Below are 243,793 nucleotides of genomic sequence, written 5' to 3'. Positions count from 1 at the left end.
AGATAATGATGTGGCTAAGGACCCGGTCGTACTTTTATTGTCAGGACAATGGACTCCTCCCTGTAACTTTTCCCTGGTAGGCTATTTGCAGATGGAGCCTGTAAAAGAATATGATTCTCATTCCTATCAGGGTTATGACAGGAGTTTGGAAATTTCCATGCTTAGAGCTCTTAGGAAGCCTTTAAAATTAGAATAGGTTTGGAAATACTGATTTATAGCATATAGTCAGCCAACTAGCTGAATTTAATAAAGAGTTACAATTATGAAGCATGCTCTGTAGCCTAATCTGGCCTTTAACAGCTAACCTAGTAAAAGCATCAACTTCTTTTTCTTTCCTCCTTCACCATGTGGTGTCATTATCTCCTCCTACAGCGAATTAACACCCAGTCCTTTTCTTTGCAGAACATTCTATCTCACTCACAGGGGCCTTATTCCCCATGCTTTGTTTGTGTGTGGGGTGTATATGTATGAATGTGTGTATGGAGGTCAGAGGTCAACCTTGGATTGGGTTCCCTGGTAGCCTTCCAACTGTCATTTGAGACACTGTTGTATTGGCCTAGAACTTGCTGAATTAAGCCCACAAACCTTAGGTATCCACAGGGATCTGTCTGTCTCCACCTACTCAGTGCCGGACAATAAGCACTAGCTACTACACTATGCTTTTTCACATGAGTGCTGGGGATGAGCTCAGGTCTTCATGGATGTTCAACAAACTTGATATCAGCTGAGCCTGCCTTCCCAGCTCATGTTTTCTCTCTACTATGCTCTTTTTTTCTTGTGTTATTCCCTATCTTGTATGTAAGCACTTGATTTGTCTTTATTTTCTTGTTCTTCCCAACACTGACCTCATTGTGGAGCATCTGTCTCCTCCCTTGTCCTGACCATCACTTTGGGTCCAGTCTCTGCTTAGCTCAGTGTTAGTACCATTTATCCACTGAACTGGTTTAGGGATATATGATATCACTTGTTTATTGGAAAGGGCATTTTCTTCCTCCCCTGGGGTGGGGGATAAAATACTTAGCAGTACTTCTCACACTACCCCCAATCCTTCCCATGATGCACTGGAACAGTCTCCCTACCCATGATGTATCTCAGTTTCCTTCACATCTCTGCAGCTCAGTTTGGATGATGTTTTGATGTGGTGTGTGAATCACTGCCTATTATAGGGAAACGCAGTTTGCAAAAGTTCTCACCAGTGGTACATAGAGCCAAGTACACAAACGCTAGCTGGGATGAGGGCAGGCAACTGGTAATAATAATGTAGAATGTTGAATCTTTTTTTTTTTTAAGTTCTTGAAGAAATTTGGTCAAATATTTCTATAACCTTGAAATGTTGATGGAATCTGTTAACATCAAAGCCAATAACCCCAAAGGAAGAGATTTTCAGATTAATAAAAATAATAGCAATCTGGGGAAACTATTTGTACCATATGTAAAAGTTAAAAATTAAAATGCTTGGCTTAACAAGAGCTTTAAACAGCAAAAGGATGAACAGCGGATTAAAAGCAGCTTTGCAAAGATGCTCCATCCTATCAGAAATGGAAAGGAAATGAATCAAAGTGATTATAATTCTGTTGGACATAGTTTGAAGACTAGTGAGAACAAGGATACAGGGATTGGGACCAAGGGATACATCTACATATCTACTAGAATTACGAAACAGGAAAATAATGGCAAAAAAATGCTGAGTGGATGGATAGCATTTGAAACCTCCCACACAGCCAGCAAGAGTACAAAATGGTGCAACCATTTATAACTGCCAGATACTTGGGGGGGGGTCCTTTTAGTAAGTGAACATTGCAAACTCTAGTGAATTCATACAGTGAAATAAAAAAACTGAAACCAAACCTGTCAAACCAACCCAGAACTGTTGAGATATGCAATGGTGTTGATGAATTTCAAAGTTGCACCGAATGGAAGAAACTGAAGTCAAAGTGTTCTGACCACATGTTTCTATCTATTTAGCAGTCCTAATCAACAAGGACAACAAAAATGATGAGGGCAGAGAACAGTTGAAATTGGCTGGATTTGAGGTGTGTGGGATGCATGACCTTAAGGGCAGAGGGCACAAGGGCTTTTCTGAAAGGTGATAGTCCGTATCTTGATTGTGGTGACAACAGCACAAATATTTAAGATGCACAGAACTGTGTGCCATAAGAGAAGAAGAATATCTATTCTGGGGCGATTAAATCTCTCTTCCACATGCCCCATTCTCACACTTGGTATGTGAGAGGACACCCTGATGCCAACTTTCATGGAAGAAAATTTAGCTATATGTATAAAATGTAGAGTTTAAAGAGTCTTTGGTACAGGAAGATACTCTGTACAGTACCAGAGGAGAAATGTAAATACCAACCCAGTTACCAACCGTTTGATCTACAAAGCTGTCCTACCTGAGAGATGAGCTAGTGCAATGGTGGCCCACAGCTTGTGGGAGTAACCAACGATTATCTGCTTTGACTTAAGGCTCACTCCATGAGATGGAACCTGTCTATACCCAAGCCTCTGAGACTAGATAGTCCAAAGACGACTGTAAAACAAGTAACTAATGTTCTAAACAGCAACAACAACAAAAAAATAGTGACTAAAACAAAAAACAAAACAAAACAAAAAACACAAAGCAAAACAAAACAAATTCTTTCATGGAGCTGGGCAGTGGTGGTACACACATTCAGTCCCAGCACTGGGGAGGCAGAGGCAAGCGGATCTCTGAATTAGAGGCCAGTTTAGACTACAGAGTGAGTTCCAGAACAATCAGGGCTACTCAGCGAAACCTTGTCTCGAAAATGAATAAATAAATAATAAATGAAACGGGAAAACGACAAACAAAGAAACAAAACCCACAAAAACCTCACCATCAACAACAACAACAAAAATCCTAAGGGCATTCTGCTATTCATAGATCAGTGCCTTGCTCAGACACCAGGGAAGCTTCCTCATGCAGCAGATGAGAACAGATAGAGAGACCTACAGCTCAACAATAGAGGGAGGAAGGGAGAGGGAGAGAGTGAGGAAGGGAGGGAGGACAGGGGAGACATTGGAACACTCAGCCCTAAACCAGATGTCTCTATAAAATTCCTCCCCTTAGGACTCAGAGTACTCTGAGGAAGAGGAGGCAGAAAGAGTGTAAGAACCAGAGGGGATGGAGGACAGCAGGAAAACAAGACCCTTTAAATTAATAGGCTGGAAGCACATCCGAACTCACAGAGACTAAGGCAGCCTGCACAGGGCAAGTAGGAATCTGCACCAGATGTGGTCCTAGAGCTGAAAAGGGAACTGGATACATACCCCAGTCTCTAACCCAGAAGCTATTTCCAGTTGACAACCACTTGCAAAGTTTAGTTTTCTCCAAAAGAATCTCACTGGGAAAACAAACTACTTTAAAGGGAAAGCTGAATACCCAGCAAAAAGCAAACTCAATGACCTCTTTGGAGATTCCTTGTCTCATAATGTATTGTCAAGACTGGTTTGTTTTTTAATTTTCCTTTTATGTATACTGATTTTTCCCTCCCTCTTTTTAATCCTACAAGTCCTTTTGTTATATATTATGGCTTCCAGTTTAGTGTTTTTATGGTATTCGTAAGTGCACAAACTAGTGGGTCTCTGTGTCTACATCTATTTCTTGTGCCTTTTTTGAACTCTTTTCTTCCTGTTTGTTTTGTTCTATTCTCCCTAAGTTGCCTGTTTGCTTTCTAATGAGAACAAAAACCAGTGTTGATTTTAATGGATGGGGAGGTGGGAAAGATCTGGGAGGAGTAAAGCGAAAAGATAATCAGACTATATATATAGTATAAAAAAGCAAATCTATATTCAATAAAAAATAAAAGTAAGACTACTGGACTAGGAATAAAAACTAAATGTTAAGTTTACCTATTCAACTGCTTAGCAATCCCACTTTTCACAAATATTTTAAGGAATCTTTGACTATCCATCTGTGCCAAGGTTAGACCATGCCTGCATTTTCATGAGTTTGTGAGAAAAGACACAAATTTCAGGGAATGCCCTTAGAGCATTATACAGTGAAAAGAATGACAGAAATTTAGATTTGTTTACAGAGAAAAAAGTTGGTATATTTTACAGAAAAGAAATAGCTTACCAAGAGCATATATGTAGCATGGATTTTAAAACAAGAATATTTCCAAGCCCATCCATTTTATTTCAGGAAAATCTCTGAGGGACTGAACACCAGAGGCTGACTGTAGTCATCACTAGATAGAGCCTAGACATGATTCCTATTTCCTTCTTTCTTTAAAAACAATGAATCCTTTTATTTTATGCCTTTGTTATAATCTGAACACTTGACCATGAACATCTAGTACTGAGATGTATTTAAAACCTACTCTGGCTTGGTGAGGTGAGTCAGTGCTTGTTGCCGAGCCTCGTGCCTGATCTGAGTTGGAACCTTGGAGCCATATAGTAGGAGGAGAGAACTGATTCCCAGAAATTGTCTTCTGACCTCCATATTCATGCTGTGGCATGTATATAATCCCCCCCACATAAATAAATAAACAAATAAATAAATGAGCAAAAAAAGCCTTAAAGTTTTGCTTCCATTTTTTACAAGATTCATGTAGTTTGAAGACTTGAGCTTTAGTCTGTGTTAAAAATTTTCCAAGTCAAAATAGATTGATTTAAATGTCATACCACCCTAAAAATAATTCTGCTTGAATATACTATGAAATGTCACTTTAGCTACACTCCAAACTAAACATTATTTCTGTTTAACTATTTAGCTCTCCACCTTTTAATGTGTGGGGGTTATAAACACATTATATGCCTATTTTTAAGTAGTTGCCTTTGATATGCAAGGTGCAAATTCTTGGGTTGGAGAAAATTAACTGCAAAATGTGTATGTGGTTGAAAATCAAATATTGAACCCTTGTTAAGTATAAAGTATAATTTTATATATAGGGTGACTGAAAGAATCTCAGGAGAAGGCCATTTCTTACTCAATTTAGAAATTATGCCGAGATGAGTTGATGGTTGATTTAAAAACTTCTTCTTTTCAAGCATCCATTTTTACAGTTAAGTCACTATGACTCTATAGTTCCAATGAAATTGCATTATCTCATTTGGGTTTGCCATTGCGTGGTTTTAAGAAGATGAAGAGTGGGAACTGCAAGTTTGGTTTTTCATTGTGTAATACTGCATATGAATGACACATTGCTCATTTCTCAGAACATCAGATGACAACTTGCCTGCAGAACAAATGATTACCATATCTCATGGACTCTCAAGTCACTGTAAGAGCTTTCAGTCACACATTGAGGGTTCACCCAGGATAATTTGTCTCCATAGCTGTTGGCATGTTTTCCTGATCTATGGCCTCTCTACTTCACCTCACTGCCCCCCACCGCCACTCCAACCCCTGTAGGGATGGCTTTCCTCTTGCATCTTTTGTTTACCTTCAAGCTTCAGCTCAATAAACAAAGTGACTTAGATCAAATCTGGGGCTCTTATGGGTTTGTATGTGCTCTTTGGTCTCATTTTAGTCCCCGAAACAGAAGATTGTTTCTGACCTCTCTGAGTCCTCCCTGCTGACTTTACTAGGCCTTTGATGGTGGTGAATAGGTGAGATTTTTGAAGACATTGCCTTTTGCTGCTTTGTGACTTGAGTTGAGTACAATACCAAGCCTATCCATCCATGCCTATAAAACTCAAGCTCAAGTTAGCCTCAGTAGAAACCCAGAGTGCAGTGGGGTCTTCAAGGAAAGATGAGTCCCTGAAAATTAATGCAGTAATTAACTTATAATGTAGGGTCCTCGGCTATGTGCAGCTCAATAGAGATATAGCCTAATTCACTGTCTACCATACTCACTTGCTTCCAGGATGTCCTCAGAGGAGAAGATACACTGCTGAAGGCCATCTTGCTTCCCCTCCCCATTCTACCCTCTAAGAGCCTCTAGTCTAAGGGGCTACCAATGGAGAAGGCTGGAGAGGTTAAGTGTGTGATTTAGAGAGGGTTTGGGAAGGTAGAAAGAGCATCTCCATTGAGATCCCTGGTCAACACCCCCTTGTTGATTGTATTATCACATTGTCCACCTTTTCAACAGAAGAGATAGAGACGGTTGATGTTACCATTGTGTTGACTATTTCAGATAAAAATTTCAATACTCTTCAGTCCCAACCTTGTGTTAAAAGCCTGGATGTAGTCCGAGGACCCTCTGAGTTCAACTTCTGATAGAGACTAAAGTGGTATACTATTAAGCGACACAATAGAGGTATTCTGTATCAGGATCAGCATGGATGTCATTCCTAAAAGTGACAAGGATTTGTAGGGCTTGGTGGGGCCAGTCTTGAGCCATTCTGCTTTGTAAAGGTTGCAACACAGATCACTAAGGCCAACAGCCTTTCCTCTCTAAATCTCTAGCACCACAGAGCATCATACGGGGAGTTTTGAGTGGAAAGAGGGGCATCTCAAGAGAGATACTGGACTTCCTACTAACAGAAAGTATGTGAGTGACTAAAACTAATGAAAATGATCACACTTGCTCCTCAGCTTGATGAGTAGTGCACTTCAGACAGAATCATTTAATAGAAAACATCTTTTTATTTAAAAAAAAATCCATACATAGAAAATTTAGAAAGGACCCACATTTAACAAATTCTTATCATTGGATATTGAGGAATATTTCCATTGTATTTTAAGTTAATAATAACATTAAAGAAACTCAATGGCAACAACAACGGTAACTCTCATTTATTGAACAGGGCATATTCCAAGCAGTCCCAACAACTTACATGACCAAATCATCAACACCCAGAGCAGGTGAACAAACAGAAACACAGACATGGATACACAGGACACACAGATAGGCTCTGCAAATATGAGGGAGAAACATCATTAGACCAGGTTAAGTTTAAAAAAAAAAGGGGGGGGCTTACCATGTTTGGGTGTTATTTCTGGGAGGCCTGCCCTTTTCTGAAGGGAAAGAAGGAAGGAGGGGAATATATGAGGGAATTTTTAAAAGGCTTAAACATATTGGGCTTTTCTTTCTTTTTTCCCAATTTATTTATTTAATGCGCATTGATGTTTGATCTGCTTATATGTCTGTGTGAGGGCGTTGGCTTGCTCTTTAGAACTGGATGGAGTTACAGACAGCTGTGAGCTGCCATGTGGGTGATGAGAATTGAAAACCAGGTCCTCTGGAAGGATATCCAGTGCTCTTAACCACTGAGCCATCTCTCAAGTGGGCTTTGTATTTAGCTGATAGAGGCCTAGGATTAGTTCAAAATTTCTATATACTTTGACAACTCATAGAGCCGTCCCACTGAAGATGTCTAGCTGTCTTCTGTAACATGTCTTTTTCTATCCTGCCAGCCAGCTCCCATATAATGACAAGTATGAATGCTCAGCCTTAGCTTGGACTTATTCCTAACTACATCTTATAACTCAAATTAACCCATTTATATTAATCTATGTTCTATCACTGGTGTTACCTCTCTTCTAACTTGTAACTACTGTTTCTTCTCTGTGTTGCTTCACTTATCCTGCAAGCCTAGATTCCTCCTCCTCTTCCTTTCTCTCCTGGAAATCCCTCCTGTGCCTCCTGCTTAGCTATTGGTCATTCAGCTCTTTATTAAACCAATCACAGCAATACATATTCACACATTGTACAAATATCCCACAATAGTCATAACCATCTTTATCTCTTCAGACTCTCTCTGCTCCTTGTCAGTGTATACACATGCTTATAAATATGCTAGGTAGCTGTTTTCATGGCGGTAAATTACAGTTTTTCCTTCCATAGTTGTAAACTCTCTCTTCCCACTACTTTCTACAAACTGTTTTTAGTGTTTTTTCTTAGCTAAAAATTGTGCATGTTTATCCCATAAAAACTGAAAACTACAGATATGTGTGAAAATATTATTCATAGTCTCACCACCCACAGAAAACGGCTGCTAACATATAGGTAGGAGTCTTCAGTGTTTTCTGTGCAAATATTAAAAACCTTCTGAATATGAATCACATATGCATAGAACTATAGCTTTGTCTTTTCAATTAACATTTACCATGAACAGTTTCCAGTGTCAGTAAATTTTGAATATAATTTTTAAGAAATAATTTTATTTTATGTACATTGGTGTGAAGGTTTCAGATCCTGTGGAACTAGTGTTTCAGACACTTGCAAGCTGCCATGTGGGTGCTGGGAATTGAACCTGGGTCCTGTGGAAGAGCACCCAGTGCTCTTAACCCCTGAGCCATTTCTTTAGCCCCTTAAACAAAATTTTAATTTCTCATGGCTGTATAATATTCTATCTTGTGAATTTAGTAGAGTTTAAGTTTTGAAAAGTTCACTCATAAGCAATAAGTGAAAATATTCTTGAACAAGTCTCAAATCATGCATATTTTTTAATTCTTTGTGTGTGTGTGTGTGTGTGTGTGTGTGTGTGTGTGTGTGTGTGTGTGTTCGTTCGAATGTCTAGAAGCCAGAGGAGAATGTTGGGTGTTTTGATCTATCCCTCTCTACTGATTATTTTGAGATAAGGGCTTTCACTGAACCTGGAGACAAGCTCCAGTGACCCTCCCCTCTCTACCCATCCCTAACCGAAGCCACTCCTAGCTTTTATGTGGCTGCTGGGAGCTGGGATGTACACTCACATCTTCAGCCTTGAGCAGCAAATACTTTGAACCATTTCTCCAGACCCTTCATTGTATTTTTTACATTATCTTATGACAAATTTCTTCCAGTAAATTAGTGGGTCTTAGTTTCCTGGTCCAAGATGTTAGGTTGATGATCACCTGGCCGCATCACTTGTCACACCGTCACACCACTTTCCCCTTCCCTTTATCATACGTCTTTTAGCTGTCTATGTCTTGACTCCTCTGTTTTGCTTTCTTTTCTGATTTAGGCACCATGCCAAGGCTGTCTAACCCCAATATTAAGCAGATAGACTTCTTGCTGAATTGAGATGTGTCCAGTCAAGAAATGATCATGTGAGATCTGTGTGAGTGATAGCTCTGCAGCAGGCCCAGAAGAATGGAGTATTTTCCCTTTTGATATACAATCTGAGACAAGCTAAATTCAAGACTCAGATTTCACAGGACATCCCAACTCTCTAGAAGCATGACCACAGAGAGGGAAACAAGAGGGGTCACAGCACAGGTGGATATTTGGTCTTTCAACAGCATGAATGTTGGTTCTCTCTAAACAATTGTTGAGAATCCATACAGGGTCTACAAGGAATGGTCCAATGTAACCATGAGGACAACAAACGCCAGCCAACACACTCTGGAAGGGTCCACAAAGAGGAAGGGAATAGAGACCTGTCTCTTTAGAAGCTAGGAAGGGGGATCTGGGACATTTTTTTTTTAGGATTCATCTTTTAACGACTTATTCTTCTGTGTCACAGAGAAGGACAGTTCTTGGCAAAGGCGTAAAACCATCCCTCATCTCCAAAATCACTGCCAGGAAAGTGGATTCCTCAGTGTCAGGAAAGGACTCTGTATAAGGAAAGAAATGCAGATGCAAAAATTCAGCTGTAATAAAAGTCCCCAAGTCCAATTATTTTCATCCCACATGTGTGCACTTATGTGTAAGTGACCTCTGTGACTCTGTTGGGGAGCACATTGATAAGTTTGAGTTGGGGTAAATTTTGATTATGATTTGGATACTTTAAAGGTCTCCCTCTTATCTACTCTTAATGCTACAACTGATTACCTCTTCTATATTCTAGGTTAGCAACAGTGTGATAGGCCAGCTGAGGTGGAGATGATAGGAAGGGCTTCCAAGACCTAGGAAAGCAGTCTGTGAGATGGCAGCAGGCAGCTGGAAGACTGGAAGGAGAGGATGAAGCCCGGAGGAGGACATACAATCAATCAGCTTGAAAGGCTTTCAAATGCTACAGGTTCAAAATGTTTCCTGGGTTGTCTTAAGAGTGAAGTTCTTGGTTTTGTTTTGTTTGTTTGTGTTTTTGTTTTGGAAACTTAGGACAACAATAGGAAGTATGTGTGTCTGTGGTAGGGGGCTGTGTGGGTGATTATTTTTGTCTGTGTGATTGAATTACTTCCCATCTTCCCTCCTCCCCAAGTGAAGAGTTTCCTTCTAGGGAATATAAATAGGAAGAGGAGGGAGTAGCCTTTTGCAGGGTACTGCAATACAGAAGGCCATATCTCAGACTTGAAATCAACAGTGGGGATGGAGAAGAACCAAAACCTTTAGTAGGTTGGGAGGCATTACTCTGGCCCTGATGTTCTTTCAAATGAGAAGACAAAGATGGACACAGAGACAAAAATGTTAAAGAAGATTGTGATTTCCCAGAGTAGATGGCTGAAAGGTGTTTTTAAGTGGTTTTGTTTTGTTTTTTTCAAAAGAACGAGATTTAAAGGGAAGATTAGAATTTTTGGGTGAGGGGATAGTTTGTAACCTGCAGAATGTCCTCATCACTTTTGCTGACAAATGTTAATAAGTGGCTTTCTCAAGGAAAATAAAACAAAGCAAAACAATATCAAAGCTGGGAAGAAAGACAAAGAAAAATCAAGCAAACAAGGTCTGATTTATAATTTCCAGTGGTACAAATCTTCATGACACTGACCATTTCAAGTTACCCTAGGAATGCCATTCGCTGGGTTGCTGAAGGGCACAGCCAGCGCCTTCTGAGCTGGTAACGAACTGGCTGCAGCACACCTAGACAGGGTTCAAGTGAAACAAAAGGCTTAGAGGAACATGTAGAAACACAGAGAAGAAAAGCTGTGAGTGTGTGCCAGTGGATGTTCAAGTGCCTGTGCAAGCATGTGTGCATGAGGGGAGAGGGAGGGAGGAAGGGATGGAGAGAGGGGGGAGGGTTAGATAAAGTGTGGTTAAAGTAGCAGACCAGCCAGAAGAGAACCAGATTCATGCAATTTAAGAACTAGCTACAGGAAGGCAGGTGTGGCCAACAGTGTCAAATACCAGAGATCAAATAGCCTAAGGACCTAAAAGAGGTCATCAATGTTACCAGTTATAAACTATCTGTCTGAGTTTTAGATATTTTTGTGTAATTTCTGCAATAACTTTTTTTTTTATAATAAGAAAAGAGATTCTTAATGTTACTGACTTGGGCAGAAGAGCCTGGGCACCATGGAGAAGTTAATGAAAGACAAGAAATAGACATTAAAGTTTTCCTGTAGTAAGGAAAGGGGAGTTTGGAGGAAGATAGGTTGGAATTGTGTGGTTCCCCCCCCCCCCATCCACCACAGGGTTTCTTTAACAGTCTTGGCTATTCTGGAACTAACTCTGTAGATCAGGTTGGCTTTGAACTCACAGAGATTTGCCTACTTCTACCTTCTGAGTGCTGGGATTAAAAGTGTTCACCATCACTGTCCAGCAGAACTGATTTTTAAGAAAAACAAAAACAAATAATAACTGCAAATGTATCTTTTTCAAAGCCAGAAGTAGTAACAGTTTTTCTTCTTGCTTGGGTGTTAATAGAATTCACATTATTAAGAGATCACATTGGTCCATTTAAAAAGAATCACTGATTCAGAGTCTACGTGGTTTAGGGCCTGTTCCACCTATACAAGGTGACACCTTGTATTTTGTCATTTGATCACAGGATTTGTTTCAGTGTCTAAAGATGGACTGGAATTAAGCCAACTCAAATTTGAACTGGAAGTATTTTCCTCTCTCCTTATTAAAGATGATTTATCAATCTTTTGGGAAGAAAAGTCTCTCTCTCTCTCTCTCTCTCTCTCTCTCTCTCTCTCTCTGTGTGTGTGTGTGTGTGTATGTGTGTGTACATGTTCACACATTTGGAAAGTAGAGATCACCATCAGGTGTCTTACTCAATTTCACTCCACCTTATTTATTTGAGGCAGAGTATCTCACTGATCTTGATCTCACTGATTCTGCTAGGTTGGCTAGCCAGTTATCTCTATCCACCTTCCATCTCCACCTCTCCAGTGCTGACATTACTGGTATACCACACCTGCCTTTTTATGTGGCTTCTGGGGATATGAACTCAGGCCATCATGTTTGCATGCTAAGTACTTTGCTGACTGAACCATCTCTAGTTCTCTTTTTGAAAATTTGAACTATTTCATTCTCTAATGTTCTGATCAGTAGGTTTTCTTAGTTGCTATAAATTCTTGAAAGATCATTTTGTTTATATCTTTAGAAATTCTTCACTGAATTTCTGCAATGTTCTATTTTTTTTTCAGCTGCTGGGAATCATATAATAGTAGGTGTACCAGTCAAGAAACACACATGTGGCAAACAAAATATATTTTAAAAGTCTCTGTTTTAAACAAGGTGCTGCTAGATATGTATTAAAAGCATTCTCCAAGCATGGCCTTTGAGGAATCTTGATTTAAAAACCTTCATGGGATGATAAAATTGAGCTTCTTGTATCTCTGTGACCTCTAACAAGGTCTGTACAGTCACAGCTGCCTGAAGGTCAAGTCTGTAATTAGAAGATCCCAGGGTCATCTCAGAATAGAACCTCAAGACACCCTGGGCACATTTATGGAACCTACTACTTCAGAGCAACAGCAATCGGGAAACACCTTCCCATTTATGTATAAAGGGCTTCCTAGGACGAGGTTTGGATTTTTGGTGAAAATGTTATATGTTTCAGAAGATGTGCTCAGGAACAAACCATCCAGAGACACACAAAGGCTGGAAGGGAGAGAATCCTGCTTTGAAATTTCCTTCTTTCAGAAATGTGATCTAAGTTCTAAATGCAGAAATCTAGCCATTGTGTCACATGATGCTGTCCCACTGGCAGAGCATCCCACCTGGTATCAACAGACTAATGTCATATGTAACTTGGAAGAAACATTTGCTCTCTTCAGGGCCTTAAGGATACAGATTTACAAACCATGAATGTACACACAATTCCAACATTGCAAGTGTGTCCGTGTATTCATTGCAGGGAGAGATGAGTGGAGAAGCAGATTCTGAACCCCATAGGGGTTCTTAGTTAAAGGGTTCAAGTTTGGCTTCCGAGCTGTCACATGGCCAGGGATGTTCTGCCTGGGGCTTTCTTCCTAATCTTTCTTCTTTCTCTAGTATCCTAACTCTCTGATTTGTGTGGTGCTTAACAGTTGCCTACTCCCCAGTAGAGGACCCCAAGAGGTTAGCTTTTATTTTTTAAGATCAAGAAAGGATTTATGTACATGAGGGTTTTGCTTGTATGCATGTGTATGTCCCATACATATCCAGTGACTGTGGAGGCCAGAAGGAGGTGTCAGAGCTCTTGGAACCGGAGTTACAAATGGTTGTGAGCCATTATGTGGGTGCTGGGAACAGAATTTAATAGGAGTACTCTTAGGCCCTTCCAAGCAGAAAATAAACTGTATTATGTGTTATGATTTGAACATTATAAGGTACAGGGGAGAAGGGGAAAGACACACAGACCCAATCTCTTCCTAAAATCTTGTGATGTATAATAGCTTTTCCCTTTAGGCATTTTTCTTTGTACACAGATGGTCACAGACAATATTTTAAATTCTTTGCTGGTACTGGACTCTTGAAAGCCTGGCACAGGAAATAGTTTATAGGCCATGGATGTCACTAAAAAATGCCACCGATGCTCAGTCAGAAAGATTCTGTTTATGATGCCCTTCTTCCAAGGACTTCAAAGGTTTCAACAAATTCATTTTCAGAAAACTCCTTAGACACAAAGAGACCATTCTCTTTTCTTGTAGGATGAGGAAACACAAGGGCCGAGGATGTGGCTCAGTTGGCAGAGTACTGGCCTAGCATGCAAGAAACTGGGTTCATCTCCCTGCACTGTACAAGCTGGGTGCAGTACCCAGCTCTTGTAATTTTAGGCCTAGAGAGGTGGGGGCAAGAATGTCAGGATTCAATATTATTGGGTTTATGGCCAGACTACATGAGTCTCTATCTCAATTAAAATAAATAAAATAAAATGGAGGCAGAAAAACTTCGTCTAATTTTGGTTCAGTTTGCCATCAAAACCCACTCTTGTGATCACAGCTGCCCTTGGTTGTGGCTTATAAGTATTTATTGTCAGTGGTGTGTGTGTGTGTGTGTGTGTGTGTGTGTGTGTGTGTGTGTGTATAAACTGGGGGGGTGGAGGGTGTGTGTGTGTGTGTGTGTGTGTGTGTGTGTGTGTGTGTGTGTACACTGGGGTGTGTGTGTGTAGGAGGTGCCGACCGGGGCTCTGGAAGGTAACAAGGACTTTTGAAAAACCTGTCAAGGTTTGAAGCAGAAACCAAAATCAGGCTGATAATCACTCTGTCCACTCCCCATCTAGGGCTTTACAAAGAAGAGACAAGAAATGATAGGCATCTGTATGGGGCAACCTTCCTTCCCAATCTGGGGGCTAGGAAACTAACAAAAGGAGAGGGGGGGAGGTGAGGGGAGGGACACAAAAATACACACACCAACCAACCCATCCACCCACCCCAAACTATGGCAGAAAGCAAGAGTTTAGAGGAAGCTCTTGTCCCACCCCCATTCCCTCTGCTGCTGGGAACGCGGAGTCCCTGGCTCAGCTCAGGCCAGGAGTTTCCCCGCTTGCTCGCCCGAGGCAGGCAGGTCAGGGCTGGGCATGAGGAAGGACCCCACGAGGTTTGCAGTGTGCGCCCCCGGTGTCAGCCGCTGAGCACTGTCGCCCGTTTAAGGGGCGGGCCACGACTCCACGTGCTTTCTGCTGAGTGACTGAACTACATAAACAGAGGCCGGGAAGGGGGCGGGGGAAAGAGGGAAAGAACAGCATTTGACCGGTAGTAACCCCGGCGCTCGGCACAGCCGAATCTATAAAAGGAACTAGTCGCGGCAAAAACCAGTAATTCCGAGGGCGAGCGAGCGGGCCGGGACCGGCCGAGCCCACATCTCTCTACGTAGCGCAGGGTTGGGCAGGGGCGCCGTGGGACCCGCTCACCCACAGCTGGTTTGGGGCGCTGCTCTGCTCCCTGTTTCCCCCTACTCCCCACCTCCCCCTTTCTAGAAGGGTTTGTGCAGAGTGAGAGAAACAGACGCAAACACCAAAGTGGAAAACAGGTAAGATGTTCTTCAGTGACTTAGGCGTTTTGTTTCGGGACCAAGGAAGCTTTGGGAAGCTCTCGGTTCCGGGACTTTGGTCCTCGAACGCCCATATTCCCTACCACTAGGGATGCAAATAGGGCAGGGGTGGCATAAGTGGAGGGGAGGGGAAGTCTGTCTGGGAAGGGTCGTGGCGAGCCTGGGATGCAGAACTGCAGCACCCGGGTCTCCCCGAGCTGGAGACAGGGAAAGCATCTCTGGCCTGGGAGATCAGCCTCGCGAGCAGTGCGAGCCAGGGTTCTCGGGCATCCTAGGGCGCAGCCACAGCCACCGGGATGGGGAGACGAGGATCCTCTACGAAGCGTCTCCCTTTGTCTGGCTCCGGTTGGCCGTCGCCCACAAGTGTCACATCAGACTCCCAACTCCATTATTAAAGTGGTCAGTGTTGGTCTCTGACTTGGAGATCCGCTCCTCGGACTGGGGCGGCGGCGTGTCCTTGTTTCCAAAGAACAAGAGTAGCAAGTGTCCCAAACCGAATCTTTTGTGTCATTACGTGCTCCAGGCCTTGGGGCTTTGTTTGACCTGTACCCACAAGCGTACCGTGTTCTGGAGAGCTGCAACCCCTGGCGCAAAGTGGAAGACAAGTATGGTGCCTCCTAAAGACAGGAAACTTAAAAGAGAGCCCGCAGAAACTTTAAACCTAGGTGTCCATTCCCCTTCACCCCCTGACCCATCTTCCTGCTTTTTGCTCCTCGTCCCTTGGGACGATTTAGGACTGAGCACCCATAGAGAAGCAGAGGCTAGGTAGTGCAGCCGAATGACCGCGAGTAACCCAGGCTGGCGGCGCAGAACTCGAGGCTCGGGTGCTGGGCCGGGCTCCGCCGCCAGGGGGTGGGGGCTGGGCGGCCTGCGGGTGGCCCCTGGAGACTGGCCCGCAGCGCCTCCTGGCCGAATGGCCTAGGTATGGCCCGGTGCAAAACCGAGTCTGTAGTCCTTGCACTTCACTGTGAGTCTGGTCAAAACTGGTGGTTCCAAATTGGCAGAACCCTGGGTGCCCGGGAAGCCAGTCTCTCTGTCTCTCTCTCTGTTTCTTGCTGTCTCTCTCTGCCTCCCTCTCTCTCTTGCTCTCTGTCTCTGTGTCCCCCCCCCCTCCCCAATTTTTCTGGCTCCCAGGTCTTGCTAAATGAGTCAAGGTTCTTGAGGGTGTTCACTGGTGACAGGCTTGAGGGTAGATGTCTGTTCTTTGCTGCACTTACCGGGAAGGAAAGGAAGGAAAGGAATACTTTAAACGCTCTTCTCTTCCCTTCCCTTCCCTTCCCTTCCCCTCTCCTCTCCTCTCCTCTCCTCTCCTCTCCTCTCCTCTCCTCTCCTCTCCTCTCCTCTCCTCTCCTCTCCTCTCCTCTCCTCTCCTCTCCTCTCCTCTCCTCTCCTCTCCTCTCCTCTCCTCTCCTCTCCTCTCCTCTCCTCTGCTCTTCTCTGGGAATAAGTATCTGGCACTAAAAACAATCGGTTTCTCTCATTTGCTGCCTTGGTACAACAATTAAACAAACAAATCCAATACTTTTCAATGACATCCCTCAAAGGGAGTGGGCAGAATAAATACACAATAGGGACAGACTGATAGTTACACAGAAGTAAACTTCTTGGCTTGGGATGTAGGTCAGTGGTAGAGTGTTTATCTAGCTTGTACAAGACCTTGGGTTCTAGCCCCATTACTGCAAAAACAAAACAAAAGAAAAGCACAAAACTTCCTCGAAGAGAATTGGCACATCACTTTCTTTCTGTGTCTCAATCCTAACCTCCTACAAAGCACACCTGACACAGGGCCCAGGTTCAGATTCACACCTAATGGTTCCCTTACAGTCATACATTGCAACCACGCCCCAAGTTTTGATATGCCAATTAAAAAGTGCTTGGTTTCTTGGCCAGGCAGTGGTACACGCCTTTAGTCCCAGCACTTGGGAGGCAGAGGCAGCCAGATCTCTGTGAATTTGAGACCAGCCTGGTCTACAAGAGCTAGTTCCAGGACAGCGAGAAACCCTGTCTCAAAAAAAAAAAAAAAAAAAAAAAAAAAAGTGCTTGATTTCTCATCTCTTTTCTTTCAGCCTGGTTTTCATATTCTAAATACAAACTTAAGGTCAATATAGTTTTGTTCCTATCTTTGCAAAATCTTCTCTCACATTACAGAAAGTATGACAGCATAGAGAATATTTCTGAGTTGATAGTATAATAATATACAGAATAATACAGAATAATAAAGATAAATTATAGTTTCATTTGCAAGCATGTTTTTTCCTTGGTGGTGTCATAAGTCATTAAAGTAGGTAGGGATTTATTTGAAAACATGATGTACAGAATTAATTATTATCTATGTGAAAACAAATTGAATTAGAGGGGCCAGAGAAGAAAATTTCCAACCAGCTTAATGCCCATAGTTCATTTTTAGAGCAAAATGTGTTGCCATAGAATAATTCATATGTCTCTTTGTAAAACTCACTGGTGTTCTGGGCTGAGTCACTGGTGCAGACTTGGAGATCTGTGATGTGTGTTTCCCTGTAGATGAGTATTTGAATCTAGCCTCTTGTAAGTATTTCTATTAGCACCTAAAGGCAGGCCTGTAATGAACCTTGGATGTATCTTGATTTGGAATATGCTATGTTTTGTGGGAGGGAGTATTAGTCTGGAATTGGAAAAGGGTGATTAGGGCTTGTTAGTTTTCCACCTCTGTTCATGGAAGCTCCAGTGCAAATACTATTAATAATGAATGAAACTTAGCACCTCAGCTGTGTGTTATCTTACCCTGTTTGGGGAGGGGGTAGAATATTTTTACATTTAAATTTTTTTCTTTTTAGATTTTGTTTTTCCACCTCATAAACCAGGATGCTTATATCTGTATTGTAATGACTGAAAGTGGTTAGATCTGTGCTTTTTCTTTCAAATTAGTTTCAGTTTCTAAAATAGCTAAGTGGGCATTACTTTAAACAGTTAAATTAGGAACTTTCTGGATTTTTAGAAAATCTCAAAAACGTTGTTCTGGCATTCCTAAAATATTCAAGTGTAAATACATCTTTATGTATAGTCTAGATAGTAAATAAATAATGGGATTACAATGTTCTTCTGGTCACTTCTGCAGCATGAAGTTTCAAAGATCATTCTTATTACTTGTTTGATTTAGTTGCACTGGGAGAGTGCCTGCATTAAAAAAAATTAGAGAAGGCTTTTACACATGCAAATGAAACATCATAACACCAAAGTTATAGTAGGGTTTATGTCTTAGTAATAGATACATGGTGCTCTTTGCCAAGTGCTGTTCCAAGTGTTTCTCCAACACAGAATTAAGCTTCAAAACCAGCTTATTTATCAAAGCTATTCTCCAGATTAAGAGGATAGGAGGCTAGCTGGTCCTTGGTTCTCAAATTTGCAAATAACTGGTTTTAGACAGTTTCAGAAGTCTTGAACTGTCCATAGTAAGTGAGCCACCTGCACAGTCTCAGATGTGGTGAAATGGAATTTTCTGTGTATTTATTCGATGTCATTCTTATCAGAAGCTATAATTTATATCATGATTTTGTTGTTGTTCAGGGGTAGCCAGCCAAATTCTCTTCTGGGAGAGACCTTGGTTGCAAAGCAATGCAAGACCCAGACAGTAATATTTGCTCAATCTCATTTTTTTTTTAAAAAAAAGAAATCCGTTTTAAACACATGCCTCATTCAGTTATTTTTAAGTAGTGTGTGACCTCAATTAAAGTAGTTTCCTATAGCTAGTGGAGTCAGGTAGTACATTTTAAAAATACAAGAAGTCTGGTTGCACTGCATTCTACCCTACATGAACTGTAAAAATGCGGTGTGTTTATGCTTATTGTTGGCAGTTGTGGAGCATTGCATTTGTTTTCTTTTGTTGTGAGACAGGATTTCTCTGTGTAGTCCTAGCTGTCCTGGAACGGAACTAGCTGTTGTAGACCAGGCTGGCCTCGAACTCACACAGAGCCACCTGCCTCCTGAGTGCTGGAATTAAAGGTGTACAACAACACCACCTGGCTTGAATTTGTTTTCTGAAGGAAAGAGGAAAAGAAAAGTTTGAAGTCTTATTTTGCTTTGATCTCTTATGGAAAAAAGTACAAAACCCTCTAGACTCATAGACCCTGACAGGGAGAATGTCACCTTCCTTACAGTCACCTGGAACCACAGTTCCTTCCCATTCTGCACTCCCAAAGGAGCTGATTTCCTCTCTCATCCACACCATGCACATAGCATTGTTTCCAGAATGATAATTAACATTTGTCTTCCTATGGCACACATGCCTTTCCTAAGAGAGGTCTTTGACTCCAGTTTCTCCTTGCACTTGTCTCTTTAATATGGAAATTGACAAATACTAACTTGGACCAGTCAAGAGGCTTGCATCTTGTGTTCTAAAATGACTCAAACAAATAAGACATTCTCAGAAAAGTGTTAGAAAATGATATGGCAGTGGACATGGTCATGACTTGGTTTACTGCACGGTGATGATAGATTTTGGCACATGTTTAAATTATTTAGGTTAGATAACTCCATAGAGCAAACAGTTCTACTTACCCGATTCCATTTCCGTTTGTGAGGAAGCTGTGATTTGAGACAATAGTTTGTGATGGTCCACATTCAAGTATTTTGAACCATGTTATGGATAAGCAAAACTCATGAGGTGATCTAGATGTTTAAACACTTTAAAAACAGCAGTAGCCTCATGCATTATTTCTGTCTTTCACACTTTTTTTTTGTTTGTTTGTTTGAAATCTACAGTATTTTGTTTGTCATTTCCATGGATTTGAGAACACACAGAAGTCAGGTATGGAATCCGTCCAGGTGTCTATTAACAGAGGAATACATAGATGAGGATGGGATAAAGGCGCTGCAGCCCTCTTTGGGGACCTAGAGAGTGACTAGGCCAGGCTCTGCATCTGCAGTGTCCCACTACCACTTAATTACAACTCCGAAACTGAACCTTTAACACATCACCTTTAAAAGACATTCAAGACGACCACTACAGCGACATTTTTCTTGCTATCTCCTCCAGGGACATTGTTCCTTGAAATTGTTAGGAAAATTCCCTCTGCTGTGCTCCTGCAAGCATTTTCATGTTAATCCCCAGCGTGATTGCTGTGTGCCCTTTCTCTCAGTGCATGAAGAAGCAGATGAACCCCCATTCCCTCCTTTAATGTTGGGAGTTAGGAGCAGTGCCATGGTTTCTCATGCTGGATGGGTTATATTTTCTGTGGCTTCTGGGTACATTAGGCCCTGGCAGTGTTGTTGTTTTGTTTATTTTTTTAAATCTTTATTGTATTTTTAAAATTTAGAATTATTCATTGCATGTGTGTTTTAACTGCATATGTATGTTTGTGCATCGAGCGAATAAGTTGTCAGGTCAGAAGAAGGCATTGTATCTTGTGGAACTGTGGTTATGGGTGGTTGTGAGCCACCATGTGGGTTCGTTCTGGGAACTGAACCTGCTCCTCTGCAAGAGCAACAAGTGCTCTTAACCACCCAGCCGTCTCTCCAGCCTCTTCTTGTTTTTAACATCATCTGTTGTAGTCTCTTTTTCTGTGTGTCCTGAAATGGTAGGATGCCTTGCCTAAATTCACTCTCTAAGCAGTCATTAATTGGGAATTAAATTCTTACTGTTTTGCTTCTTTAATCTGGGCTTCTTTCTCCTCTTTCAGAATTTGGAGAGTTACAGTGCCCTTTAGGAGAGAAAAGAGAAATTGTGTACATAAAAGGCTGAGTATATGTCTTAGATGAACACTGCATTCTTAAATATTGGCCTGACATCATTTGTTTATTGTCTGTATTGGGCCAATTTTAATCATAAGGAGTTTTCCAACTGACCCTTCTTGCTCTCTCAAATACAAAGTGTCCTTTAGCTTTAAGTCCAAGCCAGAAGGACATTTCTACAGGGTTCTACAGACATCCCTGGCTGTTGAGGGATTTCTTTCTCTGTGCTGTTTTCTTTATGCAGAACTATGAAATCTTGGTACTAAGTTTGGTTAGTTAGTGTTAATTGATATTTGAGGCAGGTGTATTTTTTTTTAAAATGTTAATGATGGTGTTAATTGTAGTAAGATGATGAATTAAAAATAAAGCAATTTATTCAGTTGTCAGTCTTAGGAGATTTGCAAATTTAATGACAACTTTGCCTTTTCCAAGTTTGCAGGGCTGGTCACATTTCACATGACCAGAGTGTGGCTCTCTTGCTGCTGAGGAGTGGATTTGGATGTTTCTGTTAAGCAGAGTTAGTGGGTGTGCCTTCAGAGACCAGCAGGGCAATGTGTCCTCAGGCAGCTCCATTTGGGGACACTGGCTCTGACCTGATGTAGCCACTTAGTACATTGTTGCTTGGAGACTGGAGTGTGTGAATTTTTAAATGGCACTGTAAAATCACAGTCTTTTTCTTTCTTTCCCTCTCTCTCTCCTTTTCCCTCTCTCCCTTTCCTTCTCTTCCTTTTTCCCTCCCCCTCTCTCCCCCTTCTCTGGGGCTAGCAGAAGAACCACCATTAGTTTACTTCCATTTTCCCCTGACTATTCCTTTGGTACTCTGAATATTTGATGTGTGGAATCTTAATAGCAGAGTCAGTTTTTAAAGAAAGAAATGCATAGAGTCTTGGTAATACTGGATTCAGTTGAAATGGATTTGTTTTTGCACTATCCTCTGACACCTCAAATAACAGTATTTGCATGGTCAAATACTAAAAAAATAAAAAGTGAACACACCCTTAAAGTTTTGTTTTTCAGAATCAGCTGTAGACTTATTCCTCTTTTTACTCTTCCTCTAGTTAGGTAGCCAGCAAAGTGGCTTGGGCTTTTTGTAAGAGGAGATGTCTGTAGGTTTGGAAGGAAGAAGTGTGCGTCTGTGTCTGATTTGGCAACCCAATGAAATTCTCACTTATCTAGTCAGTTGGCTCTTGCTCTGCTGTGAAACTGACTGACACATTTGGGACACAGTGCATCTGTTTACACTGCTCAGGAGCTGCCCGGGGAAAGGGCAGTCTGGAGGAAGGTCCTGGTGTCACTCACCTGCTCTCCAAGCTGGCCCTGGATAAAAACTCAGTTTGGATGCCAGACAGGTGGTGGCGCACACCTTCAGTCCTAGCACTCAGAAACAGACAAGTAGATCCGATCTGAGTTCCAGGCAAGAATGGTCTGCAGAATGAGTTCCAGGATAACCAGGGCTGCACAGAGAAACCCTGTTTTGAAAAACCAAAACAAACCAAAAGGCTCAGTTGGTAAATGTGAAAGCAGTAAAGTGTGGAGATGGGAAAACTGTGTTCAGCTGTTGAAAATGTTCCACGAGCCCTTGAACCTTTGGCCTTAGACCTCCAGGCTCCTGAGCAGTTCTGAATGTTTTTGGTTTTGGGATGAGACCCCAGGGAAGGTTTCCTTTTCAGCTAGTTTGGTCACACAGGTCCTGGAACCTCACCCGGGCCAGTTGCAGACTGTATTGCTCTTTTCAGCAATAATAAATGAGAGACACATTGAGGAAAATCAAGTGAAATGCTGTCCCATTTGAACTTAGGTTTATTGTTGTTTGTTTGTTTGTTTTAACACAGCTGGCAATGTTGAGGTGACTTAGGGCAGTGCAAACAACTTATGGTTTAGCAGGGCCTACTTGATAAGTCCCCAAGGAGGACCCAAGCAATGGGACGGAGAAGCCCTATGCAGGACCCAAGCAAGACTTGTTGGAAAGCAGCACTAGGCCACAGAAATAGCTGAATGATGAGACAGTGTGGAGATAGCAGGAAACCTCATACGAGGATTTTATGGTAAAACTTGGGTATCCGGAAGTGCCACCAGGGATACCAAGGCAAGTTTCATTTCTCCCGGTGCTCTGGGCACTGGAGAGAGCTCCACTATTCTCTGGAAAGGCCCTTGAAGGAAATGGTACACTCTCTGTGGACCAAGAGAGGAGAGGGATCCCCTTAATGACCCGGGCACTCTCAGCCCCACCCTGGATGAGAGCCTCATGCTGTGAAGTGGGTAGCTCTCATCATCATAATAACAGTGTGCACTGTACTCACTTTGTTCCAGGAACTGGATAAATGTTTTATATATATTGCTAGCACTGTTTTATGCAGGGTTTCAGAGTCTCCAGGGTCCCAGAGACAATGAATGTTCTCAGACTCCAACACCTTTTTGCTGCTGCATCAGAGCATCCTGCAGAGACATGTGCCACATATGGTGATGCTAATATGCCCCCGAGCCACGCCTCCCAAGATGTTCACGGAAAACCATCTTAGAACAAGAGGGGACATTATCCAGTCAAATTTGTCAGCAAATATGGGCTTGCAGGTAGCTTGTAGATAGGAGTTGAGGAATGCAAGTACTCTCTTGCCAAAGTCCCACTTATGCTTGCACTATGATTGCAGTTAAGTTTTTACATTTCACTGTATGACGAATCAGGCATGCTGATAGATTAAGCTCTTGACAGAGAGAAGGTTCATCTCCCTATGTGCTACATACTCTGACCAGGGAAAAAGCAAACACTTGCTTTATTTGCTAAATTCTTCCTTTGAAGTTTGCTCTGTGTTGTTTTTAGTGGAAATCAGTGGGAGGTGAGGGACATTCTAACATTTCGTTAGAATTTTCCCCTAATTTTACCACAGAGGAACAAGGATTTTGATAGGATACAGATCTGCTTGCAGACAAGCTTGGCTTTTAAGTATTTTTAAAACTACTGAGACCATCTATTCAGGTCTCAGTTTAGACCAATATTTAGTAACACTGGAATGCTGAGGGTGGTGAGTAGGACCATTGACTATCAGAGACATGACGGCAGTAGCTTTAGACTTTTAGGGTCTCTTATGGAATAGAATTGTCAAAAACATGAGGAATTGCTTCTCAAAGGTCCTTACAGATTGGCACAACATTCATATTTTTCTTACTTCTGCTTTTAGTTTTCATTTTTTATTTCATAGTTCTTGTTTTGCAAATTAAGCTATTAGCAAAGAATTTTCTCTTGGAAGTTGGATATGTGTTCTAGGTTGGAAAAATGTGTGCAGATGTTTGTAATCTTATTGTTATGAAGAAGGAATTATGTATGATGAATTTGGTACTTTGAACCCTTTTGCCTGCCTAGTTATAATTGTCGGGGTTGATAGCATCCATGGATTCTGTATTTTTAATTGGGTGGCTGTTAGCAGAGCGCCTTCTGAAATAGTGAAGCTCTCCTGTAATGACAGGTTGAATTCATTTTGAGGTTGATTTTTATCTTGACGACTTCTTGCCTGTTTTGTTTTCACATATTTCAGTGTTAAAATATTACCTGTAGGTAGCAACATCATTTCTGGCATAGCTTGGTGTCAGCTTGTGGTCCATCTGTAGGTCTCTGTAACTCAGGCCCGATCCATGGGGACTGTAGGTTTATGATATGATTGGAGGGCTCAGGATGGGGGGTGGCAATTAAGGGACCACTAACGAGGATGGCTTCAGGGGATAGTGAGCCAGTGACTGGAGGCCAGGAACGCTACATCAAGGCAGTCAGCTTAGCTTCAAGTGTGTATTAAACTGGTGGGTCATCCTTGGAGAAATTACAGGATGTCTTGCAATCCCTCCCACTTCACAGCAGCCTTGATTTAAGTCTGGTCTTAAATCATAGGTGCAGGGAGCCTGTGCAAGCCAGGTCTCCTGGCCTCCCATAACTTTGTTAGGATTCTCCCGGAACGTGGCTACTGATCCAGAGAGGTAGCTCTGAGAGGCTATTAGCGAGCAGGCCTTTACTAAAGCAGACAGATTCTGTTGGGCTTCCAGGGTTGGTTCGATACCCAATTTTACAGGACCTTGCACAACTCTCTGGGGATGAGGCCCGAGCCTCATTTGTGCTTTTTGATTTTGCATCAGTATCTCATGAATAGGCAATCAATGGCGCCTTTGCATATCTGCTACAGTTGAACCTACCTTCTGCTTCATAGTTTACTGCCTCACCATTTCTTGATATGGAACAACACAGATACACAGTTTTTATTTGTGCATTTTACCTCATCTAAGAAAAAGAAATCTACAGATATCTGTATTAAGACATACCTGCAGCTATGGTCAGAAGTTTCACCTAGCATCTCGTTTCTGTGAGGTGGTGGTAATCTGTCTTAAGAAAGCAGAACATATACCCATGCATAGAGTAGCACACTCGTTTATTTATTGCAAGTTTGGGACAATAACTCATATAACCATTGTTCTCTGAAAATGAAAATCAGTTGCTGGATGTGCATCCTGAGTTTATGAGCTATTTGGATGGGACTGCCAAGAGAAATGCATTCAGAAGAATAAACAGTCATAAGAGAAACAGCTTAGTGGGAAAGGGCATGAGACTGTTCTCGAAAAGGTGGTGTAAGAGCCATCTGAGTGCCAGGTTCAAGTGGAAGTTCAGGGGGTCCTCAGCACCTCAGCCTGTAAGGTTGCAGGAGATTATGATGGGGTGTCTCCTAAATCCCAAAGCACTCGGTCTGCAAGCAAGAGATCAAATGGAACACACACTTGGGAGCCCCCACCCCTTTCCTGTCGCAAAGGACTGACTTCGCAGTACCATGACATGACGCTTCTTGTGGTTTCTACTTGGGGACTTTTGCTATTAGGAAACAGGCTACTAGGGCATTGCCAGGCATGATTTGAGTCTCTCTCTCTCTCTCTCTCTCTCTCTCTCTCTCTCTCTCTCTCTCTCCTGCATTTCCATCAAGAGACTGAATGCTTCAGGGTAGAGGTGGTCTTGGGAAGGAGTTCTTATTTTTCTTTAGACAGTGCCAACTGAGGGGGATAAATTCTTCTACTCTGCCCTTTACTATGTGATTTCCTTCTGCTTTTTGGTAGTTCTCTTGTCTCATCTCACTTTGAAGTACACATGTCAAGTTAAAAAGGTCAAAATGTCCTGGTCAGAAAGAGGGTGGTAAGCAGGGTACAAAGTGATGAGGGTCATTGTTTTCCCTTCCCACCAAGTTTCCTATAGTTTGTCTGTCCTTCCTCCCTCCCTCCCTACCCCCCTCCCTCCCTCCCTCTCTCCCTTCTTTCCTTCTTGTGTGTTTCCTTTTGTTAGTGTCATAGAGTTTGTCTTTCCAGTCTGTTTTAGGGAAAAGTAGAAAAAAATTTGTTCGTTGATACTTAGGTGACCCTTGGTGGGCAGAGGAAGGTTGGTCCAGTAGAGACGCTTCATTAGTCGGGACCTGCCTCTCACATTCTCTGATAAAATAGAGGGCCCCTGAGGATAGGATCTGTACTATTCAGGGTCTGGAGCAGCACATGACATGTGATAGGCACTTACTAAATACTTGTTGTGGTTAGTGGGAGCCTGGCAGAGTTGTGGCTGAGGTTGTCTGGCAGAATCACTAAGTAATGATTAAATGTTTACTGACAGTACCCTCTTTCAGGGAATCCTACCATAATCAGGCTCCGTATTATGCAGTCCTTAGATCTAAGGCATAGTTGTACCCGTAGGTTATGTTAATTACTATACTAGAAATACTGTCTGCTGTTGGGTTTATTGATGTGTGATTCCCTTTAAATGTACTCCTTTTAAGTATACAGTTGGACCTTTCACAGATGTATACAATGGTGTAACTCCAACCACTTTCCCAATATTGAGTAGTTCGTGCTCCCTTGTGGTCTTATCACCTCACCACATACAATCTCTCACAAGCAGAGACCTGGGTTCAGTCTTGTTTCCCTTTTTCTAGAGTATCTTTTTTTTTTTTTTTTTTTTTTTTTTTTTTCTGAAGCAGAGTTTCTCAGTGTAGCCTGGCTGTCCTAGAACTAGCTCTGTAGATCAGGCTGGTCTTGAACTCTGAGGTCTGCCTGCCTTTGCCTCTCAGGTGCTGGGATTAAAGGTGTGTGTCATCATGTCTGGCCTTATAGAGTCTTATAAATCGAATCAGATAGTCTGTAGTTGTATTGTGTGTCTGCTTTATTTCTCAAAGAGTGCAGCTGCTAAGATTTGTCTCTGTAATGTGTGTGCCAGTGACTTATTCTTTTGTGTTGTTCAATAATACTCTATTTTCATTTATTTTCTTGTTAATAGACATTTGGTTGTTTCCAACCAGCTTTTCTGCATAAGGCTTCTATAAACATTTACATATGTCTTTGTGTACGAAAGTGGCACTTACATCTTATATTCCTGAAGTTGGTATATTGAGTTTGATTACTTCACACATTTGCTAATGCTTTTGAGTTTAGTGTGTGCATAGTGACATCTCATTGTGTTTTTAATTTGCATTTCCCTATAAGTAATGAAGTAAACATTTTCGCATATTTAGGAAGGTTGTGTTTTAGCAGACTTTTGTATTCTGTAGATTATAAAAACTTCAAAATGCCAGAGGCATTTGAAATGAAAAGTGCTAAACAAATTAGCACAAGGTTAGAGCCGTCACTTTGTCCAGATATATCTTGCACACATCAGGGTTGGGGTGTGGAAATTACCAGATTAATAAGTGGGACTAATGAAGAGAACCTGAGAGATTGCTCCAAAGACTTGAGCACAAAGCTTGGCAGGAAGACAGTTCTATGACCTCAATGGTCTTGGTTCTTAGCTAAACCTGACATTCATGCAAAGTAGACTTAGATTCACTTAAGTTTCCCAGGATGCTTGAGGAGTTACCAGGGGTGCTCAGCAGTCCTTTTTGACTTTCTTGACTATGCCATAAAAGCAACTGAACACAGGGCTCCCTCTCTGGGGACAGTTTACCTGAATCAGATAATCAAGTTTGAGAAATCAATTACTACAGTCCCAAGAATGCTACCACCCTTAAATTCTGAGACCCTGCTTCTCATGGCCATCTTTTTGACAATTAATTGAGGCCATATTCCCAGAGTGCTCCCAACAAACCAATTGTACCCTGGAGATAACAGAGATTAAGGACCAGGAATACCCCTGTCCTGACTCAGAAGGGGACAGACGCTGCAAGGGAAAGCATTGAAGGAAATCTTATCATTCAGGTGCGGGTTGAGAGAGGTGATCAGGAAGGATTCCTGAGCTAGTAGCAACTCAGTTGAGGTCTGGAATTGTGCATTAATTAGGCAGGTTCATGGTGCTGGAGAAAATATTCTGGACAGAGGAACGTGACAGTGAGGTCCTAGGCATAGGAGAGATTGCCTTTGTTTCTAGCCTGTGAGTCCTCCAGGGCATTGCCAAGCAGGTGAGGGGAAGCTGAGTAAACCTTGATGAGGACTCCATCCAGGGTGATGGGAAGCAGGGGATGGGTAGTCAAGGGCCATATTTAAACATTTGGTTTAGTCAAATACAGTTGGGTGCTCTGTGTCAAAGAGAGGGAAATGGGGTGAGCATGAAGCTAAGGAGGCCAGTTGGAGTTCCTACTATAGACATGCACAATCAAGACATGAGTGGTCTAATGAATGGCAAAGATTGCAATGTGGGATCCTTTCCAGTCAATGCCTGGAATTCGTGTAGGGGCAGGAGCGAGTGTTCTATGCTTTGAAACATTGAGAAATCCAGTGCACATGATTGCCTGATTGCCTTTATTTTTTATTTTTTTGTAATGTTTGTAATTTGTTCAATTCCTTGGAAAGTTGATTTGGAAATGTCCCATTGCTTTTGCTACCTGGGCAAAAGGGTTCAGGCATTACACCCCCCCCCCATCCACCCACTCTGAGTAAAGTTGCCCTCAGCATTGATCTCTGTATTCTGAGATCCAGGCGTGGGTAAGAATTGTGCAGGTGTTCAGGAGGTGGCTGAGCTGGACAGGAGGGATTGGGCTGGAATGTCACCTGTTTGCATATTGCACAGCCAGAGAAGAACTTTTCGTCTAGCCTCATGACATCCTTGCTGTGTCCCTGGGGAGCCTGGAGTCCAAAACTGGTTTCAGAGACTCAGAAACTCAGCTTCTAGGAAAATGTTCTCCAAGAAAGCTGTTTTTCTTTTCTGGTACCGAGGGAACTCTGTAGAGCTGTGTTCTCTTCTCTTTCTCTGGACATCTCTGCTCAGGGGTCAGGAAACAATTGAAGACATGGATTAGACCAATGCTAAGCTTGTCTTTCCTACTTTACCCTCCCTACCTTTCCAGAAACTAGAAATTACAGAATGTCCTCTGCACAGCCATTTCTCTGCCTGACTACCAGGAATACCAACAGTGGGGGGTGTCTTAGTTTGGGTTTTCATTGTAACGAAGAGACACCATGACAATGGAAACTCTTATAAAGAAAACATTTAATTGAAGGAGCTTGCTTACAGTTTCAGAAGTTCAGTTCCTTATCATCATGACAAGGAGCATAGTGGAGTACTAGCAGACATGGTGCTGGTTACAATTTATCTTTCAGGCAACAGGAAGTTGATTTAACACTGGGGGAACCCTGAGCATAGGAAACCTCAACGCCCACCCCCACCATGACACACTTCCTTATTAAGGCCATACCCATTCCAGCGAAGCCACACCTCCTCATAGTGCCACTCCCTGTGAGCTCATGGGGCCAATTCCTTTCAAACTACCACAGAGGGTGAGTCCTACAGATGGAAACCCGAATTTCTTTGGCAATTGTATTACACCTATTACTGCATTCTGAACTTAATTCTATCACCTCCTATAATACTCAGAATACCCTAGAAGGTAGATGCCAGCGTCCCCTTATTAGAGTGAGGAACTCGATGATAGGAGAACATAAGTCTTGGCTTGTGAACACAGTGGGCAGCTGGGGGCTAGTGCCTATCTGGGTCTTTCTGAGGGTTAGTTTTCCTTTTGTTACACTGTATTGGGTTCCAGCTTTTCCTCCATTTTACAGTGGGCTATGAAAACCGTTTTTCTACCCTACAAATCAGCTAATTGGATTCTTGGAGAGCAGCTTCAAGAGGAGAAATATTCAGTTAATTTATTTACTTTAGTATTCTAAGTGCTACTTAGAAATAATTTGCTCATTGGCCTGTCAGTGCTATGAGCTCAGTTGGCATCTTTTCAACAAGGAACTGCAAGCCAACTGGTACTGGCTAGGTCTTCTTCTTGGTATTGGCCTAAGTTGTCTTCTTTTTGCAGTGAGGAATTGTGAGTAGTCTGTGTCCTTTTTGGGTTTGCTGAGCAACCATAAAGTAGGCTTTAAGGTTTAACCATCTCAGAATTTCCAACCTATTGTATCACCAATGAGTGAATTAGAATTAACCACTATAGGGCACTCATTTTTCTGGACATGGTGATTTCCCCAACTACTTTTTTCCCTTACGTTTTTCCTAGAAATTTTAATCCGAGTCCTTGTGTATTAGGGAACAAAAGGGTATCAGGGGGAACTATTAGAATGCTATCAGAAACCTCCATTGCATTGATCAAGATTTGAGTGCAGTCTCTGGTGGAAATTGTATTTTTAACATGTAATGCCTGGTTTCTTCCCACCTGTTTACACTAGACAGGCACTAGAAGCCACAGTCATTTCTGTTGATGGTTTGTGGCTACCAGCTGTTGACAGGTCCCAGCTTTAATAACCTGTGTGCTCCTCTTCCTTCTGGCACGTGTCAATTTGCACCTATTCCGTAGTTCGCTTTAACCAAACTCTTTGGAATTTGCCAGCATTAAATGAACACAGCTGGGTAATGGGTAGCAAGGACACATAAATAGACAGCTGTACCGCCTGTTCATGAAAGCCCTTCAGCTTTTCATGGTGAAACAGCCCTCTAGGGAAGCCTTTGACTAGAAGTGACCATGTGGTCAGGTATAAGTAGAGCATGACCACAAGTGTGCTGCATATGTCCCCACCATGGGAGCCTGCTGCTTTCACAGATGCCATGCTTTGTTCAGGCCTTGGCAGGCTCTCTCCCCTGTGGGATACTGCTTTCTTTCCAAAGACACAATGCTAGGCAAGTCCCTATCACCTGGGAGCCAGGTGTTGGTGGCATTTCTTTGGTGCTTACTCACAATTGTCTAAGACAACCTTCCCCTTTCCACCTGGGGAAACTGCCTTCCTAATAATACCATTTATCACTTGGGGACCCAGCTCTGTGGCCAGATGAAGACTTTGTCTGTGGTGAATGTTAGGAAATAGCATCAGTCTCTCCAGGCTTGAGGGTCAACCTGTAAATGCTGCTGACATTTCCTGATAGGACACACGCCTTCCTAGGGAAGGGAGGCAGGCCTCTGGGACTCCAGGATGCCAATTTTGGCCGGCAATGGTTGCTCTCTCAAATCTGCTATTATGAACACATTTTTCATTCTTCAACGATCATATCGGTGGTGTTCATGTGATGAGGGCTGTTGCATTTAGCTTCCAGCCCATGGCCAGTAAGCCTCCCGGAAGCCCTGTCTGTCTGCTAGAGATTCTGGAGGTTAGCAGTCTAGTGAAACTCATGACCCTTGGACACGGAACCAGGGCATGATTTTGGGTGTTAGAGGTGTCTGGTGAGAGGGCTGGGGCCACAGCTCTCCTAGGTATAGGGTTTCAACGCTGTGACTGACATCTCTCTTCCCGCCGCTTTATCTTTCAGTTAATGACCAGCCACAGCATTGCCGCTGTGCACGCTGGCTGCTTCCTCCAGGACTCTGGAGCCACACACACGGGTCGCCGTGGGTTCCAGCAGAGGTAACATGGCTTATTGGCCTCAGTTAAGGTTGCTGCTGTGGAAGAACCTGACATTCCGAAGACGACAAACAGTAAGCATGGGTTTCTCGGTGGGGTTCTTGTTCGTTTTCTCCAAGGGGCTGGGCTGGGGCTTGGAGGAAGGAGGGAAGATGTGCTCCTGGTTTTTACATGGTGGTTATGGAATGGGTCTGGCACTTGTGGACGCAGGACTGTATGGCTGTGATGTGGTCCCATAGCTTTACATGGTAGGGAGGTGTTCAGTGAGGTAGAACCATTAGCTTGGGTTTCTCTTAGTTCCTGGGCTTGAGTTCTTGACCTTTATAACGATCCCCCAATCATCCCATCATCTCCATTCACTAAAGTTCTGGTAGCTACCTGGAGCCACCCACAAACACCCTGTGGGTCCCAGCGTTTCTGTGAAGTGAGGCATTGAAGCAGTCTCAGAGATGTGCCTGGCGATCAAAGCATTAGGCTGGACTGCCTCCCTCAGCTTTGCCAGCAGCCTGGAAAATTAGAGTAACTAAGACTTAGCATCTCTGTGGTGGTATCTAAGCCACTCACTTCCCATGTGGGCTAGTATTTCTCTGAGTACTCTGGCAAGCCCACCATTACTTCACAGGTGAAGGTTGTTTTTCCATGGAGGAATGTGGAGGCTGTAGGGCAAGGTGAGCTTGCCAAGGCTTAGGGTCAGCCTTCCTGTGGTGCCTTTATCTCCCACCATTCTCTCAGAGCCATCTCATCTAACCCTCTAGACTTTGCTACGTGTCTCTTTAGCTCACCTCTAAACCTGTTTCCTGTCTTGTACTTTTCTCTTGGATCCCAAGCTTGCATCCCCACTTGCCCTTCTTGATGATGTTCAACCTGTCTGTAGCCAAAATAGTCTTCTGAAACTCAAGGACCTATGGTGAACCTTGAAGAGAATTTTATTCAGTATTTCTCGAAGTAGACTATTCAGTGTTACTTGAAGTTCTTTCTCAAGAGAACAAATATATCAAGGTGTCTTTTTGTTTACTAATGTTTTTATTATAAAGTGACTTAGTTGCCTAGGTAAAAATAGATTTAAATTATGATGAGAGAACTGTAGTTCCCATATAGATTTACAAATCAAATGCAGATAAAATTGAAAAGAAAAAACAAAACAAAAACCAAACAAACAAACAAAAAAAACCCACCATTGCAATTCAAGTTATCACCTTAAGTGTAGTCAGAGAACTGACTTTGTTTATTTGAAATCCACATTATGAGTTGCCACATGAAATATGGTGCTGGATGATGCAATGCTGCTCATTTTTAATTTGGTCAGTCCATATTATTTTGTACTAATGATTTAATTCTTTATCAGTGTTATACTTATGCAGCATTCATGAATACTATTTGGCTTTCCTTTAGTTCAGTGCCATCAGTAGCCTGTTACAAACAAACCGTTGTATACACTAATACAAATATGAACTTTGATGGCTTGTACCATAACTTATGCTAAACTAAATAAACCCAGATTGATGCATCAGAATTTGTTCAGATTATCATTGAAATAGAAACACAGAAAATTTAAAATCTTTGAGGAGAACTCAAGTATAACACATGCACACACACACACACACACACACACACACACACACACAGAGAGAGAGAGAGAGAGAGAGAGAGAGAGAGAGAGAGAGAGAGAGAGCACTTCCAGTTTTAGAAAAGTTTTTGTTCTCCTTGTAATGTTACAAATGGGGAACTTGAATTCAAGGTCACTAGTGAGAGTATACTGACTAGAATCTATGTGTATTTTCTTATTGTTAATAATAGCAAAGTACAATGCCCATTACTATAAATAAAATCAAGGAAAATAAGTAGAAGGTGCTTCTATGAGCTAGGTATGAGTTATGCTGTTTATTTATTTTGTGATTGCTGCAGGTTGACTATGGGCCACGCTAGGCCAGAGCTCTACCACTGAACCGAACAGCCAACAGGGAGGATTATTTAGTTGTATTAGTCATTCTTAAACCCTACGAGGCAGTGTTTCTCCTTATGGAACAGATAACAAATGAGTAGTTTTCCAGAGGTCTGCACTGCTGGACTGCAGATAGTCTGACACAGCGTAGTATGTCAATGTTAGACCAATAGCTACTATGTTATACTGCGACTGTCTGTCTGTCTGTCTACCTATCTACTTGTGATATCAGGTTTCAAGTAGCCAGACTGACCTGGAACTCACCTTGTAACCAAGGCTGCCTTTGAACTCCTTCTGGCTCTGCCTTCCGGGATTACACGTGTACACCACTATACTCAGCCTTATGTCACTTTGTATTGGTATCATTAAAAAAAAAATTCTCTATCAAAAGATCTTGCCATTTCTGACTTCCCTCTTGCCTAACTGCCGCACCTTGCACTTGTTCCTAGGTCCTGATGCTCCCGAGTCTGTTACATTGGCTGGTATGCTTCGGCCCACATTCCTCTGTCTTTCCTCAGTATGTCAGTGTCCTACCTGGCTGGAAATTGTCGTTGCCTTGATGTGTCCATTAGTGAGTCACAGAAAGAGACATCACTTTAGCAGTGAAAAGTGGGTCTCGAGGGTGGCCTGTTCCAAACATCAGACTTTACAGATAGAGAAACTGAGGCTCAAAGAGTGGAAGAGATCCTCAAGATCCGTCAAGCAGAAGCTGATCTGGGGCCTGAGGCTGAGCCCTTCTTCCTCCAGTTCTCAATGGCTGTTCTTTCCCTTTACTTTGCAGCTACACAGCAGCACCTAGCTCAAGGGAGGAGGAGGCAGCAGGGAGTGGGTTTCTGTGCCCAGGCAAGAAGGAGCCCAGAGAACACTGTCCAGAAACACAAGATGTGGGATGGGGTCATCTACTCTGAGCTGGTCTTTGCAGGGCTTGCGCTTGTACCTTCTTGCTCAGTGCTATGTATACATTTAGAAGTATTAGGATTAGAAAGATAGGCAGACTTAGTCTAAGGCAGTTTAAGGAAGACTTCTTGCTGAAGTAGGAAGTATGGAACGGACACAATTCCTCCACAGATGCCCCTTGTATGATAACTACGATACAGCCTACTAGCTTGTCTGAGTCATCTCCCTTCCTGATTTGTAAGGTAAATCTATTTTCAGGAATCAGAAAGAAAAGCCGTTGATTTCAAGTCACCACAGTTACTTAATGAGCAGAACGGGTGCTAAGATCTGGCCTGTTTCTTGTACAATTCATGAAGCTGGGGACACAGGGCCAGTCCTGAAGGTAACACCAGAACCCATCTCCTGGTGTCCCTATAGGCTGGGCCTTTTAAAAAGCAGGCTTTGTTTTATTCTCAGCAATGGCTATATGTAGTTAAGGTCCAGTCCACCTGGTTATGATGTTTAGAGATGGGAACTGTATGGGCCTTTGTTACCACTTTCCTAACTCACAGAGTTAGAACCATCCTGCCCATTTGGGTCCAGGAGCGGTGTAGAAGCCCCCTGTTCCTTAGAACATGTATGCCCATGGCCCAAGCCTAGGACAGAGCCTGGCACTTATAACATGCATAATAAGAATTTGCCTGAGGAGTAGTAAATGTGTTTCCCCCTCTGTTATTTGAAAGTCTTGGAACATCTAGAAGGAATAGAAATATTATATGAAAGTGTGGTGCTGAGCAGTGAACCCCAAATGCAACCCCAACTAAAGGCAGCTTTGTCCTTGTGTCCTTGTTTGCAGATGACTATCATGGACCCCTTTCTGTCCTCTTATTGTGCAGACTCATGGGGTCCATCAACCAGAGTTAGTTTTCCAGTGTTCTGTTGGGCAAGGAATACATTGAATAGAATTGCAAAAGGGTACAAAGCTCAGTTTGTGTCCAAAGTGCCAGTGAGCTTGTGTGGGCAACAGTTATTCTATGCAAACAGGGACAGGAAAGGGGGGTGGAGTTTAGGGTATCAGGCGCTTCCTCTGGCTTTGGGTTTGATCCAGAGGCCAAGGTCTCCACAAAGCAGAGGTGACCAAAGGCTGCCTTTAAAAGAAATAACATATTCTAACTTTTAAGTAACTTAGAGTACTACTATTAGGGCTGTCTGAAACGAAAAGGAATAAACATTAAAAACAGAACTCCTCCTTTGTGTGAAGACTGTATGGTAACTTCACTTCCCTTTCCTGTTTCCAGTTCCAAGGACATTTTTTCCCTATCCTCAGTTTTGGCTAGCCCTGTGCCTCAATGGCTTCTCCAGGGTTTTCTGTTCTATAGATGACTAGAACAAGTCATTGTTCATTGTTTCACTTAGATAAATGTTTGCTGAGCATCCATTACTTGTGAGATATCACGATAGATATGTAGTGATAAACTAGACAGGCTCTATATCTGCTCTCATGGAGTTTATTAAGGGAAGAGGATATGAAATGTAGCAGCACACAACTAAAAGTATCATTACCTCTGTAAGTGTTAGGGGTAAAGCAATGAACTGTTGTATTCAGGTGTGAGTAGGCTCTTCATTTAGAATGGCTTGGCTTTCAAGCCTAGAGCCCCAGGACAGGAACAATGGTGTTAGCATACAGAGATCTGGCGCTCAAACCTCAAAGGTGCTTTATCAGGGGCCTGGAGACTGGGCAGGAATGTGCTTCCAGCTTATGGAACAGAAGGGCTTGATAAAGAAGGAACTGGCTGGAGATTAGTTGGGGATAGACTGGGTCTGATCATACTGTTAAGGAAAAACAGTTGAGTTTAATTTTATACCTGAAAGGAGCCCCTCATGTGGGCTTGGCATGGCTAATGAGACTTATCTTCTGGGTGTTGATTCTGAGGTACCCTGAGTGGTGGAAGCATCAGGAGGCATTTGCCATTCTGTACACAGACACCAACTGATGCTCCATGTTCTTTTGCTTGGTGTTGCCTGGTGTATATGTTCTCATATTTGTAAATAATCTTTATAGTGGTAATTTCTGACATGTAGGCTGCACTTGATAGCTTTGAGAGTACTTTTCTATTTATTATGTCTCCATTTTCACAGTAATTCTGTGAAATCTGTTTCAGAGATAAAGAAAGTATCACTGGGAAGTCAGAGGGGCATCGGACGTTCTGGTTGCCAATCTATCATGGATGATGTCATTGACATCCCAGAGAGCTGTATGTTAAGCTGACAGTGCGGGTCTGTAAAATCAGACCCCACTGACAACACTTAGCTCGCTCTTAGTGTCTGCAGTTTCAAAGGATTTCCTTGAGGATTTTATACATAGAGCCTTTTCTTACTATTGTGTTATTTTCTTAGGCCAGTATCTCAGGAGTAGGATCACTGGGCCTTAAAGTGTAGCCAGATGTCCTTCCAAAGAATGGGACCTGTTTTTAACAGTCATTATGAGGGTTCTGAGTGTTTTGCATCAGGCTTTGAGTTCCAGGAGATAAACTTGGTTTGTATAAATTGTCCTTTTTTTTTCTGGCTTTGTACTGATTTAAGATTTTACTTCAGTTTTTCCACACACAATGGAAGTTTGTGGTATTAAGGACAGGTCTGAAGTTAACTCCATATTTTCATATCACAATATGCCTACACACTTTGTTAGAAAGTTAATTTCTTTCCTACATTTTTAGGGACACTTACAAAACCTTATCCATGTAGGGGAATATTCTGGAGACTTTCATTTGGTTATTTGACAAGTGTTTGTCATTGTATAACTTTTCTCACTGCTGAGTAATTCCTCAAATTCCTGACAAGAGTCACCTTGGGGAAAAGAGGGTTTATTTTGGCTCACAGTTCGAGGAAACAGCCCATCATAGCAGGGACGGTATCATACTGAGAGTGTGAGACGGCTGGTCACATTACCACATTACATCTGCCCCAAGGAGCTGCAGGAATATCTTCCTTTTTCCTTTTTTACTCATTATGGAGCCCCAGTCATGGGGTCGTGGTGCCCACATTTAGAGTGGGTATCTTCCTTTCTCAATTTTAGAAATATCCTCTCAGGCACACTCAAAAGTGTGCCTCATTAATTTCCTCCATGTTTCAGATCCAGTCAGGGTAGTAACCGTAGAGTGAATTACCAGGTATTAACAAAGTGCTCTTTTTTAGATGCAGCTTTTGAAAAATATTCTTAGGTGTTTTCATTTCTTTTTTTCATTCTATCTTACTGCACTATGAAGTTCCCCCAAAGTGCCCTAATAATTAAATAAAATTGTGTTACATTTATAAAGTAGCCTGGTTAACTTGAATACTACTAAGTGTTCTGATTGGGAAGCACAGCTCACCTGTTATTAATATGACTCCTCTAAAGATATATGGTTTTCTTCAGTGGAAGAATTAAATATTTAGCATTAAATTAGTTTTTTAAATTATTTTTTAAAAAAATATTTTAAAGGTTTATTTATTTAATACTTATGAGGGTTTTGCCTTCATTGTATGTATGTGCCCCATGGAATTCAGAAGAGGGTGCTGAATTATCTGGAAATGGAATTAGAGATGGTTGTGGGCCACATGTGGGTTCTGGGAACTGAATTCAGACCCTCTTCTGGAAGAACATCGCATGCTCTTAACTGCTGAGCCATCTCTCCTGCCCCTGCCTCCTAGAGTGCTGGGATTAAAGGAATGTGACATCATACCAGCCATTATCTACGTTTTAATCCTTTTTTTTAAAAAATGTTTTTACTGTCAATAATTTTTTTATTCATTCTACATTGTATTAATTTAGCTGATTATTACAAATACATACAACACTGTTGTGAGAAAGTCTTTCCTTTGGTTCTTCGATTAGTGACCATGATGGTGTGTTGCTCTTTGATTCCTTGCCTATACCCCCTTGTAATCTTGGGCATCTTTAGGTCAATGATAAGAAACAGTCACTTCTTTTTTTGACTTTGTTTTTTTTTGTTTTGTTTTGTTTTTTTTTTTTTTTGATTACTGTTATTCAAAATTGGGCCAAATTTTATTCGATTGATTGTGTGTGTGTGTGTGTTTTCATTAAACACAGTCTTTAAACCACCCTAACCTTGATTAATAATGATACACCTGCAATGTAATAGCACCACTGCTGGGTCCTTTGGCTAGGGAGTGCAATGCACTCATGCAGTGACTGTGCTGTGGTATATTAGCTTCTGCAACCAAGAACAAAAGTTAGACATGAATAACTAAGTGGACAGTGAACATCTGTGGTGTGTAGAGTTTGGCACAGCCCTAAATGAAAATGCAAAAACGGTTTGGGGCTTCTGGAATCTCATCAAGATGATGGCAGCAGTGCTGGACTAGGTTATATGCTCTGTCTTTACAGGAAGCAATACTTGTTCCTTACAACTGCACGGGGCAAATCCCTTCTTGGGACATTTGGTTGGCACAATCCTGGGTGTGCCTGTGCTGCTGGGATCTAGAGGTAGAAGGCAGGAGTGCTGCTAACACTGTTGTGGGATTTTCTTTTACTCTAGCCCCACGACGGAAAGCCAAAATATTTGTTGTTTTTTATCAGCAACCAAAAAGATTAAAAGTCAACACAATACTATACAGGATCCAGACTCCCTGTGTATTTCCCTTATTTATGTGGCTTTTTTCTTTTGTGTTCCTTTTGCTGTCTCTTTAAAGACTATCTTATTTTAAAAAGCTATTTATTTCTTTCTATAACCGCCAATACCCATTTTCTTTCTTTCTTAAGCCTATGCACATTGTAAAACACACTAGAGCATGTTTAGAAGCTTTTTCCACCTAGATCTCTGCTACTGCATATCTTTTAGTGTTTTTTGACTGCACTAGCAAACTTTGGAAGGTTAAGTTATACCTTAGTCTTTCGGGCAGCTCTACAGGCTGACTCTGTCCACTCTTGGGTTGGGTCGTGAAGGCCAAGCCCAAAGCTTGTAGCGGGTATGTGATCAAGAACTGCGTTCAACCCCCCTCCCCCAGAGCTCTGGAATGCTGATGCTTGCCTGAAGCAGACTTTTTTTTCTTCCTTTTGTTCCTACTTAACATACTGGCTGCTGATGGGCTCACCAACTAAAAGAGCAGTTTACTTTTTTTTTCCCCCCAGCTTTCTCAGGCCTTACATGGAAATTTGCCCCCACATTGGTATGTCAAAATGTTGTGGGGTTTTCTTTACTCTAGCCCCACATTGGGTGCCAAAATGTTGTTTTGGGTTTCTTACTCTTTTGGCTTTTTGTGGGGGCTCACCACCCAGCTTCCACGTGGGGTCTTATTCTTTGTTAGAAATGCCGAGTCTTAGCTTGGCTAGTTTCTTGTCAGCCTTTCTTAAATTACCCCATCTATCTTTTGCCTCTGGGCTTGTTTCTTTTCTTCTGTAAATCTTACTTTCACTCTTACTCCATGGCTGGCTGGGTGGTTGGGTGGCTGGGTGGCTGGGTGGCTGGGTGGCTGGGTGGCTGGGTGGCTGGGTCCTGCTGTCCTCCTCACCTTGTTCTCTCTTGCACCTCCTCTCTCAGATTTCTCCTCCAGTTGATTCTCTCTGCCTGCCAGACCCACAATACTTGCTCCAGCCTCACTATTGGCCATTCAGCTACTAGACAGGCAAAGAATCAAGAATCACGGCTTCATAGAGTTAAACAAATGCGGCATAAACAAAAGCAACACATTTTTACATCATTAAAGAAATGTTGCAGAGCATAAACAAATGTAACACACCTTAAAATAATATTGCACAACAAAACACAGCAGAGTTTGTAGGAAAACATCCCATAACAAGTATCTGCCCCCAAAGTTGTGAAGTCCCGTAGAGGTGCCTGTTCCTCACCCCCAGGTTAGAGATAGGGCTTAGGAGAAGGGGAGGTCAGAGTGTGCAGTGGAATTTCCTAGGGGAGCTGTGGCTGTGGAGAACCACTTCTTGTAAACGACACTCCCCACCATTGTTACTCTATGGAGGGAAGATACAGAGTTGGTGTACCAGAGAGCTTTTGAAGAGTTTTCTGTACATCATCTCTTTTCCTAAGCTGTTTACTCGTACCTTATGCTTAGGACAAATGGCATGGTTAGAGATGGAGGAGAAAGCTGACTTTGATGATTCCTATTCCTGAAGAAGTCAAGTTCAGTTTCTAGAGGGAGAGTATTTGGAAAAGAAATACATCAGCAGTTCTGAGCTTGGGCGAGGGTTTGATGTTTAGAGACAGAAATACTTTTGGGGGTACAGGTAAAGAAACATAATTAAATGTCATGACTTATATGATTTTGGTGATGTGAATGTTGTGAATAGTGTATTCATTCATTCATTCATTCATTCATTCATATTAGTGTCTCAGCTCAGTAGATGCTTTGAAAGATCAGGAGTCTACAAGTTCTATACGGTGAGGGTAAGGGGCTGCAGAAAATGCGTGTGTATGGCGGCTAAGCGAAGGGGTCCTTAAGTTAGATTGGCTTTGAATTTAAGCTTTTTCATATACCAGTATTCTTGGGCAGTTTATCAGTCAACCCCAGTTTCTTCACATCTAAAGTGAGTATTATAGTAATAGTGCTAACAGTTGTCTGACATGAAATATATATGAAATGTCTATATGAAATATCTAAAATTAAGATGAGTGTTGGCTATCATAATTGTCACGGTCTGGTTCCTTCATACCCTGATCTGTTTGCACGCGTTGGCTTCACCTCCTGAAAATGATACATGAGATTTTCTTTGTGTGCTTTGTGTCAGAACGGAGGGTACGAGCCATTCACTCTTTCAGTTGGCCAACATAACCTGAGCACCTGCTGCTTTGTAGGACCTAGGCATGGGGCTGCAGAGGTGTCCTGAATCACAAGGTTTGCTTCATTGGATCAGTTCAGTGCCCTGGAGGGCTGGCCTGTGCTAGTCTCTGCCTGATGCTGGGTATGTGTCTCCAGCGCAGGTCTGTGAGAGGCAGCCTGGGTAGGTACTCCATAGATTCAGGCAGAAAGAGTTGGGTTTCAGCAGCTCATAATTTGTCTGAACCTCTGTTCTTCAGTTATAAAATACTATCATTGCAGCCTACATGACAGGGCCACTGTGAACTAACTACTGGGAACGAGAGGCATGAAAATCCATAAGTGTACTGTAGAGGTTCAGTATTAGCTGTAACTGTTATCTGTCTCCAGGGCAAGGGTTCATCTTGTGTCTGTGGGACATGCAGACAGTTTTAGTTCATGCTGCGTAGGGAGGTTGTGTTGTTTCCTGCTGGAGATGCCTGCCAGGTCAAATAGACTTTCATGTGACCTCTGGATTCAGGTACACCTGGCCATTGATCTCAGTTCTACTGTCTGCCTTGATTCACTGTTTCTTAATCAGTAGGCTTTTCGGTGTAAAATAGGGACAGTGATGGTTCCAACCTCACAGTGATATTCTGAGGATTAAAGGAAGCAAAGGGTATAAAATGAGCCTGTACATGTTGGGCTTTCCATAAATGGCACCTGCTATTTATCCTGTGAGTTGAAATAGTGACTCCAGAACCTGAGATAAATGACTGCTTGTCTGTGTTCTGTTTAATTTTTCAGGGTTCATTATTCTTCCTTAATTCATTTACAGTCATGCCATTTTTAAAAGCTTTATTTCTGAGTTTGCTAACTAATTTATGTGGATGGTTTTGTAAAGCTTGCAGGCTTAGAATACATTGGGTTCTGTTTTCTTGGTTATTTGTGTTTCATAAACACTGCTATAATGAACAAGTAATATATTGTCCACTAATTACATTAATGTAATCATTACCCCTTTGCTGTACAATTAAGTTGTTTATTTTGCAGTCAGCTTTTCAGTGAATGAATATGTTTATGTATATAGCCTTTTGAGTTTTTTTTTTAACTTTGTTCATCAGATGAATTCCCAGGAATATTAGTTGGTCAAAGAGGATAAACATGTCTTTTGGATTCATATTGCCAAACTGCTTTTTCCCAGAGGGACCAACTCGTCTTTGTTTCCATCCTTTCTGATTTTATAAACTTCAGTTCACTCTCTTACCCAACAAATGCTTACCATGTTTAGCCCTTACCATGTTTCAGACTTACTGAGAAGAGAGTAACAGAGGGGAGAAGCTTGTATCTAAATACATTACTGCTGTGCCAAGTGTTGATAAAGGCACGGAGTACTGGGAACTCAGAGGAAGAGCTCCAGCCTCAGTGGTAGAGAAGTTGTTTTCAGTGACCAGGGAATCCAGGCTGGGTTCTCTGATTGAAAGCCATGCCTCCACTGACCCCAACTTACTGAGGTGTCGTTGGCAAATGAAAGTTGTACAGTGTGATGATTTGCTATCCAAAAGAGAAAGGATTGAATATAATTTGCAAACGTAGAGGTTTTGTTGCTTCTGTGGGATTATTTATAGACACCTTTGGTAAGATTAGTCTTTCTTAGGAACCCATTTCCAGCATGGTTCTTCCAGAGAACTATGGCTCTTACCCTTCTCTGTCCTGATGTATTGTTTGTGTAAACTGTTTTTATAGTGTGTTGGAGTAGGGGTTTGTCATGGAATGTTACAAGAACACAGGGAAGCATAAAAATGGAGTGGTTTTGTCCTGAAACATTCACAGCTACCATCTTGTTTCAATTCCTTCCTGAAGATTAAAAAAAAACGAGCCTGATATGAAGAAGCCATACCAAAGTTCTTAGAAAAATTAAAAGCTACTTATTTAAACTAGGAAAACCAAATAAGGTGAAAACAACAAAATGCCCCCAGTGCCCGGCAGTGCCAGTCATCCTGAGGTTTACTTACGATCTCTTTGTAGTAGTAGGAATATCAAGGGGTCATGACAAACCATAGTTTCAGTGATTGTATCCTACAATGAAAAGTGAGTTCTCCCAGTGAGATGTGAAGTAGACAGTGTTGAAGCCAGTGATGGGAACAGGTTGGTTATCTCCAGGACTTGGGGAGATGTGACTGAGGAACTCTGCAGGCTTCTGGGGGCTGCAGGAGAAAGGCTTCCTAGCTCAGAATGAAGGTGTAATGGCTGAGACATGACTGGATAGAAGGGAGCCTGGAGAAGCAGGCAGGAAGACTGGATAGAAGGGAGCCTGGAGAAGCAGGCAGGAAGACTGGATAGAAGGGAGCCTGGAGAAGCAGGCAGGAATTGGTTTTTCTGACTTAAAGAAGACATAGGTACGAAACCGGACGTTACAGGCTGGGGTGGTCATACACAGTTCAACATAATTAAAGCTCAGAGAGTGAGGGAGAGGTGCAAGAAGTCAGTCAATTGCTTGAGTTTCTGTGTGGATTTCTCAGAACCCAATAACTTTTGGATACCATGTTACCCTATTTAAAGTTCACCCCATTGTGTCTTATTTTCTGTTTAGTGTCAGCTGTTACTGGAAGTGGCCTGGCCTCTCTTCATCTTCCTGATCCTGATCTCTGTCCGCCTGAGCTACCCGCCTTATGAACAACATGAGTGTGAGTATCCATGGATTGTACCCGAGACTCAGTGATGGCCAGTAAAAAGTAGGAGTGAATGTGCCTCAGCAGAACTTTTCCCAAAGATGCTGTCTTCAGGAAAAAAAAAAACACCACAAATGGCTTGGGACAGAAAAGTAGGACTTTTTTTTTTTTTTTCTTTTTTTTGATAGGGCATGAACTCTGGAGATATTTGTAGTCCCAGTAAATGATGATGACCATAAGGATACTGTAACCAACATCTGTTCCACACATTTTTAAACCATGATAACAAAATAACCTAGTAATGAACGATGATTAAAAATCACCCATAAGGCAGTGTTTCAAATGCTAGTATCTGGTCCCTCGTGGTCCTTTTGTTTGCACTGGTTTTTAATCACATAGTTGGAAGTTATGGAACACATACTTGCTGAAGATGTAATTCTTTTAAGTATGCATATGTGTCTGTGTGTGGGTGTGTGTCCATGAATGCAGGTGCCAGAGGAAGCTGGAGGTGTCAGAGCCCCTAGAGCTGGAGTTACAGGCAGTTGTGAGTTCTGGGAGTCCCACTTAGGTCCTCTGCAAGAGCCACCTCTCCAGCTCCCAGAGTATACACTGCCTTTGTGTATGACATCTCAGTTTGACTAATGTGATCATATTTCATTGGTTCTGGACAATCTTGTGTAATAGACTTTATTATCATTTACTTTAATTTCTTGGCAACTAAATTGGGAGTTACACATCTTGTAATGTCTTGTTCCAAGTTACATATGTAGTAAGGGTGGGATAGAATTCAGGTCGTCAGCTCTCACTCATGACTTTTGAGGACAGCCTCGACTGTGAGCATTGAAATGTGATCATGACATGATTATATGGGCGTTGCTCCTGGCTTCGGCATTCTCTAGCTGTGTCACTGTGACACTGTATAAAAGAGAATGGTGACACTGAACTACCCTTGCACTGCTATCACCAGAGTTACCATTTACAGTCTCTCTGTGCTTGCTGGAAGGGTGGATGGATGGAGTAGCGCTCCAGAAAGTTATAAATCTGAGGAATTGGCATCTGTGTAGGAGTTTTGACTGGGTCAAAGGCTTTATGTCCCACACAACTTTCTTGTCACTCATAAGCTCCAACAGACCCTGGGCTTACAAGACCCTGCTCTTCCATGATAGCATTCAGGTCACAGCAGCCCTTTGATTGGGTTTTTTGGTCTCCTTCCCATCTCTTACATAGCATGTAATGGCAGACACTTTCATACTAGTTTGCTAATAGACATTCTGTATATTCAGATTATACCCACGTGCCTCCAGTACATTCCTCTGGACATGACTTTCTGATTTCATTAGTTTGAGTAGCAGATTAGAAAGCTAAGGTGGAGCTTGCAGACATTTCTCCACTCTGGAACAAAGTGCTAGTGTGAAATTCTCCCTTGTAAATCTTTGTGGTTCAGGTCAGAGCCATCAATGTCCTAAATAATGTCTCCTCTGGCTCCTTGGTTTCCTTTGTGTTATTTGACTGACATCCTGGACACCCAATGTCTAATCCTCATCCTGGTTTTATATGCGTATAAGGTGGGGTGCAGTAGATGAGGAGAGTCTTTGCTGGAGGACAGGCCGAAATGTATTGTCCATCTCTGCCTTTGACCTACACTACCCTGTCCCTAGGGCCAGTATCTGAAAGTTGAAAGAGGCAAATCCTGTCTGTGGTTCTTGGAGTATTTGGTTGGGTTACATAAATCTGCACTGACTGAGGAGCAGCAGCTCATTAGGCAAGGGACCTTGTTTGGTTTTCCTTGAACTATTAGCAGGGAGATAAAGAGATTACCTGAGTAAATGTTCAACAGACCAGAGTCCCCACAGAGACTGGCCGTAGGGATCAGCTCTGGTCACATCCTTCCATGTTGCCTCTTTAAAGATTGTAAAGTTCCCAGTACTGATGTGTAAAGTGAGGCACATCTTGACCTTTGGTCTACTTCTGGGGTGTTCCTATTAGCATATTTATGTGAAAACAGACCGGTGATGGTGGGCACGGTGAGGCTGAAAGAGTGTTCTGTGTGGACTATAGCAAAGGAAGTACTGTTGTAGGTGAACTACAATTCCTCAGAAGTGCTAATGGACCATTCATGACTTCTACTTTTTGCTGGGCACTCTGTAAAAGTGCTCTGCCTTCTAAGCCAGTCTGGGCTACAGAGTGAAACTTTGTCTCTTAAAAACAAAAATGAAACCACAAGATGCTTTTAAGAGCGCATATAACACCACGTGCGTGTTGATCAGTATTTTACATGTGAGAAATCGAGGCTTTGGAGATTGGCTGGACTGTGCCTCGCACATGGCAGGGACTGGGTGTAAATCTCAATTGCCTTGACTCCAAAGTCTATGACAATACAAACTAGTCACCACCTGGAGGGAACCATGGTTCTTAATGCTTGCTAAGTCTTCAGATAACACTGAGAATATGGTGAGAGCTGGAGGCAACAACACCTTTTTGTCCCGACATGAACAGGCCTTTGAATTAAGAATGTCTGACAGAGAGCACATTTATCTTGATTCACATATGCTACACTTGTAGATCCTTGCCACAAACCTACCCATGCCTTTGCAGGCTCTGACCTCACCCAGGCATGCCTAGTCATGGTTTGTAAGAAACTACTCAATGTAGGAAAAGGAAGATGACAGTGACCTGGAGATGGAACCTCATTTTATTGATGAGTGACGAAACGATATGAAAACAGATACAGTTTCCCAGACCACTTTGATCCCAAGTGACCATGCTTTTGAGCTGCAGGTGCTCTGGGTGAATTTATGGGCTGTCCGAGGAGGTAAAACTGACAGAGGTTTGCCAAATGGAGGCGAGTGTAAGGGAGACCCGGAAGAGTGAGGCGATGGTGAGGGCTGCAGCTTGGATGGAAGAGGCTTGGACTGGCATCATGCTGATGAAGTTTCTACCCGCCCCAGCCATGTGTGACTCTTAATTCTTCATCAGCTGCAATGTGAGGAAACCAAATGTGTCACTGCCAAGGCCCTTCTGTGTCCCTTAGAGATAAGGTTGGGCGTAGAGATTCAGCAAATGGTACCAAGCACTTGTGTCCTTGGTCTGATGTATCCCTATATTACTTTCCCAAGGTTCGTGTCATGTATCCCAGTCTACACACAATGTCAGATAGAACCGTTGTCACCATTATTTGGTGTCAAGATTCTTAACTCAGGGCCAGCCACTTCAGAGGAGGCAGGAGTTCTGGGAGGTGGTAAAGACGTGAGAAGACGGACCGGACTGGACCATGTTAAAGTCACTTCAAAGAGCTAATGTTTCCCTCTTGATTTCAACAGGCCACTTTCCAAATAAAGCCATGCCTTCTGCAGGAACCCTCCCATGGGTACAGGGGATTATCTGTAATGCCAACAACCCTTGCTTCCGTTATCCAACTCCCGGTGAGGCTCCTGGTGTGGTTGGAAACTTTAACAAGTCCATGTAAGTACCAGATCAAGTTTTCTTATGCGGACTTGTCAGCTAATCCTCATCCTTACCTTCTTGGAGAAGTTTGCAGGGGAAGTCTATAGAATGAATGAAGGGGGAATGCCACCAAGATTTAAGACTGTGGGATTTAAGAGTCACTGTGATTATGTGGTCCAAAGCTGTCTACTCAGAGTCGATGCCTCTGTGAGACACGACAAGCTGGCCCCATCTGACCTACTCACTCCTAACATTTACTGTACCTCTGAAATACCCGGTTCTAGGAACCTACGTCACAAGAGTCTGGGTTCCCCAGCAGCACAGACCCAGGCCAGGAGTATTCTGTCTTTGGCTCAGCTCTCAGGTCACTGCTCTGATGTTTGAGATGACTACAGTGTCACTGCTGTTTACAGATATTTCTCTCCCTGAGTGGGGGCTACCTGAGAGCATGATCTGCTGTCTTAGTGTCTGTGCTCCTGGCTCCAATGCATCTGCCAAATGAGATGGTGAAGATCTCTGAGCTGTGCAGAGTCAGAGTCAGAGTGCATAGGGGCTATAGGATATGCTGCAGGGGATGGTGCTTAGTCGGCACAGGCAGGGTCACGTTTATAATGTTCACATGTAGGTTGTGGGCCTTTTGTGGACACTTTCAGACATAACAAAAATATTAAAATTTATTGGCATATAAATGCATATAATCAGGGGTAAATTCGTCATTGTAATGCAATTGTGTAATTGTGTAATGCATTGTGTAATGTATTTGTTTTCAATTCATAGTTGTAATCAATGAAAATATTTTCATGGGTCATTAAGTATGTTTTGGGCTATAGACACTAGGTTTATTATGGGCAATAGATAGGTGTGTGTGTGTGTGTGTGTGTGTGTGTGTGTGTGTGTGCATGTGTGTGTGCCTGTGTGTTTGTATACATGCTGGCCATGGTGGGTGAACTGGGTCTAGACACATGGGCAGACACTTGAGGCTGGGATTATGGGTAGTGAGGAGGGGAAGCCAGGCTGGGGTGAGAGGCAGCTGACCTAACCAGGTCTTTCTGACATTATTTTCTTGTTCCCTTTATAGCGTGTCTCGCCTGTTCTCAGATGCTCGCAGACTTCTTTTATACAGCCAAAAGGACACCAGCATTAAGGACATACACAAGGTCTTGAGAACACTGCGACAGATCAAGCATTCCAACTCGAGTAAGCAAAACCCTCCCATTCATGCAGTTGGAAGTGGACATTTCCCTGGCCATGTGGCCTGAGTTTGTCCTCAGGCTTGCCCTAGAGCTTGTTTCTTCTGCAGTGGCTGAGTGGTTGGTCTTCTCTGAAGGAAGCAGTGGAAACAAACTAGAAAAGTTGGTTCCCATAGACAGTGACACTGGGGATCCCAGACAGGAATGGCATGGGCTTGCCATTAAGGCCAGCAGGAGCACAGATTGCTGCCGAGGGCATTTTTGAGGTGTCCATAGGATTTCCATGCATAGACAGATTTATAGATGAGTTATCTTTGTGTGAGAGCAGTTAGAGTTCTAGCTTGATGTGGGCACATAAAAGTTGGGCAATTATTTCTAAAAGGAAACTCTTCTACCTTGGAAGTAGCCATTTGGATGAGTCTGGCAGGCATTTTAAAGAGCTTGAAAGACGTGAGTCTTCACCTCAGATTTGCTGAGTGCCCAGGCAGTTAGTTCCTGGCATGCCACTGAGGAAGTGTCTGAGGAACATACAGTTTGCTGACCACAGCATGGCTGCAGAAGGGCAGTCATGTCATAGCCCAGGGGCAGGGTTTGATGTTCACTGGTGCAGGTTAAGAATGGTGTACCCAGTGAAGATTGAGAAGTGGCTAGGGAGCCGTCAGAAAGCTGGCCCTTTTCTTGTCACCACAGGCTGCAGTTCTGAACTTCATCAGTGATGAAGTACTCCTCCCATCGTGAGCCAACAGTGGCTCCAAGACAGTTCTTTTTACCCAGTTTGACATTTGAGGAGGGAATGGATTGGTCCAGCTGTTCTTGAAAGTCCTCTCTCCCAGTGTGGGATCCATTTGGCGTGAGACGAATGGTGTAAAATGTTAGGGTTTAAGTGGATTGGGTGGGAGCTTGTTTGTGAGGACACAGAACTGTGATTAACTGGGTAGGAGAAGAGGCATTGCAGGGACCGTCAAGCTCAGAAGTGACTTCTGAATGGCGCTTTTCCAGAGGGACACAAGTTCAGTTCCCAGCCCCCACCTTGGGTAGCTCACAACTGCCAGTGACCCCAGCTCCAGGCCTCTGAGAGCATTGCACTCACGCGCACAAGCCACCCCCATAGCCCCCCCCAAAGTTTTTAAAAAGAGGCATTGCTGTGGGGGAATCATGACTCCATGACAGGGAGGGTCAGAGGTGATTGGGGTACCAAAGAGGGGGTGTGTGGCTTCAGTACAGAGAGGCATGGGCATGCTCGGGTCCCCGAGTCACCTGTGAGGCCCTTGTAGCTGGACTGTCCCTGGCTGTGCATCCAGGTCGCCTGAGTTATCTTTCCTGTCTGTGGGGGCCTCAGATCAAGGCCAGGCTCTGCTGTCATGGAGACCCCTGTTAGGTTGTCAAGCAGCAGAACTGGGTTATTTCTTCTATCACCGGGAAGATAGTGCAGTACAGAGGAAAAGTGCTGGTGTGTGTCACTGTGTGGCGTTGTGGTCCCCTGGTCACTTGGGGACTATCTCTTCTTACCTGAGAATTGGTACAGTAGGATATTCATCCAGGGTTATAACAGTGTTTAACACGTGAGCCATGATTATTTCCCTAAAAAATTATTGTTAGATTTATTTATTTTTTTCATGTGTGTATTTTGCCTACATGTTTGTATGTACATTGTGTGTGTCCCAGATGTGCATCTGATCAGAAGAGGGCATCAGAATCCCTGGACCTGTAGTTAAGGGGGTCAGCTGCCATGTGGGTGCTGGGAATAGAACTTGGGCCTTCTAAGAGCATCCAGTGCTTGTAACTGCTGAACCATCTCTCTAGCCACACAATGATTATTTTCAAGCCCAGACATCTCAGACAAAACAGTCAACCCTTTTGACACCCAATTTCTTGAGTTATTTATAATAGTATATTATTATGTACAGTGTAATGGCATATTATTAATAGGAGAATACCTAAGATGCAACATCTGACAAACTTTCTGGCATATAGTAGGTGCTTTATAAACAGAAGCCATTGCTGTCCTTACATGACATTGTTGTATTTCTGACCATGTGACCTTGTTCTCCTACTTCTTAGTTTGTGGGGTTGGCAAAACCAATTGGCAGACTTTCCAGTTCTTAGGGTAGGCTGCCTTAGAAAGGCAGGTGGCTTTTCTTCTTTTTAGCAACTGGGGCTGTGAAGTGGGGTGGAAGGAAGGAACCACAAGTATGAGCACAGCTTTTCATAAGGAAGCCAGCTTCCACTTTCCGGTGTCCCCTTTGCCCTGATGCTAGTTTTGTTTTGTTTCAATTTGCGTTCCTGTGCTGGGGATCAAACCCAGGAGCTTGTACAATCTAGGCATGCACTGAACCGCCGAGAGCTACATCTCCAGCTCCAGCTGGTCCTCAAGTTTCTGTCATTTTCCTTTGTTTATCTCCCCACAAAAAGCCAGGCCACAGTCATGGAGGAAGCAGCATTGGAGGAAGCACCGAGAAACACTGCTTCCTTCCCTGGGAATCGATAGCATTATGCAGGTTTTGAAAAACACCTTATTAGTCTGAATTGGATGGTGGCTGGAGATGTCCCCATCGTTCCCTACCAAGAAACCTGTGCCATCCTTCCACTTCCAGTTCTCATGAGGTAGCTCATTTTGGGTGTTGATAGCTCGGACTGTCAGGAAGGTTTTGCCACCATGCTTTACCTTCTAGAGAATTAGTTTAATTCCATGTCCCTCAAACATCTGAGGACAGTTCTGGTGTCTCTTCCCAGAATCTTTTTTTCTAATATCCTCCAATCCTCTTAGGCAATGCTGTTCCTCGCAGCCTCTGCCTCTGCTGGTTGCTTCTCAGTGTGTTTATGTCATTCCTGAAGTTTACCAGAAATTACAAAAGTACTTTAGCATAGAGGAGAAAGGGACTTTTGCCTGTTTGAGTGCCGGATTTCTGTCCGTGCAGTCTGAGATTGCATGAGGCTTTTGATGTTCTTGTCATCCTGTTGACTCATAGTCCGTATATAGCCAACTCTCAAACTGCAGATCTTAGGAACACACGGAATTGAAAGTGACTTGTTCTCTTTTCCCTAGTTCTACCACTGAGCTAAAGGGAACATGTCCATCTCTTCCAATTTACATCATTAAATCCCTTCTACTTTCTTGTCTTACTCTAACCATTTTAGATTTCGATTCTGCTATGATTCCACAGGTGCTACTTGTGGCTTTCTGACATCTAGGGGTTCAGTGACTCTCTTTTGATAGTCCAGACATTGATAACGATGAGAATAAGGCTGGAGGCTGGGATTGGTTCCCCCAGAGACTGCCAACTCCTTTGGGCAGTATTCCTAGGATCTTAGAGAGCTACTTGCCTGTGTGGTCATTGCTGTAACCACTGGGTCCCGCTTTGGAATCCATTTGAATAATTCATCATCTTCTTCAGTCAGCTAGAGCCACTGACCTGCCCATAGGGACTCTGTAGATTGGGAGTCTACTGAAACACTCTTGTCTTGTCTCAAAGTACCATAACATTGGTTTGTTTAGAAATTGCTTAGTTTGTGTGTAGATTCGTGGGGCTGGCTGCTTCAGTTACTCAGTTCTGTGCCAGTCATGCTTCTGTAGGGGAGGGGGCCCTTCCTAGAGGATACTGAAAGTGGAGGTGACTTCTTGTTTACACAGTTATGGGGATGACATCTTAGCCCAGTCCCCCGTTTAAGTCTCTCTCTAAAGGGCAGTCTTGTACTGTTTTTAGTATTGTTCCAACTTCAAAAATTAAGTTGTGGATACTTTCTCTATTTATCATTGGGCACATCCCTGTAGAAGTCCCAGGACAGAGCTTCACAGAGCTGCCTCACCCCATTTTTGGCCACTTTGTTGTTTTTTTCTCTAAGCCAGAGTGTAACCAGCAGACTGAGTGGTGGCTAAATTAGTTTTGCGTAATCATTCTGTCTTTACTATCATGATCACAGCTCAAAGGCAGTACAAACACTGGCTTAATTCTCAGAAACCCCAGGAAAAGTAACCTGTCTAGGTTCTAACCCTGCAACATGTAAACCTTTAAGGACAGTGCTTTGAGTTTTGTGTGATATATGAGATGATTTCTGACAGGACACAAATGACGACTTTTACTTCCGACTCACATCAAATTGCAGTTTCATGAGTATTATTGCTTAATTGGATATTAAGAAAGAAAAGATGAAGTTAAGGAAGGCATTGTTTCATGTGGCTGTGGTGAAATTCTGGAGAGCAGTTTGTAAATGACCTAAGGTTGGAAAACGCTTCTGTAGGAGAAAGACTTGAGGCTGGGTGGAGACTGGGCAACACATTCAGGTTCTTGCTCTCATTAAGTCGTCTTTGGGTAACTTTTGATTCCTGGCCCTCTACTTATTTGAACTGGACACTGATTACCCCATGGGTCATTGAGCATTCAGTGATACACTTTCTACGGGTTTCCAACGTGAGCATGGGGGTGACACACTGTAAGTCAGAAATACTTTACTTCCCTTGTATTCTAGGGTGCTTAACCTTTGCCAACTTACTCACCTTTTCTTGGCCTTAAGTTTCATTGTCTAACATTTGAGGTTTGGTTAAATGATTTGAAGACGCTTCATCTCAGAGTCTGGGTTGGTCACTCTGTGGATGGGGACACCTGTGATGCAGTGGTGGTGTGGATGACGAGGCTGTAGTCTGTTCAGGGCAGGATTAGTCCATGTTGGTCATTCTGCTCTGAAAAACAGTGCGGTAGTGATGAGTGGTAACCCTGACTGCATCTTTCGAGAATGAAGCCAAGTCCAGTGAAATTGCTTTGAACGACATCAAAGCCAGCACAGGCAACCGGAGAACAACTTCCCTTGTGTTAATAGGCACCAGTGGCTCAAAATTAAAACTAAGTCCACCTTGATTTTTCTCTCATAAAATTTACCTCCCCACAATTTCACTGGAAGGGCCAACCTGAGATCAGAGGTATAACATGTACTAGAAAGGTAGATTTTTACCTCCATGGTTCTCTTTTGAGGGCCCCCTGAGGGATTCTTAGCAATGTGTTTACTCCCAGATAAGTTTTTATAAAAATCTGCAAAGGTTAGAATCTTTAAAAAAGGAAAAAAGTGGCATGTATTGTGTGATTTCCAGGCACTAGGGAGGGGGGAGGAGGCCCCTGCCCACTAGGAAGTCCCTCCCTGCCCTCAGACTCCCCTGTGGCTTTGTCCTTCAGCCTCACTTACCATACTTGCTTCTCTTGGCTTTGGTTTGGCTTTTCTCTAGGGATGGTGAGAGGTGGGGCTCAGGAGAAGTCCTTCCTAGTGGTTTGTTGCCACCAGTTAGGACAGGGTTAGAGAATAAGGTAACTGGCTGTTTGCTGTTGGGGTGGGGGGGAGGCCTTCATTCCCAGCTATTTAAGATTCTTTGCTTAGTGATAATGAACATACTCAAATACTCAAAGCCGCTTCCCACTGAGCTTGTCTGCTCCCTTTATCTACCTTGTTCCAGTGGCTGCTCCTAGTCACATCCACTATGGATGCAAGTAACTGTGACAGGTCAGAGCTTTCTACTGGGTGTGGAATCAGAAAGTGCTTATTTATGCTGGGGGCTGAGGCTTCTGGGTTTTTCCAGGCCATCCTCACAGTCTAAGAACCCACCCTCCTTCTCTTTCTCTCTGCTGGAGGCTGAGACTTGTGGCCTTCCCAGGGTAGACCATCCTTACAGTCTAAGATCGCGCCCACCACACACACACACACACACACACACACACACACACACACACACATACACCACTTTTCTACAATTGGCTACACCTTGTCCAGTGAACTCCCCAGGGGCTCTCATCATGTCACCGTTACTTTTGCCAGTCTAGGGACAGTCCTCTGTTTGGCTGGTATGGGTTCTGTAGAAGTTCTACATTCTTTATAACTGTGCCTGACCCAAGTGTTGTGGCTAGGGCTATCAGTTCTGTGGTGTGGCTGGATGCCAAGATTGCTGATCTCCTGTGTGCATGCGACTCAGCCAAGATCCCAGCTCTTTAGCTCTCTAGGTGTCTGGCCCTGTCCCAATTTATAGCTATTCTGATATGCTGTAAGTATAGAAGTTCAGAGGGTACTTTGCCGACCACAGAAGAGTATTTTCTGGTCCTTTGTGCTTGCTCCAGGAAAGGCAGCAGGGGCAGCTGAGGGATGACCTCAAAGCTCGGCCTGTGTGCATGTGCTCCACGGCCCGCAGGAGTGACACTCTCCATGAGAACTGTGTTCTTTCAAGACAGGCACTGTTCACCCCACAGGGCTGTCTGCTGAGGTCTTATGTTCTCTTCAGCTTCCATCGGTGAAGACTCTTGTTGACAGCTGCCCCATTCCTCCTGCCCCATCTCTGACTCAGGGCTTTTTCAGCTGTGTTCTTTCCAGAATGCAGAACCTCCTGAAACTCCTATAAACTTTGCCAGGAAAGACCCAGAGTGAACCTTGGACATGTTGGCATCGGACTGGATGGAGATGTCCCCAGGTTATTGAGGTTGAGACTGGAGGAGATCTAGGGCATGTCATCTTCCTCAGTTAAGTCGTATTGTCTTGGTCCCTTTAGCAAGGTGTCATGTTGAGGTAATGGCATGGCTGCCATTTTCGTCTACAAATACAAAGCTGGTTTGGCCTTTCCGTTGTGGCTTGGACCAGTGTATCTGTGCACTTCTATGTGGAAGCCATGCTGGACTTTGCTTAGGGAAAACTGTTTTGCCTGCCTGGTCGTCTTGACAGTTCCTGATACCGATCTTTGATACTGAGTATCTTTGAAAGTCAAAGTTAAAGTTAAAGGATCTTAGAAAGCCAAAAAGAGATGAGCTCTAGGGATGGAGTGATTGTGGGGACATGGCAAGGAAGTTGGCTGAGGTAGGGATTTAAGGACAGGCATTGATGAACAATGAACAACTTTTACATATCCCCTGAACTGGACAGTAAGAATAGTTGGGTTCAAATCCTGCCTCTGCTGCTGCTCATTTGTACCCATGCCTAGTTATATACCACTCCTGTGCTGCACCTTCCTCAAAGTGGTTTAACAGCAGCACCTCCTCAGAGATGCTGTAGCAGTGAAGTGAGCCAATGAGAACAAAGCCTTTCCATGCTGACCTGATTCGCAATAGATAGCAGATCTCTTCTTTTGTTCATTGTTTTCACATTTATCATGGGAGGTAGAGCACCTCTCCTTGAAATTCAGAGAGGCTAAGTACCTTGCCTGAGAAACCAGCAAGAACAGATTTTCGGTCTTAAACTTCACTGCTGTCACATCCTAGATAGAACAGCTCTAGACACCCTCCAGGGCCCTGAGGTCCTTGCACAGGTACAGACAAACTGGGGTGAGAAAGGATAAGAGGGCTCTGAGGTAACACACCAGATTTCCTTCACTTCCAAGCATCATATGTAACAAGCACTAGAGGACTTTCCCCCCATGCCTATCTATCTCTGAACACTGGCTGGTGACTCACAGCTACTTCTCCTTTCCTTTCTCTCTTTTTTACCTCAAGGTTAGCCTTTTGTTTCATTGGGGCAGTTGCTCAAGTTGGGCTGATAGCCCCAAATGTCTGGCTTTCATTCCTCATGCCTGACACCCATGGGTCATATTATTAGGAGATGTGATGACATGTGCCACCATGTCATCAAAATGGAAAGCCTGTAAAATCTTTGGGTGGTTCTGATTCATGTCCTGGGTGTGCTTGCCTAAAGTTTTGATTTGAGGCTTTTGAGTTTCATAGTTTTGAAACCTTTCTACCTCCATGAACATTTCCCCAGACCTGCCAAAGCCATGCTGTGTCCCAGAGCCCAGTCTGTTGGTTGCCATCCAGGGCAGAGGCCTGGCTCTAACAGAGCTGTAGTCAGGGACACAGAGCTCCAGTGCAATGTTGAAATATTGCTTGAGCGAAATCAGACCAAAGGTCAGCTTTAGCCAGACAAGCATAGAAAACACAATTGCATTCAATTACAGAATGCCATGTACCCCACAATATCAGGCTGCTGTTTAAAAAGCTCGAATCGTGACCATCAAACAACAGTACTATATGTCTCCTGCCTTTCCTATGTGAGAATTGTCTACCCTGTGGGTGATAAAGAACAGCTTGGGCATAGACTTTGTGTCTCATTGAAAAAATTCATACTTTTAGCTCTCCCACCTCTATTGCATGGAGGTAACGAAAGGCAATGTTAAACTGACTCTGTCTACAGACAAGGTTGTACAGATATTTTGCATTAAGAGATTTTAATGTATAATATATATTCATTGCACATGGGCTCATGTCATATAGGAATATACTCAATAGGTATGCTTTGTTTGGTGCTGTATCATATAAAGGTGTACTAACATAAATAGGCATTGTATGTTTGGTATACTCAGGTATGTATGCATTGTATGTTTGGCCTTGTGTCATATAAGGGCATATTCACATAGGTATGCATGCGTTATATGTTTGGTCCTGTGTCACACAAGGGTGTACTAACATAGGTATGCACTGTATGTTGATAATGCTCCTCGTGTACCCTCTCCTTTCTTTTTGCTTCCCTCTTATTAATTCCCTTTGTTTTCCTAAACAAGTCTGCTCCTACCTTCATGTCGTACATATGTGATTCTGTGTGTCTATATAAAATCTAGGACCCAAGTGAGAGAAAAAAACATAGAATGCCTGTCTTTCGGAGACTGACTTAATTTGATTATTTTGATTATCTCTGGTTGTTTCCATTTCCTCCCAAATCCATAGCTTTGTTCTTTATGGCTGAAAAATATTCCACCTTTTTGTCTGTTGTTGGAAACCTAGGTTGGTTCTATAACTTAGCTATTAAGTACAGAGCTTCACTGAGTCTTGATGTGTGTGCCTGTCAGTGTGGAATTTTACATTTTGAGTGGACTATATATTCTTTGAAGAAACATTAGCAGATCAGCACTGCCCCCATTTTATTGATGAGAAAATTGAGTCTGAAAAGGTTGTTATCTGTTGCTCAGTGTCACAGAGTTGTAACTTGGGTCCGGGTCTGTGAGATTTGAAGTTGCACATCTTTCCACCATGCCATGATGCAGGATTGCTGCACCTCATCATGGGGAAGCGTGGGTGATGCCACCAGCTTTTGATTGTAGAGAGTAAAACAATTCATGTAGTTGCCAGTAGAGTGGAAAGAACTGGAGTTGTGAAATCTAAGTTGTTGCCTCTGGCTTGTTCTGTGACCTTGAGCCAGCTACTCCCTTCTCCCATCTATTTCCTGGTTTGGAAAAATGAGGATAGCAACAATACCTTTCTCGGAAGCTGGCTTTAGAGGTTCTGGAAATTGATCTGTATAATGTGTCTGAGGCTTTGTAAATACGACCCAGTGTTTCCTGCCACAAAGTGCCACCACGTCCTGGTAAGTTCATTACTTTTAGACGGTAGGAGAAATCAGGCGATGTATGTACCTGTGATGTACACTGGACAGTTCTATATAATCCTGCCTGGAAAAAAAAAATCCCACCTTGGTGCCTGGCTTGTATAGTCATCTTTCCTTCTCTTGTTCCCTGGTCTGTCTGTCTTGGTTTGTCTCTGTTTGTTACTGTATCTGTCTCTCTCTTACTGTCTCTGTCTCTCACTGTCTCTTGTCTTTCTCTTACTGCCTATGTCTCTGTGTCTCTCACTGTCTCTGTGTCTGTCTCTCTCTCTGCGTGAATGTGGAGGCCAGAAGTTGATGTCAAGGGTCTTCCTTGCTCTCCACCTCATAAATTGAATTGTGCTTTCTCTCTTAAATCCAGGCTCACCTATTTGGCTGACTTATCTACCCAGCTTGCTCCAGGGATCCTGTCTCTATACCCCCTGATCTACCTCTCCGACCCCTCCCTGTTCCCTGGACTTTTCAGGTCCCACAAACTGATTCTAGTCCTGCACCTTGTAGTGTCTGGTCTGTCCCTTAGAGGCAAGTCTTGCCTTGAAAGTGAGTGGCTTAAACTGCCCCCCTCCAGACCTCCCCACCTCTGCCTCTTCTGTTTGATTCAGTCTTTCTGTTTCTAAATGCTATGCTCCTGCTTTTGACCTTCCTCTCCTTTCTCCTATCTGCAGAGCCCTCTCTGCATGTGCTTCACACCCTCTGCTATTCACAAAAGACTCCCTAGGAAGTGTTTTCTTATGAGCTGTCCCTAATGTTAGCTTCCTGTTTACTGTTTATCCTGAGGTTCCAAACTCATTTGGGCCAATGGTAGCAACTCAGCATCGCCCTTCCTTGTCTTGTGAGCTGTCTCAGCCAGCCTGCATGTGGTCACCACCTGCTGGCCAGCGAGAGCCACAGTCTTTTCTGACTCCTTGTTATCTACCATTCACTTACTAGACCAGTCTTTATTCCAGAGGCATCCAGCAACTTCTTCCGCTTCCTTCTTGTCAGCAAGATGTGCATATTGGTTTAGTCCGTTCTTGTTTCCAGGAGAAAACATCCACGATTCAGTCATTTGACACAGCAGAAATTGTTTCTAAGGAGCCTGGAAGTCCTCGTTTGGGGTGTGGCAGGCAGCATCACTATCTCACTCCTGGAGGGGAAAATCTCTTCAACCTGTTAGAAGAGCCATAGAGGAATGAGCCCACCCCTCAAAATCTGAAAAAAAAAAAAAATATCATTTTTACTTTTATGTACATGAATGTTTGCTTGCATCTGTGTGTGTGCACCATGTGTTCAAACTTTTTAAAAAGTACTTCAGTAAAAGTCATAATCCCATCTGAGAGGGATTATGCTCTGATGACTGCTTTACCCTGCAGGCCTCTAATTTCCCAGCATTCTTATCCTGTCAGGAGAGCTACTGCCTTAGTGCATGGACCTGGGGAAACGTGTCCCCTTCTAACTCTGATCTCGATCTTGTCAATTCTTGAATAGCAGATGGGGCCACTCTGCCCCTATTACTCTGTTCGCATCTCCTCTAAGATGGCAAGGGCAGGGATTATGTTGAGAAATATCTCTCTTTTTTTTTTTTCTTGCTTTTGGAACACACTGGATAGTTTTATTCGTTTGAACTTAGAACTGGTATCTTGGTACACTGGACATTTAACTAATGCAGATTTACTTGTATCAGATAATTGAAATAACACACAGTGTCTAAAGTGTCACTACTGTTGGTGCAGAGAGAAGGTTCTAACATTGCTGCTGTTTGCCCCTAACAGTTCAGGGTATATGACCATGAATAGACAACTATTCACCTAATTGCCATGACCATTTTATTAACATGTATTTTGGACATATTTAGTCTCCAATTTGTATTTTCTTGTGCATTGTATATGAATCATGCTTAGTGCTTGCTTGACTCACACTGGAAGGTAGCCCTTCATTTACAAAATACAGGCTCACAAGGACCTGCTCAGTGATTTCCAAAGTCCATAGAACTGGAAAATTCTGGAACTGTGACTGTGATGTGACCCAGTTCATTAGATTCCAAAGCTGACCTTTCTGAAGTTTCTTGGAATTCTTCAGAAAGCCTTCACTGTAGAGAGAAACTTCTTCTGGGCCCTATGACTGGCAGGGAGGTCTCAAGGCACAATCTGGCCCACCTTTGTCCTCACTAAGTTACTCCAGGCCATAGCCACACAGCTGCTTCTCCTCTCCAGAACACTCCACAAAACCTTCTGGAGACATCTCACTCCTGAAGAATGCACAGCTCTGCATCACAAAAGAAACCCAAAAAAACAGATCCCCTAGCCATGGTGGCATGCCATGGTGGCATGTTTGTAAATGCCAGCACTTCGGAGGCAGAAGCAGGAGGCTGAGGAGTTCAAAGCCAGCCTTGGCTATACAAGACCCATTCTCAGGAAAGGAACCAAGTAACCAGCCAACCGAGAAACAGGTGTGATGTTTCTAGCTGTTGTAGCTGAACATATTTCAGTTTCATTTGTAAGACTGACCGAATAGGCAAAGTAAAACCACAAGAATGCCATCCAGCACCCCCCCAACTCACACCTCAAACCCTTGCTCATTTGGTAGAGCCTGGGCTAGAAGACCCCAACCCCACCCTGCTGCCATCCCAGGGGGTCCATTTAAGAAGAGTAAGCAGGCCAGGGATACTGGAATGTGTTTTCTCAACTTCTTTTCCCCAGTTTGCCTCCTCCACCCACTTCTCAAGCTGCTGATTGCTGTGGTTCCTTTTTGTGGAGAGCACAAGACTGCAGAGATCTTGAAACTTAAGCTGGGGCTTGGAGAGGGCACTGACCGAGAGTAACCCCAGTGGCTGGTGCCAGGGCTTCCCTCCTCCGCCTTCCTCTGTTGCTTCCCGCCCTCCTCCTTCTCCCTTCTCCTCTGCTCCCAAGCCTGGGTTCCAGCAAGCAGGGGGAGAGAAGGGAGGGAACACTTCATTGGCTAGGAAGACCCCCAGACTAGGGTTCTTCCCTATCACCAGCCTCTGTCTGCCTGTTAGCTTGGACACAGAGGCCTGACACAGAGGCTTGACGCAGATGAATAGCAAGAAACCCAGGATTGAGTCTCATTCTTTCCCAGCCCACGAAGCATCTCATCTGTTTGTTCTTTTTAGATGCCAGTCTCTTACTTTGTTTTCCCTTTCTCCTCCCCTTTGCCCTGCTTGACTGTGCCCAAAGCTCCAGGGACACAGTATTCAGCTGTTTGCCTCTCAGGGCAGTCAGGAAGCTGGGCTCAACAGCTCAGGTACTTTGGTGCATGCTGAAGGGGTTGCACTGAGAGAACTCCTTTGGCCTTTTGCTGTATTCTTAATGTTTGCTTTCTACACCAACCTATGGGTGTTATTAGTTCCGTTTTATTTTTAAAACATTTTTTGCACTTTATTTTGTATGTGTTGGGATTGCGTGTGAAGGGAGAGGACAGTTTGTGGAAGTCAGCCCATGTGGGTTCCTGGGATTAAGGCTGGGTGGCCAGGTGCTTTCCCTGCTAAGCCATCATGTTGGCCCTAGCTCCATTTGATGTCTGAGAGAGACCAAGGAAAGTAGCCAATGAGGTTCATAGTCACAGAGGTTGAGTGGCAGAGCCAATGATATTTGACGCCAACCTTTCTGGTGTCTTATCTCGGTGCTGGATCTCTTGGACCCTTGTTCCTCTCAGAAACACGAAAAATAATTTTTTTTTCAGAGAACATTTTCCCCAACCACATATTCCACAGATAATAAAAGCCGTGTCTGGGTCAACTCATTTGGGTAGAGTTAAATGCTGGAGTGACCGTCTCCCAGCAACTGTCTTCCCTGGTCATCTACTTGTGTCTGTCCTTGCAGCTGCCAGACAATGTGATTCTTCTTGTTGAGTCTCTATAAAATGTTAGATTTACCTTTTCGTGTTTCTCCATCCCATCCTCCTCTCTTCTCCCTCTCTCTTCCTTTCCTTTTTGCAGTACTGGGGATTAAACTGGGGCATCTACATGTTAGAACACATGTTCTACACCTGAGCTAGGTCCCTGCCCATTTCCCCCCTTTTCTATATGAGACAAAGAGTTGTGAAGTTGCTGAAGCTGGCTTTGTCCTTGTAATCCTCCTGCCCCAGAGCCCCAGATAGCTGCTAAGTTGTAATGGGCCTGTGTCATCTGGCATGGCTTTTATTCATTTTTTTCATGAAGTTCTGAATAAACACACTTGAGTGAGGCTTGACCTTTCCTTGTAGACAGTATCAGCAGAGGATCAAAAAAAGGGAAATAGTTCTATCCCACCTGGGGAGTCAGTCAGGCAAATGCATAACACACACATAAGTGTGTGCACACGTGTGCGCACACAGACACATCTTATCAGCCATAAATTTGGCATCCCAGTGTTCTTGGCAAAGTCCCTTCTCTCTTTCTATCTGTTCTGAACACAGCCGCTCAGTCGTCCCTAAACAGAATCACATTAGCAGTACTTTACCGTGCATTTCTCTCAGTGCAGGAATTCCCCTGGCTTGCACCAACATTTCTCAGTCAGACTGTCAATCCAGGAAGGTGACTGTTATTGTAATTTTTGTCATGTTTGTTTGTTCACTTGTTTATTCTGGCACTGGGGATAACTCACGGTTTTATGCCTGCCAGGTAAGTGTTCTAACCACTGAGACACACCCACAGCCTTTTAAAATTATTTTGAGACGGGATGTCTCTCACTAGATTGCCCAGGCCTGCCTTGAACTCATATTATGAACTAAGAAGACCTTGACTTTGTGATCCTCCCATTTCAGCCTGAATAGTTGGGATTGCAGGTGTGAGCTGCTGCACGTCTGGCTGTGTTTCACCATTTAATTAACTCAGCCTCCCTCTGATATATTTTGCTGAGCTTCCAGCTGCTGTCTCCCAGATGCTTCTCTTCATTTGGGCTGATGAAACCAAGTAGGCTTAGGGACACTCTAGCCATCCTGACCCCATTTACTTCTCTTTCATGCCCTGATTGGTCTTTCCTCTTGCCACTACAAGATGCATTTACCTCTTCAAAACTGGCCATTTCCCAGGTCACATCAGTTCATTTTACATTTGTGCATTTGTATCCATCCACACACCCATCCACCATCTACTCATTCATCTCTTTATTCACTCATCCATCTACCTACCTGCCCACCCACCCACTGACCACACCCATCCATCCATCCATCCATCCATCCATCCATCCATCCATCCATCCATCCATCCATCCATATTTCAGTCATCTGGCTTAGTCCATTATTTTTATTTCCTTATCCAGCTAGCTGCATACTGAAGACAGAGACCAGCCAGGACAAAACCACTCCATTCTGTCCTTGTACCATTTCTTTCCCACCTCACTCTTTCCCCCCTACTCCTCAAATCTGGGGTTTTGTAGAATTTGTTCTCTCTGTCTCTTTGTTCATGGACCTATTTTGAGAATTTACTGTGTATATAGATAGCCCTGTGAGTACAGAACGTCTGAGTGCCTGCCATCACGAGAGGGATTGTCTTCACTCCACTGAATTCCAGGGGTGGCTGATTTGTAGTTGTTTCTAGAACTGTAGCCTAATTTCCTTCATGATGTTCTTGCAGGTAAATTTAATCTTCTCCTGACTGCTTTTATGGATGATCTTCCTTTGGTTTTTTTCACCCTTTCTTCTACTTTCGGTAATTTGTGCTCCTCTTCATCTCTCTTACTAATAACCAAGAAAACCCCTTGAGGGCAGATCTGTGTTCTCATTTTTTCTGCACATTGCCAAGTAAAACAGCCATTTTAGTGACAATGAATATATTACTGTTTAATAAGCATTTGTCACTAGCCAGTTACTCATTGCTCTGGTTTGTAAACCTCTGTAGCCCCTAGGTCTTTGAAAGGTAGATTATATTATTTTCCTTTACATAGAAAGCTTGGCCTTTCTAAGACAGTGAACCTTCTTATAGCCACACAGCAACTTTATAGCAGGAGACCCGACTACATTTTGGGTTTCATGGTTCCAAACTCCATTTTTACCCATATAATTTTGTTTTGAGGTATGCTCTCTCTATGTAATCATGGGCCTGAAACTTAGTCTGTAGCCCAGGCTGGCCACTGATTTGCAGTCCTCTGCCTCCCAAGTACTGAGATCACAGGGATGCACTACTGCATCCATCCAGTCTTCGAACTAAGTTGGAATTGTTTTTGCTTTTGTTTTAATGCCTGAGACCCAATTCTTCCTACCTTCCTTCTTTCCTTCCTTCCTTCTTTCCTTCCTTCCTTCCTTCCCCCTTCCCTCCCTCTTTCTTTCTTTCTTTCTTTCTTTCTTTCTTTCTTTCTTTCTTTCTTTCTTTTCTTTCCCTTCTCCTTCTCCCTCTCCTTTCCCTCCTTCTCCTCCTCCCTTTTATTTGTATTTAAATTTGAAACAAGCTTGTTTTACATCTCAATCCCAGTTCCTTTTCCCTCCCCTCCTCCCCCCACCCCCTATGTCATACCCTTTCATGTCATACCAGGGAGGGTGAGGCCTTCCATGGGGCGTCTTCAAAGTCTGTCATATCATTTGGGGCGGGGTCTAGGCCCTCCCCCATGTGTCTAGGCTGAGAAAGTATCCCTCTATGTGGAATGGGCTCCCAAAGTCCATTCGTATACTAGGGATAAATACTGATCCACTACCAGAGGCCCCATAGACTGTAGTCCTAAGTGACACCCACATTCAGGGGATCTGCGTCAGTCCTATGCTGGTTTCCCAGCCATCAGACTGGGCTGAGACCCAATTCTTATCTTAAGCAGTTCTGGTTTATTGCTTTGGGGTGCGGTCTAGGTTTTGGGAGTTTTTAAAGCTCCCGAGTGGGTCTAGCAGCATCCAAGGTCGAGAACTAGCATACCACACAATTTTGCCTTCCTGTGTGTGTATGGGATGTAGCTGTCAGTGGTGATGTGACACTAGAAGATAATATGAGTATATCCACGTGACCAGACTGTAAGTTTCAGGTGTTTGTAGCCAGGATCTTTGGCCCTTCCTGCAGCTTCCCCACCCAACTAGTCTGCCACACTATGCTCATGCACTGCCAAGGGTTCTTGACTGTTTAAATGGCTTCTTGGTTTCTGGGTCTTATCCATGGGATAGGCAGTTGGAGTTTGATCACATCCAGCTGTTTTTTTTTTTTTTTTTTTTTTTTTTTAATCCCTAGAGCCTGTTGTATCCACCAATCCTGTTGACATAACAGGAACATCTTATAAACATGCCAAGCACATTTGCTGGTCTCCAGAGTGTTGAAGGGTGACCAAGACCCATTGAAAGTGCAGCCTGGGTCAGCCTCCTACACTTCTGCTGCCCGGGAGGAAGAAGCCATTCTCAAGTGTCTAAGTAGGATGCTCTGTACTGCTGTGGCTTTGCTTAGGAGGAATTTAAGTTCAACTGTTTGATCCGAGTGTTCAAAATTTACTCTGTTCTAGCAAGAGTTCCCAGTCGCTCCCTTTGACCCCCTCATTTTGTAGGTAAGGTCGTGGAAGTTTAAGAAGGTCTAACAATCGGGTAAATAAATGGATACAGAGTCCAGGTTTTTGGATTGTGTGTGTGTGTGTGTGTGTGTGTGTGTGTGTGTGTAAGAGAGAGAGAGACAGGGTATTACACATACTGAGTACCAATTCTCCTTTTTTTTTTTTTTTAAATTTAGTTATAAACATGTCTGCCTTTTAAAGCCTCAACTGAAGCCTGCTGACTCCCTACTGCCTGCCTTCTTTCCTCCCTCCCTTCCTTCTAGCATGAGGATGCTGGGGGGTGTTTGAGATGTTGTCTTTGGGAAGACAATTCTAGTGGTTCAGGTTCTTATTTACTCTTGGGATGTGGTCTAGAGATGGCCCTAACGTCCTTAGCCTCTTCCTGGAGCCACTAAGCTGAGAGAGAGCTCTGGAATCTTTCTGGTAATCTCATTTATTCAGCTATCATTGACAGCAGTAATTCTGTGTCAGGCTTTGTTCTTGGTATGTGGAACACTAAGATAAAAGATGCTCTGTATTGTTATAAGCAGAGTCCAGTGCATGTGATATTTAAGTAAAATGACTTGTCATAATATATGGCTCCCAGACCCCCAATGTTGGAAGTATCAAGGCTGCTTATTAAAATGAAGATTTGTGATTGGTCTCCTTTAGAACCACTGGTTTAGAATCTGGAGGGATCAATGTCCAGAGACAGTAGTTTTGCATGCCTCTTAAGTGAGCCTTAGGAGCTCTGAGACTTGGTAACCACAGAATTGTGTTCATTGTGGTGTCTTATATGCTAGAAACAGCAGGCAGGTGACAGCTTGCTTGAGTGCTGACTTCGAGGAGGGACACTAGGAGACCAGGATCAGCTTCTGGATCTCATGAGGAATCAATCATAGGAGCGTGAACCACATAGGTATTGAGGAGAACCACTTCTCATCTGTTCTTTCTGGGGCTCCCTGAATTCAAAAATCACTGAACATTGCTTGAGGCAGAAGATATCTGGATCATTCGGATCTATCAATAGTCTTCCTGGGCTATTTGTCTCCATGTAGGGGCACCCTTGTAGATGCCAGGATAAATGCCTGTTCTCATCAATGCACCCCATGCTACTGTTTTCAGAATAAACCTCCTTCTTCTGTGATTTGCAAAGTTTGCCCTCTAGTGGTCAGATTGTGTGTGAGCCACAATTCTGCAAATAACTGCCTGCCCAGTTAGCCATCTTGTCACAGATGAGATTGTTTTTGTTGTTTGCTTTTGTTTTTCTTTTAATTGCAAAATAAGAATTCAGATTATTAGAAGTTTAGAGTGGAAAGAGAAGATAAATATAGTCCGTAAAATAAGGCAGGGAAATGATGGTGTTGCAGAGCGAAGAGGATCCCACCCAGCAGCTGTTCAAAATTCCCTTGCTTTGGAGGCTTAGAAAGATGTTAGAAATGGTCAAATGGTGCCATCATATGTACCCTCCAACCAGAGACTACCATTCTGAATTCTTGGCCAGTGCTTTTTCTATTTCATGACACTGGGCTGAAGCCCTTTTGGATGCACTTGGAGAGCTAATTGCTTAATGGGAGTCAATGTGAAACCCTTTAGAAGCCAGTGCACTTAGTAAAGGGTGGGGTTTTAAGCATATATTTACGTATTTTCCTCAATGTTTGGGGGAACTGGGATTTACAGCTCTGCATCTCATGACCATGTCTGTAAAAAACCGCATATTCATCAAAAAGTCACCCCAGTGTTTCTCAAAAGTGTGGTCCCCATGCTTGCAGCATCAGCACCACCCGAGAGCTTGCTAGATGTGCAGATGCTTCAGCTGTATCAACAAGCCACAGAATCAGATGCTGTAGGGCTAGTGTCTGACAGTCTAGCTGAAGCAGCCCATCAAGCAATGCTGATGCACAGAAAGGTTAGATTCAGGAGATTAGCGCCTGTGGTGAGTGGAAATAAGGCTTTCAGTATTTTCACTTCGAGCTACATGACAAGGCATCAGGGAGTCAGGAGCAGCAGGGCTCATGTCACAAATCTCAGGTAGGATGGATGAGATCATTTTAAAGGTTTGGTTTTTCAGTTGGAAACAAGGAGAGACCATGTGTGTAACAACACTGTCATGCTGTTGGAATATGGGAACACACACTGAGTGTGGCTCAACATGTCATCAGAAAGTAATCTTTTCATGTCTTTCCCAGTGAGACAAAGCTCCTGTAATTCAGTTCTCAGTGTATGGGAGCCAGAAGCCAGTGCTCACCCATCCGTTTAAAATGAAGCAATCAATATTCTATTCTTCTCCACCTGCCCCATAGTGGTTGAGCCTTTCTTTTTTCTTTCTTTCTTTTCTTTCTTTTTTTTTTTTTTTGAGTTATTAACTGTAAACAAAACACCATTTCTCAATAGATTTGAAGCTCCAGGATTTCCTGGTGGACAATGAAACCTTCTCTGGATTCCTTCATCATAACCTGTCCCTCCCAAGGCCGACCGTGGACAGCCTGCTGTGGGCTGATGTCAGTCTCCAGAAGGTAAGCTGACACCTTCCGCTAAGCCAGCGGGCCCGATAGCTAGTACATTGGTGGAGAGCCTGGAAATAAAAAAATAAACCCCTGTCTTTGAAACAGCAGTGATGTAATTAAAGCCTCATTGTATACTCTGTGCTAAGGCTGGCATGGACAAACCCTACAGGGAGAGGAATGTATCACCCAGCATCAGGGCCAGCTTGTTGAAATGAAGTTGATGTTATGTCAAGTCTGTCCTTTGGCATTGTAATGACTTTCCCCTAAATGGGTTATATTTTATATTAAGGTAAATTAAGCTTATTTTAAAGTGTAGTTCTGAAATAAAAAAGATTAAACAAAACTCATGCTTCATTTTAAACATTGGGAAGATCTAGTCTATTATAATTTTAAGTGGAATACTAGTGTTTCCATAGAGTTTTTATTTTAGATTCCTAGAGAACTTCCCTGGCATGGTCTATTCTCATACAGCTCCTAGGCAGAGTGCATGGCTATAGTAAAATCAAAGCTTTTTCTGTGTGTATTCACTGGCAGAAAGGAGAATTGACCCCACACCTGGCCTTATGCCTCCATACTGGCTTGACTTTACAGTAAGCAGAAGCAGTGGCAGGGTTTATGCTTGACGAGATCTTTGCCTCACATGGCTGAGAATTTTTAAAATTAGAAAAATGTGCTTACTGCAAGCTCTTAGGAAACTAGGAAAATATGCCTTGTGTTTACCAATCGTGTGGTTGGGAGGTGAGCCAGAGGCAGCAGGCTTTTGAAATCATTGCATTTAGCATAATTTCCATTGCCCCCTGCCAATTTCATATCTGTTACTTGCCATCAGTTTAAAATAAGAGGCATCCTGGGCAGGTCTTTGCATGGTAATTAGAGTTTCTGTAGTGCCGGGGCTCTTCATCACAGCATGGTGACAGGGACTAAAGACTGGAGTAAGCCTGAAGTGTGCTTGAGTATCCGGCAGTAGGTGAAAATTGAGTGGACACCGTGGAGGGTCAGATACTCGGTGGTGTTAACAAAACTGCCAGAGTGTTGGAGGCTTTGGGTTCATCATTCACCTTGCTCTACAGGATTACTCTGTGACCAGGGTGGACTGCATTCATTTAAGCTGATAGAGGGGTTGGTAATGTAATAAAGAGCCCGAGTCATTCATCCATCCATACAACAAATGCTGTTCTAATGCTGTGGATACAACTATGAGCTCTGGAAACAGAGGCAGCTCCATCTTACTACAAAGATTTCTGTCTGCAAAATGGTGAGGTGCGGTTGTGTAAAAGTTTCTTTAAACTCAGAAAGGCTAACTATGTAGACATATATGGCCAAAGGGAGTGTATTTACGATGAAGAACAGCTAAGGATGGCTTAGAATTGGTCTACCAAAGGGTTGATAGAGGCAAATAAAACAAAATATTCCCAGTCCTGGCATTCCTTGAACATAGTTGTGTGGATTTGTTAAATAACCTTATCTACAGATTTACAGTAGAATTTTTTTTCCATGATTCAGCTGAATTTTCGTGTCCAGTGCCATAAATTCCAGAATAGTTAGGATGACTTTCCTCTAATGGTGCCCGGCATTTACACTCCGAGTTTCCATTTGCTGAATTATATGTTCCAGTCACATTGCACAGAAAGACTTGCATTAAGGATTTCCCTGTGCTAAAGAGACAACAGTGTGGAGTAGCAAGTCATGCATGTGGCTTTGAAACAGTGGTGCCTTGACTCAATCCTTGGTTCAGTAAAAAGACCTTACCCATAGGGTGACTTCAATGGTGCTCTGCTGAGGATATTCCAAGCAGTGTTGATGTGATCTCCCCCCCCCCCAAGGATTCCAGCACCCAACTTTCCATCCTGATAAATTTTCCTCCTTTCTCTTTACATGAAACCCTTCCAGGTATTTTTGCAAGGCTACCAGTTACATTTGGCCAGTCTTTGTAATGGATCAAAACTAGAAGAAATCATTCGGCTTGGTGACCCGGAAGTTTCTGCCCTTTGTGGTTTACCAAGGGAGAAGCTAGATGCAGCAGAACGAGAGCTGCGTTACAACATGGACATCCTGAAGCCGGTTGTGGTGAGTGGCAGTGCTCCTGTGTGGAAGCTTCTAGCACCGATGCCTTGGGAATGGGCAGTCTTTTCCTGGACCACATGACTTGTTTTTCTAGAGACTTGGGGCTGGCTGGGACTTGGTGATGTAATTTAGCCCAGTCATATTCTGAGTGTTCTTTCAAATTTCAGTCCATTTCCCAAGGGGTAAGTTGGAGAAGAATGTTCTAGGTGTGGTGAGACCACGCCCATGGTGTCTTGTGCCTGTTTCAACTAGAGAAGAGTTACCTTTCATGTTATATTTCTGAGGAAAAGTCCATTTGAAGAAAGACACACACACACACACACACACACACACACACACACACTATTTATTAGTGTTTTTAAACACTATTTATTAGTGTTTTTAAAAACAGCAGAAGGGGGATATTGTGGTTAGATAGTGAACCATAGGACCTGGGAAGACTACATAACATTAATTAGCTCATAAGTAACAAAATCGTATTAGAAAGACTCACTCACAAAACAAGCCATAACCAAGGAATTCAAGTGAGCCTGGGTGTGTTGGTCACTAGGGTTATGTCAGTAGAAATTCTAGAATAAATATTTCTGTGGCTTTTCTGAGATCTCTGATGAAATGCCTCCAGTAGTACTCTGCAACATCCAGCACTCAGCTTTTCGGTTTACCAGAGAGAGTGACTGTGTCAGTAGGCTCTCTGTAAAGACATGATCTTTGTGATGCTACCATGACACTGTAATCATGCTGAACTATGTGAGGCCAGATTTCATAGAGAACTCTGCACTCTTAGGGGGTCCTAACATGGTTCCTTTCTGTCAGGGTCCTGAGCTGAGTTCTTACCTTAGAGTGAGCTTTAGAAATAGCTCCTAGTAGACTCTTCTAGGTGCTTCTGTGTGGTTGTCACCAGCTTCATGTTTCCTTACCCCTGAAGTAGTTAATTCTGTTTTAGATTTTAACAACTACCAAGTGCTTGTTTTGAAGATCTGGTTAGTTATTGCTTCTATCACTATAATTTCAAGTATTTCTGTATTGGAGACGTTTGTAAGTGCTCCAAGCAACAACACTACATAGTAAATGTACTGCTGCAGATCTTTGCAGACTGTTGACATTTCTGAGACATAGAGGGTCAAGGTCATTACAAATGGTGTGAAAGGTGTGATATGAAATTGTGATTGGGGCTGCTTTACTTCACTATAAGTTGTAGAGGTAAACATTTGTCCTTCAAATTTAGGAATCACGAGTTACTTTAGAAGACACAGAAATGGATTCTGGTACTCATTCATTCGCTTTCACTTCAGTTTACTCATTGAACACCGGTAGTGTTTACAGCCCAGTAATATCCCTCCTCTTTTGGAGTGCTAGAACGCCTTTCAAAATAGAATGACACCATGGCCCCCAATCATCTGTCCATTAACAGATCAGGTTTCAACTTGAAATTTGTCTCCATTTGGGCAGGTTTGTAGCAACTTGGAAATTCAGACCTGTTAGCTGTGTGGCATCTTGCTATGTCCTTGTTGATTAATAGGTTCATGAAGCAGTGTTAATTAGGATGGCTTTGGTGTACCCCCTGCATGTCTCCTGGGTGGAGAGTGTCTGGAATTCTGCTTCTGCCCCATTCCCCATTGCTTCTGCTGAGAACTCTTCCTCCATAAAATCAAAACATCAGGCTCTTGAAGTAGACTGTACTGAGTGACCAGAATTGTGCTGTGTGAAAATGTTTCTCAAGATGCCTCTGAGATGGAATGACTTCCAGACATTTGTAATGTTGTGTATTGACTTAAGCCGTGCCTTAATTGGAACACTGGGACTGATACTTGGTTTATAATAAGCCCACTTTTTCTTTTGCTACTTGGCTGAAATTTAAATGTTTATGATGGTCAGTGTATGCTACCTGTGCTGTTAATTGTGCCAATGGGCAGTTAATTGTGCCAAGAACTTACAGCCAGGACAAAAGCCAGATGCATGACCCAGTCTCATGGAGGAAGACTGTTATGTTTATATGCATTTCTGTACTAAAAGTGCCTTATCAGAAGAGACATGTTTTGAAATATTTTCCCCTCGTGTGATTATCTTTGGTGTAGGTATTTCCTTATTTTTCAGCCAAAAAAGTATTATGACTCTTTCTCCTGGGTCTCCTCTAGGACGTGGGTGATTGGATAATGGCATTTACACAACAAGGGAACAGTGTTGCAGAGTTAGAAGGGCATGACTTGAGACTATTGAGCTTTGAGTTCAAATATTGGTTCAGCTTTTTATACATGTCATTGACTTTGGAAAAATTATCTTAGGCTCTAAAGCTTCCATGTGCTCTTTCTTTATATGGAGGTAATATAGTTTACCATTTAGTATGATTATTTGTCTTACATATTTCTGTGTGGATATGTATCAGTGGTTTGGGATATACTGGATGCTCACCAACTGGAAGCTGATCATTTAGTTGACACAAGTAATACAAGTTGCATGCTGAAAACAGTTGCTGGTAACACCGATATTTCCTTCTAAAGACCACTGTTAGGAATCAGAGGCAGAATAAACAAAGCAATTATGAAGAATATGTCAATAAACAATGACATTGTTGGCCCAGATATTGCCCAACCCCCCCCCAAATCCTCCAACCAAGGAACAACTTCCAGGCTCACTCATTTGCTGAACAGTGTTTATTGAGCGTGCCTTATGTCAGAATTGTTCTGGGTACCCTACTTAGTGGAGATTCTAAAAAAGGTGACTTTCCAGTGAAGACAAGGACAGAATGATGTATGGAACTCCATCTCTAGGGTGAACTCCTGAAGGTTATGAACATACTAACAATACTGAGTGTCCCTGTACACTGTAGGAGAGAGCCATGGTAATAGAACAGTCGAGTTAGCTAGAACAGTTTATTTGCCTCAGTTGTCAGGGTCCTGCTGTTGCATTGGCTTTGTTTTTCCTTTTGTTCTGTGATAAAGTACTGTATACAGAGGAGCTTAACAGTGCATTTATGTTAACTCCCAGTCCTGAAGGGCCGGGACCTGGGTGCCTTGGCAGCAAATCTAGGCTGAAGTCAAGGTGTTGGCAGGGTTTGGTTTGTGTTTGGAGACCCTGAAGGCAGATTTGCTTTGAATTCATTTAGGGTATCAGCTGAGTTCAATTCCTTACTCTTGTAGGCCTGAAGTTCCTTTTCAGGCTGTGGGCCAGGGGCATGGGCTTTTGCTTTTAAAGGCAATGCTGTCTCATCCTTTTCACACATCTCTGTTAGCACCTGGGCTGAGTCCCTTTCATGATTTAAATCTCTGACTTCAACTACACCTCTCTATCTCCAGGCACAGAAAATTCTGTTCAAGTGCTGCTATTATTAGATCTACCCATTCAAGTAGTCAAGACGATTTCCTTGTTTTGAGGTCCATATACTAAATTACCTCTACAAAGCACGTTTTCCCCCATTATGTATTCATGGATCCCAGAGATTAGTGTGTGACCATCGTTAGGGTGTAATGCACCCGCCACAACTTCCTTTGGATTGGAGGGTATATTTCATCGTGTCTTTGCAATGCTCTCTAAGTGCCTTAGGCTTTTATTGATCCCTCTTTAGGTCTCTGCTTTTTCTCACTCTGCTCTGGTGCATGATAAACAGTAACAGTCCGGGGTTCTGATGCACAGAATGGGAAACAGTTCATCTCTTTTGAAACTTCCACCCAACAAAATCTGTTTACTGTATGTCTGTTCTCTATGTTGGACTTGGTTTAGGCACTGAAGGTCACTAATGGGCAAGGCAGGTGAGATACATGTGCAATTTTCACTCTAGTGGGATTTGAGGACCAATTTTAAATGCTAAAGCAGCATATTTCAGAACTTTGCAGATTCTGTAACATGGGACCAACTTGAGTCTTGTCCTAGATAGTTTGGGGCTCTAGTGCTGGTTCGCTATTATCTCAGGGATGTGGGAATGGTATTTGATTCTTGAAGTAGGTAGGCAAAGTCCACAGATTTATCTCATGCCAATAGTACCTTGGATATTGCACACATGACTATGGTTAGATCGTCTTGACCTCTGAGAATACCTTCTGCCTAAAAGGGAGCATTCTGTTTCTGTGGAATGAAGAACTCTCTTAAAATGCCTTGTGATTCATGCTGCATATTCACACTAGGGCAGAACTTGTTTCATTTGTTAGGTGCTTTGAGGTTCCCAGAAGACCAGTGACCTCATAGCTGTGCTGTCTACTATCCAAGGTACAGACGAGCAATGGGCAAGCAAAGCTTCATTGTCTCAAAGAGCTGGTGGGTCTTTGCTGAGTCCATTCTTGACTTTTGTACACAAAGACTGAGAGTACAGATGGGGCTTGGTGTTACCTTTTGATCTGATTCCTGACTTTCTTCCTTTTTTGTTGCGTGCATATGTGTGTGTGTGCATGTGTGTATGTAGGGTATAGGCATACACGTGTGTGCATGTGGAGGCTGGAGGTAGATGCTGGGAATCGACCTCTTGCACTTTCTTCAGTGAGGAAGAGTCTGTCAATATGGCTAATCTCACTACACAGCCTGTTCTCCCTTCCAAGGCTGGAATTACAGGCAGGATGTCTATTTATATGGATTCTGGGGATCTGAACTCCAGGTCTCATGTTTCTATCATGGACTATTTAACTACTGATCCACAAAGCCCTGCTTTGTGGTTTTTAAGGGCTCAACACTTCAGCGTGTCACATGTAGCATTTGGCTTAAGGCATTTATTTAGGTTTTTGTAGAGGAGAATTTACGTAGATTTTTGTGGGGAAGAATTCTTGCTTTTTCTCTCCTTTTGCCTGAAAGATTCAGACATTTGTGGAAAGTACTAGGTTTTATGTACTTTGTTTGATTTTACCATCCACCTGTTTACACAGTGTACTTTTTGTTTTTAAGCAACTGTGGTCCTCGTCATTTGGTATTTGGTGCGAAGACATGCTGTGATGATTTACTCTCAGACTCTGTGTTCATCTGCACAGAACTGAGGGATAAATTGGTGAATTTAGTGATTTGCTAATATAACCGCTCAGCTTCATTTGCTCAAAGATGTTATGTGCCTTAATTATTCCAGCTTGAGAAGAGCTGTGGTTTCTAAGGTAAAGGCTTGTTTTTAAGTTATGCTAATAAGTGTGTTGAACTGTGTTTAGAAGCAGCATGTACATGAAACATTTTAATACATGAAACATATTTAACATAAAAGCTAACATTGAAGTTGTCAAATTATTTTTAAAAGACTAATACATTCTTCAGACATGAGGCCAATCATTCCCTGTTTTAATAAAAATATTAAAATGTCCCTCAAAGGAAAACTTTGTTGTCATGGAAATAATAGACTATGTTGGGCACATTCAGGTATGGTCATAGATAGCATGAAAATATTAGAGATTGCATGGTACATAGCTGACTTGTTTTCAGTTTAAATCTATTTTTCAAATTTTATTTTTTGTATGGGTATTTTGCCTATATGTATGTCTATCCACCACATGCATGCCTGATGCCCATAAAGACCAGAAGAGGCCATCACGTATCACCTGGGACTGGAGTTACACAGGGTTGTAGCTGTTGTGTTGGTGCTGTAGGTCCTATGGATGAGCAGTAAGACCTCTTAACCACTGAATCATCACTCCAGCCCTGAGCCTAAAGCTTATCAATCCTTAGTGCAAAATATTCTATGATATTATAGTATTTAGTTATGATCAAAATATATTGAACAATACAAGAATTCCTGTTAAGCTAAGTAACAGAAAATACAGTCCTTAACTAAATACCTTACTTTTCTGTACTCCTTTCTTTACTCCATTCAAGAAAATATTTTCTTATTGTGTCCAATAGGGACTTACTGGAATTAATAGTAAAGAGGATGTTCATAGTCAAGAAAAAAATAATACTGAGCTGTGCATTCTTGAGTATGTGCATTGCTGCAGCTTTTAGGAGCAGTGTTGAGACAGAATTGACCTTCATCGAGAAAATGTGAGCAGGAGGCCACAGTGAATAGCAGATGTGGATGCCATCCTGTGTTCAAGTTTCAAGGCCTAATTTATTACTTAGGTTAACTATTTAACAGAGTTAGCTGCCTTTTAGATCTGAAATGCATTCTACCCTTCTTCCTTCCTACTCAGTCATCCTTCCACCTTTACTGTAATTCTATTGAATGAAAGAGAAAATTAGGAAGCATTTCAAATGTAAAAAAAAAAAAAAAAAAAAAAAAAAAAAAAGGGCAGGGGATAACAGAAACATCACCAGTGTGTCACTGTCCGTCATTCAGCCAAGTGAACTTCAGATTGTAGTCAAGAATTAAACCATCATAGATGCCATGGCTGCCACCTGTGTAACCCTGTCTATTTCCACAAAGGCAACCCCTGTTCTGAAGCTGCATGTTATAAGAATGTTATACTGTATATATTAAATTCTGTCAACAACAGTGTATAGTATGGGCTTGCATGTGTTCACATGTATATATGCGTGTGCTGAGCTACCTGTTCTTTTTCATGAAGCTCTATTTTTTTTTTTTTTAGATTTATCAATGTCGATGCATGTGGATATGGTTCATATTAACTGCTATCTGGTATTCCATTTTATACTAAAATTTTTTAAAATTTCAAAATTTCATTATTCTAGTTTTTGACTTAGTTTTTAAGGTCATTTGTGGTATCATTTGATACACAGATTTTACATTTAGGATATAGAGCTACTTTTTTGTGGTTGGATCCTTTTTTATATTTAAATTTCATATTTAAAATTCTTACCTCAAGGTCATAAATATATTTTCTAATATTTTCTCCATTTGTTTTAAGCTTTTATTTTCCTTTCAGCTTTTTAATCTATCATGCATTTATTTATAAATAATGAGGTAAGATGGGAAACATGAATATCTAACAGGTCCAAGAGTAGTTATCAAATGGCTTATCTTTTGACTGTCAGTTTGAAACATTTCATCCTGCTGGTCTGCATCACCACCGTCTCTGTATCCTGTAATATCCAAGCAGGAGGGAAAAAAATACCAGAATGAGGTCTGGAGCAAAAATACTTAGATAATCCAAGCTTGGGACTGATGCTGAATTTAAATTGAGTGCATGTATTTTAACTTTTATGTCAGTCTGTGCCTTTAGCATCAGTTTGTATCCACCTCGGGTCACTGATATTGTTAAAGTATACTGAACATCTATTTAAAAATTATTTTAAAATTGCTTTTTACTTCTTTGAGTGGGGCACTCACATACCATGGCATACAGAGGACAGTTTGTGGGATGTAAATCTCTCCTTCCACTATGTATGTCCTGGTGGTCAGATTCAGGTCATGAGACTCAGCAGTAAGACACTTCACTCATCTCATCAGCCCTGAGTTGTTTTTTAAGAAAACAACTATTGTGAAAAGCTCTTCACAGTGACTACTACACTATATTGTCTATGTATAGATTGGTTTAGCCAATAAGACGCCAAGACCCCAGTGTATCAGTTAAGCCAACAGTCTGAAGTACAGACTATTGACAGTCCAATCATCTCATAAGACATTGTGTACCAAAGGTCCGATGCTTATGGCAGAGGTAACCAGGTCCTTGTGTTTGCATCTAAGGTTCATTACACTCAAGGGTTATGCAGGCAGGTGCAAGAGTCATACCTACAGTATTTGAACTGTTGAAAAACAAGTAGAATAAACTTACCTCAAAACTGTCCAGATTAAAAACAAGATAGAGGGAAAAATCACTTATGAAGATGAAGATTTGTTCAGATGGAGAAGCTACATAGGACTGACTATATTACTGAGGGTAGAAATAGCTCTTGCACTTGTTGCCTTGTAGACCTGATTAATTGACACAGGGCAAAGCACAGAGGCAGGACAGTTGTCATCTTGAGCACTGGGAGACTGCTTCCAGGAACAGCTGGTAGTAAGTTTTTAAGGAAGAAAAGAAGAAGAGGGAGATGAAACTGTTTATACTTGTGAGGGTTTACTGTGTGGCAGGTTCTGCTCAAAGAACTTAGTAGGTGCCTTGCAATTCAGTGATTGGGAAACTCTGTGATGTACATTTATTACTCCTCTGCGGGAGAATAGCTGGGGGTCTGGGGACAACAGGAATTTGAGTCACTTGCCTAAGGTTCTGTAGACCTCAGAAAAGAAATGTACCCACCTACATTTCAGATTTTAGAAAGGCATATAAGGTTGGCAACTTTGTTTTGCCCGGTTTATTTTTGGTTCTAATCCTGAACATCAATCACCCTGGGGTAGGCCATGTTAAAGACAAAACCTGTTTACCTCCTGTCGCTTCTGATTAGGACCTTCCAGTATGTAAGCGCTTCCTCGACTGTGGAAAATCACAGGTTCAACTTCTGCTGTGCTTATCTTCAGTTGTAAAGTGAACCCAAAGAGAGAAACCCATTGTTTCTGCCTCTGGAAGGAACTGCCCCTGAGTCCTGGGCTCTGGAAGGAACAGCCATTTATGCTCTGTGTGCTGTATGGCAGATTGCCCTGAGTATAGTGTTACAGGTGGCCACAGGTCCTTTGGAGGACTGAGTGTGGGAATTCTGGGATTCGATTCTGATTCATAAGCCCTCCTGGTGGAGCCCATGTGTCCAGCGGCTGCTGTTCTTTCATAGACAGACTTTCTTAGAAATGTGCATCCAGGAGTGCCAGCCATATAGCTTATGATGATGACTATAACTCAATTTTCTGCATTTGGAATTCACTTTAAAATAACACATCAAAAGATATAGGCAGAAGAATGTCTCCAAGGCCGTTCCTTAAGGTAGTCCTGTCCACCTCTGGCACTTAACTGTGTAGCACCAGTATTAACAATTTCACAGCAGTCTGTGACATGACAGGTGTTGTCTTCCAGTGTAAAATTCTCTGTGTGTTTGTTACAATGTTGAAGAAAAGAAAACAGAATCCATAAAAACACTAAGAAATGCCACTTTTCCCCCTGGAGATTTTTCTTCCTGGTCCTTCCTAATCATGGGACTGAAATTGGATTTCCTTCTACAGAATTCTGGTTTCAGAGCTTCTGGGTCCCCCCCCCCCACTTAACTCCCTTAGGCTTTCTGTTGTAATTTATCTTCCCTTTAAACCTAATTAATTATTTTCTCATGTTTACCGTGCGGCTAGGTTATGCATCATAACAACTAAACACATTAATTTGTAAGTGCAAGGTATTGACTAACATTTGACATAGAAACAGTGTTGAGTGTCAGATTTTCAGTGTTCAAAACAGTGAAAATGGTGCCAACTCAACAGAGCAAAGGCTTCTTCTTTTGCTTTGGTTACCATTGGATTTTGTCTTTCCTATTTTGTGAGCCATCACAGATTTTTTTTTTTCCTCAAGGTCACACCTATAAAACATGTGTCTTGCAGAAGTGTAGATAGAGTTGGGACTTTCTGGTCAGTATTTCATTGAACACACATGCATGCACGCACACTTGTGTACACACATATATGTAAACACAAAGCACACACACAGTGTATGCCTGCCTGTGTGCACTACATGAGATATTTTTGTATTTTGTCTCTTCACTGTCGTTAAATTTGTATTCCTACAATCACTTATCAAAGAGAAATCCTTATCTGAAGAAAAACAAACATGCAGGCACGCAGTTAGAGTCATTGGACAATGTTCTTTATTTTGGTTAGAAGTTGATTTCTTGTTTTTTTAAATTCAAAATTGGGAATGGTTTTGATTTACTTGTTTATTTTCTATTTAGAGATTCCAGGTTTGTATTTGAGCTCAGAGTCAAAGGATTTTTCTCCCCTTTCTTTCCAGACAAGACTAAATTCCACATCTCCTCTCCTGACCCAGCAGCTGGCTGAAGCCACCAAAACATTGCTGGACAGCCTAGGGGATTTGGCCCAAGAGGTAAGTTGTGTGTCCTTTTAGCCACAGTGAACAGACTAGCTGTTACAGTTTTCCTTAGTTGTGACTTTGGTTAACATGATCCTTTTGCTTTGAACATCACATGCTATGCTTTTAAATTTTAGAAGCATAAGTAATCTAAAAATGTATCAGTTTTGATTTCCATTGGAGAAGAAGAAATTAAAATGCATCAATGTTACAGAGCTAATTAGTGGCTTAGGGCCCCCTGTCTAGTCTAGACCCTTCTTCATTAGCTTCTTCTGCCCCTTGAGTCACTGTACATTTGTAAAGAGGAGAATTCTCTCTCATTCCATCTCCCACCCTGTGCACTGACTTTGCTTGACAGCAACTTCTGCATGATTGACAGCAACTTCTGCTTGATGCTTTCATCACCAAGGCCATCCATTCTACCACTGTGTCAAAACACACCTTTCTTAGCCAACAGGAATGCTGTGGCTTTCCTTACCCTGCTTGTTTTCCTTGTGAAATCTGGCCTTGGAGGTTCAGCTTTGGGAATATGGCCTCTTAGTGAGCACTGAGCTGATACGGCTTTTAGGTCCAGATGTTGTCACATGTGTCACAGTGGACATTGTCCTGACATCACCCGTTAACCTTTTCCAAGAATACCAGCCACTATCTCTTCCATCTTTCATACAAAGCATGCTACGATGCTTCAGGACACTGGAACGCGATGATTCATGGGGGAAATTTTCTCAGACTCGGTCCAGCCTTTGATTCTTTAATTCTTTTTCCATTCTTGTACCATCCTTTCCTCCTCCAAATACCAAAAGATACTTTGTCTTCTGGCAATGGAAGTGTTTCATGTTGGTTATTGAATAGCACATATGGAAAGTTCTGAAAACCCTGGAATTGAGCAAAACACATCACTGTGTATCTGACTCTTTTAGTTTTGACTCTGCTCATACATCTTTGACAGAGGGGCTGGCTCCTATGCCCCACTTATAGAAGTAGTCCTTTGTCAGCCTATTAATTTGTTCCACTGCTCCTGAGGGTAAGTAACCTATGGATAGATGGAGAAGCTAGTCTAGTTGGGGTTCTGCCAGAAGACAGAAAGAGAAAATACCCTATAAGCCTGTATCTATTTGCTTAGGGCCCTTTAAGTTGACAATGACATTCCATGCACTGCTCTCCTTGTCCCATTACCTGGCATTCACTTCTGGCTTTGGAGAAAGCAAAGCAGGAGTGGTGATGGCAGGGTAGGGTGGGGGTGGGGGTAATGTCCCTGAACTCAAGGTTTGTTCCAGCTATTTTCTCTTCTGTCGTCATCCCTGCTTTTATTCTAGGGTAAAACAAAATAATTAAAAGGACATGATGTGCTCTTTGGTGGAAAATTTCCTACTGAATTGCGGAGCTTCAGTTATTTATTTATTTATTTGTTTGTTTGTTTCGTGCTTATCTCTTGGAGTCCACTTACTTCTGGTCTAGCATCAGCAATAGGTGCCCACTTCTCCTGACAGATACACGCATGTCACTTTGGTTACATCTCCTTCAGTTGCTCTTCCTGAGTAATGATAAAGAAATGCATTTGCTTGGTCCATATTTAGAGAGAAAGTTAGTTGCTATGTTCAAAGCCCCGCTGTCGAGAGGAAAAAGACAAGGACACCACAGGTGGATTATGGTACTTTGATTTAATTTGCCTGCATCATCCATAGGTCACACTGAGGTACCTCTTGTTGTGCCCATTTCACAAATTGCACTGTGGCTCAGAGAAATGAGATGCAGTATCCACAGTGTAAGAGAAAGTTAATTGGTCAGAGTGGAACTTGAACTTGGGACCTCTGAGCTCTATGTTCTGGTTTGCTCCTTCCAAGAATTCATCAGAAAACTCTTATGATGACTGCCATAGTCCAGAGACCCTCAAAGAAAATCTACATTAGCCAGCTTGGCAGTGGGGATCTTCAATGAGTGAGAGCTGACATTAATGTCGTATCTGGGTGCGAGGGAAGGTATACAGGACAATAGTGAGCAAACAGGTGGAATCGCATACATGCACACATACAGTACTGGCTAGGTTATTGGCCTTGCTAGTTATTGCAACTCAGCAGTGAGCACAGTAACCTCACTGCCATCGTTTAGTTCCCAGAAGGGTAGACATCAGAAATGAGCAGGCCAGCTGATGTGACAACGGGGATCTGTGCAATGAAGGAAAGAACAAATCTTGTAAGGAGGGAGAAAGAGTGATGAGATACCATTCTGAAGGGAATGGAGTTAGCTGACCCCAAAGACAATCCTGCTGGACTCCTAGAGAAGTTAGGACACTCCAGGTATGAAGAACAGCAGACATAAAGCACTGATGTGAAGATATGCTTAAGATTCATGAAGGAAGCCAAAGAACTAGAAGCAGGGCATTTAACGTGGCTCATGTTTGCAAAATGCCTACACTCTGACTGTTGGACTGATGAAGAGACTAAAGTGAGAGTAAGGAAGGGTGAGGAGCATTGTGTCTCCAGCAACAGATGGAGAATGCAAGGCACTGGTCCATCATTCACTCAGATGATCTCAGGTACAGCCACCCTTATTGGGCTACAAAATTAAGTGGTTACCCTACCCTGTGAGTCAAGGGCGCTTCGCACAGAAAGTGTCCAGTGTGAGCTGAGGTGGTGGAATATGAGCAAGAATTCTCCCTCAGGCAGGTGTTGGGGAGAGCCACCAGTTTGTGATAATTGAGTAGTCAAGTGCTGTAGGTCTCAGCACTACAGATGGAGGAAGAAGACACCATCTGACCACCACAGGGCTTCACAGTGATTCCAGACACAGGATGTTCTGGAATACAGCTTTTAGGTTAAGAAAATAAAAGTGTTTGCTTCTCCTCTCTTGCCCCAACCCTTTCTCTGACCTTCCCTCCCTTTCCCTTCCTTTCCCCATCCTGACACCAGCTGTTCAGCACAAAGAGCTGGAGTGACATGCGGCAGGAGGTGATGTTTCTCACCAATGTGAACAGTTCCAGCTCCTCCACTCAGATATACCAGGCTGTGTCCCGCATTGTCTGCGGCCACCCAGAGGGTGGGGGGCTGAAGATCAAGTCACTCAACTGGTATGAGGATAACAACTACAAAGCCCTCTTTGGAGGCAACAGCACTGAAGAAGACATGGACACCTTCTATGACAATTCCACCAGTGAGTGTCTGCAAACCAAAGCCTTGTCCTCATCCCTATCTGTCCCTCAGGAACAGAGTCCTTGATTAGCGAGTCATTCTCAGTGCTTTAGTAGCATTATCAACAAGATGAATGAGTGAGCGATAGCTAGCCGGTCTCCCCTGTTTTTATCATATGTGAATTCCCTCATATATGGAATCGAAAAGAAAAGAAATAAAGTTCACAAAGCAGGGAAGAAAAGAGGTTGCTGGGGGGCTGAGTGGGTGATGGAGAGATAAGATGTTAGGTCAGAGTGTACAAAATTTCACTTATGTAAAATGAATGTACTCTGGAGAAGAAATGGATAGCACAGCGAGTGTTTGGTAACACTGTGTTATATCTTTAAACTTGGCTAAGAGTTTATCTTAATGTTAGTGCACATATAGACTGGATATCTGCATAGAGTGATGGATGTATTAGTTGATTGGGTCATGTTAATCACTTCACAGAGGATACATGTATCAGTGTTTTGTTGTATACATACTTCAAATACATATCATTTTTATTTTTCAGTTAAGTCTCAGTAAAGCCAGAAAAATTTCTAAAAGTGAGGCGTTGATTTTTTTTTAAATTCGTATTACTGTGAGATAAACTTTATAATAAACACCTAAAAGTGGGTGACAGTAATAACAGTAATTACAACTACTAAAAGAAAATCTAACATTAAGGCAGATTTTCCTCTGTATAATAATTCAGAGGAAATTCTATTTAAATTGCCTTATTTCATTCTCACAGTAACTGTGCAAGGAAGGTTCTGGAAGCTCACATTTCATTGGCTCAGATGTTAAGTGTTTTGGTTAAAGCTGCATTTCTAGATAATCCCCAAGTGCTGGGATTCAAGCTCACATGCTCCAGGCTTTTCTGGTGAACTATCTCGTTAATGGTGGCATGTGTGCACCATCACACTCAGACATTTGATCTCCGGTTTGTTTGGCATTCTTAGCCGCAAGACAGTGTTAGAGAACCCTGTAAAACTATATCCACTTACCACACTTGGTCAGCTATGTGTGCATGTGTGTCCTGTGCCTGGCGACAGCAGGGATCCAGTGTTACAGTCTAACAATGCCATGTTTTCCTTGAAAACACCATGCAGCTGAGTTGTTTTCTGTTTCCAACCACAGGTGTGTCTTTCGGCTTAGAGTGAGACGGCTTCTTGTTGTGGCTGTAACACAACACTTGTGTTCACTGGAGTATAGCACTCCAGAACTTTATAAGTTGCTTGCTTTCCAAGCCTGAGGAAGATGGTGGTGCATGCAGATTTATTAAGCCATCTGTTCTTTCCCAGCTTACACATCCACCCAGGGGCATCTCTCATTTATACAACAGATATGAGGTCAAGTTTTAAAAACAAAAATTCTGACTGTGAAGATGTAATACAACCAGGAGTGCTTGAACATCATGAATGATGCTATGGACTGATCCCTAGGATACCCCCAGTTCTATTATCTTTATTGTTGTTGTTGTTGTATCATCTGTTTATGAAACAGCTTATAGAACTTATATGGTATCTAAAGCAAGGCCCGCTTGTTCGTTTGAACTTTAGATATTTTTGAATTTTTATTACTTATAATATGTTTGTGATAAGATCTATAATTATTAAGGATATGTTTGGCTTTTTCTTGAAACTGAAGTCTAACACAGCTCTCTGGCTTCCCCAATAAGAATCCCATTTGTTTTCAGTGAAAAACAGCTGTGAGGGTTGGCTTTAGGAAATGGGGCTAGAGTTAGGATGGCATGTGCATAGTCAAACAGACTTTCTAGATCAGCTCAGATCCGAGTCTTAGAGAGGGCCTGATCATTTCAAGTGTCGAGCACTTTAGATACCTCACAGGAAATAGCTCATTGAATCCTCTCCACTGCTCTACAGGTAGATGTTATGAACTTTTCTTTTTACAGTGCAGCAAACCGAGGCTCAGGTAAAGGAAAGGGGATTTGTACCCTGTGCTGGCCGAGTTCCTCCATCTTCTAAGTTCCCGTTGGTATCTGGCCTTGTATATAAGCGAGTGTCTGTCTGTCTGCCTTCTTCATAGCTCCTTATTGCAATGATCTGATGAAGAGCTTGGAGTCTAGTCCTCTTTCTCGAATTATTTGGAAGGCACTGAAACCACTGCTTGTTGGAAAGATTCTGTATACACCTGACACTCCAGCTACAAGGCAGGTCATGGCTGAGGTAAGCTGCCCAGGCATAGGACTCTCCCCAGAATTAGAGACAGGAAGTGAAGGCAGCTTCAAATGAGTGTTTTGAATATACTCATGGCCTTCATGAGACTTTTAAATAGCTTTAAAAAAATCAACATGTAATCTTGGGAGCCAGCTCTCCAGCCCTGAGTGTTCGAATTATAGCTACAGGAGGGATTTCCTGAGCAAGGGAAAGGACTGGGCAGGGGTTTCTGTGATGGATGATTTTCTTTTTTCAGGCAACCTTGGAATATTCATTGCCTCTGTCTCTCTTCTATTTGTATGGATTCTGGTTCCCTACCTGACTCTAGGTGAACAAGACTTTCCAGGAGCTGGCTGTGTTTCACGACTTGGAGGGCATGTGGGAAGAACTCAGCCCCCAACTCTGGACCTTCATGGAGAGCAGCCAAGAGATGGACCTTGTTCGGGTGAGCATTTCTCTACTCACTTTACTTGCTTGATCTAGAAGTTTCTGGACATCTTCCCAGAAATGATAATGCTGGAAGTTAAACCAATTAAGATACAGTAAGAATAGCTGAAGCCACAGCACCGCCACCTCTGTAGAAGCAAAGACCAAGTTGGAGTGGTGGCCCTGGGTATGTCAGCATCGGTGCCCCTCATGGCCCAATAGCAGTTTTGCACAAAACCCAGTGAAGACCAGAAATTGGAAATAGAGTTCAGGGATTACAGGACACTGAGTATTTTCATTTTGTCTCCAGTCACTAAGGTGGGTACAGCATCTTCGGTAGTCTGCCTGTGCATCTGTAGGTCTTAGAAGGAAGTATGGGGACAGAAACATGATCTGGTATGCTGGTAGGTCAGTGGTATTGGATCCCAGGCATAGGTTGAGTGCAGTATTGTGGCCATGGAGTGGAGAGAATTGCATTTAAATGTGCCAGAGCCACTTGAGAGGGACAAGTGCTCCAGAGATAATCAGGACCCAAAGGACAGCGGTCTGAGAATGCAATGTCTCCTTTGTGTCATTGTGAGAGCCATTTAATCACAGCATCCCTCCCTCAGCCTGAGTAGGGAATCATTAGGCAACCTTCTATTGCCATGGTGAGGAAGGCCCCTTCCTTTTATTTCTTCTGCTGTTAAGAAGCAAGGGAGGATTTTTGTCAGGCTTCTGGTCTTGAACCTTTGTGACCTGAGGGATGCTGGGCTTTAGAGACCACCCATCTTGAGGTAGCTCTTTGAAAGTTTAGGAGTGCTTTGGGTCCCCCTGGGTGGACAGGTTACTGACCAAGGAGCCACAGGAGCTGGAGAAGCCAGAGTCTCCTTTGATACTGGATTGCTGTTACACCTGTGCAGAATTCTTAACTTGGTGCTTCTTTCTACACACGGGGCATTTGGGTGAGAAAATCAAGAGCAACAGTCTACACGTTCATGCTGAGTCACGGCACTACTCTGCACTCACACTCTTGGTGTGTGGTTCTCCCTTCTGCTCCAGTCTTTCTCTTCTAAGGGATCAACATGATCCTCCCACAGGAAACACTGTACACTGCGGCATGTACACCAGGCCTCGTTTCCCTGGTCTTTCCCTTGAGATCCATATTTCCACCATTTGGGATTGTTCTCTGTCTGAGAGTGAAGGGATTTGGGGAATTTTAACTGAACTTGGGCATACGTAGTTATTTCCTTATTCAAATAAAACAAAACAACTTCCCCCTTTCCCCTGCACCAAACAAGGTCTCACAGTGTAGCTCAGACTTGCCTGCCACTCACTATGTAGCCCAGGATGATCTCAAACTCATGGCAGTCCTCCTGTTTCAGCTTCCCTCAATTCTGGAACTGCAGGCATGAACCACCATGCCTGGCCTTTCCTGCTTTTAAATCAAGGGTTTCTTTGGAGACTATAGCTGCTCCTAAACTCTCAGTTCTTAAGGGGTAAGTCCTTATAAACCTGTGGTAGTGTTCACTAGGGATTTATCTTGGAGGATCCTGGGTGTGGAGTAGGGAGTAAAGAAGTGGAGACAGGAAGGAAAGGCATGTCAGGCCTTGGGAGAGCCTCTGTGTCAAGCTGAAGATCTTTAACTTTACAGGGGGCCATCAAATGGTTTGAAGGAAGTGGAGATGTAGATGCGTTACTTTAGGAGACAAACGGGTGAAAGGCAGAAAGTGAATGATGAGTGAGCAACAAGGGCTGAGTGCAAAGGAGGAGGTTTGGTAATGGCTTATGGTAGAAAGGCAAGAAGAGGAGAGTGCCAGGAGTTTTCTACCTAGACAGGCGGAGAGTATGCCAACAGGCTGGTGGCTATTGGTGTCTGCAGTTCAGAGGGTGATTGAGCTAAGGATATAAGTTGGGAGTTGCCATCCTGACAGTGGAAATCAGAGGAGCTTTATTCAGTACTTTCTTCCCTGACTTAAGAGTACTACTTTAACCCACCACCTTGGGGTTCTCAGTCCTCAGCATTCTGGTGCCTGGTATACAAGGTGATGCTTGGGGCTTCTACTTTTCTGCCTTAGGCTCCCGTGTCTCAGCTCTGGCTCTGTACGTGTTGTACATCCTGCAGACCCTAGACACTTTTCTGTTGAGTCTACTGACCTAACCTGAGGGGTTTTTTGGTTGGTTGGTTGGTTTTTATTCTGAACTGGACATGGCCCCTCATCTTCAGGGGCTTTTCCCCTGTCTAATACTTTGTGTGAAATGTCAGATCTTCTGTTCTTCATGCTCTCTGGAGATGCCATAGGGTCAGTGGCCTCACTGGGTATGGATGTTCTCTTGGTTTGAATGTCCCATACTGCTTAGAAGCCACACTGGGGAGGGCTCACTCCAATGCCATCATCCCATCTCTCTGTTCTTGTTTGGTCATTCACTTCCACATATCCAAATAAAGTTGTTTTAGAATTGATAACTTGAGGTGCCTCTGGATTTTTGTGAGGTACAATTTTGCATCTGTTAACAAATTTTATATATGTATATATATATATACATATATATATACATATACATATATATATCTGTTAACAAATTATATATATCTGTTAACAAATTATATATATATGTATAAAATATATATATATATATATATATATATATATATTAATTACACACACACTGGTGCCAGTGTACATTGTTATTCACTCGTAGAAAGCAATTTGAAGTGGAAATTTCACAATCCATGAAGGATGTGTCATGTGCTATCCCTTTGATCCACACCCCTCCAGGGATGCATCCTATGGCAATAATTTTAAAGAAGTCATCACGGGAGAGAAAATGTTATTACTGTAATTGTTATTTTGAGAAATTGGAGGTAGACTAAATGCTATGCAGTACAGGAATAGTTAATGAAATTCTAGTAGATACAGCCTGTAAAATCATTACGTTCCCATTAAAACAACAAAGAAGAAGCCACCCAGGGGAAGAGCTTGCAAGGTTAGTGAAAAGAAGACTGATTAGGGACGGTGTTCTTGGGCTTTTGGAGATCCGGCTCAGTAGAGTAAGGGCCTCTCGCTTCTCCTGGAAGCTGGTAAATGAGCATGGCAGCTGTTTTCATTTTGCCAAGTCAGCAGTTGCTCCATTTTCCTCGCAGGACATCTGTTGCAGGCTGCTGCCCCAGTCCTCCTGGACTGGCTGGTTGAAACCAGAATGGCTCACCTGTGACCTCTTTTACATTGGCAGGTGATGGGAAACAGGCCTCCTTTTCATCATGACCCTTTTGTTCTAGGGTTGAGGAAGACCATCTTTTACTTAGATTTTACTTACATTAACCAGCAGTATTTCTTCCCTGAGCTAAACTTTAAATGTCGGCTCAGTTAGAGATGGGGTTTTTATTTAGCATCATCGGACTATGTCTCAAAAGTGGGGGAGAGTCAATGCAGTGGTACACTAGAATCAGCTGGCCTGTGTTTTCTAGCCTGGCTTTCCTGCTCCTTAGCTACAGTAATGTCTCTGGAGTTCTGTTTTCCTGTGTGTGAAATGGGCAATATTAAAGCTAACACCCTCATGGGGTTGTATGAGCTATTATGCCGGTAGATCCCTCAGCACACTATATGACTGTTGTTAGATTTAAAACAGTTAACCACTGTCTGGTATAGTGGGAAGCCTGTGGACTGTGAGTTCAGAGGTCTGACTTTGTGTCTCAGCTCATCAATTCAACTTGGCCAATATTAGTCATGTGTTTTCAACTTCAGTCTTCTTTGTCAAATAGAAGCCTTGTTAATATGTCGTACACAAACAGAGCCCAAGCATGTGAAAAGGGGTGTGGTGTGTTCCATAGCACTCATTACCATGAACTTGATGTTTCCTATTCACTCATTCTTCCTGGAATGACAGACGCTGTTGGACAGCAGAGGCAATGATCGATTTTGGCAACAGAAGTTGGATGGATTAGATTGGACTGCCCAAGACATCATGGCATTTCTGGCCAAGAACCCAGAGGATGTTCAGTCCCCAAATGGCTCCGTGTATACATGGAGAGAAGCTTTCAATGAAACCAACCAGGCAATCCAGACAATATCTCGCTTCATGGAGGTGAGGGTCTGCAGTGCACATACTTTAGCGAAGGCTAAGGACTTTTCCTTTGAATGTTGCAATGAAGTTAAAGGCAAAAGGAGGACTTAGAACAAATGCGCGGTGTCATGTACAGCTGTATCGTGCAGGCCTGGTAGACAAGATAAACACTAGATGAATGACTTCATGAGGAAACAAGCTGACTTCCAGCTTCAGATAGACTGCAGTGTTTCTATCCATTATCTTCTAGGTGTTCTTATGCTTTGATATCCTAGATTCTAATGGTAACAAATTGCTCTCTTAAGGCATTGTTTATGAAACTTATCTAATCTAATTTAGAACTGTAAAACTAACCCTAAAAATGATGGAAAGGAAAACGGCTGATAGGGATTTTTCTTATCTGATTTTAAGTGGTTAGTTGCCGTGACTCAAACATTGCTAAGAAAATGGAAGAGCATAAAATATGATCATTTCCCCTTGCACAAAACAATGCAAGTAATGTGCAATATTTCACATAAATCTCATGTCTAAGCTTGGTTGAAACCTGGAAAACTATTTTAGACAGGACTAGATGATGAAGATTTAGAAATTCGGGCAGCCAGTTCCCTCCTCTCAGAGGAGTCTGAGTGGTGGCTACCACTTGTCTTTCCAGCCACCAGTGTTCTCCCCCGCCCCATATTTTTATTATTATTTAATATTTTTTCTTATTTTACATATCGATCCAAGTTCCCTCTCCTTCTCACCCTCCCATCCCCCCCACCAACAATCCCCCATCCCATCCCCCATCCACTCCCTAGGGAGGGTGAGCTGGGCCACCAGTGTTCTAATGAGGCTGTCTTTTATGTCAGTGTGTCAACCTGAACAAGCTGGAGCCCATTCCAACAGAAGTCCGGCTCATCAACAAGTCCATGGAACTGCTGGAGGAGAGGAAGTTCTGGGCTGGGATCGTGTTTACAGGAATCACTCCTGGCAGTGTGGAGCTGCCCCATCACGTGAAGTACAAGATCCGAATGGACATTGACAATGTCGAGAGGACCAATAAGATCAAGGATGGGTAAGTAGAATCCCATCACACAAGCCCGGTGTTGCAAAGGTCAAGAACATAATTTGCATGGCTTTTTTTGTCTGGTCATTCTCTATTAGCAATTTGGATAGAATTTCAATGACAAATCAGCAGCAGCAGCATGACTCTGCTAAAACTGCATTGCTGGGGACTATTAATCAAAGGCCATAGATATTCATCTTTCTGTTTCGGCATTCCTTTTCAAAAGATTAACCAAAAGGACTTAAAAGTCAGAAGAAAGAAAAAGAAAGGAAAACCTTTAGGGGTTCTCTATGCTAGCCAGACACGTTTTTATAAAAAGAGGCAGACAAACGATAAAGGGGAGTGAGTAGTTGAAATTTTAGTATGCCTATCCGATGTAATGTTTTACATAAGGGGGAAAGAAAAATATACCACAAGTAGTGTGTTCATTGTGATTATTTCTATTCAAGAATCTGTGTACTTATCAACTGAGATAAGAATAGAAGATTTAAAAAAAAATAGGAAGAATAGCCAGGAAAGTGTGGGGGAAGTGTGGGTAATTTGATTTTCCAGTATGTCTGTTGTTTGGTTTTAGGTACTGGGACCCTGGTCCCCGGGCTGACCCCTTTGAGGATATGCGCTATGTCTGGGGTGGCTTCGCCTACTTACAGGATGTGGTAGAACAGGCGATCATCAGAGTAATGACGGGAACTGAGAAGAAAACAGGTGTTTATGTGCAACAGATGCCGTACCCCTGTTATGTTGATGACATGTGAGTGTACCAATAAGGCAACATCTTCATTAAGTCAGCAGCTCTGTGTGGAGTGCATGTGTACATGCATGTTTCTTCAGTGTGAGAGTGAAAGCACGTTAATAGGAGGTGATCTTAGAGACACCAACTCTTAGTGAGAGACCAAATTGGAATCTGTCTCTTCCCTTAGTGTTTAGTACTTGTAATTTACCTTTATTTTAATATCTAGCTATTAAAGTGATTCCCTAAAGAATTTTTGAATGGCTATACTCTGTCAGCCAAGATTCTCATCTCTGTCTACTGCTAATGAAACATTTGGTCATTTGAGAGTCCAGTGGGCCTTCTGTTGGTGACCCAAATGTAGTTTTCCCTCCAACATGCAAGAGCTTTTCCCCATGCTCTTTATCTGTGCCTCCAGTTTCTTGCGGGTGATGAGCCGGTCCATGCCCCTCTTCATGACCCTGGCCTGGATTTATTCTGTGGCTGTGATCATCAAGGGCATTGTATATGAAAAGGAGGCGCGGCTGAAGGAGACCATGCGGATCATGGGCCTGGACAATGGCATTCTGTGGTTTAGCTGGTTCATCAGCAGCCTCATCCCTCTGCTCGTGAGTGCTGGCCTGCTAGTCGTCATCTTGAAGGTAAAAGGGTCTCACTCCTTCCAGAAAAGCACAAATTTACCTGTACCAAACTGTACTTAAGGGTTGATCCTTAGGAGTTTTGGGTGTGGATTATTTCCGATTTTGTAAAAGTGATAGTCAGAAGGTTATACATCATTACAGTTTGGATGTCTGGAGGAAGAGGCTGAGGCAGACTTTGATATTTGGATATTAGTAGGGATCAGGTTCAGGAAGGATGGAACACATGCTGGCTCATGCAGAGAGAAGAATTGAACCATGATTCAACAACCCAGTAGGGTGCTCTGGAGAATATACAGCTTGTCCAAGAGTTTCCCACATTAAGCTGAGAAGTTCAAATTCTTATCCCCAAGGCATAGCATCCTCTGTTCCATTTAATCAGTCATTGGATGGGGGCTCACCAGGAAAAGGGGTGTTCTAGGGCCTGGTAGCTCTCCTAGCTATGATAATAGAAATGCTAACATCTGGATATCTTTAACAATAGCCAGTCAAGCCCTCCCTTAAAGTGGAGTCTGGGCAGTGAAGTTTTTGTCTTATATACAAATCTACTCTTGAGCTTTCTTGCCTCAACAGTTATTTCATAGGAAGATGCTTCTTATAAAAGTTAGTGTTATCTAGGAGAGAGGGAGAAAGAGAGAGAGAGAGAGAAAGAGAGAGAGAGCACAAAGCAAGATGATGTAACACTCACCTTAAGACTAGCTACTTTATATTACTCTTGAGCATTTGCTAATGCCAAGCACTGTATAGAGTACATGCTGTGAGCTGCCTCAGTGTACCCTCCCTATAATAACCCATCAAGTTCTCAGGGCAGGCAAGAGCCTCACTAAAGCACGCTGGTGTGACAGAATCAAGATTTACTTGCATCCCATTTGCTCATGGTCTGGTATCTGATGGCAAGGACCTAAGCCTTATGTCAAGGGTAGGGGTCATGTGGCCAGTGTGGGGGAACTGATTAAGATAACTGTATGTTGACAGTGTCTACTTCCCTGTCCACAGTCACTACAGATGAGCTCAGGGCTCAGAACATTCACAAGCATTTAGAAATGTGCATGCATGAAGACTTTGTAGCTACCAGGGGAAGGTTAAGGTTGCCTGACCTGTTTCTAGGTTTGTGGAGAGAGAAGATGAGTGGGCTGTTATCTCACACAACTTTTTCTTAGAGGCAGTAGTTGTCTTTAGACAAGGGGAAGCCAGGTATCATTGTCTCTGTGAGAAACAGAGCAGAAATGTCCACTGGGATCAAATAGAAGGTCCTGGACTTTGCATTTACAATAATTCTGCTACTTTTTTTTCCATGTGTAGTCTTGAGTAAGGTTTTTCTCCTGGGTTTGATTTCTGCATCAGAAAATTGGACAGCATAGTTCCCCTACATTATCTCTGAAAGAATTATGAGTGAAAACCAGCATTCAGATCATCCATGTGAGCGAGTGACTGTGCTTGCCAAGGCCACACATTTATCCAGGCTCTTCCTCTCCAGTTAGGAAACCTGCTGCCCTATAGTGACCCCAGCGTGGTGTTCGTCTTCCTGTCTGTGTTTGCGGTGGTGACCATCCTACAGTGCTTCCTCATTAGCACGCTCTTCTCCCGGGCCAACCTGGCAGCAGCCTGTGGAGGCATCATCTACTTCACACTGTACCTGCCCTATGTCCTGTGTGTAGCCTGGCAGGACTATGTGGGCTTCTCCATCAAGATCTTTGCTGTGAGTAACTCTGGTCGTTCTGTAAAGGTTGTAGTCCTGACCCCGACCCCTGGGTATTTGACATTCACTCTGAACTCCTCTCTTACTGAATTGTTTCTCCTTTGCCCTTACAGTGAGCACTAGTTGGATTTGATTTTTGTCAGAGATCAGATTGTACCTTGAACAGACTGGATAGAAATGACATTGGGGAATGGATCTAGTGTAGGCAGTAGATACGATGTCTGCCCCTTGTCTTCTGGCTCTTCGGCTATAATAAGCTCACAGCAAAGTCATGATTATAGATAGCTTGTGGCCACAAGTGGTTCATTTATGACCCTTGTCTTTCTTGTATCCATTTTGGTATTTGACTTGGGTAATATTTTCTGAACTGAAGAAGACGGAACATGACATTTTTTCCCTCTGTACAGTATAGGTGTGGTCTTTGAGCATGTGAGAATGCCAGTAAGAGCCACTCACTAGCTGTCCCATGGGCCACTGATATTAATAGGCTCTCAGCATGCTGCAATCCCTCAAGCTGAGTCTCATGGATATCAAGCCTTAAAGTGGCTCTGAATATTCAATGACTGACCAGGGAGGAAAAAAATCTTTGATGAATGTCACTAAGAGGCTGAATGGGGGACAGGATTGTTGAGCCTTGGAATATCTTGGGAAGCATACAGTTCTCAAAGTCTCACCTGCTCTCATGCATGCATTTCTGAAATGTGTGTGCATAATGAGTGCTTATAAATGAAATCATTTTATATGATGTAAGGGAGTCCTGTCTCCAAAGGGACTCTAGGAGAATACTTACATGCTTTATAATTGATGTAATTTGCAAATTCAACTTTCTCAAGGTGGAATTTACATTAGAAGAGAAAAATGAGAGAGACAAGGACATTGGCACATTGATTTTGCCTTTTTCTCTCAGAGCCTTCTGTCTCCTGTGGCTTTTGGATTTGGCTGTGAATACTTTGCCCTTTTTGAGGAGCAAGGCATCGGGGTACAATGGGACAATCTCTTTGAGAGCCCGGTAGAGGAAGACGGCTTTAATCTTACCACGGCAGTGTCCATGATGCTGTTTGACACCTTCCTGTATGGAGTGATGACTTGGTACATCGAAGCTGTTTTTCCAGGTACCCCAAGCTTCCAAATTGCTTTGGCTAACTAATACAGGAAGACCCTTTCTGCCTATAGATAGTTCCTTTCTTTGTGTTGCAATTGGTAAAGGATGAAGGGGCTCCTGGGAAGTGGCTTAGGCTTTAAATCTGTGAAAAACAAATAGTTCAATGAAAGTCACCTGTGTTGAAAGCACACCTGTTACTACTTCCATGTCACTCACGCTTGAGCCCTGTGGCCCGGTACTGGGCAAAGTACTTTACATCATCTGGTTCTAAAGATTGCTCTGGAGTGTTTGCTATTGCAAACAGTTACCAAATGAAAAATCTAACTGAGAATGTAAGTGACTTCCCTTACTTAACAGTCACATGGCTGTTAAGTGCTGGTGCTTGGAGATGAACCCAGTTGGACCACTCACTCTGAGTTAGAGTCTGGTAGATTCCTTTCAATGCTGCCTGAGTTCTGGAGTTCTGTGTCCCCAGAGATGGAAGCCCTAGGAGAGCTTCTGGCTCTTAATTACAAGTTATGAATAATATAATGTATTAGGTTTCAGCACTTGCACATGGTTTAAGTCAAATTAGTATTCAGGAACAATTAATTTTGATGCCTTCTTTAACCTTCTTTGCCAAATGAAACAGGAATCTAGGAAACCATTTTGGGATACATTTCCATACAAGATCAAATTTTAGGAGGCAAAATTAGGCTCTTGTTCACCCTCTGACTATCCTCTGAGGAAGTCTGTATGTAATTTTTTTTTATACTTTTACCCTATCTAAAGTTTTCCATTGAATATGCAGTTTGCATCAGATTGAGATTCAAATTTTGAATCCATATTTAATGGGTAGGTGACCTTGGGCAGAGTATGTGTCCTTCACTTTGCTCGTCTCTAAAGTGAAGATTGTGTTACCATCTGGAGTTGCTGAGAAGCAATGGAGAGGTGCAGAATATATGATCTACATAGTAGGTTTGAGCACAAGTTAGTGGTCCAACTCTACCTTAGTTTCAGTCTATCCCTTCCCCCAAAGATCATGTCAAGGAGAGAGAGGGTCTGCAGAGATGATATCAGAAATTCCAAAACAGCATAAGCTTGAATCATGCCTGTGCTTTGCTTTCAGGACAGTATGGAATTCCCAGGCCCTGGTATTTTCCTTGTACCAAGTCCTACTGGTTTGGTGAGGAAAGTGATGAGAAGAGCCACCTTGGTTCCAGCCAGAAAGGAATATCAGAAAGTAAGTATTTACTGTTGACATACACTCCCTGTGCTTGGTGTTCCTGTCCCTACCAGGGAAGGGTGACCCTCTTAATTAAAGAAAAAAAAATACTCTAAAGCCACAGTAGAGGCAGAAAACCGTGTAATACCCCTTTCCAAAATACACCCATGCCATTGCTGTCCTGTGCCCTGACTTAGTGCTCCCGAGGAGAAGCTCCCCTGATCATAGAATAGTATGATCATTATATCCTTGTCTCCCACTTCTTGGTCAATTGTGCTAGTTGATGAAGTCAGAAAGAATAAGTAGTTAACCATGTCTGTGGAGCTAGCCTCATGCTTGCCTTGCTGTGGTGGTCTATGCCAGGGATTCTGTAGGTAGATGCCAGGTGGCTGCTATAGACTCAGCCTGTGCAACGTAACTTCTCACCCTTCCTTACTCAGGGTCCTAAATCTCTCGTAGTTCCTGACTGCAGGTAGAAATGCCTCTGTTCTTTTCAGCTTTTATGTTTGTGTCTTTGTGCTCAGTGTAGCTTCCTTCTAGTCAGTAGTCTGTTTCCTTCTACATTGTTAGTAGATCTCCTTCTTTCCTACATTGTCAGTAGACCTGCTTCCTCCCTATGCTGTCAGTAGACCTGCTTCCTTCCTACATTGTCAATATGACCTACTTCTTCCCTATGCTGTCAGTAGACTTGCTTCCTTCCTATGCTGTCAGTAGACTTGCTTCTTTCCTACAATGTCAGTAGACCTGCTTCCTCCCTATGCTGTCAGTAGACCTGCTTCCTCCCTATGCTGTCAGCAGGCCTCTCTTCTGTGCCCTTCTTTGGCTCTCCCGTGGTTAAGTATAGTGTCCTTAGTGTGGTGTCCACATGCACTGTCCTGCTACATTCCTCACTGTTCTTTTCTCCCCGAATACCTCTCACTATGGCTGGATGCGCTTTGTCCCACAGTGCAGCCTTTTCTCCCCCTTGCCTGGCTTTCAAACTCTTCCTTTCTTTCCTTCAGCCGCTGGCTCAGCATCCCTTCCCAGAGATACCCGTGTTGATTCTCAGCAGTCAGTTGCTCATTTTCCTGAACAACCATCCAACCACACAAAGGACTCTGTTTGTTTTAGAAAAACAAACTTGCAAGAAATTTCCAAATATGTGAGGAGTCTCCTTTGTCTTCTTCATGGATTCCCTCAATTTAGTAACACCATGCGTGACCAAAGTGTAATTTCTGAACCTAAAACTGAAGTATAGTTTAAAAATGGCATTGGTACAGTTCACAGACCATTGGACACCTCATTCCACACTCATTTCACAAAATGATATGTATGTGAATTTGTGCTCTAGCTTATCAGTCAAGATGCAGAACTGTTTCATCATTCCAGAGCTCAATGATGGTATAGATTGACAGTCATGGCTACCTCTTTCTTCTGCTTTACTCTTCTGTATCTGTTCTTGATTCTTGCAATTTTGTTATTTCCTGAATATTATGGAAATAGAACTGGATAATATGCAATTTTTGGTAGTGGATCTTTTCCTCACTCAGTATAATTTTTTTTTGAGGTCCATTCAAATTATGGTATGGGTATCCGTGACACTTTTATCTCTGTTTTTAAAATGACAGTTGGCATCCTGTATATTAATTTTTTGTGTAGCATTTTTTTCATCAACAGACTAATGTTCTAAGCACACACGTCCCAAAGGGCTTAAATTATTTTATCTTCTGTTTATCTACTATATTCACGGTTCAGCACGGACAGAAGCTAATTCTGAAGGTCTAAGTACAGACTTGTATTTGTTCACTCTGCTGCTCAGGTCAGTATTTCCTGTGGTGTAACCTCTGACTCTTTTCTTTTGTCACAGTCTGCATGGAAGAGGAACCCACTCATCTGAGGCTGGGTGTGTCCATTCAGAACCTGGTGAAGGTTTACCGAGATGGCATGAAGGTTGCTGTGGATGGCTTGGCCCTAAATTTTTACGAGGGCCAGATCACCTCCTTCCTGGGTCACAATGGAGCGGGGAAGACCACCACCATGTAAGAAGAGGGTGTGGCTGTCACAAGAACTTCAGTGGGAAACACAGACCTGAGACAATTGAATTTGCCATTTTGCGAAGAGAGGGGCACAATAAGGGAAAATGTCCCAGTTAATCATGAGCATGCTCTCTGAGGTCTATATTTTCTTAGCTGATTTTCGTCTAGTCTAAAACAGGCAGGGTCCTTTTGATGACCATTCCCATGCACTGCTCAGAATTCCTTGGCTTTCTTGGAGTCTGAGGTGGTCTGTTTATGAGTGTATTGGTTCTGAGCTTCGAAGCAAGAGACTAGAAAGAAAGGTTAAACAAGCTAGAGGAAGAAGGACACTTCAAGGAAGTTTGTCTCTGAGCAGATTAGAGAAGGCCTGGCCTGGGTAGCTCTCTCCGTCTCCCTTCTCTGGAACCTGTGAGGACCAAGAAATGGTCAGAGAACATCAGTTAACTTACAGTTTGTAGTGTGTTCCTGCCCCCCTAACCCTAACCCCTAATCCTAACCCTAACCACCACCATCCCAGAGTTTGATCTTGGGAATGGTCGATTTTCATTGCTTTCCAACATAAAACCAGTATGTTATGAACATGACACATGACTGAGACACTCAGAAATTCTGCCATGCACACAAACATTTCTATCTTTTAATATTATGTTGTTTTTTTTTTAATTAAGTATAAAATGTTTGGCTGTTGGCTAGATTAACGATATGTTCTTGTTTGTTCATTTTTCTTGTACAAGATGTTAAACATGCAAAGTATGTTTTAAAGAGCACATCCTGTTGTAAATTAGGAATTTCATTTTTCAGATGCTCTTACCAAAACTTCCATAGGCTTGTGCTTAACTATCCTCTAAAACAAATGGCCTCTTCGCTCCGTTGATTGTTCATTAGATTACATTTAAAAGGAATGAGTGTCCGGTGGTTTGATCTGCTCTCTCTGCCCTGACATTGCAGGATAGAGGATAGATGAGTCTGGGTCTGCCTGAGTCTTGAATTTGTTACTTTTTCCTTCAGGTCAATACTCACTGGGTTGTTCCCACCAACTTCCGGCACTGCCTACATCCTGGGGAAGGACATTCGCTCTGAGATGAGCTCCATCCGGCAGAACCTGGGTGTCTGTCCTCAGCATAATGTGTTGTTTGACATGTGAGTAGCAGAAGCACACAGAGGAGACCCCTGCCCCACCCACCACTTGTGACCTAGGAGTCCTAATGCTCTGAGTAGAGTGGTACTAAGAGTTTCCCTTCTTTGAGTATGGCGTGAGTAGGTGTCACCTCTCATGGCCCATGATGAGGTAACCATGATGCCTTTTGATTTCAGGGGAAAAAGGAGGTGAAGTTGTCTTAATGTTCTCTTAATCTAAATTCAGTAGCTTGGGCTTCTGGGCTTCCCAGGAGCCTCCCTTTCCTTAGACATAGGGCTTGAGACCCTTTGAGGTTCGTTGACTCCACGTGTATGCAGAGGCAACTTGGATAATAGAACGGTGAAGTGAGGACCATCTGTGAACCTGGGATTTAAAGTTCTAACTGTCTGAAGCCCTGTGACCAGGCCTGCAGGGAATAGGATATAAATGATCTATTATATTTCAACTTTCATATCCCAAGCAGCTCCTATTGTGGCCCATTGTTTGTATACCCCGAATTCTTCCTTCTGGTTACCTTTCTTAGAAACTGGTTATTTTCAAAGGCAAGAACCATGTGGAAGAGAAGAAAAATGTGTCAAGGTACATATATCCTGCAGAGCCCAGAGCTGACCTGCCCCTCTTCCTTTCAGGCTGACTGTTGAAGAGCACATTTGGTTCTATGCTCGCCTGAAGGGGCTCTCAGAGAAGCATGTGAAGGCCGAGATGGAACAGATGGCCCTGGATGTTGGCTTACCCCCCAGCAAGCTGAAAAGCAAAACAAGCCAGCTCTCAGGTGAGCCCCAGGCACCATCCTTTCCTTCATCCTCTAGAAGAACACCCCAGAGTCCAAGACTGAGTGAATGGTCACTGAAGCCTGTCCCCCTCCACAACTCCATGTGGATACCTCCGGTTGTCTCTCAGCACCGCTACCCCCACTCGCCATGTGAGGTTGTGCATTGCTCTGTCTTGCAGGTGGGATGCAGAGAAAACTGTCTGTGGCCTTGGCCTTTGTGGGTGGATCCAAGGTTGTCATTCTGGATGAGCCCACGGCAGGTGTGGACCCTTACTCTCGAAGGGGAATATGGGAGCTGCTGCTGAAATATCGACAAGGTACATGCTGTTACTTATTTTGAGTCACGGACTGGGGTAGAGGATGGCTCTTGAGAATTGTGGTTGTTTTCGTTAGGGTTACAGAATTACTTCTCAAGAAAAGCATGACGCCTCCTTACTCAGGGACCATCCTGTGGGAGGGAGAAGGCCTGGTTTGCAAGATACTTAGAGCTTATGCCTCATTATTTAAGAGCCATGAGAAGAGAAGAAAGGGCATAAGCACACACGTGTGTAGTTATGCTGCACTGTAGACGAAGGTTCATGAGCTCTGTTCTTGTTCATTTTGGCCCTGACTAATGGGAATGTCTGTAAGCCTCTTAGCCCACTCAGTGGAGCAGGTTCCCAGATAAATACTGCCCTCCTTTCTCTAACAGTGCAGCAGCTGTCTCCTCAGCTTTGTCATCCTGGGGTCTAAGAGGTTAAAGGCCTCCCCCAGGTCTCTCTCATATGCAACATCTCTGTTGTCCCTGCCACTGTGATCAGCGAGAACTAACACGTCCCATCGTCACTTCTCCTCATATTTGTGACTGGCAGGCCGCACCATTATCTTGTCTACACACCACATGGACGAAGCAGACATCCTGGGGGACAGAATTGCCATCATTTCCCATGGGAAGCTGTGCTGTGTGGGCTCCTCCCTATTTCTGAAGAACCAGCTGGGAACGGGTTACTACCTGACCCTGGTCAAGAAAGACGTGGAATCGTCCCTCAGTTCCTGCAGAAACAGCAGCAGCACTGTGTCGTGTCTGAAAAAGGTGGGTGGCAATCTTGGGCTGGATGTGGGGACTAGACAGCCAAGGCTTATTGGCTTAGATGGTTTGTACACCCATGCCCCATGTTGTGAAAATGTTGCAACATTCCTCTTGCTCTGTGGGTCCATTGTAGTGCATCACACACACAGCGCCTGTGTGGAATGCTCGAGCCATGGAATTTCCAGCCATGTTAGTTCTGTTGCAGCCCATTTTATTTTCCCTCTGGACGTACCCTGGGTGATGGAGAAAGTCCTCTGAGGGCTTTATTCTATCAAAGAAAAGAGATTTGCCAAGAGGTAAGAAGAGCCTTGGCTACAAAATGCCCCACCATTCCTGCTATTGCCTTTAAATCTCATTGACCTTAATGAGTATGAAACATCAAATATTTATTATATACTGCTCGGCCCCATGTATAACCTGTGGATTTGAAAGAAAGTAATGGTAATAGTTCTTTTTTTTTTTTGTTCTTTTTATAATATTTTTTATATTTTTCATCTCAAAGAATAGAGTGACCCAGGGAAGATAGTACTATGTTTATAATCTCAGAGTAAGGAAGTGAGGCTTGTAGGAAGTTGAAGAATACTCAAGGTCTCCCAGAAAGTACAGGATTAGAACCCTGGGTCTGGTTTGCTTCTCTTTTACATATCTGAGATTTATTTGTGTGTCAAACCATACCACCTACCTGCCCTCCCCCCACACCCCCAGCTTCAAACTCCTGTCTACTACTTTCCTTCTCACTGGAGCCTCCTGATTCAAGTGTGATCTAAGGACCAGCAACATCAGGCTCAACTGGGCATTTGTTAGAATCGTGGTGCCTCGGGCCCAGGTCAGATCTACCAAATACAAAAAGGCATGTTAATAAATAAGGGTTCCTGAGTAACTGAATGCATATTACCAATTGGGAAGCATTAAAGTAGATAAGCAGTCAGGTAAATCCCATGCTGGGACTGTTGGCAAATGTCCCATGGCAGCATTGATCTGCTGCCACAGTTGTGTTGACAGTCACTCAGTTTGCTGACCTCTCTCACCCCAGTCAGTGAAGCTATCCACATAGAACACACACACCATAGCAGTGTGGCCTCTGAAACCATGGCTACCAACTGCATACTTCCCAGGACAAGCTTTCTGCTCTGGTTGTATACAGTCGAACTTCCTGGAAGCTCTCTCCATCAAAGGTGGTGGTGTCTATACCTGGCATGACCCCTGACCCGTTCTCACCTCCTTCTTTGCCATCAGGAGGACAGTGTTTCTCAGAGCAGTTCTGATGCTGGCCTGGGCAGCGACCATGAAAGTGACACGCTGACCATCGGTAAGGACTCTGGGGTTTCTTATTCAGGTGGTGCCTGAGCTCCCCGCAGCTGGGCAGAGTGGAGGCAGAGGAGGAGAGGTGCAGAGGCTGGTGGCGCTGACTCAAGGTTTGCTGCTGGGCTGGGCCGGATTGGGTGGCTGGGGGAATGAATGCAGCTTGGTGGTGGCTTGGCCTAACGCTTGCTGGGGAGCATGGGGCTCGGTCTTGGGGCTGGAAGGGTCTATCCCAGAGAACAGTTGTGACTGGGAGTCTGGGGAATGCCTTGGGGAGAGTGGCTCCTGGATGAGATGCTGGAGGGCCAAGTCAGCAGAAAGGGAGTTGAATTCAGCATATAGGAAAGATGAGAGCCTAGGAGATGAGGAATAACGTTTCAGGTTTTCTTGAGCAGTGCCTATGAGAGACCAATGTCACTGGTTTTGTATGGAATAAAAATACTGAACTGGCTATCTCTAGCCAGTCCCTACAGCTAGCTGTATCCAGGAAGATTTCTGTTTGGTTGTCTGTCTTCAGTGGTAAATGAAGGATAGCATTATCTGAAAGTTTACGGAAGGGCAGAGTGTTTTATGGTTTCCAAACTCCTCTTCCATCCAAGAGTCTTGATACATATGCATTAGATACAAAGTTTCAGTATTAGCAAGTCATATACCCATCAGAAACCCAGTACCTGCAAGTGCACCTAGCTTTGGTCACATAAAGGAGATTTAGAGACAGTCTTTGGTCTCTCAGAGTTTCCAGGCCAGGACGAATGGGCCAATGGGTTTTGGCATCTTGTGTGGTGTATAAGTGGTACTTCTGAGATGTAGACAAAGGAGAAGGCAGGGACTGCTGGCTCCTGCTGTACCAAGCACCTTCACACTCTCATCCCCGCAGATGTTTCTGCTATCTCCAACCTCATCAGGAAGCATGTATCTGAAGCCCGGCTGGTGGAAGACATTGGCCATGAACTGACTTACGTGCTGCCATATGAAGCTGCTAAGGAAGGAGCTTTTGTGGAACTCTTCCACGAGATTGATGATCGGCTCTCAGACTTGGGCATCTCCAGTTATGGCATCTCAGAGACCACCCTAGAGGAAGTAAGCTCAGTGGCTATCAGTATCCAATGACTCAACAATCCCGAAGCCAGAGAGGCAGCCTACACTTGTGACAAGATTGCTATAGAGTTGATTACCAAGGTTTTAAGTAATTGACATTGGGTAATGCTAGCCCCAGTAAAATATTTAAGAGTGTAGTGGCAGATAGAAGTACTAGGATTGTTCCCTGGTGTGAGGAGTGTTGTGGCCTAGTGTCAACGCTTAAGTAGCAAAAGACTAATATTGATGGGCAGTCCACTGAAGCCAGATGCTGGACTTGATTTTTTGTTGTTGTTGTTGTTTACTTTTGAGATTGTAATTTGCTAATAACATTTCTTCCTTCCTTCCCCTCCTTCCAAACCTTCCAGTATACGTCTCTCTGCTGTCCTTCAAATTCATGGCCTCTTTTATTTTTATTTTTTTTAGTTTTTTGTATTTTATATTTTTAAATGATATTTTTACTTATTCTTTGAAAATATATTTTGGACATAGTAATTCTCTTCTTCCAGTTCCTTCCAGTCGCCCTCCCTACCTCTCTGTCCCTCCAACTTCATACTTTCTCTCACTCTTTTGAAAAAAAAAAAAGCCCATGGGATCCATTTGAGTAGGCAGACTCCTGAGTGTGGCCATGCCCTGGAATGTGGCTAATACACCAGTGTCATCCCACTGGTGTTTTGTCTTAAACATTGAGAGCTCATTTAATGGTCATAGCAGGATGAGAATTAATAGTGAAGGAAGTTGATCTGGCATTATGAATGGGGTTTGGGCTTCAAAGCTCAGGTTGTCTTTATTATCTAGCAATGCTTCTATTTAGAGACATAACATTACAAGCCTTGAGGTCTGGAAGGGGTGTAAACAGTGTCTGGCTTGGCTGGCACCCAGGGTAGAGTGTGCAGCTGACTCACCTGTGCCAACAAAAAAATTTCTAAAGCCCCCTCTGCACCTTTGAATCAAGGTGTCTGGAGACTTGACTTCTGTTGCATGCTTCCTGCAGAGTGGTCTATAGACAGGTTTGGAAATCAGTGACCTTGTTTAGATTTCCTCCCCTATAGTGTTCACTTCTGGTGAAAAGGAATCCATTCTTTTTCTGCCATTATGTTTTAGATAAGTCATCACAGCATGGTCCCACTTAGAGCTCTGGGACCACAGACCTGGTGAAGGTGACTTGCCTCATTATCTTTGGTCTCAGAATGAACTTCTCCTACCATAAAGTATTGTTCAATCTGGGAAGAGTTGTCGAATTGATAGCGGCCACACCTGAAGACATGGTTTCTGCCCCAAACAGTTTCTCTCTCAAGCAGCTCTGACGTGGCTTCCACCTTGTTGGTCTTAAGGGCCTGATGTAGGATTCCATAACCTGGTTTGGGGAGTGACCACTTCTTTTGTAAAGTGGGTGCTTACATTGTCTCCTGCTCTGATTTTTCAGATATTTCTTAAAGTGGCTGAAGAGAGTGGGGTGGATGCGGAGACCTCAGGTAACTGGCTGAATGGGCTGTACACGGTTCGGGTAGACTTTCTATTGGTTGTTGAAGCTAACCCCTGTTGTAACTTTCCCTTTGTTGCATCACTCTGGTGCAGTCTCATCCGTAGCATATGAGTTTGCTGTAGGAAGGTTTGTTGTGTTACACATAGATAAACTGTGGGATTCCTTCCCTTTCCCTTTAGATGGCACTTTGCCAGCAAGACGAAACAGACGGGCCTTCGGGGACAAGCAGAGCTGTCTGCGTCCATTCACTGAAGATGATGCTATTGATCCCAATGACTCAGACATAGACCCAGGTTCGAATGGGCAAGATCTTTGTTCTATTGTTTGAACTTGAATTTGTCTTTTATGTGTTTCTCGGCTATCTCTTTGATGGCCTTTGGCTAGGATTACAATTCCCAATAGTATCCAAAGAAGAGTGAAAAAAAAAAAAAAAAAAAAAAAAAAAAAAGAGAGAGAGAGAAAGAGAAAGCCCCTTTTCCAATGTGGCATATCTGGTCAAACTTGAAGAAGCCACCATTATCACTTCTTCATTTTGTAGATGGGTATGAGAAGATGGCCCCTCCATGCTCCAAGCCCGGTTCCTTCTTGTCATTTATGTAGGGTCCCAGTTTCTTACACACCTTAGGTGTTTTAATCAGTGAATGAAAATTATTGAATGGACAGTTAGTTGATTTTGAAGGAATGAGAGGGGGAAGTTGTGTTCTTGAACATGTGTATTTGGATGACCGAGATGATGAAGGGAGGTATGAAATGAAACCAATCTGTAGACTATGTAAGTGCCCCAGTCAGGAGTCATTAGTTTCAGACAATGATAAACAATTTTTAGGAACAGGAAATTATCTGGTTCTCCAGTCTGGATAAACAGGCCTAGCCTTTTGTTCTTATTTCATCTTTCATTGTCAGGACTTAGATGTTTCCAGTTTGTCCACTTTTTATCAAGCTTATAAAAGATAGACCAATTACCAGTGTGTATGAGCCTACATGACCTACTTCCTAGAATGTAAGAACTGAATGACGACTTGTTCCATCAGAACAGCTTGCTACTCTGTTATTTGTGAGCACATCTTTGCTTGTTTCAAGGCATTTTCATTTTTCTGTGCTCATCAGATGATGACTGAAAAGCATACACACCAAGGAATATAACTTTGAGCTGGAACTTTTTCTTAAAAGCATTTTTTTTTCATGAAAACTCTTTACTTTTTGTGGTATTCTGAAGGCTGCAAACTCCAGTTTCCAAGACGACTTGCTGAAGATAACAGAAGAAAGAGTAGAGTCAGAGAGATATATAGGTAACCTTCCATATTTTCTTCTTACAGAATCCAGGGAGACAGACCTGCTCAGTGGGATGGACGGCAAAGGCTCCTACCAGCTGAAGGGTTGGAAACTCACACAACAACAGTTTGTGGCCCTTTTGTGGAAAAGGCTGCTGATAGCTAGACGGAGCAGGAAGGGGTTTTTTGCTCAGGTGAGATGGGCTGGTGTTTGCCTTCATGGACTACAGGCTCTTGGACCAGTGAAGGTGGGGTAGGACTAAGATCAAGATGCAGATACTGGGACCAGACTAACTCTATGTCCATACTAGTTCTGCCTCCTGCCATTTGTTTATCTGCTGAGTAGTGATTTCCTTGAGCTTTAATTTCTTCATCTAGAAATGAAGCCTGATATATGGTTGTTGGCAGGATAAAATGAATTTATTTATAACAGAGTTTGACATCTGTGGGGGCCAGATAATTTAGAGGAGATCATAAAAGGGTATACAATTTAGAAAAACTGGCTGGGCAAATTCAACTCTCATAACACAGGAGCTGTCATGCTGAGATGTACTTGACAGTGCATTTATTATTAGAAATATGGTATTTTTTTCCCTCTGATTATGTTTAACTGCTGAGAAGGATACCAGAGAGGTAAGAATGTAACTGACACACAGATCCCACACATCACAGTTTGCACGCTCACTTGATCAGTTAGAGTGGAATATGTTTACTTTACTCTATAAGATGAAGAACATGTCCTTAGAGTCTTCCCTGCAGACCACCTGGGCAACACTAACAGAGCAGGAGTGGCTGCTATTACTCCTGGTGGGGGAGGGCCTTGCTATAGAGTTGCTTCCATGTTCTCAGTCCTGATTTACAGATGTCACATAGGGAGCCCTGTAGTGGAGAGACAGAACCGATCCAGGATCCGGGTCTTCTGTTTCCTGGTCCAGGGCTGTTTCTCTCAGCCTTCTACCTGAGACTATGACACAGGCTGGTTTTTCTGCATCTTCAGAGGGGAAAAAAAGACTGGCACTTAACATTTAACCATTCTGACTCTTTGCCCTGTGGCATCCCAGCTTGTGCCTCTGCCAGGTGACTATAACCTCTGAAGTTTTTGCTGTCAGCCTCAAGAAATGCCTTGTGAGGAAAAAGGGTTAATTTTCAGGCTCCTTTGCCTCCCAACTGCCAAAAATACATGGGAGAACTCAGCCATAGGCCTTTCCTGTCCCCCTCATTTCTGTGTAGCTGGTCTGGGGGGCTGGATGGATTTTGGGGGCTTGTCCCTTAGACTACTAACAGTTTTCCTGTGGTTTCTTCCCCCTCCAATGCCTGTTTAGATTGTCCTTCCAGCTGTCTTTGTTTGCATTGCCCTGGTGTTCAGCCTAATTGTGCCACCTTTTGGCAAGTACCCCAGCCTGGAACTTCAGCCCTGGATGTATAATGAGCAGTATACATTTGTCAGGTATGTGTTTGTGTTCTGTGCCTTAGCATAGAGGCCAACAGTGTTTGCTGTACTGAGAATGGAGGATTCTTTCTGGTGTGTGTGCGTGTGTGATATGTATGTATCATATGTGGATAGTGATTTAGTCTCTTTTTCTATAGCTCATTTTCATTTTCTACAGTTATGTTTGTTTGATCCCTTTCTAGCTGATGACCTAGTATTGCCCATACCTATAGATCATGTGACCTAGGCCCATTATTTCTTGTACTTTCTAATGGTTTATACAAACAATCAATAAACTGTGCCTTTCTGTTTTGGGAAGGTTCTAGCTGTATGTGTCAAATGGATAATTTTCAGAGTGGTTTTAAAGTACTGATCCTTAATGATTTTCTTTATTTCAAATGAAGTACATATGATTTGTGTGTACACACACACAGATACATACCTTCATAGGTAACCTCTTTGTACATGTTTCACTGGGGGTACCATACGTTACCCTGACGCCAGATATATGAAGCTCCTTGCAGGTGGCTTCTGTGTTTTGTTTCCGTTTTAAAAGCCTGGTCCCTGGGAAGTGCTTAGTACAGGTTGTTCTGTAGAAAATAATCCCTACCTCCCAGGCCTTGTTTGGATGAACCATTGATCTTGATGTGTCTCGTGTACCTGCAGTAATGATGCTCCAGAGGACACAGGTACCCAGGAACTTCTGAACGCCCTAACCAGAGACCCAGGCTTCGGGACCCGCTGTATGGAAGGAAACCCAATCCCGTGAGTAACAACACTTCAGCTGTAAGCTACCTTTGTGTGATGCCACCTGGTTTTCTCTCTGATGCCATTGCCTGTTAAATTGTGACCATCATCACTTTGCCTTTTTGTCAGTTTTTATTTTAAAAAGTTCAGGGAGTAACCAAATCAAAGAATTTGGGAACAAACGGGATCTTCTAACATCCTTCATAAAAAAATCATTACCAACATTTGTTTTCTCTTCTACGACAGTAAAGTTGAGTACCAGAGTAGATGGGCGGAGTGTGCAGTTTATAGCTTTGCTTGTCAGTTTCTTCACTTTAACCTAAAAGGATGACATATTGAAATTTTTTACAACAGCAGACACTTTTTTCTTGTTCAGTTACATATTTTTTAATCAGACATTCAGGACGAGTTTTAAATAGTAGGTAAATAAACTCAGTGATAGGCCCAGTTGGCTGTGTATGTACCGAAGCAGCTTGTCATGAGGATGCTGTGGTGAAGCCAGTGGAGAGTGATGGGGAGAGAACTGAGGCTGCTGGAGGTAACTTCACGTTTTCAGGTTTACGTAGAATTTTGTCTGGGGTCATAAAGCCATGCACAGTGATAGCTAAGGAACTCTTGAGAGTTGGCAAGGTAATAATAGAAAACTAGAGAAAGAAAATTTTCAATCCCAAGCTACAAAGGGTGAGATGGCAAACTTAGGTCAGAACACTGAACATCATGGCTATGTATACAAGACCCAGCAGATTTCTAGATGAATGGTTCCTGTGTATTTTTCAGCACTTAATTAGTATTTGTCTTACTTTTTCTGTTACCGTGATAAAATGCCAAGACCAAAGCAACTTATTGAAGGAAGGGTTGGGGTGGGGGACTTACAGTTCTAGAGGGACAGGGGAGTTTATGACCATCATTATGAAGAGCTGACAGCTCACATCCTTATCCACAAACAGGAAGCAGAATTTTTTGAGTGGCATGAAATCTCGAAATCCTCCTCTAACAAAGCCACTCCCAAATAGTTTTACCAACTGGTGAATCAAGTATTCAAACATAAGAGCCCATGGAGCTGCTCTCATTCAAGCCATCACATGTAAGATGATGTGTTAGACAGTGTTCTGTCATGAGAAGACCAACTTACATGGAGCAAAGATTTATGGTGATTTGTGGTTTCAGAGGTTTTAGCCCATAGTTGATTGGCTATGTTGTTTTGGGGTCTTTGGGGGAGTCTCTAGTGGGGTAGAACATCACAGCAGGGAATGTGTGGGTCACACAGCTGCAGACACCATCAAAACCAATCCTGGAAGAAAGAGGAGACAAGGAAGGGCTGGGGTCCCAATGACATAATTGCCTTCTTTTAGGTCATATGACTTCAAGGCTCTGCCAACTCCTAATCTGGAGGCCAAGTTTTTAGCATATGAGCCTTTGGAAGACATTGACGACTCAAACCATAGCAGATAGTTACTAGATATTCCTTGTATTTCATAGTTGGTTCTTACTGGGCGGTAAACTCAGCATCCAATATTGGTTAACACTAAAAAGATGCCGGGGATAGAAGACATGGAGTCTTCTTGATTTCATAGTGCCTTTGGGATTCTGAGTGAAGGTTTTGTAGGAAGGAAGGATGAGGTAAAGTGATAATGTGATTAGCTAGACTTTGCTGGTGAGCTGAACCGTATGGATTCATGAATTGATTCCAGCAAAGGCTGGGTCTATAGGAGAGAGAACTGATCGGACAGCTGGCCTACAGAGATAAAAGAAATGTCCGTGACATCAGAGGGCAGATGTGCTGTCTGAGCATCACAGACTCTCTGAAGCAGTCTGGAAGAAAGGGCTTCACCCTGCTAGCTCATACGGAAATTCGAATTTTGGGTTTTTGGAAAGTGTCAGGACTGAAGGAAATCTGAGAAGAATGTTTTTTCAGTGACCTTTAGTTTGTCTCAGCCTTTTGAAAGTATTATGTGTGGGTTTTCAAAAGAACTGATGTCTTAGAGGCCTTAAAGCAGAAATGATAAATCATTTGGAAAATCTGTGCATATTTACACACACACACACACACACACACACACACATACACACACACGATAAAGATTGTAACCCTATTTTAAATTGTGGGCTCTTGAAAATTGGAAATCCAGAAGAAAGATTAGATGACCAGTCATTTTATACTCTTCTTTTACCAGTAGGGAAAAATGAAGCCTGAGATGCAAGGGACATGTGATGTGCTCTAAACAATTCGGTGCTCTGGGCAGAGATGAGGGCCAGGTGTTGTCTCTGAGGGTGCTTGTAGACAACCTCACTTTTATACTTCGAGCACTCCTACTCCACTCAGCTCAGTTCTCTACTCACTAGAGAACATACATTGGATTTTGCCATTCTATACAAGATATCCAGCATGCTGAGCATAAAATACAAGCTTCTACCCATACCTGTGTCATGTGGCCTCTACTTCCATCCCTGCCTCCCTCCCTCATCAGTCTGTCTTATAGCACATCACACTATCTTCCTGTTATTCATCATCTATATAAAATCGGCTTATTTCTTCACAGGGCCTTTGTACCTGACTTCCAATGGTTTCTGCCTGGAGTGTTCATTCTCCCCAATTCTTACTTATTTTAGTGTGTGTGTGCACATACATATCATGGTACATGGGTAGAGGTCAGAGTAAAGCTTGTGGGAGCTGGTCTTTTGTTTCTTCCACATGGGAACTGGAGATTGAACTCAGGTTTGCCTGCAGGCATCTTTACCAGCCAGCCAACTCACCAGCTCAGTATCCCCAATCTTTAACTAGCTTATTGTTTGTGTTTTGACTGAGTTTGATTTTAGCTTTATGGGGGTTTTCTTCATGTACTCTTCTGTCGTCTTTGCTTTATTTGGGGCTGTGTAAAATTGGATTTGTTGACTTGTTGTCTACCACTTTCTGGGCATGCAGAATCCATGAAAGCAGAGAGTTTGGATTGCTCATACTAGACTCTCAAAGATGGCAGAACCCCATGTGACACATAGTAGACTCTTGGTGTGTGTTGTGTCAACAGATGTTGAATAGCTGCATTGAACAGAGTTCACTCTGAGCATCTGGAGCCTGTTTATGGTTTATTCCCCATGCCCTCTGTTATTCCTCAGCTACCCAGGCTTCCATGAGAGAGATTATGATAAAGTCATAGTCTTTTTCAAATGGTAGGGCCAGGCACACAGACCCTTACTAAAAAGCTAACCTGTGCTCTCTAAGGCATCAGGAAAGCCAGGCCCCTTTCAGGGGAGCCTACAACTCTTGCTATCTCCTTTTACAGAGACACCCCTTGCTTAGTTGGGGATGAGGACTGGACCACTGCCCCAGTTCCCCAGACCATCAAAGACCTCTTCCAAAATGGGAACTGGACAATGAAGAACCCCTCACCCACCTGCCAGTGTAGCAGTGACAAAATCAAGAAGATGTTGCCTGTTTGTCCCGCAGGGGCAGGGGGGCTGCCACCTCCTCAGGTGAGGCCTTGTCAGTATGACTGAGAAGTGACTTAGGTGGGGCTGGTAGCATCTGTGTGTCAGGAATGAGTGGGGTGTTATGCTAGGGTGTATCTTACTAATTCTGACATTCCTTGGAATTCTGAGTTTGGAAGGGAGATCTGAGAGTTTTTGTTTTGTTTTGTTTTTGTTTTCCATGAAATATTTCAGGATGCAAATGATATCTCTCTGTTATTTCATCAGATCCTAGAATCCAGGTTGGAAGGTGGGGATAGGTGATTTTTAGTGTGTATAAACTTAAAGAAGTCTTGCTTGCCACCCTAAAATCACCTGATCCAACATAATTCCAATGTACAAAAGAATTTACCAGGCAGTTTATAATGCTGCTTCCTAAATATTCTGGTGTTATGGAGAATCCCATCTACATATCCAGAATACTTTCTGGAGATAATTTTGGCTTGGCTCCATGTAAGGGACGGTTGCTGATGGCAGAATAGGCCAGGTCTCGGTGGGGGGTGGCTGAGGGTCTTGTCTGGGCCCCGAGTCTTATCTATAAATATACATGATCTTGGTTTCTATGTGATGACAGAGAAAACAGAATACTGCAGACATCCTTCAGAACCTGACTGGAAGAAACATTTCAGACTACCTGGTGAAGACTTATGTGCAGATCATAGCGAAAAGGTATCTCCTGTTGAAAGCTGGCTTGCTCTTTATCATCTCTGAGCAGAGATGTTAAAGGCTACAGATGTAGACTTGAGTGGGAGGGAAATGGATAATTGTAGTTCTATGTGAAATTTAGCACATTATATTGAGGAGACAAGATGATATGGGACAGTGTTGAACTTAGAGGGAGAGGCTGCTGCTCTAGAGTGAAAATAAATGATGAATGTAGAGACTGTCAGCAGCTGCTTGACCAGGGTCGGCCCATTATTTTTGTAAATCTTAGTTTATGTAAAATGTGATATTAGTGTTGCATCCTTAAGTTTATGGTGAGAGCTAACTGAAATGACATAAACAAAGAGCTTGGGCCCTCTCTCTCTCATGGGTGGCTCCATAAATACAAGGTGTTCTGAAGCAAGGTCAGGGGAGACACAGCAGCTTTTCATGCCCATAGAACCTTTAAAGAGACTTATAGATTCCCAGAACATGACCACATAGTGCCCAATGTTTAGTCAGTGCTCAGATAATGTGTTTGTTCCCTTCCTATCACTATGGTCAGGGGGCATGTCCCCGTGTGAGGTGACTTTAAATGATAAGGGTATGCATTTCCCAGAGCTGTAACTTCTCCACGTGGGATTTACAATTGAATTAATTAATTAACTTTAGACAGAGTTTCACTATGTTGCCCTGGCTGGCCTGGAACTCTCTGTATAGACCAGGCTGGCCTCAAACTCAGAGAGTTCCACCTGTCTCTGCCTCCTGAGTTCTGGAATTAAAGGCATGTGCCACCATGTCTGCCTGTATGGAGGATTTTAAATTTGCTTAATTTACAGTGTGATTCTCATATGAGTAAGGTTTGTGAGACAGCCAACAGGACATGCTGAGAGTGGTCCTCCTTACTCGAGCGTGACCCTACAGTGCTGGTCATAGGGTTGGTAGATGATTACCTTTGCATCATTAATATGTTCCATACTTTCTAGACCTGATTTTTGGTTTGTCTTTTTTTTTTTTTTTTTTTTTTTTTTCTGCAGCTTAAAGAATAAGATCTGGGTGAATGAGTTTCGGTAAGTAGATCCCTTCTTTCCATTTTCCCTTTCCCTTTGAGTCTCAGGGGAACGATTTTGATGTAGGAGTCTTGGATCAAGGCAGCCTTCTACATTTGGCGACAGTTTGCCATGTGCATATACTTGGGTGTTACCTCACCATGGGGGCCAGGTACTAAGATGTTGCAGGCTATGGAATACAAGAGGCTACAGTCAGAGTTGTAATAAACACACTGTGAGATTTGTGTAGCGCACTATTCATGGAATATCACTCCAGAAGCCTCTGAAATATTTGACATAGTAATTTCCTGGAGGAGATTCAGAAATCTCTTGTGGGCCTCTAGAGACATAAAGTAAAGTTTCATAGGAGAAAACCTATCCTAGCTATATTTTCCCCAAAGATATTCCCAGCGGTGCCTAGGAAATCAGGGAAAAAATTTCAGGCCTTTTATATGACACAAGGATTTTGAAGGAGCATCTGAGAGTGGGGAGGAAGCATTCTTGAAATCTGCTTGTACAGTGTGTGAAAAGGAGTAGCTCATATAGCTGCTGAAGAGACCTCAAAGGTTCTGCTCTTAAGTTCCAGTTTTCCTCTCTGACCTTTTCTCGAGGGTTCAGGGTCCCTGGAACTCAGGCAGAGCAATCACAGGCCCACATAGTGGCTCCTGTGCGTGGAAGACAAGGCCTGTCTGTACTCCCTACCTGGACTTCAAGGCTGTTCCCATCACCACTAGCCCTGATGTCCCCATCTGTGACATGGATGCCGTAATCCATGTCATTAGCTTCAGGCCCTCTGTTGCTCAGCAATCTTGAGAATTTAGATGGCTGCATTTCACAAGAGGCGGCAACATGTAGCTGTCCTTAGCCAAACCTTGATCCTAGTCTGAGTAAGATATGGCTCTCAAAGAACCTTGTGCTCTGAGTAATGGTTTGGGCTCACTGCCTGGGTTTTAATGGCAAGCTTTTCTTTTAGGTATGGTGGGTTTTCCCTGGGTGTCAGTAATTCTCAAGCACTTCCTCCAAGTCAAGAAGTTAATGATGCCATCAAGAAAGTGAAGAAACTCTTGAAACTGACCAAGGTATAATATCCATCCTGAGACATGTCAGAAATGGGGCTGGACCTGTTAGGGCACAGGAGTATTGGTAGGAACTTAATGTTCTGAATGCTTTTATATACAAAGCAATTTCAGAAAGACCAGACTACTCATCTACTCATGCTCAACACACACACACACACACACACACACACATACTTCTGAAAGTGTAGGTTAAATATGAACTCAGATTAAAAACTCTTACAATAGCCAAGTTGATGAAGTTAGGCAGTGAATAAATAAATTGGGTTTCAAATACTTTCCTAAAATAGTCATTGGCTAAATAGGAAACAGGAAAATGAATGGATTTATTCTTTAGGCTGGTAGGCTGGTCTTCAAGACCTGTTAAGCCCATACTCATTTCTTTCTATCTCAGGTTTCCCAAATTGAAATGACTGTTGATGTGGTGATGTGACATGGACTCTGGAGTCTTGGACAGCAGTGCTGGGCTTAGAGAACCATTTTAGTTAGGTTTCTGTTGCTGTGAAGATACACCATGACTACAGCAACTCATATAAGAAAAACATTTAATTGGAGTGGCTTACATTTTCAGAGGTTTAGTCCGTTGTCATCACGGTGCTACATGGTGGTATGCAGGCAGATACCGTGCTAGAGAAGGAGCTGAGAGTGTTACATCTTGACTTGCTTTGGGATATATGAGACCTCAAAGCCTACCTCCACAGTGATACTCTTCCTCCAACAAAACCACACCTACTCCAACAGAGTCCCGTCTCCTAATAGTGCCAATCCCTTTCAGGGTCATTTTCTTTCATACCACCACAATTACACAGTTCTTCTTTAAGCCATCTACATGTAGTGTGGGTTTTAGTTCTAGGATGATGCCAAGAGACCCTGAAGAATCTTGGAAATTTAATATTTTATTTTTACTGATGTGCATGTCTTTGTGCCATGTGTGTGCCCCGTGCCTACAAAAGCCAAAATAGGGCATTGACTCCCTTGGGACTGGTGTTATAGAGTGCTATGAACCCTCATTTGGGTGCTGGGAATTGAACCTGAGCACTCTGGAAGAAAAGACAGTGCTTTTGACCTTTGATCCATGTCTCTAGCTCCAGAATCTTGGGGATTTAAATTATTGGATTTGTGTGTGTGTGTGTGTGTGTGTGTGTGTGTGTGTGTGATTCTTCCATGATGTGGCATCATTATGGCAACTTTAGCACCGTAGATTTTGGTTACTTGGTTCTCAGGAACCATGTATGTAATGACTTTAGATTTAATTTCACTGAATGAATTGGTGGCGGTCTTTGTCTACATGTGGTTGGCTAATTGTTCTCTATCGCCCCCTATCTTCACAAACAAACAGCACTGAGGCAGGATTCTATCCTTTACAGGACAGTTCCGCAGATCGGTTTCTCAGCAGTTTGGGAAGGTTCATGACAGGACTGGATACCAAAAACAATGTCAAGGTAAGCCCTTGTCTGTGTCTTGCTAGCTTCTTAATAAACAGTGGTCCTCTGTTCCTCTGAGTCTCATGGTCAAGTTGCTAGGGACATTCATGGCAGAAAAGAACAAACTGTTGACTTTACCAGTGAGATAATACTGTGGAGTCATTAAGAGAATTTCGTTTGCCACCAAACTTACTGTGGGAACTTATGTGATCTTTGCTTTAAGATACTTAACCTGTTTAAGTGTCAGTTTGCTAGGGAGCAGGAAGACAGTAACCATGGCAATCTCTACCACTGTGTGGGGAACTGGTTGAAGATGTAAGGTCTTCTTCACACAGTGCTGGTCCGATGGCCAGTGGTCAGTGGACCCTATGTCTGTAATGCTTTTTGTTTGGTACACACTAGCTGGAATCCCTTTCTGAACTTTCCACACATGTTTTGTGTCTACACACTCACTTCTGGGAGCATGGTTTGGCAGCATTACCTTGAAGTTGGTCTGTTTTACTTCAGGTGTGGTTCAATAACAAGGGCTGGCATGCTATCAGTTCTTTCCTGAATGTCATCAACAATGCCATTCTCCGGGCCAACCTACAGAAGGGAGAGAATCCAAGCCAGTATGGGATTACTGCTTTCAATCATCCGCTGAATCTCACCAAGCAGCAGCTCTCAGAGGTGGCTCTGTAAGTGTGTCTAAATGGCTGTGTGCGAAGGTGGCTGGGGCTCATGCACCAGTTGTGACAGCTGGAGATAAGTGCATTGAATAAGCCTGAGCTGATCCAGGGTTGGGGCAGAAAATGGCTGGTTTATAGATTATCTGCCAGTCTTTCTTGACTTGAAGAAGGAAGACCAGATCTGTGAAAATCATCACATTTGGTGAACTCACATAAAGTGAATTAATAGTTACTAGAATCCTAAAGGAATTAACTCATTCATATTTCATTTTCTTGAAAAATAGTTTTTTATGTAATTTGATAAAACATGCATTTAATGGTTTGTTTCTTGAAATGTAAGCGTGAGAGTGGCACACACATGTGCTTATGTATGTTCCTGTACATGGGCATGGATTTTAAGGTCAGTACAGTCTTTGGAGTGAAGGGCTGTAGATTTGAATTTGGTGCTAAGCTTCCTAGGCATGTGATATTAAATGAGGTAATTGGTATACATTGCTACAGCCAATGTCCAGGACAGAGATGGTAATCAACACGTTAGATTCCCTCTCATACATGGGAATGGTACACTATTAATAATAATAATCCTTACTAGACTGTGTATAATGGCCTTTTGTATGTGTTAGATTGATATATATGACTTTTTGTATGTGTAGTGTGGTATACACATCCTATTATTTTCTGTATATTTTAGCGATGATTAATTTGTATGAGTAGTTTTCCAATAAGATCGCTTGCTCATTCATAATAGGTCTCAAGCCACACTAGCTTTTTATACAGAGAAGTTTTCAACTCACTTCTGTAAGGTTAGAAAGTGGAGAGAAGTGAATACCATCAAACCACACCCAGAGTTTGTTCTGTAGTTTCATTATGGGTGTGGACTCATTTTAACATTTTGGAACCAGTTTTACATTTGAATTGTTTTGTCTTTTTTTTTTTTTTTAACTTAAAAACAATTAGATTGAACCCTGAGACAAAATGCTTGTTGAGCTAGTGTTTGTCCTGCCTCACTTTGGTGTTGTTTATGTCTGTTTACCTTACTGTGTCTCTAGCTGCATCAAAGGTTCCTCTGATCTTTATTGCCTCTTCCCTTCTAGGATGACCACATCTGTCGATGTCCTCGTGTCTATTTGTGTCATCTTTGCGATGTCCTTTGTCCCAGCCAGCTTTGTTGTGTTCCTGATCCAGGAGCGGGTCAGCAAAGCGAAGCACCTGCAGTTCATCAGCGGGGTGAAGCCCGTCATCTACTGGCTCTCCAATTTTGTCTGGGATATGGTGAGGACACAGGACCATCTATCTCTGTCTGAATTTCCATGGGGACTGTGGATTCATGGGGATAAAGAACAAACAGCCTGTCGCTGACACCAGGAAGTGTCCCATTTAGTCTAAAATTGTATAAAATAGGAAAAGGGACAGGCAGTTCTGAATGATTCCAGGACACCAAATGTCTAAAACTAATTGCACATCATGGGACCATCTGACCACTGTGACTATGGTTGCTACCAACTATCACTTCACATTTCTTACATGAAAACTGTCTATCTCTCTCTGTCTCTGTCTCTGTCTCTGTGTCTGTCTCTGTCCCTCTCTGGCATTTGCTGCTCTTGCAGAGAACTTGAATTTACTTCCCTGCACCACATTGGCTCCAGAGGATTTGATTTCTGGTCTCTGTGGCCTTCTGCACACATCACACATATATGCAGATACATACGTAAACATAATACCTTATCTTAGTTAGGGTTACTATTGCTGATGAAGCACCATTACCAAAGCAACTTGTGGAGTAAAGAGATTATTTAGCTTACACTTCCACATTACAGTTCACCATCAAAGAAAGTCAAGACAGGAACTCAAACAGGGCAGGAACCTGAAGGCAGGAGCTGATGCAGAGGCCATGGAGAAGCTCAGCTTACTGATTTGCACCCCATGACTTGCTCAGCCTGCTTTCTTATAGAACCCAGGACTACCAGCCCAAGGATGGCACTACTCACATGGGCTGGACCCTCCCCTATCAATCACCAATCAAGAACATGTCCTATTGCCAGAGCTTATGGAAGCATTTTGTCAGTTGAGGTTTTCTCCTTTCAGATGACTCTAGCTTGTGTCCAATTAACAAAAGACTAGCCAGTACATTCTAAAAACGAGACTAGAACTGAAAGAACTTCATTAAAACCCTAAAATCCCAAACCACAAACCAGTACCTCTAACTTACCTGATATGCTTTAACCTAGAATCAGGATTTTTTTTTTTTTTTTTTTGCCTTACCAGGGAAGCTGCTTGCTACTGCAAATTCCATAAATTGTGTCAGCATCTTGTTCATCCATTGCACTCTATTTTTGTATTGATTATACTATATTGTTTTGGTTTGGATCAACATGAAGAACTTCATAGAACCCTAAAGTTCAATTATTCTTAAATGAGCTTGAACTCTGGGATGGAGAGATGGCTCAGCCATTAAAGGCTAGGCTCAAAACCAAAAATATAAGAGCTTGAACTCTATTCCCCTATGGCCCCCATGAATTCTAAGCTACCCAAAGCAGATCTAATTCTTTTTCCAATAAACATTTCCTCAGATGTTTAAAGACAACTCTGATTTAACAGACTTTTCTCACAGACAGGATGATATATGAAAACACACGATCTCTAATACACTGTACAGACATGAGTGATGAAGATGGAGATAATGAGATTGCATATGCTAATTAGGCCAAGTTTCTGAGACCTGTCGTTCTTCTGATCTGATTGCCCTCCCATGGCCACGCACTAATCTTCCCTTCGAAAATCAAAGCCCAGCATTAACCTTGTGTTCAGTCCATGGTCTGAATGGTTATGAGTCTAGAGAAAGCTAATCTTTATATCATACTTTTTACTGCAGCTCGAGATATGGCACTTAGAAGTAGCACTGACTTATTTCAGCTTGGTAATGAACTGAAACCTATTTCAGATGAACTATTATTACAGTCTTGCTCATTCTGTTCTAATGCACAGAATCAACTGTTTTGAACCTGAACACTTTATTTTACTGCTGTTAGCCTGCATCTTGCCAGCATTCGTTTATTTTCGTTTATCCTTCAATTCAATCATTTAAAATACACTGAATGCTCACATGTCTGAAGGTGTCTGGCTGTGCCAGGCAGGCTTCATTCAGAGGTGAAACAGCAAGTCCTTGACCTCAGAGACATTGCCTGTATCTTTTGTTCCTCCCAGCTTAAGAGGCTAGAATCTGCTGGGTGTCTTTCGTTTGAGTTGTTGATAAACACAGTAAGTCGGATGGGACTAAGGCAGTCTGAAGCTGAAGCTGCTAAGCTGCTACTCTTCCATTATTTACCAACCCACTATTACCTCCATGCATGTGCTTCTGTCTTTCTTTCTCTCCTTCCTCCATCTCCCCCCTCTCTCTGTCAGCTATGAATTTTCATAATTGTCCCTGGGTCAAGTCTTTATTTCTTCATTTTAATGCTCCAAGCACTGTCAGGACAGACTGTAAAATTATTCCCGGTGTGATGAAACAATTTTGACATTCATGTTATGAGTGCTTATCTCACAAATAGATTACATGTGATATTGAACTTGGGCAGACCATAATGTAGCATTAATGATGAAACAGACACAATCATCTCTGAGTAGAATAATGGAAGTTCATTTGCGTCCTGTGAAATTGAAATGACTCTGCCTGAGAATCCATCCTTCAGTAAGTTTACTGAGCGTGACACTGTGGCTCAGCTGTAGGAAAGACAGAAAGGGCATGCAGTTTATAAAATCAGCCAAGGGTAAAATGCTTGTCAAACTGTATTGTCAGGAATTTTGATTAATAGTTTATGTGGCTTCATTAATTCAAAGTTATTCTCCAGCATGTTTCTCTGTCCTTTGTTGTCCGATGATGGTAAAGACTTGGGATGTTTCTTAGGGGTCAACTTTATTTTCTTATTTTCTCTTTTAGTGCAATTATGTGGTTCCTGCTACATTGGTCATTATCATCTTCATCTGCTTCCAGCAGAAGTCCTATGTGTCCTCCACCAACCTACCTGTCCTAGCCCTTCTACTTTTGCTGTATGGGTAAGACAGCTCTGGGTGGAGGAATCTCCCAGTGGGCAAGGCATATGGTACCCACCACTAGATTATGGGCAGAAGACTCCAATGGATGCTTATGTTTGTGCCTTACCAGGTGGTCCATCACACCCCTCATGTACCCAGCCTCCTTTGTGTTCAAGATCCCCAGCACTGCCTATGTTGTCCTCACAAGTGTGAACCTCTTCATCGGCATCAATGGCAGTGTGGCCACTTTTGTACTGGAGCTCTTCACCAACAATGTGAGTGCCTCAGGCAGAGTCCCTCCAGCTGACTTGCACTCTGGGTGCACAGGACAGTGGTTAACCTTGGTCCACTTGTCATCCATAAAATGGACACCACTGCCCACTCTGCTTTTATAGGTTCTGCTCCCCCCCTCCACACATAAACACACACACACACACACACACACACACACACACACACACACACACTTACTTCTTTCTCCTTCGGGGTCTCCTGCAAAGACTGTACGGTCTGGCTTTGCTTCCCTATTTAGATATCATTTCTGGGTGATGCCATTCAAAATCTTTATCACCATTGCAGTGTCTTGTTTTTATTCAGATCTGTGCCTTGATTGTTTCTTGGAACTCCAGTTCTCACTGCCTAGTGGATGATGACTCCACTTAAACTGTTCATAGATGCTGCACGCTAGACATACCGTTACAGTCTTCCCCATCAGAACCTATTTCTCTTGTCATTCCTGATGTGCTTGATGGCATCTCCACGCTTGCTCATGATGCCTTTCTTGTACCTGTACTAGATGCTTTACTGTGTGTTTCTATATTCTGAATCCTTCCAGTTTTAAATCTCAGAGACTGTCTATTGCTTTTGCTCTTAAACCATTGAGCCACCTCTCCAGCTCCAGTGGCTTGATATTAATCAACCTTGTTCAGATGTAAATGAGAAGATGTTTTTCAAATTTCAACAGAATACTGAAGCTCAAATATAGATGCAAATGGTTTGCTTTTTAAAATACTATGCTAATAATGTTTTGTTGTGGATTTGTATCTGATTAAAAGTAACCATAAGTTTAAAGTTTGTTTCCTTTCACGTACTTGGCATCACTCCAGATTTTCTGAAGAAAATGCCTGCTGCTATTTATTGGTGTTTGAATGCAAAGGTCCAGGGAATAGGATGCTTTTCTTCACATCCACATTTCAGATATTCACTATGAATGATATATGTCTCTCTCTGGTCCTTCTCATCTTCAGAAGCTGAATAACATCAATGATATCCTGAAGTCTGTGTTCCTGATCTTCCCACATTTTTGCCTGGGACGAGGGCTCATTGACATGGTGAAAAACCAGGCAATGGCTGATGCCCTGGAGAGGTTTGGTGAGTGAGGCAGTAGTTGCAGGACTAGCTTTAATGGTGGAGGCCATTTTCACTGGCCTTAGCACTCTGATCACTGCTTTAGGAAGAGGGTGTGACTGGGTACAGGATATCTGTCCCTCCTAAAACCCCTTACAGGCTAATACCAACACAACTGGTCTGTCATGAGTCTCATCATACAGACATTTATCCATGCTTCTGATAGCACTGACTTAAATGAAAAGTAAACCAACCAATTTTGGAAGCAGGAAAATGTTGGCATTTGTTTGAAACTAATGCCTAATGTCACAAATCACTTTGTCAAATCACTGGGAAAAAAACAAGCCATAGCTTTGGCAATTAGGCCAGAGATTCAAAAAGCAAGACCTGCACTTGGATTCTACTATTCATAGACTGGCAGGTGTGTTCATATATTGTGTTTCACATATCTGTACAGAGGTAATTTATGGAAGCTTTTCCCTACTTTTATAATGGTTAACATACCTCCTGCCATTATGTGACTACTATTCATTTGCTGGTTAATTTTGTTAGATGAACTGTACTACTCAATAAACACAGAAGAGGGACTTTATTTCAGTTTAGCAATACAAAGGAAACATACAAAGAATTCAGGGATATTTTTTTCTAAAACCAGCTAGCAAGTCACTGGGTTACATTAGGTGCTGCAGAAACAGGCATCTTTTGAATGCGTTTTCTAATACTTGTTATTTTAAAACTTAGAACTGAAAAAAAAATCTGACCCTAAGAATTACCCAGAATTATTGGCCTTATTGAAGTTACAGATCTAATGCAAATTGGCTCTGAAATTCCAACTGACGCCAGATTGTGTTACAGTTCTCCAAGTGAAATGTTAGAAGTAGCTACTTTCCTTATTTCTTTTTTCTTCTTATCATGGGTGGTGGCCATTGGTGTTTTTAGAAAATTACATGAAATTGACCCCAAAGCTAAAGAAGGACTGACTTTCTCTCTCTCTTCCTCCTTCTCTCCCCTCCCTCCTCCCCTCCCTCCTCTTTCTTTCTCTCCTCTTTTTTAATATAAAGAGGGTCCTTTACTTTTTTATTAAGGTTTCATGAAAAATTTTACACTTACATTAGCCTTGCAGGTTAAGCATACTATTTGCTAATTTAAATGGGAAAACAAACAACAAAATCCACACACAACTAAAGTGTGCTCTCTGTGGGAAGCAGTGTTCTAGGTACACTCAAAGGGAATCTTCACCTCAGGAAACAGGAAGTAGGGCAGTGATTGATTTCTGAGGCCTCCTCTCTGACCAGATATCTGCCTTGTATCTCACAGGGGAGAATCGCTTTGTGTCTCCACTCTCTTGGGACTTAGTAGGACGAAACCTTTTCGCCATGGCCGTGGAAGGGGTGGTGTTCTTCCTCATTACTGTTCTGATCCAGTACAGGTTTTTCATCAGGCCCAGGTGAGCTTTTTCTCAGTATTCTTTGGAGTAACTGTATGGGGGTAAAGGGGGGATTCTGTTCTGGGTGACCACACTGAGCTGAGCTCACAAGTGGATTCTTCTGTTGTGAGCATCCTCGGCTCCCAGCCCTGTGGACCCTAGCAACAGTGATAAGATTGCTTTAGAGACATGGCTTTTGCCTTGGAAAGTAGCCGCAAAGATTGATCTTTGTTAAAAATGTTTCTCTGAAGACCCGTGAAGGCGAAGCTTCCTCCTTTGAATGATGAGGATGAGGATGTGAGACGGGAGAGACAGAGAATTCTGGATGGTGGAGGACAGAATGACATCCTGGAAATCAAGGAGCTGACTAAGGTGAGGTGGCCAGTATGGACTCCAATAGGGTGTCTTCAGTTTTCTTCATTTCATCTGCTGGCTAGCATTTTGCTGACTTGATTAATTAAAACAACAAAATAAATGCCTCCCCAAATGTGCATCTATACCAAGCTTTGTCACGTCTATTTAAAATACGCCATGGAGGCTTCTTTGTTGTTGTTTGTTTTTGAGACAAGGTTTTTTTTTTTTTTTTTTTTTTTTTTTTTGTAGCTTTGGAGGCTGGCTTGGAACTCACTCTGTAGACCAGGAGACCAGGCTGCCTTCACTCACAGAGATCAGCCTGTCTGTACCTCCCAAGTGCTGGGATGGCGTGTACCACCAGGCCCAAGGAGACTTTTTAATTAAAAAAAAAAAAATCCTACTGAGAATACTTCCATAATGCAATTCCTACTCTCAGATTTATTGATTTTGCATATTTACATTTATGTTAGTTATTAAGACATACTAATATTGTGTGTCTAGTAAAGTGCAGAGAATAAATGGTTGATTTTGAGTTTCATGGCTCAAAAAGCAATTCTACCTCCATTGCTTAGAAAGATGAGGTCTGCTTCAGCCCTTAAATTTTGCTTTTTTTTGTATTTGAGACATAGATTTCTACCTTATATAATTAAATTTTAACATATGTCTTTTCTTTTTAAAGAACCATGTTAGAAATAAAAAACAGTTCAATTTTGAGTTTTAGTAAGTTAAAAGCCTCTTGTCACAGAGACAGAGTAAGGCCCTTGGCACATGCACTGTGTGGCTTAGCCATTTGATGAGTTGTATTTCTTGGTGTGTTCGGGTTAGAGTCCCCTTGCCCACAGTTGTGGTAGAGCCCTGAGTCACTGAGGTACATGGATTTTTGTGTTTCATTGCTTGCAGATCTACAGAAGGAAGCGGAAGCCTGCTGTTGACAGGATTTGTGTGGGCATTCCTCCTGGTGAGGTAAATGCACTGTGTCTGTATTGTGTTTTATCTCTATTAATTCAGACTATATCTGCCAAATCAAACAATGGTTGTCTGTGACTATATGAAATGGCTTTTAAAGATTTATTTGTTTCTGTGAGAAATAATCAATTATGGAGAGAACTGGAACCTCTTTGTCAAAATAGGACAATTTTGGACACTCAGGCAGTGTGGGAAAGCATGCACATCCAGATCATGCTTTGGGAATCCATGGAGAGGGTGAAATTCAAACAGGGTAAAAAAAAAAAAATAGGTTTTTCTCCTTTTGTATTGTTTTACTTTTTGTATATTCTTAGGGTAGTTGGTGGGTGGTGCGTTATGACCAGTAGCTTTCTTTACTATTTGTTCTTCACAGATTGACCTTGCTCTCAAATTGATGACTCAGTATTTATAAATGAACCCACCTACAACATGGCCTGTACATAAACACATACTGTCCCTCACCCTTTCTCCAAACACACATGCATGCACACATAATATCTGAAAATGAACTTCTCATTGATTCTTAAGAATGATGCTTTGGGGTCAATGGCAAATCCTATCCAAGCCCAGGAGGCTGTTTTATCAGGCCATACAGACTGAGATTTAGAAGTTTGTTCATGCAACTCACCTAGTCTTACTTTTCAGTGCTTTGGACTTCTGGGCGTCAATGGTGCAGGGAAGTCATCAACTTTCAAGATGCTGACGGGAGACACCACTGTGACCAGAGGGGATGCTTTTCTCAACAAAAACAGGTGAGGAAAGAAGCATCCTGCGTTTTCTATTCAGATTTCTTTCTTCAGCTTTAAGAACTATGCTGTCAGGTTCTGATTATCCCAGTACTATAGTTTGTAAAAAACATTGAAATGACTTAGGTCAAAAGCTCTTAAAATCACCTCTGATTCACCACCTGGAAATAAGCACTATTTTTCTATTTCCTTGCAGTTTTACTCTTCCCAAAAACTTTATTAGGCATAATTTACACACACACACACACACACACACACACACACACACACACACACACACATTTACTTGTTTTGAGAGAACAAGTCTGTGATTTTTTTTTTTTTAAGTAAATTTCTAGAACTATGCAGTCATAACTGAATCTTGGATTTTTTCCATTGCTCAGATCTCTTTTGATACATGTGACTGTGTTATGATAGAACACTGCTCTGTGTAGATTTTGAGTTTCATTATTAGCTTGTTTATAATGAAGATTTACCAATGCATTACATAGCCTAACATCTAGAAACTCCACTAAGTAAATGTCTTTATTTGATCAATTCCTTACTATTTTTCACTGTGTAAATATATCCCTGTTGATAATTTCTGTTATTTGCTTGGAAACGTCACTGCATGGTAAAAGAGCATATATGTGTCTAATTGCCCTCTCTAAATTGTGTGCCAGTTGACAAAGCCACTGTTAAGCCATTTTCTAATATTTGTGGATAAAGCTTAGATACCTGTTAGGCGGCATTTTCCTTGAGCACTCTAAAGATGTAGGGCTTCTCCAAGCTTTTTATATGCATAAATACATATATGTGCCTTTTGAACTTTGCTGATCATGGCCACATAGAAAATACATTTTCCATTTCAATGTAGTACATATACACAGACACACAGGCACATAGGCATACATACACCTAATGAAAAGACTAAAATGGCATCTACTATTATTTCTTATTGGGTACCCTAATAGTTCATATTCTAGTCTGTGTCAAGACATTTAAAAATTGCTAGTGCTGTGACCTACTAAATTTATTTCACAATCCAATAATGGGAGATTGCTCATAGTTAAAAAACACTGGGTAGAGGTACAGTCAATGTTACTGTAGAGTCAGGTGCATTATGAACTTATCTATCTCCTCCCATCTCTTGCTGATTTTTTTTCTCAGTATTAATCTAAAGGAGCATTAAAAGAACAGAAATTTTTTGACTAGTAATGACTCCAGTCTTGTTCTAGTACCAAGTTCCTGGAACAAGCAGAGATGACAATAACTGGGACATCCTAAGGTTTATCTCAGCTATTGATTATACAACTGTCTTGGGCAATGTAGCTATAAGAGCCAGGCACGGTGACCATGGGTAACTCAGTTACAAGTCTTGAGAAGGCTGACCCAAGAGTACTAAATAAGCAGACAGGACTATGCCTATGTGTCAAGTTCATGGCTGTCTGGAAGTGGCTGAAAGGCAACCATCATACTGGGGTATGAATACCCAAATTTTTGGATAATGGCAATTGTTACCTTGACCAGCTTCATAGAAACTAGAGGCACCCCCACAGTTATCTATATATGTATATTTTCCTGTTACTATATGTTAGAGGTCTTATGATAAATAATAAAATAAACAAATAGAGAAATATATAGAGTCTGCACTGTGTGTTTACTGGAACTGGAATGTTATGAACATGAATGTTAGGGCTGAATCAGCAATTGGGAGCAGAAGGTGGGGAGCTCTACCCTGCATTTCTGGATCTTATGTGGTACCACAAGGTCATGAAGAAGACTGGAGTAAAAGGGTACTTGCTACTTAGGACCATCTCACAGTTTGGTATGGAGACTTTGTGCTTAAAGTTCCAGTTAGGTGAAGTTATTGGAAAAGACTGTGCTACAGTTGCATGGACTTGTAGGGAGATTTTTCTTTGAGGGATGTCAGGCCAGAGTGTCTCATCAGAATATCTCTGAAGACTGATTCTATCTTCCTTCACAGCATTTTATCAAATATCCATGAGGTACATCAGAACATGGGCTATTGCCCTCAGTTTGATGCCATCACCGAGCTGCTGACTGGGAGAGAGCACGTGGAGTTCTTTGCCCTCTTGAGGGGAGTCCCAGAAAAGGAAGTTGGCAAGGTATTGTGGGAACCAGAAAGCTCAGCCATCTCTTTTGGTACCCTGATATGGCATAGCTTCTTCACACATGATGGCAACCTGAGATCTTTTCCTTGCTCATGTTGCAGTCTTCTCTGTGCACCCATTTTCATGGTGGGAGACAGGGGAGGGTGGCATACACAGGCTAGGAGTCAGGGAGTGAGTAGGTCCCACCACATAAATCTCTTCTCCCTCCTCTGGGTCTTCAGAGGTAGCTGAGACTTTAGTTCTACTCATGTAAGAAAGCATGATGACAGTGCTGAACCAGACAAAAATCAAAATGCTCTTTATCTGTCTAGGTTGGCGAATGGGCAATTCGCAAACTGGGCCTTGTAAAGTATGGAGAGAAATATGCCAGTAACTATAGTGGAGGCAACAAAAGGAAGCTTTCCACAGCCATGGCTTTGATCGGCGGGCCTCCTGTAGTGTTTCTGGTGAGTGTGAGTGGAAGGTGGTAGCTATTCTGTCATGAATGAACATGGTTCATCTGAAGTCACATACGGACTGTTGTATATTTGGCATGGTGATGGCTAGTCAATCTTCCATTGACTGTAGAACAGGCTTGGAGAAGCAGAGGGAAGCTCCTCCCACAGAGCACACTGGGTGACTCTGCTGGACCTTCACAGGCTCCCAAATAGACATGCTCCAGGCACCTTGTTTCCTTTCCTTGGATAATCCCTCCAAGTGTGGCTAAAGCTGAGTGTGGATTTTGATCTCTTTCTGGAACATTTTTCTTGACTTATGAATGTATGTTTAACCCTCTAAAGGTAAAGAATGAGGACAGTGCTTTTAGGTGACTATGGTAGACAGATCAGACTGGGCAGTGGCCCTTGACCCTCATTTTGTAGAAAACACTAGAGGTATGGGAAGAAGCTCTGAATTGAGGCTTTAATGTTACCTTGATCATCTGAATATGAATTTTCCATAAGATTAGCAAATATAATAGAACAGGGAGTCATCTAGGAGAAAATATGAGTATTAGTTTTGCTTAAACCTTACTCTTCAAAACTGGTTTTAGACAAAAAAATTTTTTGTTTTTTGAGATTGGGTTTCACTATGTAGCCATGGCTGGCCTAGAACTCATTGTGTAGACTAGGTAGGCCTTGAACTCACAGAGATCCACATGCCACCACACCAGGCATGATCTTTAGTATTAAAAAAAAAACTTTGATATTTTTCTCAGCAATTAATTATATTTGTTTTATTCTAATTATAGGATGAACCAACCACAGGCATGGACCCGAAAGCTCGGCGATTCTTGTGGAATTGCGCCCTAAGCATTGTCAAGGAGGGGCGATCTGTAGTTCTTACATCTCACAGGTCTGTACTGTGTTTTTTTCCTCTGCAGTGTGATTATATTTGGTCAATTAATAAAAATTAGAAAACAAAGGCCAAGACTGAAAACAGTTATCACTTGGAATCATTCCACTTCAAGATAACTATTATCATTTGTCTGCATATGTTCCAGAGTCGTCTTATGCAAAGCTATACACACTTAAGTGTTTTACAAGCAAAAAATGCAGTTATAATGTGTGTATTGAGAACATTGTTTCATGTCATAAAATTTAGGTGTGCCATCATCTCTCATAGCTGGATTGCATTTCATGAAGTTCTATTTTAATTTATGTAACTTTTCCTTGTGCAAACATTTGGATTACTTCTACCTTTTCACAACTTTAAGATTCATGACAGATAAGAACATCATTCCTGTATCTTGGCAACAGATGCCCTAGGATAACAGGGATCTGTTTCTTTAGAGTGCCAGGTGTCATGGTGATGTTCTGATGCGAATAGGAGCATCTCTCTGAAAGGAAATCCTCCTTCTGTTTTCCCACAGTATGGAAGAATGTGAAGCTCTTTGCACAAGGATGGCCATTATGGTCAATGGGAGGTTCAGGTGCCTTGGCAGTGTCCAACATCTGAAGAACAGGTAACAGATAACTTCTTTGGGATACCATATAGTGAATGGTCGGTGCTTTTTCTTTGAGTGTATACGTGGTGGCTTAAAACAAAAACAAAAGAGCATAGTAAAAAGAATATGGGCTCCACTAAGTCAGTTTGTGCATTAGAGCTAGATCTTGGACCCACTTCCAGTGGCCTCTTATAGAGGTGCCTTGTTCCGGCCTCAATGTGATGATGGGACAGACTTAGTACACTTAAAGGGGAGGTCTTACCATCTGTGAGGAGCAGGCTGGAGATGGGTTGTGAGGAGGGGAGGGAGGGGGAATGGGGATTGGATTGTAAAAAATAAATTTATATTTATATTTTTTATTTTTTCATTAAAGAGCATGGGCTTTGATGTCTAAATGGGCAGTAATCCAATTCTGACTTTGCCATATACTGATTGTGTGATTTACAGGCAAGTTACGTGAGAGGCAGTTTCCTATTCTGAATTTTGTTATATAAATTAAATTTCATAATTTGTATGTGATGTTATGGTAACGAGGACACACTGTGGAGTTAATGGAAATGGGTTCACATCCTTGTCCTACCATAACTCTGAAGATAACTTTGGGACATGGGCAGGTGACTAAATTTCTTGGGCTTTTGTTTGTGTGTCGGACTTCATGGGTCCACACTGGAGATTTAATGGAATCTTGGATTCAAGGTTCTGAGCATCGCACCACACATGACTAGATAAAACTGGTTTCTTCTCTGAAAAACTGCTCTGTAGGTCTGCCAGATATCTCCTCAGTACAAGTTGGGTTTTTGAGATTAAGTATTATCTTAGGAAGTTATTTTTTTTTCCTGCCTTCAGGTTTGGAGATGGTTACACGATAGTTGTGCGAATAGCAGGGTCCAACCCTGACCTGAAGCCGGTTCAGGAGTTCTTTGGACTCGCCTTTCCAGGAAGTGTCCTAAAAGAGAAACACCGAAACATGCTGCAGTACCAGCTTCCCTCCTCCTTGTCATCTCTGGCCAGGATATTCAGCATCCTCTCTCAGAGCAAAAAGCGACTCCACATAGAAGACTACTCCGTCTCTCAGACAACACTTGACCAAGTAAGCCATCAGTCCAAAGTACTTTTAGCTGCAGGGTTAGGATGCTTGGTCCTCCTCCCACCTACCATGAGCTTGAGAGAAGTTCAGCCTATCTGTGTCTTGATTCCTTTCCTGTTACTACTGCATATTCTGTATAAGTCTCTATGAATACATGCAAAAAGATGATGCTTTCCACATTATGGAGTTATTGTGACTATTGTAGCAGTAGTCATAATAACTACCATGAATCAGGCATTTTGCCAGGTGCCTTATACTTTCTAAATAACAAAATATATTAAAATTGGTAGTTAATAGGTATCTAGGAAGTGTTTTTTTCTCTTCCTTTTAATCGAGCCTAAATATGCCAAAGTGATGGTTGATAAGGAGATGGTTGAACAGTTGGTGATGTGGGGGTAATGTAGAAAATAATTTTTAAGTGCTTTTGATGTTTTCCAAGTATTCTCCCCTTCACACAGGGTTTTCTAGTTCAACTACTTACTCAATTCTGTGTTCTCCTACTTGACCCAATTTCAACACAAGGAAAAATGCAACCATAAATAAAAATGATACTATAATAACACAAGAACAAGTCAAGAGGTATTTATGAATGCCCATCTTTCTTTTGGCAGGTATTTGTGAACTTTGCTAAGGACCAAAGTGATGATGACCACTTAAAGGACTTGTCATTACACAAAAACCAGACAGTTGTGGATGTGGCTGTCCTCACATCTTTTTTGCAAGATGAGAAAGTGAAAGAAAGTTATGTATGAAGATTCCTGTTCATACAGGGTGGATGAAAGGAAGGGAGAGCTAGATCTTCCTTTGCACTGTGTCAAGTGTTCCAGAAAAGGCCTGTGTTTCGGTGGAGAGAAACAAACTGGATACTGTACTGACACTATTCAATGCAATGCAATTCAATGCAATGAGAACTCACAATTCCATTACAGGGGCAGTGCCTTTGTAGCCTATGTCTTGTATGGCTCTCTAGTGAAAATGACTTGAAGTTAGTTCATTATCTTATACAGATGTGAAACTCTGGTATGGAACCAAGCAGACTACGGGTTTGGATTCATACTTTTTGTTCCTGTGTATTCTCACAACAATCCATCAAATAGTCATGGCCAGTGATAATCAAAGTCAAAGGCACCCATTAAGCCATGCCGAACCATAAAACTGGTTTCCTGGTGACACATCCATTGCTGGCAATGAGTGTGCCAGAATTAGTAGTGCCAAGTTGCTCAGAAAGTCCGAAGCACTGAGGTGTGTCACACATACTTTTGTGAAAGCCGCCCTGCTGTCTGTCGACATCATTAAATATCAGGTGACAAAATGGTGCCATGTGTGACTAAAGCCCTGCTTTGGTTCTCTCTTTGAAGAGCTGCTGTTGTGGCTGCCACGTGCAAAATGTGGATCTCTCTAAGCACAGGAGGCTTGGTTCTGTTGTTTGGTGTTGCCTGTGCTTGGAGTCATGGGTCACCAGGTCATTTTTCTGAGACTATTTCAACACATTAGATCTTAAGAAATACAGATCAGCAGCCAATTGCTTGGGCTGCAAGCTGCCAAGTCCAGGGTGTGGCACATTTACACGTGGGAGGCCTGGTTCTGTTTGTTCTGACTGTCTGCTAACAACACAACACGGTACACTACACTGCATCTCAAGATCCTTTATTATTTGACACAAATGTAGTATTATTGGTAGTATTATTTCTAACTGTTTAAATTAACCTAGAAAATGAAAAGGGGGAGTTTTGACAAAAATCTTTGCACTATTATTATTTGGAATTTTAAGTTTTACCAAAGGCTTCTGGAGCCTTGAACAATATTGTAAGACACCGGTGGCATAGATGGGATGCGGCCACCCTGCCTCATGTCTTATTTTCCTTGGTAAATTTGCAGGTGAATGTCTAACTAGTGCCTGGTGTCCAGAAGACAACATGGTAGTCAACATCTCATGCCACATTTTAAGATCCGGGAGAATACCATTCACTTCAGTGTGTTGATGAAGTGTTTTTGGAGTGTAGTCACCGTGTAGGTGTGTGGATAGGCGTGAGGGGGGTGGCTAGCCGATTTTCTGTGCCATGTGTTCAGTTGACTGATTTACACATACAGCTGTCTTTGTTGAATCCACTGAAAGAATATGGCCATTCCTTTGCCCACCTGACAGCATCTGTGCAAAGCTAAGATGGGTCAGTAAACAATGGACTCTTTTAAGGAGAAAACAGCTAGCTTGAAATTTCCTGGATACAACCTGTGCTTGTGACCTTTGGGACCTTCAAAATAATTGGCATTGCAGGGTATCAGACACCCACCTACACCTCTGACAATCTCAGCCTAACCAATCATTAAAAAAAAAAAATCAACAAATGATTCCATATGGAATAATTTTGAGACTTTTCTAACTCAGGTTTAAATTTTTTCATTGGCAAGTAGTGTAGAAAATGTTATCTTACTAATGCTTAGTGATACCTGCCTTCCTACAAAACAAAATCCTAGTGAATTCCTGTATGGCAAAGTTCAGGCTAGCTTCCACTATCACTAGTTTCTTCAACTTATTCTAAAATTTAAACAGTAAATTTGGAAGTATAAGATTTCAGGTCTATAAAGTTTATAGGATATTGTTATGTAACTCCTTGCTTGAAAAGAAAAACGACTATTTTGATACTAACGTCAACACAGGTTTCTAAAAATAACAAAATATTTCCAGTAGTAATTGGCATGCCACTGTACTTATGTATCAAAGATACAAAATTCAAAGAAAAAAATATCTGTTTTTCAAAGTCAACTTTTTGTTGGCTTTCTCAGTCCACTGTTATCATACTTGTTATTACACTACATCCCTGAGCAAATCATTGTTTTAGTAACTCTGATTTTGAGGCCATATTAAACACAAACAAAAGCAAATAAAATAAAAAACCTAAGGTACTATGAACCATTTTGAGAAAAATTTAATTCAATGTAGATTTAACATGCTTTCTAAAGCTAGAAACAATCTGTAGGTATTGTGTTGCCTTTTACATTATCCAAATAGCAATCTTTAATTTTCCTGTGTAAATGTAATTATTTTAGAGATTTTAAAAATCAAAATCAATCCTAGCTTTTCAAATAAGATTTCTACATATATATTCCCTGTGGAGATGAACTGTGTGAATTTAGAAATTCTCAAGTGTAAACATTTCTGATTTACCTTTTTTTTTTTTAAATCTTGGAAAACTTACTAACTGTGAATATGAGAAAGACAAAAGAAAGCAAGTCCTCTATACACACCCAGCACAATTCATTATGAAACAACAAACCTCAAACTACTGTATTTAGATGTCTGTACTGAAGCATATGCCTCATGCTTATTAAATGTTACACATCATTTGCTCTCTGTATAGTAATCATTGACTTAAAGGGATTGTCTGCTGTCTTCTCATGGTTGTATATATCAGGTAAAATTGTTCCAAAGAGCCATGTGTTATGTAATGGGGAACCACTTTGATACTGAAATACTAATTTGTACTCTTGTTACTATTTACTGGTGATAGTGTAATACCACAGAAATGCTGTTCTGATTCAAAACTGTTGCATCCCTTTTTTATAGAGCATTTATATTTCCATATGGATTCGGAATGTTCTTTTCCCCTGTACTCTAGGATGAAGCTGTTTTTGTGCTTTTTCTTTATCATTGGCCCTTATTCCAAGCACTTTAAGGTGTCTGTAATGGATCTATTTTTGCACTGGAATATCTGAAAATTGCAAAACTAGACAAAAGTTTCAGAGCAGATTTCTAAGTTAAATCATTTTCATTAAAAGAAAAAAAAACCTGAAAAAAATTTGTATTGCCAATAACTTTATATGAATTGTTTTGAAAAGCCTGTTTCTATGTTATGAGTCACAAAATAAAGCTGTGACAGTCCTGCTGGTCTACAAAAATTTACTTTTGTGCATCCGTAGCACCATCTGCTGTTAAAGTGTTATAAAGTCTAGAGGGGAAGCTGTTCTAATCAACAGTGTAAGTTTTAGGACAAGTTAAAATGCCCTGTAGAAAAGACTCAGGATGCCACTTCAAAATAAAAGAGTGCTGTATACTTTCTGATTCAGTTGAGGCTGAAGAATTGTTATAAATAAGGTTTAAGGAGTTTTCTAGATGGACTAATGATTACTGACTATTAAACTGAAAACACTCAGGTAGACTTCCTTAATGAAAACAGAACTGATTTTGAGGAGGCTACAGAAAGGTAGCATTTGGCACTTATTTAACACAACAAGATACCAGGAGGCACTGGGGTTGGTTTGCACACCCTTCCTGCTTCCAGATCAGTGCTCAGTGGTGTTCTGTTGAGAAAGTGTGGATATATTTTTCATGGTTCATTAAGAATCAGTCTTAGCCTAGGATAGAACCAAATACCACTGGATGATATTCTGCTATTCTTATAGATTGGTGCCTAGCCCAATCATCAGGGAGGCTTCATCTAGCAACTGATAGATGCAGAAACCCACAGCCAAACATTAGGCTGAGCTCAGGGAATCCTGTTGAAGAGACAGATGAAGAATTGTAGGAATCTGAAGAGTCAAGAACACCACAAGAAAACTCACAAAATCAACTAACTGGGCTCATGTGAACTCAAAGAGACTGAACCAACAACCAGGAAGCCTTCATGGGACTGATCTAGGCCCTCTGCATAGATATAATGGTTGTATAACTTAGTCTTCTTGTGGAACCCCTAAGAATGAGAGCAGGGACTGTCTTTGACTTATTTGCTGACTTCTGGGACTCTTCATATTGGGTTGCCTTGCCCAGCCCTAATATAAGGGGAGGTGCTTGCTTTTACTGCAACTTGATACGCCATGTTTTGTTGATATCTGTGAGATACCTGTTCTTTTCTGACTTAGAGATGGAGGAGAGGATTGTGGAGGCGGCAGAGGGGATGTGGGCAGAGGGATTGGGAGGAGAGAAAAGAGGGGGAATTTTGGTCAGGATGTAAAATAAATAAAATACATAAATACTCTCAGAAAAAAAGACATATACTTACCTTGTATCTTGAAAAACCCCAGTGGGTCATGGTTCTATAGTGAGTTCCTCAGACTGGCTGGAACAGTGTGCGGTAAGTGGTCCTTTATCCAGGGCACAGGTGGGAACTGTGGATACAGGCTTTCCTTAGATTTTGAGCAGGGCTAGAGTCCTGCTCATCATCTGCCACACAACTGTATCTTCTAAAGTTTTCACTAAAGGGCTTGGATGAAATTAAACTGTTTCTGTGAAAATTCACAATGGGGAGAAAAAAAAATAATAATCATTGTATTGTGGGAAAAAAAAGGCAGTTAACAATTAACCTAGATGACAAGACAAGTTACCCATAAGTCTTGACAAAAATATTGTAGAGAAAAGCTTCTCTAGAAACCCAGTTTGGACCTTATGAACAGTGCTATTTTATGTAGTAAGTTTGAAAAATCAGAAGAGGAAAAAAGCAACTATTTTCAAATTTGATTTTTTTTTGACTTGGTAGATACTGATAACTTTCCCAATGACAAAAATATTGTAGAGAAATGCTTCTCTAGAAACCCAGTTTGGACCTTATGAACAGTGCTATTTTATGTAGTAAGTTTGAAAAATCAGAAGAGGAAAAAAGCAACTATTTTCAAATTTGATTTTTTTTTTGACTTGGTAAATACTGATAACTTTCCCAATGAGGTAAAGACAACATTTTACATGCTAAATAAATGCTACCTCAGAGCAATTTGCTCCAAGATACAGTGTTAATTAAACAACAAATGTTCTTCCTTTGAAGTTAAGTGTCAGTTAAACTTGTCCTTGGTAAATCCTCTAAGCATTGTTATTTATTAATTTAGCAAATATTTACTGAGCTGTGTATGCCCAGCATCCTTCTGGATTCTGGAGATACAATGTTGAGAGGAATCAAATTTCTCGATGCATTGGTGAAGGGCAAATAATAGTGGACAAACACCCCTGTTACATCAAGTGCTTAGAAGAACAGGAAATGTGGTGATAGGTTAACGATGGGGAAGAGTAAAAGACAGCCTGTCTGAGGAGTGACATTTAAGTTCAGATCTGAATGAAAGGATCGGGGGCAACACTGGAAGGTGGGCAGTGAGGACACATCTGAAACAGGTAATATCAAAACACAATTGGGAGAAATCTTGGCTGCTAAAGGAGGAAAAAGACTTCAGTGTCTTTGGGGAAAAGAAGTGAGGGGATGGAACCAGGATTTTGCAGCCTCATCAGGGTATTTCTTTTAGTTTGATGGTGAGGAGCCATGAGGTTTTCAACATGGTAACAAATATTGTATGATCTAATCCTTGTTTAAGCAAGTGTGAACTTTGATGGGAAGAAAGGACCATAGAGAGGATGATAGGACAGAGGATAGAATAGAATATAAGATGTAGGATACATGGTAGAGTAGGAGCAACAGATACTAATTCAGAACCATCAGCACTTCCTCACAGGCTATAGGTAGGGGTCAAGGCAAAGAAAAATCAAAAATGGTTTCCAGTATGGGAACTTTGGGAGATGCTTATGTTGAAACATGCAGTAGGCATTCCAGTCTGGAGCTCAGGGGTAATCACAGAAAATAAGAATGGGCATATTAACAGTATACCACACACACACACACACACACACACACACACACACACACACACACACACACAACGTCTGGAAGTTGTGGAACTGAATGAACTTGCTTACCTAAAAGGAATGAAAGTTTGAGTCCCAGATTTAGAAGATAGCAAAGGAAACTGGGAGGGAATGGGCAGCAAGGACGAAGAGGAACAAACACACCTGGGGTGTGTCAAGCAAATTTAAAGAATGGTATGTTACTGGAAGGAAGATGTCTACTTATGTCTGAAACTTCTCCAGTGAGCAAGGTAATTGAGGGAATGATCATTGCATTTCCTAAGATGGTTCCTGGGGAACCTCCAAAGGCAGTGGACTGATGAGAAGAATGAAAGGTAAGGAGGCAGAATAGTGAATATACACAAATCTACAGGGCATTGTGCTCTGAAGGGAAAGACAAATAGAGTCGGATCACAAAGCTAGCATTTGGCTTCTTGCCTGTAGCTAACTACATCTGGCATCCTTTTTTTCCTTTATGAGTGTTTTTAATCCTTTAGCTATTTGTACTGTCAGGAGCCTTCCTCTACCAGCTTCTCTTGCCTCAGAGTCTTGGGTCAATTAGCAGAAACTGGAGAAATCCATGTTCTTCCTGGAGAATGTGTTTCTTTTTACTATGCTGAGTAGAGAGCAGTCACACCAAGTAACAGTTTATGAAAAAGGTCTCTCTGATGAATCTTAGGCTTCTTCCATCATGATTCAGGGTCATACTCCTTCAATGGCCAAAAGCACTACAACTTCAGTTTTCCCAGTATATAAGTGTCTAGGCTCTGTTCAGTAGATAGGAGTTGGTGCTGGAAATGGAGTTTGGAGTGTGAGTCTGCAAGCACTATTTCCTAATCCTTTGTAAGTATTTTAGTGGCGGAGGAATTAGACTCACCTGGTCATGTATCTGTTTCTTTTCCTATAAATAGAATTGCAATAGTTCTGTAGTCTAGAAAGGCATCTCATAACCAATAAATAATAGTATCTTCTGTATTTCTTGATTGCACTTATAGTGAGAATTTCTACTGTGTTGTTCTCTGTCTTTCAACAGATACTTTCCAAACAAGGTAGTGAGGAACCTTCAACATTTCATTGATAATAGTGTATAAGATGAAGTTTGGAGGAGTGGAGTACTACTCTGTTAAATGCAAAACTCTTGCACTCATCTGTTTTCTGTTACCATAACAAAATATCTGATCCTGGATATTTTGTGGGCAGCGGGAGGAAAAGAGATTAACTCAAAACTTTATAACTTTGGAGGTTGAAAATCTAAGAGCAGGTGGTCTCATTTGAGCCTCATGGAAGATGGCATCCTTTAGCTATTTGTACTGTCAGGAGCCTTTCTCTACCAGCTTCTCTTACCTCAGAGACTTGGGTCAATTAGCTGAAACTGGAGAAATCCATGTTCTTCCTGGAGAATGTGTTTCTTTTTACTATGCTGAGTAGAGAGCAGTCACACCAAGTAACAGTAGCATGTACAAAATGGAGAGGTCATACAGCAATGGAAAAATCCAGAGAGATCCAGGGGAGTATAAACAATTGACTATTAGCACACGAATGTGGTGAACTGTTCCCCACATGTTCATGAGTTTGAACACATGGTCTTCAACTAGTGGTACTGTCTTGGGAGAATATTAAACCTTTGAGGGTTAAAGTCTGGCTTCATTTTCTGTCCAGGTCTGTGTTTCATGATCTACCCAGATGTAAGGAGTTCTGGCCATACCACTTCCACCTCTATAAACTAACTGTTGCATCTTCCCCGCCATGATGGATTGTCCCACTTAAAACCATGTACCAAAGTAAACCCTTTCTTTCTTATTTCTGATAGGTGCCTTGACATGGCAATGAACAAAGTAACCAATATAACAACTTCAAGAGAATCAACATGGAGACTGAGAATATTACATTAACCCTTTCCAGTACTGGTACCACTGGGCATATTCAGGTTCCATCATCAGCATCATGTAAGGATCCAACTTCAGCACATAAATCTTTGGGAGAGAGAGTCACTTAAGATATAGCACATCTTATATGTTCATATAATCAACAAGTGCTTGCTACGACTAAGCATGTACCAGGTACTGATTGGTGATACCCCATGATATCATTGAATTTAGTTTCTAATGGGAGGAGAAATACAATAAAAATCACATATAACTAAAGCCTTAGTTATACTAGTAAGTGACATACTGCTGATGGTGTGAATTAAACAACAAACATTTATTTCTCACTCTTGTGGAGTTTGGGAAATCTGAGATGAGGATGCCAACATGATTAGTTTCTAATGAACACTGATTGATTGTGGTTAACTCACATAGTAGAGATATAGAGAAGACACTTTATCCCCTTGCAAGGACACTAATTCTACCAAGGAGCCTCTTCCCCTCACCTAAGTCCAATTACCTCATGTGGTGGTTTGAATAAGAACACCTCCCCCCATGGGCTCACAGATTTGAATGCTTGGACACAAGAGAAAGAATTAGGAGGTGCTGTCTTTTTGGAGGAAGTATGTCACTGGAGTGGGCTTCCAGGTTTCAAGGGCCCATTCCAAGTCCAAAGTCTTTTCCTGCTGCCTACAGATCCTGATATAGAACTCAGATACTTCCCCAGCATCATGTATATACCTGTGTGCTTCCACGCTTCCCATCATGATGACAATGAACAAAACCTGTGACACTGTAAGCCAGCCCTCTTCATGAACTGCTTTCCTTTGCAAGAGTTGCCATGGTTATAGTGTCTCTTCACAGCAATAGAACATGGAATAAGACATCTAAGGTCTTCATCTCTAAACATCATTAGGAATTAGGGTTTCAGTATGTGAATCTGAAAGGAAAAGAACATTCCTTCCATAGCAAACATGAACTTCAGTTTTAAATGGGGATATCAGGGAGGGCTGCATGGTGTAAAGAGTGTGGTTTTTCCTCCTGCCGCTGGTCTGGTCCCGCTGCCACGCCAGCCCCAATTAACACACTGAGACTCTGTATTTGATATAATTCTGTTGTCCCACTACTTGTTTCTTATCGGCTAGTTCTGTCTTAAGTATTAACCCATTTCTACCTATTTCCATGTGGTCTTACCAGCGAGAGGAAGCTGGCGGTTCTGCCTTCTCCTGACTCTCCATCTTGACCCCTCCTCCCTACTTCCTCTTTCCTCCTTGTCTCCTAGTCCCTCCTATCTTCCTTTCCTATTGGCCAACAGTGCTTTATTCATTAACCAGTATGAGAAACATATATACATAATGGCATCTCGCATCATTTCCTCTTTTCTGTCTAAATAAAAAGAAGGGTTTTAACCTTAACATAGCAAAATATATTACACAGCAGTTATCAAATAAGAATCAAAGTTAACACTATTTAGTTCATTAACATTTATCAAGATTTAAGAAAATATTTCATCATCTATTCTATCTTTGTGAGTCTAAAGTCCTATATGTAACTTATCTTTAATCCTAACTAAGGAAAACTGTAACCATAACTATCTGTTTTCAACTCTTTCAAAGACCATAGAAGGATAGTATATAAACTCTAGAAATGACAGGGACATCTTGCCTTGTCAGTCACCTGAAGTTCTTCTGTAATCTTCCATCTTCAGCCCATAGGCCATAGTGTGTCTAGCAGACTCTTCAGCAAAGTAGGAAACTTTAAACTGTCTTCTTGTATTGGAAGTTTGTCAGTCACTTTTCTCTGTGTCCTGCAGACTGTCTGGCAGACTCTTCCATGAAGCAGAAACTCTGTACCAATGTCCATCTTGAATCAGCAGTCATTTTTCTGTGGGTCCTGCATGTCCAGTTTATACAGCATAAAGTCAAACAGTCCAGACAAGAGCAGCATCTTGTCCAAATGGCTAGTTTTGCCATATGAAAGCAAACTCCATTATGACTTTCTTTAATGTCCATCTTCCTTTTTGACTCAGGTGGTGTTGCCAGGAGCATTTATGTCTCACTGTCAAGAAAAACCCTAAACCACTTTAAATGCCATATTCTGTAGGTCTTTGAAAGGTTTGAAGAATGCCTATCTATCTCAAATACATCTCTGCATAACTTGAAAAACCTAATTAACTCTAAGTTTTGACTATCATAGGTAATTATCTATAATCTGTACTACATTATACATTACATTTCTAAATGAGCTATACAAACACAATACCTAAACAAGAGGAGAAATATACATTTCACAAAATTGACCTTAAATTGTATCAATAAGTTAAAATCCATTCCAAAACAAAATATTCATATCTATACCATAATTCCCTTTTTACCTTTAAAAAGAGATTGATTGCGATCATTAATCATTTATAACTAACCCCATTTCTTTCCAAACTACTTCCTGCTGATAGGGGGCGCTGTCATGGGGATCCTAAGAAGGCATAGAAATCCTGGTTGTAGTCTGTAAGGCTGCCTTGTTCAAGCTGTTTTGAATGTTGGATCACCAGCGACTCTGTTTCAGGAGGTCTGGCTTGCTCAAACCACATTAGTCTGGAAGGAATCCACAGCTTTTTATTTTCTGAGGAAACAAAAATAGAAATCCTTTTCCCCAAACTTTTCCTTAGACTTAAATTTTGGAGTCAAAGCATTTTTAAAATATATAAATTGAATTAATCCAGAAGCATTTCCTTTAACAGTTGTTGTTTCCTCAGCAGTCAAACAATACAAAGACAATATAATATTGTACAGTATACAAATTCTCTCCATCTGTGGCTTTTTTATTATTCTGTTTCTTTTCTATTTTTTGAGACAGGGTTTCTCTGTTTGTCTCTTATCTTTCCTGGAATTTACTCTGCATACCAGGTTTACTTTGAAATAACAAGATCTGCTTGCCTCTGTCTCTCAAGTGCTGGGATTAAAGGCGTGTGCTGACACACCCAGCTGTTCTCTGTCTTTTTAAAACCATTTTTTTTCTTTTCTCTCCCAAGTGTACATATATTTCAGAACATACTGTAAACCTTTAAATGTTTTCTTGATATGAATCTGTCTTTAATGTAAATCTTTATCTTTTTGTAGCCATGAGTCTTTTATCTGGTAAACAACAACATTGCTAAAATGAAATTCATATTTGTTTCTGCGGCAGTTTATCAAACATCTTTCCTCGTCTCCTAGTCCCTCCTATCTCCTTTCCTATTGGCCAACAGTGCTTAATTCATTAACTAGTATGAGAAACATATATACATAATGGCATCTCCCATCAGCATGGGACTCTGGGGTAAAGATCCAAAAAAGGTATAGAAATTGTCCTTGAAGATTTATGTCCAGGGAAGAAGATTCTAGGTAAGGGTAATAGACTTGAAGGCAAGATAATGCTTAGTGAGTCGAAGAAAAAAGTTGTAGGTCATCCTGGAACTGAGGGAGTGGAATGACACTAAGAAAGGTAACAGAAGGACAGGTCATGTAAGGGCTTGTAGCCACACTGAAGGACTTTGGATACTGACTCAAGTGAGACAGGAAGCTATTGGAGGCATGGGGGTTTCAAGGAATGACATAATGTTTTATATCCTTCTGGCCGCTGTGTTGAAAACAGTAGGATGACTGCAGATCAGTTAAGAGCTTTCTCCTAAATCCCAATGATGGGCTTGCATCAGCATCGTGGTTGCGGGGATGTGAAGCAATCAAGTTCTGCATTTTGGGGATCTGCTGATGGGTATGTAATGGGATTAATGACCTGAGCAAATGGACAGGATGGGAGGTGTCATTCATTGAGACAGGGCTGCTCCATAGAGATTAAGAACTCTGCTTTCGACAGGTTGGTATGAAGTTTCTAATATATTCAGGCAGAGGTGTTAAGACTGGCAGTTGGAAAAGGCTGAATTCTAGAGAAGCATATAAACTGGATGGGCTGTCTGAACACAGGTGGCAGTTGGAGACGAGACTGAGCAGGAAGTGAGTTCAGGACAGACTTGGAATCTAAGAAATCAGCTCTAGAATGTGACACCACTGGACGTCAAGCGACGAGGCATTAAGGTGGAAAGAAGACTAAGCAGCTACTGTTAATGGGAATGAAGAAAATACTTCTAGAACAAAACAGAGGTCAATTGCTGGAGACCCACTAAATGAGAAATGGAAAGTGAGTTTAATGAGAGCTATTTGGCTAGTGGGGTAGTGAGACATTTAAGAGAGAATTAATCAGAGGCTGGAAGTCCGACACTTCTTTTGTATTACTATATAGAGGGAAAGAGAGGCAGGATGGTTTTTTTTGTTTGTTTTTCTTTTTCCAAGACAGGATTTCTCTATGAAGCTCTGACTGTTCCAGAACTCACTCTGCAGACCAGAACTCAAGAATCCATCTGCCTCTGCCTCCCCAGTGCTGAGATTAAAGGTATGTGCCACCATCCACCCACCCACTGGCTGTTTGTTTGTTTGTTTTGGTTTTTAATGGGATAAATAACAGCATATTTGTATGCTGGGAAGGGCTGAGATTTGGAGAAACTAGCTTCAGGAGACATTTAAGTGTTGGAGCCACATCCTTCAGCTATTTAGTTTATAGGTGGACGAACTGATCTTCACCAGGATACTAGGAGAGGAGCACAAAGTAGGAGGAAAAAAAAAGTCCCCCAGGGAGCCTGTTGCAGGTAGTGATGGGGAAGTGACAGTCTCAGTCTCTTCTGATTACTTTTTTTTATTTTCCAGTGAAGGAATGAAGACGAAGAGCTGGTACTGGGGACAATGTAAGAGAACAGAAGTTAAATCTAATTGTGGAGAATCAATGCTACTGTATGAACCTGTGCATATTAATTACTTTCCTCTTCAAATCTCTTGGAAGGCACATCTCTGTCTTAAGTTTTGTAGAGAGTGAAAACGCAGTTGGAGTGAAATACAAGAAAGGCATTATATTATTTAAACCAAATGAATAAAGTATATGATTTAAATTAAGGAGGCCTGTTAAGATGCTTGGTGTACTCATCAAGAAGGTCGGTCAAATGTCAGCTCTTTTCTGACTCTTTACTTACAGAAATGGTCAAAAACTGATGCTCAAATAGTTAACAAAGCAAAATGCTAAGTCACTTTTAACATTTTATAATGAAGTTTAAATTTTACTTAAATTTAAAAATTGTTTATGATCATTTGGATTTTTAAGCAATTAAAAAATTCATTGCATATATACACGACATATGGTATTTGTGCTACCTAAGAAAAATTTCACACAAGCATACATTATATATTGAGTTATGTTCTCCTCCATCAAACCTCTCCTCCACTTCACCCTTCTTTGCCCCCTTTAGTCCCCTCTGTTACCACAGTTTTGTTTTTACTTTCATTTCACATAGACATGCATAATTTTATGTACAGAAAAATCTATGAACCACACATGAGAGATAACATCATATCTGTCCTTCTGAAACCTAAAACTATCTGAAAATGACTTAATATTATCTTGTAATTGTCACTCTATGAGTATGTGAAGCACATACCACACTCTGGCTGTTTCCTATATATGTGAGTCACGTTACAGTGCTGTGAATATGCCTGAAGAGTCCTGAGATAGATGTCTATAAATGCTGCACAGCTTGCCTTCCTGATTACCATCTCATACCCCCAATAGTCAAGACCTCTATGGAAGTCTGCCTCCAGAGCCAGCCAGCATATTCTACTATGTGACTTCATACTCACTATGAACCTGCCACATCAGGATGAGCTCCAGAGGAGAGTATATAAATACACAAAACACAGTTGAAAAAAAAAAAATCAGAATAGGTGTGAAGGCTTTTATTAGGTCAAAGATTTCCAATTATAAAGAATTCATTGAAATAAATGTATCTCATAATCTTTCTGAGTGATTCAAGGTAAAGTTAAAAGTAGTAAAAGTTAATTAAAAATGATTGTGGTAAAACCATACTATCCAGCAACAAGTTTCAAGAATATATTATTTTCCTACTTTGACTTAATAATGTGAAATTGTAATTAATACAGATGATATGACATTGTACTTTTATAAAGTATAAACACAAATACTAGATTTAATATTTCTATGAAGCCCATTTGAAATCACAAAGTAAACATTATTGGGTAAGAAATATTTTTAAATTTTAAGAAAGAAAAACATGATCAAAAGACAGATACTTCATTTAACTAATTTACAAATATTTCCAGGCAAAAACTTTCAAAATCGTCATTTGAATATAAGACGGCAATGAGTCGTAAAATCACAGAAGACAAGATATTGTGGAACAATAAAGCACCACGGTCACAGAGTAATGGCAACTCTTCCTCGTGTCTGGTGCCATGAATGGCATGGGGAAGATGAACAGAAGTATTTCTGGAACTGCTGGTAGTTAAGGACTCAGGCAGCCTTCAAATGCAGAGGGCACAGTGAAGTAACTGGTCACCTGCTTCAGACCACAAAGACACTGCTTCTCTGGGGAGACATGAGCACCCGCTGTAGATCCATCTCTAGTCAGTGACTGGGATGTCCCATGTCAGGTGGGAAACTACTTCAGTGGTGAAAAGGATGCTGGGATCATGAACATGTTCTGCTGAGACTCTAGGTAGTTGACACTTTCCCGAACTGCAAAGACATTTTATAAGACAATGAAGCCATCAGCTGAATCAAATGTGTTCTAAAAATAATTCACGCCTGATGAAACAGCTCACCAGCAGCCACGACTCTGGGGTCCTCATGAGACCAGTGTCTCCCAGCTGCGCGACTGTCTGCACTCTCGTTCCACCACAGAACATGAACTGCAGGAGGAATTCAGATGTTAGCTGTAATTTTTAATAACAGGCATTTTTTCTTTTAAGATTGTAACATAATTACCTATTTTCTTCCTTCCCTTCCCACCCTTCAAACCCTCCTATACAACCTTCCTTGCTCATTCAAATTTGTATCCTCTATTTTCATTAATTTTTGTCACCTGTGTACACGCACATATATATGTGTGTGTTATTTTCTAAATATAACATTATAGGTATTTTTAAAAATGTGTGTCATACATACCAGGCATAAAGTCTAGGGCCTTCGGAATGAATGCCTCTGATCTACATCCCTGACCCTGACTATGTATGTGTCTGGATGAACACAAGTGTGTGCAGGTGGGAGTCACTGGTTAATGTCAGTTGTGCTCTCCCATTTTTCTCTTCCTTAGTGATACAGGTCTATCTGAATTTGGAACTTAACCTGGCTAGACTAGCCAGCCAGACTCCTAGCCATCGTCCCAGGGCTGAGATTATAAATGGTGCCAGAGTAGTCAGCTTTGATGTGGGTGCTAGGAATCAAACTCAGGCCATCATGCCAGTACAGTCTATCTATCCAAACTAGAGTACATAAAGCTATCACCAGCCACACACATGCATTGTTTCCAGCCTTCTAATGTCTAGTAATTCTTTAGTCTTGGCATCCCTTTGTCGTAGATGTTTAGAGAACACTGTTAACTACAATAATGAGAAATAGCTAAATGTTTTTTTGTTTTGCTTTGTCCATAATTTTTGCATTTTTAAAATTATAAATTTATATTTTCATTCAAAATATATCATCTCTTTACTCCAATATTATTTTGAAAAAAATCTTAAGACTTTAGAAGAAAAGATTAAAAGAATATTTTCTTAAAAATTCTTCAGTTTCTAAGTAAGAGTTAGCCATTAAAATAGCTCCAAAAATTATAAGCAATTGCAAGAAAAAATAAGTGTTTTCATACCTTACAATTAGAAAAAAAAAACCTTCAAAATTAAAGTCATAATTAAAAAAAAAAGAAAACAATCAAAAAATACCCAGGGGCTGGAGAGATGGTTTAGTGTTTAAGAGCACTGATTGCTCTTACAGAGGTTCTGAGTTCAATTCCCAGCAACCATGTGGTAGCTCAGAACCATCTGTAATGAGTTGTGGTGCCCTCTTCTGGCCTGCAGGCATACACTCAGGCAGAACACTGTTTACCTAACAAATAAACATTAAACAAACAAACAAACAAAAAAAAAAACCCAAAAAACAAAACCCAAGAAACACAGGCAATCATGAGTATTCATCATAGTCTCACAGAGATAGACAGCTGTACCTCTGTTGAGGGCTCCATATTCAGTGTGGAAAACACCAACTAGTGTAGAGTAGCCAAGATCAACATGGGCATTTACTGCCCTTTTGAATGCATGACCCCACAGAGCTGGGCCTCCAGGCTTCATCTGAAAAGTCGCCAATTCATAGACTCCTAAAATTGACAAAAATTATTTAACAGACATTATTTAATAGACATCATTCAAGCAATTCACTTTGTTTGACTCTAGAGTGGGAGGTGGCCCTATCTATGTATATGTGCTTGAAGGGTCATCTACACATACAGATTTATACAGACATATTCACTAATTCTTTGCATTATTTTTCCTTGTTTTTATGTTTTATGTTTCAGACAATTTTGTCTATGTTTAAAGTTAACCTTAATAACTAAGGGGAAATAGAAAATCTCTCTCTATATATATATATGTATGTATGTATATGTATATATTCTATATTGCATTAAATATTTTTAATCTGAGAATTTTACCAACATAGCAGATACTGATACTCTATCATGAAATAGGATTTTAAGCTGTTTAAGTCCATAAGAAAAGAAATAAATTATCTTCTAATGTTCCAATTTTCCCTCTTCAATTTTGGAAGGGGAGATACTATTCTTTTTTATAAACTTTCTCCATTGGGAGTCTGTTCCTGACAGGAAAAGCAAGAAAACATGGCCTGAAGTCCTTACTTGACTTTCTGAAGGGTTGTATTATTCTTAAATACCCAAATATTGCTTGACAGGCTGTTTGTTCACCTCCAGTCAGAAATATAAAACAGAGGTAGGAAACTGGAGGGTAAGTAGTCTGATAGAGAAAGTAAAACATGTACAAGGTCACTAAGAAATAATGACAAATAAAAAAAGATTTAAGCCCAGTGAGATGGCTCAGTGTTTTAAAAATGTTTGTTGTCAAGCCTGGCAGAGTTTAATCCTTAGAACATACAAGATGCAAGGAAAGAAGCAACAACCTCAAGTTGTTCTCTGATCTCCATGTGTGTACTACATGCAGCATGACTACACACTACAGAAATAAATGTGAAAAGTGTAACAAAAAAAAAAAAAAAATCAAGCTATGGCACTTCAAGAGATGGCAAGTATGTTTGGGCAGTGCTGGGAACAAAGGGTACATGCCCCCAGGGTGGAGACAACAAGGGAATGAAGAAAAGACACACATGCAGATGCACATACAAGGAGTCAGGTGAGGCTCGCTAACCCTGCCACTTCCACCACCACCTGAAACCTCAGCTTTCTTATTAGGTGCATCCCGAAGGTGAGGGTTAGCTAGCAGGAGGTCTCTGTAGGTGAGTGGTCTCAGGGTCTAAACACCCAGGAGGAGGAAGCTGCGGTTGCTGTCTGCACCCAAGGATCAACCATTCATAAAAACACTCATCGCTGACTCTTGCAAAAAGCTCTGCCATTTCCCTTGAGCCTGGCTTATATGGGTAATAGCTTTGACAACTGTCCCATGGGTCTGAGGCCTTGTGCATCCTCAACAGGTTCTAGCCCAGGTTAAAATACACACTTAGGACTTCAATCACTCAGGGCTTCCTCTACTCCCACCAGGTAAAGGTCTCAAAGAAACTTCAAATTCCTTGTATTCTAACAGACATTATAGTTAGGAAAAAATGGGAAATAAATATGCTTTTTAAATCTGACCTTTGTTTAAAACAGTTCTTTAAATCAGCAAGGAGACATATCATATGGAATTACTTTCAAACTGAGAAAGAAAAGTTTGCTACAGTGTCTAGCTGGGCAATGTCAGTTAACCCCCTCCCTCCAGACAGTCCATTTTGTAAGTAAAGATGTACTTACCTAAAATGCTGTAATCTATGGAAAGTATTTTTATATTTAAATGTTTGTTATTTAAACAGACATGGTAGTATATGTCTATACTCTCTGCACTTGAGAGTCTGAGGGGGGAGAATAGTGAATTGGAGGTCAGCCTGGGCTACATTGTGAAACCTTGTCTCAACCTTAAAAATGAATAAATGAATAAAGTTCGTATTACTTTCGTATTATATAGACTTTTTCTATGTTGTAGCTAAGCTTTAACCCATAAAACTTAGTTTGCAAGGGCTGGAGAGATGGCTCAGTAGTCAAGAGCAGTTGTTGCTCTAGCAGAGAATCTGGGTTCGATTCTCAGCACCCATATGGGAGTTCACAACTGTCTGTAATTCCATTTCCATGAGGATATGATGCCTTTACAGGTACCAGGTATGCCAGTGCTGTACAGACATACAGGCATACACACATGCAAACACACACACACACAAATTTTAGTTTGGAAAAATACTTCACTAATTCTCTTTTTTAAGGATGAAATAAGATCAGTTTTTATCTCAATGGTCACAGCATCATCCCTGTACAAAATAAATAATTCATTTTTTTGTTGTTGTTGTTTTCCAGAGACACTTTTTTTTTTTTTAAAAAATCACTTAACATCTGTACATCTGTAGTATTACCGTCATGAAAACTCACAGCAGCTAAGACAGACACACCTTCCTTGGGAGGCGTTCCTATTTTGCACCATGGTACCAGGTAGGTGATCTCAACCTCTTGTTTATCAATGAAAGCCAAATTTGGAATGAGGAATTGTTCTTGCCATTCTCTATCATTAGCCAAGGCTTTGCGAACTGCTGTTCGATGAGCAAAATTATCTATGGTAGAAAAAAAAAAATGAAGAAAAGTTTAAATTATTTTATTAAAAATTATCTATTTTTGGATTTTGGATTTCACCCAAATGAGCAAACATTTATCTACAGCACATAAAGAACACTGTCATGGCTTTGGGAACACCCACTTGCAAAGATGTGACATTTGCATCAAGTCATTTAATAGTCTTCAGGGTAAAAGAATGGAACAACTGTTGTGATCTCACTGAATGGACTTCACAGGCTCTGCCAATCAGCAGTGTACAGGAGCTAAGTCACTGTGTGTTTCTCAGTCTGTGATACGTGGAATAATATAAACCCACCCTCCAGGTTTGGGGTGAGGATTCCATGAACCCATGAGCAGTCTGTGATATGGGGAATAATATAACATGAACCTCCACGATTGGGGTGAGATTTATATAAACCCATGAAGAGCAGTCAGAACAGACTTTAGCACTTGATGCTCAGTGGATGTGGGCTCTTCAACTGCAACTCCCAGTTGACAGAAAAATACTTTGGTATTTGGTAGGTGGTCAAGTCAAGGTATACCCTGAACAAATTTCAATGTAAGTGAAATAAAATGAACTCTGTAAACAACAATGGTGTTGCCTTTCTCATTCTTGTTCATTCTCTTAATGGGTCATGATTTAACTTGTACCCCATCTGAAGTAGATACTAATTTTGATGAGGCTTGACCTATTGTAGGATGGAAAAGCCCAAAACTGTGCTATACTAGGTACAGAATGGGCAATTTTGGCAGCGAAGCATTTTTTGAAAACTAATCTGGACACTGACAAGCAAATCCGAAAGGAAATGATGAAGAATTGTTTGGGTACCCTCAGGCCCTGCTTCAGAGCGTGAAGACCATCGGAGAAGTAAGGAACGTCACAGATTCTTGTAACTTCTCCTTTCTGTGGTTATGTCATCTTCCATGTGAGAAGACCTTTTCAATTTCTCTGCCTTTATCTCCATTATGGAATATGATAGTGAATTCTTTGAAATTGTGAAGAACTTAAAAGTGATCGCTAAACATAACAAAATCATTAAATCTTAGAGAAGCTTAAAAGTTGACAGTTGATGCCCTCTTGAAGGCTCTAAATATCAAAGTTTTTAAAAAAGTAAGTACTAAATGCTGATACCCAGCTTTATCTATTAATAAGACTGTTTCATTTTGTATTCTCCACTTACTTGGACTTTTGTAAGAACAGATTTTAATTTTACAAAAGGCTTTTCCAACAAACTATTCTAAAACTTTGAGAATTAAAGTCATTTTATCAAAGGAGGGTTTGGTATAAGACATGTTCCCATTAATGTTAACCTCATAGTCCAAGCAAAGATACAAAAGGGTCACTGAGTAATTGACCTGGCTTTGTTACTGTATTGCTTTCAAGCATTTTTCTTTCACCTGTGTGTATGTACAGTTACACAGGCTGAAAGACTTGGCTTTATACACTGTCTAGCAATGAGCATTTGTATGAAACAGAAGCTGTGTGACTCATACCGTACTTCCAAATATGGAATACTTTGTTTGTTCTGCCTCCAAATTCTACACTCCAATATCCAATCAATTCGGAGTGAGCTGTCCGGAGGTGAACACTTTTCTTAAAATTTTCCAGGAACTCATTTGTCTTTGAGGGCTTGAGAAAATAGGTGCGGAATTCATATAATGTTCCATCGCTTTGCCTGGGGCCTGTAGCAAAAGGTGAACATACCTGAAACAGACAGGGGACACTGAATGAACTATTTCGGAAAAGATAGGATTTATCATGTTGACACAATCATATATTTGAGCCTGGAAACAAAGGGCATAAAGTAGACCCATAATTTGTCTTGCTATTTCTCCTGTCAACTCTTTATAGACAGACATGTTTTTGTAGAGATGATAATAAAGGAAAATGCTGTTAACTATGCTGAGTGCAGAGTTACTCTCCTAACTGGAAGGCATTGTTAACCACACTTTCATGAAAAGTTGCTGATAAGCTATCATCAAGGTTGCAATCATGTTTCCCAGGAACTATGACCAGGACCCTTACAACTCTATAGTTTTCTCTTATTTAGTCAACACCAGTAGTCAACAGTACTACTAATTCTGTATGTGTGCCTTCTTAACAGACACAACAAAAATGCTTATTAGCAGAAGATGTTTTGAGTTCCTAAAAAATGAGTATTATTATTTAGATCTAACCCTTTAAACAATACTCAATGAAGTAAACTACTGGTCAGAAAAAGGATGCAGGGAATCATCAGTTGTTTCTGCAATATAGTGGATAGCTCTGTGAAAGCTGAAAGGTGAAAATTCAAGGTGAGAGATGTGTTCTGAAACATTAGTTTCCTGTTGTGGGTACGAAGGTCCTTTCACTCACAGAGAACTAGGGAGCTGGGAATGTAAACACACACAATGGCCTCTCCTTAATGGAGGAGATAAAATACCTGTTTTCTTCCCAGAAGGCTGGCAGTGGATATTAACATCCTGGTGACCTTTTTGCTATTTATGGAGGGAGGCCTCACCCAAGTACCCCAGAATGGTTATCCCAGACTCTTCTATGCCTGGATTGTTATCTTCTGCTCTAGTTAACCCCATCCTTAAGGGAGATGTCACATATGCTTTATGGCCTGCTGACCTCTATGCTATTGTTCAGAGGCCACACAAATCCAATTCTCCTTAGCTATAGAACTCACCCTTATGGTCACGTGTACTTTGCAAAGGAATTCTATGTAGTCACACCTTAAGCTTTATTGTGCACTTGGAACTGGAATTATTGTTGCCTGGAATATTTTTCTCAAATCATAATACTGAATTTTAAATACATTGAACATCGTAGTATTATATTTCCCAAAGTCTGATCCAGGTTAACTAAGTCAAAATTTGAATGAGTTTTCATTCTCATCTCTTTGCAGGTTGACTTCCCTGCCTAACACCTGCAGGGGGCCCTCAGTTTCAAAAGTTAGATTCAATAGGAAGCAGTGCATTTAATGCATCCAATTATATCAGCTTGATGAGAATGTCCTCTAATAATCATGTGTTTTATATGAAAATCTCATGTTAAACCTGAGATTTGCTAGAGAAAGATCAGTTTTACAATTTTGGAGCCAAATTTGAAGCAAGCCTTAATTCTTAATTAAATACTGGCCAGGAGGATGGGCTCTGACCAGGATCATTCTGAGGTTCCCAGACCATTTTGGGCTTTCTAAGAAATGGCAACAAGGCACATTCTGTAGAGGCTTACAAAGGCAATCCCATAAGGCCACTGTATTTTCCATCAAGTCCAATTAGGGGCAGGCATATATCCTAATGCACTTATGCCTGCGTATGTTCCACCTACATCCAATCAGGGGCAAGCATACTGATGTACTTGCTGCTTATGGACCTCCCACTTACGTGTGATCAAGCACATCCTGACTAGGTGTAATCAAGCAAGTCTGGTGCAGCTGAATCAAACAAACTTGTTCAGGGCAGTGAAAACATGTGATTTGTTATCTCCCATAAACAATAGCCTCCAGCATTTCAGGAGCTATCTGGGGTAAGTGGAACTTACAGGTTAACTTTGGCCCTTACATTTCATGTGATGCTAGGAAGCACTTTGCCATTAACTACCCTGTATGTGATTACTTAAATGCATACACACACACACACACACACACACAGCATTCTAGTTTATAGCACCATCTTAAGAAGGTTGAATTAGCACGTATCCATTTCCTAAATGTAATTAAAGACCAGAAAAATATACAAAACCACTTTGGTAAGTAGAGGTATGACCAAATTAGGGGCTTACCTTGATCACTTATATGGCTAATGAAAGCAATAGGCCTTACCTCTACTTTTATTTACAAATCACAATAGTACATTACTTTTGCTTATAGGCGGGGGCTTATTTCATTCATGATTATGAGTTATGCTTCAACTATCCCAAATAACTAAGCCTGTCATAAAAAATACTGCAGGTGCTCTTGTGTGGTAGGAATGCTTTTTGTGTTTGTAACCACATTCCAACTGCTTCATACTTGTAGTTAAAATATATATAACAAAAGCTGGAGAATTGGCTCAGCGATTAAGAGCACTTGTTACTCTTGCAGAGGACCCAGGTTCCATTTCCAGTACAGTACCCACATGGTGGCTCTCAATGGTATGTAACATTAGTCCCAGGGGATCCATTGCCCTCTTCTGACCCCCTCGAGCACTAGACACATACATGGTACACAAACACATAAAAAAATAAACCCATGTCCTTAAAAACATACAAGGTGATTTAAAAAAAATGAGACTTAGTACCTGCAACAAGCTTTTAGAGTGATTCATGGAATTTGTATTTGTAGAACAGAAATTATTGATGAAAGACACTTTTACTGTAGTCTTTCACATACACACACAAAAGTGTACATTACAGAAATCTGTACTGAAAAGGTGTATGTTAAGAGGTAAGGTCATTTAACGTTTTAACGGCTAGACCACACTGCCAAGGCCGAAATCTGCTTTATGTCCAGTTATCTCAAAACTAGGGCTTATTCTCAACCATACTAGGAAGACCTCAAGGGCAGAGGATACATTTGTATTATGCTCTTCTTTAATGTTCACCACAAAATCTGTCTCTAGACTAGATTAACGCTCTTCCAAAATTCAGGAAGTAGAGCCTCTTGGTTCAAGTCACCTCCCCTACCCCCGAGGCTGGCTGGCTGGCTCCCTTTTGAGCATGTCCCATCTCAGGCACAACCAGCTTCAGGAGGCTCCAGGGCTGTGCTCGGCTTGGGGACTCCAGGACCCTAACTGCAGGGCAGGATGTTCCCACCGCGACTCTGGTCTCCCATTCAAGTTTCTCCATAAAGCTCAGGCTTTTGAACCAGCCGGTGTCTGTAAAACCTCAATGAGTGGCAGTCACGATGGTGGTGGTCAAAGCTTCAAGGATGACCCCCGGCCAGAAAAAGGCCTCTGTCGAGCATCTGGAGAGGTGACTCTAGGGTGGCTTGGATTCACCAGATTTTGGCTCCTGATAGAACAGGGACATTGGCTAGACACACCAGGCCTCTGTCAGTGAACGAGAGAGCGTGTACTCGCCCGCCAGACCCATCTCGCGGCTTTGGCCTTGCAAACCCCGCCCATCTTGCAACAAGCCCCAGGACCCGAGCATTGCTCTCCCCACAGGCCCCGCCCACCTCCCCACAGTCGCGAGCCACAGCCTCGGCCCACCTTCCTGAGCAAATCTCAATGTCCTCACAGGCCCCGCCCACCTCCCTGATGCAAGCTCTCCGCCCCGCAGGCCCCGCCCACCTCCCCACAGCCGCGTGCGCGTGCCACAGGCCCCACCCACCTTCCAGAGCAAACCTCGATGTCCCCACAGGCCGCGCCCACTTCCCTGAGCCCCATCAGTGCACGCCTTAGAGTCTGCATCTACCTTCCTGGGCGCGACTCTCGCGCCTTCCCGCGTCCCCTACCTGAGTCGTCAGCGCCCGTGGGGCCAGCGCCTTTCTCAGGCAGCTTCCGAGTGCGAGCATGGCGCGACCTGGAGCACCCAAGAAGACCGCTGCCGGGTGCAGGAACTCGCGCTCTTCCCCCTTCCTGGTGCGCGCGCTCGCTCCGTTAGGACCACGTTGTACTGGGCGGGTCTCGGCGGCTCCTCCCCGCCCTGCCCCTGGGGCGCTAGAAGCTCTGCCTGTGCAGTTTATGTTTCAACCCAGACGCTTGGCTTTTTGTTCTACGAGATTTTGGGTTCTGGGGTGGCTGCAAAAATTTGAAGGCTGGGTTCGGTGTGTTCTACACCCTGAGCCACACCTTCCCCCGTGGGGAGCAAACGCTCCAAAATGTAGGGCGTAGCATGGGTGCTTTGAAGTTTGGGTGTGTGTGTGTGTGTGTGTGTGTGTGTGGGGTGACCTCGTGGCAACCTCCAGCGAGCCTTTACCTTTATCGCAAAGAACTCAGCATTTCGGTCAGCCCTGCATTCAACCACCCAACAGTGTCCTGGAAGGCTCCGAATAAAGATGGGTTAATTTATCTGGAGCCCAAAACAGTGGTCCCGCGGGCTTGAAATCACACGAAGAGACTGAAATGAAGTAGCTTTGTGGGCTGTGAAAGCAGACCTCTGATGGGCCTCGGATTTATCAATTTTTCTAGTGCGTCTTTGCGTTCTTTGTTGAGCATATTTTAGAGTTTTCCAACCATATTCACTTGGAAAGTTGGGATGTTTCTGAGAGATTTCATTTTCAGGTACACATCAAATAGATAATTGATCCCAATATCTTGAATAATTTCCCTGATAAAAATAGCCTCTTGGCTGCTTTACCAATGTACCCTAGGCTACATTATTTACTGGTAGTCCAGTATCAAAAGTGTCAAACTTCTGGAAGTTTTGTGAGCCTTTAAATCCCTAAAGATTTTATACTTAGTTAATACAAATAACTCTAAAAACAAATAACGTTGAGTAAACATCAAAACTTAAAGGTAAGTTATTAAAAACAGACGTGCTTCATTATATGGGTAAATAACAATCTAAGGTGTAAGACAGCATTTTATGTAGTGATAAGCATAAAAGGAATTTTGACATCTGCAGCTACCGTAAACATGTTATTGATTAAAACATCACAAGTCCTGATAATATTGTGAATTATTCCCTTCTTTTATGACCAAAGGGATACAGTTGGTTATAACTGAGATACAGCTTTTACCCATCCTGGTTACCAAAAGCTCTGAGTGCTGTCAACAGCCTGCTTTGGGCTAGTCACACGGTTTCTCTAGAGTATTAGGTGTCAAAGAAATCTGGAATAATGTCTGAGGTGCCGATTAAAATATCAAAGTGGGCACTAGCCTGGCACCTCAGCTCTTCTTACCGCCACCCCCACCCTAAACATCTCCAACCCCTGTTCTGCTTCGCTTCCCACAGCTTCTCTTTCCTACATATCATTAACCATTTTGGTCGCATGTTCTCTTGGTTCTTCTCTCTTGGTTCTTCGGGTCCTAGGCTCCTCTCTTCATCCATTTGACCTCTCTAGGTTCCTCTCTTGTCTCTCCCTCGCTTGTTCTCCCCCTTTCTCCCCTCACATGGCCCAGTCTGGATCCTTCCAGATGCCTCTGGCTGTTCTCTCCCTCATATCTGCCGTAAAAACCTTCTCCTCAGCCATACCCAGGAGTGGTCATGTCCTCATTTTCATTTCATAGAGTACATACCTACTGAATTGCTGGCTCTGTTATGTGCAAATAATGCCCCTAGAGTGCACCTATTGGTTGCTGACTTCTGAGTTATGTGCATATTGCTCTTTTAAAAGCTATTAAAGCATTTTATGAATTTATACTTTTCATACCAGTGTGTAAGGCTATTCTGACTATGTTTTTATTATTTTCTAGTTTGACTTTTGTGAAAACACATTTGTACACCTCAAATAACATGTAGGTATGACTTGCAGGATGGCTGACCTATGATGCAGGCAAACAACAATGTCCTTGATGGCATTCCTGCTTGATTGCTTGATTGTGTTCAAAGGTTAGACTTGTGCAACTGTGCAATTGGAAGCAGGTGTGATGGGTCTGCTAACCCAGCTGGGGGGCGGCCAGGTACATGTAGGACTCTGGATGCTTACCTTCTGGATTCTTCTCTTTTTTTTTCTTTCAGAACTTACTCTTTCCAGAACTATAGTCTAAGGCCACTAGATGGTGACATAGAGTAACTTTTCTTTCTTTAGGCACAGACTGAGTACCCCACTCCCCAACAATTGGGGATTGAACTCAGGGTTTCTGGAATGTCAGAAGTGTGTGTGTGTGTGTGTGTGTGTGTGTTTTATGGCATGTGATGCTTGTTTAATTTCAGTAAAGGCAAATTACCACCACAATGTTTATGAGTTGCTTTATTGTACTTAAAAGAATCTTTTTTTCTTTTAAAATAAAAGTTGATTTTCATTAAATGTCCCTTAAGCTTATGAATTGCTATATTATTGAGGGTGTGTAGTAAAGATAAAAATAAATTTTTATTAATAAGTGTCCTGCTTATGTCACCAAAGTATCTTTTGTGTGTTGAACATAGAATGGAGTGCTGTGTGGAAGAAAACAGACTCTCTATTCTTGAACTACCAACTGGTGTTCATATTTCTCTATTTGTTGATATTTTTTAGTACCATTGATAGGAAAGAGTTATGGCTGAAGTAGATAACTGGTATACGGCACAAGATTCATAGGACTGGCTCAAATATAGATTAATATAATTTTTATTCAGGGAAAAATCACTTAAACATGATGGATGCAGATGACCTTGGAGCAAATCCCTGCTCCGAGGATCCACACAGGCTGCCCTCTGTGACCTGATTCAGAGAAGAGAGTGAGCTGGGGTCCAGAACCCCTGTGCCCAAGCCGCAATGGGTGTGGTCAGTGCAACAGGTGTGGGCGGGGTAGATATCTCACTATATATGCTTGTCTTAATATTTAATGATATTATAAGTTTATCATTTCTATTGAAGTATTTTATTTACTAAAACACATAGAAATATATACTTACTATGCCTTTTTTATAGATGTTTAAAATACCCCTTTGGCTTTCTTTTGGATTTGGATTACAAGTGAATTTCAGTGCCAGTAACATTTTAAGACCCACCAGCTATAAATGAAATTCCCTAGGTTCTGCATGTTTACTCTTTCACCCTCTTTTTCCTGCATGTGAACTTTGGGAGGAATTTTAGTTTATATTTTCATTATTAAATGTCTTGTCTTGTTTTTTTTAAATCTATTTTAGATTTATGTGACTTTCACAGATTGCTTTACAGTGACTTCTTAACTGACAGTTTTATTTATTTGATGTCACTCTTGTCCCTATTTAGCTACTCTTCTTTGTACTGTTTTTAATTCTCAAGTCACATACCACATCCTTATGTTTTCTCTAAGATAATGCCAGTGATGCCTACATAGTTCCTAGAAAAGAGATCATCCCATTCTAATGAGCCTGATACTGTGTAAGTACTGAATGCGTCCTGTGGTTTAGACATGAAGTATCTCCTGAAGGCTCCTGTGCTGAAGGCCTAGTGTGATGGACATTTTGTCAGCATGACAACATCTGCAATCACCTGGGAAAGAGTGTCTCAGTGGGGGATTGTCTAGGTCAGGTTGGTTTACTTGTAAAGTATGTATGCATCATTATTTTGCAAGGAGGTAAAGTGTGAGGCATTTCACATAGGATTTAGATAATCATGCTTTCTGAATTGATAATGGGAGACAGTGCCTTGTCTTGTAGCATTGTTGGGGGGTGGTTCCATGACTGTGGGGTCTGAATGTGTTCTCATTCCTAGATCACAAACAAGGAAACCAAGGCTAAAGGGCTAAGTGATGCCACATGGATAGACTTGTAGTAGAACCACTTTATGCCGGTGGTTCTCAACCTCTCTAATGCTGTGATCCTTTAATACAGTTCCTCATGTTGTAGTAAACCCTCAACCATGAAATTACTTTTGTTGCTACTTCACAACTGTAATTTTGCTACTGTTATGAATCTTAATGTAAATTCTGATATATGACCCCTGTAAGGGTCATTTGACCTCCAAAGGGGTAGCAACCCACAGGTTGAGAACCAATGCTCTATGCTAAGCTGGATTCATGGCCTGGTGTGGTTTTTCTTAGTCTGTAAGGCAAAGAATGCCAGGCCCGAGCATTCTGAGTCATTTTTACATGGCATCAGCGTCTACTCTGAAGTGCTTGTATTAGTGTCTCTGCCACTGCATTTATTAGCATCGGTGTGCTATGAATCACTTCATTTAGAAAAAGCTAATGCAGTGACCTGAAGAGAGTCTGAAGGAGCAAACAATTAGAGGACCTAACATCCTCAGAAAAAAAAGCCATTAAAGATGCTTATTTCTCTAAAAATTAAGACTTGGGGACTGGAGAAATGGCTCAGTGGTTAAGAGCTCATACTGTTCTTACAGAAGACCTATGTTCAGTTCCCAGTATCCACATCAGGTTGCTCACAATCACCTGTACCACCAGCTCTCAGGCACCTAGCACTGGCAACACATAAACACACGCACACGTGCGCACACACACACACACACACACACACACTCTCTCTCTTAAAAAAAAAGACATGCACACTTTGCTATTCATTACGGAAATTTTCAGCACATTGAGCAGCAAATTCAAATTCCTTATCAGTTCTATGTGAGCTGGCTCCTAACTCTTTTCACTTCACTCTACCCCATAGCTCACTAGATTATTGCCCACTGCCTTCCTGTTGATTATTGAACATTTAAACTCATTTTTTCTGATAACTTGAGTCTGTACACATTCTGGCATCTTTGCTTGCAGTATTCTTTTTTCTAAGTCTTCCTGGCTTGATCATTCTCATTGTTTTAGCTTTGGATAGATAATAATCTCCAAGATATTACCTCTAGCTAAATTGAAACCCTTGTCACCTGCTAATTGCTCTCATATTTGGCTCTAGTTTTAGCCAATGTTATGCTGTTTAATGTGTGTGTCTTACATGTAAGTCTTCAGAAACACTGACCACATGAAAGCAGGTACTTTGTCTTGTTAACCATGATTTTCAACATGTAGTGTCTGCCATTCAGATCAATGAATATCTTGTATGTCAGAGCTGGTTCTGATCAGATTGAAGATAGTTCAACAACTTCATATTGTTGTTGTTTTTCAAGGCAGGCTTCAGGATTTCTTTGTGTATCCTTGGATGTCATGGAATTCGCTCTGCAGACTGGCCTCAAACTCACAGAGATCTGCCTGTCTCTGCCTCTATGATGATACAGGCCTGTAATCCTAACATTTAGGAAGCTGTCCTAGTTAGGGTTACTATCACTGTGATGAAACGCCATGACCAAAATGACCAAAACCAACTTGGGGAGGACAGGGTTTATTTGGTTTATGCTTCACATTGTAGTCCATTATTGAAGGAAGTCAGGTAGGAACTCAAATGGAGCAAGATCCTGGAGACAGGAGCTGATGCAGATGCCACAGAGCAGTGCTGTTTACTGGTTTGATCCCCCATGGCTTGCTCAGCCTGCTTTCATATAGAACCAAGGTTCACTAGCCCAGGGATGGTACCACCCACAATGGGCTGGGCCCTCCCACATCAGTCAATAATTGAGAAAATGCCCTACAAGCTTACTTATAGTCAGATTTTATGGAGGCATTTTCTCAATTGACATTCCCTCCTCTCAGATGACTCAAGATTGTGTTAAATTGAATAAAACTATACCAGTACAGAAGTGGGGACCAGAAGATAGGAGCTTGAGGAAATCATTAGTCACACGGTGAGTTCTAGGCTAGCCTAGGTTGCACAATGAGATCCTTCTCAAAATAAACAAGTAAATAAACAAATAAACCCAAAGACCAAATCAAAGATATACAGATGAGACTGTGTTCATCTTTTCCAGATGATCTGGTGCTCCTCATGTATTCAGACAGTCCAGGCCCTCCTAGGTGATGCTATGCTACTGTATCCTTTTGCTGAGACAAGACCTGAATGACTGGACAAGAGAAGTGTACCACAACTTTAGTTCCACAGGCCATCATGGATTTCTTCCAAATGGGAACTGAGATACAGATAAGCCCTCACATACCTGCTAGTCAACAGAACAAAACCAATATACTGTTTGTCCTCCCCATCCAGTGGGGCAGGCTCCTATGTCCAAAAGTGAGGCTCATGTCAACCCTTTCCAAATGGTGGGGGATGAACACGCTTGTAGTTATGAAGAAGTGATCCTACACTCCTGATGGAACAGGGAAGGTCTGGCTATGACAAAATCCCTGCGAACAATAAAATTAGAAGAAAGGTTTATTTTGCTTTATAGTTTTAGGGACTTTAGGGTATGGTTCCTTAGCACGTTGCTTTTTGGACTGCTCTGAGGTAGTACATTATGGTAGAAGAAAGCTGCTTACTTTGTGGTAACCAGGAAACAGAGACAGCAGAAGTGTTCCAATATACCTGCCAAGGGTATTTTCTTCATCTAGGCCTTTCCTCTTACACTTTTTTACCACCTCCAGTATGCTACTATTTGCCAACCAAGGCTTCAACTGATGAGACTGTGGGAGGGGCGATATTCTGGATCCAAACTGTTGCAAGTAGCATGATGTTTTCTTAATGGAGGCATATTTACAATAAGGGCAATAAATTATCCCTTTCTGTACATTACATTGATTCTAAAGAGGATGATAAAAATATAAAAACTAGTAAAATAGCATCAGAATACATAGGGGCAAATGTTTCCATGTCTACAATGACCTCATTCAAATAAAGATATCTCAAGCATCTTGTTAGGAAAAAAAATGAAATAAATATTAAGTTAATGATAAATAACATTTCAGCATATAGAGTCATTGAAACTTTTAGTATGCTGATCTATTATTTTCTGAATGACTGACAATACAGACATCACAGATGATTATATCATTTTTCATATAAGAGAAGTTTAATATTTTCTTGAATCCCATTTTATATTATAAAATAATCAAAACACTTCAGGTAAAAAGGCAAGATTAAAAAGTTTCACATATTTATTAATAATTTAAAAGTATGGTCACAAGCTTGGAAATGTAATCTCATTTGAACATAGGATTGTCCTACAGAACAGCTTATTCTGAAACAAATGGAAAACAAAGATCATGATATAGTAACCAAGTATCTGTTTTAGGAAGCATCTGAATGAAGTAAATATTATTAAATTAATTAATTAATTATCAATAATAAGGTGCTTCAGCTTATAAACAAAAGAGTCTTCAAAGATTTTACTGGGACTAAATAGCATTATTTTTGAATGAATTACTTTTAATATATGACAGACAATGAAGTGACATGGGGAAAATGAATTCTATTTCCCATGTAGAGATGGGTTTAATAAGAGGGACCCAGATGAGCTTTAAAAATGCAAAGGCAAGTTAACTTACCACTTCCTTCAAATAAGAAGTAGAAATAATTCTATTGAGAGAATTGAAGACCATCTGCTGACACGTCTCATGCCAGTTACTGAAACAACTTAGGAAACTATTTCAATGGTGAAAATGGTTCAGGAATTAGGAACATATTCTGCTGAATATCAAGGTAGTTGACACTTTCCCGAACTAGAAAGACAATTCATAAGACATGTTATAAGCTGGATCAGCTGAATCAAATGTGCTCTAAAAATAATTCACACCTAATGAAACAGCTCACCAGTAGACACGACGCTGTGGTCATCATGAGACCTTTGTCTCCCAGCTGCGCGAATGTCGGCATTCTCAATCCACCAGAGAATGTGAACTGCAGAAGTAAATCAAGAAGGCATTTACACACAAATACAGAGAAGTAAAAATAAAGTATAATTACTATTAAGATAAAAGCATGATACTAAATATTTCAGTGATAAGATTTCAGAGGAGTTGGAAGAAAATTATAGATGAACTAATCAGACTGGATTTATACATGAAGAAATCAAGCAGGGAAGTGCAGTAAGGTTGTTAAAGGAACTCAAGATCCAGACTGTATGTCTTCCTACTATGTTTTATTTTACTTTAATTTTGCATCTCATGCTGGAAGCTGAACTTGGCAATGAATGAGTAAGGATCACCTCGGTGGTACTGGTTTTGAAAGCATTCTGGGGCCATGGAGAGTAGCTGAGACTTGGCACTGTGTACTAGGGCTGGAGACCCTGAAGTGAGTCCAGGAAAGGTCACTGGTGAGGATGCAGCCTTGGGTGCAGCAAAGGCTGCAGCATACTGGAGATGCCAGGATGGTGGGATGACTGCCTAGGCCAGTGGCAGCTGTGGAGCAGAGCAAGCTGAGTGTCCCAAGGTTGGCAAAACTAGAGCAGTGGAGCATCCAAGGCCCTCTGAAGTCCAGATGATTGACTAATGAATAGGTCGCAGGTGTCAGGCACTAAACTTTTTGTGCTGGGTTTGCTTTGAATTTGCTACTGTGCTCTGTTTCTTTCATATTGGAAGCAGATTTTTACAAGGGCCCACAGTTAAGAGACTTTGGCTATTTTAAAGAGATTGAACTTTTAAAGATGGTATGACTTTTAAAGTTATACTAGGTCTTATACTGTGTTAATATTAACATGACATCTTGAGGACAAATAAGAAAGTTTATGATTTAGCCATGATGTGTTTGTAAGTCAAGATGACAATGGGTCAGCTATGTTAGTTTTTTGTTACCTTGACAAGAAGCTTGAGGCATCTGAGGAGAGAGCGCCTCAGCTGAGAAAATGTGCTCCATCAGATAGACTGAGGCAAGCCTCTGGAACATTTTTCTTGATTAATGAAGGGTTGGTATGGAAAAGACCAGCCTACTGGGGATGGTGTCACTCCTGGCCTGTGAATGTATACCTCTGTCATATAAAAAAGCAGACTCAGCGAATCAGGGAGAGCATGGCAATAAACGGCATTCTTCCCTGGCTTCTGCTTCAGCTCCTGCCCTGACTGTTCTTCATGGTGGACTATGATCTGGGAGTGTAAGCGTAAATAAACCCTTTCCTCCCCAAGTTGCTTTTGTTCATGGTTTTATCACAGCAATAGAAACCTAATTAGGACAGGAGAGATAGTTCAGGGTTAGAACACTTGTCTAGCATGCATAAGGTCCTAGGTTCAATCCCTAGTACTGATACTAATACCTTTAAAGGAATAAAAAGATTAAAAAAGATACACTATTTTTTGAGGTCCTTATGGTTGTTGAGATTTGTTTATGTATCAGAAAACAAAAGTTTATCATTTTAAAATAGTTTTGGTAGGTGTTAAGTTCTAAATAAGAAAGAGACAACTTATCAAGTCTTTAAAATGATAAAAGTACAAGACCTTGTCAATAATATATGAATTTTAACCAAAGGATTCTAACACATAAACAGGACACCAATATTCACTGAATTTTTTTAAAGAAATGGGCATCTTTACCTCTGTTGAGTGTTCCATATTCTGAATGGAACACACCAATTAATGTAGTGTATCCTTGATTGGCATGGGCATTTACTGCTCTTTTAAATGCATCACCCCATAGAGCTGGGCCACCAGGTTTCATAAGAAAAGTAGCAAGTTCATAGACTCCTAGAACATGGAAAAATAATTTAAATAATGACAATAAAGGAATTTCTACTCATGTTCATATTCACGGGTTTCAAAGAAGCCTGATCTACATGTACGTACTTGAAGAATTACATAGTGAACATTTATACAGATGCCATAATTACATTTGCATTAATTTTATACTTAGAAATCCATTGTCCATGTTTAAACTTATTTATGCTGTTAATCTTAATTATACAGATGACAAAAGTAGGGGGCCAGTGAGAGCTGGAGAGAAGGTTCTATAGTTAAGAGCGTGTATTGCTCTTGCAGAGTGCTACAATTAGGCAGTGGAAATGTAGCTGGCAAATCGAGGAGGTAACCCACTGGGATCATTTTCTGATGGAGGAGGTCCACAACTAGGGATGTGGGTAGGGATATTTGCTTCATGAATAATGACTGTCCTTACTGTAATTTCCCTGTGAAGCTACAGCGTTCCCTTTCTATGGTGGGATTCATCTCAAAAACCTCCAGTGGTGTATTAATCAATTACTGGGCACATTTCCCCTATGAGTCAGTATATTGGATGACTCGCCCTAGCAATTCGTGATTCTGGCAAGAAAGTAATCACAATCAATACCCTTACTTTCTCAACCAAGTGCTTATATAAATTTAGAAAGATTTAAAAGGTATAAAGGAAGCAGTAGTCTCTTATGGCATGCACTCACCATATGTGAAGCAATTAATAGACTCATGGGCAAGGAATAACAAGGTAACCCCTAAGGATTGGGATCAATTAGTATCAGCTGTCCTTGAAAACTCCTCTCAATTAGAATGGAGGGCTTTATGCAGAGAGGAAGCAAAAGTTCTTGAAATACAGGGTTTAAAGAAAGGTTATAAAGCTCCCCATGATAAAATTATTGGTGAGGGTCTTTATGCTGACCCAGAAACTCAAGCTGCCTATGATGACCACACCTCTATGCAGTACAGCAGCTTTGAATGCATGAGGCAAGGTTCATGAACTAGGGGAGAGGATAGAATTCTATACTAAGATAAGGCAAGGACTAAGAGAACGCTTTAGTGTATTTCTAGAAAGGCTGTCTTAGGGCAATACAATTAGAGTTAGCAGACACAGATTCTAGGCGAATACTCGTAGAATCATTAGCTTATGACAATGCAAATCCACAGTGCAAACAGGTGCTTTGGCTTTTAAAAATCAAATCAGCACCCTTAGATGAATGGGTCCTATATACAGGACATTGAGTATAATGACAATAACACTGAAGCTTGGGTAGGAGAAACCATATCTAAAGGTCTGAGAAGACATCAAATTAACAGAGGTCTTAACTATGATGACATAGAAGCTTGGGTAGGAGAAGCTATCTCCAAAGGTTTGAAAAGATATCAAAATGTCAGATGTTTTAACTGTGGTAGGATAGGACATCTAAAAAGAAATTGTAGGCAAATTATTTCTAGAAATAACACTGCCAGGAATGAATCAAACGGAAGGCCTCAGCCTTCTCGGTTATGTAGAAGGTGTGGCAAAGGCCAACACTGGACCAATGAATGTAGATTGATCACAGACAAGCAAGGAAACCCTTTACAATTGGGAAACTCCTTGGTGGGCCTCTCGAAGTTCCCCAAGTCAAATGTGGTCCAGACATTCCCAGGCACAGTGGAGGACAATCTCCCATAGGACGATTAGAAAATCCAGTGCCTATTGTAAAAACTCATACTGCTCTGGATGACAAACTAGTGATGGAAGTTGAATCAAACATGTAAGAAGGAAACAAAAAACGTATATTTTGGCAAACCTCTATCAATAGTCATAGGCCTAGATTGATAGTTAAAGTGAATAACAGACTGTTTAGAGGAATTGTGGACATGGGGGTGGATGTAACTATCATAACTAATAAATCTTGGCCTCCAAGATGGCCCCTGCAAGAGGTAAATGTTCAATTCTTAGGGATTGGAACCCTGTCTCAGGTAAAACAGAGCACGAGATGGATTGAATGTATAGGACTGGAAAGACAGAGAGTAAGATTGAGACCATATGTGGCTGATATAGCAATAAACCTATGGGGTCCTGATCTATTACAGCAATGGAATGCACAGATTAACATTCCTCCAGTATTAGATATGAACCATAAACAACCTCATGAATGTGGAAAAAATATTATAAAGTACTATACAAGACAGACACCAAATATCCAGGCTGTACAAAAACAGAATACAAGTGCTGAACAGAGGAACCAAAAGCCCTACCCTTAAAATGGCTAACAGAGGAACTTGCCTGGGTAGGGCAACGGCCTAAGACCTCTGAGAAGTTAGAGGCTTTAGAGAGAAACTGGTTCAGGAACAGCTAAATGCTGGATATATCGAGGAATCTACCAGCCCTTGGAATTCTCCTGTATTTGTTATCAAAAAGAAATCTGGTAAATGGAGAATGCTTACAGACCTGAGAGCCATCAACAAAGTTATCCAGCCAATGAGCTCTCTACAGCCTGGAATGCCCTAGCCTTCTTTGATACCTAAAGAATGGCCTATTATAGTTATTGATTTAAAGGATTGCTTCTTCACTATACCCTTACAAGAACAAGATAAAGAGAAATTTGCCTTCACAGTACCTAATTACAATAATTCTCAATCTGTGAAGAGATATAAATGGAAGGTTTTGCCACAGGGAATCCTAAATAGCCCCACCCTGTGCCAATATTTTGTACAAATACCACTAGAAATAATTCGTAAACAGTTTCCACAATCCATAATCTATCATTACATGGATGATATATTGTTAGCTGACTCTAAAGGAGAAATATTAGAAAAAATGTTTCAGAAAGTAAAGGAAGTTTTACCTCACTGGGGATTACAAATTGCATCTGAAAAAATACAAAAAGGAGAGTCTATCAACTACTTAGGATATAAAATAGGTCTACAGACTCTGAATTCCTGCTGGCAAGATCCTTGACCCTCAAATTCGGGCCCTGCTAAAGAAAGAGGCCTCAGCTGGAGAGTTCCAGTTTCCAGTGAGATCCAACTATCCTGCAAAACCTTCCTGAGTTCCATCCAGCTCAGCCCTTGTTCTCTTCCTCCAGCTATTGGCTAGAGATGAGTCTGGACCCAATCAGGGCTGCCTGTACCCTACAACCTCTTTCCCCCTCCTCCCCTGCCCGAACTCCCTGGGTTGGCCCCTGATCCTGCTGCTCCTGTCTCCTGTCCCCATCGAGAGCACCCTTGGAGCTCTGATACATCCCCACCCATCCCCACCACGAGCCTACCCCCCTTACCCTGTGCCCTACCCTACCAACAGTCCTGCTGCTCTGGTTGAGCACTGGGACAGAGGGTGGAGCCAACAGTCCACCCTACTTCAGAGACTTCTCTGAGCAACTCTGAACAAAGGAGACCTGACTATCCACGCGGGACCACCCGTAATTTCCACCTGCTTGGTCTCTGACCCTGCCTCCAGTCCTCTGCTGGAGTGCCAGGCCCCTCCCAGAGATCCGCCTATCTCTGTGGGACCACTGTGAGTACCTGCTGGCATCTTCCACTGGATCCTCATCCTTGACCCCACCCCTGGGTCCCTGTCTGCGGAGAAACCTCCTAGGGAGCTTGGACCACACAGAGCTACAGATACTGAATCTCAGACCCACATAAGCCCACCAGGGAAATACCATAGAGAGAGGGGGAGACCCCACCAACACCTACTGGAAGAAGCTATGGGAAGAAGGCAATACAAGAGAACACCTAACAACAGAAAGACAAGCATGACACCACCAGAATCTAGGGAATCTACACCAAATAGAACGGAACACAACAACAAAGCAGAGGAAGCAGAAGGGAACGACTTAAAAATTACCATCATAAAAATGATAGAAGCCCTCAAAGAAGATGTGAGAAAATCCCTTAAAGAAATGGAGGAAAAAACAAACAAAAAAGTGGAAGAAATGAACAAATTCCTTAAGGAAAGTACAGAAAGCCAATAAAAAACAATTAAGCAGGTGAAGGAAACAGTTCAAGACTTGAAAACTGAAATAGAGAAAATAAAGGCAACACAAACTGAAGGAATGCTGGAAATAGAAAAGCTGGGCAAAAAATCGGCAATTACAGACACAAGCATAACCAACAGAATTCAAGAGATGGAAGAGAGAATCTCAGGCACAGAAGATAAACTAGAAGAAATAGATTCATCGACCAAAGAAAATCATAAATCCAACAAACCCTTAACACAAAACATCCAGGAAATGTGGGACACCATGAAAAGGCCAAACCTAAGAATAATAGGCATAGAGGAAGGTGAGGAAGCCCAGCTCAAAGGTGCTAAAAACATATTCAACAAAATCATCGAGGAAAACTTTCCAAATCTGAAGAAGGACATGCCCATGTAAGTACAACAAGCATACCGAACACCAAATAGGCTGGACCGAAGAAAAAAGACCCCTCGACATATAATAATCAAATCACCTAGCATACAGAATAAAGAAAGAATATTAAGAGCAGCGAAGGAAAAAGGACAGGTAACATATAAAGGCAGACCTATCAAAATTACACCTGACTTCTCCATGGAAACCCTCAAGGCCAGAAGGTCCTGGGCAGATATTCTAAAAGTATTAAGAGAACACGGATGCCAGCCTAGGCTACTATATCCAGCAAAACTCTCAACCACATTAAACAAGATATTTAATGACAAAACCAGATTTTCCCAATACATATCTACAAATCCAGCCCTACAAAAAGTATTGGAAGGAAAACTCCAAAGGAAGGTAACTACACCCACAAAAATGTAGGCAAAAGATAATCCAACTACACCAGAAACCAAGGGTAAAGCAGAACTAATATATTCACAATATCATTGAAAACAACAAACCTAAATCAAACAAGCATCAACAATCAATGGTCCTTACTCACCCTCAACATTAATGGTCTTAACTCACCTGTAAAAAAGACACAGGCAAACAGAATGGATATGAAGACAGAGCCATTCTTCTGCTGCATACAAGAAACACATCTAAGCTTCAAAGATAGACATTATTTTCCAATCAAATGGAAATAAGAAGCAAGCAGGCGTAGCTATCCTAATATCTAACAAGTTAGACTTCAAACCAAAATTAGTCAAAAGAGATGAAGACGGTCATTTCATATTCATCGCAGGAGAAATCCATCAACACAAAGTCTCAGTTCTGAACATCTATGCCCCTAATACAAAGTTACCCACATTCGTAAAAGAAATGCTACTAAAACTCAAAGCTCATATAAAACCTCACACACTTTTAGTGGGAGACTTCAATACACCACTCTCAACACTAGACAGGACCACAAATCAGAAACTCAACAAAGAAACAAAAGAATTAACAGAAGTTATGTCTCAATTGGGGTTAACAGATATCTATAGAACATTCCATCCAAAGACAAAAGAATATACCTTCTTCTCTGCTCCACATGGAACCTTCTCTAAAATCGACCACATACTAGGTGGCATAAAAAAACCTCAACAGATACAAGAGAATAGGAATAGTCCCCTGTATCTTATCGGACCACCATGCTTTAAAATTGGAATTCAACAACAACACAAATAGCAGAAAACCTGCAAACTCATGGAAACTGAACAATGTGCAATTGCACCACTCCTGGGTCAAAGAAGAAATAAAGAAATTAAGGACTTTCTAATATTCAACAAGAATGAAGATACAACATACCCGAACTTATGGGACACCTTGAAAGCAGTGCTACGAGGGAAGTTCATTGCACTAAGTGCCCATATGAAGAAAACAGAGGATAGTCACATAAGAGAATTAACAGCACAACTGAAAGTCTTAGAACAGAGAGAAGCGAATTCACCCCATAGGAGTAGACGCCAGGAAATAATCAACTTGAGGGCTGAAATCAACAAAATAGAAACCTGGAAAACAATACAAAAAAATCAATGCAACGAAGAGTTGTTATTTTGAGAAAATCAACAAGATAGACAAACCTTTATCCAAATTAACAAAAAAAGCAGAGAGAGAACATGCAAATTAACAAAATCAGAAACGAAATGGGGAACATAACAACAGACACAGAGGAAATCCAGACAATTTTCAGGTCATACTTTGAAAATCAGTATTCCACAAAAATTGAAAATTCAAAGGAAATGGACAAATTTCTGGATAACTATCACCTACCAAAATTAAATCAAGAACAGACAAACAACTTATATAGACCTATAACCCGCAATGAAATAGAAGCAGTCATCGAAAGCCTTCCAACCAAAAAAAGTCCAGGGCCAGATGGATTCAGCACAGAATTCTACCAGACATTCAAGGAAGAACTAATACCACTACTCCTCAAATTGTTCCACAAGATAGAAACAGAAGGTTCATTGCCAAACTCTTTTTATGAGGCCACAAAAACCTTGGTCTCCAAGCCTCACAAAGACACAACTAAGAACGAAAACTACAGACCAATATCCCCGATGAACATCGATGCAAAAATACTCAATAAAATACTGGCAAACCGAATTCAAAAATACATCAGAGAAATCATCTACCATGACCAAGTAGGCTTCATACCTGGATTGCAGGGATGGTTTAACATACGAAAATCTATCAATGTGATCCACCATATAAACAAACAGAAAAAGAAAAACCATATGATTATCTCCCTAGATGCAGAAAAAGCCTTCAACAAAATTCAACACCCTTTCATGATAAAGGTCTTGGAGAGGTCAGGGATAACAGGAACATACCTAAACATAATAAGAACCATATACAGCAAACCAACTGCCAACATCAAACTGAATGGAGAGAAACTTAAGCCAATTCCTCTAAAATCAGGAACAAGACAAGGCTGCCCTCTTTCTCCATATCTCTTCAATATCGTACTAGAAGTTCTAGCTAATGCTATAAGACAACAAAAGGAGATCAAGGGGATCCAAACTAGAAAGGATGAAGTCAAACTGTCTCTATTTGCAGATGATATGATAGTTTACATAAGCAACCCAATAAACTCTACCAGGGAACTCCTACAGCTGATAAACACCTTCAGCAAACTAGCAGGATACAAGATAAACTCAAAAAAATCAGTAGCCCTACTTTTTTCAGATGACAAAGAGACAGAGAAAGAAATCAGAGAAATATCACCCTTTACAATAGCCACAAGCAACATAAAGTATCTTGGTGTAACACTTACCAAACAAGTAAAAGACCTATTTAATAAGAACTTTGTGGCTCTAAAGAAAGAAATTAAAGAAGATACCAGAAAATGGAAAGATCTCCCATGCTCTTGGATAGGTAGGATAAACATAGTAAAAATGGCAATCTTGCCAAAAGCAATCTACAGATTCAATGCAATCCCCATTAAAATCCCACCACAATTCTTCACTGACCTTGAAAGGATAATAATCAACTTTTTATGGAAAAACAAAAGACCCAAGATCCAAAACATCCCTATTCAATAAAAGAACTTCAGGAGGCATCACCATTCCTGACTTTAAGCTCTATTACAGAGCTATAGTTCTGAAAACAGCCTGGTATTGGCATAAAAATAGACAGGTAGACCAATGGAATAGAATTGAAAATCCTGATATTAACCCACGCACCTATGAACACCTGATTTTTGACAAAACAGCTAAAATTATACAATGGGGCGAGGACAGCATCTTCAACAAATTGTGCTGGCACAATTGGATGAGGGTGTGTAGAAGACTGCATAGACCCATGTCTATTGCCATGCACAAAACTCAAGTCCAAATGGATGAAAGACCTCAACATCAATCCAGCCACATTGAACCTCTTAGAAGAGAAAGTAGGAGGTACCCTTGAACAAATTGGTATAGGAGACTGCTTCCTGAACATAACTCCACGGGCACAGACACTGAAACAATTAATAAATGGGACATCTTCAAACTGAGAAGCTTCTGTAAGACAAAGGACACAGTGGACAAGACCAAACGGCAGCCCACAGAGTGGGAAAAGATTTCCACCAATCCTATATCCGAAAAAGGGCTGATCTCCAAAATATACAAAGAACTCAAGAAACTAGTCAACAAAACACCAAATAACCCTATTAAAAAATGGGATACAGAACTGAAGAAAGAATTCTCAATAGAGGAAATCAAATAGGCTGAAAGACACTTAAGAAAATGCTCCACATCCTTAGCTATCAGGGAAATGCAAATCAAAACAACTTTGAGATACCATCTTACCCCTGCCAGAATGGCTAAAATTAGAAACACCAATGATGACTCATGTTGGAGAGGATATGGAGAAAGGGGAACACTCCTCCACTGCTGGTGGGAGTGCAAACTCATACAGCCATTTTGGAGATCAGTATGGCGGTTCCTCAGGAAAATGGGCATTAGTTTACCAAAGGACCCGGCAATCCCCCTCATAGGCACATACCCAAAGAATTCACATCCATGCAACAAAGACATCTGTTCAACTATGTTCATAGCAGCACTATTTGTAATAGCAAGAACCTGGAAGAAACCTAGATGCCCCTCAATTGAAGAATGGTTAATGAAGATGTGTCACATCTACACAATGGAATACTACTCTGCAGAATAAATAATGGTATCTTGAAATTCGCAGGCAAGTGGATGCCACTTGAAGAAACCATCCTGAATGAAGTAACCCAGTCACAAAAAGAGGAACACAGTATGTACTCACTCATATATTGATTTTAGACCTAGATCAAATGATCACCAGCCTATAATTCACACTACCAGAGGAACTAGGATACAAGGTGTATTCTAAGAGATTCATATAAAGTCCCTCACAGAACTGGGAAGGGACAAGTCCCCCAGAGCTCAGGGGAAGTGGGGGGGCACCGAATGGAGAGAGAAGTAGGAGAAAATGAGGGGGAGGAAAGGAAAACATGTGCTACCAGGAAGATTGAGCCTGTTTAGGAAATAGAAGACAGGAAAGAGAGAGAGAGAGACAGAGACAGAGAGAGAACATAAAAGAGGGAGCCAATATTGGTTTGAAGATAAAATTTGAACACAAAGAAAGGTCTAGAGAACTACAAGACTTCTCCCAACTAACAATTTGAGCTTCCATGGAAAGGCTATCATAAATGCCCTTCCCGGAGAGTGAGATCAACAACTAACTTCTCCATGGAGCCCTCAACTAATGCCTGTTGGAAACAGGATCAAACACCCATACATAAACACTGAGTCAAACTAGAACCCAGATGCAGATGGAGAGGACAAGACCACGCATCAGAAACACATACAGACAGCTTACCTGAACAAGGAGGAGCTAACGGCCACTAGACTGATAGCTGGGAAGCCATCATGGGACTGACTCAGGCCCCTCTGAATATGGGTCTCAGCCAGAAGGACTGAGCAGTCTAAGAGACCTCAGACAGTGGAGCCAGGATGCATCCCTGGTGCACAAAAGGACTTTGCGAACACCCCCCCCCCCATGGAGGGATAACTGCCTTAATCTAGAGACAGGAGAGAAGCCCTAGTCCCTACTTCACATGACCTGTCAGATCTACATGACCCCAACTGGATGGCATTCCCCTACATATGGAATTGGGGTGGGGAGGGGAGGGTGGTTAGAGTGCATGTGAGAGGGCAGAGAGGGTAAGAGAGAGGGAAGGAGGGAGGGAGGGAGGGAGAGGGAACTGGCATCGACATGTAAAATAATAAATTAAATTAAAAAAAATTGCTTTGACTCCAAAATTTAAGTTCAAGGCCAAGTTACTGGGGAAAAGGATTTCTATTTTTGTTTTCACAGAAAATGAAAAGATGTGGATTCCTTCCAGACTAATGTGGTTTGATCAAGCCAGACCACCTGAAACAGAGTACGAGGTGATCCTACATTCAAAACAGCTGGACAAAGCAGCCTTGCAGACTACCGCCAGGATTTCTGCATCTTCTTCGAATCCCCCATGACAGCGCCCCTTATCAGCAGGAAGTAGTTTGGAAAGAACAACGTCCAAATCCCCAAATATTGTTTATAAATGTTTGTTTTCATTCAAATGGACTTTGTTATATAAAATAAATTAAAAAAATTAAAAAATAAAAGAAAATAGGTCTACAGAAAATTAGATCGCAAAAAGTACAGATCAAGAGAGATGGCTACCAGACTCTTAATGATCTTCAAAAATTACTAGGAGAGATTTCTCAACTGCAAACCATTATTGGAGTAGAAGGGCATGATGTGAAAAACTTGAAAATGTCCCCAAAAGGAGACAAGGACTTGAATAGTCCACGAGTACTATCAGCTGAAGCTGAAAAGGAATTAGAATGAGTAGAAAAGAGTATACTAGAAGCACAGGTAGACCATGTGGATCCAAACCTAGACTGTATTCTGGTTATATTACCATCTAGAGAATATCCTACACGGATTTTGATGCAGAGAAGATATCATATTAGAATCCTAATTTTCTCATATACATTTTAATGCTTATTGTTGCCTTTCCCTAATGCATACCTTAAAACTTGAAAATTTTACTTTAATATTGATGTTTAAGTTTTCCACAAGGAATAATAATTCCTAACAGCAATCTTTGAACTCTCTGGAAAGAAGATGGGTCCCCACGTCATCGTATAAACCATAGTCTCTGTCTCTTAACCACTGACCAGTAGGCTCCCATATAGACCACCAAGTCAATACAGAGAAACGCTATCTCAAAAAAAAAAAAAAAAAAAAAAAAAAAAAAAAAAAACTCAAACAAAGAGCCTAACACCATTTTAGTCATGCAAACTCACAGAGGCTAAGACATACACACCTTCCTTGGGAGGCTTTCTTAATTTGCACCATGGTACTAGATAGGCAATTTCACTCTCTTGTTTATCAATGAAAGTCAAGTTTGGAATGAGGAATCGTTCTTGCCACTCTCTATCTTTGGCCAAGGCTTTGTAAACTGCAGTTCGATGAGCAAAATTATCTATGGCAGAAAAGAATGAAGAAAAGTTCGTAAAAATTAGTAAAACCATCTGTACTTCTTCATATTGCATCCAAATAATTAATCGTTCATCTGGGGCACACAGGAACACTGTGTTGTGGTTTTGGGAATGGGTATCTGAAGAACTGTCATGTTTGCATCAAGTTGCAAGTCTAAATATCCATGAGACCCTTTGCTTTTTATACCTCCCTACTGCTGGGAATAAAGCTGAATGATCCCAAGAGTTAAGATCACCTTTGTGTGAGCTCTTTCTTTTAGGACTGGATCAATTTTGTGTAGTCAGTGTGGCCTTGAACTAACAGAGATCTGTGTACCTCTTAATCCTGAGTCCTGGGATTAAATGTTTGTACCACCACTTCCTAGCTTCTGTAGCTAACTAGTATAGCTGGCTTTGCATCCTGAACCCTCAGGCAAGCTTTATTAAATCATAATTAATATATCACCACACTCCTGTAGCATCTACTAGGATAAAAATCTATACTGAACATTTAAACTGGGTGACTCATACCATACTTCCAAATATGAAATACTCTGTTTATTCTGCCTCCAAATTCTACACTCCAATATCCAACCAGTTCAGAGTGAGCTGTTCGAAGATGAACATTTTTCTTAAAATTTTGCAGGAACTCCTTCATCTTGGAGGGTTTAAGATAATAAGTACAAAATTCATAAAATGTTCCTTCGGTTTGTCTTCGGTCAGTGGCAAAGGATGAGCACACCTGAAGAAAGACAAATCAAATTTCATTATTTGGGGGAGGATAGAATTTGTGTTACCTTCCAACCAAATCTGGGTCTGGTGACAGGGAACACAATAGCTGAGTCACAAGCCCTGTTGCCATTTCTCTTGTCAACTCTCTATAGATGTAATTTAGTAGATTTTGAAGACAACTACGACTAAATATGTGGAGTCTCCTTAAGCCACCTTGGCATGGAAATCTGCCCCAAGCTAAGGCAGTGTTATCTTAGAGATGCTCCTGGGACAGAGAACCACAGGTAGGATTCAGAAACATCTGGTTTTCCCTTATATTCTTTTAATCCTTAGTGTGTGTCACTACAGTTATGTATCTGAAAGAGCTCTGTAGACTGTATATCTTTGGGCGTACACAATGAACATGTTTACAACAAGAAAACTTTTTTAAAAAAGGGGAGAGAAATTGCCACTCAGGTCAAAGAATTCTTCCTACATTAGGCAGAAACAGAACTGGAATGCATTAGGGTGCTATCAATACCCAAGTGCATTATAAAATTTGGTAATAAACCAGACCTTCTCAACCTCCCTAATGCTGCAATCCTTAATACAGTTTCTCATATTGTGGTGACCCAACCATCAAATTATTTTCCTTCCTACTTCATAATTATAATTTTGCTACTGTTATGAATCATAACAATATAAATATCTGATATGTGAACCCAAAGGGGTCAAGCCACAGGTTGAGAACCACATGAATGTTTAAAAAAAAATTCCAGAATTGCCTGAATCATTGGCTTCTAATGAGAAACACAAAGCAAAGATGGGTTTTAATGCATTTAGTTGTACCAGTGTGGTAGAAATGCCTCTCAGGTTTTATTTTTTTAAAAATAAATAATCATATTTACTATGAAAGTTTCTACTTCTTGTTCTGAGAGCACTTTTCCCTAGGAAATACTTTGTCAGAAATTACCTTGTGTATGTCTGTATATATGCACATATATGTATACATACATTGTATGCCATTATGCTGTAAAAACCCATCTTATTTTCAAGTTGAGGCATCATGTACTCATTCCATGAAGCTAATAATACCAGAAAAATCTGTTGAAACAGTTCAGATGAATATAAAAGTATGGAAAAATCACTGTATACACGGACAACTTAGTATGGCTAGAAAAAGCAATAGTTTTCTTTCCTCTTGATACGTTTTTGCTTACAAAACAGTTTACTGTACATAAAGCTTAATATTATTTTCTCCCTTTAGTTCATTCCATTCACATCTACTCTGAACTGTACTCTTGCTGTGCAAATCAGTAAACTTCCTATAAAAATCTACAGCTGGCTCTGCATTTGATGGACTTTTGTGTCTCTGTGTTTTTTAACCAAAAATCTACAAATGGGATTATTAGAACTGCTTATTTAGCTATAGTTTAAAAATGAATTGAGTCAGTGGCATTCTAAATACTTTATAGGTTGATTCAAAGAGTGTGTGTTCATTTAGAGAAGAAAATAATTGTCAAAGACACAAACTTTTATTATTATTTCTAGGACATAAGATATAGGAGGTGTGTGATACAGAAAGGTGTGTGAGTGACAACATAGGGACAGTTTTCAAGATTTCTGTTGCAGAGTCAGATTTATGCTGGGGGAGAAATCAAATGCTTCATTACCTGAAACTTAGACTTGTTCTTGCCAAAACTTTAAAGAAAATGTTGGTAAAACAAAACAAAAACAATAAAAACTAGGTTCAGCGAAAAAATGTAAGGAAACAATTGGCGGCATTGCTACTAGTCTCTTCTTCAAGGTTTACCTGGTTCTATACTAGCTTACCATGATTTTCTCTATTTGGGTTAAGTCAAAGTCCTGACCAGAAAGAACTGGATTCATCCCCAGGATAAGCCTGTGCTCAACAGCTAGGGCTGGATGGTGACTCCCTTTGGTGCACATCTCATCGCATCTTAATGCATCTTAATCGAGTTTCCTGAGGCTCCAGTGCTGCCTTAACTGCTGGGCACTGCTGGGCAAGGTTGTCCCACGCCACGACTCAGCAGGTGCCAGGGAACCGAGACACCTGAGTAGTGCCAAGCTTCACCAAGACGCACACAGCTTGGTCTACCTCCCTGTAGGCCACGTTCCCTACCTGAGTCGCCAGCGCCCGTGGGGCCAGCACCTTCCTCAGGCAGCTTCCCAGTGCAAGCATGGCGCGGCCTGGAGCTAGCAGGAAGAAGGCCACTGGGTGCTGGGACTTGTGCTCTTCCCCTTTTTGGTGCACGCCCTCCCACTCGGTTGTGCTGGCTGGCTGGGGCTTGGCAGAGAGGTTCTGTGCCTCTCAGTAAGGGCGAAGGCCCAGACTCTCTGATCTGAGGTGTCAACTCTTAGCAAAGGCCTTTGTTCTAGAAAATTCGAGCCCTGACATCAGAGGTGATGTTGCAATCAGCAGAACCCTGAGCTCCGTGTAATTCCACACCCTAGGTCACCACTTTAAACCCACTAGGATACTAACATTACAAAATGCAGGGCATGGTGTGGATGTACATGGGTGCTTTAAAATCTCTGGGTTGAGTGACCTGGGGCACAGATCAGGGGCCTTCATTCACCTTTATCTTAGAATACTCAATGTCCCTGTTGACTCCTAGCATGGCCTGGGAGGCTACAAATAAAGATGGGTTAATTTTCCTGGTGCCCAGAACAGTGGGGTCACAGGCCTGAAGTGAGACCTTCACAGTTCATATGCCGAGGGATCAAAAGTAAATTGTTCTATTCTACTTACAACAGCTGACCTCAGTTCAAATATTATAGCTGTTTTTTCCCTATGGTTATGTGTCTGTTAGGTATACTCTGGTGTTTTGTAGTTTGCTATTTACAGATAATGTTCATTTAGTAGAAAGATAAGAATTTAGATCACTTCATAGCACTTGCCTTTTGGCATCTCCAGTGTTTAAAATAATTGCATTAATCTACATTAATAATTTATGACTCTTTTTACTAATAGTTACTGTGTACATTCCTTATATCCTTAGAGACTAGAAAGAATTATAGGTTTATCAGGTATGGTTTTATTGGGGTGCCTTGTGGCAGGGGTTTTGCTTAGATGAGGGAGGTTTTTCAAAAATTTAGTAATTCTGGAAGAATTTAGTCTCCCTCCCCCCTGAAGTCATTATTTCCTAAACCAACATATTTAAACAAGTACTACTCGTGTAAAGACAGCATCTACTTGATTAAAATCTGTCAGACTGTTTTTTTCAGCCTGGAGTTAACAGTTCATTTACTCATTCAATTGATGCTTATTGCAAATTCTTTTATGCTATAGGCAGTTTCCTAGAACTATAGAAGTGGAAAAGGAGTAGTTCTTTCCCCACTGGAGTTCACAACTGAAGAGAAAATATGGTCAGTTCCATGTAGTTGATGCGAGCATCTGTGGATTTCACCAGAGAAAGCAGAATATTGAGGGAAAATTATCTGTTTTGGATACATACAGACATTTTCTCTTGCATTAAACACACAATAGAGTATGACAAGTATTTACATGGCCTGAGATACCTCGAGATGATTTAAAGATACAGGCAGTTGAGTGTATGTTATATGCAAATGCTATAGAACGGACTTGAGCATATATGGATTTTGATATCTTTTTTTTCACTGGGTCCTGGGTCCAGTGTGTGCTGTCATGAAAGAATTAGTAAACAGCATGAATGAATACAATACATTGTAACACAAAGAATTAGACGTGGTGGAGGAAGATAGCTGTGTGTGTGTGTGTGTGTGTGTGTGTGTGTGTGTGTGTGTGTGTGTATCCAGTCATCTATTTGGCATTGAAAAAAAAGATCAGTACTAGAAAACTGATCTTGCTGTGGTCATGGAACAGTCTTCACCCCTAGGGAATGTTGGTACGGTAAGGTAAGTGATCTAAAGGAGGAGGGGGAGCAACTTGTCCCTTTACTTCTTCGCTGTGTCTGCTTGATGGACAGCAGCTGTAGTGGCTGGAGTACATTGTTGTGTTAGAAGTGAAGAAGTCCAGGCTTCTGAGCCTGGGGCAAACCACACTAGTAGTCCTGCCTTAACTCCCCAGCACCTCCCCCCCCCAGGGGCTTCTTTTACATGGGGAAATCATTTGCTAATTTCAGCAACCACCTGTAGGCAGAAGTTTCCCTGTGCCAAAACAACTTCCTAAATAACTGACATGGAAACTCAGTATTAATTACAAATGCTCAGCAGATAGCTCAGGCTTGTTATAGCTAACTCTTACACTTAATTAACCGACATTTGTTATTTATGCTTTGCCATGTGGCTTGGTACCTTTCTCACTATGGCATGTCCATCTTGCTCTCTAATTCTGCCTTTCTTCATCCCAGTATCCTCAGTTTGATTGTCCCTTCTAACTTCATCCTGCCTTGTTATAAGCCAACCAGCTTCCCTATTAACCAAATGAGAGTAATACATATTCACAGTGTACAGAAGGATTATTCCATAGCAACTGCCAGTTGAGCTTAATCTCAGTAGAAGATTCTTTTCCTTCGTGCATTAATTGATATATATATATTCCTGACCTGAGTCTCCAGGTAATATAGCAACAGTTTAGGAATTGGACTTTCTAGGCCTACCTAAGCTGGAGCATTTGCAGGGCCCAGGGTCTTTATTCTGGAAGCTTACTTAATAGCTGTCACAGGGAAGGACGATTTGCCATCACCCCACCGGCTCCTGCCATTGGTGGCTGCCAGGCAGGGAGAGATGAAAGCAGCTCATTTTCCTTGCTGACCCATGATTCTATTTGGGCAGAACAAAGTTGACCTCTGTCAGCTGCTTGGTAACAGCTCCACCAGGGCCTTTTGCTAAGGCATTTCTATAATCATTCGTGGTATGATAAGAACCCTTGGTAAATCTTATGAACACACTGATCTCTGATGTTTCTAAATCTTTCACATTGCAAGAGAAACAAGTGATAATTGAATATAAGGAAAAAACCTGAACTTAAATGATGGAAATATAAAAGTAATGTTTTTTAAAAAATAGACATGCCGGGTGGTGGTGGAGCATACCTTGAGTCCCAGCACTCGGGAGGCAGAGGCAGGCAGATAGATCTCTGTGAGTTCGAACCAGCCTTATCTACAAGAGCTAGTTTCCAGAATACCCTCCAAAGCCACAGAGAAACTGTCTCGAAAAACCAAAAACCAAAAAACAAACCAAACAACAACAACAACAAATATTAGGCATGGAATAACAAATTCTAATAGTGAATGCAAGAAAATTTTAATGATGAGGATAAGGGGAATTTTAATATATTTGTAAAAATTAATTAGAACATAATATTTATGATCTATCATCTAGAATGCCATAAGTCCTGATGCTGTGTAACATGATAAATTAAAGACCCAGAGACTGATATTGGGGTTCAGGCTTCAAGCTGAAGATCTGAAAAGCAAATCAGCCAAGCCACTAGCTATTTCCTCTACCTCAGGCTGAGAGGGTTGAACCATGAGCTCTTCACCAAGCCTCAGACTGCTGCCTCTCCTCAGCGTGGCTGGAGAGAGTCCAGTGTGTCTCAGAATGCAGTCTGAGACACTGAGCCTCCTTCTTTCATATGCCTCTCTAGGGCTGGGATTAAAGGTGTGTAATCCCAGGTGCTGACATCATCTTTGTGGGAGCTGTTTCTCATTAGGATTGGAACAATTTTGAGTAGTTCAGTGTGGCCTTGAACTAACATGAGACCAATCTACCTTTACCTCCCAAGTGGTAGAATTAAAGGTGTGTACCTCCACTGACTGATCTCTATGGCTTGTGACTGACTTTGCTTTCTGAATCCTCAGGCAAACTTTAATACATCTTAAACAATGTATCATCACAATAATGTTTATTGCCTATGTCTTAGTTAGGGTTTTTATTGAAGAGACATCAATGACCATGACAACTCTTGTTTTGTTTTTTTCAAGGCAGTATTTCTTTGTGTGACAGCACTCGCTGTTCTGGAACTCACTCTGTAGACCAGGCTGGCCTCAAACTCATAGAAATCTGTCCGCTTTTGCCTCCCAAGTGCTGGGATTAAAGGCATGCACCATCACTGCCCAGTTATGGTAACTCTTATGAGAAAACATTTAATTGGGGTGACTCACAGTTTCAGAGGTTCAGTTCATTATCATCATGATGGGGCGTGTGGTAACATGTAGCTAGACATGATACTGGTTACATCTTGACCAGAAGGCAGCAGGAAGTTGACTAAGACACTGGGCGGCATCTTGAGCATAGGAAACCTCAAAGGCTTCTTCCACAGTGACACACCTCCTCCAACAAGGCCATACTCAGTCCAACAAAGCCACACCTCCTAATAGTGCCACTCCCTATAAGATCATGTGAGCCAATTACATTCAAACTACCATAGATACCTTTATAACAACAACAACAAAAAAATGCTTAATTTTAGTTAGCAACTGGTTACAATTAGGAAAGACTTGACCCATCCAAATCACCCCACCCTGGGGTTACCATCAGTATGTTCCTTTGGGATGTGTCCCGGAGGTCACAAACCACTGTTCAAGAGTTCTTCTCTTACTAAGGAGTGGAGTTGATAGCACATAAGTTATATGCATATTCATACATACTAAATAGTACCAAAATTCCGTATAAATTTATATTCCTTATAGCAGCAAATGGGGGCTTTCTGAGTATCTCTTTATTATCTTCTTTGTGGTCTGAGGTAAACACCTCTTTTAACAAATAGGTACCAGTTACAGGGTGATAAAAATTGTGGCAGGCTAAGAGGAAAACTGATTTAATGTTGTTAATGCTTGATTTTTTTTTCAAACTCATGAAACTGTGCAGCAGGAAGCAGGCAAGGTTGCTCTGATACAGTCTTAGCCGGGTAGGAGGACAATTACATGTTAGATGCTTGTCTCCTGGATCCACATCCCTGGGCAAATGTATTCTGTAGTTACTTCCCTGGGTAAGCACTTTGTGTGCAGCTGTGTGTTATATTCTGTAACCACTAGATGGAGACATAACCCAACTTTTGCATGGTGTGTGTGTGTGTGTGTGTGTGTGTGTGTGTGTGTGTGTGTGTGTGTCAGAAAGAGAGAGAGAGAGAGAGAGAGAGAGAGAGAGAGAGAGAGAGAGAAAGAGAGAGAGAGATTAGTGTTTAAACTATAGGTATTTAGAAGGATTTAGCTTTCAGGGTACTTTTGTCAATTCTTGGATTCATTTTGTGTTTATGTGTTTGGTGATGGATTATTTCATAGAGAAAGGATGAATTATTTATGGGTTGCATTATTACTACTATCAACAATATTAGAAATTTAAAATATTATCAATAAAAGCAAGAATTAAAAATGAAAAACAAGTTTCATGCCACTCTATTATAAAGAGGCTCAATCATGTCACTGAACATCTGTTAAGAAACTGTGTGCATTATGCTGAGAATTGCTTTAGGGAGGGATAAAGAATTTAAAATGCTCAAGGGGGATTAAAGAAACCAACTACTGTGTATTTCTTATTAATATATCTTGGTGTTTCTATATTAACTTGGTGCTATTCTTATCAGAGTAATTAGCAGAAAAATCATGAGCAGCTCAATATTTAACTATAGCAATAACTTATTTAATGATTGCATTGATAAAATAAGGTTGAATGTATCATGCCATTTGTAGATATCCTAAAGGAGTTAGATGACCTTAGGGTTTACATAGGAAGATGGATTTGGTACCTGTTAAATTCCTTCTCTGTAAGACAGGAGAAATGTTACATAATATTAATGGATGCCTTTTTTTTTAAAAAAAATCATTTAATATGGCTTTTTTTCTTTCTTTGTTACTAGTTTAGACATTATTTAGCATTATGCACTCCTCTGCATCCTGACATTTTTCATGAACATCAGGTCCACATCTAATGTTCAGGGCTCCAGTATTCCAGATACCTACTAGCGGATGAACTGACTTTTATATCTAATTTTACTTGAATCTCACCAATTGGTTTTTAAGAATGTTGATGACTTGTTGTATTTTGTTTATTGTCAATATCGTGCTGAAGATTGAAATATTAGCACAAGAGTGGGCAGGCTGTGTTCAAAGAAGAGGGTCACATTATCTTCCCCCTTGTTAGATGTTTCAGCATACTGCCTAGGATATAAACATTCTAGGGCCTAAGTTCAGATGCCTGTCTGTGACTTGTGAAAGTGTGCAAGGAGTTTATGGGAAATCTGAACTCTTTGCCTTAAGACTTCTTCTCAGAATCGTGCCACATTAGCTCTTCAAGATAAAGTGACCGTGCTATAGGACACAGGCTCCCCTTGGCCAGGCCATCACTCAGTGCTGGGCTTCAGTCTTTTGTGCACCCCTTCCTTGCAGTGTCTGCCATGCTTAGCTGCATCCTGGTGTGCACCATACTGCTGAATTTTCATCAGTTGTCTTGCCACAGTTGGGGTGCCTGGATCACAGGAGGAGAACCTGTAGAGTTCCTGGGTGGAACTGTGCTTAGCAGTCAACAGAACAGAAATGACTTCAGGCCTCATATTTTCTTTTTAATTGCTATAAGGAAAATAGTGCCCAGATGTCCAGTAGAATGGACAGAGGAGCTCCCAGAATGCTCGCCCACCCTGCTTGAACACTTGAGCTCCTGAAATAAACACTTGTTGTAATAGAGAAAAGCTAGCTGTCAGTCTGAGCAGTACTGTACTGGGAGAAGAAAATAATTTGAGCAACAAGCTTAGACTGGATATGGAATTGATCACATGGTCTAGAAAATCTCACCACCCCAAGAGTTCATTGTTACCCAAAGCATGCAGCTGTGTTTAGCATGGGCAACACATGGTATGGCAGAGAGGACATCTCCTTAGCAGAATTTTTAAAGGGTTTTCTTCTGTTTCCATTTGTTCTAATCTATTGGCTATTGCATTTGGACTGTATATTGAAAGATGCTTGATGGACTCAGGCCAGGAAAGCAAGTATACTAACTGCAGGTCTTTACCTCTTCCTCCATTCCTCCAAATCCAACCCCAAGTCTCACTCCCAACTCTGTAGCAGACTACCCACTGCCTCTTCCTGCCCCCATTTCCAGCTGATCACACAGATCTTCCCCTCATATCTTTGTCCGTTACTCATCACTTTCTCCCAGCCCTCAACTCCAGTAGGCATTCTCTGATAACCAGCAGGCTACTCAGGCCAAAGAGCTTCATATCTTCACTCTCCCTCCTCTCCCCCATATCCAATCTCCCAGTCTCATCCTAGCTCTGTAGCAGACCACCTGTTAGTTCTTCTCACTCACTGCCCCCATTCCCGAACACTAAGAAGATCATAACAGAGCATCATGCTTTCCTCACTCCTGTGGACCCCTTAGCACTCTCTTCCTGTTCCCTCTCCATCTTCTTTCTTAATATTCAGATCCCAATACCTAGGAACACACTTTACCAGGAACCCCCAGTGAACACACCTATCAGGATCCCAGAAGGATTTCCTACCAGGCAACACACAGCCACCACTCTATCCTATTGCAGGGGATAACAGAGAGGGAAACAGAAAGCAAGGACAAAAACAGCCACCCAAAAAAGGCAAGATTGTGTATCAGTACCTAGAATTATAATCTTTCCAAAACAAGATGCCTAGATGTGTCTCTATTAGAGTCTAGTAACCCACCATAGTAGGTCCAGAATGTTGCAACATACCTGAAGCACTAGACAATGATACGTAAAATGGCCTCTACAAATACGATAGAGGTTCTTAAAGGGGTACTAAAAGGAAAACCCTTGGAGAAATCAATGAGAGCACAAGCAAACAGTGGAAGGAAATAAATAAAGCAGTTCATAGCTGGAAATAGAATCAATAGAGAAAACCCAAACCAAGGGAAATCTGGAAATGAAAACTTTAAGAACTTGAACAGGAATCTCAGAGGCAAGCCTCACCAACAGAATATAAGAGATGGAAAAGAGAATCTCAGGCACACAATGGGTATCTAAGTCAAAGAACATTTTATAACTTAAAAAACCCTCAGGAAATCTGAGATACAATGAAAATCGCAGCAGAAAATTTCCCAAACCTGAGGAAGGAGATGGGAACAAATGCAGGCACACAAAGCCATGTATCATGCAAAGGGTGAGAGGGTGAGATACCTTGGAACACTTTGCCATAAAAAGAATGTCTCCATCAAATTTCTCCTCTCAGGGATCAGGGAACCCTATGGAATAGGAGAGAGAAAGAGTATAAGAGCCAGTGATGATGGAGGACACCAACAAAATAAGGTCTTCTAAATCAACAGGATTGGTGCCCCTATGAACTCACAAGACTGAGGCAGCAAGTGCAGGACCTGCATGGGTCTGTACCAGTTAGAGTCCTAGAGCAGAAAGGAGAAGTAGACACCTTTCTCCATCCTTAACACAGAATTAATCTTCAATACCACTTACAAACGAAAGTTTAGTTTGCTCCAAGGGAGCATCACTGGCAAACAAACTACTTTTAGGGATAGATGTATGTCCAGCAGTGGATGGCCAACACAACACAACACAACACAACACAACACAACACAACACAACACAACACAACAGCCTTTGAGCTAGGCTTCTTCTCCTTCCTCTATGTCTACTATTCTTAGGTTTGGTCTTTTCACGGTGTCCCACATTTCCTGGATGTTTTGTTTTAAGGATTTGTTGGATTTATGATTTTCTTTGGTCAATGAATCTATTTCCTCTAGTTTATCTTCAGCGCCTTGAGATTCTCTCTTCCATCTATTATATTCTGTTGGTTTTGCTTGTGTCTGTAGTTCCCAGTTGTTTGCCCAGTTTTTCTATTTCCAGCATTCCTTTAGTTTGTGTTTTCTTTATTGTTCCTATTTCGGTTTTCAAATCTTGAACTGTTTCCTTCACCTGTTTGTTTATTCTTGGCTTTCCGTACTTTCTTTAAGAGCTTTGTTCATTTCTTCCATTTTGTTTGTTTGTTTTTTCTTTCATTTCTTTAAGGGATTTTCTCACATCGTCTTTGAGGACCTTTATCATTTTTATGAAGATTTTTTTTTAATTCTCTCTCTTCTGCTTCATCTTCTTTGGTGTGTTCAGGTCTAGTTTGGTGGAGAGTCCCTGGATTCTGGTGGTGTTATGCTTGTCTTTCTATTGTTAGACATTTTCTTGTATTGCTGTCTTCCCATTGTTTCTTCCAGTGGGTGCAGGTGGGGTCTCTCTCTCTCTGTGTGGTACTCCCCCGGTGGGTTTAGGTGGGTCAAAAGTTTGATGTCTGCAGCTCTGTGTGGTCCAAGCTCTCTAGGTCTCTCCTCAGGCAGGGGCCAGTGATGGGTGTCAAAGATCAGGCTCCACCAGAGGCCTGGCAAAGGGGGTCAAAGATCCAGTAGGCAGGGGCTCACGGTGGTCCCATGGTGATGGGCAGCTCTGTGCGAAGGGCCTGGAACTCCAGCAGAGGACCAGCGGTGGGTGTCAGAGATCAGGCAGGCAGAGATTCAGGGTGGTTCTGCAGCATGGATGGGCAGGTCTAGTATGCTTAGAGCAGCTCCAGGAAGTTCCCTGAAGGTGGCAGGATTGTTGAATCTGCCCCCTGTCCCAGTGCTCAACCAGAGCACTGGGATAGTGGGCAGGGTATGACACAGGGTGGGGAGAGGGTAGGCTCTTTGTAGGAGGTGGGTGGGTGTGTATTAGAGCACCAGAGAGGAAACTGGGGAAGTGAGATACAGGGCCAATCCAGGGAGTTCCCAGGGAAGGGTGTGTGTGTGGGGATTCAACCCAAACTGGTCCCAGACTCATCTCTAGCAGAGGCCCAGAGATGGGGGTCAAAGATCCAGCAGGCAGGGACTCAGGATGGTTCCTCTGGGATAGGTGGATCTCAGGGAGTGGCCCAGAATTCCTGATGACTGCTTTTAAACTCTTCTTTTTATTTCCTAATTTCCCTAACTTTGGAAACTACATTAATACAACGAGTCTTTCTAGCCCAACCAGCCAGCTTCCAAATAAGACTTCTTATCAATTATGAAAGCTTGTCTATAAGTTAGGCTTTTTCCTAACTAGCTCTTATAACTTAAATTAACATTTTATCATGTGGTGTACCTCTATTTGATCTTGTACCTCTTGTTTCCTTTCCATGTCTCCTGGCTTCTCCAGAGTGCCTAGATTATTTCTCCTATTCATTTCTCTCCCTGGAAATTCTGACTAAACCTCCTGCCTAGCTATTGGGCGTTCAGCTTTTTATTAGGCCAGTCACAACAAATACATGTTCACACTGTGTACAAATATCCCACAACATTTCCCTTTTTTCATCTAAATAAAAAGGAAATGTTTTAACTTTAACACAGTAAAACTATATACAATAAGAACAATTACCAAGTAAGAATTATATTCACAATGCTTAGACCATATGTATTTGCTAAATTTGGAGAAAGTATTATATTATTTATCCTGTTGTAGATAGTTCAAAGTTATACCTAAACCATTTTATAACATAACTTGTATTAGAATCCTAAACATATCTTTTCAGACCTATAACATCTTATTAGACAAACAACTTAAGCTTTTGTTCCTCAACTTTATAAACTTTATATCTCTTTTGTAAGTTTTTTTCCCCTGAAATTGAAAACAAGGAAAACTGTATACTATCTAGTCTTCATTCCCCATCAGAGACCCAAGAAGGATTATCTGAGTAAACAGGAAGTGCAGAGCAAGCAATTTATAAACTGTAGAAATGACAGAAAACAATGATCCCCTGCAACGTTGGGGCATTCACCGTCAGCCTACAGGCCTAGGACATCTAGCAGACTCTTTTGTGAATCAGGAATTTTGAAGGATTGTCCTATTTTGTCTTGACAAAGTTCAGTGGTTTCTCTCTTTTGAGTCCTGCTTATCCAATTTGTGCAGCATTCTGTTAGCAGTTGAGGCTAGTGCAGGTTCTTGCCCAGCATCTAATTTTTCCGCAATAAAAGCAAACACCATATGGTTGTTCTTCAATACCCATCATCCCTTTTGGAAGTAAATTGGTGGTGCCAGGAGCAGATGTTTCTTACTGTCATGAAAAGACTTAGGTTATCAAAATATCTTAAATGCCATATTCTGTAGGTCTGAAGTGTTTGAAGACCATCTGTCTATCTAAAATATATTTCTATTTGACCTTGAAAACATACCTAACATGGCCACAAATTTGATTGTTAGATGGCTAACTCCTAACCTGCATTTCTTAATAACTCTAAATAGTTTGTAATAAAAACTTTCAAGGATTAGAAATTTGCATATCATTGTTAAATGTGATACATAAGTAAAATACTTTAGACAAGAATAGAATCATATGTACAGTATAACAAAAATAACCTTAAATTTCTATCAGTAGGCGAAAATACCTTTTAAAAGAGTAGAAGCTTATAGAGTATTTTCTAACAAAAATAACCTTAAATTTGCATCAATATACATGATTTCATACCAATATAAAATATTAGAGATTAATAGTTGCTTTTTAGCTTAAAGTCAATTCAGTAATTTATCCTGTTATCCTACAATTCCTATATTCCCATTTTTCTTTTCAGAAAGAAATCTTTGAATCTAATGTCCTTGCTTAGTTTCCTCTTGTACCATGACCAGTAACAATATGCAACCAAGCTCCCCAAATGATGATAAAATGACCAAAAATAACATCCATTCCATCTCTCAGGAATGTGGGCATCATGTTCTTTAGATTGCTTCCTGTTGTCTGGGAGTGATGATCTCCTTAGGGGACACTGAGAAAAACTGAGATAATGGTAAAGTCCTGGGAAATTTAGCTGTACTATTTTTTTTTGTTTAGTCTCTGTGTGATGGGAAAGTGTAGAACTTATCTGATGTCTTATCTGATGAGGCTGGACCATTTCAGCGCAGCTTTGACGTTATTATTCTGGATGCAGAATTTGAGGAAACTGTAACAGATGAATTTTGAGAAGCTGTATCATTTGGGCTACTTGTATTTATTAGTGTCTTGTCCTTATTTTCTGAAAACACATACATTTTTAAAGGTCACATACATGTCTGTATTAACACAATGTGTAGTGTGATCAAGTGAGTTTAAAGTTGATTTTTTATTTATCTTTGAGCAGGTAAAAAGGCATATATTAACTTTATAAGTCTGTTTGGATGGTTTAACCAAATCTATGTTCATGCTGCATGAAAGGGTAGCATGTCATGAGGACTATGTAGCCAACAAGATTATACTTTATCTAGCCTCAGAGTTGTTCCCATAGTAGAGGGATCAGAATATGCACCACCTTATCTTAGTATTTCTTGATTTCTTTATTCTTTTCATGTTTGTTGCCAAGATTTTCAGGAGATCTCCCCCAATCAAATCTGATCTTTTTTTTTTTTTAATTATGAAGAGAACCATAGCTTTTTGTTTCCCATGGAAACACAAGCATAACCTCTTCCCCCAATGCAATATATTTTCTGACCTCCATTTTGAAGTTAAGACATTCTTAAATTATAGATCTTGGCTTAATTTATCAGTTTCCAAAATCCAATGTTTTTCAGAAGATAGTGCTTTTGTCAATACAATTAAAAAAATTCAAAGTCAACAAAGCACCACACAGGATCCAGACACCCTGTGTATTTCCCATCTTTATGTGGTTTATTCTTTTTACATTACTTTGTTATTTCTTCGAAGACTTTATTATTTTTAAATTACTTTTTTCTATGATCATCTATACCCATTTTCTTTTCTATCTTTAGCTTCTAAGCACATTCTTAAGCACTATGTATGTTCAGAGATTTTTCTTGGTCTGGACCTGACTTTACTAAGTGCCTGCAGTCATGAACTTTCAGTATTCTCTAACATGTGAGCCAAACCTTAAACATCCATGTCAACCACCACACAGCTCATCTTAGCACATGACACTGACACATGGCACTGGCTTCTGGGTGTAGGCCTCAGACAGTGGCCACTAACTGCCTCTGTGTTCTATGCACCAGCCCACCTGAGAGACTGCAGGAAGTTGTACATCTTTGACTCCTTGTTCAGAACTTTTCTTAGCTTTCTCAGGCCCTATGTTTGAATATTCGAGCCTCCATGTTGGATGCCATAGGTAATAGATTTTTCTTTGTGCTGCCAGTTCACAAATGATGACACAGAGACTTATTAATTATGAAAGCTTAGCCTATAGCTTAGGCTTGTTCCTAACTAGCTCTTATAACTTAAATTAACCCATTTATACTAATCTATCTTCTATCACTCATTGTTACCTCTCTTCCATCATGTACCTCCTGCTTTCTCTCTGTGTCTTCTCCTATGTGCTTAGATTCTTACTCCTCTTCCTTTCTCTTCCTGGAAACCCTGCCTATACATTTTGCCTAGCTATTGGATATTCAACTTATTATACCACTCACAGCAAATACATATTCACACAGTATACAAATATCCCATAGCATATCAATACCATTCTTATTTCATGCCCTTTTTTTTTTTGTTGGAATCAATTGGAATCTGAGTCTGCATTTTGGAAGAGGCATATTTTTCAATCCGTGCTATGAGAGCCTTCTCTATGACCACTCTTACTTGACAGGTTACTCCTCATATCTATGTAGCTTCCCTTCTCATTTAGAAAAGGCTTCACAATTTCTACCTTATATTCTGAAATATGTTAATAGTATCTAAATCGAATTCCTAAACAAGCCCCCTCTTTTCTACAAGCCCCATTACATTCTATTTTGACTATTTGGTACATAGTGTCATATACACTGGGCTTTTGTTGTTAGTGTTACTCCTCTCTTACTCATATTTATTTTCCTTTGTAATGATGATGTTCACATGTCACTAATTAAAACAAAAACAGCCAAAAAGAATCACAAAGAAATTGACTTGCCAAAGGGAACAAAGAAAGTAATTTAGAGTGGCTGGTTCATTTTCATCATTTTCTTGTAACCTGTGTATGCCTGACTTATTTTCTCCCCTCTCGGTCTGTAGTATTTCCATACATTTATTCTATAAATGATGCTTTGGAGAAGGACTTTACAGACAGCTGCTCACATCACCATAAACAGAATCATTGCAACAATACTGTGCTTTTCTGTTCATAGTACCCATTCAGTGAAGGGAGTTCAATCTTTATCACAGAAATAAACAGAAGGAAATGTGATTCTAATCCATTTTGGGCTATCTGTATAAGTGATGAATACTATTTGTGTCATGCTTTGAACTTGCCTAGCAGTATATTTTTTCATATGTGTTTTTAAATTCAATTTTTAGCCTTTTATTTTTCATTGTGCCCTCATTGCCTTACTTGAGGTATGCTTTTTCCTTTCCCTGTGTTTGGAATATTCATTTATGTTTTCCCTTGGTTGATTTGTAGTATCCTCTTAGGTTACATACAATTTCACTTAGCATATGAACAGTAGTTCTGGTTTCTGTAGTCTAAGGTATTTATAATACTTGTTTCTATTTCTTTAGGAAAGAAAGCAAGCCCATTTATTTATTTGTTTATTCATGATTTACTTTATATGGCATGCCATTCTTTTTTAAATTGAAAATAGATTCTTTTCTCATAAGTATATCATTATTATAATTTGCCCTCCCTCTAGTCCTACCATTTCCTCCCCCACCTCTTCTCCTCATTGGATCCACTCTTTTTCTGTCTAACATTAGAAGACAACAGGCTTCTAAGAGATAAAATAAAAAATGATGAAATAATATATAATAAGATGAAGCAAAAACTATCATATCAAAGTTGCACATAACAGTCCAACAGGAGAAAAAGGGTCTCAAGAGCAGGGATAAGAGTCAGAGACTCCCTCATTCTCCCAGCCAGGAGTCCCATGAAAATACTAAGCTAATAGCTATGATATGTACACAGAGGACCTGGTGTAGACCCTGTGCTTTCTGCTTTAGTGTCTGTGAGCTTATATGTGCCTTGCTCAGTTGATTCAGAAGACTTTGTTCTTCTGGTGTCCCCCATCTCCTCTGGCTCTTACAGTCTTTCTGCCTCTGCAGTAAGCAAGTCTTTTAATGTCAACGAACCACTATAATTCAGACCATTTTCTATAGTCATGAAGCCATAGTCCATAAATCAATATTAAAAAGAAAAACTCCAAAATGAAGTTAAACATGGAGTCTTTAAAAATACTTCTAAATAATTTTGAGATTACAAATATAATTATGACAAAATAAAAAATATTTATAAACTTAACGATAACATATTTGCTATCAAAATTTTTGAGATAAGGGAATTTTATGTTTTAATGTATACACTGAGAAATACACTGAAAAACTACACAGGGTTCTCAAGGAGCTAAAAAAATAGGAAGAAAAGAAATTAAAAGAAATTCGATGACATGTAGGGACAAGTATAAGATTTTATATGACAACCCCAACAAAAGTACACAAGTAATTAATGATTAATGGACAAGGAACTGAATAGGTGTAATCTCCAGAGAGGGATGTAATTGTAACTGGCCTTTCCTGTGACTCCTCAGTCTTAGCAACATTGTCTACTATTTGAGCACAAATTTATTTTAATATAAACTCATCTCCATCTACTTGTCTGATTGATAGCAACTTCATTTGCTACTGACTTTGACATGTGTTTTTTTTCTCTCTTTCAAAATGCCTTGAATTTTACAACTTTTGTTTAGTAACATAAAATTTAAACTGAGTATGTACATGTCTAATTATATTAAGTGAAAATTTGTAACTTTATAAGTACAATGGTAATGAAGCTTCTAGATTAACACTCATAAACATCTGAATCATTATTATAACACAGCTGCTAAACAGTTATATTGTCTTCATCAATAGTAACTGTCATTTTGTCTTTCATCTGGTGTGAGAGGAACCAATTCTGATTATTTATAAATTGCTTTGATTTAAAGCTTAATTTACTGTTCATTAAGTTTACATATCAGAAAGGAAATATTTGTGATTATGAAACTTCATTGTTTTAAGAATAACAGTGTTATACAATAGATAGGCAATTGTTGTGTAGATATATAGTTATTATGAAGACCTTCCTGGCTTTAATTGTATTAGTTGTTGAGAAAAGCCTGTAAGAAAAGTCATCTCTCCCTTGCTTGCTAATGCTCACACAGCCTGACATGCCTGAAAAAATAGTAGTTCAATTAGAAATAGCCAAAACCATAAGAAAGAATGTTGAAAACAGTGCCTCATGCCAACTCAATTCTGATAAATCTGATGTATTTCTTTTCCATTTTTTTTTCTTCCCCTGTACTCACCCCCTGGGAATAATAGCTGAAACCCCGTCAAGGCTGTGCATAGTAAATTAAGTTTCACAGGGACCATTAAACTTTATTTTTAATTTATCACTTGCAAGAGTTGTAAGTACCTATTAAGATTTGCTTTTAAAATAATAGAACTTTTGTTTTAAGCTGAGAGAATTTGCAATAAAGTTTGCACAGGAACTACTACATTTATTTTAAGATTTTCTCTTCTAAGAGTTGTAAATAGCCTAATTAAAAAGTTTTGACTATTGAATATTTTAAACTTTTTTCCTAAGAAGAGTGTAATCTGCTGCAGGATGAAGCTTCTCTGATGATAGCTATGCAAGACACTGGCCTATGAGTATAGAAGAATGTCATTAGGAAACATTTTATTGCTATGTTCCTTTAGCAGAGCAGTAGTATTTAGTTTTCCCTTAGGTCCTGGACTATCTAGTCTCGGGTTCTTGGCCAGCCAAGCAGTAGTATGGTTTCCATCTCACAAAGTGGGCTTTAGCTCAAATCAGGCAGGTCACTAGTGTAGATTGAAGGGTTTGTAACTGGATTGATGTTTACATTTCTCCTTGATAGTGTGCAAAGTAACTTCTGGTACCATGAACACTAACTAGACTTTAAGGGTGAATGTGTAGATAGGCACCAGCTTGACTTTTCTGTGTTCAATGAATTGTGTAGGTGTTGTCTTCAGCAACTGGATCTTACCATCAATTGGTGGAGAGCTACCAATAACCTCGGCAATACCGTTGGTTACTTAAGGCTTCCCATGGGAATCCTCTGGCCAAGAATTTGATTAGATGAAATCCATTCCCAGCACTAGAAGCTTCCACAAAAGATGTCCCCTGTTATTTGGTGATTTCATTCGGATCAACTTTGTATTCATGTATATGTAGGAAGCTTCTATCGTATTGGTTTCCATACAATCCTTCAAATGGCCCTTGGTTTTAGTTGCCCTTCTTCATATTCCTCTCCAGCCCCTCCTTGCCCCCATCCTATTTGATCCTCCCATTCCAGTTCCTTCCCTTTTCTGTCTATAACTAATTTCCCTTTCCAAGGGATATGGATGGGAACAGAGACCATAACAATATTCAGAGAGTGAGAAACCTTGGAACATTTTGCTCTAAAAGGGATTTCTTCATGAAATCCATCCCCTCAGGGCTCAGGAAACTTTGTGGAAGAAGAGACAGAAAGAGAGTAAGAGTCAGAGGGGACTGAGGACACCAAGGAATCAAAGCCCTCTAAATACAGCACATACAAACAGAGAGAGACCATGGCAGCATGCATATTGCCTGAGTGGGTTTGTATCAGATGAGTTCTAGTACTAATCCAGAAGCAAGAGCCAATTGACAGCCACTTGCGAATGAAAACTTTGTTAATTTGTTTTCTCCAAGGGGGTGTCACTGAGAAAAAAATACCCATAAGGGTAGGCTGCCTGCCCAGCAGTAGATACCAACAGAAAAAGAACTCAACAGCATCTTTGGGAGTTCTTTGTCTTACAATGTTACAAAATGTTAGTCAAAGTATTTTTTTTAACCTTACAGGTGCTATGAGTATATAATTATGGCTTCTGGTTTTGTATTTTTGTGGGATTCTCATGGTGTGAATATGTGTGTTTCAGCTTCGCTTCTAAAATGCATTCCTTGTTTTTTTTTTTTTTTTTTTTTTTCTTTTTCTTGCTTGGATGTTTTGTCCTATTCCAATTTCTTAAAATCTTATTTTATTTTTATTTTTTAGATGCCTTTTTATTTTTTAAGGAGAGATAGAAAGAGTGTGTATCTGGATGCAAGAGGAGCTAAGGGAGAGTAGGGGGAGGGGAAACAAATAAAAATATATTGTATGAAAAAATCTATTTTTAATAAAAGAAAAAATGAGATTTATAATTATACCACTTAGGATTTGATTTCCACCTTCCATTCAGTCACAGATAAATTCTTCCAAGGACCATAGGCAAATTTTATGTTCTTCTGCCACAAAACCATGCACATTCTAAAACTTTCACACATAAAGGAGAACAGAGAAAAGCTAATGCTGAGTGTCATACACCTGCCATCCAGCTTCTGGCTTTCATATTTTACTAGATTTATTTAGAGTCTGTTCCTCCTTTAAGCATGAGTCATGTTTTGGATGTATTTTAGAGGAAGCTGTAGATGTCATTACACCTTTTTTCTCATAAGTATTACATCATGTCATTTCATTACAGTTAATTATCTATAGTTTTCATTTCAATTAGACATTCACAGGGAAGTGGACATGATCTCCCAGCCCTGACCAAGAAGGAATCGCCAATTGACAACTGCTCGCAAAGGAAAATTTTCTTCAATTGAGTTTCACTGAATGTATAAACCACACTTAAGGATAGGCCACATACACATCAGTAGATGACCAGCACAAAACAAACTCAATGATATATGCAGTTTTGTGTATGTTTTATATTTATTTTCTGGATATTTGAAAATTACTGGTCTTATGCTTGCATGTTATGGGTTTGATTTTGTGTTTTTATGGTTTTGGGTGTGTGTGTGTGGCAGGAGGGCTCTTTGCTTTTTTTTTTTTTTTGTTTTAAACAATTCTGGTTTTCTGTATGTTTTCTAAAGAAAGAAAAAGTAAGAAGTTGTATAAGTGGAGATGTGGAGGGGTATTTGGGAGGATAAAAAGAAGGGAAACTGTGTTCAGAATATATTGTATAAATTTTCAATAAAAAGAAATTTACATGCTATAAATTCACATTCAGTTTTGACAAAAGCATGCCTATGCTATTTGAATCCTTATAAGAATACACAGAACATTAGCTTCAGAAAAGTTCCATCTTGTCCCATCTCAGTTAATACTTGCAGTTACTCTCCCAACAGAGGCACCCACTGTTCTGATTTAAAAAACAAACAGATAAACAAAAAACAAACACTTAGTTTTGTGTGTTCTATAGTTTCAATGTGCACTGTTTGAAACAGAATACTTTGTCTTCAGAGTATGGTTCTAAGGGCAGATAGGTAGAATCAGTGGTGTGATGTGGGAATCCATTACATAGCCTGGTCTCTTAGTTGGGGTTTCTATTGTTGTGAAGACACTGTGATCATAACAACTCTTATAAAAAGAAAACATTTAATCAGAGTGACTCACTTACAGTTCAGAGGTTCAGCCTATTATCATGGTAGGACATGGTGGCTTACAGGCAGACATGGTGCTAGAGAAGTAGATGAGAGTCCTATGTCTTGAAGGCAACAGGAAGTGGTCTGAGATACTGAACAGTATCTTGAGCATATGTGATACCTCAAAGCCTGCCTCTACAGTGATACACTTCTTCCAACAAGACCACACACATTCCAACAAGGCCACACATGCTAATAGTGCCACTCCCTATGAGGTTATGGGGGCCAATTACATTCAAACCACCACACCTAAGTTACATGATGTTGCCTGGAATTGGAGAGTAGTATAGGAAGTGGTCATATATAGACTGAGTTTGAATGGAGAACAGATAGAATTTGCTTGTGGGATGAATGCAGATGTTTCACTTCCTAAGATAGAAAAGACTAGAAGGAAAGTAGTTTGAAGATAGGAAATTAAAGTTTCTATTTTGGACATGCATTTAAAAGGCTGCTAGGGTAGGTCTCAGGGCTGGCGATACATATAGAAGTCATTGTTCTTTATGTTAATATTTTTATTTTGGTCATTGTTAAGTTACAGGTTCAGTAAGTTAGTTCAGGGATTACATCTGTGTGTAATCATGTTGGGTTGACTCTGTCAATCTGTTAGAATCTTCCAATGTCTAGAATGAAAAAAACTATATATACAACAGAGGGAATATTATTTTACCTCATGATAATTTTACAGTAGTTGCATGTATTACATATATTATAGTGACACTGTACATACTTAATATAAATTATCTTAAAAGACAAATAGGGGCCAATAGAATGGCTTAGTAAGTAAAGATGCTTGCCACCAATGCTGATGGCTTGAGTTCCATTCCTAGGACATAGAGAACTAACTCATGCAAATGGTCTCCTGACTACTATACCTTTGATATATGATGTGTATACACACACACACACACACACACACACACACACACACACACACACAGAGGCCATACAAGAAAGTAAAATAATGATTCAATGGATCATTTGATAGAAGCCCACTTTGTTATAATTTGCGAGATTCAAAAGCCAGATAATTCATAGCTCTTCCCTTAGTGAAATTTCAAATAAGCTAATAGCTGTGTGCATAATCAAAGAGAACACAGATCTTTACATAGTAAGTAATTCAGTGTTATGAACACTTTTCCCTCCAGCCTGGTCCCAGAGCTGCATCAGCCCCAAATAACACACAGAGATGCTATATTAGATATAAAGCTGTTGGCTTGCTATTAGTGTTTCTTATTAGCTATCTCTGTCTTAGTGTTTCCACATGGTCTTATCTTACTGGAGAGAGGGTCTAGACCTCTTCCTCTCAAGTCCCTACATCTTGACTCTTCCTATTACATCTCCCAGAATCCTCCTTGACTCCTAGTCCCACCTATCTTGCTTTCCTGTTGACCAACAGTGCTTTTTTCATTAACCAATAAGAAAAACATATTTACAGAATGACATCTCCCATCACTTCAGCTTAACTGCTTTGTGATACGAGTTTAAGTGGAGGAAGTCAAGGTAGAATGATGACAACATGAGGTCAGAGGAGACATTTTGAGAGACATGGTGAGTTTGTAGAGATAGGCTAGAATTAGGGAATTTTAGAATGACAACTGTAAGGATTGCTCAGGCAATAGAAAACACCTCATTTTTTCTTCAGTACAAGAAAGTCAATCACAAATTAGTTCATTTACTCATTCAGCACAGACTGTACTTGTTTTCCTTTTACTCTTTGCTCTTTCAGGGCCTCCCACCCAGATCCAAATAAATACACAGAGACTTATTCTTACTTAGAAATGCCTGGTCTTAGATTGACTTCTAGCCAGCATTTCTTTACTTAAATTATCCCATCTACCTTTCACCCCTGGGCTTTTACCTTTCTCTATTCTGTATGTCTTTCTTTACTTCTTACTCCCTTGCTGGCTATTTGGCTGGGTGGCTGGCCCTTGAAATCCCTCTCTCCTTCTCCTCTTCTTACTCCATATCCTTTCCATCTTCCTTTTATTCTCTGTCATCCTTGCCTGTTTCTCTTTCCTGCCAAGCTATTGGCCACTTAGCTCTTTATTAGATCATCAGGTGTTTTAGACAGGTAAAGTAACACAACTTCACAGAGTTAAGCAAATACAACATGAAAGAATGCAATTCATCTTTGCATCATTAAACAAATGTTCCAAAGCATAAAAGAGTGAAGCACATCTACAACTAATATTCCACAACAACACACTTTTTTTTTAAAAAGGGGAGATAGGGTTTATTTTGGCTCACAGTTCTAATGTATAATCCAACATGGGAAATCATGGCAATAGGAGCTTATGACACCTAGTTACCATTGCCCTCAATTAGAAAGATGGATGCTCATTCTCAGCTCAGTTTTTCCTTCTGGTGCAGCCAAGGGAAAGTACAATCATAGTTTAGGGCAATCCATATAGCATGTGTGGTGGTTCATTTCCCAAGTGATTTCCCCATCTGGATACTGATTCTTTTGTTTTTATTTTTGTGACAAGTAGTGCAGGGTGACCTCACAGTTAAGATTTGCTTTGACAAATGATATTGGATGACAAATTCCTTGTGCATGTGAATGAAATATATGTTTATGTGGTACATGTACACATGTGTGTGCATTCTCCTGTGAACAGGTCACAGGAGGGCATGAGGTGACCTGCTCTATCTCTCTATCTTGTTCACTAGAGACAGGGTATCTCATGGAACCTAGAATAGGATGGAAGCTAGCAAGCTCCAGCTGTCCTCTTGTCTCCACAGCATTGGGGTTACAGGCTGCTGTGAGACCATGTCTAGCTTTTTAAATGGGTGCTAGCATCTGAACTCTGCTCCTTTTGTTCATGTAGCAAGCACTCTCATCTACTGAGCCGTCTTAGGGAAAAAGTGCTTAACTTGAGAGTTTTCACTGACCTTCTTCCATTACAGGCTCAACTTTTTTAAAACTCCATCTTTCTCTAAATTCCTTGCTTTAGCATGATAGCTTATTTTGCATGAAAAAGATTACTATGATTAAAGAAGGAACAGAAGAGAGGTTGAAAACTGTAGGATGATTGGGCATAAGAAATCTTGGAGAAGATGTTTTGAAACAGCTGTGAACTAAGATGCACTAGGGTTTTTATATTGCTGTGGTATAGCAGTTTTAAAGAAACTCAAGTAGGGATGTTAAGAGTGCTTTGATACCAATCACAGTTCTTTCTTTGGTAAGAAGTACCCATGCTGATGCTGGTTTTTATCAGGGTTGTGGTGATAATCCCAATACCTATGACAAGAAGCACACAGTGGGTTGTGTTCTTTCTTCATTTGGCTTTGTATTGAATAAGCGCCAATCTTAAGTGTACAGCTTAACCCACCTTCCTAACACAACACACCACTCAAGGTGTTTGTAGACTGACTTTTCAAATACAACACACCAGTCAAGGTGTTTGTAGACTGGATTTCAATATTTTAAAATGCTTGCTGATGGGGAACAGCCAAAGTGAAAGCTAGAATCCAGGAGAGTATAAATATCCCCCAGCAGGTTTTTGGGAGGTGAGTGGACTACTTATGTGCTTGCCTATTGTGAACTTTAGTTATTGAAAGATAGGGCTTGCTGCCAAGCCCGATGGCCTGAATTTGATCCCTAGGGCCCACATGGTGGAAAGAGAGAACTGACTTCTACAAGTTGTCCTCTGACATTCTACTCTTGCAATGTGGCATGCATGTACACCCATGTAAATTCACACAGAATTAATAAATAGATGTGTTTCTTTTAAAGCCCCATGGATGCTGGAATCTTGGGACTAATTTAAATCTTTTTACTTTTCCCTCAAAAATAAGAATGGAGAAAGATAGGAACAAGGATTTGGCAAGGGAATATTCAGTTAGGAATGCAAACAGCAAGAATCCAATTAAAAATTGGGGGAGCATTGTAGAAAAGTGGTTTATTGGCTCATAACCAAAAGAATAATGGTGAATTTTGCTTTAGCCACATCTGGATCAAGGAGTTAAAGTAACAGTGCCAGACACCTTCCCTTTTCCTCAGGCTCCCCCCATGCCTTTCATGTAGTCCTTTTCTGGGCTCTGGCAGAGAACTGGCCTCTGCTTCCTCACCAAACTTAGCAGGAAGAATGCTGCTTTTCTCAAACTGGAGCAGCCTTTGGGACCGAGTGTGATTTACCTGATGTGGCTGACTTCTGTGTGGTATCAATTGCTGGAGTAGAGAGGGCTACTTAATTGGCTAGGCCTATGATCATAGCTTACTGCTGTTTACAGAGGGTAGAATTAGCTTTCCTAGTACCACATGGAAAGACTAATAAGTCATAAAAAGAAAGGATGGTCTCTTTTCCCAGTAGAGAGGGTTATAAACCATAAAATAACGGGTGTTGAATTAAAAATGAATGAAAAAGGAGACTAAGAAGAAAAAGTACATAGATGATAAATGAGGGGAAGCACAAGAAAGAAACGACAGAAGATGAAGCCAAAAATGAGGTAAAAAGGAATAGAGGGTACAGGACATAGAAGAAGTGAAAGATCGATTTAATGGAATACTACAAGGGATTGAATAGAAGATATGCATTTGGTTAGAGAGTCTGCAAACACCATGATATTCAGAGGTTTACATGACAGATGTTGAGTTTCATGGGACATCTATCCTTGGCCTTTCAAGCAGACTTTGAAAAACACAACATCTCATTTGATCCCAGGCTGAGTATCTTATGCCTCACAGCCTTTCACATTTTCTGTAGATACAAATATTTACTCAAAATTTTCTTCACAGCTTCTTTGACCTCCTTATTTCTCAAGCTATAGATGATAGGATTCAACATTGGAGTCACCACTCCATAAGACAGTCCAATGATTTCGTCAGATGCTTTGGTGTACTTTGACTTGGGTTTCATATACATAAAAAGGGCCGAACCATAGAATAAGATGACCACAGTTAAGTGGGCTGAACAGGTAGAAAAAGCTTTCTTTCTTCCTTCAGCAGAATTAATTCTCAGGATGGAAGAAAGGATAAAAATATAAGACACAAAAATTAACAGCAGGGGAATCATTAGCAAAACAATACTGGCCACGGTCATGATAAGTACATTCATGGTGATATCTGAGCACACAAGTTTAAGAAGAGCCAGGATCTCACAGGTAAGGTGATCAATGACATTATTACCACAGAAAGGTAGCACCATTGTCAAGACTGTTTGCACTAGAGAGTTCAGACAGCCTATGACCCAGGACCACACAGCCATGTGCACATACAACACCTTGTTCATGATTATAGGGTACCTCAATGGATTACAAATGGCTACATACCTATCATAGGCCATCACAGCCAGGAGGACACACTCTGTTGAGCCCAAGCCAAGGGAGATAACCATTTGCAGAGCACAACCAAGGAATGAGATGGATTTTCTCTCTGACATAAACATGATTAGCATTTGAGGAATGGAAGAGGATGTGTAACAGATGTCCAAAAAAGAGAGGTTCCCAAGAAAGAAGTACATGGGGGTATGGAGTCGAGAGTCCAGGACACTAATGATGATGAGGAGACTATTTCCCAGAAGGATTATCAAGTACATGATGAGACAGAGCACAAATAGGAAAAGCTGGAGTTCTGGATACTGGGAAAGCCCCACGAGGAAGAATTCCATCACTGCAGAATCATTTCCCATCTTCACATACTTACCTCACAGTAGAATTCATACAAGGATGTGACTCAAGGAAACTTAGGATTTTGATAGAGATTTATAAGGTAACTTTCACATGCATTATCTTCTTTTGTTCTTAGAAAAGTTCCTAAAATCAGCAAGGGCAAAGTTATTGTATTTTCACTAAAATTGAAAGAGACACAGATAGTAATATTGCTTAGCATCAAATGGCAGCAGAGACCTGGATTTGTACTAGGAAGTGTCATGTCTCTAATTGAATGCAGTCTCAGATTAACTTCTTTCAAGTGTGGCCACATTAGTATTTTTACCAATGAACATTTTGACATAAAGCTGTATCTTTTCTTTTGAGACAGGATTTCTCTATGTAGTCCTTGATGTCTTTGAACTTGCTTTGTAGACCAGGCTGACCTCAAACTCAGAGATCCACCTACTTCTGCCTCCCGAGTGCTGGGATTAAAGGTGTGCACCACTATGACTGGCTAAGCTGTATCCTATTAAATCTGGGTCTAAAAGTACTATTTAGATTTGTATCTTGTCACCAATTTAGACTATTACCTATTTAAATTACCTAACTTTTTAGAGTTGCAGCTAGCTAGGCTAGTGTCACCTAGAGAAATGAGTGAAACAATAATGTTTTGGTAGTTTGTTTTGTGAATTAAATTAGGTGGAATCATCTACTTAATGATATAGTAGGTAGTTGCAATATGTCACTATAAATAAATATAGTATAATATAATACATGACAATTTTAAGTATATGTTCATATTTAGTAAATTATACTTTTAAGTCCAATTGACTGAAAAGGGAAAAAGTTGATTTAATTAAAGTATTTTAGAGGGCCTGTGTGTGGTGGTGCACACATTTAATCTTATCACTTGGTAGTCAGAAGTGGTAGATTTCTGGAGTTCGAAGCAGCCTGGACTACTTAGCAATTTCCTGAGCAGTGAAGGCTACCTAGTGAGACCCTGTCTCAAAAAATTCTTATTTTAGAGGTAGGGGATTACAGTTATAACAGGATCATTCTTTTTTCCCCTGGAGAATCTAAATTGTGACAAGTCTAGGAACAATGAAGCTTGGTTCACAGGGACTTCCAAGCACTGAGGATACTTGGATATTCTTAGGTACAGTTTTGCTCAGCCTGAAATCCATTCTCAATTAATTAAAATCACCAAGAATTACATTTCTTCCCATTACAACTTTTCAGTTGCCTCAAATTCTCTGTTGTTCTCTTCCATTTATCTTCTAGATTCACATTTTGCTTTGCCAGGTTAAATCAATACAGCTTTATAAGTACCTACTAATACACATTTTACTTCAATTTTTATATTTTATGCTTTAAATGAGGTCCCAAGATAGACCATAGTAGCTTTGTTTTGGGCTATGAGGCTTTTGTATGTGATCAAACTAATGGCTAATTTTTGAGTACTTTGTTGTAACCTAATTATACTTTTGCAAGCTAATTGAATTCCTCAACTCATTAAATCTGGCTATAGAGTCAGCTGTGTGAACAAGGAGAACAGACCATCTCTCACAGACTCCTACACTCAGCAAGAGACAACTATTAGGGAGAAGTTCCTGCTTGCTGTGTTAAACTTAATAGCAAATTTCACTAGTCTTACTTTTAATCATAAATGTGATACAGAAGAAAACTCTGAAGGCTGGATCATAGCCTCCTTCTGTAAGAGTTTCACAGTTAGTGGAATTAGTATCATCGAGAACAATGATGTGAGAATCCTCATCTCATTAGCCTCTATCAACCACGCACCTGGAATCCTCTAGCTTTGGTTTTTACTGTGCAAATCAATACACTCTTTAGAGTCTTCAGTGGCCTAGTTCTTGACTTTTCTTCCATTTCCATGTGGTTTGTCTTTCTCTTTTGTTCTGTCTACTTATAATTGTAGCCCCCCACCATTAAACTCAATCTTGTTATGTGCCCCCCCTTACATTTGCTTTCTAGGATGCCTAGAGACAATTATAGACTGATTATATAAAGGATTGCAACCTATAACTTGTCTTCATTATTGCAGCTTCTTTTTTTCTGGGCTTTGGTAGAATAGATGTTTTTCTTTTTCATTTGATTGTATTCTTATCCACTATTACACATTTTCTTTGTCCCCCTTGTATCCAAAGAGCTTAAAGACATGGATGAAGGGCTTTCTGCAGGACTTGTTGAAAGTGAGGGCACTCTTATATGGAACAGGACAGGAAAAGTGTTTTTTCTTCATTTCCTTTCCATGTCAATTCTTTTCTCCTGAGACTATCACCTGGACTATCACTCAGGCAAAGGTTAAACCAGAAATGATGTCAACCATATCTTCGGACATATTCTACAAGGACCGACTCCCACAGAGGAACAAGTCCAGGCTGAATATTTGACTTTTGGAATATAGTTGTGAAGAAAGAAGAGAAAGGGGGAAAATAAAAGGAAGGACAAATAAGGACTGAATACTTACAATTTAAAGTGTGCGAACAGAACACATGTTGTAACAGCAGGGCTGTTGAGGAAGAAAGGAAGAAGGGACCATGGCATCTTTTCTCTGTTCAAAAATGGATCCAGACATGACGGGCTATTGTTTTCAGGTAAAGGATGAGCCAGAGAAATGAAAAACAGTAATCACACAGAACAAACTAAAAATTCACCCAAAACATAAAAAGCCCTTCTCGGCTTCTCACTGCCCTCTCCCCCTCTCACTTCTGCACTTTTGATCTACTGTCATGGAGCCAAGGAGGGAGTTCATAGATGGTTTTGTGACCTCTCCAGTGATTTTCATCAGTTTCTACACAAAGCATTGTTAGAAATAAAGACTTCTTCTTCTTCTTTTTTTTTTTTCAAGACAGGGTTTCTTTGTGTAACAACTCTGGCTGTTCTGAAACTTGCCTCTGCTGGGATTAAAGGTGTGCATCACCACTGCCTGACAGAAATAAAGTTTTAGGAAGACAATGTTACACTACATTATGAAACTTCAAATTGGTCTTTAGCCCAAGCAACAATCACATCCCTTGAAATTAGAAACTCTGAAATCGTGGCTGTTATTCCTAATGCTTTGCAGTGACTGTCTTTTGTCTTGTCTCGGTATTTTTTAGTTACTAACTTTTCTTCATGAACATGCACCTGATATTTTACTAAATAGAAAACTTTCAGCTCAAGTTATTTTCTAAGAGCATCCTCATCTCCCATTGTGAAGGTGATGCCTTTGGTATGTGTTCTCTTACTCAGCACAAACTATGCCACAAACATTAGAACACACAATGGGGTTGTCAATTTTTGACTTTCAAAATGAACACAGGGTTCAAAATGCTTAAGGTAGGTATTTTTATGCTTTTAAGAAAAAAAGTAATTTATGTACTAGATACCATATATTCATATGAAAATAATATAATTTACTAATAAGTTTATTAAAATAGCCTTTTACCTAAATCTGTCAGAGCAGATACAATTTAGTTTGTAGAAACTCATGCAAAGAATAGAGGGAACATTAAACCATATATTTAGATGATGTCATTTATTTTTACTAATTTATAGAATTCTGAATTAATCCCTGAAAATTTATTATAACATATGAAACAAATAGCTAACCCCCCCAAATAGATTGGTATCTAACTAGATATCAAAGAGTATTTGATGGCCTACAACATCTTTTCTTGATATAAACTGTTGGTAATTAGGATGACAGTCATTAAGGTGTTAAAGGTGACTTTTGTCCAACTATTCGTTACTAGAATTCTAAATGATGAGAGGCTGGAGGTATATTTTTAAAATTCATTACAAATTTTTAATTAATTAACATTTTCACCAAAACATGTAATAATAGAATAAACAAAAAATAACCATGCATATGCTATTATTATTTTAAGTTAAATTATGTTTTAGTAGCTGTTTCAATTTTTCTTTTAGGATACAGAGATCTTTCATGTGACTGTCAGGATGTGTCAAGCAAAAAGACCTAGTGTCATGTATATCACCCATGAGTTAAAGACAGTGGAGAACAATGCTCATGATTCATGAAAAACTATACATGCATAGAGAAGTTGAGATTTTTATCTTTCATGTAGGACTTGATGCATTAATTATCTGATTTTATTTCCCAAATAAATTTCAGTTAACCTTATTTTTACTATTATAAACCTCAGAAAGGCAATTTAAATTTTTTTTCTAGGAGGAACCTCCAGAACATTGTTGTGAGTTTTCTCTAAATCCCAAGTATGAAATAAAACAGTAAAGTGGGCAGGAAACTGTGAAAGGCTTTATGCTATGTCTTATACTATAAATGAATACAGTGCCTTCTGATGTTTCTAAAACACACAGATTTATACAGCTTCAATTATGGTAAGAATAACTCTGTAACTCATGATTTAGAATGTGCTCAAGTTTAGCAGTGCAGCAAGGCTACATTGTAATCCCTAGCAGTCTCTCTCTCTCTCTCTCTCTCTCTCTCTCTCTCTCTCTCTCTTTCTCTCTCTCTCTCTCTCTCTCTCTCTCACTCTCTCTCACACACACACACACACACTACACACATGGGCATTGTTACCTCTGCTCTTCTTTCTGCCGCGGGTAACATTTTGCTTTCTGGTCCTCTGGCTGTGTTGATCTGCCAGCACAGACTTGGTGGCAGATTGGTCCTTATTATTGTACATCAACAAAGAAAAGGAAACAAAATGTGGATGAATTGTTTATAAAGTGTATTGTTCACTCAGGTTCTGACTGCAGCCCAAGGAATCATTGAATAATTTACCACCCACTTGCCCTGTAATGCTTCCTTAAGAGAACATATTCAGCACTAATGTTGACATTTGCATCCTTCTTCATTTAGTTTTCCAACTGTTAGAAAGTGCCTTTGTTCTTGACAACAAAGATGTTTTCTAAACAAATGAGTTCTTGGAGCTCGAAAAAGTAGTTAATACTAAACAGCACTGGGGGAGGTAAAATTAAATGTTGGTTTCCTTTTTACAGAATTATTTTACTCTGTCTCACTAACACCATCATGTTGATACAGAGTGAATTCTTTCATTGCTCAGAATGCAGTGGAAGCTTAATTCATTCACCTTATGGACTTCCTCTGAGCAAGGGCTTATTTGTAGAATTGATTAGAACAAGCAGTCCTTCCAATGACTTCTAGGCTGCGGCCATAGCAGCCTTCTGTGACTAGTCCTCTTACCTCCTGTTCTGTTGGCAAGGCATTTTTATGGAGTACTGTGTTGCTCAAGAGGAGTTGCTTTTCAGACAAGGAACTTTATTCAGAGTTGGCTCTGTGATTTCTCAGCTGTATAACCCTTGCATAGTACATAACTCAAGCATCACATTGCTAGGATAACAGTGCCCAAATTGTAGGGTTATCATGAAAATTGAACAACACCTGAAAGATGTTGGTGCATAATATGTAGTATGTTCAATTACTAGGCTACCATTGTTTCATTTTCTAAAGTAAGCAGAAGACAATTTAAAATTATATTCACAACTAACAACGTTATTTCCTTCAAGAAATAATTTCCTATTTCATTATTTTTTCAAATAAAATAAATTATTCTGGATTCTGATTTCCTATGTCATCTTTAGTTCATGAAAATAACTCTTTACAACTCTGTTTAACCTACCTAATTTAAGTATCAATGTAGGGTTCTCAGGTTATCCACATATAATAGATTACATGGTTGATTGGGACCAGAAACTTCAATTTAGGAAGACATTGTAGATATGAGTATAGACATTCTGCCCTATATGCACTTTCTCTAGTACATTACTAAAGCAGTTTCTGCCCTGGATTATGATGGCATGTGGCTGCATACAGAGGCATGAAAACAAGTATGAAATCACAATGATTGTTCCTAGTCACATATCTTGATCTAGAGATAGCGTATCTCTGAGCTACAATTAATTGGTAGAACCCTGACATAGTAATCCATAACCTTAAATGGCTCCTAGGTGTGTGTGTGTGTGTGTGTGTGTGTGTGTGTGTGTGTGTGTGTGTGTGTGTGTGTGTGTGTGTGTGTGTGTGTGTTGGGCTAATGAATTAAAACCCTATGGAAAGTTTGAGTCAATATGTCATTCTGTCACCTATCTACTCTCTAACTTCTGGGCACTAAGTATTTCCAGGGGACCTCGAAGTGCCCCTGGAAGCCAATTTAAATGCATCTTTGTTTTTGTCTATGAGATCCTATAATCCCTTAAGTGATTTAAAGTTGAGTATTTACATCTTCCTAACAACTTTTAGAAAATTAGGGACAATGTCTCTGAGACCTAATTTCTCTACCTCACTAAATAGCAACTTTTCTTTCTTTCAGTGTTTTCCCCTGATTATAGAAATATTTTACTGTTGAATATTGCAACATCCAGGAAAGGACAAAGCTGTAAATGAAGTTGTTCTATAATTTCTGATAAAGCTATCACTATTTTGGTAGATTTTCATGTATATACTTCATATAGTTGCTGGCTTCTTATTGCTAAAACAAAATAGAGATAAAAACCATTTTCAAGGAGGAAAGACATATCATGATTCTGAAGTTCGGAGCATTTTCTATTAAAAAATCCCTATAAAAATTCCAAACCTTGGTCCCTGGGTCTATTTATTTCTGGTCTGAGGTGAGGCTGAATATTATGGTGGGAAGCAAATAGCAGAACACAGATGTTCACCTCATGGTATGAGAGAGAGAGAGAAAGAGAGAGAGAGACACTCTTCAAAGACCCTCCTCAGAGACCTACTTCTTACAACTAGGCTCTACTTCCTAATAGCCCATTTAACTACAAATTTACCAATATATTGATGAGGCTATCACTCTGCTTAGTCAAGCACATTGTAGTAACCATATCAGCTAGGTATTAGGATAACCAAATATGTCCTGGACTGGAGAAATGGCTCAGTGTCTAAGAGTACTCATTGTTTTTGTAGAGAGCCTGTGCTTGGTCCCCCAAACCCACATGGTGGCTCACAAACATCTGTCCTTCCAGTTTCTGGGGAGCCAGTACCTTCTGTGCTCCACAAGCACTAGGCATTCATAGGTACACATACATCTATGCAGGCAAAATACTGATACACATAAAATAAATAAATCCAATAATTAAAAAAATGCATAGGTAATGAAATGTACTAACTTTTGTCTTTGTTTGCTACACAAATACAGTATAACAACATATATAGCGTCTACATTGTATAAACTATACAAGTAGCCTAGAAATAAGTTCACACTTATGTGAGGGTATGAATAGGTTATATACAATTTCTACAACATTTTATATAAATAATACAAATAGATTTTGGTATCTGGTGTTTTGGAACCAATGCTTTATAGAAACTGAGGGATGGCTATTCTTGTAATTATTAATTTATATAAAAAGGGTCTAGCTCAGGAATGCTAGGTAGAGGAGATGCATAGGATAAAGATGTGTGGGAAGGACACCTTTGGAGTTCCATGGACTTTTGTGTGTCATCTTCCCTATGTTCAGCAACTCAAAAGTTCTCTAAAGCCTGTCCTTATGGTTGTTTGATTGTGTAGGAGTACTTTATTAAATAATTGGTAATTGATGGTAGACCCAATTCCCAGGTCCTCTTTCATTCCCAAAGATGGGCAGAGAGATGAAGATGTGGGGATGGAAGATCCAACCTTGAGTTTTGTGTCTCTTACTAGTGCAAACATACAGTAATGGTCTGTAGTTTCTGTGTTTTGGCTGCATCTCTGATCTTTCTACTCCCAGAGTTCAATAATATCTCAGTTGGATTTTAATTATGGAGTCTCAGATTTCTTATATTTATTGATTTATCTAGTGTTAAGTCTGTGCCCATACAATGCCACGGGCACCTGGGAGGTCCGAGAACAACTTGTGATGGTCAGTTCTCTCCTTATAAATCCATGTGCTTGGGGGACAGAACTTTGGTCATCAGGTTTGGTAGCAAGCACCTTTTTCGACTGAATCATCTTGCTGTCCCTGATCCCAGTTTCATGTCTCTGTTCTATTCATTGCATCATGGTTCTTACAATTACTTGCCTTCCCTTTAATCCATAAAACAGGCTACAAGCAGAAAAATGTGTTGATGAGGTGGTAGGAGACACTTGGGACAACAGAATGGAGATGTTAATGATTGTAGTTATATTATATAACCACAGTGACCACATTGGTAATCACTAGCTTGAGTAGATAGATGAGCTTCTATATCCATTCGATTATAGTCAAGAAGCCCATGTCTGATTTCAAGGTGATAAATTTTTCTAGGCTCATCATAAAACTAATAATTCAGATTAAAGATAGCTGTATTTTAATGTAGTAAACCATTTTGGGAAATAGAAGAGGCTTGAACAAAGTTAAGTGTCTTGTACTTAACTATATCATTAGCCTGTCTTTGGAAGGATGGAGAGGAACACAAACTTGCTGGTTGAAGGATAAGAAAATGGTATTTGAATGACATTTATCTAAGAGAGGGAGCAGGGCCTAGGAGTTAGGAAATTTGAGCAGTGTGTGAACATCTTTCAAGGGAAAATCATTGCTTGATGTGTGTGAGAGCTCAGACTGATGTGATTTGACACTAAAGGAGAAGCCAGGGTAAGCTCTATGGTACGGATAGTTGACACTGGCAAGGTTGTCCTCAGACTCTAAAACCCTAGAAATTGATTTGGCATTTTAACAGGAGGCTGTAATACCGGACAGAGAACTAAAACAAATCCTGGGGTCTATCGTGGAAACAGGAATAGTTCCTGGAAAAATAGTGGCCTCAGTTAATTAATGAAACCAGAAAGAGGAGATGAGATGGTAGAACTTGAAAACATTGAAGGCTTGATGATCATTAACCAAAATCATCTTAATTGTTTCTTCCTGCCGATTTCCAAAGAGTTGGAAGATCATAGCTGCAGGTGATATTTATGTGATGGTGAAGCACATTTCAGAAAAAAAATTATAATTCTGTGTTTAGCAGATCAGTTTAGGGAAGTACGGTGCTCAATGGACTGAAATGAACAAATCTCCTCCATATTCATACGTTGAAATCTTACACAGAGTGATGGCTGTAAGAGGCATATTTTTTTTAATGTGATAAATCCAAGCAGTGAAGCTTCAACACCTTTACTGATATTTGAATTTGCAGCAAAATTTCCTTAGGCAAAGTAAAACAAAACAGAACAATTTATGGGAAGCAATCTATTGTAAAATATTATTTCATTTTACTGAAAATAGAGACAGAGTCTTTGGGAAGTGATTGGCTCATGAAGATGGAGCCTTAAGAATGGGATTGAAGCCCCCACTGCAGGGATCCCAGGAAGAGCCCCACACTCTTCCATGTGAGGTAGCAGTGAGAAGCGAGACCTGTGAGGAAGTGGGCATTTATCACTTATCATTGAGTCTATCCATATCTTCATGTTGGTCTCGTCAGCCTCCAAAATCTGAGGAAATTAATTTCTGCCTTTTATGAACTACTAAATGTCTTAGGTATTTTGTTGTAATAGTCCATATATACTACAAAGTGAGTGTTTTCTCTTCCTCATTTGGAGTTTCTGAGGAAGTCCTTTCTGGCTACATTGTTGTGAATGGCACTGCCCAGTGACCCAGGACCCACATTCTTTCCAGGATATGGAGGTGGGTGAAGCTGGCAAAGAAGTTAGGTGGGAAAAATTAGGCTTGGGTTGAATTCCATGTGGTTATTGGTTAGGTTTAACAATAGGAAGTTAGGGTTAATTAAAGCATATTATGATGGTTTGAATGAGAATGGGCTCCACCCCCAGGCTCATTTATTTCAGTATCAGTCCACAATTTGTTTGGGGAGGATTAGGAGCAGGGCTTGTTGGAGTTGGGTCACTGGGGGGCTGTCTTTGAAGTTTCTGAATCTCTGAGATGCTTCCCTTTGCCTTGTGTTTATGAATCAAGATGTAAGCTCTCAGCTACTGTTCCAACACCATGCCTGCAGGGTATTTCTGGCCATGATGGTTATGGATTCTAACCCACAGAAACCATAAGCCCCCAATAAACTATTTCTTCTATGAGTTGCCTCTGTCATGGTATCTTATCACAAAAAGAATAACCAAGACATACCATTCATTCTCAGTTAAATTTACTTATCTCATATTTACAGATAACACTCACAACTAATTTTTAATTTGTCTGAAATAAATTATAAGGTTATATTATAGCATCTAGTTAATTGTATTTACCTATTTATTTGTATTACTTAGTATGCTTTTCTTTCTTTTTTCTTTTTCAATTCACTGTGAAACATAGCTTCTGCAGTGACTACACCCAAGTTAATTCTTTTGCTCACTGAACATTTACATTGTGATATAACATGTCACATCTGTCCTCACATGAAGTTAACAACTGAGCTGAGAGTCTTTTCTCAAGTTTGATTTGTTGAAGCAAGCAATACCATCTTTCACTTAATACATTGCTTTTCTATGTTGCAACTCTTACTAAATGACATTTAAAAATATTGTTCACTGACAAAAAATGAGCTTGGCCATCAAGCTTGGATGCACTTGTCTTCATTCTGGATGGATATTATATCACATTTATGTTAAAAATGGAAAGGAATGGGGAAAGATGCAATTATATTACAATCTTGAAAAGTAAAAAAATGATTAAAAAGTTGAATTCTTTATGAGTTTATATTATTTTCAACATATTGTCAAAACAAATGCTGTAATAATTATTTCAAGTCAGAATTTTTTTTTCATGTCCAAAAGCAAAGCCTGGCTTGCTCAGTCATGGAAATTGTTGCGTTATCTGACATTCCTGCTGTGCTAGTGTGTGCATGGCTGCTTTCCACTGGAGTCCAGCCAGAGGAGTCCTGTTGTCAGGAAGCTGCTGTTTACATGCTTTACATGCTAGACTCCAGCAAATAGAGCCATTCCTCACACAGCCAGTGTTTGCTGAGATCAGCAAAATTCCCAACAGTGGGAACATAGAGTGTGCTTATGATTTTTGGCTGTCATATGATGTGTAGTCACTTCTGATGTTGTGACAGTAGGTGGCACTCTAGACTAGGATTTCTGCTATAGGCAGCCCTAAAGCATCTTTGGTGATTTTGGATGAGTGCCACCTTCAGTGTCCAAAAGTAGTTCCTTTTAAAAGCTCATTTTACATATCTGGCTGGATTTGATGTCTCACTCTTTGGGCTGTTGGTGTTATCCCAACTTGGAGGCAAACATTTCTTTCACATCTTCTAGAAAACACTCAACAAAGACTGAAGGACAGTCTAGATGAGGCTGCACAGAGACATGCATGAGTTATTTCAACTCTGTTCATGCATGCCAAGAGACCAGAATGATGCTGGTGAACTCTGGTACTCCATGATAAAGCATCAAAATAAATGTGGTTTTCAGTTAATATATTAAGAATAAAATATCATTTTGAACAATCATAGATTTCCACTATGTGCCTCTATCAGAGATAGTCAAGTTTTTATTTTCATGCCTAGATTATTCTACGTGGGTAGCAATCTGATACTTGCTTTTACCAGAGTGTAAATTTTGGGGAAATAAACTATTTTGTGAGACATATACTTAAATTGTATTAGCAAGTTTTTAATTGCTTCTGGGACATTTATCCCACAATTACTAAAATGTTTCTAAATTGCATTTAATTTACACTGTAAATTAAATCACTTAGAAGATTACATCAATCTCTAAGGAGCACAAATACTTTAAGCTCCTTTGATGATCCATTGACTGATCCTTTAAAAGCTTCCCTTATAAAAAATTGATGAATTAAAAAAAAAAACAATCTCAGCTTTCACAATAACTGGACATTATGTTTATTTTGCCATTGATATTTTTTTTTCTGTCAGTGATGGTAGCTACTTCAATTTTATGAGAACTGAAAAGGGTATTTCTTTTACTTACCTTAATGAAATTGTGGAGATGAAATTTATGAAATAGCTAACATCATAAAATAGTAGGACCTCTGGTTCTAGTGTTTTAATGCCAAACACTCTGTATTCAGTGTAGTGAGGTTATAAAGAATTGTAGCAAGTTGCTGCACTTAAGAAATTTGAGTGACTTATCCTGTTTCTCATGGATATTTCTGAATACACAATGAGGATTACCAGCAATCCCAGGGCAAAGGAAGCTAGCTGGCATCCATGCAAGCAAAGACGGTCTGTAGTTTCTTATACATGTGTCTAGTTGCTGACATTTTATGATACATACTTTATTTGTGGTTTGCTTGCACCCAGACACCTGGCCAGTAGTTTTTCTCATCCATTATATGTGTCAGGCAGGACAGCAGAGTGGTTCAGAGACACTTGCTAAATTTCACTTAATATATTCCTTTTTCCTTTTACAAATGTCCCTAGTGATGTAGTTGATATTCTTATGATATTGCACATGTGCTCATTTAGCCCCATATTGGAAGTAACCAATCACATTTTTTCTTTAAAAATGCATCATTTCTATTCAATCTTTATAGAAGTCTTCCCGAACTATGGTTAAGTTCCCATTGTTGCAGGATTTATGTATACTGCATTTTATTTTAGCAACTGAAGAATGGTGATATTTGTTAAAGATAGCATATTGGTTTAGAAGAAAAATAGTGTATGATACACATGATGCTTGAAATGATTAAATGCCCGTTAACCAAAATTATTTTATACACATTATGTTTGCTCTATATTGTTTGCTTGAAATATTGTAACAACATTGTGCTAAAATAATTGTGAACTCATAATGTAAATGAGACACATAATTCTAACCCAGTTATGTGTATTCTTAAGCAACTGACTAACAAGGACATATAATTCAGAGGTAAAATAGCCATCATGAGATCAGATGACTGCAATATATTCTCCTGTTATTTATGTATTATATTATAGACCCCTTTTTTTGGCCCTTAAGGGAAGCCACTTAAGAATGCAACTGACTCTTACAGACCTCCTGCAGGATAACCACTGGAGAATGCTTGCTCCCAAAATAAAATGTTAACATGGTGTTTCAGCTGCGTTTCTCTTTGCTGTGACAAAGTAGCTAACAAAAACAGCCCTGGGAGGGTTTATTTAGGATCTCAGTTTGAAGCTCAGTCCTTCATGGTAGGGAAGGCATGCTGATGAGAGTGAGGCACTTCTCACGTTGTGAAATTAGGAAGCAGAAAGATGAGCACTCCTTCAGTTTTTCATTTCCATTTAGCTACAGACATTAGCTTATGGAACGACACTGCCTACATTTAGGGTGGGTATTACCCCATTAGTTAACTTGACTTAGGAACTCCCTCATAGATACACCCAGATGTTGCGAGCATGTTTTCCTCCCAGCCTGGTTCCACAGCCATACCAGCTCCAAATAATACACAGAGACACTGTATTAGATACAAAGCTGTTGGCCTGTTACTAGTGTTTCTTATGGGCTAGCTCTGTCTTAAATATTAACCCATTTCTATTAATCTAAGTATTTCCATGTGGTCTTATCTTACTGGAGAGAGGGTCTAGAGTTGTTCTCCCTCAAGTCTCTACATGTTGAATCTCCTCCTATCTCTCCCTCACTCATCCTTGTCTCCTAGTCCCACCTATCTTGCTTTCCTATTGGTCAACAGGGCTTTATTCATTAACCAATAAGAGAAACATATTTACAGAATGACATTCCCCATCATCTCCTCTTTTCTGTCTAAAAGAAAAAGAAGGGTTTTAACCTTAACATAGCAAAATATATAACAAAACAGTTATCAAATGAGAACCACAGTTAACAATGTTTAGTTAGTTAACATTTAGCAAGATTTAAAGAAAATATTCCATCATCTATCCTCTTTGTGAGTCTAAAGTCCTATATGTAACTTATCTTTATTCCTAACTAAGGAAAACTATAACTATCTGTCTTCAACTCCATCAAAGACCACAGAAGGATAATATATAAACTCTAGAAATGACAGAGACATCTCACTACCTGGTCAGTCACCGGAAGTGTTCCATCTTTTGTAATGTTCCATCTTCAGCCTAAAGGCCATAGTGTGTCTGACAGACTCCTCAGCAAAGCAAGAAATTTCAAAATGTCCAGCCTGTGTTGGCAGTTTGTCAGTCACTTTTCTCTGTGTCCAGCAGACTGTCTGGCAGACTCTTCCATGAAGCAGGAACCCTGTAGCAATGTCCATTTTGTATCAGTAGTCACTTTCCTGTGGGTCCTGCATGTCTAGTTTATACAGCATAAAGTCAAACAGTTCAGACAAGAGAAGTATCCTTATTGGAAGTAAACTCCATAACGAGTTTCTTCCTTTCTGACACAGATGGTGTTGCCAGGAGCAGTTGTGCCTCATTGTTAAGAAAAACTCTAAACCATTTTAAATGCCATATGCTGTAGGTCTTTGAAAGGTTTGAAGAGTGCCTATTCATCTCAAATACATCTCCATATATCTAGAAATCCTAACTAAGTTAATTATAAGTTTTGACTATTATTAGTAACTATCTGTAATCTGTCCTAAATTGTACATACATTTCTAAATGAGCTATATAAACACAATACCTAAACAAGAGGAGAAATATACATATCACAAAATTGGCCTTAAATTTGTATCAATAAATGAATATCCCTTCTAAAATAAAGTATACATTTCTATACCATAATCCCCTTTTGATCTTTAAAAAGAGATTGGTTGTGATTATTAACCATTTATAACTAAGCCCATTTAAATGAAAACAATATTTGGGAATTTGGACATTTGTCTTTCCAAACTGCTTCCTGCTTATAGAAGGTGCTGTCATGGGGAATCCTAAGAAGATGCAGAAATCCTGGCTGTAGTGGTCTGCAAGACTGCCTTGTCCCAGCTGTTTTGAATGTTGGATCATCTGGGACACTGTTTCAGGAGGTCTTGTTTGATCAAACCATGTTAGCCTGGAAGGAATCCACAGCTTTTTATTTTCTGTGGGAAAATTTTATTTTCCCAGTAACCTATCCTTAGACTTAAATTTTGGAGTCAAAGCATTTTTAAAATGTATAAATTGGGTTAATTTGGCAGCATTTATAATCAAGTGTATTGTGGCAATTATTTCTTCCTTAGTAATTAAGCAATTCAAAGGCAATATCATAGCATACAGTATCTTGACTCTTTTTGTCTTTCCATCTTTACATGCTTTCTTATTACTCTATTTCTTCTGCTTCTATTTTTTCATTTTTTGAGACAGGGTTTCTCTGTGTAACTTTGGCTGCCCTGGGATTCACTCCATATACCAGGTTTACTTTGAAATCACAGAGATCCGCTTGCCTCTGCCTCCCGAGAGCTGGAATTAAAGGCATATGCCACCAATGCCCCAGCTACTCTCTTTCTATTTTTCTAAAACCAGCTGCTCATACACACCATTGAGTTGTTAGGAGCATGTGTTAAAAGTCTGTTGATTTTGCTGCTTATGCTAAGTCAGGAAACCTCCCTTAAAGGAGCTACACAAATCTCTGCTTGTCTCTAGCAAAACAGAGCCCAACCAAGAAAAATGATGTTATTAAGAAGCCTTGCTTGTCTCTGTTCTTTTGTTTCTAAAGCCCTTCTTAAAGCTTTTGTCAAGTTTTTTTGTTTTATGTATTTATTTATATTTTACATATTGATCCCAGTTCTCTTTCCCTCCCTCCCTTGCTCTCTCCCTACATCCCCTGCCTTCCGGACCACCCTCCCATCCTATCACCCACCCCCACTCCACAGCCTCTGCATCTGGCTGGCAACTTCTTCTTGTTCCCAGGATCCTGTCTGCCTCCAAAATCCTGTCTAGATATTGGGCATTTAGCGTTTTATTAAACCTATCACAGTGAAGTATCTTCACACAGTGTAAAGGAATATTCCACAGCACACAACTCAATGTATTACAGACTATTTAAGGGAATATGTAAAAATCTCTCTAGAAGCTGTAGTCACAAGAAAGGAAGGAGTGAGCTATTTCTGCTTAGCTAAACTGAATAAAAACAATTCCAGTGAAAGCATTTTCCAGACCAAAAAAAGTAGAATATGGCAATATATGGAATGACCTTAAGAGTTGGAATGATTGGGAGTTTGATTATGTTGTTCATATTGTGACTGAGATAAAGGTTGGAAAGACAGCTTGGAGTCAAGTGAGGATGTTAGTTGTTATATATTTCAGATGAGCATCCCTTGTTCTCTGGAGTCTAGAAGGGTAATTCAGGGGTACGATACTGAGGATCAAATTCTAAGGAGTTACATCTAGGATACTTCCAGGTTCCTAATTAGCTTTGCTGTTGTCATATTTTATGCCCTGAAGTTCTAGATCATTTATTTTTTAGGAAAAAATTATGAGTAACATGATCCACTAAAGCTGCAAAAAAGTGACTAACATTTTTGGGTTGGTGCTTTATAGAGGAAGCTTACTTCTGCACTGGTCTTGAAACTGTGAAAACCTCTTTCTGATAAAGTACCAGGGCTCATCACTCATTCATTACCGTGGCTTCTTTAGCCACTAACACTTATCCTTTCTGCCTTTTTGTAGGCTTCAGAGCTCTGAGTATCTGTCCAATTTCCTGTGTAACTTAGTCCCTTCAGTGGTTGTGAATTTCTAAATTCCTTTTTTGTTCCTTTGGTTTCAAGTTTTCCTTTAATAAATCAAAGCAATTAGAATATGAGTGAGAACATGGTTTAGGGTCCATGCAGATCCTTGCCATTGTTAGGAAAAATGTAGTATCCTCAGTATTGTGAGTGTGGTCTTACAGAGACTCAGAGTTCTATTAAATTCTTCAGAGTTTTGACGTTTTCAGTTTTGAAGAATCAGGTTGGCCCAAGCCTAAAATTTTGGTATTTTCACTAGTAGTACATATCTCAGTTCAGTTTGATATATGTATAATGTTTAGCTAACTTGTACCTGCATGGTACAGGAAGCAACTGCTTTACATGCATGGCAAAGGAGCCAAGCAGAGAATGAGATCCCACATTTTCAGCAGAATTTAATGCTTCCTATTCTGGCTTTTCTCCAACTGGACTGCCTCCCTTACTCCATAGTGGCTGTTTATTAAGGATTCTGCTGTGTTGTCCAGAAAGCATTCCAGCTCATTCCAAGTTTTTGGTACTCCATGCATTCTTAGTTCAGTCAGTAACCATAAAAATGAAATTCACACAAAACCCTTACTTCTTCCTAGTGATTCTTTTCTTTCCACATTTCCATCTTCCTTCCTTTAATCTTCTGTCCCTTCCTCCATCTCTCTTTTCCTCCCCTTCCCTTCCTTACTTCTCCTTTTCTTCTTCTTCTTCTTCTTCTTCTTCTTCTTCTTCTTCTTCTTCTTCTTCTTCTTCTTCTTCTTCTTCTTCTTCTTCTTCTTCGATACAGGGCTTCATATCTCATGCAGCTTAGGCTTCTCTTGAACTTTCTGCGCCATAAAGGCTGATTTTGAATTTCTGCACTTCCTCCCACTACCTTCCCAAGTTCTGAGATGACAGGAATGAGCCATCATACCTGGCATCCAAGTGAGATGACTTTAAACATCTTTCCATTTGCATGAAGCTCTGTTCATTTGGAACAGAGAATGAAGTAGAGTTCAAAAGAGCCTTCTTCATATTTGTGTCTGAGCTTTCTCCTTTCCTTGTGGTGGCCTCATTCCTTATTCGGCATCCTGAGCATGCTGACATAGTTTCTTGATATTCCTAAACAAAAAAAGTGCTGAAAACCAAACCCCAAACCCAAACCAATTTTAAAACAGCAATAGGCTGAGTGGGATAGCTAGCCAGGGCTACATAGTCAGACCTTGTCTAACAAAACAAAACACCTGCAAACAAACAAACAAACAAAAAACTGCGCTGATATTTGGAATGGAGCATATTTTATGGCAATTAAGGGATTAAACTCTCCCAAGGTCAAGGACTGAATATACCATAAGGGTTAAATAATATAAAACAATTCAGTAGTTATATTTTGAATACCTTTTTATCCCATGAAAGATTAAATGAGGCATTTTTTGAAAACGGAGAATTCATAGGAGAGTCCAGTTATATTTATTTCTCCTTCCATACAGTCTGGTTCTTTAGTCTTCTTCTCCTAGTCCATTCCTCCTCTAACCAAGTAAAATGAAGGATGTCTTTCAGAATTTATTTCCTTTAGCCATCCTTGGATTACTTTCTGCTAATGTTCTGTCTGTCCTGTATCTTATTCAGATCACTCAGAACCTATAATTAATTATCTTATTTTCCAGAATCCCCAAAGCAAATGAGGAAGATTAGAGAGGAGATAAAAATAGCATAGTTGGCTCTCCATGTTTGCTGATTCCAGGCTTGGATTCAACCAACTGTGTGTTTTAAGTATGTGAAAAAAAATTCATCTGTATTGCTCATGTACAGGCATTCTTGTCATTTTGTGTAACAATCATACTATAATAACCATTTATAACATTTGCATTGTATTATGTATTATAACCAGTTTAGAAGTGATTAAAATTCATTAGAGGTTATGGATAGGCAATTGAATGCAAACACTACAGCAGTTCCTATTATGTATTTGAACAATCTTTGCTTATCTGTTTAGAGGTGGGGTGGGTCCTAGAATCAGGGCCTTGTGGATATTGAGGCATGCATATATTTAAATAATGCATATTAAGTACCATTAAATGTACTGGGTAACATAAACATATTGTGAGTCCTCTTCTAAATTCCTTGTAGTTGATTAAATTTGACTGTTAGCAGTATAAAAAAATGATGTCCCTATCGCCTCATTCAGACACACGCTCAAGAATCCCTGTGAAATGCTCTTACTTACAAGAATTGGGGAACAGACCAGGGAGACAAAAGATGAACAAGGTAATCATACTTCAGCAATGCAAATACGTTTTTAGATGTGCTAGCTGTCATGTAGTATATTTTACAAGCACTTTCATTAAGGTTAACAGTGCTAACGTATGTGCAGCCTTCATTTTTTGTGCTCATGCACCTCCACAATGTTCAGGCTAGAGCTGACAGTCACAGAAAAGCCCATCTGTCTGTTCTCTAATCCTTCCGTGAAATTGTTGAATTGCAGTCAGGAGTGTCATTTTCCCAAGGAAGGTATTTTATTTTATTTTATGCATGAAACATCAGAGACCAAATGACTTCAATTAAAACATATTCAACATTTTTAAGTGACCTTCCTGCTTTACAGTATACTAGTCACAAGATTAACATTTAAAACAGCTTCATATCGTTGGTAGTATTCTACCTCAGCTGTCAAATAAAATTCCAGATAAATTAGCTGGTTGCATGGATAGTTTATGACTCAAGTTCTGTTTCCAAACAATAGTTTGGGTTATGATGTGGATTTTATCAGTACCAGTTACATGTTAGCAGAATTCTGCTTCTTAATTAGACACTCAGCCACATAAAATGTGTTCTTACTGGTACCGATTCTGGAAAGGACTCTCATAAAATTCAAGTCTTCTAAATAGAGTCATAAAGGGTGGCCAGGCCAAAGCATATACTTTTGGTAGGGTTTATACCTGGAATTTGACTGATCATAGAGCAAGACCATTCTATTCTTACTTGGCCAGCAAATCAATGATCAAGGCTGTCCATGAGCCTCAGTAGTCTGGGGTTGGAAGACAGGAATCAAGCAGTTTCTTTCTTATAAATTCTCTGAAATGTTTGTTTCCATTTGGAACTATTATCAGAGAACAGTTATTTTATATATTTGTTAAAGTTGTTCATTGGGGTCCCAACATTCTTGAGGTGATTGTCACCAAACAACTTTATTTCAAATGTGTGCATGCGTGTGTGTGTGTGTGCATGTGTGTGTGTTTTATGGGATACATTACTTTGAAGGATAATACAATTAGAGGCCATAAATTGTATACATATATATTTTTTGGTATGAGAATAATTTCTTTAAGGGAAATGATTCCAAATGTTTGGTCCTTTAAAGTGTGCTGTGTCAATACCATCGTATTGGAAAGTTGTCTTGTACCCCTGCTTGCTTCTCTAAGGTTAAGTCTCATCATTTCTCTCAGCGAGAGAAGGAAAGATTTGGGACTATGAATACTCCATACTAATCTATTTTCCTATAGGACTTGGTGTAATGGATAATTTACACATTATCCTTTGAAGCAGTACTTTTTCAGTACTTACCTGATTAATATTAAATAATTATAGTACATCATTTATATAAAAATTAAATAACAATATTCATATATATTCATATATAATTCAGTCAAAGAACATGGAAACAATATTTAGCATTGTTTACAAACTTAAAACTAAAACCAGAAGAACTGCAGAAAAATTATTCAAAATGGCAATCTTACCAAAAGCAATCTACAGATTCATTTCAATCCCCATCAAAATCCCAGCACAATTCTTCACAGACCTTGAAAGAATAATACTCAACTTCATATGGAAAAACAAACACTCAGGATAGCGAAAACAACCCTGTACAATAAAGGAACTTCCAGAGGCATCACCATCCCTGACTTCAAGCTCTACTATAGAGCAATAGTAATGAGAACAGCTTGGTACTGGAATAAAAACAGACAGGTGCACAATGGAATTGAATTGAGGACCCTGATATTAATCCACACATCTATGAACACTTGATTTTTGACAAAGAGGCTAAAATTATACAATGGAAAAAAGAAAGCACCTTCAACAAACAGTGCTGGCAAAACTGGATGCTGAAATGGAGATTTCAGATAGATCCATATCTATCTCTATGCATAAAACTTAAATCCAAATGGATCAAAGACCTCAACATAAATGTAGCCACACTGAAACTCTTAGAAGAGAAAGTGGGAGGTACCCTTGAACAAATTGGTATGAGACCTCTTTTTGAACATAACACCAGTAGCACACTGAGACTGACAATTAATGAATGGGACCTCATGAGTCTGAGAAGCTCCTATAAGGCAAAGAACACAGTCAACAAGACAAAATGGCAGCCAACAGAATGGGAAAAGATCTTCACCAGCCTCACATCTGACAGAGGGCTGATTTTCAAAATATGCAAAGAACCAAGAAGCTAGTCACCAAAGCACCAAATAATCCAATTAAAAAGTGGGGTACAGAAGTAAATAGAGAATTCTCAATAGAGGAATCTAAAATGGCTAACAGACACTTAAGAAATTGCTCAACATCCTTAGTCATCAGGGAAATACAAATCAAAACAACTCTGAGATACCATATTACACCTGTCAGAATGGCTAATATCAAAAACACCAATGACAGTTTGTGCTGGAGGAGATGTGGAGAAAGGTGAACACGCCTCCATTGCTGGTAGGAGTGCAAACTTGTACAGCCACTTTGGAAATTCGTATCCTCAGGAAAATGAGAATTAGTCTACTTCAAGATCCAGCAATTCCACTCTTAGGCTTATACCCAAAGGATGCATATTCATACCACAAGGACATCTGTTCAACTATGTTCATAGCAGCATTATAAGTAATAGCCAGAATCTGGAAGCAACCTAGATGCCTCTTAACTGAAGAATGGATAAAGAAAATGTGGTATATTTATTGAATGGAATACTACTCAGTGGGAAAAATCCAATGAAATCTTGAAATTTGCAGGCAAATGGATGGAAGTGGAAGAAACCATCCTGAGTGAGGTAACCCAGCCATAAAAAGACAAACATGGTATGTACTCACTCATATATAGATATTAGACATAGGGCAAAGGATTGCCAGCTTACAATCCACACCTCTAGAGAAGATAGGAAACAAGAGAACCCTAAAATAGATGTACATGGTCCCCTGGAGAAGGGGAAAGGAGAAGGATCTCCTGAGCAAATTGGGAGGAGATGGTGAGGGGAGAAAGAGTTAGGAGAAAGAGAAGGGGAGAAGAAAAGGGGAGAGGAGAACCTGAGGGAGCAGAAAGATTGAGTTCAGGGAAGAATAAAGAAGAACAAGAAAAGAGATACCATAATACAGGGAGCCATCATAGGTTTAAAGAGAAATCTCATACTAGGGAAATGTCCTGAGACCTACAAGGATGACCGCAACTAAGTATCTAACCAATAGTTGAGAGGCTACCTTAAATGACCTTCCCCATTAATGAGATTGATGACTACTTTATCTGCCATCATCTGACAGCTGAGGAACTAGAGAACCAAACCAAGCCCCCTGAATGTGGGTGTCAGTTAGGAGGCCTGGGAAGTCTATGGGGCCTCTGGCAGTGGAACCAGTATTTATCCCTAGTGCAGGAATGGACTTTGGGAGCCCATTCCCCATGGAGGGATACTTTCTCAATCTAGATACACAGGGGAGGGCCAAGGCTTTGCTCCAAAAGATATGAAAGACTTTGATGATGACCTATGTAATGCCTTACCCTCCCTGGGGAATGGATGGGGGGTGGGATGGGAGCATTGGTGGGGGGAATGGGAGGGTGGGAGGGAGAGGGAACTGGAATTGATATGTAAAAGAGCTCTTAACCACTTAGCCACCACACAGTTTTTTGTTTAATGTTTTTACCTCTTTGTTTTCCTTCCTTCCTTCCTTCATTCCTTCCTTCCTTCCTTCCTTCCTTCCTTCCTTCCTTCCTTCCTTCCTTCCTTCCTTCCTTTCTCTTTCCTTCCTTCCTTCCTTCCTTTTTTCTTTCTTTCTGCAAGTAGAGCTTCTAAAAAAAGACCACAAAACTTCAACACCATGAGTTTAGAAGCAAGCATAGCCATGTGTTGGCTGGAATTTATGTAGTGGCTAAGAAACAATTTTTGGGATCAAAAGTGGCCCATGACCTTCACTGGCAGTAACGGGACACTCAGTTTTGATTTGTTTCTTCCACAGAGTTGTCATTTTTTTTTTCTCTGATTCCACAAAGCTTTTGTGAAGTCTCTTTACCTGGTTTTTGACTGCAGTACCCAAGTCATCAAACTGCGCTTATTATTTAGCTGAAGCAGCTCAAGTAAAAGGGAAGACTGTGTATAGCGATGGTGACTGGATGGTGGAGGGCTGGAACACCTGGGAAACACAGATGTGTTGAAGTCTCCTGGAGTATGATTGAGAGATGCTTTGACACCTGTTAATCTTGGTGATATACTTCTGTTCAGATGAACTGGGGCTATTCTGATGGCATGAAATAGGATGGATTACAAATCTTCATGTAAACATTTACTAAAAAGCTGAATTGCTGGATAACATCTAGTTTTTACTAAACAATTTAATATTTTCTAAATTTGTTGTGAGTTTCAAAAATGCACCCAATATTTATACTAGCCTAGAAATTCAATTCCAAGTAGAAGAAGTAAATTGTTTTGAGATTATTCATACAGTAAAACTTTTTTCTAGTACTCATTCAACAGTTATGAATTAAATGACTTAATATGTATAAAAGCTTTACAACAATGTCAGGAAATGCATGTACTACTATTTGTGTTAATAATCAAGAATTAATACCACTTAATAAATTCTTTTATTTTAATTTTACATGTCAATCCCAATTCCCTCCCTCCTTCCCTCTTACCCTCTCTCCCCCCTCACATCCACCCTGACCACCCTCCCCTCCCATTCCCCCACCCCAATTCCACATGTAGGGCAATGCCATCCAGGTAGGGTCATGTAAATCTGTCAAGTTATTTGGCGTAGGGACTAGGACTTTTTTCCTGTCTCTAGGTTAAGGGAGTATCCCTCCATGGGGGATGTGTCCGCAAGGTCCTTTTGTGCACCAGGGATACATCCTGGTTCCACTGTCTGAGGTCCCTTAGACTTCTCAGTCCTTGTAGCTGAGACCCATATTTAGGGGGTCTGAGTCAGTCCCATGCTGGATTCCCAGATCAGTCTGGGGCCTCCTTGTTCAGTTAGCTATCTCTATGTGTTTCTGCAACCTGGTCTTGTCCTCTCCCTCTGCATCTGGATTCTAGTTCGACTCAGTGTTTAGTTATGGGTGTTTGCTTCTGTTTCCAACAGGTACTAGATGAGGGCTCCATGATGGTGAATACGTTAGTTGTTGATCTCACTATCCGGGAAGGGCATTTATGGTAGTCTTTCCATGATTGCTCAAATTGTTAGTTGGTGGCAGTCTTGTAGGTCTCTAGACCATTCTTTAGGTTCAGTTTTCTCTTCAAACCAATAAATTTTTTCTATTTATTATTAAAATATAATAGATCAAACAAAGACCCAGACAAAGTCCTTAGAATACAGTTGATATAAGTATCTTGTAAGATAGGTCTTGAAAACTTTTGATTGGTTGTTAAAGATACAGCTAATTGGTCTAATCTAATTAAGTCTGTAGGGTATTGTTCTTGAAGTTCCAAAACTTTTGAAGCAATTTAAAATTATGGATAAAAAAAAACTTCAAAATTTCCCAAGAGCGAGAAGTATTTAAATTACTGTACGGAGCCTAAAGACAACTCTTTGGAGAATTCTCTGGACCTTACAACAGAATGGTGTGAAATGTCCTGTGTTCTCAGATATAACTGCTCAATATTTAATGTTCACCATTTAAGTTTGAAGTAGCAACGGAAACTGCATCCCCATTGGAAACATTTTTGACTTCCCTAGAAAGGTTTGAAGTAATTACAAATGTCTTTTGTAAATTGTCAGTGTCAATGTTTTCCAGGTAATTTGTCTTGCTACATCAAAGCTCCCCCAGTGGTAACTGCTCTTTAGGAAGACATCAGACTCATGTGCAACTTTGTAGGATAGACTGAAAGGCATGGGAAAATAGTCTGCTGTCTGTTGCAAGCTAATAGGTAAGTTGACCCTCCCTCAGAATATACCAGTCATTATCAACAAGAGGGTGATAAATCTCATGCTGTACTAATGGGGCAGTTCTTACTAGAGAAACTGTCTATTAAATGGAATAAAAGTCTTCAGGAGAACTTTCTTCAATGTAGTTAAAACTGAGAAAAAATTCTGCTATCTCAAAATCTTTTCATTTGAACATTGAAGTCAAATGACTGGGTGTATAGTTTCTGACTGCGAGTGGGAATTCGTTTGCTAAAAACATAGTTAACGGGCTCTTATTTTATTACAAGTATCTATGCATCTAAGAGAACCATCTCTTTTTGTTCCAATGAAATTGTTGCAAACTCGCCGTTGGGTTTGTTCTCTTGATCAGGATGTAAAGTGGGATGTTGTATTAAGTTCAGTGCAGTGATTTACTTCAAAAATTCAGGTTTTTTTTGGTTCATGTTAAAAACAAATTATCATATCAACAATCATTGGACAACATGTTGCCTTGGTTCCTGGTCTAGACCATTTACCTGGGAAGGCTACTTAGGATGTGGATTTTGCCCTTCAGTACATCTTTGAGTTTTGGGGAGACAGGAGAAGAAATAGAACACTGACTCACTAACAGGAAAAAATTTGACTAATGTTTACATGAGTGCTGGAGGAATGTTATTAAATACTTAAGATTTCCCTTTTGTTATTGGCAATGCATTGCTGTGGTGGCTGGAGATGTACTATTCTGCACACATTTTTGGTTAGATTTTTAGATGAATGAACTGAAGTAGCTTACAGTTAAAAAAAAGTCAGCCTGAGAGCTTCTTATTTAAAAATGTAGAATTTTGTAATAATTGTGTAGCACTATTCACTGTAGAGTAAATGGACTTTGGTAGACTCTATCTATCTCAAGTCAAAGATGTGATATAGATTTACTATGTTAAGAGGGAACAAGACACCTGGTAGATAAAATTTTGAAGATACTGTTATAGTAGGGTGATATTAGGAAATGTAAAGTAACTCTGATGAATATAAAGAAGAAAACCAAAATAATTATTACTGTATTCTACAGATTTTGTGCGTGCATTGCTTTGTTTATTTTCTCAAGAACCTGATAATAAGGCTAATAAAATTCCCATGTTATAGATGAGGTTATTTAAATTAAAGGAAGAAAATTATCGAAATTCACAGACCTCAGAAACTTCCAAGTTAGCAATTAGACCTTAGATGCATGTTCTTTTATGTAGACAAAATAGATTTGACTTCATAATAACAAACTAAATGGTGGCAGTGGTTAGAAGAATGATCCTCACAGCGAGATTAGTTTTCACATACCATGTTCCAGAGAATTGAGATCTGGGAGATTTTGTTTATAACACAGCTTTAAAAGCATCTGGGATTCAGAAACACAAAAGAAGCATGCACATTTAGCTTATAAAGAATCTCAAAGTATAAAGTGTGATGTTGATTAAGAAAAGGATGAATTAGAAAAACAAAATAAATAAACAAACAAAAAACAACCTAAATTGTGGCCAGAAGCCATTAGAAGTAGTTAAAAGGTGCTCAACATGGGTTCAAAGATCAATTCATGTCATAAACTTGTGTCATGTCTGTTATGTGCCTATTTGTTTGCAAAAATTAATTTTAGTTGGAGTACTATCAATGGATTCTCTGTGTACAAAATTATCACTGGATTTGTGTGTGTGTGTGTGTGTGTGTGTGTGTGTGTGTGTGTGTGTGTATGTGTGTGTTAGCATGTGAAGGAGACAGAAAAGAGGGATGTGTCTCTAAAGGATAAATATAGGGGAAGGGCCTTGGTCCTGCCCCAAATGATGTGACAGACTTTGATGATCTCCCATGGGTGGCCTCAACCTCTCTGAGGAGTGGATTTGGGGCATGAGATGGGCAGATAGTGGGGGGATTGGGAGACTGGTAGGGAGAGGGAACTGGGATTGGTATATAAAAAAAGATTGTTTTTAATTGAAATAAAAATTAATAATAAAGGAATGGTCTGTGACTTCTGAGGAAGTACTTTGGAGGCAATAGTCACCATTCCTGATTTCTGGGTAGCTACTAATGAAAAGATGCTTGTTTTTGCTTTAGGAAATGAGAGAACTAACCATAGGCTTGAAATTATATACATATATATGTATATATATAATTACATTTATGACAGAAGACTCATCCACCCACAACATAAACACATAATATATATGTGTGTATATGAAGAATTATGAAAATTCAATAGCAAAAAGTTTGAAATAGGCAAAAGATACAAACTTTTTACTAAAAATGAATATAAACTGGGCAAAAAAGAATAAGGAAAGATGTTCAATATCAGTGCTCATTGGGAAAATATAAGTAAAATCCTTAATGAGATATCTCTATATACTCATTGAGATGAATTAGAAGGTGCTGGAAGTACTAAATGCTGATGAAGATAAGAATACCTGAGACTTTTACACGTTGCTGCTTGAAAGGTACACACAATTCAGTCACCCTGGAAAACTGTCAGCTTATTTCAAACTATAATATGTACTTTCTATGAGATTGTTATCTCAATACTGAATCTTTATCCTGGAAACTTAAAGTGTAGCAGACAAAACCCAAGCCTCAAATATTTACAGCAGCTTTATTCATAACTGCCCCCAAATGCCTTTCCAAGGATGAATGGGTAGATAATTAGCACCTCCATGCAATAAAAAGCTACCCATCGTTTCCAGCTTGGATGAATCTTAGAGGACTTTGGTAAATAAAAGAAACCCAACATGGTTTTGCTTTATGGGATCCTGAGAGGTTGAAACTTCAGGGACTAAAAACATATCCATGTTTAACAGGTTTTAGAATAGGCAGAAGAGGCTACTAAAAATGGAGTAGTATAGAAGGGGGCAGGTTATGGACCTGTGGCTTGGTCCTGGTGGCAATTGCATGTATCTATAAACGAGTTAAAGTTCTTCATTGGACATTAAAAGATTAAAAAATTATTTTTTTGCATGATGCTTAACTGTATGCATGCATGTAAAAATGAAAAGAATGATTCTATATTCTATCTTCTAGTACCTCCCTGAGTCATCTTCATTTTGACACGAAGATTTCCTATTATTAGGCACCCTTGAAATGGATGTGGTTTTTGGGTAACTAGGCACTCTGTGTGGTGATGTTTGTTTCTGGCTTTGTCCCTGCAGAGTCATGTGCTTCTTTTGACATTTTTATACTTAAGGGCTATTGTTGAGTTCCTTTGAGAGAACCCAATCTGCTTTTTAAAAATAATAAGCCATACCTGTGATATAATACATTCCATAATGCCTCTATGTTCACACACACACACACACACACACACACACACACACACACACACACACACACACACGAAATCTCAATTAGGCATGGGTCACAGGAAGAGAGGCTAGGGTTTGACATATACCATTTTAGCAGTAGGCTTTAACATACAACACTTTAGCTTGGGCTTTGACATATTTAGCTCCATTATGTTTAAAATGGTAATGTTGTGATGTTTAAAATGATAGCGTCTATTAAAACAAGCTGTAGAGTTCTTAGTTCAGAACTGATGATGATCAGTATGATAATTTATCTCTCCCTACATTGCTTACTCTTTTGATATTTTTTTCCTTTCACCCTATCATTTCCTTGTTTAACACCTTCTCTATTTCACTGAGTTTAATATAAATATTTATAGTTTTCACTGATATACTTGAACCTGTTTTAGTATAGAATATGCCTGATGGGATATGTCATTCTGTAAATATGTTTCTCATATTGGTTAATGAATAAAGCACTGTTGGCCAATAGGAAAGTTAGATAGGCAGGACTAGGAGACTAGGAGGAGAGAGGAAGAAGTAGGGAGGAGTCAAGATGTAGATACTAGAGAGAACAGATGTCCGGGCCCTCTCTCCGGTAAGATAAGACCACGTGGAAATACTTAGATTAATAAAAATGGGTTAATATTTAAGACAGAGCTAGCCAATAAGAAGTGCTAGTAACAGGCTAACAGCTTTGTATTTAATACTGCGTCTCTGTGTGTTATTTGGGGCTGGCGTGATGGTGGGACCAGACCAACAGGGAAAAACCGCTCATAACATATGCCATTTACATTTTGTTTGAATTCTCACAGGTAAAAGGGAGACAGTACAATGGAATGGGAAAACCAGACTCTTACAGAGGAATTTTTTCTGAGTGGGCTTTCTGGTTACCCAAGGCTTGAACATCTTTTTTTTGTGCTCATCTTAATGATGTATGCAGCCATCCTTGTGGGCAATGGTACCCTTATTATAATCAGCATTTTTGATTCTAACCTTCACACCCCAATGTACTTCTTCCTGGGGAACCTGTCATTCTTGGACATCTGCTTCACTACCTCCTCCATTCCCTTCACCCTGGTAAGCTTTCTCTCAGAAAGAAAGACCATTTCCTTCCTTGGCTGTGCAGTTCAGATGTTTCTTGGTTTAGCCATGGGGACAACAGAGTGTGTGCTCCTGGGGATGATGGCTTTTGATCGCTATGTGGCTATCTGCAACCCTTTGAGGTACCCTATTATCATGAACAAGAGTTCCTATGTGACCATGGCAACTGGATCTTGGTTTTCAGGGGTTGCCAACTCTGCAGTACAGACTGCGTTTGTGATGCGACTGCCTTTCTGTGGAAATGTCATCAATCATTTTCTCTGTGAAATCTTGGCTGTCATGAAGATGGCTTGTACTGACATCTCAGGCAATGAATTCATCATGGTTGTGGCCACAATTTTGTTCACTTTGATGCCACTGCTCCTCATTGTCTTCTCATACTCATTAATCATTTCTAGCATTCTCAAAATTCACTCTGCTGAGGGGAGAAGCAAAGCCTTTTCTACCTGCTCAGCCCATTTTACTGTGGTGATAATATTCTATGGGACCATCCTCTTCATGTACATGAAACCCAAGTCGAAAGACACACTCAATGTGGATGACTTGGATGCTACAGACAAACTTATATCCATGTTCTATGGGGTGATGACTCCCTTAATGAATCCTTTAATCTATAGCCTCAGAAACAAAGATGTGAAGGAGGCAATAAAAAATCTGAAGAGAAGATTTGTAGGCAAATGAACAGCCAACATGCTGGACCCTGTTGAAACTCAAAACTTAGATCAGATTTTGAGTTACGTTACTTTCTCCTTTCCCCTTTTATGCACTGTGTTAACATTTTTCTAACAAGATGCATTATTTCAAAAGTTATTACATGCTCACAAAGGCCATTCAAGGGTCTAGAAAGAATGAGGAAACAATAACATAACATTGAGAAATAACTACTTTTTACATTTTGAGCAGTATCTTCATAATCCTGTATTTTTATAATATTAGAGTTGGGCATATATGACATTTTTACAAACATAACTTTATTTTTCAAGAAATTGTTCTTCAAATCCTCCAATATAAATAAGTTTGTGTTGTAAAAAATATGAAGCAGAAAAATCTGAAAATACTTTAACAATGTTTTACCATGGAAAGTTTTCTGTTGCATTATATTAATCTCAATTTTTTAAAGTCACAAAATACTGTATATTTTTCAGGATTTAATATTTTCCCTGTTGTGTTCTAAGGGTGCTGCAAATTGAAACTATAAAGGAAATAGACAAATAGGATTTATGGGTATGGTCTATACAATCCATGAATATGCTTGTTAAAAGACTTTTTTTCAGCTTTATATGTTAAATTTAGCACACAAATCCACAAAACTAAAACATGGGTGCAAAACCTAGCCTAGCAAGGTCAGGAGATGACCCAGTGGATAAAGGTACTTTTCTTGCAAACCTGGCAACCTGAGTGTGATTCCCAGATTCAAATAAAAGTGGAAACAGAGACACCACAAAATTGTCGACCTCCGCATGTGTTCTGTGCCATGGGTGACCTCTCATCATGTACATACATATAATTATCATAATCATTATAAGCTTAAAAATTATCTTGCTGGTTCAGATAAAAACATTAATGTATTTAATTAAACAGGGACTCACTCAATTTCTAAGAAGTCAGATTTCTCTTTGGCTCTGAGGAGATGGCAGTGCTTTTCCAAGCCTTAGAAGGCTATCAAGGCTCTCAATTCTTAATGAGGATGGTTGAATTTATGCTGTCTGTCTTGAAGTAGCCTTTTGTACCCATGTCAATCCAGGAAGCAGAGGTTCAAGAGTTGTCAGATAGGTGACATCTTGTGTTTCCTTCACTTTTCTCTCAGGTTTTGGCTTTATTTGAAGAAAACTTCTAATTTATCACCTAAGGTGAATGTCATAGTCTGTTCAGTAATGTGCCATACTCTAGAATGTTTATTTTAGTCAATACAATGTATCTTGATGGATCAGCAAATCCAATGACTTTGGTTACAAACATTTTTTTTTTAAAGATAAACATATGATAAGTGTGGAATCTTTGGGTGTACCTATTCACTTAATGTTTTTAAGTCTCCCTTACATCTAGTTTCCATGATAGTTATTTGTAAATTAAATCTCCTGGCATGGGCAGAGACTATCAAAGTGTCAGCTCCACAACCCAACACAACAGGCTATGTATAATCAAGAAACATAGTTCCCATATATCAGGCCCTAATATTCCACCCCCCATGAATTCTACAAATTAGGTACTCCATGTTTCACCCCAGGCCATCCTTGATACCCAGGCATTAAACCAACCACTGTATGGCTTAAATCCAGACACTTCCATAAACTCTCTGGGATGAGATAGATAGCTTTTAAACAACACATCTATACATTTTGATGGAAAATTAACTAAAGATGAATACATTAAAGTACACATTTATCTTCAGAGCAGAAGACTAAGAAGGGATTTTTGTTCACAGAGCTGTAAGAGCAAGGTCTAGGAAGAATGGTGTACCACTCCCCTTAACATGTTCATATATTCAAAATTGCTGGACATGTGTATGATTATAATTCTGATTTACTTTAGTATCAAATATAGCATTTGAGTCCCCAGAGGGCTTTTGATTAGGGATTGAGAATGATTTGGTTGACTTTTAGCAATGTTTCTTTCTAACTTGAGAGCATAGTCAGATGAGCTGGAACAGAACGAACTCCAGGTATTTTTCAGAGAGAGAGAGAGAGTTCTGTAGCCAATCTTTGGTTAGTAAATGGCATTACACTTCCATATTTCTAGTCGTGACATCTTATACCAGTGTATCTCAGTAGCATATATAATATTACTGAAATGTGTCCAAAATGATGCTTAATCACTGTACATAGAAGAACCCTAAACTAAAAGATCTGAAATTAATTGGTACATAGAAGGAGATAGATTTGACATTAACATTAATTTTCCAGAAAAGACTGTGTGAAAGCCTGAAGATTTTTTATGTCTCCATAGAGATAACATTTGCTTTACAAAAATGAATGTTTCACTTTGAGATACCATCTTACCCCTGCCAGAATGGCTAAAATTAGAAACACCAGTGATGACTTATGTTGGAGAGGATGTGGAGAAAGTAGAACACTCCTCCACTGCTGGTGGGAGTGCAAACTCATACAGCCATTTTGGAGATCAGTATGGAGGTTCCTCAGGAAAATGGGAATTAGTTTACCACAGGACCCAGCAATCCCCCTCTTAGGCATATACCCAAAGGATTCACATCAATGCAACAAAGACATCTGTTCAACTATGTTCATAGCAGCACTATTTGTAATAGCAAGAACCTGGAAGCAACCTAGATGCCCCTCAATTGAAGAATGGTTAATGAAGATGTGGCACATCTACACAATGGAATACTACTCTGCAGAAAAAAATAATGGTATCTTGAAATTCGCAGGCAAGTGGATGCCACTTGAAGAAACCATCCTGAATGAGGTAACCCAGTCACAAAAAGAGAAACACAGTATGTACTCACTCATATATGGATTTTAGAACTAGATCAAATGATCACCAGCCTATAATTCACATCACCAGAGGAACTAGGATACAAGTTGTATTCTAAGAGATTCATATAAAGTCCCTCACAGAACTGGGAAGGGACAAGTCCCCCAGACCTCAGGTAAAGTGGGGGAGGACAGCTAATGGAGAGAGAAGTAGGAGAAAATGAGGGGGAGGAGAGGAAGGCATGTGCGACCAGGAGGATTGAGCCTGGTTAGGAATGGAAAATAGGAAAGAGAGAGAGAGAGAGAGAGAGAGACAGAGACAGAGAGACAGAGACAGAGAGAGAGACATAAAAGAGGGAGCCAATATTGGTTTGAAGATAAAGTTGAACACAAAGAAAGGTCGAGGGAACTACAAGACTGCTCCCAACTAACAATCTCAGCTCCCGTGGAAAGGCTATCATAAATGCCCTTCCCGGAGAGTGAGATCAATAACTAACATCTCCATGGAGTCCTCAACTAATGCCTGTTGAAAACAGGAGCAAACACCCATACATAAACACTGAGTCGAACCAGAACCCAGAAGCAGATGGAGAGGACAAGACCATGCGGTAGAAGTACATAGAGACAGCTTACCTGAACAAGGAGGAGCTAAGGGCCACTAGACTGATAGCTGGGAAGCCAACAGGGGACTGACTCAGACCCCCCTGAATATGGGTCTCAGCCAGAAGGTCTGAGCAGTCTAAGAGACCTCAGACAGTGGAGCCAGGATGTATCCCTGGTGCACAAAAGGACTTTGCAAACATATGCCCCATGGAGGGATAACTGCCTTATTCTAGAGATAGGAGAGAAGCCCTAGTCCCTACCTCACAGGACTTGTCAGATCTACATGACCCCAACTGGATGGCATTCCCCTACATATGGTATTGTGGTGGGGGGTTGGGAGGGGAGGGTGTTTAGAGTGCATGTGAGAGGGCAGAGAGGGCAAAAGGGAGGGAAGGAAAGAGGGAGGGAGGGCTGGAGGGGAGGGAGGGAGGGAGGGAGGGAGGGAGAGGGAACTGGGATCGACATGTAAAATAATAAATTAAAAAAAAAAAAAAAAAAACGCTTTGACTCCAAAATTTAAGTTGAAGAACAAGTTACTGGGGAAAAGGATTTCTATTTTTGTTTCCACAGAAAATGAAAAGATGTGGATTCCTTCCAGACTAATGTGGTTTGATCATGCCAGACCGCCTGAAACAGAGTATAAGCTGATCCTACATTCCAAACAGCTGGACAAAACAGCCCTACAGACTACAGCTAGGATATCTGAATCTTCTTCGAATCCCCCAAGACAGCGCTCCTTATCAGCAGGAAGTAGTTTGGAAAGAACGACGCCCAAATTCCCAAATATTGTGTATAAATGTTTGTTTTCATTTAATTGGACTTTGTTATATAAAATTAAAAAAAAATGAATGTTTCACATTTATAGCATGAAAATAACATTTTATCTTTGATATTACAAAGTTTCTAGCAGATCTTGTAATTCAAAGAACATGTCTTTCACCCTTTTGTAAAAATTGCTTCCTAAATAATGCTAGAGACTATGCAGTTAGATTTAATGAATTTGAAAATTTCTGGTGAGGTACCCAATCATGAATAAAAGAAGAAACTATAATGTGGAATATGGATGTGCAACTTGGAACTAGGTGTTGCAATATTAACTTGAATTGGGAAACAATGATTGCCTGACATGATATTCTAAAAGATACCAGGTGTTTTCAGGCACAGCCATGTACAAACACAATGCTCCAAGTGTTTTCTAATTTGTTCAGAGAAGTGCTTAGTTGCTTGAGCAAAAGAAGTGAGTGTGGAATTTTGTAGAACCACTCCAACAAATCAGAACAAAATTAGTGTGTCCTTTGAAAAAATGTTTGTGGGCATAAGGCTATGAGGAACCATGCAGGGGGGCTCAGAGGAAGACTATCATCAGTGCTGTGTGTATCTTTGGCTCATTACTCACTTGACCTACAAATACAACCTACCCTCTTTATTCTAAAATAATTAAAGCAACAAGGGCAACCAAACAATAGAATATTCTAGCTGCTTGTTTTCTAACAGTTTTTTACCCAAATCTGCTTGAAATTAAACTGGATACTACTATCTACTTACTCAATTCAGTGATTCTTCAGCTCAACATAGGCTGATTTTGGATAGTGCTACTACTTCAAATTTAATGCATCATTTCCAGTTCTTTTTTCTTTCTTTCTTTCTTTTTTTTTTTTTTGTTTTTGTTTTCAAGACAGGCTTTCTCTATATTGCTTTGGAGCCTGTCCTGGAACTTGCTCTGTAAACCAGGCTGGCCTCAAACTCCCAAAGATCCACCTGCCTCTGTCTCTCTAAAGACATGCACCACCAATGCGCCCGGCTCATTTCTAGTTCTTACATTATTTGATCTCTTTGTAGAATTTTATGTCTATTTTTGTATCATAATTGCTTTAATTTTTGTACATATATAATTCTAAAAGTGATATCTGTTACAAGATAACCCAGTACTACAAACTGTACAAAGTATAAATTAAAATATGGAGAGATCTTCATATAACACATGTATGTATAATCTGTAAATAAATTATGTGGCTTTTCTATGAAATAATATCTGGTGACCCTTAGAGATACCCATTCAGAATACATATTTAATACATATCTTGAACTATTCTATATTTAATATCTACTCTTATGCCATTGGCATGTTTCATTCAAAATTGTTCCCAAGGCATTTGTATTTATGCACACTCACATTTTGACTATTTATTTATTTATTTATTTATCATTCTCTGGCAGTTTCACAAGTTTAATGGATTTTAGCCATTCTCTTCCCCTACTGCCTCATCTCATGCCTGACCCTTTTGTACCTAGTTTTACATCTTTTCTTTCATGTGACCCACTGAGCCTCAGTAGGATTGCTCGGGTACCTTAAGAGCCTTGTGTTGTTTCCCTGTGTGGATGTAACAAAGTGTCTGCAGCTTTATGCATGATCTTTTCAGATGTACATGTTTGGCAATAGTTGTTGTTTTTTTATTAAAAAATTTTTTCTCATGTAATAGATCCTGATTATGGTTTCCCCTCCCTCTACCCCACCAAGTTCCTCCCCACCTCCCCTCCTATCTATATCTACTCCTGTTCTGTTTCTCATTAGAACATAACAGGCTTATGTAGAATAATTCTGAAATGAAATAATAAGATAATACAAAAATTAACACAGTAGATTGGACAAAACAGAACAAAATAAAAACAAACATAAGGAAAAGACCCCCCCAAAAGGCACAAGAACCAGAGACCCACTCACTCATACATTCAGGAATTCCATAAAAACACTGAACTGGAAATGTAATATGTATGCAAAGGACCTGTAAGGTAAAAAGAGAGAGGGGAAATATATGAATAAAATATAAAAGAGTCTTGGCACAATATTATAAGACAGGAACCTCCAAAGCTGTTGTTGAGTTCATTTTCTATTGGCCATTTAGTGGTGGGCATGCAGCTGACCCTTTAATAGCCTGTTTCTCCAGGGAGACTCTCTTGGAGAAAATAAAATTTTGGACCTGACCAAGCCCTCTGAATGTGGGTGGCAGTTAGGAGTCCTGGGCAGTCTATGGGTCCTCTGACAGTTGAACCAGTATTTATCCCTAGTGCACAAATGGACTTTGGGAGCCCATTCTCTGTGGAGAGATACTCTCTCAGCCCAGATACTGGGAGGAGGGCCTAGCCGCCCCCCAGTGATATGACAGACTTTGATGATTTCCCACGGAAGAGCTTACCCTTCCTGGTGAGTGGATGGGGGTGGGATGGGGGGTCGTTGGGGGCCATGGGACCATGGGAGGGAGAGGGAACTGTGACTGATGTAAAATAAAATTGATCCTAAATTAAATAAGTGAATTAAAATAATTTCATCAAGAAGTGGTTAACAAATTTTGCTTCTGGATTTAAGGATGAGTGTATATATTCACTTCTCATCATCCTCCTTCTTCTCCTCCTTGTCTCCTCTTCCTCTCCTTCCTTCCTTCCTTCCTTCTTTCCTTCCTTCTTCCCTCTCTCCTTCCCTCCCTCCCTCTCTCCCTTCCTTCTTTCCTTTCTTTCTTCCTGGTATTTTGAGACAGATCTCTCTATACAGTTCTGGCTGTCTTTGATCTCACCATGTAGCCCATGCTGACTTCCAATACACAGTGATCTGCCTGTCTCTGCCTCCTGAGTGCTTAGATTAAAGGTATGCACCACCATGCCTGGCATGTTTAGCAATTTCAGAAATTGCTAATATGATACTACTAAATTCATAAAGATCAATTTGTTTTTGTATAATAACTTATTAAGTATTAATATTATTGGAAAAAAGAATAAGATCACCATAAGAGATTGGAATTTCTGGCAGCTGGGATTTAAAAGACTAGAGGACAGTCAGCAAAATAATACTTTGAAGGTAACATTTGAATAAGACCTTATAAGAGGTTTAGGCATAAGGACTTGTGAATAAGTACTCCAGGGAGAGTACTGAGCAAAGGAACAAGGAAGATTAATCATGATCTATTTGAGAACTTCCAGGAAGACCCAGATGGCTGACACTGAGGAAATAAGGGGGGAATGGTTGAAACTGGAGGGATATATCAGCACAGATCAGGATGTATATGCTGAAAGATGCTGACTCAAATGTGTTGTATTATAATATTTTCCTCTACAAATTCTTTGATTGACTTCTATTGCTTTTAGTTTGATTCTTTAAGGCTTGATAATGTTGAATAGTTGTCATCATATATATCTATATGTATGAGTTTAAATATGGGAAGAACTTTATATAACATTCATGTATAATTTATAGATAAATTATATATAATTTTTGCATATAATAGTTTTTGATGAATCAATAAAAGTTTATTTTTGAATATATGTTTACTGCGTATCTTAAAGTATTCCACATTTAATATCACTTTTATACAATTGGCATTTTTATCCAAAACTGTTGTTTTTTAAGGTGCTTAATATTCATGAGCAGTGACATTTAGACAGATATTTTTTATAAAATGTGTGGAAATACACACACACACACACACACACACACACACCTAGTCTTTAGAGCTAAAGTAATTTCCTTAGTCTTTTATAATTTGTTCTGTATCATTTTTCTCAAATGTAAATGCAAATTATTCATAAGGATATAATTCATACTCCTACTATAATCCAGTATATATTTTCAATAGTATATTGGAAAACTGGACATTAGATCTAGTAAAAGACAAAACTTTGGTGATGGTGCTTTTTTATACTTGTTTGATTAATTAATTCTTCTCCCATGTATTGCATCCAAACTGCAGTTTCCCCTCCCTCTACTTCTCATAGTCCCTTAGTCTACCTCCGCTCTCCCTCAGATCCACTTTTCCTCCACATTTCCCTTCCAAAAAGAGCAGGTCTCCCAGGGACATCAGCTGAACAGGACATAAGAAGTTACAATAAGACTAGGCACAAACCCTCATATAAAAGGCTGCACAAGGCAACCCAGTAAGACAAAAAGGGTCCCAAGAGTTTCTATTTTGTGGAATAATTTGAGGAGTATTGGCATTAGCTCCTCTTTGAAATTCTGGTAGAATTCTGTCCTAAAGCCATATGGTCCTGGCTCTTTTTGTTTTGGAAACTTTTAATGACTATTTCTATTTTCTTAGGGGTTATATGTCTACTTAAAATATTTAATATTATCTTGATTTAATTTTGATCTGATACCTATCAAGAAAATTATACTTTTTTTTTTTCAGAGTTTCCAATTTGGAGAGTGCAGGTTTTTTTTCTTTTTTTTTTGTTTTGTTTTTCTATGTCCTTATGATTCTCTGGATTTCCTCAGTGTCTGTTGTTATGTCCCTCCTTTCATTTCTGATTTCATTAATTTGAATATTCTCTGTCTGCTATTTGGATAAATCTTTTTCTATCTTGTTGATTTCCTCAACCAACTCTTGGCTTCATTGATTCCTTGCATTGTTCTTTTTTTTTTTTTTTTCTATTTTATTGATTTAAGCCCTCAGTTTGATTGTTTCTTGTCATCTGCTCCACTCAGGTATGCATACTTCTTTTGTTCTAGTGCTTTCAGTTGTGCTATTAAGTTGCTAGTATGAGATCTTGCTAATTTCTTTAAAGGCAGTTAATGCTAAGAATTGTCCTCTTGGCACCACTTCCATTGTGTGCCATAAATTTGAGTATGCTGTCCATTAATTTTTACTGAATTCTAGGAAGACTTTTAAGTCCTTCCCTTCTCTTCCTTTCCCTCCCCTCCCCCCTCTCCTTGCCTGCCTGCCTGCCTGCCTGATGAAAAGAGAAAAACACTCCCTCTGGTTGAGTCTAGGTGACTAGTGTCTTAGACTGGGTGTTTTTGAAAAGAATATTTATTTTCTGTGTATGTGTGTTTTCCTGATGTATGTATGTGCACCATGAGTATGCCAGCACCTGTGGAGGTCAGAAGGCGGCCCCAGATCCTTGGCACTGGAGGTATAGGTAATTGTGAACCCTGGTCTGTTACAAGAGCAGTTAAGTACTCTTAACTATTGAGTCATCTGTCAAGTCCCTGAGGTGGCATACCTAGGGATCTGGCCTTATGGCATGCAGTGGTCTAGTAAGGAATGACATCAGAATGATAATCCTGTGCTAATAGATCATCCAGACAATGCATACAGTGCTGTGCAGACCCCATTTTGAGTGACCTTGAACTAAACAAAACTTTAATTTTTAAGATTTATTATTTTATTTTGTATACATGAGTGTTTTTGCCACCATGTATATATGTGTACTATATGATGCTAGAGCCTTTGAAAAACTGGAATTACAGATGGCTGTGAGCTGCCATGTGGGTTCTGGAACTGATTAGAAAACCTCTGCAAGAGCAGCAAGCACTCTTAACCACCGAACTATCTCTCCACCCCCCTAAATAGAACATCTTACTGAACCCAAACTTCTCTAGCATGGATTTTTACTTCAGCCACAAAAGTGAATTGCCAACACAATGAATCTTAATACAGAACTCCTGTAAATAATGGGGTAGCGTGTCTGCAGATGGTATCTTTTGGAATTTAGAAAGTTTTTACACCCTTAAATTATTCTTGGCGTGCTTAAAGTATGAGCATGAACATTTTAGGCGTATTTTTGGATTTCTGTCATAGCATCATTGCATAGGACATCATGGCTATCTTCTCTCTCCTTTCAGTTTCCCTCCTGTTTAGCTGTCTCTTTTGAGAAACAGCGACTCATATTTTATCCCAGTCAGCTCCATCTGAATTTCTTTTAACTTTGGTTCCATCCTGTATTCTGCCTGTGATATTTCTTTCAGCTATATGACAATTTTCACATCAGCCTAGCAATAAATTATATACAGCATCCTAAATTTCAATGACAGGTTGGGATAATGTAACAGGGACCCTACAACATAGAGCCTGCAGAATTAAAATTGCCACTAAGATCCTGTGCTAGAAAAAAAATCTAATGAAGCCCTTGTGTAAGAGGAGGAGGTGGTTCCTTCCCATGAAGAAGTTTAAGGAGTTCTGACAGCTTACTTAACAGCTAAGTCACCATGCTTATTTTATGTTTTGTTTCATCTTTCTTTTGAAATTGTAAGATTTTATAGAAACCTTAAGTGAGAGGCCGTGAAGGAGAGCTGGGAGCATTTCTTTCCTTAGCTCTGGAATATTGTAAATAAGTAAATCCCCCATGACAGCGCCCTTACCAGCAGGAAGTAGTTTGGAAAGAACTATGCCCAAATTCCCAAATATTGTCTATAAATGTTTGTTTACATTTAAACTTGGTTATATAAAATAAATAAATTAAAAAAATCTTCCTCCCTGCCTCCCTCCCTCCCTACTTGGCTTCCTCCCTCCCTCTCTCCTTCCCTGCCTCCCTCCCTCCTTCCCTTCCCTTTCTTTCTTTTTAAAAATCAACTTCTGTCCCACTTTCTTCTGAAATAAAGGGAAACTAAAGTGAGGGTCTACACTTCCCAATACCTGGTAATAGTAGCACAGGGGTGTGTCAACATTGCAGCCTACCAGTGTGAGGTATCTTTCTATTTACTTGTGTTAATCCTTTCTTTCATTGGTGTTTATAGTTTTCAGGATACAGTTCCTTCATCCCCACGGCTCCCTTTTCTTTTTCTCTTAAAAATTATGAGTAGATTGATAACCAATTTGCCTAAAATACAATGGGATTCTTAAATATATAAAAAGAGATGAAAGAATGGAGGGCTAAACAAAGCAATTTTCTGTTTTTCTACTTCATATGACAGTTTCTTCATTGGGAGTTCACTTTGTTTTTTATGATAAGGAATGTGTCATGCAGGATGTTTTGAATATGCCCACATTGACCTACAAAGTATCCCCAGTGTCTCTATAGACATAAAAGAACATTTAAAAAATGCTTGATACTCACTTTCATTGTCAAGATATTATTAAAATTTCCAGAATGGCTATACATTCCCACATAGACTTTCTTTTCTTTTGTGTCCTATACATGATTATTTTAGAAGGTTTTGCTTTATA

The 243,793-nt window shown here is 40.7% G+C and overlaps 5 protein-coding genes across 5 annotated transcripts; 2 read left to right on the top strand and 3 right to left on the bottom strand.

Annotated features, from left to right (window-relative positions):
• Positions 1 to 14,868: 14,868 nt before the first annotated feature.
• On the top strand, positions 14,869 to 134,155 carry Abca1 (ATP binding cassette subfamily A member 1). The gene is made up of 50 exons (XM_051187818.1): positions 14,869 to 14,948; positions 31,354 to 31,519; positions 43,607 to 43,700; positions 47,006 to 47,147; positions 48,208 to 48,326; positions 67,459 to 67,580; positions 69,462 to 69,638; positions 79,355 to 79,447; positions 82,342 to 82,582; positions 84,631 to 84,770; positions 85,090 to 85,206; positions 89,055 to 89,252; positions 90,080 to 90,285; positions 90,851 to 91,027; positions 91,425 to 91,647; positions 93,122 to 93,343; positions 94,251 to 94,455; positions 95,554 to 95,667; positions 97,496 to 97,667; positions 98,673 to 98,804; positions 99,432 to 99,574; positions 99,754 to 99,891; positions 100,426 to 100,646; positions 101,880 to 101,952; positions 102,823 to 103,025; positions 104,449 to 104,497; positions 104,688 to 104,801; positions 105,825 to 105,973; positions 107,102 to 107,226; positions 107,875 to 107,973; positions 111,237 to 111,426; positions 111,995 to 112,089; positions 113,100 to 113,132; positions 114,085 to 114,190; positions 115,555 to 115,629; positions 116,119 to 116,288; positions 117,374 to 117,551; positions 120,217 to 120,332; positions 120,442 to 120,586; positions 121,559 to 121,682; positions 122,976 to 123,105; positions 123,336 to 123,456; positions 124,339 to 124,401; positions 125,050 to 125,156; positions 127,117 to 127,258; positions 127,576 to 127,710; positions 128,493 to 128,596; positions 129,114 to 129,206; positions 130,035 to 130,278; positions 130,887 to 134,155. Exons 2-50 carry the CDS (start codon positions 31,454 to 31,456, stop codon positions 131,025 to 131,027), a joined length of 6,786 nt encoding a protein of 2,261 aa, XP_051043775.1. The 5' UTR covers positions 14,869 to 14,948; positions 31,354 to 31,453; the 3' UTR covers positions 131,028 to 134,155.
• A 10,381-nt stretch (positions 134,156 to 144,536) lies between these two features.
• On the bottom strand, positions 144,537 to 155,027 carry LOC127224694 (protein NipSnap homolog 3B). The gene is made up of 6 exons (XM_051187806.1): positions 154,909 to 155,027; positions 150,980 to 151,190; positions 149,326 to 149,484; positions 146,831 to 146,980; positions 145,437 to 145,523; positions 144,537 to 145,350 (listed from the first exon to the last, which is right to left on the bottom strand). Exons 1-6 carry the CDS (start codon positions 154,966 to 154,968, stop codon positions 145,274 to 145,276), a joined length of 744 nt encoding a protein of 247 aa, XP_051043763.1. The 5' UTR covers positions 154,969 to 155,027; the 3' UTR covers positions 144,537 to 145,273.
• Positions 155,028 to 162,434: 7,407 nt separating this feature from the next.
• LOC127224667 (protein NipSnap homolog 3A) lies at positions 162,435 to 178,203 on the bottom strand. Its single transcript, XM_051187764.1, has 6 exons — positions 178,144 to 178,203; positions 175,821 to 176,031; positions 175,136 to 175,294; positions 164,315 to 164,464; positions 162,603 to 162,689; positions 162,435 to 162,511 (listed from the first exon to the last, which is right to left on the bottom strand). Exons 1-6 carry the CDS (start codon positions 178,201 to 178,203, stop codon positions 162,435 to 162,437), a joined length of 744 nt encoding a protein of 247 aa, XP_051043721.1.
• Positions 178,204 to 201,982: 23,779 nt separating this feature from the next.
• Positions 201,983 to 202,921, bottom strand: LOC127224657 (olfactory receptor 13D1). Its single transcript, XM_051187758.1, has one exon. The coding sequence runs from the start codon at positions 202,919 to 202,921 to the stop codon at positions 201,983 to 201,985; it is 939 nt and encodes a 312-aa protein (XP_051043715.1).
• Positions 202,922 to 231,558: 28,637 nt separating this feature from the next.
• Positions 231,559 to 232,509, top strand: LOC127224656 (olfactory receptor 13C9). Its single transcript, XM_051187756.1, has one exon. The coding sequence runs from the start codon at positions 231,559 to 231,561 to the stop codon at positions 232,507 to 232,509; it is 951 nt and encodes a 316-aa protein (XP_051043713.1).
• Positions 232,510 to 243,793: the final 11,284 nt, after the last annotated feature.

This window comes from Phodopus roborovskii, unplaced genomic scaffold, assembly GCF_943737965.1.
Source record: "Phodopus roborovskii unplaced genomic scaffold, PHOROB, whole genome shotgun sequence".
NCBI classification, from domain to species: domain Eukaryota; kingdom Metazoa; phylum Chordata; class Mammalia; order Rodentia; family Cricetidae; genus Phodopus; species Phodopus roborovskii.
The sequence above is the reverse complement of the archived record's forward strand: the minus strand, read 5'-3'. Positions and strand labels throughout refer to the sequence as shown.

What these genes read in the sequence shown, in the direction of transcription:
- Abca1 (XM_051187818.1), top strand. Translation starts at nt 31,454, where the DNA reads ATGGCTTATTGGCCTCAGTTAAGGTTGCTGCTGTGGAAGAACCTGACA. An exon ending in CTTCTATGACAATTCCACCA is followed by an intron (nt 82,583 to 84,630) that starts GTGAGTGTCTGC and finishes CCTTCTTCATAG; the next exon opens with CTCCTTATTGCAATGATCTG. An exon ending in CCAGAAAGGAATATCAGAAA is followed by an intron (nt 95,668 to 97,495) that starts GTAAGTATTTAC and finishes CTTTTGTCACAG; the next exon opens with TCTGCATGGAAGAGGAACCC.
- LOC127224657 (XM_051187758.1), bottom strand. Translation starts at nt 202,921, where the DNA reads ATGGGAAATGATTCTGCAGTGATGGAATTCTTCCTCGTGGGGCTTTCC.
- LOC127224656 (XM_051187756.1), top strand. Translation starts at nt 231,559, where the DNA reads ATGGAATGGGAAAACCAGACTCTTACAGAGGAATTTTTTCTGAGTGGG.
- LOC127224694 (XM_051187806.1), bottom strand. Translation starts at nt 154,968, where the DNA reads ATGCTCGCACTCGGAAGCTGCCTGAGAAAGGCGCTGGCCCCACGGGCG. An exon ending in CACGGGCGCTGACGACTCAG is followed by an intron (nt 151,191 to 154,908) that starts GTAGGGGACGCG and finishes TGTCTGTTTCAG; the next exon opens with GTATGTTCACCTTTTGCTAC. An exon ending in AGGAACGCCTCCCAAGGAAG is followed by an intron (nt 146,981 to 149,325) that starts GTGTGTCTGTCT and finishes TGTCAATTTTAG; the next exon opens with GAGTCTATGAATTGGCGACT.
- LOC127224667 (XM_051187764.1), bottom strand. Translation starts at nt 178,203, where the DNA reads ATGCTTGCACTGGGAAGCTGCCTGAGGAAGGTGCTGGCCCCACGGGCG. An exon ending in CACGGGCGCTGGCGACTCAG is followed by an intron (nt 176,032 to 178,143) that starts GTAGGGAACGTG and finishes GTCTTTCTTCAG; the next exon opens with GTGTGCTCATCCTTTGCCAC. An exon ending in ATATGGAACACTCAACAGAG is followed by an intron (nt 162,690 to 164,314) that starts GTAAAGATGCCC and finishes TTACTTCTGCAG; the next exon opens with TTCACATTCTCTGGTGGATT.